Source organism: Telmatherina bonti, assembly GCF_933228915.1.
Source record: "Telmatherina bonti genome assembly, chromosome: 1".
Lineage (NCBI taxonomy): Eukaryota > Metazoa > Chordata > Actinopteri > Atheriniformes > Telmatherinidae > Telmatherina > Telmatherina bonti.
In genome coordinates, this window is record NC_136619.1 from 32,448,930 (window position 1) to 32,723,719 (window position 274,790).

Below are 274,790 nucleotides of genomic sequence, written 5' to 3' on the forward strand. Positions count from 1 at the left end.
CACGACACTTTCAACGTAGAGCAGCTCTCATTCAGCATCATGTCTTTTTCCGATGCTGTGACACCTCGGTTTTTATTATACACAAAGTATAAAGAAGACATATGTTACTTTGTAGTGCAACAGTTTGTCTTTGTTTGGTCTTTACACAATTTATCAGTGGTACTGCGTCAGAACATCAGGTGATGCATTTCCATTTTTACTTTATTTTCCACCCACATTTGTGCTGGGAAAGTGGATGCATCTCTCTTGAAATCATGTCATTAGTTTAGCAAATGTGGGTTAGTGGGTGAGACCCCTGCTCAGCTGAGCTAATGACCTCCTGTGCTCTGTGGTGGTTAACAGCCAGAAGAGATTGGAAGCAGAGCAACAAGAATGACCAAAAAAAAAAGTGCTAATTATCTCCATGAAAGCAATGAAAGAGGAATCCATTTCTCAGGAGCAGACACAAAATGCTACTTTCAGTAATGAATAAAACGGCACAGCATGGACAGTCAGAGCTGTATGGCTATGAATGGAATTAATGTGACATCATCTGTTTACCTGGTCTTCTGTTATAGACGGTGGATAGTCTTTATCACCTTTGCCCCTAAAGGTGTGATGCCCTTATTTTGTGCACATATTATAATTTACCTGACTTGTTTGTTTTGGTGTGATGTTGCATATGATAACAATTGAACGACTCCTTTATTTTCTACCAGACAACTAATTCACTCTACAAATATTAAAGTGTAATGTGACTTTTGTTCATTCAAATAAACTCAAATGAGATCAAAAATATATTTTTTAACCCCAAAGAAATATTTACTCTGTGGGCTTTTTGTGGTATTTGTCTGTAAGATGGTGAATTGTTGTTGTTGTATGGTAGTTAACCATAAAGCCTTTACTTTTAATGTGAGACTTTAAAGAATAAAAATGCACAACTCATTAGATTTAAAAAAGAAAAAAGCCCAATGCCATGAAAATGATGTATTTAGAAGGTAATGGAAGCTTGTTTCTACTGGAGAAAACATAAATAGATTGATCTTGTGATTCCTCACAGTTTGCTTATGTCATCTGCACAACTTTATAAACTACTGTCCTCTAGTGAGACAAATCTGCATTCTGCCCCAACCAACCTTAACCCCCCGGCCCTTTTTTGTTTTTTCAAATGATACCTTAGATATTACTGGCTATTAGAAGCTATAAATGTTTGTTGCTTGTGGCTTGACAAAACACGATTATCCGCATCATAAGACACTCAAAGATAACAGCATTTCCACTTCAGGCATGTGAAGTCATACCAAATAGTTAGTCAAAGCTACAACTGCAAGAGTTTTCAGCAAAAACTGTGTTTGTGTTTGCAAAGACGTTTTGGGTTTTCAGCTCAGTAAGTAGCTGATAAGTCCCAGAGTTAAGAAGTCACGGTGAGTCATTGATAAAGTTTCACATTGCACATGGAAGACAAGAGTGCTCAGGATTGCACTTCGGTAAATCATTTAGTAAAAAGATAAGCCATCAGCTGTGTGCTCTGGGAAGATCCAGCCAGGCCGCCACTGACTGTCATGCAGGATCACACGTTTTCGGGTGTCAAGGTCTGTGATCTTCCTGCTTCTTGCTGAATGTGTTCCAGTAAAACACACACAAAAAGGTTTAAAACTTAACATATAAATTCACAGAACACTTACAGAATATAATATAAATAAACAAAGTGCTAACTCATCTCATTTGCATGAGCCTGTTGAACTTGAAGAAGCCTCTACATGGCTGTGGCCCTCCTCATTTTCTGTCCAGCAGAGGGGGGGGGGGTGCAGATTGGGTGCAAACTCCTGATCCACAGCAGCGAGTATGAATTTTAATATCCTCATTTTAGGTCCATTAGTGTCACTGTTGGTTGGACCAGTAGGGTGTTTTTTTACCACAGTCTCATCATAGGGGTGGTTTTTCTCCTAAATGTCTTCCAGTGATTGCACAAAGGGAATCATCAGGTTTCTTTCTATTTAAAGTGCCCTGAGATAAAATATAGCTTTATTGTCATTAGCAGACCAAACGCTGAGATTATTCAACAACAATTTTGTTAATGTTTACTGTAAACATCTTCAAAATACACTATGCAAAAAATCCACAATGAACCAAGAGAAAAAGCATGTCTATCGATATATAAACATACCTACATATTTACATTTGTAAGAATACATTTAAAGTGCATAAAAGGGTGCAGTGAGTAGTTGCAGTGTGGAGCATCTGCTCCTGCAAGAATTTATATGTTTCTATGTAATGTAGGACAGAACCTTTATGGCTCTTGGGAACAAACTGTTCTTCAGCCTGCTTGTGTGGCATTTGGCTGCTCTGCACCAGACATTTGTTGTTTATTGAATTGCATTAACTTGAATTAAAGTGAATAATTAGGTGTCCACGATTTCAACCAAACTATTTCACACAACACTCATTGTTTTCACAAAACATTCATTCTCTTCTCTTTATTTTTCTGAAGTAAACCAGATTGATGATTCACTACGACCACAAAAATATGAGCCTTACGTATTCTCCAAAGACATCTTGCTAAACAGGTTGTATTATAATCGAAATCACAAAATTATTGCCAGTTCGCAAGGAACAACCAATGTTAAATTAGATTTAAAACTCAGCTGGCTTCTTCAAGTCCTTGCAAGTACCTAACAGGTTATTTTGATTCTTCTACAAAATCACACTTGCAAATTGTGTGATCTGTTTTAATCTAAACATAGAACACAAAAAGATAACTTAAATAGTTGCTGCACAATGATGCACAAAACAGCAAAACAAGTAGGTGTGCAAACAGTAAAAGCCTTTCAGCTGCAGTCTCTATTTTATTGCTGTGCTCTTCCTCTGTGAATGTACTCTGTGTCGTGATAACTCCCTGCCTTCTGTCATTGGGGGTGGCAGAATCAAATAAATTACCTCAAGGGTCTTGTATTGAATCAAACCCACTTTCAAGCTTGAAATATGATGCTTATATTAAAAAAGCACCATACTTCCTTCAGTACACCCTCTGGGTGTTGTGTACTTTAAATCCTAGCAAGCTATTCATGTACCAAATGAAACATCTGAGTGTCCACTGCAACAGGATGTGCTTTTGTTTGAAGTGGCCAATTGAGGTCACCTACATAATGAATATGAGACTAGTGGTAATGAGTTTATCACATGCAGACGGTAGCTCTATTTTGCACTGCAGTCAATGTAAATGCCTAAATTTGCCTTTAAAACAATATTACAGCTGTAAAAAAAAGATTTTTTTATGAACTACTTGTGATTGCAAACCTTGTTGGAAAATGATGAGGTGTGCGCCCCCTGTGGGCAAGAGTGTGTGCTGCATTAGTGGACAGGATGCTGAATTGAGACTGAAAGCAGATGGAGTGCAGACTCTATAAGATGGACTTCTAGGGGGCTGTTGACCATCCATCCACAGCTGGTCTAGAATCTGTTTCTTTGTTTTCTGTCTATTTTTCATTCTTTTCTCTTTCCATCCTTTATCCCCTTTGGTCATGTCCAGCAGTACAATGTAGATCCCATGAAACAAACATTAATTCAAAATAAACAAATAAATCAAATAAGAATTCAGATTATCAAGGGGATCTTTATATCTATAAAGCTCCTCCTGGTAAAGCAGATTTTCTCAGCAGAACACGGCACCCAGACCATCATTCTGCAAAATATGGTAAGGAAAAAAAAGCTACTGGTTGTTAACTAGCCTTTCAACCCTGAAATTATCTTTCAATGAACAAACTGAGAGCACACTGATTGCTTTCTACTGCTTAGTAGTATTTCACTCAACACCTCCAAAAAAAAAGTCTAATAAAATGACACTTCCTTTAAGATAAAGTTAATGAATGTAAATTATAGGAATATGAAGGCGAAGCTGTGACAAAGTTGCTGATGCTGATATTTTTTATTTTTGTCAGCTAATAACTTGTTCCCAGATACCATTGGGACTTGTTATGACAACTTGTCATGCTCAGTCATGCCTCAGTCTTTCATAAACTGTGTTAAATTTTTACACAACCATGTATTAGACACTCAAGCAGCTATTTGTGCAATTTATAAACACAAATTTTGTTCAGAGGAATCAGCAATAACACTGACTCACTGTATTCTGTTATGTACCGTAAGTGGCAATGTTATATATGTCCCTGAGCTCTGCTGAGTTTTGTAATGCACACACTCACACACATGTTTGTCTAAGAGGTACAAACTGTCTTCATTCTTTGCTGACGTACTCTGCACCAGGGTATTCACTACTTCATGAGCATTTCGAGGCCCTAGAAGGCAAAGTACACCAGTGTGTAAAACTGCATGTCTAATCAGAGCGTGGTATCTCCTGGGAGATCTGTGGAAAATCCACCAAAAGTTTCCACCAGAAAATACTGAGTACTGTAAACGCTTGTCTGTTGTGTAGAAATACATCAGTTGTGTATCTGTAACTGAAACTGACATGTTTGTGTGTTTTGAGCAACAACTTGCAGTGGAAAAGCCCACTTCATGAAAAAGGTCAACTTTACTTAGAAAATATGACGATGGTAATGGAGATGATGGAGAAGAACTGTTAGCAGGTAAGCATGTAAGCCTTGTTTTTTATGGCTGTGAGGCATGCAGGTTTTGGGTTGTTTTTTTTAACAGTGTTTCGATAAAGAGTAACAAATTAACACATGTCTTCAGAACTCATGTTGGATCCTGACAATAAATCATAGAGTAGATAAGATTTTGCCCTGCTCCCAAAAGCATTAGGACGTAGTGTAAAGTGTAAATAATAAGAGAAACACGGCAAACCGTACAACATATCTGTCCTGGTTTTCTGAATATTGCATAGCGGAATATTTATAATATATATAATAAATAATTGTTAATATAATTTATAATTATATTCTGTCATGTTTGGGAGTGGATGTTTATGACTGCAACGCTTCAACTTTTAACAATCTGCTGCATTCGGTTCCTAAGTATGGAGGTTTAGTTCCTGCAGATAGCACGCTTCTTTTAGGCCAAATCTGGGCTACTTTTGGCACCTATGACTCAATTACAGTACTGGCAAGTGTTATGTGGACAACATATGGTCCAGATGCCAGTTGATGAGCTGAACATGGAATACAGCAGGTTTTTTTGTGGGTCAGAAGTGGTCTTAATACAGGAAACCTTCCTTACAGCAGTTTTTCTCACGGGTCACGAGTGGTAGTCGCTTTGCAGAGTTTTGGACGCCACACTCACATTTAGTTAACACTGCAAGTCAAGGCCAAATTTGACCCAATCAAAAATGCACATTTTGGCCAAACAGTTTTTGCTATCTGGATCTAGCTGTAAAAATATACAGTTTTTCCCTTTTTTGCTCAGGAGAGGATTTAAATAACCCACTAATTCAGAACTTTTTTTTAAAAATTGTATTGTCAGTTTTATAATTGAAACACTTTCTTGTTTGTACTGCTTTCCTATCATTGCAACCTCCTATTGCTTGAGGCAGATTTCGGTCTCTTCCTGTAAAAGGTTGTTTCTCTTCACCGTCACCAATTGTTCTGGGCATGTGAACAGAAAAGTAATACGTGATAATTCAGAGTTGCCAAATAATGAACTGGATCATAACGACTGGATACCTAATGGAACTGTATTGTAACAATATTATATTGCCTTTAAAGTACCTCAAAAGTACATTTGTTGTGAAAGAGTAAACTGTATTGAACGGATTGCATTAGGTGGTGACTGGTCTGTATTGCATGCAGCTTATTTTAGGATGTTGATGCCTGTTGTGTTGCAACAGGTGAAATGAGATCTAAAATGAACATGTTCAAATAAAAACAACCTTCAACAACAATGATTATGACTGGATGGCAGCACATGTTGCTGAAATAACCTTTGTACTGTAAGTCAGCTGGTATTAGCGGAGACTCCACAGTCAGTCCATCTTTGATTAAATTTGCTCCAGAGATTTGAGACTATATTATAAAACAATTAAATGAAGAAGAAACCTGATCAGATTCTTTTTCCAATGTGTGTCCTGTAAACACCTCAAAACAACCTAAACTGATCAAAAACAGTCATTTAAAGGACTGAAATTCCTCAAAGCATCAGCAAAAATTAAACAGTATCTTTTAACAAAAGAGCAAAATAGACCTAGCTTACCTGAATTCTTCTAACAAAAATAGTCATCTTTGTTTCTCACATTATAAATGAGGATGGAGAAGAACTGTTAGCAAGTAAGCCTTTTAAACATCAACAGCTTTTTGACCAGAGAATTTCAAACGACTCCTGATGAGAAGAGTTCTTGTTTACTTCTGACTGCGGGAGTGAGAATTGTGCATTCTCTGAGAGCAAGCCACAGCAAAATGTCATTTTTTGTGGCTTCTATTTGTTACGCACACAAAGAAAGATGTTATGTTCTGGAAAGTCTTCAGCTAATTTGCACATCCCTGCAAAATAAATATGGTTGATCAGGAACAGCTGTTGTTATTATGCAGGCAGAGGGAACGTTGTCTGATGAGGACATAGTTAATATTTATGAGTACTCATGATTATTATCATTGAATAAGAGGACCAATTACTGCCTGCACTAGTGCTTGTCATATGTGTTTCAAAGTACTCAAGCATGTTTAAGAGCTGATGAATTTTGCTTTCTGATTACTGTTTTTTAGAATCAAAAACTACTTGAAAATGATCCACATTGGGGTTACCTCTTCCTGGAAGTGATGCTCTGCAGTTACAGAGGATTTTTTTTGTACTCTGGATTCCCCGATGTGTGAACTTGCACAACACTGAATTGGTTAATGTGACATTGCAGTTCACATTGCTTAGAGGTGTATAAAGTGATACACTGATCCGATATCAACGGTCAGGACGCTCTGTAACTTTGGCAGGAGTCAAAGCTTTTAAAGAGCAGGTCCCTGAGGGGTGAGGTCTATTTATGAAAGCACTTTGTGTTCTAACTTTAGCTTCATCTGCTCTGCACAACTCTGGTCTCAATATGGACACACATTCTGACACTGAGAAGTCATAATGAGAAGCCTCAAGTTTTTGCAGATAGCCACTGAAGGCTTGCACTTTGTCCCCACGTTCATTCTTCTGCACTGCAAATTGTTCAGCAAGTTACTGTAGTGCATTTTTCTTGGAGGAAATTGATTAGTAGTTCCTTGTCTTTACTGAACATCCCCCCAAGGGAAAAAAAAACCACACAAAGCACAAACTAGTTGGTCTTACTGGAAAGAGAGTGGCAATCATGACCTTGAATTACAGATTGCTTTGTTAAGCTACTGTCAGCTGATGGGTGGTGAGTTGAGCTGCTTATCTGTTACTACTGGGTTTTTATTTTTAACCTGACAACACCTGACCTGTCTGGGACAGAGGAAAGACCTCGGAGGTTGAGGGATAAGAGGCAGAAAGAAAGAGAGGTGACAACACAAGGAAGTGAAGAGAAAGTGAGAAGAAATGCACAATACAAGCAGTCATTCTCAGAAGAATGTGAGGGGGACGTCCCTATAATGAGCTTCAACATGGTCTCATGACAGCATGTGGGGAGTTGAGCAGAGCAGGCAGTATCGGTATGAATACATCCTTCTGCGGCAGAATAAACAGCAGACATCCAGGCAGATGGCATAAGGTTGATGAGAAAACAGCTCCACATGAGAATCTGCCCTACATTTACTTGTTACACACCTCCTGTTCTGTCACTTGACACAAATAATGTGCGTCAGTTTTCATCCAAATACACCAGGGGGGCTCAGTCACTGGCAGGACCAGGAAAGAAGAAAACATCACGTAACTGGCCCAATTTTTTTCCCAGCAGGAAGTAACAACAGTGAGAAAACCAGCTGTAGCAGATTACTGGGAGACACCCAGTTAAAACCTTTGTACAACTTCCTTCCTCTTGTGTTTGAATTACAGCCAGTTTGGTCACAGACCTGTTGGTAAAAGTTTCCAGCTGTGTTAACTTCCTGTGGGTTCGCATTTATCTACTAAAGAAGATAGAGCTTGTTTAATGTATGTAGCCAGGCTACATGTTTGTGACAGCATAAATTATTTTTTAAGGTTTGTCTAAAAAAACAGAAGCTTCACAGGTCAGAACTGCTTCATTGAGCAAGAAGGCATGGGTGGAAATGAACTCAGTCACCAGCGCGTCATGCTTTCTTACTTCACTTAATACGCCCGAGAAAGAAATGCTGTAGGTTTTACTTCATCAGATGTTTTGACAGCATTTCAAGATTTCAACAATGATGCCTTGTTTCAGATTAGTTTAACTTAAATCAACTTTTAGCACATTTAATATGATCCATATCAACTTATTTAGTAAGCTGACTAAAATGAAAGCTTACCCTGCTCATTTCAGAATGAAATATCTTGAATCTAATAGCAAACTTTATACTATCCTGTTTGATTCAGGCCAAAACTGGTCGAAAGGGGGACTTTGATGTCACTGCAGCCTTACCAGAATCCATCATTACTTGTCTGGTTTCATTATTTAAGTTCTTTTCCTAATAATGCGCCTGGTAAGTTTGGGAAACATTTAACTCCAAGAATATCACTTAAAATAGTTATAAGTCTTAGAGTTCATTTATAGTGGAAATTATGTGAAAAAGACAACATCCCTTATCTAACAGTTCAGTTTGTAATCCAACTAAACTTGTAAATTCAGTCTTACATGTTGAGCTAGCGCATTACTTCAGAGATCCAATCCTTACAAATTATACATGTCAAAAACATGAACCTGAACATGAAGTGCTATTTTAAGCACGATTCAAGCTGCGTCCGACTTGCAGTGTAATTTAGTCCGTCTACGACATTAAAAGTGGAATGTCAACGTGGCAGCACGCGGTCAGAATTTTCCAGCAAAGATCCTCCAAGTCTCCTGTCGAACTAAGCTCGTCACAAAAAGATATAATCTGAGCAAGTGTGAGGAAAGAGAAGATATTTCTAGAAAGAAATGAGGAGAAGAGCTCTTTTCCAGTTATTTTATTTTTAGATATTTTGTAGAACAAGGGAACAAATGATTACAAAACAAATAAAAACAAAAGAAGTCTGGAAGTGTTCTACATGCTACACCTTAACCTAATTTGTCATGCTTGCTTGGAAAAAGTACATAGAAATTGAAAAAAAAAAATAAAAAAAAAATAGTACAATTAAAACTGACGTACATTACACCCACCATGAACTTCATTTGTGATGTACCTTTCTTTTGCCTCCATGCACACTTCTTTTTTTTTTTTTTACATTGATAGAAAATAAAATTAAGACTTTTAGGCGCTTCTTTAAACCATAAAGTTTCCACTAAAGACAGAACGCACCTGTACAAAAAAATAAAAATTTAAAAAGAATGATATCTATTAGAATATCGTAGGAAAATGGAAAGCCTCAACTTTTTTTTTTTTTTTTTTAAGAACAGAACACATGAATTTGCATCCTGTCTTAAAATAAAGGAACACTTGCACACCCTTATAGTGCCGAAATGAAAATGGAAGTCTGTCCAACTCCTCACCTCTTCAATAATCACACTGACATAACACATTGTTTATAAAATAAATATCGCACATCTGCTAGAAATAAATAATGATTACTGAAGCACCGCACTATGTTAAATGCTTAAGTGAAACAGATTTAATCTATACGACCACTTCATTTCATGGTATGAGGATGGTCATGTGTGTAAAGCACTAGTGCGGCTTCGAGTGTCTCTCACGGCTGTTACCTTGAGGTAGATAACACATTTTTTACATTAACGCCTACAATAATGGTTGCTGCTGGCATCATGTGTCAGATTTACAGTATGAAAGGGTTGTTAAGGAAGCTTTCTTTCAAAGAAAAGTGATAGATATTAAAAAAGAAAGAGGCAAAAAAAAAAAAAGAAAAAAAGAAAAAGGGATAACCCCCTCTCCCGATATCCCATTCCTGGAAAGTCTGTTTGAAAGCACTTTCAAAGCTCACAGCAATAATATCCTTCCTGATGCCCCCCCCCCCAAGAAAAAGAAAAAAAACCAAAACAAACTCTAGTCTTAACCTTTCTGTTCATACTTCTTTTAGTAACTTCTCTCCCTTCATCTACAGTACTTATGTGTGCGAATGACATGCCAGTTTAACAATGAGGGTGTAGACATTAACCCGTGAAGGGCTAGTGATCAAGGCTCAGAGTGATGACAAAACTCTTTAAATATAATAAATCGCCCCGCTCAACTCCAAGAATAATAATAAAAATTAACTATGATTTTTTTTTTTTTAAAAAAAGGTATGAAATGATTCAAGTACAATATACCATAGTAAATTAAAAATAAAAACAAAAACCGCGTAGATTTTGCACTGTGAGGGAGGATATACATATCTGATTAATTAAGATGCTTGAAGATGCTGCTGTACGTTTTGTGGGCGATTTGTGGGGAGCATTTGACAGCGCAAGGGGTGAAGGATGCCTGGATAGATTTTAGAGGCAAGTCGTCAGGGCTTTCAAAGCCAGGCAGGGCCAGAGTGTCCAGCTGCATATTAAGCACAATCTCTGTGTGACTGTCGAGGAAGTTGTCGTCCAGTTCCTTAACCACCGAGGCCTCCATCTCTGGACCCGCCACCATCTCTGCAACCCCCTCTTCTTTCCGGCTAAACAAGTGGTCCAGGTAACTGGTGTAAGTGCTTTCTTTCTGCAAATGGTCCTCTTTGCGAGCGTCCCAACATGCTTCATCTATGACACAGCCGTTTTCCCCAGCTCTTTCCTCAGAGGCGAAGCTCTCCCAGGGGCGAACGGGCCAGACGCAGTCCCCGGCAACGACTCCCAGCCCTCCAGCACCTAACTGGGCGAGATTTACCAGGCACTTCTCCTCCTTTTCCTGACTTATGGTCTTTGACATAGAGCTTGAGCGAGGAGCCTCCAGCTGAGAGACGGAAAAATTGAGCTCGTTCAGAAGGCCCACTTCGCTGATCAGGGTCACCTCCTGACAGGGCTCCGGCTGCAGGCTCAGTTTGATGGTGCTGGCAATAAAGGAGTCAAAGTCAAAGCCTTGGTTTTGCTGGCTCTGAGGCCTCTCTGTCTGGTGTTTCTCCTGCGTCTTATCCTTCTCTGCTAAACTCTGGGTCTTCTCTGCCTCTTGCAGTGCAATCCTGGCCTTAACAAGCCCATTCTTTTCACACTTGCTCTTGGCTTTGCGGTCTGCCTTCTCCTTGCTCTGCTGCTCCTTCCAGTTGGAGAGATCAATAATGAGCTTGGGTTCGTAGTAGTGGTTGACTTCACTATCCCTCCAGATGAGGTTGTCAAGGTAGGAGGGCGACACGGCCTTATAATTACAGGTGTGGCTACACTGCAAGTCACAGTATTTGTTCTCGTGGTGGTCATCCTGCCAAGATCGCTCTGATGACATCAGAGACGAGTAGTCGAAGGACGGCTCATCCAGGAACTTTTCTCGATCAACATCAGCATATTTACGCGGATCGACCTGGACGAAAAAAAATAATAATTCAAAACTTGATCATAAATTTATCAGGAGAAGGTCATGTTACAGAGCTGAACTTCCAATCTAAACTCATCTGAACCCCAGTAAGGGGATATTTGTCAAAACAAACAAACCTGGACCTCCTCCTCGTCTGTGACATCTGAGAGTGCTCTGGGGTCAACCTGAACCTCATCTGGGTCATGTGTGCTCTGCAAGTGCCAATCAGCCTCTGAGAACTGGCTCTCATGATACCTGATACAGCACGAAATGGACACTTTAGTACACAAACAGGAAGTAGCAAGAAATCCTAAAAGCATGTATAACTCTGCAAACAATAAAAAGAAAATATAAAAACAGGGCGCTTATTTCTGTTAAAATAGGCCATTCTGTACATTTGAGGAAATGGATGTTCTCATGGGGGTGTGCGAGCAAGTGTACCTGTCCCAAGTATGGCTGTGGCTCTGGTCCATGAGCAGGATATCGTCTACTTCATCTTCAATATGGAAGGGGTGCAGAGAGACAGGCTCGTCCAGGGGGAAGGAGTAGTCAGCCATATAGGGGTGGGCCAGGGCCTCCTCCGCAGTCAGGCGATCCATGGGGTTAAAGGTCAGGATCTTCTTCAGAAAATCCAGGGCTTTAAAGGAGGAGCAAAATGAGATTAGGTAGGAAATGGGATTCAAGAGGAACAGAGTCCTTCATGAACCGGCAATCATTTCTGAATGTGCAACGTGATGCTTACCCTGTGGACTGACATCAGGCAGCAGGTTGTCCAGTGGTGTGTGAGGCTTAGACATGTCGTTACGGATGAAGACGGGGATGACGCTGTGGAGCTCTTGTCGGTCTTCCTCTCGTAGTACAGGGATGGACTCAAGGATCAGCTGCATCTGCTCTAACTCGTGGGCTCCTGAAAACATCAAGCACACAAACAGTTGGTCCTTTCTTTAAAAGGTTATACAACATTCAACATCTACATGACTGAAGGAGTCTAAGCGAGGCTAAATGTGGAAGATCATGGGGATAGCCATTATACACCACGTGCCAAGCTTAGGGCACTTTTTACACACACACACAGCTTCATCTTGTACCAACTAGACTTGTAAAGGATTACAGCAAGAACTGTGAAAGTTAGCTTACTCTACGTCTTACCTATGTCTCATCTAAACACACATTAACTGCCAACATACATCTTAAACCAATGCTACTTATTTAATGAATTATACACACTGTTCTAAAGACCACTCTCCTTTTCAGTGGTACATGAGCCTACACAGCCAGGAAATTTTATAAGAGTCAGCATTCACCTGCAAAGAGGGTTTTCCCCGTGAGCATCTCAGCGAAGATGCAGCCAGCAGCCCACATGTCAATGGCTTTGGTGTAGTTGTTGGGAGAAAGCAGCAGACGAGGAGATCTGTACCATTTTGTGACAAGACCTTCAGAGAGATGGCCCTGTGACAGAGGGAGACACATTAGTACATTTGTTTGTATACTTTAAAAACAACAACAACAGATCAATGCAACTCAAACAAATTTTGTTAAAAGCTACCATTTATTAAATCAAGTTGTCCCCATTCGGAGATTACGGTCAGGTCAGGCAGATCATTTTCTCCAATAGACCTCTATGTTTGCAAAACAACCCAGCTACTAACATATGAACCATTCCTGCTTGTTTGTGTTAAACTTTGAAAGTGTCATCTCCTTCACAGATCTGCTCTGTATGGTCACAAGCACAACATAGCATAAAGACAAAGACCCCAGAGGGGGGAAAAAGGGGCTGAAAAGGGAGAGATCAGACACGTGCAGGCCATGTCAGCAGTATGAGAGCAGGATAATCCCCCACTGCCACACCAGTGATACCAACCTGCTCTCCATTCTCAAACACTGACTAGTCACAGGACACTGAACAAAGGGAATCAACCTCTGTGTGTGTGCGTGTGTGTGTCCATATACACTGGGGGAGGGTAAGTGGTAAAAGAACACCCTTGTTGCCCCCATCTCCCCTACACATGCAGTGGTAGTTTGTGGTGAGACCAAAATGGTCAGTGCACCACTAAGCAAGGCTCCTGTTTCTGCCCAAATTTAGCCGCAGATACTTGATGTCACACTATCCTGATGAATACCACTCCACCGCTACCCCTTCTTTTGATGGGCTTATAACTGGCATGTAATGCAGAGTATAGACATGACTCGTTCCTCCAGGTGACCATCTAATCTTTATGTCTGAGAGCCGCTTGTAAAAGAGGTCAGGCAGAATTAGATTGTACTATTGACAGGTCACGCAGAATAATAGACACCTTTCAAAGCCACCCATTAATTTTTCTCAGAACCTGCTAGTCAGACTGACGTATGTGACTACAGAGAAACACGTACGACTTTTGCAGAAAAGGGACGCAAGTCCGTTGAGCTTTGGAGTATTTAGTCAGGGTGCAAGGACAACTCTGTGTGGAATGGACTATCAACTCAAATAAAAAGTAGATTAAAACTTTGCCTGCAAGCCAAAGGCTTAAAGTGCACTAACAGAACATCCCAGATAACCTCCTTTACTGATTTCAAAGTGGGCCACTCGCCATAGAGAGACGCACTCAGTCATTAAAACATTAACTGTCTCAACACCTTAGGCAGCATTTGGTGAACATCTTAGCTACCTGATAAATAAGAGAAGTGACTGGTATAATGACTCATTGCAGGTGTTTTCAGTGCATCAGTGTCAACGTTCCTAAGCAGGTAGGCAATTAAAAAAAACTCGGAAAATTATGTTTAATGTCCAGGTTAAAGCTTGCAACTGAACACTAAAACCACTGACTTCCTTGCTGACACTGAAAGCAGTTTGTCCATAACTCATCTATTAATCATTTCTAGACTCTGAAGGGCAGAGCTAAAAACTACTGCAGTCCCATCATACAATGGAGATATGGACCTACAAAACTGACACTATTTGGTTAATCAGGTCTTCTGCTGATCTCTGTAATACATTAATTTGCTGCAGACTAGAATCTACCTAAGTTCAGTTGCAAGAGCAGGAATGTGGGATGATGGAAAACAAATGTAAACTCTCTGAAATTCATTTACTAGTGTTTAATTCCCTTCCAAATAGTTTTCTCCTCAGATGCCCTGCAGGCTGGTGCCAGACAGGCCTGTTACTGGCATAACAACTGGGTCAAATATGTCTGTGTTAGAGTTACCGCACTTGCGGTTTGAGGTTGCAAGAAGATTGTGTCCAAGACACTGATCACAGTGTCACAGAAAACCATCTTCCTCCAGGATCTCAAATTACAAACTTTTACACCGAGACACAATTAAGTACATGACTCTGCTAAGTTTGCTTTTTAGGTGATTTGTTTAAGTTCAACAAATGACTCACACCCTTAAAGATTTTCAAACTTTAAATAATCTGCATGAAGCTGGCAGGCTTGCATTTAACTTTTAGTTTTTATTCAATATTTTGTAATGTTTAGGTTTTAATTTGCTACGGCAAGCATTGAAAACAGTTGCACTGTCCTGTAACACCCTACAGCCTCATCTAGTAAAACCACCAATGTTTTGGTACTTAGCTTAGGTTTCTGTGGAAGGGCAGGGCACAACTAGACATAAAATGAAAATTACTTTGAAATTCCCCTCTAGGATAAATAATGTTTTACTATTTTTTTTAAATGTGAATTTGAATGATCTAAATGAAAGCTTGAGATGGGCTCCGAACAGGACCCCAAGGAACGCCCCCCCCTTCCACAACAGGACAAAGAGGCTGAAAAAAGGAGAAGGATCTGGGTTGAAGAAGCTGGATGAGTGCACGTAAATTCTTTTCATTCTTGAGTCTGAGCCAACCTATGAGCTCTCAAAGGCAACAAAAACTTCTCTCCTTCAAGCAGTGATAGCACAGATACATGGATACTTTTAATTAAAACAAAGTCATGCAGGATTAATGCATACTTGGGGTACTATTTTAGTAACCCAAGCAATTTGAAGAAAACAGCGAAGAGGATTAAGGTGAAAAACAAAGTTAAGCCTTCTTGCTACTGATGCATGACTGCAGATATGCAACTGAAACTACACCAGAATCTGAGGATCACTGGAAAGAGAGTCCCTTTATGTAGAAATGCTATTCAAATAACACACTTAGTCACCCAGCTACTGCCTCACCCTGAAGAAGAGGATGGTTGGAAAGCATATTTGAAATGACTTAGCTATTATATCCAGTCAGCTTTGGCTACATATGTAAAACATTCACACTAACTGGGGACCATATGGTTGGATAGATGTAATGAGTGTATTAAAAAAGAAGTCTCACTTGGTAAGAGGCACCAAACACATATCTCATGACAATAGGTGGCATGAATCAGCTCTACTGCCCCCTCTATTATGACAAAAAAAAAAAAAAAAAGCAAAACTTTTTTTTTCGATGGAAAAGGTTAAAACAATAACTGGTGGTTGCACATCCAGTGTATTGCATCTTTGACAAACACTCAGCAGCAGGGATCTGCTGCAGTGCTGCTGCAGACAACGTTCAAAACACGAGAGAGCTGACCCCTAGCAAGTTGCTTATCAATACCCACTTGCCTGCATGTTTCTCCATCAGGAAAAACAGCTTATTCAGGGGGAAAACACCCACATAGCAAACACGAATATAAGGCTAGTTGTGTAGGAAAATCTTCACTTCTTCCAGACAGCTACAAGGCTTACCGGTAATCTTCCTTTCACATACTGTCTCCACCGAAAATATGACTCAGAAGAACACTAAGAGCTACACTGAAGTTAACATGTGACTAAACTGCTAAAAACACAGCAGTGGTTTCTTGCTTGAAATGAGCAGCAGTAGTAAACAAGTGTGTGCAAGTCTGTCTCACACTGCTGCATGATGTGGAAGGGTCCTGGCTGTGGTATGAGGCTTTGCCAGCCAGAGGGCTCACATCACGTGAGCCTGCTTCAGACCCTCCGATGACTAATCTGAGACACGTGTAAGCATCTGACTGTTGAGATCCAGCAACTACAAAGAGCGTGATGGAGGGGAGGGTTAGACTGGCCAACCTACATTTCCTCACATCACACCACCATATGGTCACAGACCGGAATTTCCTCATCCCTTTATAAGGTGACAGCGACACAAAGGAACAACACAGGCTTTCCAACTGGCTACACATGGACAAGGCCTTCAAAAGGCTCCCATTCGAAAGAAAGAAAGCAACAAACTTTACAGCTGCTGTGAAGTAAATTTATATGACAAATATAAGATTTACAGACCGCATTAAAACATTTGGTGCGTCAACATCTGGCTTTTATAAACACTATTTTCAGTACATTTCTTTCTGAAGACATTTATTTAAAACATATTGAACCCAGACATGGGACAATGATTTCTTTAAGTACACCATTCATTTGTTTGCTTGAAAAATTACCTGCAAATGCAGCAAAGGGAACACTGGAACTCATGAATATAAATAAACCATTATATATTCAAGATGGAATCTCCAGAACAACAAAAAAAAAACCAATCCTGTAGTTGTACAAACATAGTTTGTGTAATGGAAGAATAGTTTGAGATTAAATTTTCCTGCCCAACTTCTCCTAAGAAGTGAGACTGAGGCGTTATCACAAGGAACCACATCCTGTCTTGTTTACTTCCTGCTGTGAAAAACTGCGTCACCCAGGGGAGCACCACATTACTGAGTCATAAACATCCACAACGGAGCACTCATGTCAAAGCACAGAGTACAAAACTATCATTATCCAGCATTGTGTCAACATTTCATATAAATGAAATGCTAATTTATCCACAAACTCGTGAACAAAGCTGCTACTCAAGTAATACTCCTACCTTGTGAGAGTAGTGGGGATCCATGATGCGTGCCAGCCCAAAGTCCCCAATTTTCAGCACCAGGTCTTCTGTGTTAACAAACAAGTTGGCAGGCTTGAGGTCACGATGCAGCACATTTGCAGAATGGATGTACTTAAGGCCCCTCAGGAGCTGGTACATGAAGAGCCTGGCATGGCCTTCAGACAGAAGACCCCTCTCCAGCAGCTGACAGAGGTCAGTCTCCATGTACTCTTGTACGATGTAGACTGAGTTAACCTCCGTCAGAGACACCACATCCTCTGTTAGCTTGCGACCACTGGGGCCCAGCGTCTCAAACACCTGGTAACACAAAACAAAAGGGTAGATATTGAAATGTTCAAACTGAACACAAAATCACCTTGTTTGTTCAACACAGAGATAAGTATTGTGTTTTGCTTTTCAAATACACATCATACCTTGACAATGTTGTCATGGTCAAGCCGCCTGATTATCTTGATTTCCCGCAAGGCGTGCTTCACACTCTGGGGATCGGTCAAGATAATTTTCTTCACAGCTACACGCTTGTCACAGTCAGTGTCAACAGCTGAGAAAACCAGGCCATTCCCTCCATAGCCCAGAGGCTTCAAGTCCATATAGCGAGAACCCAGGTCAAAGCCATGGATATTCATGAGTGACTCAAACTTCTCTGCCATGTTGTTTGTTTTTAGGCTTTTACACCAAGCTATGAATCCTCACACCTGTTCTCTGTCCTGTTACAAGCCTAACTTTAACACCAATGGAGGAATTTCTTCTGATAATTCCCCCTCTGCTTCAGAGGCTGAGCTAACTAACCCCTGTATAGACGACTACCAAGTCCCCCCTGGCTAGCCGTCACTGTCAAATGCAGGGAACTAAAACGTAATCATACCTTCTGTCCATGGTGAATAAGGAGAGAAACTTTAAAAGATTAATTTCTTCTCCTTTCTGTTCACTGTAGACAATATAAACAAAACAGATTCTTTTTTCTTAAGTAAACTAGTGTTAGTAGACTGCAATGGAATGAACCTTTAAGGGCCAATTAAAACACTGGGACTAAATTATGTTAAACTATAAAATCATGTAGTTGCATCCTCACAGTGCAGATACATTCAGTGTACGACTGGTCCTGAGCAGCTTCATATGAAATATGCCAAAATGCACAACTTTTTTTTTTTTCTCCTTTGCTTTAGTATTTACCTATATCTATTTTTCCCCTGGCTAATCGCCTGATCTATAAAACTCTAAAGAATCTGGCCTTTAAGTCTTCAAAGGAGATTTTTACCCTCAATGATCAGGTGGCTCAAGCTCGCCACAGTCACAATCAAAACTATCCTCCATTTTATTTGAGTATAACCTGAAAGACAAGAACAAAACAGACCAGAGTTAGAACAGTTACGTGGTACAAGAGTATCGAGCCACCTTACAATTGATTAAAAAATAAGCTTAACAATCTATCCCCCTAATTAAAGTCGACACAGTGTTGGGCTTTCACACCGGCTTGCGTGTAAAGCCGGTACAGTAGGAGACTCTGGCCCCTCCCCTAACGCGTTAAGGCGCTTGCCAGTCCGGTTTCTGGGTATCGATAATTTTCCGAAAAGACTGAGCCTTGGCCAAGATTATAAGCACAAATGTTCAAACATAATATGTTTGCTAATTACAATACTATTTTGTTTGTTTATATCAAGTTGAAACTGCCGCTGTTAGCCTTTTTCGTGTTAGCAATTGTCTGGTGGAATAACGACGAGAATGGTAGCGTGTTGGCGAGCCGCTAGCACGGCTCTTAGTATTTATTTATCACCCACACATTGCTGTTCAGTAACATATACATACATAAAATTATAGAGAAAATGCGACTACATCGATACACTGTCTATTTTGTGAACACCAAACGGAACATTATAATGAAATCCGCCGACATCGTGAACAAAGGAGTCGTTGTTGGCGGAGGGTTTTTGACTACGTGGTACAGCTTCCGAGCGCTGAAGAACACAAAGCCGAGTCCGGTTAGATCGCTTAAAACGACATCAAATCCGCAGTAAAATTACATATAAGGTAAAGAATACCGATAACAATCGAAAAACGGTTAAATACTTACAGTCCTTATTCGTTGCATTAATTCAGTTTTCATTTAAATCAAACCCGAATGAAATTCGAGTGCGCTCCGCTCCTCGAGCTCTGCGGATCTACTGCAATCGCCATTTAGGCTGGCTTTGATAGACTGTGCTGACGTCACGGGTCTGCATTCACTGGCTGTCGGAAATATGCCAACTACGACGGTAACGCCTCGGATGTTTTTTTTTTTTCAATGAAATTTCGCATCATGCTGAATTTTTTTCATTATACCATAGATAAGCTAGTTTTCCTTCAAATACCACTAAATAACTACTGTGATGATAATAATAATAATAATAATAATAATAATAATAATAATTATTATTATTATTATTATTATTATTATTATTATTATTATTATTTAAATCAATAATAATAATGATTATTATTATCATTATTATTAGTATTAATATTAATTAATTAATTAATTATTAATCATTAATTCAATAATTCATTGTTGATTTCACATATTGTTTTCAACGTTTTAAAATGGTCTTTATTTAAAGTAAGCGACAAAGGGGCCTTTTAAAAAAAAATTCTGCCATGTATTTAAAGAACTCAAAATCACCAAAAACATAAACAATGAGCTGGTTTTTCTTAAAAGACCTCAGTTGTGTGAGATTTTGTAAAACTGTTTAATCGCAGGGGCAATGGTGAACTTAAAAGTGCACCAAACTCGAATAAAAAAACATAATTCTAGTGGCGCAGACTGTTGGTGTTCCTGCACGGGTTCATAATCATGTGTCATACTTTCTAAGGTGTCTAGACGCCCTCCACAGCGTGTGCTGATAATGGAAGCTTCGAGCCGTACATGAATGCAACAGAAATCATTCAAGACGTTTGTTTGAAGTCTGTAGTCACGCGACAGCGGCAGATTCAAAATGTAGCTCAGTGTTTAAAACTTGATGTAATAAATAAAACTGCACAGTAATATCAATAATATCTGTTTGCAGTAAACACGATCTCATCCGTATCATCTAAAATATGGTGAAAGAAATTTATTTACAACTACATCACTGCAGATAATACTGAACTAAAATAAAACAAACATGTAAAGAAGGATGTCACATTGCTGGCACTCGATGGCTGTTTTTGCAACATGAAATGAGGTTCTCCTCCGGTTTACAATTCTGTATTCATCCCAATTTTATTAAAACACTACAGACAGTTAACTGCAGTAGCATTTGGGCTATTTTTTTTTTTTTTTTAAGCCGAGCTTTAAATAGCCTATTTAACTTTTTATTTAAAATTTAAGAATATGCTATTGCAACTGAGAAAAGAAAGAGAGTGCTGATAATGCAGCAGGCCTACGTGCTTTAGAAAACAGTCCTTTTCCTTTTCTTTTACAGTAGGCTAGTTGTTACATGCTAGTTTCGTTGTTTTCAGTACTGGTGGATTAAGTCCTTATTTGTTTTTTGCCTTTAATCTGCATCAATGCTGTTTTCAGATTAGGCATATAGCGCACAGTATAGCAAGAAAATTCCCTCTCCCGGGTCACTCACTGCAGCTTGCGGATTTAGAAAGTCCACCTGTCCCTTAGATGTGCAAACTGCTCTTCTCCTAGAGATCCCTCTCATATCACATATCCGCGAGGATTATGTATCCCGAGTAAAAGATTAGGAATGGTAGCATTTTTTTCTAGCCATATGCTTCATTCAGCCTGCGCCTGGTCCAGACTCTGAGTGTGGATGCTGTGAATGGATGAGGGGGGACGGGTGGGCGGACGGGCAGGCAGCATCACAGCCGCAGCAGTCTACATCAGCATCCGCAGGCAGACCATGTGAGAATCCATGTGTCCGGGAATGCAGATGCCTCACACAGGCCGGGATGGGCTCTGCGATGGAGAGCAGAAACTGCATGCGGACCAAACTTGGTGCGACATAATGGAAGAGATTTTATTTTTCCCAAATAAAATCATCTTATGCTCGAAACAGGGGACAAAAATGAGGTAAAAGTGTTACAAAGACCTCTCCTATTCCAATTGCAGCGATGGTGATGCTCATGATGACATCTCTAACCAAGCAGCTGTTACCAGTGAAATCAGAAACATTTTTCCAAGATTTTCTGCTTTTCATCAATGCAGTCAACTTTTTCCTTGTTTTTTTTTTCTTGTTTTTTTTTTGGTTTAGTAGCTAAAAATGAAGCAATACTAAAGTAAATACTAAAATACAAATGTGCACAGCAACTTGACTGTCAGTTCTGTCACATGTTGTGTGTCCTAATGGTGTTGGATATACACTTCTCATTTGCAGAGCAATACAAAAAAGTGAGACAGTTCAAATTTTTTCTTTTTCATCAGAGTGCATTATTATAATTCCTTGCCCTTATTACTGACTCATGATCACTGTAATCACTACGTATTTGTGATACAAGCTAAAAGAATCAGATGAGTAAAGTGCTTGTTTGACCTGAGTGCTCTTTGCCCAGTATAGACTGCAGTTCCACGAATGGAGGTCACAAGGTAAAGCAGCATCTCACAGGATAATCCCCCCTCCTTTAGATTAAATTTGACACTAACAAAAAGACTAAAAAAAATCTTCCTAAGCATTAACAAAGGGTTGCCACAAGCACCATGCTAGTCTGTATTGCTGACCATCTCCTGTTTATTCATGAGACAGTGGTTGACATGAAGTGCAAATCCAACACAACTGACTGGAGGAAGGGGGGGGCATCTATTCGACACTTGAAGGTATGAATTCTCCATAACAATCTCTAAGCCAAAACAAACAGTCCATGAACACTGTTCACAGGGCAGAAAGTATCACACAGGTGATAAATAAATTTATGCACATGCCGTTTACATGTCCTTTGCTGGTCAGTGACTTTATAGCAAACTTTACACAGCATCTGATTGGGTTTAACCATTCATTATTTTTCTGTAATCACTTTATGAATAGTTATATGCCTTCTTATTTTATCTTAACCTACTTTCCTATTTGTTTTTTGCATCAATCGAAATCAGATCAATATGTTTCATGCCAATATTTCATGTCTGATTGTTTCTTGCTGAAAATCTTGATACTTACCAAAGCTGAAAACCTTCTGAGACATGGTAAAAGAAGAAAAAATTAAAATTCCATCCACAAGAATAATTCCTGTATCCAAACAGTCCAAAATGGCAGGTGGGGACCTTTTGCGTAGTCCAGTTTTTGTACGTGTGGGTATGTGACTGTATCCTCAGAGTCTTGGCAGTGTGTTATCCTACTCCATGTGCCTTTAGTTGTGAGGTGGAGCTCCACGGAAAGTTAATATAGGCCAGACCAGAGAGGGGAGGAGACTGCTTGTGTATGGCAAGGCCTGTCAGTGTGTCAAATCCAGTTTGAGTACATTGCCACCTCTCCCTATTTTCCCCTCATACTTCTCCACTCATTCCTTTTTTAAAACTTTTTCTGAGCTATATTATTATTACATCTGTTTTGCCAGTGTTTGAGAAAAATAAAAGATAATCGATTTAAGTAGCCTGTATGGAAGTGCTTTAGCTTCTGTGTGATATTATTATGAGTCCAGATGAGTATTTATTACTTTTATCTGTCAGGTTAAATCAAGAAACTGGATTTAAAAATTCAGCTTTCTTTCAAATTAGAAAATCAAAGTCATATTTTTCCTGACAAAAAATACATGGTTGCACTTATAAACATATCACATGCACATTAGACTGTATTTTGTGTTATTTCACAGAAAAACAGCTTGCACAAGACAACCCTTTAATATGTTTGCCTTCTGAAGGTGAGACTTCATGCTTTACTGCTCACTTTAATGGCCAGTATCAGGAAGGTTATTATGAAGTGTCCTGTTTTCTTCCTTTCCTTTACCACAAATCCCACTTTTGTTCTCTCACACACAATATTTCATTGCATCTGCGGTGTTCTTTTTGGGAGACTTATCCATTTGGCAGCACATCTCAACCTTAATTTGCTTGTCATTCAGTGGGACCCAGCATCTTGACAGTCATACATGTTTTGCTCCGTAGGGGCATGCGTGTATTTGTTTGATATTTAAACCAGACTGCTGCAGGATCTGGACAAGCTGTATAAAGATAACTGAATGGATGTATCCCAGCTTGAATGCAAGCTGTTGTTTTTGATTGTTTCACTTGTTCGCTCACTTCTTTTCCTCATCAGTCCTTTTTTAAAATATTAAATGATTATTGTGATGCATGCAGTGTAAATTTGTCTGATTGCTGGATCTAAAGACATTTGGCAAGTGCAATTAATGAATGAATCATGGATTATCAGTGGAAATAAAAAGACATCATATAACACTACATAGATAAGCATTTAGAGTGGTTAGTACAGATCTTTGATGCTCCCTGTGTCCACCCCACCCCACCCCACCCCAAGTGTCTGCTGTTATATAACACTGTCTCACTGGACCTAAAGCCAAGGTGCAGAACGAATGAAAACAGAGCGCAGATTCTTGCACCTTAGTGAGTAAGCACTTAACACATACAAGTACCATATTATCCATACACACCCTGTTCATGTCAGATCCCAGATAACCTGGATATTTAACAATGCTGTGAAAGAGTCCTCCACAGAGAAAGTGTTGGTACACTTTCTTCACTGTCATTGCGTGGCCAGTGCAAAGGACACAAGTGTTTATCTAATGAGATTTCTTTGTGATGTTACGCATCATATGCAGAGGTGATAACTCCCAGGAATATTTCAGCGAGAACAAATTGGTTTTCTGTATTCTCTTGCACAGGCGTGACTGGTTTTCTTGTGAACTGGGCTGAAATTTTGGAAACAAACTTCCTCTCATAGCCATTAACTGAATGTAGACTAGATGTTTTATTTCATTGGCTTTTATTCCAGGATAATTCACTGCAACCACATCAGCATTTTGGACTCTGCTGAAAAAAGGTAAAGTAAAAAAAAAAACCTTGAAAGGAACAAGTCTGCAAACAATATATTTCACCTAAGCAATTCTTTCAGCTGTTGCAAAGGTTTTCTCCAATAAAAAAAAGAAAACAGTGTCACTTGGATGTGGCTGTCCTATTATGCAATACTTCCGCCACTGACCGTAAAATCTATTGAGTTTTCCCATAAGCAATGTGACTCACAGTTATATGTCGGGATTAAAAAGCTGCGCACTACAAGCTGATCTGAAGAACAGCAAAGTTCTTCTGATCAGCATGGCAGCAGATTTGGCATGTTTGACCCATTTTAACAGCATCTTTGAATCACAAAGCTTTTTGGAGACAGGGAGAAGAGAAGAAGACCATCTGCCTTTCTTTTGCTCTCTATGTACCATCTGTGCATAAATCATCTAAAGACCTACTGTGCACTGTGTCTGTATGTGATTTTGTGTGCATGTTAGAATAATTTTAAACATGAAATGCACTTATTAGAAGATCAAAAAAGGGGTTTATGTACTGCACCAGGATATAGTCGATTCCTGACTAGATTTATACAAAGAAAATGTGTGAAGAACTCAGAAAAATAAAGATTGTTCCAAGGTATACCATAAATTAAGTTGCATTTAAAGGCAGACCTTGATCAATGGACTGCATTCTAAATATTATTTCATACAATGTTAGTTCCCATTGGGCATTTTTTGCTCCCCCTTTTAATAATATAGATAATTTAGAAGTGCAGCCTACTAGTTGAATAAAGTTAAATAAGTTGTAGTGGTGTTTTAAGAATATTTCTAAATGATTAAGATTAAAGATCACTTGATTGAGGAAACAGTTATTATTAACAATGCATTTCTTCAGCTCCATCAAAGTATTATTTAATATTAAATGTGCAGAAATAATTTAATGAAAAATAAATTATTTTAAAGGGTTTACCTTGGAGTAGATATTTTCCATTTTAGTGCTATAAGCAGTTTTTTGACTATATTTTAACACTTGCACTCCATGAACATTTTTACTTTAACAGATTTGTTGTGCATGCGTGAGGACCCTATGAATGCTTCTTTTGCCCCTGTATTATGTGACGTAACCTGTTTTGCTGGTTCTTTGCTCCCAGACAAATGGGAAAAAAATAGCAAAATTCTCTGGATATTCCGAAACGAATGATTAAATGATGTGGCAGGTACACAGTGTATTGTGCGCACGCTTTGCGTTTGATGTGATTAGTTTTGTTTGTATGGGGTCAGAGATAAAACTGGCGGTTTGGTGGTGATGTAAGAGGATCAGAGGCTTTGGAATCTGGAGGTTTCTTAACAGGACTAATGCAGAGAAGTTCTCACCGTAAGTAGAAACTGTGTCTAAATCTGCTCAACAGCTTCAGATGACGAACATGTTATAGAAGTCACCATCCTCCATGAAGAAGCTTCATGATGTGTTGGTTTTGAAGGGCATTACTCTGAATCAGCTGTATTTAAGAAGGGACACCAACTGTCTTTAGCAACTTTGATTTAATCTTTTAGCACCAGTACAGATAGTTTTGTAAGAGTGGTATTTTGAGCAGAACCTTCCTCTTCACAACCCACGTTGGTGGAAACTTTTTTATATGGCAATAAAGTAATAAAGTTTTTTTTTTTTTTTTTTAAAAAGGAGGTCAAAATTAAAAGCTGCCTGACACTTATTCTCAGAAGTTAAAGAACAGAAGCTGACTGCTCAATGTCTGGAAAAAAACATAAAAGTCAAGAAATTACAACCAGAACACACTGTGCATATGGAACAATGAGAGTCATGAGATTAGAGCATCGGAGATAAATCCTGTGTTTATAGTTGTTGTGTAAGACACCTGCAATTGAAGAACAGCATAAATTATTTGTTATCAAAATGAGTGTTAATATTACAGCTGCACCTTGGTGCGTGATCTTTGTACCCATAATATTTGGCCTTCAAATAAGACCAAGGACATCTTATGTCATCATTATCCACACAGCACTGTCTGAACATCCATAATTCCTGTCTGATTTTTGCATGTTCCCAGTTTTTGTTCCCATATCAGATGTTTATCTGTGCTTATTGTGTCAGTGAACTGCCAAGTCTCTGTCTGTATGTGAACACGAAAGTAAACCAGAAGTTTTAGTTATTTAACATTTGATTTTATTTTCCACAGTTAGTTTTCTTCTCATCACTCTGGTCTGAATTTCCTTCATTTAAACACATTTCTATTTCGTTACCACCTATTACGGATGGCACACCAAGCTTCTTACAGCACACCAGCAGTAGGATTGATGGGTCTTTTTTTTGCAGTGTGTGCTGAGGAGCAGCACTCCATTAATCACAACTGATCCCAGCTGAACTCATCCACATTGCTCAGCATGTTCGCCACCATCCCTTTTCAGTTTCCCATAAGCTAAATTCAGAATGACTGCAGGGAGAATGGTGCACCGATCAGTGGCAGCAATAGACTTGTTCGGATCACAGCCAGCCAACAGCATTAAGATTGTTAGAACAGCATCAAGCACATCTTGTAAATGTGGGTAAAAATCAGTGGAAAGTGACGCAGCTGTTCATACTGCCCTTCTTTCACAGCCGCCCTGCTTTGGGTCTGTGTGGCTGTCACTGCAAATCGATGCAGCACCAGGGCAGTGGAAAAGCACACAATGTTTACTCCCATCAGCAGAGTGCTAGCTCTAATAGTCAGCCTGTCTGACAAATGTTAGCCTGACCTGGCCAGCCTGACACTGGCATCAGCCCACCTGTGAAAACAGTATCGGACTGCCTATATATCCAGAATGATGTCACATGCCAATTTCTCAAAAATACTGAGGGTGCTTATATGGGATGAATCATTTAAAAACAGGCCAAGGCTTTAAAGTCAACATGAGTTCTTCTCCAGTGACCGCAAGCTGCTCTGAAAATGGGACTTTCCAGTCAGAAAAAAGCAAGTCCGTAGTGGTTTATCGACTGACCTGAGTGAAGCGTCAATCATTAACTCGTGCTACTATGGCATGATGTGATAGGAAGGTGGAAAAACACCTAATGCTTGTTGCAGGTCTGCTGCACCGCATCCTTCCACTATCAGAGGGCACTGAACTCAGGTTTGTTTTGAAATAACACGTAATCCTGTACCAGGGAATGCTACAGCTCATGGGCCTACTGAGATGTGTGTTCACTGGGTAATCTGGAGACTTCCGTGTGTGTGTTTATACTCATATGTATTTTCCCAGCTGCACTACGTGCTCCATGAGAGTCAGTGTGGGCTGATATTGGTACAAAGTTTTTCAGTGGATAGGTCATTGCAGTTCAGCTCAACTCTCTGCATTGCCGAGGAATATGTTGCATAATGACAGAAATGCAAATGACAGAGGATCAGAGTTGCCTTTGCTGCTCGTCTTTTGCTGCATAACTCACTAGACTTATGTAGGAAGGATTAGACTGGATGATTGGGCAGCACAGAGTTCACCTAAAATCCTTTTAAGAGCAGATCATCATTCAGGGTAGAGCAGTGGTTCTCATTCTGACAGCCCCCTCCCCTTTGGAGGAAAAAATATTCCCAGGCCCTGCGGGTAATAAATCTGATGATAATTATCATAACAGGTGCATGTGGGATCAGGTGGAAAAAACTGAACCAATGCAGAACTCTGCTTGAAGCTGGAGATTTAATTCATTCAGCTTTCCAACTAAATGGCTGATATGGTGCCCCCCCAGTTTGAGAAAATAGGGATAGACAGACTGTATGCTGCTCCTGTGAGTTACATAACAGCAGATGAGAAATATGGCACTGACACCCTTTGCATTACATATACCCCCCTGATCCATTTCTCTCTGTCCAACTGATCACACCTCCTGTGATGTCAGAGCCTGAAAAGCTCTGCTAATGACTAGACAAATCAATACACATGGCCTGCAGTGAGTGTGTATTCTGTGGGTGCATATGGACATGTGTGCTCGGATATGCTCTATTTATAGCTGCGATTGAGGCGAGTGCACAAATCAAGGGCTGAGGCAACAAGTCAGGACTGGTTAGCTGCCCTTCTGGACGCTACGTAAAAGACCTGATTTGAAGTCAGTGAGATTTTAAACAATTTTGCTTTGCTTCTTCATATTTAAATGAAAATTTGTGTCATAGTTATGCAACGCTAAAGCCAAAGCTCAAGTGGTTTAGTTCCTTTTCTTTTGAAGAGCTTAGAAAGAAATGTCTTCGAAAATTAGCTTTGCAAAACTTGGATGAAGACATCAGCATCCTTCACACGTCTTTATCTGTTCGTTTGGTGTGCAGCTTGTAGCCTGTTGGTTTAGCTGAGAAAACATGAAAAGAACAGCTCATCTGGTTCACCACAAAGGCCACAAACTCTAACATGCAATCCTCTAGGTCAGACTTAATTATGCAACATTTGGTTCATATAATGATTGCTAAGTTTGAAGTCTACAAATGTTAATTATTTTGATTAAATTGGTAACCAGGGCAATGATTGTTACCCCTGCAAATGATATTTGCCGTTGCAAAGTGCTCTTAGCTGAACTTTATTTCTAATAGTGTTCATTTCAGTGCTAATTCATACACCACAAACCAACTAGATGTAATTATCTAAGGAGAATTCTATTTGTGCATCATTACATGAGAGAAATCAATGACAATACAATTGCATAACTCATTTTAATTATGCATGAGGAAGTGCATTCTGAAAGCTGGATTCCTTTGCAACACGCAATGGAGGAAAGAAAACTTAAAGAGTACATCCAGTGTGGAAAAAAAATTGAAGAGCTCATGCAAGAATAAACATGTAAATGTATAATTCCCAAAATTTATATCAGTGAAATATTACATCTGATTTTAACTTATGTGTCAAAAACTACAGCATGCAAACATTAATATAGTTTAATTCACTGTCTATAAGGCTGTTCAATATTCTCACTATATGCCTCTGGTGTTGCTTTGAGTAGGAAGTTCCTTTTTCAATGATTAAGTGATTAAGTTTAGATGATCACTGGACAATATTCAAACTTATTAAGAGGTAAAAACGTATTGCTGAGTGAAAATATGCAATGATGTTCTTACAAGAGGAGAAAGTAAATCCTCCTCTTTTGTCTTGTAATCTGTGAACATGTGTTCTGTGGCAGCTGGTCCACTCATATGCATGTTTATACACTGGAGTTACAGCGGTGCAATATGGAGCGAGGAAATTTCTAGGTTTTCTTTAAAAAAATAAACGTTCTATATAATGCCTCTCACAAAGAGATTATTGCCTGCTGCAGTTTACAACAGAGCTCACCAATCTATGTAGAGAAAAACTAAAACCTAATTTTGTCAGCAAGAGGGTGGACTGCGGTGGAAGACAGTCTGAAACATTTTTTAAAGCAAAACAATACCTGAAAGTATGTTCAAAACATTGGTATTTATACATGTTTATCATTACATTACATCAAGAAAGCGTGTGCAATGGAGCTTAAAAAGCTTTCTCCATGTTACTCTAATTTATGATCCTGCATGTGACCAAATGCCTCATAGTTCATGGTCACACTGGGACGACTGAAGCTCTTTTCACATATAAAACTAAATTTATTTAGGATCTGGTCGTGTGAAGACTAAATAAATCAAAAGCAGTCATATGGAACAATGGAATTTATCAAATGCACTATCTGAAAAATTGAGAGAAAGGTTCATTTTGCAACACACCTATATTATACACACACACACACATATATACACACATACACATATATATATATATATATACACATACATACATATATATATATACATACATACATACACACATACATACACACACATACATATATACATATATACATATATACATTATATATACACATACATATATACATATATACACACACACACACACACATATACACACACACACACACACACACACACACACACACACACACATATACATACATACATACATACATACATATGTGTATAGATACACCCTCCAAACAAAAATAATTGCATATGACTGTGGCATATGTTTTTTTCTTCTTCATGTGGGAACCAAGGAATGGGATTGCTACAGGCTGTGCACCAGCATTTCTGATATACATGCCTTAGTCAGAGAAATAATTTGTTATTTTTAACTGATCAGTGGGAGTAAGTATTTTACACCAAGACTGTGTACAAAACGTCTCTTTAAAAAAAAAAAAAAAAGCTCCAGCTCCTGTGAGTTTTTTAAACCTCCACATGAGTCAGTTTCAGTCTGTAAATATGGATTTTAAAAATTATTTCAGGACACACACAGTGGAACTTTGTGTTTCTTTGTGTTTCTGTTCCAGCAACCAGAGGAATATTGACCATACTCTTTTTTTTTTTAATTTCCTCCAAAGACAAAAATCTGATTTGTTTTATTAAGGTTTTTCTTGTCCAGTGTGAAAAAGGGCCAGACAATGTAATTTATATTAGATTAAAAATATCACTGTGTTAATAAAAAACAGTAATCTGTGACACTTATCATGTTTACTACTACTGATATTCTCACCTTCCCATAGATATACAGGCCCCCAGCTCCCATAACTTTGTCCAGTGAGTGCAGCATAACTTTCATCTAAGCAGACTCAGTACTTGAGAATCTTTAACCTACATACCATGAGGACAAAGAAGTGAATTTATTCTGGGGAACAAAGTGAAGCAAAATTACCAACCAGCTGTCAGACAGATTGGCACAAAAGAAATCCAAGCACTGAAGCTGTGAAACAGACAAGAAAGAATGGCTTGATGAAACTAATGAGGGGCTTTCGTAGGGGAAGAGGGCATTTAACCAAGGAGACATGTCATGGTGGACAAGAATGCAGCCTATCTGATTAGTCTGGTAACCAGCCATGCAAAGAAGGTGTTGGGGTAGAACTTTTATGTAGTCAAGATGGGAACAGAAAAAGGAAAGCCAACATGACTATAATCAAAATTTTAAAAGATATAGTCACACAGAAAAAGAAAAGAAAAGAAATGCTGAAACTTTGTTTCCTCTATAAATGGTGGGGCTTTTCTATGAACCAGAGCCACCAGCCACATTTGGCTCTGCCTATTTTTAACAACTTTCTATTTACACAACACCTTCAGCGTAGATAAGAGTAGAGGGGCTGTAAGAGACGTGACCTGCAGAACATAATTTTCTCTTTCATAAACAGAATCAGCGGTTAAAGAGGAAACCATTAGGAAGTCATTAGTCAAGCTGTAAATGTGAAAGCTTAGAAGAAATACAACAAACCTACATGGATGTAATGCTAACTACACAGTTGAGTGGTTTAGCAAAGAAAAATCCTCCCAGTATTTTGTACCAACTCATACTGCTGTGATGTTGTAGTGTTATAACACCTAATGGGCATATTTAAGTAGTGTAAAATAAATAAGTGAATACAAAAAGAAAAGAAATGGTTGAATAACAAATGAAATGGGTGCACTCAGTTTAGGTCAGTGGGTTTGTAGTGAGGAAGTCTTTGGCCCTGGGGAGGAATCCGAGTCCTCAACAGAATGTGCTTCTCTTCCCCTTTAGGCTTTCCATGGGGATTACTCACTAAGGACAGACACTAAACCTCCCAGCATGCAACAGAGCCTGCCTGCAGTTGTTAATTCAGACAATTAGCCATTACTATTTCCTGTATGAATATGTACTCGAGGTATAGCATTGTTCTGAAAATACCTCAAGAGCTCAAACTGTCTTTAAAGCTGTTTTTAATTATTTTTCTTTTAAAGGGGTGCTATGATGGTATTTGGAGTTTTCTGAGCTTTCTACAGTGTTAGTGTTGAATCCTCATCAGACATGTGAACGGCAGCGTTTTTTATCACCTAAACGCATGTTTGAGTTTGAGTTCCAGCATGCTCTCCGTTCGGTTTCCATGGCACCGAAAAACACGTCGTTTTACAGAGTTTTTTCTACTTGGAAATCCTTGTGACGTCCCGGGGGATAAGGTTCAGTGATTGGTTACCTTCTACTGGTTAACAAGGGCATGTACAAATACATCAGGCGGGTGGAAAACGTTAGATAAAGTTATTTCCAACGATGTCTGGTGAGTTTACCAAAGAGAGACATTCTGCTGCATTTGTTGCTGTGGGTTGCTGTTTTCCACTTCATTTTCAGGGTCTGATTTAGGTTCCAACATGTAGGGCTGTATGCTGTGTGTTGACATTTGTGTTTTTTTATTGAGTTCATATTAGCCTAATCCTTCTGTTTATGAGACGTTACAATGATGGCGAAAGCAGATGCGGTGCGCGCTCCCGATGTAGTGCAGTGGCGGGAGGCACTGACAGCCTACGGAGAGGGTCGGTCTGAAGTAAATAAAGTGATTTGTGACAATAACTCGATCAATCCCAGAAATCAATCTCAGAAATAAAAAATAAATTAGCCTGAATTGTACATAATAGCTCCACTTTAAAGATTTGTCGCTGATTTCGTTTGAACTTAGAGTTGCATCTGTACTGATGATTAAAGAAACTGTATAACCATAAAATATTTATCAAAAGTCACCATCCACATAAGCGACCTCATAGTAGTGATTTTCCCACATAAAAGTTGGGAGAAGTAAATCCTGTGGACAAAGAACTTCCAGAACTTTTCTGAAAGATATAGATCTTAAGGATGCAGAACAAGAATAGCCTTAAAGGAAAACATGCCCGTCTGAGTGGACAAAGGAGGCCACAAGCAAATAACAAGCAGAGGTGAGTTAGAGATTCAAAGTTGTTCATAATAAGCCTTAGTTTTCCATGCCAAGCAGTGCCATAATAGTCCAACAAATTAATACTTTTTGGTTAAGGCATTTAGATAAAATTACAATTCTATTATGATTATATTCACTTTGAGATATAAACTTTATCACTGAAAAAGTGTAACATACAAAAGGGTCAGGGGCCTTAACTGTGCTTGTTGTAGTGTAGGACAAACAAGGACCCAAGTGCAGATTGGATGTGGATACTAGGACAGGTTTATTGTTCTCCTGGGCAGAATGGTTGGCGGGCAGGCAGGCAGGCAGGTTGGCGGGCAGGCAGGCAGGTTGGCGGGCAGGCAGGCAAGAATCATGCACTGGTGACAAGACAGTTGTGAAACAAGCAGTTTAAATTCTTAAGCTGAAATGCTGCAATGGCCGAGAGCCGTTACCACAGATGACACAACAATCAGGCGATGACTGGTGAACTGAGCTGGCCTTTTATCTTGCTGCTGATTACCCGATGAGAACCTGGTGTGGACTTGATTGCCAGGGAAACAGGCACACCCACTGCAGCACAGGTCAGAGCAGGAACCACAACAGTACCCCCCCCCCCCTCCATGGGAGCCACCGGGCGACCGAAACTTCTCCGGATGAGCACGACGAAAATCCCGGACCAGGGAGGCATCCAGAATAAATGAGCGTGGAACCCAGGCACGCTCCTCAGGACCATACCCCTCCCAGTCCACCAGAAACTGGAAGCCACGACCCCGACGCCGCACATCCAGGAGACGCCGGACAGAATAGGCAGGGCGACCCGCCACAAGCCGGGCGGGAGGAGGGGGTCTGGAAGGAGGGACGAGAGGACTAGAGGAAACAGGCTTGAGTTGGGAGACATGGAAAGAAGGGTGGACTCTCGGAACTGGGGAGTTTCAGTTTGACCACGGTGGGATTAATGAGCCGCTCAACCTCAAAAGGACCCAAAAAGCGGGGGGCCAACTTCTTGGCATCAGTATGCAATGGAATGTTCTTTGCTGATAACCAAACCTTTTGGCCAGGTGCGTAATGGGGTCCAGGAGTCCGATGACGATCCGCCATACGGCGGGTACGTACGGAGGCATGAAGGAGCGCAGTTCGAGCCTTCCTCCAAATCCGTCGGCAGCGGCGGATGTGTAGCTGGACCGACGGCACAGAAACCTCCACCTCCTGTGCTGGAAACAGGGGCGGCTGATATCCCAGGGAGCATTCGAAAGGTGATAAGCCTGAAGCAGAAGAGGTAAGGGAGTTGTGAGCATACTCTACCCAGTCCAGATGGTCACACCAGGAGGAGGGGTTGGACTCAGCCACACATCTCAGGGCAGTTTCCAGATCCTGATTAGACCTCTCAGCCTGGCCATTGGTCTGGGGATGGAAACCAGACGACAGGCTCACAGTGGCCCCGAGTGAGTGACAAAACGACTTCCATACCTGGGATGTAAATTGGGGTCCTCTGTCTGATACTATGTCTGTGGGCAGACCATGGAGCCGAAAGACATGATGAACAAGTAAGTTGGCTGTCTCCTTGGCAGTAGGAAGTTTGGGAAGGGCAATAAAGTGAACAGCTTTGGAAAAGCGATCAACAACTGTGAGGATGGTGGTGTTACCTCTTGAGGCTGGAAGACCAGTGACGAAGTCCAGAGCAATGTGCGACCAGGGTCTGCTTGGAACAGGTAATGGACGAAGAAATCCCGCAGGTGGCTGATGCGATGACTTACTGCGTGCACACGTCGTACAGGCTGCAACAAACTCCCGGACATCTTTATCCATTGTGGGCCACCAGAATCTGCGTCTCAGAAAAGAAAGTGTTCGCACAGAACCAGGGTGGCATGCTAGGCGGGAGGAATGTCCCCACTGGAGGACTTGGGAACGTACAGAATTGGGGACATAAAGGCGGTTACGGGGACCTGTGCCAGGGTCAGGCTGTTGCGCCTCTCTAACCCTGTCCTCCACCTCCCAGGAAACAGCGGCTACAACACAGGTTGCAGGTAAGATGGTATCAGGTGAAACTGCAGTCTTGGGTGGAAATTGGCGAGAGAGAGAGAGTCCGGTTTCTGGTTTTTGGACCCAGGTCTGTATGACAGCGTGAAGTGGAATCGATTGAAGAAAAGAGACCAACGGGCCTGTCGGGGGTTCATTTGTCTAGCAGACTGTAGGTATTCCAGGTTCTTATGGTCAGTCCAGATGAGGAATGGCACTTTGGATCCCTCCAACCAATGGCGCCACTGCTCCAGGGCGAGTTTGATGGCTAAGAGTTCCCTATCACCGACATGGTAGTTCTGCTCAGCTGGTGTTAGACGTCGAGAGAAAAAGGCACAAGGATGTAACTTCTGAGACTCTGGGGATCATTGGGACAAGACAGCTCCAACGCCGACATCTGAAGCATCAACCTCCACCACAAATTGATGGTTGAGATCAGGGTGGAGGAGGACAGGAGCAGTGGTGAATAGATCCTTTAACTTGACAAAAGCCTGAGCCGCCGGCTCAGACCAGACAAATGGGACTGTAGGCGATGTAAGTCTTGTCAGGGGAGCTGCGATGCGGCTATAATTGCGAATGAATCTGCGATAAAAATTAGCAAAACCCAAGAAACGTTGCAGCTGCTTGACAGAAGTTGGGACTGGCCATTCGGTAACAGCTTTGACCTTCTCAGGATCTGCGGACCTGCCCACTCTCAAAAATGTATCCGAGAAAAGAAACAGTGTTCTTATGAAAATCACTTCTCGGCCTTAACGAATAGGCGATTCTCCAGAAGTCTCTGCAGGACTTGTCGGACATGTTGTATATGTTCGGTGAGGTTGTGGGAAAAGATGAGGATATCGTCTAAACAGACGAAAACAAAACGGTTCAGGAAGTCTCTCAGCACATCATTAACTAAGGCTTGGAAAACAGCAGGGGCATTACAAAGTCCAAAAGGCATGACTCGATACTCAAAATGGCCGAGTGGGGTCTTGAAGGCTGTCTTCCACTCATCTCCCTCTTTTATCCTGAGGAGATGATATGCGTTGCGGAGATCTAGCTTTGTGAAGATTGTTGAGCCATGGAGAGAGTTGAAGGCAGACTCAAGAAGTGGCAGAGGATACTTATTCTTTATGGTTATAGCATTTAATCTCCGGTAGTCAATACAAGGCCGAAGAGAACCATCCTTCTTAGAGACAAAGAAAACCTGCGCCAACAGGGGAAGAAGAAGGTCTAATTAAACCAGCAGCCAGCGAATCCAAAATATATTTCTCCATGGCCTCAGTCTCTGGCTTAGAAAGATTGTACAGACGACTGGCTGGCAACGGAGCCCCAGGTAACAAGTCTATGGCGCAGTCATATGGTCGGTGAGGAGGAAGAGAAAGGGCCCTCTCTTTACTGAACACCTCAGCGAGGTCATGGTAGGCTAGAGGAATGTCTGACAAATCCTTAGAAGTGGGACAATGACTGGTAGTGGTTATACCAGATGGGACGGCAGAGTGAAGACAAGTTGCATGACAATAAGAACTCCAGTTAATAATCCTCCCAGTAGTCCAATCCAGATGGGGATTGTGTAACGATAACCAGGGGTGTCCTAAAACCAGGGGTGAATTTGGTGAGTTTACAACAAAGAAACTGATAAACTCCTGGTGATTTCCCGAAACAATTTGTTTAACCGGAACAGACTCTTGGGTGATGGAGTAAAGAATGCTGCCATCCAGAGCCCGGGCAGAAACAGGAGGGAAGAGAGACTCCAGGTCTAGATTAATTCTTGCAGCCCATTCCTTGTCAATAAAGTTTGCTTCAGCTCCAGAATCCACTAAAGCCTGTACTGGATGAGAGAAACCCTTGACATATAGCACCGCTGGAATGAGTGTCTTTGTGTGGGGAATTACCTTTGGAGTGGTGGTCGTCAGTACTCCCACAGCTACTGACGACCCAGATCTTTTGGCCGTTCTGTGCAGACAGCTCTCTGGTGTCCCAGTCTTCCACAATAAAAACAAACGCCGGTGTCCCTCCTCCTCTGTCGTTCCTCCGTGGACAGATGAGCTCGGCCCAGCTGCATGGGCTCCTCGGACTGTGTTGTGCTAGGAAGGGAAGGGCGGACCGCTCCGATGGTGGAGCCGGGAAAATACAGCTCAGAACGAGTCTGCCGCTCTCTGTCTCTCCCGTAAGCGGTTGTCCAGCCTTATTGAGAGGGAAACCAGGTCGTCCAGGGAATCTGATGAATCACGGGTGGCAAGCTCATCCTTCAGCCGGCTGCTTAAACCATTTGTGAAGATTCCACAAAGAGCCTGATCATTCCAGCCCGAATCCGCAGTCCTGAAATCCACAGCAAACTCAGCAACACTCATTTTTCCTTGTCGGAGATTAATCAGCCGCTTAACGGCATCGCCCCCTCTCACTGGATGGTCAAACACCTTCTTCATCTCATCCATAAAAGCTGGATAAGACATGTGCCTGAAACCCTGCCGTTCAAACGCTGCTTCTGCCCATGACAAAGCCTTGCCCTCCAGAAGTCCGATGACGTAGGAGATCTTGGATTTGTCACTGGCATAAGTGATGGGCTTCTGGTCAAACACAAGTGAGCATTGGAGTAAGAACCCTCTACATTTACCCAGATCCCCGGCATAAGGTTTGGGGTCCGGGATGTGGGTCTCTCTTACCGGGGTGGCAGAAGCGGTAGGATGCCTGGATGAGTCCGGAACCTGTTGCTGATCGGGAGCAGGCTGTACCAGACCAGCCACATGACTGGTGAGTTGAGACAACTGCGTAAGGATGGTGTGGTAATTCTGGTCCAAAGTTAGAAGCATCTGCTCATGTCGAGCTAAGTGAGCATTCTGACCGGATAGGGCTTGCTGAAGTTGTCCGGCGGCACCTTCTGGGTTAGAATCTGCTGGATCCATACCTGATGGCCTGATTGTTCTGTTGTAGTGTAGGACAAACAAGGACCCAAGTGCAGATTGGATGTGGATACTAGGACAGGTTTATTGTTCTCCTGGGCAGAATGGTTGGCGGGCAGGCAGGCAGGTTGGCGGGCAGGCAGGCAGGTTGGCGGGCAGGCAGGCAGGTTGGCGGGCAGGCAGGCAGGCAGGCGGGCAGGCAGGCAGGTTGACGGGCAGGCAGGCAGGTTGACGGGCAGGCAGGCAGGTTGACGGGCAGGCAGGCAGGTTGACGGGCAGGCAGGCAAGAATCATGCACTGGTGACAGAACAGACAGTTGTGAAACAAGCAGTTTAAATTCTTAAGCTGAAATGCTGCAATGGCCGAGAGCTGTTACCACAGATGACACAACAATCAGGCGATGACTGGTGAACTGAGCTGGCCTTTTATCTTGCTGCTGCTGCTGATTACCCGATGAGAACCTGGTGTGGACTTGATTGCCAGGGAAACAGGCACACCCACTGCAGCACAGGTCAGAGCAGGAACCACAACAGTGCTTTTGAGAACAATAATCATTTGAATTTTTTTTTAGCATTCAAGACAAGTTAAAAAATGCTAAACAGCAGTGAATGGCAGTTCTACCTAACAGAGCTACAGAACACAATAAAAGTGTGTCCATACCAAAAATGGAAAACTGCATAGAATTATCTTGATGAAGACTACTAATATATTAGAGAGATTGAAGGAGTTCCAGAATAAATCAATGAAGCACATCTTTGGAAAGACTAAACAGGTTAGTAGTGTTATCAGAACAACAGTAAAAAAACCCAAAATAAAGAAACAAAGAAAAAAAAAAAAAAAATGATTGTGTTTCCCCAACTAAAAACAGACCACAACATGAGAATTGTGGTTCCTATGCAACTCTTTCTATAGTTGTTGTTTACACAACAGTGAACACACAGAACTGTGGATTCATGTAACAATGATGCACAGATGTTTGTTGCGTTTGAGAAAAATTGCATCCGATTAAATTCAATCAGAAGCAACTTAAGAAAAAAGTTTTTCATGCATACAAACTTTTACTTGTTTCCAAATGCACCCAAAATATTCTTTATTCAACATAGACAATTAACACTTCTTTTATTTTTGAAAACTAACATTTACTTCAATATAACCAACAAATCATTTGATGATGTTGTTGTGAGTCATTGGATTTGGACATGATGTTTCTGTTGGCTCTACTTGCCTTCTGGACATGACATTTTTTGGCATTTCCCTTTTGGTACATATGCTATATAGTTTGCTTATTGTGAAATGTTTGCAGAATTTCTGTGATTGTGTTCATCTTAACATGCTGAGCCATGGTTGTTAATATGATGTTGAAAGAGAAAATCCCCCCACAAAGGTATGTAGCCTCACAGATCAATCCTCTTAACTGATTAAAGCTTTACCAGAGGTTGCACTCCTTGCAGCCATCTGGAGGTCAACTGGCTGCCATTATGGAACAAACCGGGATCAACACTGATTAGGTTGATGACAGATTTGGCTATCTTTATGGAAGCAATCTTAAACAAAAGTAAAAAGGCTTTACAATTAAAGACAAAGTAAAACCATTGTTTGATCATTGGATTCATTTTTGAAATTCTGAAATGAAACAGATTGTTTGCTCTCAGACATATCTGAATGATACAAACCTGATGTCAGCAGTCCATTAATTATATTTATTTTTACATTATTTATTAGATTCAATTACTTCATTTAATAGTAAACACAAAGTTTCACCAACCATAATTGTTCTCCAAATATCACTTCAGCCTTTACCCAGGCTGGGCATGTCAGCCGTTTAACATTTTTCCTTTTGTGTCTGCACTTGTCTGCTGTGTCACATCTGAAGAAAGTGGGTCAGACAAAACAGGCAAGGGGCCATGAAAAGGCTCTGTCCAGCAGGCCAGACCTTCCACTCCAACCCCAACTCCAGGTTTGAAGTGTGGTCAGGTATTGCTCACAGAGGTGACCTGAATCTCACAGATACTTTATGGAGATTTGAATCATCCGGCAGAAAAAGTCACAATGCAAGGTTACAGCATTTATAAATTTGGATAAAGATTAATTTACCACTGGAAAATGTGTCCTAAAGAATAAATATAAATCTGAGTATTCTCCTCTGGAGTCATGAAAGCATGTGTGAATGTGCATGCATGCATGCTTACTAATGTACAGGGTGTCCTTATTCAACTCCTGCTCCATTTGTGGAAGTATCCAAGGTGATAATGAAGCAATGGAAAAAGGTGGGATGAGCTCTATTTGACACACATGGGTGACATTTCTGCTGTCCTTTCTGGTTTATTTACCTATTCAAACAACTGTGGGGTTGTTGGGTTTAACCCAGTAAGGGTCACAAGAGTAAAAGGGGTTAAAAAGTTTGAGAAAATTTCAGAGGTTGAAGTAAGGAAAGGCACAAAAGGGAATTAAAGAGTCATGACTCTACCACATAGCTGACACAGAGCTTGAGCAGTGTCTGGCCCCAAGGGTGTTTCAGATCAGACATGTTGCTGTGCATTCCCATCATGACTAAAGTGGAGGGATTTTGCTTCTCTTGCTTTTCTAAAGTGTATGTTGCATAACCAACAGCCTAAAGCTGTGACAGTTCTGCTTATGAGACATTTACTGTAAACAGAGCCTTTGCACGACAAGCACACCATTCAAAGAAAACTGCATTAGTTGTTTTTTATTTTATTTTACTTAAATAGTAAAATATGACAAACTACACCACTTCTGGTACACTGTTGCACCAGATACAGGGGAAAGGGAAAATGGCGACAAAAGGTGTACACACAGACAAATCCAACTGAATCATACCATTTCATACTGGTTTCGTGTAGGAAAAACGTTGTTAGCTCAGTATGAACCAGTTCTCTCACAGGAGTTCATGAATGTGTGTTTGTGTGGGGCTGTGGTCCAGGAAAGATAAAACATTATACTATCAATCATCCACCAATCAAAAAGCAGATCCCTTGGAGGTGTTCTTTAGTATCACGCCCCGTGATAGACAAACAAAACGTCATTCTGTGTACCAGCTGAGGACTTTAGACCATGACGACAGCAAACTGAAGAAATGGCAATTCTCCATTGTGAAATATCTGGGTCATAGGTGAATAACTGATGAATTTACAAGCAAAATGGGACAAGAGTCCAATTTTGATCACTACTATCTGTGTGTGTATGGGCTTTAAACTATGTAAAGATATGTGTGTGCAAATTTGTGTATTTTTCCATATGCTCTCAAATATGTATTGAGTGCACAAGGTTGAGTTTACACAAGATAACAAGATTTTTTGTTCAGATTTTGGAGATATTGCAGTCCATTCATTGTTAAACTGACTGAAAAACATTTCTTGGACATCTCTCTTAAAACAACAGTAGAACCAAGCATTTTTATAGCTGTGTAAATAAAAAAAGCATAGATTAAAAAAGGACCTCATTCATTTAAGTCATTTAAATGATTAAGTCAAGAAAAAATGTTTTTTCAGAGAAAAGTTTGCTTTAAATGTGTGTTTCTGGCAATTGTAGATAAATTATGTTCTTCAGGTTTCCAACATGGCAACAGATCCATTGTAGCCATGGTGGGAATGATCTCAGTAGTGCAAAATGGAGATGACCAAATAGCATTTTTCACTAGTATGTGCTGTCCGGTCCGTTCCTTATGGGACAGGTGTTAGAGCTTGTTTCGCATTGCCAGCAGTAAGTCGGATTCATGTCCAGTGAGGGTTGGACTCCGCCAAGGCTGCCCTTTGTCACTGATTCTGTTCATAGCTTTTATGGACAGAAGTTCTAGGCAAAGCCGAGGTGTTGAGGGGATCCGGCTTGGTGGCCTCAGGATTGGGTCCCCGCCTTTTTTGGATGACGTGGTCCTGTTGGCTTCATCTGGTCGTGATCTCCAGCTCTCACTTGAGCGATTTGCAGCCGAGTATGAAGCGGCTGGGATGAGAATCAGCACCTCCAGATCTGAAACCATGGTCCTCAGCCAGAATAGGGTGGATTGCCCTCTCCGGGTCGGGAGTGAGGTCCTGCCTAAAGTGGAGGAGTTTAAATATCTCGGAGTTTTGTTCACAAGTGAGGGAAGGATGGAGTGTGAGATCGACAGGCGAATTGGTGCGGCGTATGCAGTAATGCGGACTCTGCGCCGGTCTGTCGTGGTAAAGAAGGAACTGAGCTCTCGATTTACCAGTCGATCTATGTTCCTACCCTCACCTATGGTCATGAGCTGCGGGTCGTGACCGAAAGAACAAGATCTCGTATACAGGCGGCTTAAATTAGTTTCCTCTGCAGGGTGGCTCTCCCTTAGAGATAGGGTCAGGAAATCCCATTTCCCGGTAAGTGAGAGAGGCGCGAGGTAAGTGAGAGAGGCGCGAGGTAAGTGAGAGAGGCGCAGGTAAGTGATGTGGCAGTGACGTAAATTTTGCGAGACGGCAGATTTAGTCAAGGCGCGTGAAAACAAATATTAATTCTACATCATATTCTTGCCAATATAATCTTTAAACTGTTTCTGGAAGCAAATAATTAAAAAGTCTTATTCAAGGTAAACTCTGGAGCAAAGCGAGGAGGATCTCACCAGCTTGTCGGAGTTTATTGACGAGTGTTTCATCCGCATCGTCATGGGCAAGACAAGCCAAACACCGACTCCGTCTGCGCCCAGATCCGCTTCAACCTCCAAGAGAAGCCGGAAAGAAGACTCACCCGGAGCGACGTCCTCTAACGGGGACGACACCTCGGACATCCTGATGTCCATTGACAAAAATCTCGCCAGCTTCGACGCTCGTCTGGGCCTGTTGGAAGTTCTCCACCGGGAGTTTCAGTCGCTGCGGGAGTCGCTGGAATTCAGCCAAAAGCAGGTGGAGTCTCTGGCCGCAGAGAACGCCAGCCTCAGGGAGACGGTGACTTCTCTCAACGAGGGAATGACTCGACTCACAGAGGAAAATAAAAAAAAATAAAGGAAACTGTGATCGATCTCCAGGCGCGCAGCATGAGGGACAACCTGGTCTTCGCAGGAATCCCGGAGCAACAAGAAGAGGATCCAGAGCAAACAATCAGATCCTTTATCCAAACCAAGCTGAAGCTACCCGAAGACGCGGTGAGGAACATCTCATTTCACCGAGTTCATCGCTTAGGTGGGAAAAGACCGGACAGCCGCAGACCCAGACCGATTGTAGCCAAGTTCGTGAGCTACAAGCAGAAAGAGCAGGTGAGGGATCGAGGTCCGGAACTCCGCGGGACCGATTTTAGTGTAAATAATCAGTTTCCCAAAGAGATTCTGGAGAGACGCAGGGTCCTGTTTCCCATCCGGAAGAAGCTCAGAGACGAAGGATCCCGTGCAGTCATCGCGGTGGACAAATTGTTCGTCAATGGACAGCTTTACCGTGACAAAAAAACCACCCCCTGGCTCTACTAACCTCAGGTAATATCTATCACTCATACAGCTAATTATTGTTAAATTTACATGTTAATCTGCTATAAGCACATTAATTATGGTAATTCAGAACTGTACATTTACTGCCAGTCTTTGTAAATTTGCTGTTGTTGTTGCTTTCGTTTTGTTCTGTTTTTGTTTTTTGGCCTCCCCCCCCCCTTTAGGGCTTTTGTTTTTGCTCTTTTGTTTGTGCTATTTCTTTTTATGTGTAGTTGTAGTTGTTTGCTTTTCTCACTCCTTTCCTTTCTAACTGCTCTTTCATTCTATTATGCCATACCAACAATAATAGGTAGGGTACGCACGTACATCCACATGACACAGACACTAAATGTCATGCACATAACACACCTACAACACAGAGCACGTTTAATCACATCAACACTCACCCCCAACTCTCACACACACTCTAAGCATGTGGACAGACATATAGGAACATTGTACACACAGATGAATTTATATACGCACACAATCTACACGCAGCATGCATGCATTAATGTGGGCTTGCACACACACAAACACACACATACTTTTATAGAAACACTTCAGTAGCTTGAGCATGACCACCCTGAGGTTTGTTACGTGGAATATACGGGGAGCTGGTTCCAGGGAGAAGAGGTTGAAGGTGTTTAGCAGATTGAATGATCTACAGGCAGACATTGTCCTGCTACAGGAGACTCATTTATTAAAAACAACAGCTAACGTACTCTCTACAGTACAGTTCCCTCACGTGTACTCGGCCTGCTTCAACTCAAGACAAAGAGGAGTAGCCATTCTGATAAACAGGAAAATTCATTTTACTGCTAATAATATAATTTTAGACCCAGGTGGAAGATTCATAATAATGACATTATCTATCCTAAACATGAAGTTATGCATTGCAAATATTTATGGCCCAAACACTGATGACCCCTCCTTTTTTCATTCCTTCTTCTCCTTACTATATGATCACCTTGATAATACACTTATCATTGGGGGCGACCTCAACATGACCTTAAACTCTGGGATGGACAAGGGGGGCGGAGCAGGGAAACATAGGGTCTGGCAGTCAGCAAGAGTTGTTAAACAATATATGGAGGATTTTGGTCTTTGTGATGTCTGGCGCTCACAACACCTCACTGCTAGAGAGTACACTTACTTTTCATCTGTCCACCACTCATACTCCAGAATAGACTACTTCCTCACTAACAGCTCTATGATGAACAGTATCTCAGAAACTAAAATCCATTCCATCACTATCAGTGATCACGCACCAGTATCATTTACCCTAATGAATAAGAAAACTAAACCATCTTATAGCAAATGGAGACTTAATACATCATTACTTAAAGATCCTGATTTTATCAGTTACTTCAAACGGGAGTGGTCTTTGTATATAGAAAACAATGACATACCAGGAACATCAGCTTGTGTTCTTTGGGAGGCAGGAAAAGCAGTAATGAGAGGGAAAATAATTTCATTTTCATCACATAAGAAAAAGAAGGAGAGTTCAAAAATATCTGAACTAGAGCTTAAAATAAAATCACTAGAAGATGCCTACAAGGCTTCTCCAGAAGAGCAAGTGCTGAATCACATAAGAAAGGCTAAACTAGAGCTGAATGAAATAATTAACCAAAAAACCCAGTTTTTGCTACAAAGACTTCGCTTAGAGAATTTTGAACATAGCAACAAATCTGGAAGATTTCTCGCAAATCAATTAAAAGCAAACAAGGAGAAAACAACCATCTCCTCTGTTAAAGATTCAAGAGGAAATATCCTCCATGATCTTGATGGAATAAATGACACATTTAGGGATTTCTATAAAACATTATATTCCTCAGAAACAGATCCATCAGACAACAGCATTGAGGAATTTCTCAGCTACCTCAATCTTCCAAAGTTACAACAGGATCAGGAAATGGTTTTGGACGCACCCATTTCAGTAGGGGAACTACATGAAGCTTTAAAACACATGCCCAGCAATAAAGCTCCAGGACCAGACGGTTTTCCAGTTGAATATTATAAAGAATTTTGGTCTATACTAGCACCCACTTTTTATAAAATGGCTTCAGAAATTAAGGAAAAAGGTCGAATATCTCAAAACATGAATTTGGCTAGTATTACAGTAATACTAAAACCAGGAAAAGACCCCAAACTCCCATCTAGTTATCGTCCAATATCACTAATGAACGTAGATCTTAAAATAATCAGTAAAGTGCTTGCTACAAGACTAGAAAAAATAACTCCACTTATCATACATCCTGATCAAACAGAATTTATCAAGGGACGACATTCCACCACTAATACGCGCAGACTAATAAATCTAATTGATTATGCCACCATACATAACCTGGAAACTACAATAATCTCTCTAGATGCTGAAAAAGCATTTGACAGGGTGAACTGGAAATTCTTATTTGCAACATTAAGAAAATTCGGGTTTGGCTCATCGTTTATCGACTGGATAAAGATACTGTATAGCAATCCAAATGCATGCGTCAGGACAAATGATCAAACTTCTCACAGCTTCAGATTGCAGAGAGGCATCAGACAAGGCTGTCCACTCTCCCCCTCACTTTTTGCAATCTTTATTGAACCCTTAGCAGCTAGCATTAGACAAAACAAAGACATTAAAGGCATTAACTGTAGAAATATGGAGCATAAGACCAGTCTTTATGCTGATGATGTATTACTTTTCCTTCAAAATTCACAATCATCCATCTGTCAGACAATCGCACTCATCAATAAATTCTCATCAATTTCTGAATATTCCATTAATTGGTCTAAAACCACCGTTCTACCCATCAACTGTTCCTTCCATAATACTCCTGACACTGCTTTACAGTCAGGAGATATTAGATACTTGGGAATAAACATCTCACCCAGACTGTCAGACCTTATAAAGCTAAATTATGTCCCTCTACTAAAAACAATTGAGGACGATCTCACACGGTGGAAATCTTTACCCATATCACTAATGGGAAGAGTTGCAACTATAAAAATGATGATTCTACCTAAAATCAATTATCTGTTTTCAATGATCCCCATTAAACCTCCCTCCACCTGGTTTAAATCGCTGGACTCTAATGTTACTAGATTTCTCTGGAAAGACAAACCACCACGGATTAGTCTAAAAACACTCCAGAAGACTAAAGATAGCGGTGGCTTAGACTTGCCTAATTTCCAAAATTACTTTATAAGCAATAGACTACAATACATCTCTAAATGGCTTAAACCTAGCTATCTAGATGAACCATGGCTTAATATAGAAGAAGCTATGTGTGAGGATATGGCAATTTCAGACCTGCCATTTATCAGCACAGCTGTCAAACGCCAAAAATGCTTTAAAAGCATTAATATCAGCTCCTCACTAATGGCCTGGTGGGAATTTCTTAAACTAACCAAATCCTTGCTTATTCCATGCAAACTTACACCTATTTGGAACAATCCCGACATCCAGCAAAACCGGAAAATGATAAACTTCCCTCAGTGGAAGAATAAAGGAATAAAACAGTTAGAACATTTAATAGAAAATGGGAACTTTCTCCCTTTTGATACAATTACTTCACGATATGAAATCAGCAGCACAAAATTCTTAGAATACCACCAACTTAAATCTATTATAGGTAAGAAATACACCCCTGATCAATTAAACTTGCAGCTACCTATCAGGGCTGCAGAATTCTTAAATCTCAATGCCCCGAAACTGTTATCCAAAATATATAGATTACTATCAAAGCTAGACGATTCCATATGTCTCCCAACTTCTAAATGGGAAGCAGACTTATCCAGTAACTTTGACCAAAATGAATGGTCACAAATCTGTTCAAATACATTTACAATGACTAAGAATTCAAACATGCAACTAATACAATTTAAAATTCTGCATAGAACTCATTATACAGGACACAGGATGTTCAGGATGGGTCTGTCACAATCAAACATCTGTCCACACTGCACTGGCAACACGACTGACAGCTACTACCATGCTTTGTGGTCTTGCCCACCTGTCCAGGAATTCTGGTTTCAGGTATGTAAAGATCTGTCAAATTGCTTCAAATGTAACATCCCTACAAACCCCAAACTGGGCCTACTGGGTTACTTGGGTGAAATTAACATAGAATTTAATTCTGCAAACTTAATCCTCACCAGTTTATGTATCGCAAAGAAAACTATCCTTCTAAACTGGAAAAGCAAACAAAGTCTGTGTATCCAGCAGTTCAGAAATCTCTTATTAGATCACATCAGTGTCGAGATGATGTCTGCCTCCTCAAGAGATCAGTCAGCTGAACTTTATTCCCTCTGGTCCCCTGTGATCAGCTCCATCACTTAGTATGGGGGGAGAATGTGACCTTATTGCGCTCGGGGTTGGTGGCCGGTTGGGGTTCTCTGGGGGCTGTGGGTCTGTGGTGGGCTCCTGGGGGGGGGATTTTGACTGCTCCATTGCTGGAGTGGCTAGGTTTCTAGCCCTACTGTGGACCTGGATGGGCCAGCGGCTGGAGTTGCCGCGCAGCGGCGGGGCGAGGTCGCTGGCGGGGGATGGGTTGGCGGGCGTGACTCCGTAACGGGCGCCTGTGCCGCCGTGGGGTGGGCTGGGCGGGGTCCCGGGCTCCGGTGCCCGGGGTTGTCCCCTGTCTCTTGGGGGTGGGGGGTCAGCTTGTGCCGGGGGGGGGCTGGGCTGACCTGGACCTGCCGCTGCGGCGGCGGGCAGGTACGTGCTCTGGTGCCTGGTTGCGACCCTGGGACTTGTTGAGTGGGGGGTGTTTGATAGTGTGGATGGGATGTGAGTGTGTATGGAGGGATGTGTGTAGGGGGTGTGCGTTGAGGACTGGTGGCGGTACATAGGTATGTGGATGTGTGTGGGTGGGGAAGTGTGATGATGCGTGTGTGGGGGGGGTGTCGTGGTGTCTGTGGGGGGGGGGGGGGGGGGGGGGGTAGTGCCGTGTGTGTAGGGGAGTGGGGTGATGCGTGTATGTGGGGAGTGGCGGTGGTGCATGTATACGGGTGTGTGTGGGGGGGGGGAGGGAGGGGGGAGGGGGGCGTGCTGTCTGTGTGTGTGTGGGGGGGGGGGGGGGGGGGGGGAGTGGGTGGTGCATGTGTGTGGTAGGTTGGTGGATAAGTGTAGATATGATGGATGGGAGTGGGGGAGATTTGGATGTGACGTGGGGGTCAGGAGGATGGTTTTAAGGGTGGGGTTCGTGTGACTTGGTATGGGTGAGTGAGTAGAGGTGGGGTGGGGTTGTATATGTGATGGATGATGTGCATGGATTGCAGAGGGTTGTGTGGATGGGGGTTGAGAGGGGAGTGCTCTGTCTGCCCTAGGTGGCCGGTGCCCGGCGGGATCGGCCCTTGCCGGCCTGGGCCTGCTGGGGCCTGTTCCCCCTGACTGCGGGGGACTCTGGTTGGGCACCTCCTTCACCACCTCCTGGGCAGATGCATGGCTGGCTCTGGAGTGGGGGGGTTGGGATCTGTACCTGGGGGTGACTGTCGGTTACCCGGGTCTCTGGGTTCTCCTGGCCTTCCTCAGCTGGATGGATTATATCTCTCGGCTTGGCATGATCACTCTTCTCTAAACACGTTCCACTCTGAATGTTCTGCATGAATGTTCTGCATGTGTCACAGTCACTGAGTCATCCAGCAAGTTTATTCACTAACAGCAGGTACCTCTCTTTCTGTCTTTTTGACTTAACTTGCTAGTTTCTGGTCCTCATGATTGTCAACGGTTTTGTTCTCCACGAATCTAGAGTTGGCTTGTGTGGGTGTATATATTTATGTGTGTGGGTGGGTATGTGTGTGTACTTATGTGTATGTGTATGTGTATGTATGTATGTGTATGGATATGTATATATGTATGCATATGTGTGAGTGTATGTGTATGTGTGTGTATGTGTATATGTATGTGTATGTATGTGAGTATGTATATGTGTATATATGTGTATATATATATATATATATATATATATATATATATGTGTGTGTGTATGTATGTGTATATGTATGTATGTATATCTATCTTTATGTATGCATGTATGTGTACATGTGTGTGTATGTATGTGTATATGTATGTATGTATGTATATATGTATATATATAATGTATGTGCGAGTGTATATACATATATATGTAGGTGGGTATGTATGTGCATATACATGTATGCATTGATCTCTTTCTTTTGTTTTTTTTTTTTTTTTTTTTATGTTCTCTTTTCTGTTCTCTTTCTGCCCCTTTCCTGTCCTTTCCGGTCGGGTCCAGCAGCATAAACTCTGTAATACAAGCTATTATCCAAAACAAATTGAAAAATAAAATAAGAATCAAGAAATACAAGGGGATCATTACATCTACAAAAGTTCCCCTTGGCAAAATAAATTTGCTCAGCAGAACACAGCATCCAGAACATCAGTCTGCTTGCTTAAATGCTGGACAAGACAAAAAAAAAAAAAAAAAGAGATAGGGTCAGGAGCTTGGTCATCCGGGAGGGGCTCAGAGTAGAGCCGCTGCTCCTCCGCATCGAGAGGAACCAGTTGAGGTGGCTCAGGCATCTGGTCAGGATGCCTCCTGGACTCCTCCCTGGTGAGGTGTTCCAGGCACGTCCCTCTGGGAGGAGACCCCGGGGAAGACCCAGGACAGCTGGATGGATTATATCTCTCGGCTGGCCTGGGAACGCCTCAGGATCCCCCCCACAGAGTTGGTAAATGTGGCTGGGGAGAGGGAAGCCTGGGCTTCCCTGTTTAGGCTGCTGCCCCCGAGATCCGACTCTGGATAAGAGGCGAAGAATAGATGGACGGATGGATGGACTAGTGAAAGATGGTGACAATGCTATGCTGGTTGGAGTGTTCAAATCACTGTTGTGAGTCCGGTTAGAACTCCAAAGAACGAATCACTTGCACTTTAACGGCGTTTATTAAGCCAACTGAACTAGTATGTAACACATATATTGGAAAAAGTAACAAAAATCTACTACATTATAGATAACAGATGTAGCAGTGATATTTGTCATCAATCTTTTCATTGGCTCTACTTGCTTATTACAACAACGGTGAACAAAGGGGGAGGGGGGGGGGGGGGGGGTTAGTCTATGGTAACCCCTCATGCTCACTCTTGGAGAAATTTTTATAGAAACACAAATTAACCGAATATGAATGTTTTTGGACTGTGTGAGGAATATGCAAACTTTAGTAAGACTCTGGCTGCGGTTCAAGCCAGGAACCTTTTTGCTGAGAGGTGACTATGCCAACCACCACACCATCATCCTGATTTAAAACCAACCTTTATTAGGATCTGCTGCCACAGGTGGTTTAAGTTTCTTTTAGCCTGCAGCCACATGAATACAAGGACAGATCAGTTTCAAACATGGAGCTGCACTTATTTATGTTGACTTAAATATGAAACTTTGACTGTTAGAGTGTGATTATTCATTTCAGCAGAGTGAAAACGTGAATAAAGTAAAGGGACAGACTTTTATTGTAGATGAGCAGAGAAAGGAAGAGGGAATACTTGTGGAAGCTCCTATCAGAGAGGTGAAGATTGTGAGAAGGCCAATTGGATAACCCTGCATTACAACACAACATGCTGTATTACATTCACGTATAGTTTATGTCAGCAGGAACAAAAAAGATAAAGTTGTATCCCATCTTACAGAGCAGTCAGATTGAGAGCCATGAGAAAGAGTTCAGTTCCACCGTGTTCTCCAATATGTGAAAAACCCATACATTCTTAAATGCTGACATGTAACAATATAGTGTTTTCCTTATGAGGAATTTTAAGCTTTTACATTAAACCAAAAAATATTCTCACGTTAATATTCTATAGCAATTTTATTGTAGTTATTGAAGCAAATTATTTGGTCAAAGGTCACTGCTGCAATGGAAGTGGAAATCAGTAAAATTAAATACTTTCTTTTGGATGGAAAAAAAAAACAATGCACTTGAATATTTTTTATTTTATAATCATGATTATGTAGCCTTTACATTATATTTATAAAATGTCTTTCGCAAAAAAAAAAAAAAAAAAGAAAAGAAAAAAGAGAAAAAAATTGTCATGCCTTTAGGAGGAAGTTGACCCAAGATGCATGACGGAGAAGGCAGGAGGTAGGCGGGTGCAGGAACAAAGGTTTTGATGAAAAGTCAAATAAGACATGACAGAGAAACACCACAATGGTACATGACGGATGATCCGAGAAAGGAAACTGGAACCCAAGTTGTATAAATACATGGAGAGACTGATAAGGATCTGGTAAAGCTGATGAGAAAATCAAACCAGGTGAGCCGATCAACAGGAAGCAAAAGAGGATCCAGTAAATAAGAGGGAAAGAACCAACAAAATCAAACAGGAAACCAGAACTAAACATGACTGGACTGTAAAACAAGTTAACCCTTCAACTCTGCAAGTATCTTCTTGTCTTCTTTGGAGTTTTTAACAAGTACTTCAGATACCTTCATATTGTTTAAGACATCGTGGCCTCAACGTTTGTGATCATTATGAAATAAGATTAAAAACCTAATAACAGGGGAATAAAGCTTACTTGTATGCAAATTAGAAAGCAAATCAAAGCTGATTTCCAGGCAGTAAGAAACTGAGAAGTTTTAGCTAAGAGGATGGTAAATTACTTGCTGTCCTCCTCTAAATGCATGTGCTTATCTAACCAGAGGGTGGACAACAAATGAGTCAAGAGAGACAAGAGAGAAAGACAAAGAGAGTTGGCTTGGCATGATGCAGGCGGGGTGGTTAGATAACTGAAGGTCAAACGCAGAGTGTACTGTGAGGCTGAGTTGCAGCAAGCTCTGAAATACTGCAAGCTGGGGAGAAGGGGTGTGTACTGGGCCCACACCTGACCTTATCACCTTTCTCTAGCACCTCCCTTTCTTCCACAACATGTTTTATCTTTCTCTCAGTGCCAAACATCTCATCCTTTTTTATTCACCCCATGATCAAAACATCCATTACATATTGTGTCTTTTCTTGTTTAGTCTTCTAAAAATCACGGATCTGTTAATGTACCAGTTAGCAAACCAAACAACTATCACATACTTATGCACATTAACTCAGGTTTTTACACTTATTTTTTTAACTTGATATTACTAAGTGCAGAGACAACATATTTAAAAAACATTAAAAAATAAGCAGTCGATCATGTATAGGCAGCTTGTTAACAGGATTTAGTTTAAAACTATTAAACTATTTATCTTGAGATGTTAAAATGATTGTTCTAGCAACACAATGAAACTGAGGGAACCATACATGTAATTACATAAAAAATATCCAAACATACCAAGACTAGTTTGCTCCAAAGGGGAAAAAAAACACATTTTTATCCTGCCTTGGCAATTATGTCACAAAATGTAATATTCTTCTGGATTGTAAGGTAGGATTTTTTCTGATTTTACGTATTTATGGACATAAAAAACAAAAAGAAAATCATTATGCAGTGATGTCTACATTATGAGTAGGGAGGAGGCTCTTTGGTTACAATTAATAGGTCAGACATGAGAAAGTGTTTGGTTTGGTTTGGAAAACCATCATGTTTTATGTCTCTTATAATGCTACTCAATAAGCTTGTCTGAGATGGTGCAACATTTTTACATGTGATTCTGTAAGATCTACCACCTTTATTTAGAGGGAGTCACAAGGTCTTCCAGAGCCGGTACAATCTCGACCTCTCCAGGAACAAGCAAAACTTTTCTGGGTATAAACACAACCTGTCGATGGTCCATAATTCACAAACTTCCAAAATGGAAGTCCTCCATGTGGGCTCATGTTATGGCAAACTTGTAATCCCATAACAGCCCTCATGCAACAATATTTGCACAGGATGCAAGCACTAGACTTGCGAGGGGCACTGAGCCAAAGCATTTTCTGCTCTGTGTGTGAGCACACATAAAAATGATGCATTGCAAGGCAGTGTGTGAACCTGTCACAAAATATTACCTATAGATTTTTATTCATGCTCCTATCTTCGTTTTAGACACAAATGTTTTACCTTTTGGAGTATATTCTCACAATATTGCATAAAAGAAATCAAGGCTTTTTGGTGAATTTATATACACAGCTGGAAACAGTCATATCCTTTCCAAGTTGGTGATTTTGACACTGCACTGTAAGCACTGTCCTTTACTTGCTAAGCTCACAGCCTGGCAAACCAGACCGATAAAAACAGATCAAGTAAGCAGACTGACACAGCAGATAGAGATGCGGTCTTTTATAAAATGACTAAAAAAAACATTTTTTTGTAATATTAGCTGGAGCTGTCACCATGATAGTGTTACAAGATAGCATGCATAATAAGTTCTTCTACTTTCTCTGAGTAAAGACAACCTTGAAGATGAGAAAGAGACAACCCGGTGTTTGTAGCACAGCGACTTCTAAAGTTGCTATGGTTATTTAACTATCTTGATATGGTCCTCTGCAGAGAAGGACTTTGTAGACAGAGATGGCAGCGAGGGAAAGAGAGGACCCTGCAAGTTGTTTAAATTCAAATTTGGTTTTAATCACATGTTTTGGGGACCGTGGGGGACAGGAGTCAAAGGGCTGGGATGGATTGTTCATTACTCAAAGCATTTAGATATACATTTTGATCTCTGATACCACCACATTTTGAAGGAAATTTGGTTAAAGCTATTATCCCCAGCCTCATTCATAAGGTTGCATACTAGCTCGGATGCTGCTGTATGAATATGTGAACATGCAACACAAACAAGACACTGTGTTGAGCTGATAGAAAAACACCTTTGCATTTACTAATAACTTTGTTTTCAGTGTGTGGGAGGAGGAACCCTGCTCCCTTGGGACATCAGCAGCACGAAGTGTTACCTTTCTTTCCCCCTCTTTTTTTGTGTGCCTTTTTTAAAAAAAAAAACAAAGCTCAAATGAAATCTTTGTACAGAGCAGCTCACAGCTGAAAGTAACCTGTTGTTTACAGATTAAGCCCTGTTCCTTCAACAGAACATGCTGACCCACATTGTTGGGGTCATGAGGAAAAAACAGATGATACTGAATTGTAACAGTCCTGTTTGTGTGGTACCAGAGAGTGTGTGAACACGGCGCACCTGCTTTTGAGTAAGGGAAAAATGTTCCAGCTAAGACCCCTCACAGCAGTCTCTGGGTCACTGTCATGTGTTGAGTATGCGAGGATCCTGTTGTGAGACTAAAGTATTGTGTTTCTATTTTATTTATTAGCCTCTTATATAAGCACCAGCAGGAGAAAGGGGACATACTGAGATGGGCTAAAGGGCACCAAGCTAAGAAACACAAGCAGGGAACACAGAGTGAGGCTGTTATTGAGGTAATTTATAGCATTTACAGAGACAAGTGAACAAAAGAGGCATTACAGGAAGAAAAAGTCTTGCAATAACTCAAAAAGCAGTAGAAATTGGCTTTTTGTGTGTAAATAATTTAACTAATTATAAAACAAAAGCAAATAGTGCCTTCTGTGGTTAACACAAAAGTACTGAAATTACTTTCATTTGAGAAAAGCAAATACTTAAGGACTGATGTGTTTTATATTTTTTATACCGCCATCATAGTGTTACTGAAGTAAAGCAGCAGTACAGCATAACAACTATGAGAGAAAGAGATTATAGACCTAAAAACTGATATTTTAAAGTTATGTCACTATATTTATTTACTTATTTTGACTATTTTGATTGCTGTAGAAGTGTGCTTTACTGATAATTTCTACAATTGTTATTTAATCAACAGCAGATGAGCAGTTTATATGCAGATATGCCCTTTTTGCCCAATAACACATGTTTTGTGCCTCTGGTTGTCAATACTCTAGTTAATGAAAAAGGGATTAATAAAAAGTTGTGACAAGTAACACACATACATTAATTCTCTTATGTCATGATGGTTGTAGCTCAGGAGTTGGTTTAATCTCTAGGTTTCCATGTCGACATGTTATCCTTGTCCACAATACTGAACCCTGTGTTTCTGGTGTTAAAGTGTGTTTGAACAGACAAATAGTGCTACATAGTCTATAGGACATTTGGACAAAGAAGAGACAGTAATGTGGTTTGTACTTTAAAGACACTTTTAGTGGTCAACAGGACTATAAAGCACCAAGTGAATGCAATCTATTTTTTAGCACTACCTAACTTCGGTATATTTTAAACTTAATTTATATCACATTACTGAAATTATGGAGTAAATCTAAGGCTTGAGCTTATGCTTGCAGAACAACCTGGCCAAACATTTCAAATAGATCTACACCGATCAGCCACAAACCACTAGAAAGTGAGTAACATGGTTCATTTTGTTCCAGTGCCATTTTAAACAAGGGAAAAAAAAAACTTTTCCTTGTGTTCATTTAAATGGTACTCTGACATTTGCCTCCTACTGTGCCTAAAAATATTTGCAGTCCACCCCCAGTGTCAATCTGATGGGATCTGATGGCATCTGTGGGAAGCAAGCCCAGTCTACAAAGGCATCACCCCAACCTACAGGGCCCAAATGATTTCATGCTATTGCACAATTATCAGACTCTCCAGGACCATCTTATCTGGTCCGTGCAGTAAAATGCAGCAGAACTCATTTGGTGATGGCCATGAAGTTATTGCTGATTGGTGTTTCTGTGCTGTATCTCAATAAAATCTAGACATCTGGATTAGAATTTAGGAATTGGTCAGTGAAAGAACTAAATAAAAACACTGAGCCAGCTGCACTCTCCCTTCTGGCATAATTGACAGAAAAGAGACACTTTGGCCCTTAATTACAAGCTGCAAGTGTCTCAGCCGTACCCTCTCTGACCCTCTGTGTTTTCCCTTGCAGAGAGCATAGAGAGAGATACTGAAGTGAAGCTGCAGAATCCATTTTCAGGTCAGTTTTCTAGGGGTTAGGTTGGTTAAAGCTTTGGCTACTTGGAGAACAACTACAATGATACAGACAGAAAAAACAGATGAGAAAGGAGGAGGAAACAAAAAGGAGGGTAAAATGCTGCAGCCCTCCCCTTTGTTTCACCCCTTTCAATCAGTGCTGACTCTGTAGCTGTGCCTCTCTCTCCTCCCCTCCCTTTCTCACTCCTTACTGTGTGGAACTGAGTTTACATAACACTGCAGTCTGAGATAACGCAGCGCACATCGCTGCTGGCAATATTGTGTCTTTAAGGGCAACAGAAAGATGACATTTGCTCTGAGTACCATTAAACATGCATATTGCATATATTATAATAAGCACTGGGCAGTATGGTTATACCCAAAGCTGTGCTCTGCATACACATGCATCTGCACACAACACACACAGGCCTGCTCTGAATAATGGTGGGAAAGCTAATGTTGGATACAGCTCACCCACAACAGTGAGGGCTGTTGTTGCACAAAAGCCTCATTCCATCCAAGCAGCTTAATTATGAATTTGTATGGAACTGGACGCTGATTGCAAACAACTCCAAAACTCCAACAGGCTTTTCAAGCCCCAGTGTCCTCTCTGAACTCGTGTTGTACAAAAAGAGGACAACATTGTCAAGCAAGAAAATGCTGTCATTTTATGTAACTCTTACTTAATCACGCCATGTTTTTACCAGTTTTGCTTTCTGGGTGGCTGCATCCAGTTCAATCTAGACAGAGCAGGGGATTGGTCACATTGAAGGCTTGGTCTATCTCTGGCAAACTGATGCCTCTGTGTGCAACACCGTGCGTCATTCTGGCAGATGAACATGAATCAGTAACCAGTACTGTTGTTCTCCATGTTCTCCTCTTACTATGTGGCTCAAATGGGATCAAATCTCAATACCTCACCTCATCCAACCTTGTTTGCTTTCTAGCAGCGGGAGCACTTACGTAGATAACTGAAGTCCTCATGATGATTCCTGCTCTGGCTTCAGGCCCCAATGAATGGCAAAAATTGATTGTAAAAAGTGTATGAAACAATTACTGTAGATTATTACAAAAGCACACCGCTGCTAAATTGCCTGAAATGTTTCGTTTTTACTCCAGGCTTTTCCTCTGTTACCAAACAATATCACCATGTAATGAAGTTGCATAACAGCTGTCTATGTATAACTTGAACTTACCCCCCAACTACAGTGACATACAGTTAAGAAATGTGGTTATTCATTGCCCTGAATATGAGATCTGCAGACTGATCGTAAGGTTGTCATTTCATAACAGCTGAGTCCTCTTAGGACCTGGAGAAAGGGTATCATAATAACTGGTGGTCAGATACTACCAACAATAGGGGGGAAACGGCTGTGATTTAAGCTGAATCCAGCTGAGTCACATATAGTGGAGATTTTATCGATGATAGTTCTTTTGCACTGCTGTTATGTTTGCAATTGCAGTTCCATGCATCTCACCCTTACTCATCTTACACACCAAGGCAACAAATGGTCATCAGACATGTCTGGAGTGTTGGTAAACATCTACATCCCCGGTGTGCTCTGGTTCTTGTCAGATTCTGTTAATGTATACATGCACAAACAAGAAAGTCATTTTTTATTAGCTACTCCACAAACCTTATTAACACACCCACAATAGCTTTGGTCAGTCTTTTAAAGATTTCTTAAATTATTGAGTGTGACTTTTGCAACCTGAAAAACCAGTTAATGCTGTATTGGGTGATTTAACAATAAATGCAAAAAGATGCCATTATTGCCTGCAAATGTGGGATGTTTAACTGAAGTTGGAAATGTGGCGAAGACTTCTTTTTCTGAAAAGGGGAGGCTGGCGTTGTAAACTGCCCACACCAGCAGGGATTTCTGCTGGTTTAATCCTCAGCTGTGCCTCTTTCTTCTTCTTCTGGGTTGGCAAGAAGGTTGAGGAGCACCCACTTACAACACTAGAGCTTCTTTGTCTCAATTCCCAAGTCCTCTGATCTTTTGCCTTTCCTGTCAGGAAAAAACCTGCTCCCCTTGAACAATTACATTCCTCCGTTCTTTCCTAGAGGGCATTTTTCAACCTTAGGGACTGCAAAAACTTCAAAGCTAAACCAGCATTCTTGTCAAACAGTGCAGTACTTTGTCAGCGAGTTAAAAAAAAAAAAGAAAAAAGGCATAGCTGCGAAAACCATGAATATAGTTTAATCTTCATCAAACCACAACACTCATCTCCAATAATGTTCTGTTTTTGTTTGGAAACTGAACTAAACATTATGTCTCATAATCTCACAACAACTGTGTGACTCATTCATGATTCATGATGTTAAAAGTAGAAAAAAAAAGAAAGATGCAGGGTCCTTTGTAAAGCTCTGGTTACATAAGACAACCATTTCTTTATTTCTCACCTCTGCTGTACACAGCATAAACAAACACACAATCACACACTCACACGGTTCATAAGAAAATATACAAGACAATGTATGGCTGTATATGCCATGTGGGCTGAGCACTGTTCACACATTGGAATGATTATAAAAAAAATGGTAAGTTATTCATCATCATCTTCTTCTTCTTCTTCTTCATCGCTGATAACATATTTCTTTGCCTTTTTGGTGGCCATTTCTTCATCGTCTTCTGCCTTTCTCTTGCCTGAACCTTCGCCCTCCTGTGCACAACAGAGAATGAGAGAAATGATGTCAAGTTGAGAGCAGCAAACATTTTTCCCAGTTTTTTTTTTTTTTTTTAAGAAGAGCTGAGTGTTTTTGAAAGCACCTTTTTCCTGTTTTGAGGACAAACAGTCTGTGCAGAAGCTCTCTGGAAGCTCTAGCACTTCCTGTTTAGTTCACATAAGGATAATGCAAAAGTTGGCACTTGAGCCAGGACAGTGTCCTGAGTCACGCTGCCCCCTGTCTGTCCACCAGAGAACTGCACCTACCTCATCACTGTCTAACTTCTTGGCCTTCATCAGCCTCTGGGCTTTGTCATCGTCGGAGCCTTCGTCGCTATCTGATGAGTAGATACGTGCTCGCTCCTCTGGATTAGGGACAAAAAAAAAAGGATTATGTTTAAGACGCTTCCACAGTGTCAGAGGAAATTTGTCTTGTGAGACAAAATTTTCATCTGGTCTATTCACCTCTCAGGCCGCCACCACCCTTATATTTGCTTTTGATGGCTGCCAGGCTGATGGCCTCCTCGCCCTCTTCTTCATCATCGTAGCGATCAGGCTCCAGGTAGCTACTGCTCAAGCCCCTCTGGTGCTGTTTCTCCCTCATCCTCCTCTGCTGAGACTCTCTGCGGATAGACGCCCGAAGCCGCTCTTCTTCTTTCTGCCAAGAAAGAACCTATTAATATCTGCTAAAGCATGGTGACATTTTCACATTAGTACATTCAAGAAGAAGGAGACAGTATTTCATTCTGGGTTTCAAATTCATTTCTAATTATAATCAAATATTAGCAAATGTTTAATTCTAACAATTTTGCACTGCCTTGTAGTTTTCTAATGGTTAGCATATTAAATATTGACTTAATTCTCATAAATTTGTTATTTATTTAAAATTAAATCAAAATTCATAGTATAGACCCAATTTAAGTTAAGATTCAGACTTATAAGTTGATTTTCTTAATATTTCAGGAACTGACAAAACATTTATTATTCCACGGCGACGTCATTAATTGGAAAGTTTAGACACCGCACCATTATCTTGTCATTTATATGTGAATAAATGGCATAAAAGATCTTCAAACCCTTCCTCCAGTTTGACTGTGAAAACTGTTGACATGAAAATATGTGGTAAACAGCAAAGATGGATTTATCTCAGTTTGTATTGACCTGTCACATCTTTTGTGCTGAATCTTTTTTTTTTTTTAATCTTACAATTTTAAATGAACATCCTAAAGTATTCCCTTCCCTTCTGTAACACACGACAGGGAAGCATAAAGTACTCTATCAATACTTAATGAGTACACAAAGAGTTTAAGTGCAGGATAAAGAAAAATTGTTTTCTTAAATTGGCCTTCCTGCCAGTTAAATGGAGTTGATTTTTGGTCGACCAAAGCCCTTCAGAGGCTTCTCTCTCCCAAATAAGATCCATCCATCCATCCATCTTCTGCCGCTTATCCGGGGTCGGGTCGCGGGGGCAGCAACCTAAGCAGGGAAGCCCAGACTTCCCTCTCCCCAGCCACATTTGCCAACTCTGCGGGGGGGATCCCGAGGCGTTCCCAGGCCAGCCGAGAGATGTAATCCCTCCAGCGTGTCCTGGGTCTTCCCCGGGGTCTCCTCCCAGAGGGACGTGCCTGGAACACCTCACCAGGGAGGCGTCCAGGAGGCATCCTGACCAGATGCCCGAGCCACCTCAACTGGTTCCTCTCGATGCGGAGGAGCAGCGGCTCTACTCTGAGCCCCTCCCGGATGACCGAGCTCCTCACCCTATCTCTAAGGGAGAGCCCGGCCACCCGGCGGAGGAAACTCATTTCAGCTGCCTGTATACAAGATCTCGTTCTTTCGGTCACGACCCACAGCTCATGACCATAGGTGAGGGTAGGAATGTAGATCAACTGATAAATCGAGAGCTTCGCCTTCTGGCTCAGCTCCTTCTTTACCACGACAGATCGGCGCAGAGCCCGCATTACTGCAGACGCCGCACTGATCCGTCTGTCGATCTCGCGTTCCATCCTTCCCTCACTCGTGAACAAGACCCCGAGATATTTAAACTCCTCCACTTGAGGCAGGACCTGACTCCCTACCCGGAGAGGGCAATCCACCCTATTCCGGCTGAGGACCATGGTCTCAAATTTTGTGGTGCTGATTCTCATCCCAGCCGCTTCACACTCGGCCGCGAATCGCTCAAGCGAGAGCTGGAGATCACGACCAGATGAAGCCAACAGGACCACGTCATCCGCAAAAAGCAGGGACCCAATCCTGAGGCCACCAAGTCGGATCCCCTCAACCCCTCGGCTGCACCTAGAAATTCTGTCCATATAAGTTATGAACAGAATCGGTGATAAAGGGCAGCCTTGGCGGAGTCCAACCCTCACCGAAAAACGGATCCGACTTATTACCGGCAATGCGGACCAAGCTCTGACACCTGTCGTACAGGGACCGGACAGCTCGTACAAGGGGGTCCGGTACCCCATACTCCCGGAGTACCCCCCACAGGAGCCCCCGGGGGACACGGTCGAATGCCTTCTCCAGGTCCACAAAACACATGTAGACTGGTTGGGCAAACTCCCATGCCCCCTCCAGGACCCCAAAGAGGGTATAGAGCTGGTCCACTGTTCCGCGACCAGGACGAAAACCACACTGCTCCTCCTCAATCCGGGATTCGACTATCCGACGGACCCTCCTCTCCAGGACCCCTGAATAGACCTTACCAGGGAGGCTGAGGAGTGTGATTCCCCTGTAATTGGAACACACCCTCCGGTCCCCCTTCTTAAAAAGGGGGACCACCACCCCAGTCTGCCAATCCAGCAGCACTGCCCCCGATGTCCACGCGATGCTGCAGAGGCGTGTCAGCCAGGACAGCCCCACAGCATCCAGAGCCTTAAGGAACTCCGGGCGGATCTCATCCACCCCCGGGGCCTTGCCGCCAAGGAGCTTTTTGACCACCTCAGCGACTTCAGCCCCAGAGATAGGAGAGTCCACCCCTGAGTCCACCAGCTCTGCTCCCTCATGGGAAGACGTGTTGGTAGGATTGAGGAGGTCTTCGAAGTATTCCCTCCACCGACCCACAACGTCCCGAGTTGAGGTCAGCAGCTCCCCATCTCCACTGTACACAGTATTGATGGAGCACTGCTTCCCCCCCCTGAGCCGCCGGATGGTGGACCAGAATCTCCTCGAAGCCGTCCGGAAGTCTTTCTCCATGGCCTCGCCGAACTCCTCCCATGCCCGAGTTTTTGCCTTGGCAACGGCCAAATAAGATGTCATTTTTAAAATCAAAGAATAAATTCATTAATTAAAAAAGAAGAAGATGCTTTGTTGGCTCTATTAAACTGTAAGGAAATTTGTCACTGCAGAACGACTGCAAAATGTGGGGAAAGCCACATGATGTAGTGATTTGTAGTGTTTGTTGTTCCAGTCATCACAGCAGCCCAACTTCAGGAAACACACACTGTCTCAGGTGGGCACTGACAACACTTATGTCATTAATGATGCCTCCAGCGAGGCTTGTTTGTGGTTGATCTACAGTGAGCATGCTAACACTTTCCATTTCACACACAACTGCATGACCTCATTATGTAATCATGGACGTTTATGCCTTTATGTAACCGGGCATGACGTTTGTCAACAATAACCCTTACACAAACTTTTTTTTTGCGGCCCACTGTGGTGACAAAAGCATTCCCGGACACAACAGACAGGAGACAAACAGAACAGCATGAGTGACAGAGTGCTGGTGGAAAGTACTTTGATCATTTCGTTGCGATGCGACTCAGGATCTCTTCCAGCCATGGGGAGTATTCTGATCTTCTGTGTCTTTGAGCAGCGGTCAGCCAGGGACAGGGTCATCTTCCTGTGGGTAGCACTGTCTGTGGAGTGGGGCCTGGAAGTATAGAAGAAGCATGTTAGCAGAACTACAAACAAAAACAATGTGTGATGGAGTTTTAAGTCTCACCATCAAAAAAATGTTCCCTATGTTTAGCATGCGCATCGCGCTCCGGGCATGACGCACACATTGCTGCCTGCATTTTCACGCTGCTTGGCTATCTGACAGTTCAGTTAACACAGTTAAACACGTAGCAATGAGAACTGTAAAACTGCATTTATAATTGCTGGAAGTTGAACTAAATTTAGCGCAGGTGCTGATTTATGATCTGGCGTCAGACATCTCCACAACAAGCTGGATAAGATATCCAGTTTTGAATTTGAATTTCTAGAGACTTCAAAGAGGAAACATAAATCAGCATTTTAAAGAAGACATCTTAACCTGGATGTTAACATGAAGATTTTTCAATTAAAAAAAAACTGCTTTGTAAATATTTTAAGGTGGAAGGAAGTTCCTTGCATGTTAATAAACTTAGGAACAAACACGAAATGCTTGAAAAGAAACTGAATGCAAAAAAAAAAAAATCTTCACAGAAAGCATCTACTGTCCTAAACAACTAACTGCAGCATAGACCAAGTTATTTTCTAGTGAAAAAAGTATATCAAGCAGTGAAACATGATCACATTGTGAGAAAAACAAACAAAAAAGAAAAACAAAAGAAGTACCCACCGTATAGATGAATACATTTTTGTTCCCAACATCTCCAGAAAAGCCCCTTTTTTCCAACAATTCAGCAGCAATTTCAGAAAACTAATCCTCTTCTCTGTTCCCATCTCAGTCGAGGGCTTTTGTTGCATTCATTTTTTTTTAAGGTTAAAGCTCCTTTTAAAAAGAATGAAACAAGCTGTGACCAAACCATTTTTTCACTGAGCTGCTTCAGCCCTAATCCTAATTCTATGCTGAAATGATAATACTCGATCAGAACAAACTGTAATGTTTGTTCTGGCAGCCTTGGGGGAGGGGGGGCTGTTTCTGTACTAAGGTAGGTTTGAACAGTCTCCTACTAAACCCATGTGGTCTTAGAAGACAGAACATTCAGGTGGACTTGGGGGCACTAAGAGCCTTACAGAGTCCTTACTGAAAGAAACCTGGGCACCTGGTACAAGATGATCCAAAGACTTTACTGCATAAAGACTATTTATGAGCGGTGCCTAAATGAAGGCTACCATTGTTGTTGTTTGGTATTACAGGTAGCTTTGGGCTTGTTTAGTATGTGATCAGCTGTTGGGATGCCAGACAGAGGAGGAGTATCCCTAGCAACTCGTGATCAATGCCTCTGTACGAAGCGTGTCTCTGTGTGAGACTCTATTCCTGACAGCAGCCCGTCATCAATGCAACAACGGCACATTTAGCGCGTTACCTGAATGTGAGTTTGGTTTTGAACACGGCCTGTCCCTGCAGTCCAGTGCCCTGTCGGATGAACAGGTGGTTGTGGTCTCCTTGGAGAGGAGCTTTGTACACGTCAAACACTTCATTACCCAAGTGGAGGGACATGCTGCGGGTGAGAATAGGAAACTTAAAAGCATGCCAATTACTGAGAGCATAATGTCACAATCCCCCAACACAGAGCTTTATGTAACACACACCTGCCATCAGACCATTTGACAATACGTGCATTGCTCTCTCGGGTTTCATTTCCCTCCTCGTCCCGCTTGACTCTCCACCGGATTGTGTTTTCCACCTGTTGGAGGACAGAAGAAACTTTGATTAATAAAATCGGTCGAAACAGCAAAACTGTTGAGGACTGACAGCCTCAGTAAACACCATCCAGCTACATGCCTTCAGTTTGAGCCTGGTCCGTCCCTCCTCATCCAGCATTTCTTCATCCTCAAACTCGTCTTCGTAGTACTGGGGATCAAAGGGTCTAAAAAAGACAGATTCAGAGTTGTTATTATCAAAATGATATTCTAATTATTATCATGATGTCCTTCACAGGTCATTAGTCCAGTGGTTCCCAAACTTTTTCTGCAGGGCCCCCTTTTCATCAACGACAATAATGTCGAGCCCTCCCACCTGTCACATGGACCACAGACACATACTAAGAAATGCACCTTTAGTTTTAGTGGCTGTATTCTAGGTATTTATAATTAAAACTGTGTCAGAACTATTATCCATTCTTCTGCATAAGTATAAAACATTTTAAACCAGGAATCTCTGCAAACGACTTAAGGCGAGTGAAGTTTACTATGACACGATGCTGCTTTAGTAAAACAATTTTTCTATATATGATAGTTTATTTCTAAAGTAACCTGCAGGCTTTTCTTTGTGTTGAGGATGAAACGTACCCAAGTGGTGATGTCACTTGTTTGGCTTCATGCTTCAATATACTAGATAATATTTTGGTACATGCAAAAGACTATAGTCTCATTGTTACAAACCATTGATTATTATTATTACTGGTCAAGCAGGAACAGATATGCTCCATCATAACTTGTTCTCTTTTTTTTTTTTTCTTTTTTCTTTTTTTACTACTTGAAGTCTCTCTTGTTGATTTATCATCATTTCCTATGAGTACTTTTACAAATTCATCCAGTGTAAAAACTCCTATTTACCCTTGCTGAGCGCCCCCCCCCCCCCGTGATAACTCTGCCCCCCAGTTTGGGAACCACTGCATTAGTCTATGCACTTTTCGGATTTATCTACAGTGCCTGGGGTCTGACCTGGGCTCCACAGACAGGAAGTTCGGAAGCTTGACGAAGTAAAGGTCCGACCCCAGATCCGTGCTGACTTTTGGAATCTCTACTTCAATACGGGTTTCAGGCGCCGGTTCCTCTTCTGCCTGTTCCCCCTCCATCCCATCCTCTCCATCCTGGCCAAAAACACAGAGGGAGGATTAAAAGAAGAACACTGTGGGATTCAAAGACCCGTGATAATGTGGATCAGCTCAGAAAGGCTTTGGGAGAGGCTCTGAGGAAAAGAGATTCCTTAAAAAAAAAAAAAAAGAGAAAAAAACTTGATGATAGGTGCAGTGGAGGCACAGAGAGCAGGAGGACAGACGCTTACCAGTGGCTGTCCTGGGGTCGGAGGCTTCTCTGCGTCACTGTCTGAAGAAATGTCATCAGCTTCCCCAAACAGATCATCTGCTGCAGATTTCTTTGCTGTGGAACGGCATGGAAGACAGGCTGCGTTACGTACATAGAAACAATAAAACTGTAGAATGCAGCAGAAGGAAAACTTTTCTTACTTTTATTTGTTTCCAAATCACTGTCTGAGTCTGAATCAGACGCAGCTTTTGCTTTGGTTTTTTGTCTGAGGAAATCATCCTCGCTGTCGCTGCCCTTGCCAGACTCTGAGAAAGAAAATCACATAAAGGGATTAAACGTACGATTGCAACATGTCAGTATGCTTTAACCTACAGGGGACCAACAAGGCACATCGAGTGGAGGACAATGGATCATTACTATCCACAAAGAGTCGTACCGTAATTAATCTCAAATCACCCCTAGAACTCAGGATAAAAGGTTAAAAAAAATGGAACAAATCAGAAAGAACTCCATGCTTTGCGATTAGCACATGAGGTTCATGAGGTTAGCTTGCTACCTTTAAACACAAAGTACCTGCTTCCCTGTTCCTCTGCCCTTCATCGTCAGAGTTCTCCCTTTCTTCATCAGAATAATGACGTTTCTCCTCCTCATCCTCTGACTGGTCGCTCTTAGCTCCTCCGCCCCACTTCTCATCATCCGATTGGTTCTCTCTTCCAGAGGCTTCTCCGTCAGAGTGAGGCGTACCTGGTCCTGACTGCGGAGTTCCAGGATCACTGTGGGCACTACATTTAAAAAGTACAAGAAGATGACAATAGAAAAAGATACACCGTTTAAATAATAAATAAATAAAGGGAACACTAAAAAAATGAATATTTTCCCCCCTCCGGCCAGTAAAAAAATTGAGTCCACACAACCTCGTTTTTCAAATACAAATCCATCCACACATTTCCGCAAAACCGTGTTGTTAAGAACAACCATAAGCATATCAAACCTTTAGGCGGCGGTAGCGTCCCTAATCCTTTTCCAGAATAACCAACACGCCTCCAACGTGATCTGGTTAGCTGATGGAAAATAATTGTCCTTAATGACGTTCTTTGCTGCTGGTAGTTTATGTGGAGCGGTATTTGAGCTTGTAAAAACAAACAAACACAAGCAGCTGGACAACAGATAACACCATCACAGTTTTGAGGACGTCCATGCTGGTGTAAATGTAAAAGAGTTAATGTGTTCAGCAGGGCTGTGACAATGTGCTGTTTACCAGATTCGATTCAAATCCAGTTTTTTGGGTGCCGATTTGATTTAAATTGCCATTCTCACAATTCTTCAATATTGCGGATTTTTGTAGATTAAAAACAAAAAAAAAAAAAGCACAAAACTTGTTTTTGCTCGTCATTTTTCTTGATTTCAGTTTGTAAAACAACAAAGTAGCCAGACCATCATTCTGCTGCTATAATACCCAATAAGACAGGTAAAAACATCAATAAAAACAATAAAAATGGCAACAAAAAAAAAAAAAAAAAAGAATTTTTATTCATTTGGAAAAAAAAAAAAAAAAAAAAAAAGATTTTTTTTAAACAAACAAAAAAAAAACTTTTAAAATTGTGAAGCAAAAAATCCCCAATATTCTATTTTTAAATGAGATTTTCCCACTCCTAGTGTTCAGTAAGTAGTGAGCCTTCGGTTTAATTTTGAAGACCAGACCGGAAGTCTGCGCTGTAGTTGGTGAAAGTTTGACGGTGCTGACTAATAGTAAAAGACGACGGCTGTGCCAGTCCCACAAAACTTCTTCCTGTTCTTGTTTTTTTATATTATTAAAGTACAGGCGCATGAACAAGACCCTCGGTTACATAAACAAAGGTCACACATGTGACGTCATGGCATGTTCTGTAGCAGAACATGCTACATTTTGCGGTTATACATGTCCACAAGCAGACGTGCAAACAGAGAATTCGCAAATCTTCTCTTTGGTCACACGTTTTTAAAAACATCGTTTTTGAGTGCACAAATCTGCGTTGTGGTGTGGATGCCATGCCAAAACAGAGAAAAATATCTTTGTTTTGTGAGACACCCTGCTACGTGTGGACAAGGCCACACTTTTGGGATATCAATCTGCTCAGCTAGGAAGTAACATTGATTGTGAATTAATTCCACCCATTGTACAGGCAGAACAGACATGGAGGTGGAAATGAGAGGCAATTAGCACAATGTCCTGCAGGTAATGGATGCACACCTTTATCCTTTCTGGCTGATTTCTGGTCACATTTACATCTTTCCATTGCCCTCACCACTTAAGTATCATGAGGTGGTTTCTGCAAACAGGAAAGATGCTCAAGTAGCACTTGTGGATGAGGACCCCCACATCCACTGGTGGGGCTTGTGCTCACAGCTCAACACCATTCAGCACGATTAGAATATGCCAGAGAAGTTGAGGATTGGCAGATTGACCACAGGCACCCCTGTGCTACTCATGGATGAGAGCAGGTTCACGTTGAGCATATGTGACAGCCATGAGAACGTCTAAAGATGCAACAATCCCCAGCATGAACAGCTTTGGCAGTGAGTCAGTGATGACCTGGGCAGGCAATATGTTGGATATGCGTTCGAATTATTTATGTTTAGATAAAAAATAATACAAGTTTGTATGGTTACTTGAATTGGATTTTAAAATATGAAGAAGCCACAGAGTGAGGAAAAAAAGCCCAGAATTTGGAAAGATGTAAATTAATAATAGAAGCAGCCAGAATAATTATCAAAGAAACTCATGGCGTACTTATGATGGCACACCCGTAGCTGTGATACCTTTGGTCTGAACGAACACTGCCCCTTTCAGAATGAGGGCTTCCAGCGCCAGACATCCCGCTGCCTGCCGGGCTTCCTCCATCTGACCGGTGGCCCCCATCATCCTCATCGTCATCCTCATCTCGCTGCTCACGCTCTGATCCACTGTGCTGCTCTGCATCCGAGTGATCATTTTCCCCCTGGTCCGAGTGCATGCTGGCATCTGATTGGTTCCCTGACCGTTCAGACTGGTTGTCACTGCCGCTGTGTTGACTGTGCTGCTCATCCTCACTGTCGTCTCCGAACAGCTCCTATTACGCAGAGGGAAAGGTGGGAAAGTTCTGACCATTTTTATATCATAAGTCATCACCAACTCTGAGCAGAGCAAAACTATCACCACTGGTAGCATTACTAAGTGCCCCCACAAAAAAGGTGGTACCAAAATAAAAAAAATAAAAAAAAAAAAAAGGTCCACACACTACTATTTGATGGACAGCTTTTACATAAAAATACTTTGAGCTAAAAAAAACAAAAACAAAAAAACATATACATATATTTTTAAGTGAGATTGTTTCCAAATGCAAATTTTTGTTTATTCTCTTGATTTATCATTTCTTTATACTAATAATGTAATACCAACAAGAATCAGAAGGCAATATAATTCACAACTTTCTGAGTAAGAATTAAATAACAACATGCAGTTGTACATGTTGTTCTGTCTGTCCTGTCCTCTCCACCCCAACCAGTCGAGGCAGATGGCTGCCCACCCTGAGCCGGGTTCTGCCGGAAGTTTTCTTCCTGTTAAAGGGGAGTTTTTTCCTTCCCACTATCGCCTTGTGTATGCTCAGGATGGGGGATTGGATCGAAGTCATGATTCGATGCAATCAGTTGGTTTCTATTAAAGGCTATGTATGAATTGGCTTGAAATGATGTGTATATAAAGTGCCCTGTGACAACATTGTTGTGAGGTGGCGCTATACAAATAAAGCTGAATTGAACTGAATTGTTTGTTGGCAGCAGATTAAAAAACTACAAATAAGTTTGTATTTTTACACTAGCTAAGTGATTCTTGGATCAAGGGCCATCCTGACATGTAAATATCCTACAACAGACCTAAAATCACAGGCAACCAACCTTATTCATGCTGGGCTTTCCCGTCTCTTGGCCTTCGTCGTCGTCATCCTCATCCCGTTCCCTCTCACTCTCGCTGCCGCTGCCTGAAGCATTGCTGGCTGATCGAGGTCTCTCCTGCTCTGAGTCTGAACCAGAGCCAGACCCAGACTCTGTAGAGCACGAAAGCAGAGTGTTTTTCTTTGAGCACAAAATACACTTCATGCTGTGGCCTCTCAATGATGGTGGGATTTGATGTGAAAGACTGCCAATCATTGTTCACATAACTGTGCAAAACTACATTTATTGCCCTCATGAGATAGTCTAAGAAAAAATCTAATAATCCAAGATAACTGTTGAATAATGCATTGACAATATGACTACATTTTTATAGAAATACTTGAGTTAATTATGTGTTCCACTTATAGATCTGAATAGTTGCAGAGTATAAATATAAGTGCAATGGAGCCCTTATTCTACCTGAGCTTATCCTGTTATTTTAAGTCAAAAATCTGCTGTAAAAGAAAAGGTATACAAGCTGTCATTTGCATTCCGGGAAGTTAATCCACCCATCCATGTTCCTACCTCAGTCTCAGTCTGGTGGATGCAGGGATTAGAAATTTTATTGATACATAATGTTAAATAAAACCTCTGAAAGTTTTGATCTTTCTAAATGGAAGTTAAATTGTTTTGCAAGATGACAGCGTTCACGCTTCACCTCTGGCAGAGATGATGATGATGATGATGATGTAGAGACTGTAAATGAGCAGGACTGGGCAACTTCCAGTTCAGCCACATTACGTTGATCCAGACAAAGAATGACTTTCATTCGTGTCAAAGTTGTAAATATATATTAAAATATACATCTAATAAAAAGGCAGGGCAAAATAAAAAAAAATGCAAACCTAGATTTGGTCGAAGACGGTGTTTAAAACATTTCGAGAAATTAAAAATACTGTTTAAGTTTTGAGGGAAAAATCTTGTCTCACATTTGACTTCGGCAAAATATTAAAGATTACTTTGAATTAATAATACAATAAAGCACAATAATGCGTTCCTGTAAGTCATCGTTACCTCTTTGATCGTTGTCGCTGTCTCCATCACTCCCAAACAATTCGTCCATGTCCGCCATTTCTCACCGACTGGCAAGATGTGACCTCCAGGAAGTGATCACCGGGATTAGAGAAAACTTTTATTTCCAGGTCAAGCTCCTGTAATGTAATGAACTATGTTGGCCACTAAGGGGCAGTATACGACACCCCAGATAATAAATTTAGCTGTTTACAGTCATAGTTTTATATCTCTGTATAAAACTAACTAACTAGCAAACTAACTAACTAAATAAATACATAAACAAATACGTGTTTTAAAGAACAAATCAGCAGAGCAGATATCAAAGTTTTCTTTAAAAAGTAAAATACGGATATAAAAAGAAAGTTTTTTTTTTTGTTTTTTTTAACCACATGCAATCAAACTGAATTTCTGTCTAGGAGTCTGATCCAGTAACTATTTTAGCAAACAGATGAAGTACTTAACTTTTTAAAAATGGCCCCCATTTGTTTTATTGTTATAATACACTTATTCTTTGCAGTGACAATGTTCTAAAGGTTTTTGTTAATATTTAAAAATATCAGCTTTTGTATGACATATTTCCTGTGGTCAATTGTGAAATGTGTACAGTCATTCTTTTGTGAATCAGCAGCAGCATAATGATAAATTATATTTTCCAGCATAAATAAATAAAAAAAAAAAAAAAAATCTTACACTTTAAATAATTCAAGGAATGATTAACCCAAAACAAGACTGTGGTGTCATTGCAACTCTAATGTGATGGGGATAGTTTGTATTTCTTTAGTTCTTTACCATATTATTGGTTTGGACCATCATCAGTACTGTGAATAATTTGCCAGATACTAAAATCATCTAATTCTTCCTTTCACCCAAAGTTGGTGCTAAAAACTGTTATATTTTACACTTTTTATATTTCAGTAAGAATCTCACTGTTTTCTGTGTTTGCTCTTATTTATCCTTACTTTAGGGTGGAAGCTTGACATACAAGCTTTTTTCTATGATTTCTGATTAAGATGGAAAACAGGCTGTTTTTATATGACAACAGTCTCACACATTTACAGAAGATAAAATTAACTCAAGGAAAAAATAAAACAGAAACAACTCAGAGAAAAACCAGCAATATCCATGACACATCCCACCTCCTATTATGTGATGATAACTCTGAAATATGAACAAGTGCATTGCTACCCTACAATAAACCCTGTTATCAGTATCAAAAGTTATACATTAGTCTATAAACGGCCATCTGCTAAATGTGGTTTCTCTTGAAGGTATTTTCAATCTCTTTAATTGGTTCCTATCAGTAATTTAATTTCAGCTTGAGATGCATGTTTAAATCAGCTCCCTTATTTTTTCACAAAGATTCTGAGTTACAGGCAAGGCATCTTGTTACAGTGCACATGATTTGTGAACTGAGAGGGTCCATGGAATTCTACATGTTGTGTAACATATAGTGAAAAATTAAGATACTTTTAATTGTGAATTACACTGAAAGTTTTCATGTTTGATCCAGTCTTTTGTATGCATTTAAACAGTTTTAAAATAAATGTTCTCATCCATACTGTGTAACATAGTCAAAGTGTAACATATTCAGACTGTAAAATAAATGGTTGGTTTATACAGTATAAATAATTCCACATTTAATTATTACTGCTTTAGCAGTAAGCAGGTGCTCAAAAGCAGTCTTTCTCTTTTCTATTGTATTTTATTTTATTGACCATTATTTTATTTTATTGATCATTTATTTTATTTTATTTTATTTTATTTTATTTTATTTTATTTTATTTTATTTTATTTTATTTTATTTTATTTTATTTTATTTTATTTTATTTTTTGACTACATAGTTGTAGATAAAGGGGCGGGCCGAATCATACCATTGGTTCAAACCTGATGTGCTGTTTGCCTATTGGCCAAGCTAGACGTCACTGCAACAGCACTTCGTTTCCCCTTTCCTGTGTTACCGCCCTTCGTTGGATTGAGTCAAAAACCCCTCCTGAGAAGGCGCTGCAGTCACTGGGAGGACTGGTGTTATTTGGAGATTCACCATCAAGATCCCATCAACCTCAGGTAAAGAACGAAGTTGTAGTACTGAGTGTTTTGAAGTTAGTACACAATCCAGTAGCGTGGCCAGCTGCATAGTTTTACTCACTGTCACTGGTCAATGGTTTAGCTAAACGGCTAGCGACTTGAGACATCTGCAAATGTTAGCCTGTTAGCCTGTTTATCTCATCCATGGTGCACTGCACCCAGAAATGTAGCAAAGTAACCAGAGTTGTTCACCCATATGCGGCTCTGTGTTTATGACTAAGCTAATTCTTAGAAGCTTTTTTTCCGGATGGTGCTAATTACGACCAGCACATTACCTGTCAAGCGATAGTAAACATATTAAGAACGGGTTAGCTAATGCTACAGATAGCCCGCTGTTTCTGCAGAAAATGATAACAGCTAAGTTACCGAAACTGTAACATACTAAATGTAGAAATTATTAGTTGTTCTTTCTTATATATTCATTTCAGACAGGTCAAAATATTATATGTATATATATATATATATATATATATATATATGTGTGTGTGTGTGTGTGTGTATATGTATATATGTATGTAATAAATTACGAATACCTCGTTCGCTTTATCATAGTTGAGTGTTGGTGATTGTAAGTAATAATGGTTTAATGGTCTGCCCATCCCTGTCAGCCACACCAGATATTTTAAAGACACTTCTCTGCGTGTGACTAAGACCTGGCAGTAAGTATTATAAGGCAACACAGTTTTGGTGAAATGACTCAAGCCTGTGTGGACAATGAGGAAAATGCTGTAGATATGTAGCAGTTAAACTGATTGGTAATTAAGTGCAAGGTCATTGCACCTAAGTCTACTGACACACTCCCAGGTCAGTAACTAATGCGAGACTTTGTTTAGTGTGTTTCCAAAAGGAGGTTTTGTCAGTAGAGCTCAGCTGTGAATGAAGGGTGTGGCCCAAGTCTTATAGTGCTTGCTGGGAGAGTTGTGGTTTTCTCTTAAAGGCAGAAGACAGGTGGCTTTACTGAGGCAGCGAAGCAGATATTGTTAATGGGTGGAGTGCTGTGGTAGCTGCTGCTAACAGCATATTTCTTGGTGACACGGTTGACTATACCATCTTATTTAGCATGGTATCACAGCTAAAGCGCCAGCCAGGTTTTGTTTTACTTGCATACGATTGACAGAACAGTGAAACCTAGCTTTGTAAAATGAAAAGGGGGCCTTAGACTGTAAAACTGGCAAGTCTTTTTGAATCTGCATTATTAGTACTATAACACTTGAGAAACTCTTTCTGTGCCGAAAGACACAGCACTGCTTGAAATCTGTCCTCATTATATAATAAGGTCATGCATGTGTGTGTCTCTGAAGTGGGCGTTCAAAACAGGGAATTATACAAAGTGTGTGTGTGTGTTGGGGAAAAAACACCCACTTCCTGTCTTACCCTCATACATTAGTACAGGAGATGAAAGGACAACTTTCTTTCAAAATCTGTATAATTTAGAATTGACAACACGCTCATTCTTATTTTACTTGTTTGTGGATTTCCGTATCTACATGGCTGGGGTTCTCCATCTGTCTTCTATCTTTTCTGCCATGCTTCATAAGAAACCTGAACACTGAAACCATAAAAGAGGGCAACACCAGGATGGATGGTGCAGAGTAAAACTGGAGGAGAGTAGGTGGGAGGAGGAAGTACAGAGTCTTCTCCTGAGGGCATAAAAGCTGGGTCATTCTAACTATAGTCTTTTTGAATGTTTTGGGGTGTGTACAATAATATAACACCAGTCTCTGTTTCCTGAGCCATCTTTGAGCTTCAAGTTACTATTTCTCTCACTCTTATGCCTGAGATCTAAATACTCAGGTAACCAGGATATTGATTAGGGATGCACCAATACCAGTATCGGTATCGGCTCAATACCAAGTGTGTTTACTCGCACTTGGTAATAATGTTGTACCAATAACCCCAACTGAAACCACACTAGTCAAGATAGCGCAGATGTGTTTGATGGCATGCTTCGGACATGTTTTAAAAGAAATGAATGCCTTGAATGTTAAAATGTCACAAGATCTTTGTTTCAAAGCCACACATTTATAGTTGTATTTAGGTAAAATGTGCCAAATCAAAATAAAACTTGTTGAAATTGTTAGATCTGTAATGTTATATTTGTATTGGTGAGGTAACTAAAGAAAGGATGGGTAATTTCTTACAACCTAATGAAATCTTACACAGTTATAACAGCAATAATAACCATAGTCATAATAATGTTCAAATATTCAAATTTCAGAAATCAGTACCTGATTGGAACTCCTAAAAAGTGGATCAGTTTATCCCTACTATTGCTTTCCAGAATCATGCATAACAGAGTTAAACATGTTTGACAAGGGTGACATTGGGGTTAACCAGGGATAGCTGGAATGGTATGTGACATTCACTTTAATGGGTATGTGATATATGTCCATCTGCAGTAGTGATGGCAAAGCTATTTAGCTATAGGCTTTTTTTTTTAATACCTATTTTGCCTAAAGCTATATATGTATTCTACATATTTCAATTGATCTTTCTTTTTCTTTTGGAACTATAATAATGTGTTTAGATGTATTTCACATGCCATTACATTTGATGTTTTTTCATGCCACTTTATTTAAATGCAGTCAGAAGGAAAAATAAACTTATAACAACTAGCCTCTCAGGTGAAGTTAAGTTGTTTGTTATTGTGTCTTGTAGCCTGTATGTTCAGGTCAGTGAAGGAAAGCTCAAGGTGAGTGTTGAGTACACTCAGGTTGTCAGTATTATTGGCTTTGAGCCATCTGTTGTTGTCTTGAAGGATTAGCAGTGAGGAGAAGGAGAAAGGAATCAATCAGACTGGACTAATGTATCCTTTCAGCGTCTCCACTTCAACCCAAGCCCACCCAGAGGCTTTATTATCCCTGTACATGCTCCATTACTTCTGTCTGCACACTAGAAGGTACTAAGCCTCACTATAGAAAATATCTGTTGAACTGGACGAATGATGCGTCAGTTAGGGCTGCTCAATTATGGCAAAAATTACAATCACAATTATTTTGACTGAAATTGAGATCTCGATTATTTAACATGATTATCCTTTTATCTTTGACAACATAAATTTTTTTTTAACATTAAACCGTGACTTTTAAAAAAATGTTTTTAGGATTCCACATATTTTAGAAAACAAACAAATAACATGAAGCTTTGTTTTGACAAAGTGCAAATACTGATGTAAACTGAATAGATGATAAGGGGTGTTCGTGATGTTCTCGACTCCGCGTTGGGCATTATAACCGTTTAACACACGGTTACGAGTTGTTTAATCCGCTTTTAGCATGGTCCCACAGTAAATATTTCATAACAAATTTGGATTTCTTTTCTTCAACATTTGCTGAAGTATAGGAACTATTTTATGTTGGCCTCGATGTACGTTTTATGCCAAAACAACCGCTGTCAAGCTACAGGGCGTTTCTCTCATTCACCCATTAAAGACAGCTGATCTGAACCAGCTGATTAACGTGTTGCTATGGTAACGCCCCGTAACGGAGGGATATTATAGTGTTTAACTCGCCGAACTACGTTTGCGTTTACACGAAAATAATGCAGCCAGTTCTCACTGACAGTGGTATAAACTATGTTGTTGTGAACTTCCACAACCTACTGCAGTTATTCTACATTGACCTGCAGCCGGAGCCGACTGAAACTGGCCGCCTGGGAGTGCCAGGGGGGAGAGGCTCCCGCTGCTCGTTCGTTACAATAACTACAGAACAACATGTGCCTTTAAGTCAGTCGCCAAAACACCAGAAAAGTCTCCAATAAGGCCAGTAAAAGTTGCTAGATTTGTTGCTACTTGCTTTTAACAAAAAAAAAAAAGTTGCCAAGTTGGCAACAGTGGCTGAATAAAGCCAACGCAGGTGTGGGAGGAGTTTACAGCACGGTGCTGCAATGCCAGTGAAGCTCGATTAGCAACTGAAGACAGCAGGAGAGGAAACTGCAAAGAGAAAAGTAATTGCACCCTTTTATTTTCATGATCATTCAAAACCCAAATCGCAATTTAGATAAAAATCAGATTAATCGCCCAGCCCTAGCATCAGTTACGTTGAACATAAAGAAAAATTACATAGCATAAAAATGGTACATGAGTGATATCTATATCTATATCTATATCTATATATATATATATATATATATATATATATATATTCATTATTTACATTTATTCTTTGATGCCTCTTGCTCATCAAATTTGTTTGTAAATTTTTATCCAGACTTCTAGAAAAAACTAGCAAAGGCCTTTTGATTCTATCTCGACCATGCTGCTTTTAAGTTACAGCTGGCAAAATTAACTTACTGTATGGATACATCACATTTTTAATCTAGAAAACATGATTCTAAAGTTAAATCAGCCTTGTGTGTGGTGAAATGCTGTTTTTACCTTGTGATTTCAAGTGTATACACCACTTTGTAGTCAGTCTGGGCTTAATCTACAATTTTTGACAGAATTATAGCTTAGCCATATAGCAGGAATGGAGGATTTCCATCCTCACTGTTGACATCAATAATATCCTGCGTTGGGGTTATATTTGATAGAAGTGTACCAAATCTGTTTTCCAGATCCCGATTAAGCTCTTGTCAAACAGAAGATTAGGGATTATTGTTGTAGATCATTATATTCATTTGCTTTGATTAAAATTATGGGTGACATTTGAGCTCAACATCATCTGCTGGCTATCGGCCTTGAAAATCCCCCTGCTATGACTCTCCTCGTTTTGGAAGTACATGTGTGCAGCGGACTAATGCAGAAGGCGAGGAGAAGAATTAGTCTAGGACAGTGTGGGGATTGTGGAGACAAGGAACTGAACATTGTTAGACACAGACAGGGTCAGCCTCCCTTGGGAATTCTCTGGAGTGGAGAAGTCACTCAGGAAGTTCCAAAGAACTGGCGCTACATATGTGAGGAGCCCTTTATTAATTTAGAGCAGAGTTCATTTTATGTTTGAGCTCATTGACAGCAGGAATGCTGTATTTTACAGTTAACGTAAATGATTTAATGAAACTTTACCATGTGTCATCTTGAGGAGGCAACTGCAGGATCATTTTCCAGCTTCATTATTACATATGTAATGCCAAGGACTAATGATAAATTCCTTTTATTCACAAACACATTTCTACTGTTATGTCTTCCTCACAAATAAAGTTGTTTTTACTCTGACATGGCACAGTTATTTGGAACAATACACATTTAAGTGCATGAAAATGTGCATGAGGCATAGGGATAAAAAGCATCTGGGAGTTCCTGCAGGGAATCTGGAAACGATGAGATCATGTTGTGTTCGAACTGTGGCGTGGGAGAGGGAACTGTAGGCTAAAGCCTCCTCATTTTGTTTGATCTTATACACTGTCAGGCTCTAACTCGCCCATATCTCTGGACTTCATTTAATCTAGTCTGTGGTTTTATGTTCAGGCATTTAGTCCTAAAAGAAAAACATATACAAAACTTTCCATACCCAGTTGAAGCTTCTGTTTTTTTCCATTCTTGAAGTTGATAATGTTTTAGGAACATGAACATGATGAGCTGTTTGTGATCCTAATGGGAGTTGGATGATTTGTCAGGGCCTGAGAAAGTGCTTCCTTTGTTCCAGCTGTGTATGTATTGCCTCATTGGAAGGTCATTGCAAGGCTGCTGGTCAGCCCAGCTGTGATCATCTATTGTTCACAGTGATGACATAAACTGTGTTTATCTCTTGTTTAGAATATGCAATTAGATTTGATTGCTGGAATTTTCTTCGGTCTTTCATCGTGAACTAATTTATTACTCGTGTGTCCTCAGGTAGCCCTCCCCCTGACCTGGAGCAGAAAGCCTGAGGAGGAATAGTGTGGCGGAGGTGTGCTAGGTTTGCTCTTCAGTGTTGCCTGGTAAGCTATAGCCACCATGGCTCTGTCCTTCAAGAAGGATCTCGACAAGTACAAGGATCTCGATGAAGATGAAATCCTCAACAATTTGTCAGCGGAGGAGCTCAAACAGCTGGAGACGGCCCTCGAGGAGATGGATCCTGAGGTCAGAGATCAGGGAGGGTTGGGAAAGCTCCAGGGCTTTGAAATGGGAGGAAGTTAATGTGGCATAGGGATTTAATGGAAAACTTTTAAAAACTGGGAGGAAAAAAAAAAAACTGTTCACTCTTGATTTATTAAACTATTTGTTTGAAACCTTAATTTTCTTGATTAAAGTTGACATTTACACACTTTTAGCAAACATTTAGCTTAAATTATCCCAGGTTTACCAGATACCAGTGGGTTAATGCCTCTTTAGGGGTTGCTGTGATTAAATTGTAGACGCATTTTAGATATGTTCATTCTCAATGTTGACTTTTGCAAAATGCTTTGAGATTCATTCTTTCAAATCCAAGATTTTTTTCCCCTCCTTGTTACTCGGCTGCACTTATTTCTCCAAAGCTTTTGCGGTTGGAAAAATCACTTCAAGCTGCTGCAGCGTTGTCAGCAGGTTTCCAAGTGTTTGTGTATTTATTTCTTAGTGGAAGAGTGTAGTACAGTAAAATCCTACCAAGCTGGTCAATGTTTTATTTAAACTAAGCTGACTGAGACAAATGTCCACATGTGGCCCACAGGAAACACTCCCCAACAGTGGGAAAATTATTAATCTCTTGGTCTCATGTCTGTAAACAGACAAAGTCGGCTCACAAGGAGCAGCGCTTACAGAGTGAACAGCCTTGCTCAACAAATTTGTTTAGGTTCTCATGCAGGTTTGTTCAAATTCATCAGGGTTTCAGCTGGTTTCATTGTCACTTGCAACAAATGGTCCAGAACTGGTTCCATTCTTGGTTTAAGCCTTGAATCAAGTTAAACTGGTTCATGTCATTTTTTTTTCTTTTTCTTTTCTTTTTTCTGTTTTGACGAGGTTGTCATTCCAGTATTGCATTGAATTTTCACATATTAATGACTGTTAAACTCCTGTGCGTGGCAATGCTGGCGTGTCACAGACCAATTTAAAAGATACAGCAGTTCCTCACACACCTATTTTTGACAGAAATTTGTCAAAATGCCGGAAAATTTTATGCTGGGTTGTCTCTGTTCCCGATCCAATTTTTGATAAAATGCTTGAAAAGCAGCGCAGCTTGCTCAAGAAATTTGATGCCATAGTGATGTAAGTGAAAGAGATACTGACATTGCTGGTAGATGGCAAGACTTAAAAGCCGTAAGGGAGTGTAGTAAATTATTTTGTAGCATCTATTGCAAATGCATTTATTGTTAGGAAAAATATGAAGACATGAAGTTTAGCTTTCTTTGTCTTCTCTCCTCAGAATGCTCTCCTCCCACCCGGTTTACGTCAGAAAGACCAGACGTCTAAGAAAGCAACAGGACCATTTAACAGGGATAGTCTGCTCAAATATCTGGAGAAGGAAGCCATGGAGTACAAGGACAGAGATGATGTAGTACCCTTCACTGGAGAGAAAAAAGGTCTGTGTGTGACTCACAATCTAACAAAGTTCAAGAATATTTTCTACACTGACCGGGCCAATTTCTGATCCTCCCCTCCAGAATCCAGTTTATTTTTTTTGGCTATTTATTAGCCTAAACTATTAAACACGATGTTCATGTAACTGAGTCATATGTATCTGGCTTGTTGAATAGAAATTACTTGGAAAAGAAAGTAGTTTAGTAGTTTAGAGGTTAGTCCAGGAGTATGAGTTACTTTTATCAAACCTTTAACTAAGTTAAGGATTTCGAGATGGATTTAAGGTTTAGTGACAAAATGTTCGTTCATTCATTCATTATCCTAACTGCTTAATCCGATGAAGAGTTGCGGGGAAGCTGGAACCTAACCCAGCAGTTTTTGGGCGAAAGGCGGGGTTCACCCTGCACAGCTCGCCAGTACATGTCCAGTCCAGTCCAGCTCACTACACAGAGACAAACAACCACTCATGCTCACGCTCACTTCTATGGGCAATTTTAGAGTAACAAATTAACCTAACATGCATGTCTTTGGACACTGTTCAAATAGGGCTGCATGATTATGACCAAAATAATAATCACGATTATTTTGAGAAATATTGTATTCACGATTATTAATCATGATCATTCATTGTGTCTGGCAAAATATATATTTTATTTTTCATACAGCGCAGGCAATGCAAAATAATTAATTACAAAGGGATCTCATATTTCTTATCCAGTGTTTTGATGCAGCTGACATGACGCACTCTCATCAGTCTAAAGCTTGTTACATCCTCCACGAGAAGCTTCGTCTGAAGCCGGGAGGGATTTTTACCACCTCGATCAGCTGTTTAATCAAAAGAATCCGTTTTACCAGGAAAAATGCGGACCTCAAATGTCCAACCAATCCAACGATACTTAACTGGCTGATTGTAAAAGGTGTGCACGCTTAGTATTTAGGCAGCTTAATGAAGCCTTAACCACACGTTTGCCTGTGGTGGTTGGCAGACTACTGGTTGAGAATTGTGTGATCAGAGATGCATGCAGCAGAGCTCGCGATTTGAATGTAAATATCGTTGACTATCAAGTTTATTTAATTGGGGTAACCAAAATCGTGATCAAAATCCGATTAATTGTGCAGCCCTATGTCCAAGCCTCGCCCCCAGCCGAGGATCGAACCAGCGGCCTTCTTGCTGTGCCACGGTGCTAACCACTATTCCACCTAGTAACAAAATAGATCTTTGCAAATGTTTTGTTACTCATGTTCTGACTCCGAATATAAAATTGTTGAAAAGCAATGTTACAAAACTTGGTAAAGAAATATGTGATTTGGGAGCTGATAATTCAAAATGACTTCATTTGATGGTAATTCTATAATTGTGTATTTTTCCTTCAATCTAAATGTTTATAGATGGTGTAAAAGATGACCATTTTTGTCTGAGTAAAACCTGACCCACCCTGGTTTGTACTTTAAATTATCGTAAAGAAAGTGTTGGTGAGAAGTTTCTGGATTTTGTGTTCACCAGAAGCGAGTTGCTATCTCATGTTAGTGCTGACTTTCTATGGAGATTTGGATTCAGGGTGTGTCTGTGTGTGTATCAGCAGTGATTACTGATTTGCTGTCTTTGCAGGTATTATTCATACATGTCTGCTCTTATGCAACATACAGCAGTGTGGGGGAGGAGTGTTTGTACCAAGGAGTAGAAGGGAAGGGAGTGTCAGAGGAGGAGGCAAGCTTAGGATTTAATATGGTGGAACCATATTTTTGTTGATGATAGTTGGTTGATTTATTCATTATTTTCACGACTTGGTCTCTAGAGACGTGTAAATCTCAGCTTGATTTGCTGCAGGCTGTTTACTCTTTCTTTTTTTTTTTTCTAAAAGATCTATGCAAATGTTACACTAAAGCCTTATTTAAATAAGTGGGATTTCCTCAAGACATTTTCTTTCCTGTTTGATTTGCTTAGTTGATTGTAATCAGTCAAAAACTGTAGATGTCTCCTAAACATATAAAATCTTTATACCATTAAAAAAAAATAAAGTTATTAAAACTTTACATTTTTTAAAAAGTTGCCGATTTTTCATTTCTAGTTGTCCAATCCAGCTTTTTTTTTGGCAGACAGATATTCCTTTGATAAGCTGCAATTATGTTTCCAGACAAACTATTTCTGTTTAGCCCAATGGGATTGTAGCTGTTGCTTTTATGAAGATGAAAAGTGGGGAAAAAACTAATCTGAAGAGGAATGGGGTTAAGTTTGTCATGTTTTGTGGTGATCATAGTCACTTTTAAAAGATGTGGGGATGAGTTTTTTTCATGTAATAACATGGTTGATAAGAACCATCAAAAGCTAGTGGAACAGCGACACTATTTAGTAAATATTCTTTTTAGCAGAAAATATTTCCTTCACTGGGATCTCAGGAAAATAGCCAAGTCCCTCAATGGAGAGGAAATGTGGAGCTGACATCTTCCCCCGACCTAACCGCAGCCTGTTGGAAATTATGTTGTGTGCGTGTATGTGTGCGCTCTCTATGACAACACGGAAAAATCAGATCGCAGTGGCGGTGGTTCTGTGGAATGTAGTTGATTCTTTTCCTCTTGTAGAGCTCACCCCCTGCTGACAAGTAATGTGGTTATTTGTGTGTAGTTTCAATAAGGCTCTGAAAGTCAGAGTAAAACAGCATTCTAAAAAACCATGGCAACTGCTGCAGCTACTTGTACTCATTCTAGTGGCTCCATTTTTGTTGTATTCATTTTGTTGCATTTTGATTTTCCTTCAGGGTTTTTCAGTGTTATTAATTTCTGGTGACTGGAGCTAATTATTTGCAGATGGAGAAGAAATGTAGCATAATGGAACTTTTTCCAAGAGGCACATTGTTGCTGGCATGTGCACTGGAGTGGAAACTCACTTTGAGGTTTTAAAAAACCTGAGTAATATTAGGCCACATTTTTAGTAGTTTCTTGCTTGATTTCTTTTAATTATTTAATGTTCTGATTTTCTGATTTGGAAATGAAAACCAAAACCGAACAATTTGCTGATTCAAAAGGCCAATTATACTTTCTGTTGTTGTGCCAACAGTGCTTAGTTTTCCTTTGCAGTGATGGATTATGATTTTCAAAGACTTTAATTGGGCTTGGTATTCACCGGGGCCAGCTATCTATTTTGGCCCTGTCCCGTGTTGTTTCCCTGCCTGCACACTGGCGGATTAACTGTTGTAATGGTCCTCTGCATCATTCAGCTGCCTCCACAGTGATTGGCTGTAAACTGGAGGGCAACTTGAACCAGAAACTGCAGCAGGTGGAAAGGTGGTTAAATAGCTTCTGTATCGTAACAGAGCAGAATAAGGACTACCATCATATTAGAAAAATAAAGATATTTTTGGGTGAAATTAAATGAAAGATGTGCTGTTCTATTAAGTGTTTTACCCTCAACTCCTCACTGTGTGCTCAGATTCTGCTGTTACAGACTAAAATGCTTTATTAATTATACTGGTTTTTGTGTTGCATGTGCCTCTTGGCCTTGTCCTTCCTTGACTCTTCTGCAAGTTTCATGTCGCTCCAGAGCGTCTGGCTCTAAATACTGCCTAATGACTGTATTTACTGTTTACTGCCTTTCAGGAAGTGCCAGAGCTCCCACTGGGGACCAGTTTGGACAATATGAGTGGCTTGAATGACAAGGGGGAGGGTAAAGAGGGAGTGTCTGTCTTGGGCTTTTTTGTTTAAGGAGACGGGGAGATTGAGGGGCAGCAAATGGCACCCACTGTACAGTCTGTCAGCTGGGAATGCTTGTTGCCCCAGCAGTGCATTTTAGATCATATTCAAGTCATTGTTCCATGACTTCCTCTGCGCTTTCCGTTTTGGTTTTTTTTTCCTTAGACAGGTTGCCATGGCGATACAGGAGTTGTCTGACAGTCATGGCAGGACTGAATACAGCTTGTCTGAACTGTTGATGTTTTGGAAATGCTGTATAAAACAGCAGAAGGCCTGGGCCTCTTCAGGGAGGGAGTTTTTATGTTGCTTCGTCTCTTTATCAGTAAAATTACAAATAAACTGGTTTAAAATAATATAAAAATCGTGCACAAACACTGGATGTAATCTGCATTTTATTTTCAAGAAGCAACATTACAACTCCCAAGAAAAAGCACATTTCGTTCCTGTGGATTGCAGGAAAGAAATATTTGTGCATTTATAACCCGAGTGTAAAACTCAAAAGCCTGATGTGGGCATTTGAGGATTCACTTGTGTGAACATGAACCAGTTCCACAGCTTCAAATGTGTCTTTTCTTTCCTTTCCTTTATTCCAAATTTGCACGTAGTACAAGGTTTCCCCACTACACACACACTCATTTTGATTCAACGACTCCAACAAGCATTGCTACTGGTTGGCCATCTCGCTCGCACATCTCAGACAGTCACGTAGTCTTATGACCGTGGTTGAAGGGTGGAGAACAGACTTATTTCAGGAGAGTAACAAGCATCATTAAGTAGCAATTAGGCATTTTATTGGAATGTGACTTTATGAATCTGCTTTTGTGTGCATCTATTTTTTTTTTCCATTTGTAAGATGATGGTATGACTCATGTGTCTTTCTTCCTTTAGGTAAAGTATTTGTTCCAAAACAGAAACCAATAGAAACACGCCAAGAAGAAGTCACAACCCTCGACCCGGAATTAGAGGAAGCTCTGTCCAGTGCCACAGACACAGAACTGTGTGATCTAGCAGGTAAGAAGGAATTAAAACTTTGGGGAAGATAAAGATTTTTTTAAGGCTTCAAAAACATAAATCAGAAAGAAAGGGGGTCTTTAAAAAGAAAGCTTATTGTATTTGGTAACAGCCCGCAGTCTGCATGAGCCCAGTATCAGCTGGGAGTGCCAAACACAAGATCCTTTCACACAGCTTTTCCCCTGGCGGTGTCATTTACTGTGTGTGTTGATGGGTGGAAGAAAAAGGCTCGCTGAGCAACATAACACCACTCCTGTGCTATGCTGCCCAGGAATAGTCACTCTCTTTCACAGTAAACCTGCAGAATACATGTTTACACACCGATTACTTCCAGCTACTTAATTTATGATCTGCTTTTGTTTGCAGCGATCCTGGGTGTTCACACACTGGTCACCAGCAATCAGACATATGATGGCACTGGGTCTAAAGAGGGTTACAACAGTAAGTACAATAAGAATACACTCTCAAGAGTCTCTTAAGGGTCAATATGTTGATCTCTGCCCAAATTACTGTTTCAGATGTGATCAAAGGGGAGAAGATGAACCCGGTGTTTGATGAGCCACCTAACCCTACTAATGTAGAAGACACTCTGCAGAGGATAAAACGCAATGACAGCTCTTTAACAGAGGTTAACCTCAACAACATTAAGGTACACACAGATTCACGGTTTCTCGGTGCGCTCATTGTTGTCGAATCCGTTACCAGTGGCAGTGTGTCTGTTGATTTCCCAGAACATTCCCATTCCTACGCTGAAAGACTTTGCCAAAGCCATGGAGAAGAACACACACGTTAAAAAGTTCAGCCTGGCAGCAACACGGAGCAACGACCCCATCGCAGTTGTGAGTTGAGGTGGTTTGTGGGCTTTTAATGGCTTCGTTGACACATGGCTGCACATTTAAATCTTTGCTTTGCTACTTTCTCTTCTACTCTCAGGCATTCAGTGACATGCTGCGGGAGAACAAGACGCTGCGAAGTTTGAACTTGGAGTCCAACTTCATCACCGGAGCAGGAGTTCAGGCTTTGGTTGATGCATTACGAGACAATGACACACTCACAGAGATCAAAATAGACAACCAGGTACATAAAGTATAGAGTGATTCATGTTATTTTATTGTTGATACTGTTGTCATTGCAGAAGCTTGAATATAAACAAAGCAGACTTTTTTTTTTTTAAAGGATGAACAAAAAATCTCTATGCTTGTAATTTCTTTGTTTCCTCTCATTTTGCTGTGATAAAAACACATCCTGCCTGATTCCAGCCATCAAATCAGAAAGTCAGCTAAATATGTTTCATTACAGGCTGTGTATTATCCAGCTGGTAACAATAAATGAAACAGTGATAAACAGTGATTACTCTCACAGATGTTGCTTTTTAAGACTTTTTGATGCCTCCTGTTATGATGAAACTAAATGGAAACTGGTAGAAAGCTTCTTGACTAAAAAAAAACGCCCAGTTGACTCTTTGTCCGTGTTAAACATGTTATATCTGTGTGTTCTTCAGAGGCAGCAACTGGGAACCACTGTAGAGATGGAGATTGCTAAAATGTTGGAAGAAAACAACAGCATAGTGAAGTTTGGCTATCATTTCACTCAGCAAGGGCCTCGGTCCAGGGCCGCTGCAGCTATCACCAAGAACAACGACCTAGGTATGATGTGCACAAGCATCCAAAACATTTTGAAATGTGCTTAAACTATCAAGAAATGGGTGATTAATCACCTGGTATCTGTGTATACGGGAGTGTCAGGACAAATTGTTGTGGCGCATCAGGCATCTGTGGGCTTCCTCTTCCACCGTGAGTGATAACCTCTGCTCTCTCTTTTAGCTCCTCCCCATGTCAGAGCTGCAATAGCACAGGTCTGATGCATGAGTGTGTCGGTGCATCATTGATAACACTTGAGTTCTTTCACTATGTTTGAATGGAGCATTCACTGCATTAACAGTTTGGAAATTGGTGAAAGCTGACACCGTGTAGTCTTGCAGCTCGGAGAGTGACGACATCTCACTTGTTGATTTCTTAACACGCTGACACACGCTGTTGAAATAGGCGTAAACTTTGACCGCATTGCTCATTATGGCTCACTTTGTTTCTTCAAGATGTGCCAACAGGCCAATGTCAGATTCAACTTAACATTTTGCAGTCAGCATGTTTAATTTTGAAATTTAAATGTTGTCTTTAAGGGGGAAAAAAAAATCACACTTTGGGCATTTTGTTTTTCCTCTTTAGTTCGCAGGAAACGAGTGGAGGGGGACCTGTAGAGAGCAAGCACAGCCAATCCTGTTTCATCTCATCATGTGGAATAATTTCAGCCAATGCCCTGGTCTCATCTCACAGTGTGAAAACTTAAGTCTTGTGCCAAACTACGGGGCAAGGCACGCTAAACCAGAATATACATCTGAGAAGAAGGGAAATAACTGGAATTGCCCTCTCCTATTCACATGTTCATGCTTATGTTTGCAATGTTATTATTGAAGGTGTAAATTTGATTAGTTTTTAGTCATTTCATTTCAGCTGCTCCTTTTTTGAGCCTTTATATTTACCTGTTCAGACTTTTTACTTGCTTTTTCCTTTTATACAATGCTATAATCATGCGAACTAATCATGAACATTACAAGGTAACAAACAACAGTTTTGTAAAAACAGAAGTCAACATTGTGACATCGCTGCATGCTGTATTCTGATACAGTTCACTATTGATAGTGAGGTTTCATGTTGCGTCTGTACATTAAAGCTACAATATTGGAAAGCAGAATAATGGGAATAGCTTTGGATGTGACACTCAGACTCTCATAGACATTAGTCTCAGAAAGTGAAGTTCAGGCACTTCTATTGAGGGCAGAATGTAATAGCTTAGCCATGACTGTTAGCCTGCAAACCTGACTGTGTGCAGCTGTCTGCTACCATGTAAAAACCAAATGCATGATGCAGTAATGACTCCTGGCTCAGTTCAGAGTTATACACTGCATGTGCAGGGTGGTTTGCACATGTTCATTAAAGTTGCTCGTAAAGCTGACTGACTTGGGCTTTTGCATTGTAACACATGGTGCAAACATGTTTTTTCTTTTTTGCTTTTTTTTTTTCGCCTGACAAGACAAGATGCTTGACCTCAAAGTCGGTTAAAAACCCACACAGACGATATGGTTAACCCTTTATGTAACATAAATACTGTAATTATTATTTTCAATAGTTCTTTATTGTTCTAACTAAAGATCTTATTTTGATACGATTTTAAATTTTGATTTTCTTTGCCTCTAAAGCTAAATTATAACTATGTTTTGGATATAAAGGAAAAAAGTGGGATTTTGGTTCAAAAGATTCTAGTTTGAAAAGGTTTGATCAGGTCACACTGATGGATGCTCAACCATGCCAAAGACTAACATGAGCAGTGCTTAAAAGTATCAGTAGTGGACGAGGTGGTTTGGCTTCATGGTGCAGGTTTACTGGTTCAAATCGACTAAGACTTTATTTGTTTTTAATCACATTGCTATGATGCTAGATGTATATTTTTTTCACCCTTTTTTGTTGATCATTCATAACAAAAATGTTGACAGGATGAAGAAGATGAGGAAGGGTTGGAAGTTTGTGTGAATCTTGCTCTTTGGGGTCATGATTGCGTATCAGATATTTTTATGTACCAAGTCTCCCTGATTTGGGTTCAGAATTGATTTTTTTTTTTTCCTTCAGCTCCTATCCAAGACATTTGCTTCACAGCAGTAGCAGGTTGGTTGGCATCAAATTTCACTTCATTAGTCTGTTTGTAGGTGGTAAAACAGGACTTATTCAGGAGTTACTTGAACCTTGTACATACTGTTAATAGGAACAATATGCTGGCGTGAAGTCCTCCCAGGTGAACATCAAGTTTCTGTTGACCAAAAATGTTTTCTCATCAGTTCATTATATAAGAGTTGTACAACAGGATTTTATATCTGTGCACTTTTTCATGTTCATTTCTACTTTTTTTTTTTTTTTTACACATACCTGTTTTTCTCCTGGACTGTCAGCTAAAGTGGAAAACTTTCTTGCTTGCGCTTGTTAGTATTCTGTGGTTCATGATATGTCTACTAACTGTAAGATACCATCTCAAAAGTATGCACACACAGATACATGCAGTGTGTATCTCATAACTGCACAAGTCACTGCAGATTTGTTTTTTTTTTTTTACTATAAATCAAGTCTTAGGTGTTAACACAAGGAATATGTATTGTTCAAAGTCCACAAAACTGGTTTAAAAAAAGCACTGCTGAATATAATACATTCTCAACAATAAATGTTTTTACATACTCTAAATGAACATTTTGGAGTCACGTTTCTTTTTCTTTTGCTACTTATTGCTTGAACTAGTGTGTTTTTAAAGGGTGAACCACTGTAGCCACATTGCTATTAAAGAATTTCTTGATGTGTGAATGTGTTTGAAGAAAACGGACTGTGCAGACTGCTTTATAATATGAGTCACGAATGTGACTCGTATTATAAACTGCTGTCAGAATACAACATTTTCTGTGGGTTGGTCTCAGAATCCAGGTGAAAAATCCTGTGAGTTTTGTTCCCTTGTTTTCTGACTAAGTTTAGATTCTAATTTGCATTAAATGCAAAACGACTAAGGCTGATGTGCATGTTAGAGGAAAGGTGAGGGCACTTCCTGCCCAATTCTCTGGTTAGACACAAAGGTACAGTCTGGACACATTTAGAGGAGGTTCATTTAATTGTTCACAAACCTAAGAGTGTTCTGGTAAATCAAACAGTTTTGACTCATATTTGCTTTTTTTGTACCAGGTAATGTCATTAAGGCCCGTCATCAAACCCAACTAAAAATGAAACCCTGATGTTTCAACTAGTGATCCATCTTTTGAGGAACATAAAGGGTTACAGGCAGTTCCACAAACCTCTTCATCTCTGCCTGCTGCTTCTCTGTGTAACCATTTAATTGTAATAGCACATAAAAGACTGCTATGTAGGCTTTTGGGTTTGGAAAGATCCCTGTGTAGTGTATGCATGGAGCCTTTAATCAGATCCAGTTTTCAGATTGTTTGTACATGCCTGAAAGATGATGTCATGTATATGACTACATCCCTCTCAGGGTTTCTTTTGCCAGAGTGTGGTGGTGAGCTGATGTCAGAACAGACGCTGCACTGCTGGCAGCAGGTTATGGCCCTGTTAAAAGTGGATTGGGTGCCTGGGGGATGGGAGTTAAAAGACTCGAGTGTTTCCATTTTGTGAGAATAGAAAAAACAAGAACTTTATGTCATGTCTAGTAATAAGGAGGCAAATCCAAACCTAAAATGAGGATCTGAGTTAAATACATGGTTGTGTTCTTATGTAAGTACAGAATAACTGTTGCTTTAAGCACTGCCTCCACATGTGGGGAAAATAGACCAGCTTCTATTCTGTCTTTATTTCAGGTTCATGTGCAAAAGCTCTAGTATGTAGGAGGCTATGTTTAGGTTTAAGCGAGGGGGTTGGGGGACTGTCGATCTGAAAATGAAGCCTTAAATGAGATATTTACTAGTCATCCACAGGAGCTTAGCTTGTAATCTGACTGCAGGGCTTGTATGGCCATGTTAAACCCATGTTTGTCTTTTCATAACTGAAGACTTGATGAGCTTTTTTTTTTTTTTGTCTGGAAACATACGAACAACAAACAGTCATCCACAACTAATGAGTGCACAAACAATATTCAATTAAGTTGTGTACTTTTAACAGGTTTATTTAGCTGTAATGTTGCATTTTAGTTTTCCATCGGAATAAGAGCTGCACTGTGAACAAAGCTTTCAGACATCCCTCTCTCCCATGACCTCATGCACTGGTAAACAAACGCTAACTGATTACAACAGACAAGATGATGGAGAGGTCACTTTACTGCACTGGATCAAAAAAACAAACAAAGAACTTGCATCATTAGTTAAAGGAAAAGGGAAAAGGTAAGCTTGCTGGACTCAGTTGACTCCAGTTAATTTCCACTGTTTAAGCTTCTCAAGGTGCAGGCTGGCTCATTATCAGGACAATGAGGGTATTGATGATTTTCCCTAAACACTGCCTGTCTGATACCTGGCAGGCTTATGTAATAACTCAAACAGTGATATGACTGAAGACAATTACTGGTAATTTGATTGGATTTATAAAATCCTGAAGCTGCTATGTGAGAAGCTCATAGACACTGCAACTGATCTAATCATCGGGGAAAAGGTAGATAACATGTAATGTATTAGCCAGTGGTAGTGGATAGTGGATATCTGTTTCTCTGTGAGTCACTGGAACTTGTGAGATTAGTTCATATGAGTAAAACTAGTGTCCCATTTTGTAAGCTTTAAAAGGCAGCCATCTTTGAAAGACATCACAATTTAGTTTTCTTCTTTCTGAATGTTAAAAATAGTAAGTTATATCATGCTCATCGTGTCAAACACATTTAGCAGAGTGTAGCTGTTGATGCACTCCCTGTTCAGAGTGGGAAATAACAAGCAGTGATGTCAGATAATTGCTTGGCTGTAACAAACAGTAAATGAATTTAAAGAACAAGATCAGAGCCATGTCACAACTTTACATTATATGAATTAGTACTATGCTGTAGTTAACAGAACTGTCAAATGTTCACAAAATCAGTGGTTGTTACATACTTATATATGAACAATCCTCCAGTTTATTGTGCAAGCAAATCAAACCAGCCCCACTGACTCCGTCTTGAGAGGTTGCGTTCGTGCCTTTGAGGAAATGTGTAAGCAAGTAACATCCATGGGAGTATATGAGATGTAATATGTCACAGCCTCTTTATTTTACCCAATTTAATTGGTATATGTGATGAAGTTTTTAGGTTAACTGGTGGTGGATGTGCGCCATCTGCTGGGGGAAACTATTAAGGACTAGCGACAGATGCAATATAGAACAAATCCAGTAGGGGTCAGTAAAACTGCTTTATTGAAGAAGAACTTGAGGATGATGTGTTTTAAAAGACAACTCTTGTGTTTATTAATAGGTTAACACTCGACGATTTAATTGGTGCAGAATTTTTTAAATTCGTGTGTAAAGGCAATGTGGAAATAATCACATATTAAGTCTTGTTTTATTTGACAGAATATTAACTAATAATTTTAAGTCTTTTGAAACACCTAAACTAGTTATGGGTTGAATCTTTCTAATAGTTAAACTAATAATGAGGGTGATTTGGAGCTGCTCACAACTTCATTTCTCAACAAAACCCGTAGGTGTAGTTGGATTAGGATGATGACTGTTGTCATGGTTACACCATGACAGATGACAAGCGGCTGATCTTTCCTCTTCCTCTTTTTATATAATCTTGCCCTTGTTTTACTTCAATTGTCCCTTTATGTAAAAAAAAGAAAAAAAAAAAGGCTAGGGCTTACAAGTGATGCAATCGGATACCTTCTAACATTCTTGTTTGTTTGCAAAAATAATATTTAAATGTGACTTTAAATATATTTACAAAACATGCACACACTTTTTTGTTGTATATTCCCATATAATGCTTTATTACTAGAGAGACTCTTGTGCTACCCTTCATAATAAGCAGACCTGTTCCTATTAAATTAGAAGAGGACTAAGATGTGCAGCAAATATTACATGAGAAGCTGAATGATTTGCAGTTCAATCTAAAAAGTGCCTTCTTGTATTGAGAACATCATGTATTATTAATACATTGAGCTCCCTCTTTCTGTTCTCTCTGTACTCTTACATAAGTTTAATGACCTGATTTCCATTAGAAAATGTCAGACAGAGATTGCCACAGCACCATTTTTAACCAAGAGAGAGTGATTGGATGAATAAAACCATTCAGAGATCATGAATCTACTTGTCGCTTCCGTGTGTTTGTCCTTCATTGAATTTGGTTTCATTGAAGTAGATTTTCCTCATTTAAAAGTGGCCCCTGTGGGGCTCATATACTGTCAACAAAACATATATTTCATGAAAACTACATTTAGACTACTTTATATAGTTTTGTTATCAGTGCCTAAGATAGCCCTTGTGGACATAAATGAACTTTCCTAAATCCCAGCAGCCTCACGAGTCCACCACTTTGTTTTCTGAATAACTATGTCCAATAGGAATTGTCCAGATGGCAGCGACAGGAGGCAGTGAAAAATTCTACTCACTACTATATAGTTATGAATAGATGCTGAGACAAGCACTGCTCTTTTCATATTATCATACTGGCACTTCTATAACTCTATTTTTCTTTAATTGTTGGAATTTATCATGTTATTCCTTCGTGGTTTGTCATAAACTAATTTATGGCCTACTTCCTCGGTTGCAACATCCACAAAAGCCACAGGTTACTATCTAACAACAGCATGATAGGAAGTTTTTATTTCACTTTCAGTGGAATCTTGAAATTCTAGTTGTTTTATGGCTATGAATTCTATAAATAACTAAAAACTGATAATATGAAAAGATTGATCATTTGTGTGATTTTTTTAAATTGCCATTAGTTCTACACGAATCAACACAACTATGTATTTAAAAAAGAGAAAAAATGCCCATCAAATTTGCCCAACACTAAATAAAGCACAGAGCTAAGCATATTGACTGAAGGCTATTCAGAATATCCCTGTAGATGGGGCTGTTTAGGTCTTTATGGTTCTCTTTGTCATGACGGACATCACTGATCTCGATTTTTGTTGTACTTTATACTTCACCACCAGCCAGACCAGACATCACATCCATGTAGCTCTTCCTTCCATTTCAGTGAAAGACTTTCTAGCTCAGAGAAATAAACAGCAACATAATAACCAAGTACGACAGAATACTGGACTATGTATCATATAGGCCGTTCAGTATATTGCTGATGTACTGGAAGATAAAATACTTGATTTTCTGAATACAACAATTTTAACTTTTTAATTCCTGCAGATGTGAATATGATTAGTGGAAATTACTTTTTGCTCACAGTCAATTCCTCACTTGGCAATTCCTCATTTTCCAGCTTGGGAAACTCCCTAATATAGCTGTATATCCTGTGCAGTGTGTGGATAGTGGAAAATGCATTGTCTTTGTGCATGGCAGGTCATGGGACTGTTAACCAGCCTCCAATTACAGATGCCACCCAAAGCTCCACGTGTCACATGCAGTGGACTGTGGCCACAGATGCTTGCTAAATGTTTCCACTAAGTGTGACATTTAAAGGCCAGACCTTCTTTATTCTTTGTTTTTGTGTGGTGTGGTTTACTTTTGATGAATAGCACACATCATTTAACGAGAGCTATTACTGTATTTTATTATAGTTTAATGTAGTATTAGGGATAATTAGCACAACTGAGCCCTAATCCTACACTCTTCAGTGACCATTTCTTTTACAAGTTTGAGTACACAGAACTGTACAGGATTACAACATTTAAAAAGTGGCCGAGCAAACATAAACAATACACTGTATATTCAGTCTAATAATAATACAGTACGGTCATGGATTCTGAGTGGCTGAAAGGCAGAGGCAGTAGCACACTTTTCCCTATTGTCAATCCATTTAATATAGAGCAATCAGAATTAGGCTAAATGTAGTGCCTGCCTACATGTGCTACATATACTGAAGTATATGTATATGTTCAGTATATGTTTTTGTGAAGCAACTGACTAATTACCTGTGGTTTTATATTATCTTTGCATTGCTAACATGTTTCTATGTAACTGAGAACTGCTATGGTTTAAACATTAGCAGTCAAGGTGTCATCAGGTGATACAACGTTGACATGCCAATCTCCAAAAGCAATCGCTGCCCCCTGACATCCTTATTCAATTGTCTTGGTGACATCAAGGCCGATGACGCCATGGACAATCATTTTTAAGCTTGATGAACTGGTAAATGCTTTTTTAAAAATCCAGTTTCTATCATCTTTGTCTTTTATCAAAAGTGAATTTTTTTTAAATCTTTTCATCTTTTGGAACAAGTTGTGCACGCTTTTATTTCTTCTTGACTGGACTACTGCAATGATCTTTATGCAGGCATAGGCTAACACACACTTTCACACTTGCAGTTAGTCCATAACTCTGTGGCACGACTTCTAACTGAGACCAGAAAACATTAACACATCACCCCAATTTTGGGTCTTTTGTTTATTTTATTTTTTCTTTTTAGCTATTTCATTAGGTATTTTAAATTGTTTTACTTGTTTTTTATTTTTATTTTTATTTTAATGACATAATTATTAATTACTTTAATTACTAATTAAAATTGAAAATAATTAAAAATTAATAATTACTTTTTATTTAGCAATATCTGACTGTGCAACATTTTGGAGACATTCTGGTTATAAAATGTACTTTATAAATAAAAGGGATTGGATTAGACTGGATTATATTAAATACCTAAGGTTGATTAAAAAAATGTTGATTCCGAGAACTGTGAGAAAAAGGGGCCAGGTCATTTAAATTGGCTTATAAAACTGCCATCAGTAATCATTGTTTAAACTTTGCCTTTTTCTAGTACCATCTATTACTGTGTGTGATGTGATAGAGTATAAAGTATTCCCATTTTTTGAGATTTTTCTAGCTTTTTAATTTATTTAACTTTATTAAATTCTTTCTCATTCAATCATTGTACTGTAGATTTTAACGCTACATTTTTCATTTTATCTTTTAAAATTAATTTATATTTTTTCCATGAGCAATTTTTATTCGTATTTCTAAGCACTTTCAGCTGTAGATGTTGAATGAATTGCCATTTTAATTGTTGTGATTTATTTTTTCTTAATTTCTTTACTTGTGTTTGTATTGTGAAATAAATTTGTTGCTAATAAAGTTTTTGAAAAGACTTTTATTGTCAAAACTTACCGGAAACTATTAACTGCTTTCTTTTAAAATATTTAAAATAAAAATACACGTTTGTTTATATGCAAAATCAGCATAAAATTTAATGTAGATATAAAATAATCAGATCGTAATTAAAACATTTAGTGTTAATGATAATTTTTATGTTCATAACCATAGACATTATGTACATCATTATGTTATGTCAAATATTTTGAAACAGTAACCGGAAGTTGTATGTTTGTCATTTCTTCTTTACGCTCAAACGTTGACGTTTTTTACGTCAAACATAGCGGATGTATGAAAGCGAACTGTGAGGTAATGGCTCCTAAACATGCCTTTTCCCCCCCTGGGTTAAAATGAAAACTATGAGCTGGGATGGAGCTGTCCCCGCTGCCTGAATCAGCGAGTTAGTTCCTCTGTAGTCAGTCAACCGGAGCGTTAAAATACACAGGTAAGCAGGCTCTTTATTTATTCAAGAGAAGATGGCGGAGTTCTCACCCGTCTTGCCGATACGGGATGGAGGAGGACGATATGCCCAGCCCATCTTCCCGCGGTCCAGGTCCGGTTCCGAGTCTGAAAGTGAGCTGTCCCAAAGCCTGGCCCGGACAAAGATCCGCTCTTACGGGAGCACGGCCAGCGTCACGGCCTCTCTGGGGGAGAAGTACATAGAGCATCGGGTCACTCACAGTGATACTCTGCAAGGGATTGCCCTCAAATACGGTGTCACGGTAAGACTGATGCTCTAACATAGCAGCAAACTGTGGTCCGATATTTATCTTGATAACAAATTGTAATAAAATATTAAACCACTTGGGACCGCTCCTGTCTGATAAGAGGTAACCACTGCATTAGACTAGCATTCATTAACGTGACCACATTTAATATGTGGCCATTGAGAAGTCACAACAACTTGCTTTGATTATGTTATAAAGTCAGTTAATGGACTTTTTCTAGTGATCAGAAATGGCTCTTTTAACTTATTTGCACGTGGTTTGGTTACCATAGTTAGCCTAGTTAATTCAGTACCCTACAAACTCACAGGAAGTTGCAACAACACTGTTTTTTTATTCACATTCACACAGTAGAAATAGACTGTTCTCTCTCTTTCCCTCTCTATTTATTTGTTTGTTTGTTTGTTTAACTCTACCAGAGCTGGCTACTCTAGAAACAGTAGTAGTTTTGGAATCACACAAAAGTTCAGCAGGACAATTATCACTTTAACAATGTATGAGTGGGATACTGCCATTCCTCTACACCAGGGATGCCCAAACCTTGTATAGTACCATATATATAGTATAGTACAGGGTAAAAGGAAAATTTATTTCTATAAATATATCATAAAGTCATTTATACTTTTAGCTAGAGTTAGAATAATAATGTCATTTTTTACATGTTTTTTTGTTGTTGTTGTTGCTGTAATCCGCATGTGCCAGATGGAGCAAATCAAGAGAGCCAATAAGCTGTTCAGCAATGACTGCATCTTCTTGAAGAACAGCCTCAACATCCCTGTGGTGTCGGAGAAACGCTCCATTTTTAATGGACTGTCTCTGGAGTCTCCTGATGGGGACAGTGAAGCAGCATGCCAGGAGGCAGATACACCCTATATTATGACGCAGGATATTGAGGGACCCTCGCCGCCCTCTTCCCCTTCCCCTGAGGACTCCAAACCACCACAGCCTCAGACTCAACCAGAGGAACTGTCAGCCAAAGACTTCTTACACAGACTTGACTTGCAAATTAAACAGTCAAAGCAGGCTGCGCGCAGGCTGAAAGAAGATGAAGAAAGGTGAGGTCTTTAACAACTGACTGCCCATTGACTGCTTCTTTGCTGTGTTGAGGGGTACGCTCTTTCACACCACTCGATATACACTATATACACTCACTGCAAGGAATACTTTTCTGAATTTGGTTCACAGATAATCACTTCTGTAATTTCTTCTGAAAAAGGGATTTTGCCATCTGACAACTTTAAAAACTGATTAGATACACAGTAGACAGGAAACAACTAGCATTGGTTTGATTAATGTGTTGAGTTTCAAATATTTCCATTTGATTTGCATAGTTTTAAAAAAAAAAAAATTCAACCTAAATTTTGCATTTATAAAGAAAACTTTGGACCACAATATTAACTCTTCTCCAGCACACCCCAGAGAATCTCGGTGGGGTTGAGGTTTGAACTCTGTAGCTAATTCATGTTAGGAAATGGCCTCTTGTGCCCCCTGAACTCCCTCTTAACATTGTGACTGACACAGATGAGTCTTTGCATGGTCATTTTGGAAAATGCTTGTTCTGCCAGAGACGAATCAAAGCTCTGATGGGAGAACCTGGTTAGTCTCTATATTGTAGTGACCTCATCTTTTTGAACATATCACTTTGCTCAACCTAAAGCCCCATTTCTACCAACTGGTTTTGGTTTGTGTCGGATGATTCGGTTCAGTAAATCCTGATACGTTTCCACAGCAAACTGTTCCTTTAGCCGTTAGCGCATTGGCTGGATAGCGATAGATGTGTCAGATGTGTAACAGCTTGATGTCACAGCTGTGCACCGCCTGTACTGAATTATACCGAAGGAGGATGCTACACAGAAACAAAGGTGGGGAATGGCTGACATCCAGCAGTTTTCTTTTTTTTTATGGCATGCAGCTTTAAACACAAAACAATCCACATACCTTTAAACAAAGGGTTGTTGCTGCATTGTTCATAGTGCTAGGATGCACAGGAACTTGATCATACTTTAAACCAGTCAGCGGGTTGCAGCATGTCAAGCACCAACCCTTTTGACTTGGATTTGTAGGATTGGGTCCCAGAAAAGCATGACAGGTGAGATTGGATATTCTGGCACCCATCCTTTATTTTGCCTGTGGGAATGCAGATAAATGCATCCCGACTGGTTCCGTACTGACTGGGACCCATTGTCAGAAACGGGGCTTAAACCTGAACAGCTGATGCAACCCTAGATCATAATGCACACAATTTAGCTTGTACAGTAATCACAAGGTGTGTGTGTGTGTGTGTGTGTGTGTGTGTGTGTGTGTGTGTGTGTGTGTGTGTGTGTGTGTGTGTGTTAAGAAAAGCTTGTGTGTTTTGCTATTATTTTGGTGTTACTGCTTCAGCATCTTTCCCCAAAAGTCCACGATCGCAGCTCACAGATCGGGAAAACAACTGAGACCATTCCAGCAGTAAACTTAAATATTTAGAGTTTGGTGGATGATGTGTGGAAATTCTCTCTCATATGGAGGGATGGAAGAAAAGAATCAGGGTTTTTTCCAGTCTGCCAGAGTCAGATGGGATGCTTTGCAACAGTCAGGCATGTAGTGGGAGATTTGGTTTGTCACAACATACCTAGCTTGTTGAGACAGGGAGCGCTCTCATGTCTGCTCAGCAGTGAAGTAGTAGTGGATGCCAGCAGTTGCCCATTCATATAGAAAAAGCTTAGTTGATACTATTTGCTTTGAGAGGACTGAGTCACACTGCAGCTGATACCTCTGCAGACTTTCAGTTTTTTCCACTTTAGGCTAATTTTGTTCAGCTCATGCGGCTATTTTAGGAATGGATTTAGTTTCCCCCGTAGCAGCTGTCACATTATTTTCCCTCTTTTTTGGCATCAAGGTGATATTCCAGTTTTGGCTCTTACACCAGTTCTTCCATACACTGGCCATCCAACACAAAAGTCACACTCTAATGTTCTTTTGGACTGCCGTCAGCTGTGATTACAGCACGCATTTGCTGTTTGGATAAGCTTCTGCAATGTTGCAGGATTTATTTAATTCCAGTGTTCTGTTCATTTTTCACCAAGATCTTATGGTGATGATGGGAGAGTCTGACCACGGCACATCCCAAAGATTCTCAAGGGTTCAGGTCTGGTCTCTGAGGTGGCCAATCCATGTGTGAAAATGATGTTTCATAGACATGCACTAGGTAGGCATGATGGCTTCATCACTTCATCTGCCTCTTCTCTTACACTGATGCACGCGTGACTCTGGAACAGAGTCAATCTGGAGTCGTTGAACCACATCACCTTCTTCTGTTGCTCCAGAGTTCAGTCTTTATGCTCCCAGTGAAATATTTTTTTTCTGTTTAGCCTCACTGATGAGCAGTTTTCTTCAGGACAGCTGTTTAATCTCAATCCCTTGAGTTTCCTTGACATTGTGTTTGTGACAATGCTCCTACTTTCACTATTAAACACAACCACAAGTTCTACTGCATGTTTTTTTTTTTTTTTTTTTTTTTACCATTTTATTTCACCAAATGTTGAAGATCACGATCATTCAGATTTTTTTTCCCCGTCAGACAGAGGCTTCCCTCAATCCCTGCAGTTTTTAATAATGCACTGGACATATCTTAACCAAATTTCAGCATTCTCCTGTTGTTTTTCTTTACGTGATCCAAATTTAAAATTTTCTTAAATAGTTGAACATCTTTTCCATAACTGGATGTGTCTTCCCACGTGGTTATTTAAAGAAACAAGAAGCTAATCATCAACTTTTGCCAGATGAATGCAGTAATCATTTAACAGGAGGATCGGACCTATTTGCTTGGATAAATCCTGCCTTTTTTTCCCCTTCTTTTTCTTTTGGACGGGCCATGAATATGGTGGTTTGAACTTGTTTTTCCTTTCCAAAAGAATTCATGGTGGATTAAATTAAGATAAAAGTCATTGTTCTGCTGGTTATGAATTAGATTTTGACTGAGAGTTATATTATTTGTTTTCCAACTTGCAGACACGAGTGTTGGTTTGATTCTGACCACATTAAAGGCTGGTTTGTAGAGCTGCCACATCTATAGACAAACAAGGGCTGACTCCATAGTTTCCACATAGTCCCAGGGTAAATACAGACAGCATGCCTTTTTGTCTTCCTGCATTTTGATAAAACAAAACCTCAAATCCTTTTTCAACTGAACTATAAGGAAAGTAGACCGCTGGATCCTGCTTCCATCTTATTGTAAAATCTTAGCTTTCTTTTACGTCTTCAGGTAGCTCTGGTTCATGGTCATTCATAACGCTGTAGCAGATGATGATGATGATGACGTGCAACAGAATCGCTTCAGCATCACACATGTGACTGAAAACATAATTAGGCTTTTTCAAAAAAGATGATGATCAGCAGAACAGCATTTTTCTTCTTTGGCCAAAAAAAGGCAAAGAGCATAAACCTGTGCTCTCAGTATCGTCTCTTCTCTTTATGTCACAAAAACTGCAAGTCAAAGTTTGTACAGAAATTGTCAATTCTGCAAGTCAGCTTTAAGAAATTATAGTCCAATTTAAAAAGCAGCAGCTGTGGGTTTTTTATGGATTTCCCACATCAACCTCTATTTGTAGGTCCTTACTTGATATTTCGGCCAGGTTCAGGTCTGAACTTTTGAAAACTTGAACCTTTTTTCCTTAACCTATTCTTTGTTTAAAAAAAAAAAAAAAATCATGATATTTTTAAGTGTTTCTCCTTTCATTTAGTTCATGGCTGTTCAACTTGTTGGTATAGTTCATTAGTGATAATAAGCAACTGTGACCAAAATGTACAGACCATGATACTACCAACACTGTGTTTACCAGAGGGGATAAAGTACTTTTTACTTGAATACAACATTGGCTCCTAACAGAATACTTCTCCTTTAACCAACTCTCTTTTCTTTTGGTTTCTATTTTTAGTGCATCGTGGAGGGGTCGGCGTTCTTTTTGAAGAGCAGCTGCTTTCTCCCATGCAAACGTTAACCTGCTTTCTTTGTGCCTTGTGGACACACCTTGTTTGAGGACTTATCTTTGTTATTTGATCTCTGCTGCTTCAGTGGTTTTGAATTTCCCTCATTTGTACACAGCCGGTAACCGAATAGACTTTTGTTGCCTGCTTCTTCCAAAAGGTTGCAACTCTTTTTTTCCACTATTTGTATGAGCTTATCATAAGCTTCTCTTTTATTTGTACTATAATGGACTCGTACTAACGTCTTGTGGAGGTCAAACTTCACTACATTGCTGTCCTATAATTAAAACAGGGTACCCACTCACACTTTCCACTCTATCCATTCAGTTGGGCATGAATCTTAACAGAGATGAGGTCATTTTAGATCATACACAGTATGTAAATGAACAAATAGGGTGATTTTATTTAGGCGTTGTGTGAAAATCAATATGTTTGTAAGAGTAAAGACATGTTTATTCTTGTTTTTTCCCCTAAAGTTGCTTTATTTTTTTCCTTCTATCATGGTGTTGCATGTTCTCTATTCTTGTTTCTTTAAATGCAGACTCTTCCCTTTCTTTCCTTCTTTGTCACCCTGAGGGCAGAACTCCTCTTCTACTCACCTTTTACTGTGGTTATATGATAGTGCTTCCCAATAGAAGCACCCTCTTGTCGAGCAGATATAAGCCGTTCCTTTAACTGCTTTGTAAAAACTCGCTAAAACAGCTTTTAATGATACAATTATGTTTCCTTTTCTTCTGTTCTTTTTGTTGTTGTTGCACACTGCAGCTCAAAAGTCTTGGAGTACAACAGATTTATGTGGGATTACACAGACTTACCGTCAACATTCAAATAAATAAATAGACTTGGAAGCTGCTGCATCATCAGAGTCTCCAGTAAGGGATTATTTGGAGACTTAATTTGCGTTGAGCATGATTTTTTTTTTCTTTTTTTTAAATGGTTTAAAATATTGATCTTCCCTCAGGATATTTGTTAGAGTAAAACCCACTACTCTTTCCGTTTGAAATCTTTCCTTGCATCTCTTTTTGATTAATTTGCCATATTTCATCCTTTAATCAATCTGAATTCTCAGCCAGTTTCTCTGCGGCTTCTGAGGAAAAGTATATTTCTGTTTCTTAACGGGACAGTTTGCATCTTTGAGATGTCTTTTTGATTGTTGTCCATGGTAGTTTACTTCTATGAGATGCTTGGGTCACTTTTCTGTATGGAGGAGTCTCCTGCTGTGACCGAGAACAATAACCGTTGGGTTAGCCTCATCTATTATTTACACACTCGCTCAGACAGGTGACCACTGTATGTGCAATTTTTTTTTTTTTTTTTTTTTAATAAATCAACTCACTCATTGTCTGCCTATTTTCTATTTGCAGGAGCAGTGAGGAGAACTACACAGCCCCCAAAACATCATACCAGGAGATATAATGGAGCAGTCTGTTCACACACGCGCATACAAACATAAACACCACCACAACCTTGTTGCTTTTTTTCTTTTGTCTTCTTGTGTTTATCATGTTGAACGTGTCATTTTGGCCTTTTTATTTATTGAAATGCAACTCTTATGATGTATTTTATGATTTCTGTTTTGTACAGTTTTACTGGGCGTCTTCAGCACATCTGCCCATATACACAGCATTATGCTTGTTAAGCTGCTGTACAGAACACACCTGCTGCATAAGTGCTCACACACTCGCTTACACTCTTACACACACGCACATACACAAAGCGCTAAGCATTTCCAGAAGGATTAGCTTGTTGTTAACTGCTGCTGATGCTCTAAATCTCCTTCTAGAAATAGAATCATTGGAAACTATATTCAGGCCTTCCTCATCAGTGTTTACCCTGTATGAGCAAAACCCCAAATGGAAGGCGAACGGTGGGTTTTGTCTCACTGTTGCCTCATAAGAGTTTGTTTTATTCTGTTACCGTGGGCAAAGAGCTCTATTTTTGAAGCGTGAATGTATTATTTATGTGTGTGGAAAACTGTATGTAACAGTTGTTTTATTGTGCTTTCAGATTCTGTTGGTTTTATTTGGGAGAAATAAATATGTCTTTGAAACAAACGTCAAGCTCTCAAGACTGTTTTCTAGATGTCAGCTATTGTTGATTTGTTGCCACAGTTAAGAACACAGGTAAAGAAAAGGCAATGGTTTAATTGCTCTTATAACTTTAGGAAAAAAGTCACAAATATTTACAGTTAAAAATACTTCATATTTTGCCTCTACAAAGATGGAAATGTTTGACAGAAGAGACATGCAGTTGATGGTTCATACATTGCCCCCTAGTGGGCTCAAGATGTATTACAGCAGAACACAGTAGAGGAGTACAAGGCGCACACACATGATACACCATACATATATATATTTTTTTTTGGTAAAAAGCAAGAGTACATTAAGATTTTACGTACACACTGGAAAAAATATAAGCTAAGACAGGTTACATATAATGAGTATAATTTGATAAAAGTTTACTTGTTGCAAAAAGGTTTTGGAAAGAGTGGTTATAACAAAGCTAGCATCATATTCCCATAAGATAAACTGTCCTCTGGAGTCAAGTTGGGACTAAATAATTACATCATGTGTGATGATCAAGTTGTTTTATACTTCACTATAGTAATTTAGGAATTATAACTCTTCAATTTTAACGTGCAGATTTAATTAAATGTGTAAGAGGAACTCATGTAAGGAAGGACTTTAAAATTTCTGTCAGTATTATTGTTTAACTCTACTTCTTTTCAGTAATGTCTGGAAAGATAAGCATTTAATTTTGAATAATCTGTAAATAATTTGCCATACTATAGGAAATAATAATTAAGCAGTCACATTTTTGTTGGAGATCTTAATATTCAGTCCTTTGTTTTAGGCCGGAGGATGGGCAATCTTATTACAGGCTGCTGTAGATCCTCTTGATGGTGTCGCCTTCATCTTTGGCGATGATGCCCTTCTGGATGTACGAGTCAACCTGCTGGTCCATGAAATCCTTCAGCTTGGAAAGGTCATAATCTAGAGAAGCAGGCATGGCAAATAGGTTTAAAATCTCAGGTTTAAAGAGGAAGTGCATGAGGATATTGTGAGCGGAAGGAAAGATCAAATGTTAAACTGTTCATGCACTGTCCTCTTAAGATGACACACCCAAACAAGCTCTGAGGGGGATTAAGGTCAGAGCATGTTTGTCTGATACTATGAAGATGCCATGTGTTATCATGCAAGAAAGAAGGACATAAAGAAATCTAAATGCAGTTTTACTTCTTGGAACAAAAACAAAAAAGTTCTAAATAAGCATATTTTCTAGTACATTCTCTTTCTTCAAGCTCCGCAAGTATTCACCTCTCCCCATGCTGTCACTGAGTACCACATCTCTAGGATGTAGTTATATTTAGAGATGAACACAGCCCAACTCGGTGTTATCCATCATTATGAAGAATGACTTTCAGAGCAGACATACAGCTGCAGCACCACCTCTCCCTGCCCTCGATTCAGAAGGAGGTGGAAGCAGAAGATAGAGGACAGCCAAAAGCTCCTCCAGCAACCTCTCTGCATTTTTAAGTTTTGTGATTCATTTTCAAGCTTAAAGTTACACTTTCCTTGCTGGTGACAAACAGGAGATGTGTGAGGGATTATCTGAATGTGATTATAGCCAGCATCACTTCTAGCAGTCTTCACTGCGAGAAGCTAAGAGCCAAATCAAGATGTCGCGTCAGTGTCCATCTGCTCCTCTGGTTAATCTTTGCCGTGTGTACGGACGTGCACACACACACGCATAAACGCAAACTCATTAACACACACGAACCCACAAGCGTGCAGTCTGCATTGATTGTCCTGATGGCTGCTTCTGTTAGAGTAAACACAATAAATGGCCCATCTTCCACTCAGTTTCCATGACACAGTTTTCAGATGAAAAGGCCTTTGTTTTCCTCTAGCTGTATTGTTCTCTCAGACAACAGAAAGAAAACAAGTTTGAGGACTTTGGGGAAGAGTTTAAGTTGAAAAGACAATGAGTAAGAAAAGGGTCCTGATGCTGTATTATATTAATAATACGGCGCCAGAAAATGAGCAAATTAGATGATTCTGACTGTGTGTCTGTTCTTACACCATTATCTGTCTGTGTCAGTTCCCAGACAGGCAGGCGGGTAAGGCCCCTGTTGTCCCGGACAACCATTCTCCACACTTGAATGCTAATGAAGTGTCCTATACGTGGGGCCAAGCTTGGAGATGAGCTGCAAAACAAAACTTCACTGCTGATCTGTCTTTCTCTCCCCTTTACTCTCCTCAGTGTTAATCTCTTCTTCTTGTTGTTTTCCTCTTTCCGCTGCGTTTAAGATGTGAGCAACAATCTGGGTCAAACTTTGCTTTTATCTGTAAATCCATCCGTCTATAATTTCTTATCCTATTGTTCAGCTGGGATCAGATCAAGCCAGCTACCATCAACGGCAATAATCCTCACTTGAGTTGGAACTTTTGTTTTCTTGTCTGAGATATCCTACTGAGATCATCTCCAATAGATAGATGGCCTGAATGGTGAGAACTCATTAGCATTTCATTCTCCTCTGCTTAATGAAGCACCACTGGGCATTGATTTTACACTGTGGAGAGCCCGACTGCAGGCCTTCCCAGTTAGGCGAGTGCACTGCTGTGAGTGAAAGTACCACAGCTTTCACAGGTCTGTATACTGGTGCATTTCCTGGACTACATGCTGCTTCAATATGCATGCTCACAACAAAAGTATGGAAAATATAAGTATTTCATTTCAGCTTTTTATGCTCTCTTTTTGGAGACCAACACAAAACCAGGTCGCCGCAACCTTTGTCTTGAAACAAGGCAGCTGTATCACAAGCAATTAGGACAGGCTCATTAAGAATGATCCATATTCATGAGATCAGAAGCAAAGAGCCTCCTACCCCCCCTTCACACACACACACACACACACACACACACACATTCTCCTTTAAATTGCAAATTGAGGCAACAAAAAGGGTCTTCACGTTTTGTGTTCTTTAAAGCGTCACGTCAGACCCGAGAGTTTTAGAAAAGTAAGGGTTTGCAAATGAGGACGTTCTTCGGACTTCCAACTTAGCTGTCATTGGAGATGGAAAAGCAGTTCATTTATTATACACCAACATCATATAACTGATTCAGGCCTGTATGATGTATGTTTCATCAGTTCGTTTTTTTTAATAAGCGAGCGTGCCTTACCATCTTTGCCTTCGTCTTTGTTGTGTTTCTTCAGCCATTCGATATTCTTCCTGATGGCCTCCAGATACGTCTCTGACTTGCCAGGCTGATCTGCAGGAATAAGAAAGAGAAAACGGGGAGAAGCACACATGACAATTTTCCTGAATAAATGATTTTTTTCATTTTAAAATGACTTTTGCTTCTCTTTGGGAGCATGACACTTAAACAATAGTCTTGATTTCACCAACTAGCCAGACAGTGCACTATTAAAATGATTAATTATTCACGTCTCAACATTTCCCAAAGCAAGCTTTAAGTTTCTTTTCGTTTTAGTAGCAGTGGAAACACGCTGGTAGCCAGAACTGTACTTTTATATTAAAAAAGCAGAATTACAAAAGCAGAAGACACATGGGTGCTGGTTAAATAATAACTAGAATGAGAAAAAAAAGGTTGGAACAACATCCCACCAGCAGCTGTCAGAGGTTTATTTATGTGACTATAAAACCCAATTTTTAAAGTAAACTTACATTTTGGTACACACCCTAATATAAGTAAGTATTAAACAGTTATTTAATTTATGTATTTAAATAAGTGTCAAATGGTGCAAATCACTGCAGCTTGTTCATAAAGATATATTACAGAGTTACGATAATGTAATGAATAAATTTTTCCGTTGCTGTTTAAACAAGTGTCTCATGGCAATCCCGCTCCATGTTTAACATCCCATTGTGTGTGTACATGGATTATATTGACAAGTACATAGAGTATAGTGGACAGGGAGAGAATAAAAGAAGCTGTGACAAGCTTTCCGGCGGGTGTTATTGGACTGGCCTAATTCAGAGACAAGCAGGGGCTTAATTATGAGCGGCCTGGACAACACAGTGTTGTTTATGATCAATCGAGTGAAAACAAAATGTCTAAAATTAAACTGGCTAGTATTTTCATTTTGAGTCGGACTGAAAAATAGTTTTGCTTCATTAAAGTCATGTGGGAATACTGTATTTATTTATGAAATGTGTATTTATTTGAGATGTCTGGCACGAAACAAAACAATAAATCATTAAGAAAAAGTAGATAAATAAATAAATAAAAATGATCCATGCAGTTTACAAGGGGACGGTTTATCAGATTGTGAGGGGCACAATAGTAAGATGGTTTAACATAGTTTTAGCTGATTATCAAATCCAAAACAACATATGAATAATTTCTCTTGTGGTCATCAGGATTTGGCTGAGAACTGACTGGTCTCGGTGGATGGCTGCTCCTCTTTGGTCGAATCTTTCAGGTTCTCATATTCCTTCTGCATCTTGGCGGCCTCGGCTTTGGTGTTGTCATCCTCATCCAAGTTTTTCCCTACAAGAGGATTAAAAAGGTTACATAGATGTTCTTTTTTTTTTTTTTTTTAAAGATAAATAAAGTAAGCTTGTGAAGATTAAAGATTCTACGTTGAGTTTGTTGTTTTGTTGTCAGTTTAGCAGGTTAGGTATCGCCACACATTTGGTATTATACTTCGCTAATCTGGATTAAAGTCCAAATACCTGAATTCCCTTTAAAAAAAAAAAATCTCATCTTCAATTCTCTCTTAAGTTAGATTTTTGTCTAGAAAGGCCAGAGACACTTTATCAGGCCCAACCTCAGTGATCTACAGTACAGTTGCTCCAAAGCACCCCCCCACTCCAAAGAAGATCACAGTACCATCTAAATTCTCTATAATGTCTCGATTCATGTTGTCTTTTTAATTAAATTCTTCCTTTACACTAAGATTTCAGCAATGCTATTTTGAAGAGAACAAGGCAGTTTCTTCAGTCCTAAATGACATGTAACAATATGGACTAAAACATCAGGGATTTTTGACAAAACATCTTGGTTTACCATAGGGTGCAATGACATCAGGGGTACCAAGGGACTTGCCCAGCTTGTTCTTGGTCTGCATGGCGATCATAGCATCCAGGTTCTCTGAAAGGTAGATGAAACAGGACGAACATTTACTTTGGATTTAATCAGCATTGTGTCTTCAGCTTTTGTTTGATGCAGAAGGTTATCACCGTTTGAAAAAGATTTAGATATTAATCACTAAAAAGAGACATGATGATCATCATTTTAGTAATAAAAAATATTACTTCTAGTACTACTACTACTACTAAAAATTTCTACTACAATTCCTAATTATTTGATTGTATATTGCAACAAATTTGGTGTAGTTTAAAAACAATTCAATATTTGGTGCCACAAATCCTTTTCTCCTCTAGATTTGTCAGATGCCGTAAGATTTGTAGTTATCTAATCTAAATATTGTTTTTATCTTCTCTGGAACAGCACATAAAAGTAACTATTTCATTCTGAGTGTTTGGACTTTGTAAAGTAATCCTCGGGGGTTTCATAGGGGTTAGATTATCATGTTTTCATAGAGGATTACAAAACAGGGAGACACAATGTGTCATATGGCGCGACAGGACAACAAGTCCTCTCTAGATTAACAGATGGGGGCTGGCTGCAAATCTTTTTTTTTTTTTTTTTTAATGGGGGTGGCAAATGTTGTAGAGATGCACATATCGAAGAGATAAACTGGAATCATTTTCTCTGTATTAGGTCCATTTCTATTTTTTTAAAATGATTTTTTCTTTGGCATTAAAAACTTTTGTGAATATTTAATACATAGTTTATATCACAGTTCAAACTTCTTCAAGTGTTTATTTTCTACTCTCATAAGATTCATTATAAGTTTGATTAGCTCCGCCAAGATGGATGGGATGTATTCGGTGGCGTTGGTTTGTCCTTTTGTCTGTCTGTTAGCAACATGACTCAAGTTATGGACTGATTTTGAATTTTTTTTAGGGAACCTCAGAAATGGACTCAGGAAACAAATTATTAGATTTTGGGGGTAATCCAGATAACTTCTAGGGGGATATTTTGCCTTTAGAGTTTCTAACTCAAATATAATGCCCACTATCATTGCCACTAAATAAATAAATAAATAATTAATGAATAAATCAAAGGCATGACAGAGGTCAGCACTTTCTGAGTGCTTCTAATTAATGTTTGTTATGAGATATTTTTGTATGTCAAGGCAATTTGTGAAAAGTGTCCTTTCTAGTTATTTTGGATTATTTGCTAAAGGAGGAAATATGTTATTAGAAATCATTCTGGATGGCCTTTTGTTCATGATTGATATTGATCAGGCTTTGCATGCTGATCGAACACATTGACAGAAAGACTATAAAGTAAGAAAACAAAAACAGGAAGTCTTGATTTGATTTCTTTAGCTGAATATAAAGGTGCGTTGGAATTTCCTCTCTTCTGTTTTCACTCCAGCCTCCTTTTATTTTTCATTATCTAACAATCCTACTCTCCCTCTTTCTATGAATACAATCCGCCTCCTCCCACCTGTGGAAGCACAGTGGAAGCCCACTCTTATGTTCTTTTTTTCTGCCCACAAGAACACACACACACTTCTTCCTCCTCCGCTCTCTTCCTTTTCTTTCTCTCCCTCTGTTTGTCTTAAGATCTGCATCACACATCAGCAGATAACAAATGACTGACAGATCTGTCTATTCAGTGGTGTACCTTGGTGACATACTGGAGCATCACAGTCATTTGGTGGGTGGTGGATGATGATGGGGTGGGGGGGGGGGGGGGGGGGGGGGGGGGGGGGGGGGTGTTGCTAGGCAATGGTGGAATACCACTTGATAATCTCTTCATAACCTGCACTACATGGAGCCAGACAGGTTGCCATGGAAAGTCACATGTTGTTCAATGGTATATGCCTGTTTAGTTTCAGGGTGCAGCTGCAGCAGTGGTCATCTGCTCTGCTACGTGAGGCAACCATGGCCCTTTGCTGCTACATGCAATTTATAGTCTAGATACAGTAAGTCAGGGCTTTTAAACTCAGTCCTATGACAGTCACAATCCTGCAGGTTTTCAATGTGTCGCTGCTCCAACAGACCTGGCTCAAATAAGTCATTTAGAAGAACTTCATAGGCTGTTGGATCTGTTAATTCAAGTCAGGGGTGTTGAAGCAGGAATACACCTATAGGACAACTCTTGTGGAACCAAGCTGAATAGCCCTGCAGTAGGTCAACCATAGTGTCACGGCTTGATGTAATCATTGTAAACATATCCTACTTAGCTTAGAGAGGGGTCACTAACTCTACTGAAGGGCTTTGAATCTCTTAACTAATCATTACTAAATTTGAAATATAAGATTTGAAAAACAAAAACTCTGAAGACATTATCTTGCACTGTGAAGTCCAAGTTAGTACCTAACATGTAAACCTGCAATAAAAACTAAACGTTGGCTTGAGTTATAACTACAATCCAAGCTTTATGGGACTTTTACTTCAATCTTTTAAGACTATAAAACCCATAAAATATGTCTGGAAAGTTTGGAAAGTTTAAAAAAGTGTATTCCCCCCCAAAATAGATATATACAGATACAGAATTGTTTGATTGAAACACCCTCAATCAGATCCTGATCGAGGATATCATCTATCCTTTTCTTGTTTTAAATTTAGTCTGGGACTGGATCTAATTTAAACTGAGAATATAAATCATATCACGGGTCTGGATTCCCTGAGGCAAATGCACAGAGATGGCAGCTGTCCTTTACAGGTGGCTGACCTTTCTACTGGTGATACATTTAATCTCTAGATAAAAAAAAACAAAAAAACAAGCAGCCAGAGTCATACAGGGTGCCCTTGATAATAATCTGCCTGCACAGACGTCAAACTCTATTGAGTCAACTGAGAGGAATCATTCGTCCAACAGAACACAATAAGAACAGCACAAATGAAAATGTTTAACACACAAAAGCATCTAAATTTAATGCAATAAATGGATTGAAGCCTTGGTCTTGAATCTTTCATCAGCTTTCTTCATAGAGATGTAGCATATGATTGAAATCAGCGCTGAAGTTAGAAATTACACTCGATATTCTGAATCTTCCTGATCATACTTAATGTAAGGATGATATCAGTTATATATTGATCAAAGCCTGTTGAGCCATCAGTTCAGGAAGCGGACAGCCCAGCTGTCAGCATAAAAACAGCAGAAGATGTTGGCAAACTGGTTATTTAAGATGATTATAAGAGTAGCAATACAGGACTCAAAGCAGAACCCTCATGAATGCACGATTTTATTAAACTACTACTCCCAAGAAAAGACTATATATAAAAATATATATATATCTTTCTGCTGTTAACAGGTTAATCATATCCTCTCATGTCTTACCTAGATATGACACGCCTTCCTCTGGTGTGATGGTGCCATATTTCACCATCATCTTCACGAAATCGATCAAAGTCTTCATGATGGTGATCAGTGTCTCCCTCTCCTGAGTGTCTTGATCTGTGAAAGTAAAACAGAGGACACATCTAAGACCATTATCTGACATTGGTAGGTGGTTGGGAAGTGATTGTGGTGCTAGTGTAACCACATGGTGTTTGACTGTGGTGTTCATGTTGATTGGATTAGAAATAATTAGCTCAGCTTGTGAGTGAGTGAGTTTTCATATGGACTTCCTAGATGTGCAGGAAACAAATGTAGGAATAAAACACACACATCACACTGGAAAAAAACAACATTGCCATGACTACAACATCAATGTCTAGTCCTGCTGTTGAGCTGAGGAGCTGCTATGTGTGGACAGAAGATGCTGCTAAATGTCAGTCTGAGTGTGTTTCTACCTGAATCAAGGCTTTTAAGCAGACGGTAGAAGTTCGGGAAGTACTGCAGGTCCTGGAGCCCATCTTCAGGGCTCACCTCATTGCCCTCCTCAGCATCTTTGTCCCAGGTGTTATCCACATCTTCATCCACATCCCGGTCCACCTCATCCTCAATCTCATCATCATTATCTTCCTCATCTTCATCTTCGTTGTAGCGTCTCCTGGGTGGCTCCCACATGTCCTGCAAAATGACAGCTATTATTATTTTTCATTGTTTTCTACGTTACCATGACGGCAGCTTCTCTGCAGGGTTTTACCGTGTCTGAGCCCTGGTCGTCTTGCTCGCCCTTGTTTTCATCATTGCTCAGAATGTCCTCAATTTCATTGTTCTTGGCATTTTTGGTGATGAGGTCCTGGAGAGCCTCAGCCACCTGGTACTCCAGAGTATCTGCCTGGTTTTCTGTGATCTACAATAAAATAAAGAGAATTGGAACAAAACAAAATAGGGTGAAGTGAATATAAAACTTTTTAGGTCACATATTGATCACAATAACTGGGGGGGGATCAATGTGAGAGAGCATCACCAAACTGCTGTGTACAGTGTCAGAAAAGTAATTCACAGCTGAAATCATGGAACAAAAAGCAATTAACACATCTCCTCATCTCCCATTGAGCAAAAAAGGGTGTGCACAGACAGACAGAGTTCCTGCAGAGAAAATGTCGTGCAACATGCTGGGTTGGATTCAATGAGATTATCAGAGGGGGGAGCACAAGCTCAGAGCTTACCAGCCCCAGTTTGAGCAGTTTGGAAACAATCCTGTCAAACACCCCTCTGTCGTCTTCCTCATAGATTTTGTTGGCAATCTTCTGAACGATGTCTTCAGCTGTCAGAGGGGTGCCGTCAACTTGACGGAAGCTTTCTGGGTCATCTGCAAGGAGATTGCATATGTCATTAATGATTTTTCTTTTCACTGGTGGGGTTACAAGATATATGCATTTGCTTTTACTTTAATTCAATAAAATTTATGACATCTTGTCAGTTTTCACGCTTTCTTTTCTTTTTTAAAAAAAAAATAGTTTCTTCATTTACATTATTCACGCCGTGCAAAAGTGATGCTTAAATCTTGAATTTTCCACTGTTCTGCGCAGTCTATGTTTTTTCTTTGTTTATTTATTGAGTCTCTTTTTCAATGGATTAAAGAAAAAAGCCAGTGGTGAATACGTTCCCATCCGTTATATTTAGGACACTATATCTGCGCTACTGAGTAAGAAATGTACAACTGCTACAGCTTGACTCTTGCGTAACAAACCCCTGCTGCTTCTCAAAGTTCAAACACAATGAGAATAAGCATATTTTAAACTTTTTTATAGCTTGTGTTGGCAGATTGAATCATATGTACTTTACTTTCTATTTTTGACTTCCAGGAGAAAATAAGAAATGAAAACTGTTTGCCAAAGGTAGATGAAGCGTAATATCAAAAGCTTTGTGTCATCGCTGGTATGACTGCACAAATCAAGGAAGTGTTGCACTCAGCGCTTTGTGTCTGAGTCACCTCAGCTCACAGAGAGCTTTGTGGCTACTGGTCAAATTACATGCGGTAAAATGTGAACCTGTTTGATGAAGTCCACTGAGAAAAACACTAAACACATGATTGGATTTGGATTAAATCTGCAAAACAAATTAACTCTAATTAAGTGAAAAATTGTTTTTAGCTCTGACAGATCCCGGTGATGGGACAGGTGCTCTGATGTGATCATAAATGAGGTCTTTTTTTATTGTTTCACATAGGATAGAGATGAGATCGCCATGACATTTAAACGTCTCCTGTGAAATTAAAGAAGAAAAAAGCTTGTACCATAGCAGAGCATGACATCCAAGGTGACAGAAATGGAGGTATAATCTTGTACTCTTGATTTCACGTGTACCGTCTTTGACTCTTTCTATCTGTCTGTGCTGATCCTTGCCACACACGTGTTTCCTCTGCCTACTCTTTCTTAAAATGTCTATGTGAGCCTGTCCATGATGATGCAAGCAGCAGTCCGAGACCTTTTTATTTCCATTTTAGAACAATATGCACGTTGAGTGTGAAACATGGTTACCATAGTCCATGCCATTCTTGGTGGAGTCGTAGTCATCTGCAAGACGTCGACTCTTTGTAGAGTCTGATTCATCAGGAACGTATTGATCCTCTTTCTTGACATTTGCCTCGGTGGTCTCTTTCGACTTCTGGTCATCAGCCAGGGACTTGAGCATGGTAAAGTCATCACTGTCCCGCTCTGACTCGGTGTCCTTGGAGGCAGCGGGACGCTTGCTCTCTGTCAGGCAGAGGAAACAGACTGAGTAATGTTGAGGATGAGAAACTATCATATTTCCATGATTCTAGCCGTCTGTCAGTAGGAAAGAGGAGGGTTTTACAGGAAAGAGTGCAACCTGAATCTGCTCAGCAGAGGGGAATAAAGTCATTAATTGATTGGCATTGAGGCTTCCTCTTACCAGCTGACTGTACTGCAGCCTTCACGCTGTCTGCCTCAGCAATCTGGGGAAATGACAAATATTGAACACATAATTTCCACTCAGGATATAAGCTCTGATTACTGATGCTTGCTAGGCTAATACCCAGGCTGTTTGACAAGTGATCATAAAGCTCATTTGGCCGGATATTGAATGGGGAAAATTAACCATGTCGCATGAAGACTGAGGAGCTCACCTGCTCTTGTAGTGGTCTTTCTTCTGTCAACTGTCTGTTGTACACAGTTTGATCTAAAACAATAGAAAAGCAATCATAAAAAAAACTGGTGGATCCAAACAAGCCAGACTTTTAAGGTTACAATACCTTCAACACAAAAACACGTTTTAGAAATACAAATTTGACTTCTGTCAATTGAATACATGTTATCTTTCGCATTTGATATGGGTTTCTGGTGCCCTAACTCTCCACCAGAGGCACAGCTTAATCGGATTATCAAACAAAAGATTAAACTGTTGCGAAAATAGACCACAAGCGGCCTTAAGCGACCAGCGCAGTGGAAAACACCATCAGCCGCTGTGAGCTGGAGCTCAACTTTAAAGCCACTGCCTTTTGCTCTGTGATGTTTTCTTTGTCAACAGGATTCCAATTGAAATAACTGGAACACCACCAACAATATAACTAATTCATAAACCGCTGTAAAATATTAAGATAAAGTAAACACGTGTGGAGAATTTAGTTTTTTTGTGTGTGCCTTCATCTTAGTCTACTTTAGAGGTATTTTAAATCTTTCTTTTTAGTTTAATAGCTACCTCACACTATTTGTTCCCACAAAGCATTTGAACTCACCATCCGTGGAGGCTGTAGGTGTGGGGAAGGCAGATATCTGGCTCAATACATTCAGAGCAAGAAGACAGACGAGGACGGAAAGGCCAACGCATTTGGACGCCATCCTGAAAGAAGCTGTCTCGGAGCGTCCAGGAGCGAGTTGACTCCTGGGGTTCTTTTTGTTGTCTGGGTTCCGCTTCCCTGGAAAAAAACAACAACAAAAAACTAAAGTGCTGAATGTGTGGACAGCTCCACTCCGGCTGCTGGTGCTGAAACCGCCGCGATGGCTCCGCCTTGGGCACCCGTTCTGTGAGACGCACCGGGCGGGGAGGGGCTGGGCAAATCTCCGCTGGACCCTGGAGCTGTTGACGCGCCGCGGTGCTGAAACCAGGTCACCCTCTCTAATTAAAACCAGATAAGTAAGGAGGCTCGTCAAGCCCCGTGTGAGCTACAGCATCACCTGCCAGCGCAGTAACACAGCTCACTACAACAAGACCCCCCCCCCCCCCCCTCCGTCTTAGAAGAGGAGGAGGAGGAAGAGGAGGAGATAAACACTGCAAGAAGTGTCCATGTTTTATGTAATTTTTTATGTCCATCTAAAACAAAAGGCATTGAAATATTTTTGCCAAAAGATTTGAAAACAAATTACATTAATTTCTTTCTGATATAATACCCTCACTTATGGAAACGGAACAGTTTGATCCATTATCCAGTGAAAAAGTGGAAAAACTGGGCTATTTCAATGAATTAATATGTTTTTACTGTTATGCATTCAGTTTTCCAAACCACTACATATTAAATACTCCTGGGGATAAAAACAAAAGACACAGAGGAAGATATCTTTTGCAGCGTAGCTGCAGAAAAAAACGCCCATTTCGTGCGTCATTCACAACCTGCGTCATGTTTGTAGACCTTACTGTCCAGTCAATAGCAACCTATCTTAAAACGGCAATTAAGCCCATGAACAAACAAAATATATATCGGGACAGTTTTATGAGTGCTTTGCTTTGCTTTCATAACCTCAGCCTGCTGTTAATTTGATGTAAGCTTGGGTGTTTGCCTTTTAAGAGTAATAGGTGCTATTTCCAGTCCTAAGTGGTTTACTCTCCAGTTTCCTTTAATTTTAAAGCTTGTTTTTTAGACTTGAACAAAAAAAGTAGAAATTGAAAATGATACATTTGTTCATCTGGATTTTTCCCCTTTCCTTATTTGTTGCAAATAAAAAATGTCCTGAAATTGAAAAGCAAAATGAAACTAAATCAAATGTTCTGAATTTTAAACCTTCAGGCCATAAATATTTCATTGATGGACGCCTTCCCTGTCAGCTGTTTCTAACCAACAAGCAAGTCATTAGCAGCAAGAAGACATATGATTTGGATGATGCAGCGTTACCACTAATCCTCTGGTTTATGAAAGCTTTATAAGAGATTAAAATGCATCTTGGTCAGTAATTGCACAAACCTCTTTCACAGGAATCATTTCACACCATTCATGTTTATCATTTTGACTGAACTAAGGTGAACTCTTTTCTTAATTTTCTCTGAGTGCAGAGTAAATGTTTTAATTCTTTTCAGTAGCAGCTGATGAGACCTCTCTCTTTTTTACACTTTGGAAGTGAAATTGTGTTTAAAAAAAAACTGATTTGCGTGTGTCATCCACGATCATAGTTCAGATTTATTATACATGACCACACAGAACAGCATGTGTGAGTTGTGTCAGTAGATCATGCAATGACTCAATAGTTTTTTTTTTAATATCATCGACTTTGTCAGAGTATACATTTTGCTTTACTGAACCCATATTAAATGCAACATTTAACAAAATGTTGGTACTAAATTATTGATGGTGCAAAAATTAATTATGTACAGTTTTGGAGGGAACAGTAGACTGCACAAATAATAAAAATGGCATGCAATATAGATTCTCATCATGTTATCTCTCCAGAGAATAAAAAAATTGGACACAAACTAATACAATTGCACATAAAGAAAACATTAAAAGATCTCTGTTTGCAATTTATTACCAAAATCTAATAAGTTTAAGTGCATATCGTTCAACTGTTTTGTTAGAAATGCATTAAAATAACACATCTTTAGACATGCATGTGCTTTCAAATATTAAAATGAAAGCTGCTCTGTCACTGCGCTCTGATCAGAGCAGGATGGGATGTTTGCCACCTCCTGTTGGATGACTGTACTTCCTGCTTGCCTCAGCAGTCCAAAAGAACAGGAGTCATGCCAACAGCAGAAAGCTTTCTGTGAAATTAAAATAAAAACACCAGCACACACTCCAGGAAAATCAAGTAACTCATCAGAAGAAGTGAGAAGAGGATCGTGAGATTTTCCAGCCTTATCAATTTTCTCCATTAGTAATTCATATGAACACATTCACCACCAATCCCTCACATCTGAATCATTTGAGTTTTCATATGCATGCAAGTGTACATGTCTGGAGCCACTCTGCTGCCATGCACACTGTAGTTCACCACTGACATCTGGTGAATGATGGCTGTAATTACACTTCTTCTCTTACTGTCCAGTGCATCCTAATCTAATATGAAGGAAAATAGCCGGAGAGAAATTAAAACAACAAAGTATTTAGGTTTTATTATACTAGGTTGAATACATCAACATGACCCCCCTCCAAATTCTGTTCTTGTTCACATGACAAAAGTCTGTTTTACCTCCAGCACATAGATATGTTAAAGGTGAGATGCTAACATGTTATTATTTTACCATCTCATCAAAATTATGACTGACTCTATGTGGATTATTAAATTCCACATCATATTTGTGTTCATATTGTGAATTTACTGCCATCATGTGTTTACTTTTTGTATCACAGCATGATACAGCTTTAGTTTGGTGAACCTTTTAAAAAGATATACAGTACCAGTGTGTGTGGAAACATGTGTCCACACAATTCACACAGTGCATCAGTGATGAGAGCATGATTATAGACCTGAGAACATGAAAGAGTTGGCAAAGATCCCTAATCTAAACTCAGAAAGTGTACGTTTAGCTGAAACAACACAACCATGTAACATCAGTTTAAATGTAACGACTGAAAAGATGTACGTTATGATATAACTAAAGTCCATTCATGGTATGCAAATTTCCACAAAAGAAAAGTTCCAGAAACCAAAGGTGCATGTTTGGCCGACCCAGCAGCTCAGGGAAGAGAAAACCAGGGTGAACAGAGGCTTTGATGATTTTTATGTCTCCTGATGTGTCATGAGACAGAAATGTCTTCCAGAGAGGGCAGTGAGCAGCCAGTTCAACTTCAATTCAACTTTATTTATATAGCGTCAAATCACGGCAATGCCATCTCAAGACGCTTTACAGACAGAGGGGAAAACATAATGAAGGCCAATTCATAACAGCCTATATAAGGAAACCAACAGATTGAGTTGAGTCCAACTCAATCTCCCATCCTGAGCAAGCACACTGGCAACAGTGGGAAGGAAAAAAACTCCCTTTTAACAGGAAGGAAACCTCCGTCAGAACCCGGCTCAGGACAGGCAGCCATCTGCCTCTGCTGTGTGGGGGGAAGAGGACAGAAAGACAACAGACAACAGGAACTGCTACTCCCGGCCAGGGAGACCTGCTGAGACAGGAGACATACATGTTAATGATGCAACACTGTTATGGGGGGGGGGGTAAAAGAAAGAGATAAAGAGAAAAAGAAAGAAGCTCAGTGTATCAGGAAATGTCCCTCAGCAGTCTAAACCTATAGCAGCATAACTAAGGGATGCTAACCATCCCTAGCTATAGGACTTATCAAAAAGATAAGTCTTCAGCCTAGTCTTAAAGGTGGGGAGGGTGTCTGCTTCCCTAACACTAACTGGGAGCTTATTCCATAAGAGAGGGGCCTGATAACCAAAGGCTCTGCCTCCTGCTCGGCTCTTTGAGACTCTAGGAACCACAAGTAAGCCTGCAGTCTGCGAATGAAGTACTCTGCTTGGTATATAAGGAACAATGAGGTCTTTGATATATAGTGGTGCCTGGTTGTGGAGGGCTTTATATGTAAGGAGAAGGATTTTAAATTCTATTCTAGATTCAACAGGCAGCCAATGAAGAGAGGCTAAAACTGGAGAAATATGATCTCTCATGCTGGTTCTGGTCAGGACTCTGGCTGCAGAATTCTGGATCAGCTGAAGGGTTTTCAGGGCATATTTAGGACAGCCCAGTAATAGAGAGTTACAGTAATCTAGTCTCGAAGTAACAAAAGCGTGAACCAGTTTTTCTGCATCACTCTGAGACAGAATGTCCCTAATTTTGGCTATATTATGTAAATGAAAGAAGGCTGTTTTAGTAACCTGCTTAATATGTGGACCAAAGGACAGGTCAGGGTCAAATATTACTCCAAGGTTTCTCACTGTAGCACTGGAAGCTAAAGTAATGCCATCCAGGTTCATTACAAAACCGGAAAATTTAGCTCTGAGTTTTTCAGATCCAACGAGAATTACTTCAGTCTTATCTGAGTTTAAGAGGAGAAAATTTCTAGACATCCAAGTCTTTATGTCTATGAGACAATTTTGTAGCCTATTGGGCTGATTTGTTTCATCTGGTTTAAAGGATAAGTATAGTTGAGTATCATCTGCATAACAATGAAAGTTTATTCCATGCTGTCTAATAATTTTGCCTAAAGGGAGCATATATAGCGTGAAGAGTATTGGTCCAAGTACAGAACCTTGAGGAACTCCATGACTTACTGTAGTTTGGGAGGAGGACTTGTCATTTACATGAACGAACTGAAGTCTATCAGATAAATATGATTTAAACCAGCTTAACGCTGTACCTGTAATTCCAATCACCTGTTCTAGTCTTTGTAACAGAATGTTATGATCAAATGCAGCACTAAGATCAAGCAAGATAAGTACGGACACAAGTCCTTTGTCTGAGGCCATAAGAAGGTCATTAGTAACTTTCACCAATGCTGTCTCAGTACTATGATGAGCTCTAAATCCTGACTGAAACTCCTCGCATAAATTATTTCTGCTCAGGTGGGCATGTAGCTGAGCGGAAACTATTTTCTCCAGAATTTTGGACATAAACGGGAGGTTAGATATAGGTCTATAATTTGCTATCACCTCTGGATCCAGAGATTGCTTTTTAAGTAAAGGCTTGATTACAGCAGTTTTAAATGATTGTGGAACATATCCTGTCACTAAAGACATATTGATAAGATTTAGTAGTGATGTATTAATTAAAGGGAAAATGTCCTTAAAGAGGCTCGTTGGGAGAGGGTCTAAGATACAGATGAATGGTTTAGATGAAGCTATTATTTTAGTTAATTCAGAGGGTTGGACAGGACAGAAACTATTTAGACACAAGTCAGATCCTGGTTCTAAGGATGCTTCGGAGACCACAACAGGCTCAACATTATAGGTAGAAGGAAGAGTATTGTGAATTTGATCTCTAATAGTGTCAATTTTATTCCTGAAAAAATACATGAAATCATCACAGCTAAGTGAGAAAGGAATACATGGCTCCACAGCACTCCGGCTCCTAGTAAGCCTAGCTACAGTGCTGAAAAGAAACCGAGGGTTGTTTTTGATTTCCTCTATCAATGATGAATAATAAGCTGTTCTTGCCGTACGTAAGGCTTTTTTGTATACGCTTAAACTTTCTTTCCAGGTTAAGTGAGACTCCTCTAGTCCTGATGAACGCCATCTGTTTTCCAAACGCCTTGATGCCTGTTTTAGAGCTCGAAGCTGGGAATTAAACCAGGGAGCCTTCATAATCTTACCTAATTTCTTCTTCTTTAGGGGAGCAACATTATCCAAGGTTGTACGCATTGAAGCTGTTATAGTATCAGCATGTTGATCAATCTGAGCAGGAGTAAGGCTTAAAGGGGGACTCTCAGTCATGCTAACACATGGTAGATGTGAAAAAATTGATTCAATTGATTGTTTAAATTTTGTAATATTATTGTATGATAAACATCTACTATAGTAGAATTTATTTTTGGTCAGTGAGTAATCAAATAAAGTGAATTCAAAGGTTAACAAGAAGTGATCGGACAAGACAGGGTTTTGAGGAAATACTTTGAGCTTATCAGTCTCAATACCATATGTTAGAACAAGATCAAGAGTATGGCCATGAGAGTGAGTGGCCAGTCATTTTTTGCTCTCAGTTTTCACCCCTCTGAAGTGCTTTCTTATCTGCAGCAGAGGAGCCTGGATACCACACCAGCAGGAAATATCTTAGGCGGCTCTCTATGTTTGTGTGGTAGAAGGCCACACAAACTCTATCAGCGAGTGCAGCATTTGCTTTGCTCTCTTGACAGTTGCAGTGGTGGGGGTTGGTTTGGAGAGTTTCTCTGAGAAAAAGACCAGGTTATTTACTGAACCCCAGTCTGACAGCCTTTTTTCTAAATCTAATCCCTGCATAATGACTCATCTCCACCTATGATGAGTCTTATGATGGTGATTGAATGGTAGTACAGAATTGGACTCAGCACACACCTCTGTACTGCATTAGTGCTTAATGAGTTGGAGCAGAAGTGGGGACCTACTAATGATCTGTTTTGATTAAACAGATGATTTGGATGATGTAACATGTCACTTATGCTATGCTTGATTAAACTCTTACACAGAATTGAGAAAAAAGTAATAAATCTTTATTTCTTTGACTAAACCTTCATGCAGTCCTTCATCTAGAAGTTTCCACAATTTATGACCGTCCCCTAAGGATACATAAAATCATTTGAAAAATAAAATATTCAGTCTTTCGGTTCTGAGGTTGTACATTTAAAGACTAAAAAGATGATCCAAGTTCCTGTGATCCAAATAAAACAAATCCACAAAAGTCCAATTTATGATAATTGGATTTATAAAAGTCAACTCCTAAAATATAATTGTCTTGTCTTTGAATCTTGTCTTTGATTTAATCCCCCATCCTGGGATGAGTTGGCTGGGAAGGACAGGAAAGATGGATCAACAAGCACACAAGCACCAAAGCTTTGAGTCAAGGATTCCTGCTGTGAGGAAGAAGAGAAATAAGAGTACAACAATGCTGTCATAACATCCATCCATCCATCCATCCATCCATCCATCCATCCATCCATCCATCCATCCATCCATCTTCTTAACTGCTTAGTCCGATTCAGGGTCGTGGGAAGCTGAAGCCCGTCCCAGCAATCATTGGCCGGTAGGCAGAGTACACTCTGGACAGATCGCTAATCCATCACAGGTCCAATACAGAAACACAAACACTGCCATAAATGTATACATGGAAAATAAAGAGCAGAGAGATGAAAATAGAATGAAGGCTCTGTGTATCATGAGACGTCCCCCAGTGGTCTATGGCAGCATAACTAAGGGATCTCTAACCATCCCTCCCTATAAGATCTATCAAAAAGGAAAGTTTTAAGCCTGATCTAAAGCTGTGTCTCCTACAAAACCCAGACACGGTTTAGGTTCCATAAGAGAGGAACCAGATAGACAAAGGCTCTACTTCCGATTTAGAGAATCTGGGAACCAAAAGTAAACATGCAGTCTGAGAGCAAAGTGCCATGTTGGTAAAACATAGAACTATGACATCTTTGATTTACAATAATGCCTGGCCATGGAGAGCTTTATATGTTAGGAAAAGAATCTTAAATTCTTTTTTGGTTTTAACATAGAACCAATTAATATAAATATATAATAATAAGTTGCTGTTTTTAAAATAAACCTTTCCTCTTTTGTACTTTCCACATAATTGGAACATTGCTTAACATGCTAATACTGGTGTAATATTCAGTCTCAGCAAACCACATGGTGTCACACTAGAGCTGCAGAATATCAGTTCAAGTCAGACCAAAACTGCAAGCATTGCCCATCTTCAACCGAAAACCAAAGCAAGGTTGACTCCTGACATAGTCTTCTGTCTGTGGAAAGGTTTTTATCCTGAACAGAGCAGACTGGACAGACTGGCTTCACATGCTGCAGGCATAACATGTAACTCAAGAGCTTGGTCTGAGCGATTGCATTCCCTTTGCTGCAGCATTTCATGTTTAGGTAGATGGCCATCTAACCAAAATACAGATTTTACAAACAGAGAAACACAGGAGTCCCAGCTGTGGATATGCTGCGCTTGTTTCAGGGGAAGGAAGGAAGCAGCGGGACAAGCTGGTGTCATGGAATTTATTTAATTTGTTCTCTTTCTTTGTAAATCCCCTCTGACTCTCTTTTTGGGAAGACCTAAACATTGCTTTTCTCTGGGGAAAAACACTGAAGAAGATGAATCTTCTCTTTATATCAGACTCAGGGGAATTCTGTTTGGACCTCAAAGATTACCCGTTTCAGCAGATATTCAGGGAAGGTTGTGCTTTTGATGCTCCATCTATTTGAAGCTTTCTTTAGACAGTGTGTAGGGTAACACTTTATTTATCCAGTTAAAACCCCTGCAGTTACTTGGCACAAATAGCCAAGTGTGTGTTAAGGGGATCGTTCTCTCACACAGATTCGTATCTGTGGTCAGTAGGCTTGTGCAATGGATTGCATCGGAAATGCTTTCTTTTGACAAATAACTGCACTGTTAATATTACTCATAAAATTTTATGAGCAGCATATCTGTAATAAATTATGTTGATTTTAAACTCAAACAAACAATTCATGCAAAGAGTTTCTTCACCACCAGAGGCTTTTGTTTTCTTTTTATCTTCACGTGTAGAGGAGAGGTCAGGGAGGTCACAGTGAATTTTTCCTAATGAGGCTTAGTAGATGGTGAAATGCCACTGCAAATACATGGCATGATACCACCCAGTTTGTTTGTTATGATCTTTTTCAGTCTTACTGACTGTACTATTTAAATGTTTTACCACCTGTAGGCAGTTGCTGCAAATGAGCCAGCATTCCTGAACATTTTGAAAGGTCACATATCCTGCAGTGGAGAGCCAACATGTGACCTCCCAAGGGTGTTATTGACAGTCGAGCCGCTCTTTCATCAGCTGACATTAAGTTATGATGCCGGTGACTTCTTCCTCACTCTCTGATCCTTTGTGGAGCAGCTTTGGAAGTTCAGTATGCCAGAGGGCGTTTCAGTCCCCAAACACTCCTCGACAATGAAAAGATTCATGTGTTTTGTTTTGTTTTGTTTTTTTTTATTTGGTCCTATTGAGCTTCACTTCTGAGAATCCTTTTGAGTTAGTAAAATATCCTAATAGTTCGATGGGGGAAGGTTACTTATATTTAAATGAAAATTTGAGATTTTTAGGACATTTTTTTGCACAAATATGACTGTAAACCATTTTCTGTTCTATTCTGCAGACATTTAGCAGATGCTTTTCTCCAACGCAAATTATATCTGAGAACGAGACCAAAACATGCAATAAATCAAACAGTAGGCGACGTCATAGATGAGTGCTGGTCAGACTGCTACGAGTCCAGTTGGACGCAGATGCTGCCATGTAGAGCTAAAAAGAGTGCATTTTTTCTTTTTGTTCCTTTCCCTTCCTGCAATAGCCCCTTTGTTAAACTACGACAAAGGATTTATCCCACAGATAAGTGAGGAAATGCTCCTTGAAGAGTTGAGTCTTTCGCTTGCTCGTAAATGTAATGTCCTCTGAGAGCTTTATCAAGTCTGAGAAAATGTCCCTAATGATGTCCTGTGTTGAAAACTTAGGGGGACATAGAATTTATAAAACGTGAGTTTATGTCTGTTTGGATTAGATAAAAAATACTGTTGATGACAGTCCCCAGGGCCTGATCCACCCTGGGGACTTGAAATCATGGCTGTGCTGCTCCAGTTGTGACCTTATTGTGTTATAATAATATTGTAGAAAAGTTCAATTTTAAGTTAAAGTTAAAAGCTCAATTAGGGGTAAAAGAAAAGTTTAGCCACACTCATCACTTGCTGCTATTGCTAAGTCTTAAAAAAAACAATATGGGAAAAAAATTTAGTGTAAGTTATTGTTACTGTATTACTGTTTTTTTCTTCTTCTTTCACGTGAATTAAATTAATTAGTTAACATCTGTCTATTAATATCTCACTTAAATCAGTGTATAACTTAATAAGGGAGGTAGAGATTGGCGTGCATACACTGCACACTGTCACACTAAAGAACGGTTTGAACCCAATATGACAAAACATTGTTTAAAGACTTTTTAGATTTGCTGTGTGTCATTGTTGGTTAAGATTTGGAATAAAAAGCACATGATAAGACTTAGACAATCGTTGAAAACATGGTGGAAGAATATTGCGTCTACACTCAACAACTGAGTTATATTTGTTGTTTATACCCTTAAATATTTCTGCTCATGCCGTCCTGTAAATTATCACTTCGACAACCATCATGAAGTTTCCACATCGGAGCAGACAACGTTGTCAAGTCTATCATTTAAAAAGCCACAAAGTCCAAATATAGAAGAAGGACTGGTGGCTGGCTTGGACAGCAAAGTGCTGCACTTTCCACCATGGAAATTTGTGAGAAGTGAGATGCGGACCAACATACATAAGGTCAGTAACAGTTTTCTCACTTTATGGTACGGCTCAGACAAAAACATAACTTTGGTAGAATTAGAGCAACATCATAGTTAGAACTATCATTATTATTTTCATGATAAAAAGTCACAACTTTACTGGTTCCAATGGTTACGTACAACAAGTTATACCACAACTTTATTATTTCCGGGCTGCCTTGAGGCTGTAACATTGATAAGGGCTAGGACTCAAACTTACTGGCTCATGATTAGAAAATGATCATGTTAGGGCTAAAATACATTCTTTTTACAAGCAACCACATGCAGTTGCTCTCATGATTGAAGCTGTTTAATCTTCCACTGCAAAAATACACCACATCAGCCTGCACGCCACATAGCCACATTTTGACAAGGAGCCAAGTCACAAAAGGAAAAAGGGAAAGCTTCATCGCTTCTATTGCGATTCATTGTATTTGATATAATCCTGATAGCGTAATTACATTACCATTGTTTGTGGGTTTGCATGATGCCACTGAAACTGTGTAACCCTCTCATATGCTACTGATAATCCTAATTTAAAACGTGTTTTGAATTTTAGACAAACTAACTATTTGCTTCAAGTGCTTTTAACTTTATTGAGAAAAAAAAAAGTTTGTCGACTTAAATGTTTTCATGTCTTTCTGTCCAGTAGCAATACCCACCTAATGCTGTGAAGCAGGGGGTACATACAGCAAGTGCCGTCTTTCAGATCTACTATCATGCAACTTTTAGATGCATCCCTTCTCCAACAGACCTTAATAACTGGCCAAATTCTCTCATCAACATGTTATTCATCTCTGCAACGGCCTGGTAATGAGCCATTTATTTAATTTAGGTGTGTTAGCTGCGATGGACTGGCGAGCTGTCCAGGGTGTACCCTGCCTTTCGCCCAAAGACTGCTGAGATTGGCTCCAGCTTCCCCGCGACCCTGAGTTGGATTAGGCGGTTAGGAAAATGAATGAATGAATTTTAGTAAAGAGTTTCGTCTAAAGGTTGCGGGATGATAGCTCTCGAGGGCCAGACTTGGGAAGCTGAAACTCCAGAAGACATTCTGTAACAAGCCTGGCAAATCAACAAACTCATGCCTATTAATGCTCACAATAACACCTAGCTAAGTATAGTTCCCTTAAGATCCTTACATGCCCGTCTACGGACTGTTGGTGGAGAAAAGCCCAACTAAAAAACAACTATCTAATGCAAACACACCACTGATAAACACAGAGTATATTGTGTTCAAGCAGTCTGCTTTTCCTCTAGCAATTTTTTAATTACTACTTAATAATATTAATAGCTGCAATGTCATATTTAATCGCTCTCACCATCATACTGGATCTTTCTCAGTCATCAAATTGGGGACAAGAAGAACAGAGGTTACTGGAGTTACTTAAGCTTATGATTAATGACATCAGTATTGCTGTCAAATAACATAAACATGCTGTAGCTGTATAACTTCCTCAATATAAATATGACTGTGTATGTGTGTGTGTGTGTGTGTGTGTGTGTGTGTGTGTGTGTGTGTGTGTGTGTGTGTGTGTGTGTGTGTGTGTGTGTGTGTGTGTGTGTGTGTGTGTGTGTGTGTGTGTGTGTATGCGTTTGCTAATGGATGCTCTGAAGGTGGGTGGTCTGTCTTCTCTGTTTCTGTCTCTGCTGGTTGCTAAAGCTATTCAGCTGGAGTTAAACCAAACCACCAGCAATATGTTTTCCTGAAGCAGGAAGCAGAGCAGAGCAAAGGGCATCTAATGAACCAGAAATCACAGATTTTCCTGGCCATTTCAAAACATATGTTGTTCAATCTTTGCCTGCGCAAATTAATGAAATGGACAAAAAGAAAGAACTTTGTGCTTCATTTGTGGCTTATGGCTCAATTCTGACAAACGCCATCTATGCTCTTTCCCACAAACTATTGTTTATAACTTTGCCAGCATGAGTGCAACTATCTTGCAACTGCAACAGTCCCCAAATCACAAATGAACAGCCAGTGTTTTTGCAGAAATAATCCCCATAGCTTGCAGAGTGGATTTAAACCTGGAAATCAAGACAGAAGTTTTTTCAGTCGTAGCATTTAACAGCACATTTTTACCTGTGTGCTAATCCAGTCAAGCTAAAGACTCATATTACATGTCCACAGTTGGATGAGTTCAACACAGTGTGAAAGTCCCTACTGTTGTTTAGTTGATCTCGTTTTAATTTCTGCCTGACATGCTCTGATCTGGGCAGTGTCTGTGGTGATGAGCTCTGTAGTCATGGATGTGGCGGCCTTCAGTGTTGATGGATCCTTATAATATTGTGTCCTCACCTGGTTTATCGGTACCTGTTTGAGTTGTTGTCAGTGACCAGAGAGGCAGAAAAATTACTATGATTGTTTCCATTGTTTCCTAAATTATTCTTTAATACACTTGAGTGTGTGATGACTTGTGTTTTTAATTTTTATAAAAGAAAACTGGCATAGAAACACTTTGTGTTGCTTGTTGTATGAAAAGTGCTCTATGATTTTTTTTTAAAAATTGATCTCCCAGCTAATATTATTACATAAGCTCAATCAGAAAATGACTAAATCTTATATCTTTCACTGGACATACCTGGGAAGTGTAAAATCAGTTGGTCTCAAAAACTTGTCTTTAAACACCCCTTTCTGCTCTGAGACAGTTTTGCAACTTTTAAAAGGAAACAATTGGGGATGTCAAGTTTTAGTCCCCTCCTTTCATTTAAGGGGTGATAACTTAACAGATGTTTTAATTCCTACTTAAAAACATCTCAACAGATGTTGTATTTATAAACAAATTATTTATACTGAAGACGTTTCTACAGTGCCTCCCATCAAAATTCTGCTTCCCAGATGAGAAACTATAAACAAAGCATAAAATAAACATTTCCCTGCAACACATGCTGATTGTGACTCTGGCACTCAGCATTATGAAAGTTTTACTAGAATAACTTTAAAAAAAGAAACATCAAAATATTAAATTATTTCACTTCTAGCCAAATGTAGGCATTATTAGGAGAGCAATTTCTTGTGAGAAAAATAAGAGAAATTATTGTTTTCTTTTCCATTTTGAAAATAAATCATAAGAGAAGAATATTGCTATGACAACCAACAGAAGGGAATAAACTGGCCTATCATCTAATCACCAATAGCATGTTTTTCCATTGTCTTTGTTATCACCTCAAATATCTCCCAAAACAAAAAAAAATGTAATCCATGTTTGAGTGTTTCTATGAAAAATTTAGCTCTATTTATCTACTATCCCCTACCTGTCACTCACAAGACTTTTATTTATTTATTAATTGATCTATTTATTTATTTACTACCCAAGTAACTAATGTCATACTTTTGAATAGTCCCACATCGTCACACCCAGCAGGAACATGACATGAGTCTGAACCACAGATGTTATGTAAAACTGTCCCAAAATTCAGTAGCATAAAGTGTATAATTGCATTAACATTACAGGTGCAGTGAGTAAAAAGGGAGCTAAGCACGCTAACAGTACTTCGTGTTGACACGTTTGTTTGCTGTACAACCAAAATTATTATTCATTGCCTCTTCAGAAACGTGGAGTTGCTTACACAAGCAATCGTAGTTAGCTTTTACCAACCCCCACACACTTTACATGTTGTGTACAAAGAAAAAACATTAACAACTTAGCCTTGGGTAACAGGGAAGGAGTGTGAATGCATCATTATTTTTATGGATTTAGCCAGCAGAGGTTTTCTGCATCAGCTGGGATTTCCCTACACTTCCCACATCTGAGTCTGTCAACACAGAAGAGTACAGAAAAATAGGTGCATGGTGAGAACTGCCAGACAACGTAATCCATAATGTTGTACAGCAGACCATGAGTATATTTACCAAACATATCTTTGTTCGTGCCAGTTCTTTGCTTATCTTTATATTCTGGATCCAACTCTGACTCAGACATGTAGCTCTGCATTTGAGGATTGTGTTTGTCAAAGTTTTCCCTCATTTAAAAGTTGTGGTAGCTTGCTCACTGGAGACTGCACATGACAAGTAACCTTCATGTTCTCCCTCACCTTCGGGAAACATCCAGGAATTCAACCAATTCCTCCAAATCTTGTCATTTCCAGTAGGAGGCTTCTTTCCATAGTGAGGCTACTAAACCTGACTCTACAAGGGCTGCAGGTTTTAAGCATATTCCTTCTCCAACACACAATTCTGCACAATAACTCATTCCTTTCAGTCAGGTGTGTTGGAGCAGGGAAGCTTTGCAAACCTGCAAAGCTGTGGGTAGAGTAGCTCTGTTCTTTAAAAAGCTCTCCACACTTCTAAAACAATTATAAAGTCTCAAGATTCATGGTGGATGCAAATCTAACCTGCACATTTCCAAGATTAAGAATTTCCCAATTCAGATGCGCGGAGCTGACAAAAGAACTGCACAGCACTGACTTAAAGAAATCTTTAATAAAGACAAGTGTTACACTCTTGTTGAGAGGATTGGCACAGACACATGACACACACACACCATGACACAGTTGGTCTTATGTACAAACAAAACACAACATTATTCAAGCAAGTCCCATACAGACACGTGTACGCACGTGCGCACACACCCACATAAACAAACACACAAAAACACACAAAGACCGATTACTACAACTGATTATCTTTCATATCCAAACATCCTACTGTATGTTTTTTGGCCATTGGTACAGTACACTTTTGCACACAAAAGGGATGAATAATGCATACAATGTGAAACATGGTGTCTTGGTGGGTAATAAGGATCCACCGAGTGGAAAGACAGTCTGAAGAAAAAAAAAAAAAAATCCCTCAATGAACCACAGCAGCAGGATGTTACAAGAACCGAAAGGGATGTCGGAGAAACAGGAAGATGAGAGCAAGAAGAAGACAGAGGATGTAGCTGTCAGGGGAAGCAAGTGAAAAGGAAAATGAAGGAGACAGGAAATACCAGCAAGAAAAAGGAGCACAGAAGAGAAGGAGCTAGAGCTGAAAAAGGTGAGGTGCGAGAGGTTAAAGCGTTCCTTCATCCAGCAGTTTGTTGATGCCGTTGCAGATCTTCCTCAGAGAGAGTCTGTACTCCTCTCCGTCCCCATACAGCTCCGCCAAGAACTCTCCGTGGGCAAAATGGTTGAAAACGTGATCGATGCGTGCATGTGAACGTGCGGTCAGGTGCTGCTCGACCAGGGTGTGAAGCAGGTCCCTGCACTCCAGCAGGAGCTCTGACAGAATATTCCTGTCGAAGGTGTACTCCACCTCGTAGAATGACACAGCTGTCATGGCCGCCTGGTTCATCTTCTTCTTGAAGCGCTCCACTGTGTCAAGCTCGTCTGGGCTGAACTGGTGGTTGCGGTATAAAATGCCAATCTTCAGGGCGATCTTGATGACGTCCTTGATGATCTTGTGGGCTTCCTTTTTGCTTTTGGTGAACTCCCGGCTCACCTTGTAGAGCTCATCCAGGATCTCGCTGCTGGTATCATCTGTCAACATGTTGGCCACTGCCATGGTCGCCATCTTGCTCAGGATCTTCTTCTGGGCCTGCAGAGCCAGGGAGCGAGAGTTAAAGCTCTCTTGTCCTAAAGATAGAAAAGAAAAAAAGAAAATTACAAAAAGAATAAAGGTTGGGCCTTAAAGTCCTCAAAGAAGATGTTACTGCAACATACATTAAACGGACACGACACAGTTTCTGGTGAGTAGCAGTTGTCTATTTTTATTTATCTGAACCTGGTATTGAATCCAATCTGAAAGTGAAAAAAAAAATTTGCATTGTAAACTGTGTCCTGTATTGTTATTAATTGTCTCACCTAAGTTCCCCTTTGTTTAAAAAATCAAGTTCTTAACATATACATGTTATGTCTTTTCACATGCTGTATTGTGACCAAAATCAACCATCAGAGTTGTGGGTTTCCAGTCTGCTGCTCCCCACATGAGTCTCAGACAGCCAGAATATTGCACCCCAGCTAGCTTGGTTGGTGGAGATGTGGGTGGAAAAATGAATGAATATTCATTTTCCGAGCTGCTTTGTTCGATTAAGGGTCGCAGGGAAGCTAGAACCCATCCTAGCAATTATTGGGCGAGAGGCAGGGTCCACCCTGGACAGATTGTCAGTCCATCACAGGGCGTGGGGGGAAGAAAATAAAGATATTTACAGATCTTCACTTACCAAATAAAGAAAATGGGTTTAGAGACATTCCAACCCTTTTAGGCCCAAAAGAGACTTTCAGAAGTTTTCTTTTGTACAGTTTTGAGGAAAACAGATGAAGTTTTAGCTGAGCAATAGCTACTTTAGTGGGACTTGACACATTATGGCCATGTGTACATTTAAATGGATGTTACTTGTTGATTTATTTGCTGTGGTTAAGGAAAAACATTCAACACTTTCTACTCACATCACTGTACGTAACATTTTCATTGTCATTAGCTCTGCCCTTCATGTTCAGTATGAACCAAATGGACAAAAACCTTTTCCAAGTTGAGCATCCTTCATTTCTTCATTTTGTACAAGCAATATATTGGTCTTCTATTTTTAATAAAGCAGATTAATGTCCTTTTAGTAGCTATGACAACATAGTACTAAGCATCTTTTAAACGTTCCCAGCTTTTATATTAAAAAAATCCCGTCAGTTTCAGGATATTGTAGAATATTATTTTAGAGCCTCGTGTAGGGCTTTGTAGGTACCAACACAAAGCAAACGGAGGAGCTTCAGCATATAAACGCTGAGGAGCAGAGAAAACGGGGTGCAACCACATTCTCCAGCAGGGCGGTGGCTTTTCCTTTGACTGTGGTTTAAGTTTGCTGGCTACCAGAGGAATGAAAGTCTGCTTTGGATAATATCAAACAGCTCACTCTGATAAGAACCTCTGCCTCTCTACAAGTCCAGAATAATCACTGTTTTCTGCTGTGTCCCACTGAAGGAGCAATTTATCAGAGACAAAACTAAAAACGGTTCTCTGTGTCCTCAGCGATGCCTGTAGCCTGACATGTGTCTGTGTGAAGATGAGGAGTGGGAGGGTGGACAGAGGGTTTTATTTAGGTGCCACCCAGCTTCAAATTACACACCAGATAACTCCTATTATGATTAAAGCCAAGGAAAGAAGCTTCGTGTTTCCCTCCTGCTCCCTGGGCACAATGTCATCCTCCTCCACATTCGCGTCCAGAGGCAGAACGAGTAGGAAGACATTGGATGGGGGGCTTAGCACAGAGTGGCAGCAAACCCAAATTCAAAAAAGGAAGCACCTGCTGTGGTGTCATTATAATTTCATTAAACTGGACAGATATTTAACTAGAATTCTCACAGTCATCACATCATCTGGTTGTTTGTTATTTAAGTGCATGCATACAAAAGAGGTTGAACGCTGCATCACAACTGGGAGAAACCTGATCCCTGGCATTTCACATGAATGCAGAGGAGTGACATTTCATGCGTTGGTCTGAAAGCTAAATGACATTTCATGTAATATAATTAGCACACCGTGACATTTAATGGCAAATAAAGCAAATTCTTTTGTCTACAGTGTTTCCCTCAATACACAAAATCTGATGTTCTCACCAGCCGTTTTAAGATAAGGTTCAGAGGAGGTGTGTCAAGACATATTGTGGTACAAACATGTGTTCAGACTGTATGAAGGAATCACACATGCAGAAGTTCATTCATTCATTCATTATCCAAACTGCTCAGTCCATTGAAGGGTCGCGGGTAAGCTGGAGCCTATCCCAGCAGTCTTTGGGTGAAAGGCAGGGTACACTCTGGACAGCTCACCAGTCCACACATGCAGAAGTTGCTACTGTTCTGAAGTGTAAATGTTTATGGGTTCAATGCATGTTTACTGTATATGCAAAAATAAATAGTAGGTTTTGGGATGCACCGTGGCGTAGTGGTTAGCACTGTGGCCTCACAACATGAAGGTCAGTGACTTGATCCTCAGCTCTATACAGTCTCTCTGTATAGAGTTTGCATGTTCTCCCTGTGTATGCATGAGTTTTTTCTGGGTACTCTGGCTTCCTCCCGCTGTCCAAAGACATGCATGTTAGGTTATTTGGTTACTCTAAATTATCGTGAGCACGAGTGGTTGTTTGTCTCTGTGTGACGCTGCGATAGACTGGTGACCTGTCCAGGATGTCCCCCGCCTCTCACCCAAAGACTGCTGGGATAGGCTCCAGCTTCCCTCCTACCCTTAATCAAACTGAGCCATTGGGATAATGAATGAATGAAATAGCAGATTGTTTGATGGAAATTATATTGTTGTGTAAGGAGGATGTCACTGTGAGTGTGATCACTATGAAAACACTCAATCTCAGTTACTTTTTAGACTGATGGCGGTATTAACTATCTAAAAGAGGAATCTTAAAGAAAATGATCAATTGTATCAATATTTCCCGAGTGATCACTCTGTTCTTTTTTTTAAGCTTTTGAAATGGTTTCCTGTATGCAAACTAATCACAGCTGATAAAACTAATAAAGTGATCTTGTTCAAAACTTGTGAACTGAATTGTGTCACTTTCAAGTTCTTTTAGGAGTTAATCTTGTTTTCTTTGGTCCATTTTTTGTTGACAATTTATCCCCTTTGTTTCAGATTTTCTGGAAGGGTTAATGTAGGCACTTGTACCCCTGTCAGAAATCTTTGCGTCATTATTGACCAGGACTTGTCTTTTAGCTCACATTTAAAACAGGTTTCTAGAACCGCCTTCTTCCACCTGCGTAACATTGCAAAAATTAGGGGCATCTTGTCTCAGAAAGATGCAGAAAATTAGTCCATGCTTTTTAACTTCCAGACTGGATTACTGCAATTCCTTATTTATGGGTTGTCCCAAATATGCCCTGAAAAGTCTCCAGCTGATCCAAAATGCTGCATCGAGGGTTCTGATGAGGACTAGCAGACGAGATAATATTTCACCAGTTTTAGCCTCTCTACACCGGCTCCCTGTTAAATCCAGGATAAAGTTTAAAATTCTTCTCCTCAGATATAAAGCTCTCCATGACCAAGCTCCATTATACAGAAAAGATCTTATAGTTCCATATATTCCAAATAGAGCACTGCGCTCTCAGACTGCAGGTTTACTTGTGGTTCCCAGAGTCTCAAAGAGTACTATGGGAGGAAGGGCCTTTAGCTATCAGGCTCCTCTCTTATGGAACCAGCTCCCACCGTGGGTTCGGGAGGCAGACTCCCTCCACACCTTTAAGATTGAGCTGAAAACCTTCCTTTTTCATGATTCTTATAGTTAGGACATGAGCATCTCCTGAGTTAGAGTCTGCATGTACGGGACCCAACTGTCTAGGTTATGCACATTGCTCTTATAGTTATGGGTAGTCTAGCCAAGCATTACTTATTTAGCAATGGGGATGTTACCTGATGCACTGAGAAGTACCTCGCTCTATTACTCTAATATATTAATGTATAAATATATGCCAATATTGCCATCTCTAACTTATCTCTCCTATTTTTCCGCTGGTCTTCCTGATTAAGTGCAGTTGTACATGTTGTTCTGTCTTTCCTGTCCTCTCCACCCGAACCAGTCGAGGCAGATGGCTGCCCTCCCTGAGCCGGGTTCTGCCGGAGGTTTTCTTCCTGTTAAAGGGGAGTTTTTTCCTTCCCACTGTTGCCGCGTGCATGCTCAGGATGGGGGATTGGATTGAAGTCATGACTCGATGCAATCAGTTGGTTTCTATTATATGATATGTATGAATTGGCTCGAAATGATGTGTATGTTGATTCGTGTATGTAAAGTGCCCTGTGACAACATTGTTGTGAAGTGGCACTATACAAATAAAGTTGAATTGAATTATTCACTTCATGCATTTATATATATATATATATATATATATATGTATATATATATATATATATATATATATATATATATATATATATATATATATATATATATATATATATATATATATATATGTATATATGTATATATATGTATATATGTATATATATATATATATATATAAATGCATAAAGGGCCTGAAAGAAACTTTGGTAAAAATTCTCTGTGTTTACAACTAGAAGCACCTTCTATTACATTTATTAGATTATACAAGTCATATTTTTCCATATATATGGAAAAAAGTGACTTTGTATATATATATATATGTATAAATTCTATAAAATTTAACCAATGATAGTCAGACATTGCTTTTCAGCCATGTTTTAACAGGATTATATTAAAAAAATTAACTTAACGGTTTTGTCCTTGTCTGTAGCCACTTTGCATTTAGGAACATCATGTGTTGTATGTGTAATATAACATCATGACAGCAAGCATATAAGCATTGTGTGTTTCTTTTCATCGTCTGAGGTGGCAAAAGCGTAGCATGCAAAGTGTAAAAACAAAATCTTATTTGTTTTCATGATATTTGAATACCAAGGGCAGGATATGTAACTGTTGTTTTTCATTAGCTGGATCAGTGGCTCTCATCAACAGGCTCTCTTTGTCACTGTCATTTCCTGTTTCTCTCAAGCAGCTCTTTGTTCCAGTGAGCCTCTGATATTCAGAAACCCAACTGGGTAGATTTTTGAAACCCTGGCACACTGATAAAGGTGACAGCTTGCTTCATAATGCAAGCCTTGTCAGTCCAATAGCTGTGCAGATGATTTAGATTTGTACCAATATGAGTGACTACAACTCACTCTATAATCTCTTCATAACAATTATAGCTGGTACTAATTAAACTAACTGTTGAAAGGAGTATTACATGTAAGAAACTGACAGAGTCATGCGTGTTTTAAGAACAGAACTATGAGCAGGCAGTTTTACTTCTCTTGCTACTTCCCCAGTACAGCCTTGAGCTTGTGTCTGCGGACCAGCAGGTGGCTAGCAACTCATTTGCTTTGACCCCTGTCTCAGAGGGAGGAAGAATGTAAGCAAAAACGAAGACTTGAGGAAAAAATCTGCAAAGAGAAGACAAGACATGAGGCTGCTTTAGGCGTGAGTCAGAGCACTGGCAAAGGAGGTGGGTGATTCAGTCTGGCTAGGGATATGAGCAGCACTCAGGGAAGTGAGGCTAGATGATTACTGGAAGTGCTCATGAAGTCAGAGAAAAGTCCATGCTTCCTCACACACACTCTCCTACAGCCTGTCACTCAGGGACTGCGATGAGCAACATGCATGAACCAGAGTGTCAGGACGAGTTAGAGAAGAACTCAAGCTGTCAGCAGAGAGACGGACAGAAAAATGTCGATCCCGTTCCTCATCTTCCTCCTGCTCCTACACTTTCCCTGCTACCTGCTCATTATTTTCTCTGCCTCACTTGTCCTTAAGTGGTAGTTTTCCACAAAATAAAGTAGGTTTGCTGTGTGGCATGTGCGAATACGTTTTTAAAAACAAACCACCGATGTAGGACGAGTTGCAGAGGCGCTGGCCCATCAAATTGCTTACATAAGAGTGTTTTGGGAGTTGGTGAAGTTTACTTTTAACATCAGGATTAGCAAGGTGCTTGCAGCTCTCTGGCTGGGGCTGTTGACCAGACAGTCTCTCTTTGTTCCGACTGATGTTTTTAGAGGGCTGAGTCAACACTTTCTGCTGCGTTGCGTCAGAACATACATCCAATGTGGAACATGGAGAGCAGCCAAATCTGCCCTGCTGAAGGTGGCGTTCAGCTAAAAGTCTGTCTGCTCTGATTTATTTCCATATCAGTCAGCCACACTGAAATAAAGGTATGGAAATTTTATTGCTATTTACTGAAGAGTTTCCTTTGTCAGTGTTGTTATGGGATGATCATAAACTGGGATTGGGTTTGTGATTATTTTTTTTACATTTTTGTGAAACCATTATTGATGTGTCCATATGCAGGCCTTCATACACTTGCATTTATCCCCATCCTCATACTGACTGTGTGGCTTTTTCCTCTCAGTGAAAGAGATTTGAACAATAAATCTGCAGCTGCATGGCTTGTCCGTTAATGACCATTCTCCACATCTGCATGACCGTCATTGGACTTACTAGTTAGGTGATGAACAAAACACTAACAGTGAAGCATAAAAAGAGTTACTGATGCCAAACAGCCCATTCATGGATGACTTTAGTCCAACTTGAACCAAAGCTATCGTACATGTTGCTTAATCTTAGAATTAAATTTTTCTAACAGTAAAATCTGCTGAGGCAGAACATGGACGATAACACCACTAATTTATAGAATTAATCCACAAAAAAAGACTTTCTTTACATGTTGAATGAGTTTTTTTCTAGCATTTTGACAGATTTCTTATTTGTTTAAAGTGGTCAAGCTCAAAGCTAAATGAACTACTTATCAGAGCGCTTGTTTGACAAAGGAGACCTGAGGCTATTGTTGGTATTATTACAGAGTAACCAGAAGAATGAGCCATTAGCTGGGCCAGGAGCGAACGCTGTGGTTCACTGACTGGCCTGAACCAAGTCAACCCAGGAGGATAAACAGTGGTGCACAATACACTTGTTTGAAAGAGACCACCATTCTTACATTTATGACTAAATGAACAACAATTAGCATGCATATCCCAATTAAATCTATTAAAGAGATCATGACATATGTGCCAAGACAGTACAAAACACTGAACATCTTTCAAGTCGCGTAGAAAGACATAAGGCTTGTATCTAGAGACTCAACACTGAGTGAGGAATTTGCTGCTTTTACAATAAAAGAAAGTTTTGTGTATATCAATGACGTTCTTACACATTTTGTTGAGTTGGGATGTCAATTTAGAAAAGAAGAACTTAAAACTCAGCAACGGTTTTGGATAATCAAATATACATTAACAGCAGTTTAAATGTTAGATAAAAAAAAACATGGTTTGGTCTAGTGTCTGTAACCAGATGTAGATTTGAATTGGACTGACTCAGCTCTTATAAGTGGCTATGTTGCAGAAATTAGAGGAGATAACATGTTGGACCTGCATTAGATAGAAAAAACCAGTTCAGGAGTTTTTAACAAGACTGTATTTTGTTTGCATCATCTCCTCACAAATAATCTTGTCAATATGTGTGTGTAATATCAGGAAATCCTTTAAAAGCTTTTTTGTTTTGTAAAACTATTTTTGATTTTAACGAAACAGGACATGGGTTAGATGGAAAATTGGAGTTTTTTATACATTAATACATTATTGATGAGGTACCTCCATCCCTTCCTTTCAGTTTCTACATTTCCTCCAAGGGGAATGAGGCAGTTTTTGGACTTGAGCATTGCTTCTCAAAACTGGTGACAGCCACTGCACAATAGTTTTAGCTGCGATACGATTTAGAAGTTCCTTCTTCCTTAAATAAGGAACAAAAACAAGCTAAACCTGCTGCATCTACCTTACTTTAATTACAAATTACATGTTTATTTTCAGTATGAGCAAAAACTAGTCCGCTCAGGTGAGTGATACCTTCAGAAACATAACACCATGATCTGTGCTTTCACAATATACAATGGTGTCACAATATTCTAGGTTGGGGGGGGGGGGGGGGGGGGGGGGGGATGGGGGACGGGGACATTTGCATATAGCTAACCAGGTGAGTTTAAAAAACAGACTGGAAGATAAGTGAAAAGGAAAACAAGGACCTTTATTTACCGTGCTGTCAACTGCTTCACACCTCACTCCAAACATTAGTAGTTTAAACACAGAAAGCTGCTGACAGGCAAACTCTCTCAGACGTAAATGGAAGTTGTACGGCTGCTTTTTTTGGTGGGTGATAGACAATAACGCTGTTGTGTTCTTTAACACTTCCTTGAAACCCATTTATAGCCATCACAAATATTCCGTACATGTTGTACATTTTCTTTCCATCTGCAACCCATTTTCCATTCTCAGGCAGGACTGTTTTTGTCGGTGTGTGCCTCTCTGAAATATGTGGTTGCCAGGTAATTCTTTTCACCCTGTAAATGCAACCCCGGCGTTAATTTTCCAGACATTTTCCTTTTCAAAAACGTCTTTTAATCCCCTCATGGCCTCAGGTGGGCTGTAAAACTGACCTTCAGGAGCAGGAGCTGCATACATTTACATTTCACATACTAAAAACAGGCTTGTGAACAGGACAAGCAGTCCAGCAAGGGCTTTTGCTCATACACTTTAACATCCATCAGCAATTTCATTTCAAAGTATCAATACTGTGGAAATGTCAGGAAAATGCTCTTTAGACAGAAATTAAATGGAATATAAATAATTTATCCTAAAGGAAAATTGCAAGAAGTAAAAAGGGACAACAGCTTGACTTCCGTTACACTTGCAGGGGCCTTTTAGTTCACTTTTGCTCTGCAAGAAGGAGCTGCAGCAGAGCCTCTCTGACTGCCTTTTAAAGGCTAGAGGAAAACAATGGAGTGGGTCATTCAGCAGTAGTAAAGAGGGTTTTAATAGCCTGCTGGGTTCATGTTAAACAGGACTCAGAAGCCCATGGACTTGGGAGGGGAGCAGAGGTGAGTTGAGCCAGCTGGTACCTCCACCAGCAACTCTCGAGGAGGGAAATTTATTTTAGTCAGTTTCAAGCTTGCTGACTTGCTAAACAACTTTGCTGCTTCACTGTCATTTAAGCACAGAAAAATATAGCAAACTCAAGGCTCAAGTATGCATTTTAATGCAGGCAATCCTACATCTGCAGAAGTATTCAAGCAATGGAATACATTCAAGATCATATCTCTCCTCCACTCACTCTGAACCTGCAAAGACTCAGTAGAGTCATATTTCTGACTCCCACAATGCAACTCAGATGATGACTCAGACTTACCGCCTCTACACACTCTCAGTCTGTTGTAATGCATGTGTATTGGCTCCTGAAGAAAGTAACTGGTGAGTATGAAGCTTGAGGAAGATATGATTATATTGAGAGCAACAGATTGGGATGCAGTACACTGTATCGTGAGGATTTACATTATTCATGACTTTGACTGTGTGCCAGTTTCCAAAGGCCAGTCTGGTGCTGAAAGAGGTCATTCAATGTGTTATTAACAGCTGTTCAGGATGTAGAGGAGCATTCAGATCTTTAGCGTTAATAAATAACTCAGTTTTAATGCCTTGATGACTTTCATTTGTGTGAATTGGGGTCATGGAGGTTGACGTTCACTACGGCTGTGGGGCATTTTTAGTTTCTGGTAAATTCAAAAACATTAACCTTACAGCTGCTTTGGTGAGGCTGAAAAAGCAGGAATTATATGTTCTCCTCAGAGATTTGTTAAGCAAAATAATGAACATTTTGCAAAATTTAACAAGATAAATGAACTTCCTCTTGTTGTTTTGCAGGTGTTACTGGCTTCTTATCTACTTTTTATTTGTTTTTTTCCCCAAAACATGACCCAAAAATAACAGAAACAAGTGAATAGGAAACAAATGAAATGAGTAAAGTTATGTCACAAAAACTGCTTTTTTATTCTTCAGTCAGACACATTCTGCATTTTCTGATTCAAGTATCGAATGAAATAACTTATTTTCTGCTTACAGTTGTATTTTGTGAGAAATGTGTTGCATGTCGCAGTGAAATAATACAATATTAAGTCAACTTAGTCTGTATAAATAGTGAGTAAAATAAAAATGTTCATGTTAGCGCTAATCCTGTGAGTAGTATTAGGCACTTAGAAGCCTTTCTGAATCAGAGGGGACACAAGAGCAAATTGCCTTTGGCTGCTGCACAACCTTATTTAATGCTCCATCCCTCATCTCATTCTTTGTCTCTCTCTGTGCTTCAGTTTTAATGGCCACATCCCTGTAGAGCTGATCTAGAGAGATGAAGCAAAAGGATGAGGAGGCAGGAGACATCTGATTGATTAATGTGCCGCAGGCTTGATGGTCTGTCACAAGAAAAGGGAGGGAGAATAGAAGGAGTGAGAGATATGGCAGTGATTTGACCTCCACCTTTTAGCTTGCCTGTGGCTTTCATCGCAGTTCCTACTTGTTGTGAAGACTAGAGGAGCTAGTAGTCCGTTGAGGATGCAAAGTGGTATCCAGGACATCCTGTCAGGACCCAGCATGGCCTGTGAGAATCTTACACTTTGACCTCTCTTCTGCTGTAAAGCTAAAATCTTCACCAGCTGTGGTTTCCTCCCATGCGCCATTGTTTAACTAGCATAAAGAGCCAGGCCGCAGTTAGCTGGTAAGCTGGGCATGGGAACTGGCTGGAGGCTGTCTCTCTTCTCTGCTCCAGTCCTCTGGGAGCTTCTCTGGAAAACTACTCCCATTATGTGGATGTTGGTTTAGTGGAAAAACTTCTGTATATTTCTAATAATAATTTCTGCAACACAACTTTGCCTTTCACTTTTGCTTGTAACCTGGGTGGTAAACTTTAGGAACCTCTCCAATGACTGTCCAGATATGGTTGAAAATGCTCTTTGACTGATATGCAATGATGTAGAAAAGCAGCTGAGCAAAGAATCATAAGCTTCCTGAGGAATTAATTCATTAATAAAAAAAATTGTGTCAGTCTATTTATAGAAAGCTTGCTACTAATGTGTGTAAGTTTTGACAGGCTGGTTGACTGAAGCATCATAAACACAAAAGTAAAAAATGTATTTGAAATATTTCAGGCCGTAACATCTGAAACAAAGTCTTTCAAACATTTTTATTTTATCTTGAAGAGAAAAATCTGCATATTTGCAGAGAAAAGGGTGGGATGTGCAAAAGAGGGAGGAGATGGGCAGAACTGGCAGTATGTACATTTTCATTTCACACCTTTCAGTCAAGATTAATGGAAGTGAACTCATGAAAGTAGGAACTGGAAAAAGAAAAAAGAAAAAAAAGAGACCAGGTTTTGAAAGACTTTCTGCATTAGCAAAGATAAAATATGAACCATGATGTAATATCAAAGCCTTTTTACACAACCGAAGATGTGTCACGTCATTTTAAAGGAGCGTGGAGGACGGATGGACAGAATGAGGGAGATGGTGTTGAAGAAAGACTGCTGGAATCATATGTCTACAGTTTGATTGTAGCTGCTGTCAAAACCCCTTTCCGTCAGACACAGACCCGCACAAGACCAAAAAAACCCCCCAAAAAACTATCATTTCCTTTCACATAATTTGCAGCTGTATAAGAAACTTGCTCGTGTTTTTATCTCATGTCTTCTTCTTTGTCTCTTCCTCCCTGTCTACTTCTCACCAGATCTACAACACTGAGTGGCAAGGAAGTGAGTGTTTTCCGGCCCTGGGTGAGTTGCTCCTCTCATAGACTATGGCCAAGTCTCAGCATGATCCAGCATCATCTCACAAAGACACGCACGTGCACGCAAAGACGCGCACACACTTAAAGGCTCGCGGGCACCGTCGTCCAGGCCTTGCCAGCTTTCCCCAGAACTTTGGCCTCCTGGTTTGTTTACTAGTTCACCCACTTTAACTGGGTTCATGTTTTCTGTAAAAAAAAAAAAAAAAAAAAAAAAAGGAGGCCCTGAGAACCCACAAATCATTTGCAGAGGAGCTCATTTTGTCACTGTGACGCTGAAACTCTGCCTCCATGACCAGGTTGTCTGGTCTGCAACTGGAAGCCGTGGACTTTATTTAATTCTTAGAAAAACTGATCATTATATGAAGGCAGATGAATTTGGCTTGTTGTTTTTAGACAGTAAAGATAAACCGAAATACTCATATAGTTTTCAGTTTGTATTGCCAGTGCTTTGGCATATGGACTATGCTTTTCATATGGACATAAAAAATAAACTCTTTAGTGTGTGTTAAAGTAATGTGGAGGCAAAGGTCAACCATGAAATAGGGCAGGGTTTCAGCTGTCTGGGTGCCTCAATTAAAAGGCTGACTGGTGCTTTGATTGGAGTGATAAAATTGGATATGCTGCAAACTTTGGCCTTGAAGGCCCTCACTCTGCATGACACACTGCAGTGTGAAGCCAACATGCTTCTGCTCTGTTAGCTGCCAACCCACCACTAACTAATGATGAGGAAATAACTGTGGTTCACTCGCGCACTCACACACACACACACACACACACACACACACACACATTTGTAGATTTGTTTCTGACCTTTAGTGGCTACATTCTTTCTTTTAACCTCTTGTACAAGCTCCGACCTTATTATTCCACGAGTTAATCTGTATCCTGGCTGGTAAAGAGAACAGAGTGTGGAATTTTCTGTCTCTCACTGTGGCCATTATTGCCAACAAAATATTTAAATGTGCTGCTTTAAAGCAGTTTAATGTCACATACCGCTGGAAGAACTGTTGTGAAATACTGTGCTGAACATCCACTTTTTTCCTACCGCAACCTTAAAATGCTATAATCAGCAAAGTTCAGTTCAATTGTGTCAGAGTTAAACATGAAAAGCTGTGTGTACAGCTGCCTCCCACACCATCATGCTCTAAAATATATCTATGCTGCATTGTAGAGAGTCATTTTTAGCCTGATACCATCTGCATGCAGTGAGGGTATATAGCAGGGAAGTAAGTAAGACAACCCCAGATGGCTGTGGCTTCCCACAAACATGGCAGACTTTTTACTGGCACTAATGGAGAAATCTTGTCTGAACTATAAAACTGGAGCCCAAAACTGAATGTTAAAAAAAAACCTTTTCACATGATTCCTGTCAGTGATTATGAATTATGGTTAAAAACAAGTTAACAAGAGAAAAAAAAAGAGAGAGAGAGAGAGAGAGAGAGAGACATCTGAAAGTCTGCATCACAGATGAAATGCAAATGCAGATGAACAGATCAGGGATTTGAACAGGCTAGGTGCCACTGACACCAGTCCCCCCCCCCTTCTTCCCCCACACATATCAGGCACCACAACCGAGTGTTTCTTTGCTTCAAACTGAGAAAAAACCCCACAGTTTTCTCCTCCTTCTAAATGTGCTTCTATGAGGCATATGACTAGAATGCCAGCGAAAGTACCTCGGCGATCTAATTCCACGTTTGAGTAATGGCTCAGCCGCAGGGAGACAGTTCTCCTTCCAAATGTCCTTCTACTCCAGTAAAATGCCACCAAATTATTGTGTCAGTGCAAACATGCATGTATGCACAGAGGGGAAAATGCACTCATCGACAGTGACCTGGGAGTTAAAGGATTTGTCTTCTGCTACAGCTATAGGGAAAAACCACATTATCCTGCGTCGTCTTTTCCACTTATGGCTTCACTCCTTTTTTTTTTTTTTTTTTTTTTTTTTCTTTCATCCACAGTTCTTGTTACAGTTTTCCAGAACTGACTCTTGGTGTCTCGAGCATGTGTGTGTTTTGTGTGAATGTGTGTGTGTTGCTGGTTTTTAGTGCAGCCTCCATCTGTGGGCCAGATTAAAGGTAGAGAGGGGGGGGGGGGGAATCAGGGATGTATGTGTTAGGAGAGCACACAAGCAGAGGAATGAGCAAGAAGAGCATGCCTGTGTTTGTGTACGGTAGTGTTACAGTGTACGCAGTGCTGGCTCACTCAGCCTGCCTCTCATGTGTAAAGCATGTGGCCAGTCTGCCAATATGGCAATCATGAAGCAGAAGCTCTCCTGTGATTGCTGAATGCTCTTTGGCTCATCTGAAAAAGATACAAATTTTGCTCAAGAGTAGATTGGCGGTAATTAACAGAAGCAAAAGAGTTTATCGGTGTGTAAATGTGCCGCAGAATGAGGAGGAGCGTCACCTGGCTGAGGATTAAATTTCAGCTGTGTCATCAAACAACATCTGCAGGTTTTTTTTTTTGTTGTTGTTTGTAATTGAAGCACATCAACAGCTCTCATGCTTCATATGCATCCCACAGCTGTTATTCCAACAGCTTCTCTTTTCAACAAGTCTGCTTTTCCTTGAAAAACGGATGGAAAAGCAAACTGATGGAAATTGTTCCACAGATGGCAGATTGGGGTTTTGGCATTAAGAGTCACATCACCATGATGAATCAGCCCAAAGTCGGGAGTGGGTTGATTATTCACTCTCCTCCAACATAACAACAGATCAATATGGCAACTGAGAAAAGATTTACATGCACGGGAGCTTTGCTGTTTCATAAAATGTCTTTTTAGTTTTTGGGGGCTTCAAACCTGCAGCATGCAGGAGTGTCGACAGCATCACTCTGACTCATAATGAGGTGTTTTCATCTCCTCTCCACCACAGGAAGAAAGGACAGGGCTGCTGGTGGCTACTGCTGTGATCTGAGGCATGCTCACTGCATGACTGGATGATTATAGGTACATTTTCTTTTTGTTATTTTTTGTATAAAGTGAATTTCATTCATAGTGGTTGAAGCAGACAAAAGACAAGCAAACAGGGCGACAACAATGAAGAGATGAACCGCTTTGTGTCATGAAGTTTCATCCTTCCTCTCACACCCAAGAATGTTTGCCTCCAACCTTTAGTCCACCATTTTTGTGACACTCAATAACCTTTGATGGCCCAGAAAGGGATTGCTGGCCTATCTCCACCTTAACGGTTTGATTTTGGAATAATTTAATACTTTTTGTTATTTGTTTGGTTGTTTTTTTTTTGTTTTTTTTTTAACAAGTTCAAGAATTTTTCATGCATTTCCAAGTAAAATTAGTGGTAATTTTACAAATCCTGGCATATTTAACATGCATTTGTTCATTCTATTTTTTGCAGAATATGACATAAATGCTCTGCATCTTTTTACTGCCTCCAAGAAAACTGTGCTTTACTCAGCAAGGAGTGGGGGGTAATGTCATCCCCTTTAAAAGAAAGCTGCACTTGAAGCATACAGGTGGGGTACTGGAGGTGGGCTAAGGTAATATGGGATGCTGACATCAATCAACAGCACAGACTTGTGTGCAGACACGCAGCAAAAGTATAAAAATAGCACTGACTATTTCCCTTATTTGGATTTGAATTGATGAAATGTACTAAGATATTGCTACTTATTTACTGAGAGCTTGTATTGATTGTGCATAGCTATATAATTCTTCATCAATTCCCCTGAATTCAGGTTTTCATGGTAAGTTTTTCTTCCCTGTGCAGTAATCATTAAAGGGTTTGGTTGGCTGGGAGCTGAGGGGCGAGCTCTGTTGCATGTAGCCCGGCAGCTGCTATGCAGTAGCAACATTCATCTGTCATCATCTAAAATGAAAAAAACACCTGTACAGCATTCGTTTTGATCCAGGTTTCCAAGTCACAAGATATCGTGTTACCCCCAGTAATGGATGTGCAGCTCTGCTGGGAAGCAGAGGCCTCTCCGGGTCCTAGGAATTGGTTCCATGCTTTGTTTGTGAAATGAGGTAACTCCACATGTTTGTGCTTTTGCTTTGCAGCGCTTCCTGTTTGTTCTGAGGCATATTTTTCTGTAGAATCAGGAGGTTTTAAACCTGTTCCAGTTGAAATATACCAACATGATATTCTGTTTTCCCTCTTAGCTGATTCACTTCATCACAGTGAGCTGGACATGTGTTTACAGTAGCAGTTGACTTGAGCGGTGCTGCCTGAACTAACTTACCGGTACACATTTTATGTTGTATGTTTTGTTTTTTTTTCTCTTTTTTTTTGTGTGTCTAACATCACAACTACACATGCATGTCGACCCACCATTATTTACAGTGTTTTTATATATACACGTGTAACCAAACCAGTTTTTTCTGTGAGTATTAATTCAACTATCTCCATTTTTTGCCTTAGCAGCAGCCTAGCAGTAATATTGTCATGATTTAGTTCTTCAGAAATTCCAGATATAGTTTAATAATCAGTTTTTTGACTTTTCAATTTAAAAACAAACCTGTGAGTTTCACTTCTTGTGCAGCTAAATGAGTCAAGAGCATGTATGTCATCAGGGATCAGCACATATATACACTTTTGAACTAAGGGAAAGTATATGAGGATTACATTCTCAGAAACGCATGTGAAGATAAATTAGAGGCAGAAGAGAAAGAATAAAATATGATAAAGTCAGATCCAGTTTCTAATAGCAACCACCAACAGCTCAAGGCCAGAGAAGAAAGGCTGGGGAGTCGGTTTGCTGAAATGAAAACACCTCAGTATTTATACTTCTGAATTTACGGACCAGAGTCGGTACGCATCAAGCTCGACCCATCACGCATCCCTCATCCTCATATCCACGACTGAGAGTCATGTTTGTGTTTGACAGGGTTTCAAAATAGACATGTTTTCAAAACACCTTTTTTCCAGTTTCATTGGAAAACTTGACCTTAAAACTGAAGTCATACCACTTTTTTTTTTTTTTTAACGACCAACACACAGAATAACAGTCTGCAGCAGAGTCACAAAGCATGTTGCATTCCAAGCATGACTCAGGTGCTTGTTGGCTCTCAATCGGGGAAAGATCCTGCTGTTTGTGCTTTATTCAACATGTGCAACATTGTCTTCCTGCAGCTAAGAAAGATCTAAAAAGCTTTGTTCCTCATTTGTTGCAAAAGCTTGTTATATTTATAGAAACCTGAAACTATCACAGTGTCAGTTTGTCTAAAAAAAAAAATCCTTTGTCACTGTTTACTGGTTGGACTGTTCATACAAAAGTCATGGTTGATGTTTTAAGCTTCACTGCCTGGAGTCAGTAAATGATAGGCGTATCATCACCTACTGACGATGTAAGCCAAGCCTTCTGGCTCTGGTATCAAGGTTCCTCCTGCTTTGCTAATGGACTGAAAGACAGAAATGTGCAGATGGACAGACAGATGGTTCATCAGGGCATAATTAACATAGAAACCTCTATGTTCCCTGACAAACCTGCAAACAAGTCACACCATCAGCAACACTTTTAAGTGACAAAGATCATGTAACATCTTTATCATGTCAAGCAGAAGAACTCAAGGACAAACCTCAAACCTGACAGAAATAAATTTAGAGGAACTCAAAAAGATCTTTATCCATAAAACAGGAAAGAAGAAATTTTCACTTCTTGATGAGGAAAAGTGAAAGACTTTACTGTGTTGTAAAAGAAACCTTCAGAGTATCAAATCTTCAAACTCAAAACCATCTGCACAAGGCCGTTTCATCTCCCGCTTTGAATTTCTTTCAGACTCACAGCTCCTAAAACCACCCACATGTGTGGAAGGCTGAGATATTTCCAGCGAGAGTCAACTTCTTGGAGTGTGTTTGTGTGTCTGCATGTTTAATGTGTAACTTTCATCACTGCAGTAAACTGTTGCCCTGTGCTCTGACACCATAAACCTCTCCTTTTTTTTTTTTTTTTTTTTTTTTATTAAACAACCACTCACAAATTCTAGGAAACAGTTTATCTAAACATGTTTTTTTATGTTGGCTAAAAGTGAGATGCATCACAGGTAGGAGGAAGGTCTTAGCGTTCAGGGAGTCAGAGCTCTCTCTGTGGCTGGATGTGTTGATGAACAAACTGGTTGCACGTGTTGGAGCTTGCCTGTTCCTGGTGGCGACTGAGCCGGCTTTTTCTCAGTGAGGCTCTGCCTGTCACCAGCGTCACAGTGTTCATACATCAGAGCTCCCAGCAGCCTGAATTTCATACATCTCAGAAAGCAGGCTAGATAAAGTGTGAAAGACTTTGGGGGAAAAAAAAAAAAAGTCTTCAGTTTTGTTGGCAACTGGCTGCTGAGCACAGCACAGAGAACAGAGCTGCAGTGAGAAGAGCTGATTAGCTTCACTATCTACATGTTGAAGGTCTGGCAACTGATGAAAATGCAATTGAAATTTACTGGGGAAAAACAGAAAAACAAACCCGGCGATACACTGGATAAACTGACTCACCAGTTGGCAGAAGAAGAACCAGATGTTAAGGCTTACCTGCAGAGATGTCTCCATCACTTTGCTCTCCAGAGTCTGAATCCATCTTCCCCCTTTCAGGACACTCGAATGCTCTGGAAACGCTCTTATTCCTCTGTCTTCTGTACTCTTTCCTTCTTTAGGGAATCTTGTGATTTCTTGAGCCAAAAAAAAAACAAAAACAAAAAACAACTCAACTTGTGTTTTTTTTTTCCTCTGCCTTGCTAATCTTTGACTCCCAACCCGGATCTCTGTAGCTGAGAGGGAAAGCTGCTGGACTGATTTGCTGAGATGCCCTCCTGTTTTTTTGCGCTTTTGACTCCCTCAGTTTCCCTCTTTACTTCTCTCTCTCATCTACTTTCCCATCTCCGACGCTCCCTCCCCTCACTCCCTCTCCGTCCGTCCCCCTCTCAGTTTCTCCCTCCCCTTTTCCCTGCCACTCTGTCCCTCCTCCTCGTCTTCCTCCTCCGCTGCCTCTCATTTGGTGCTGTCACACTCAGCCTCTCCTCACTCCCTCCACTCAAACTCTTTCTCTACCTCTTTCTGTATGCTGCAAGTGCTGTCTCTTCTTCTTTCTCTCCTCCTCTCTCCCTCCCTCTCTGTCTCTTGGTAAGAGTGCTGCCTGTGTTTTAGCAGAGGAATGGGAAAGACTCATTCATGGCGACTTGAAATTCATCTCCAGCAGTGAAAATCCCATGACCTCTTGTTACTGGCTGTTGTAAAATCATGTATTATCTGTAATGGTCACATGATCACAGGTAATCATTAAACGCTTCTGAGGTGTTTTAGATGGTCACATATTTCTGTTAGATCATACGTGCACCCGGTCACCGAAGAAACTTTATGTTCTTATTGACTTTCCATTTTTATTTATTTGTTTTACTATTTGCTGCAAAAAGTCCAACAAACTGTCAAGGATACTGTGGTGTGTCGTATATTATAGCTTGACAAACAGCTGCCTTTCAGGGTGAAAAAAGAACAGATTTAACATTCATTAAATTTGTCTTCTGAGTTCCTGATAAAAGCTTCTTTATTCTTGGGTGACTGCAAATTCCAGCTCTGATACTTAGAGTGTAAGAGTGTCCTTGGGTGAATCACTAAGGACTGTTGTCTGATATTTTTCAACAGATAAACGCAATAAAAATCCTTCAAATATCTGAAGCATCATAATCAGAATATGATTCTGATGCTGAGTCTGAAGGATGAAAGGACCTGAATGGCTTAAGAACAACATAAGAACACTGAATCTTTATGAAAACAGGCAACAGCAAGGCAACCGTTTGCAGCTCTTACATGCATCTGTCCTGCTCAAGCAAACAAAGAAGAGAAATGCATCACATCTGCCATGACTCTTTCCCAGATTTCTACATGAAAGTGGAGGAAAAACTGTTTGGTACCACATGCAACACTGTGTAGGAAGACAAATGAAAGTTCTGATTTTTCTGCCACAAAACACAAGAGGTCTGAAATGCGCGAACAGATGAGACAAATCACCATGGGGAGTGAAATACTCTCCCATTGTACTTATTTCCTAAAAGAATTCCATATTAAGGACAACTTTAACACAGATGTCTGTCATCACATGAAGATAAAAAGTCAAACATAATGTTAAAGTATTAAAAAGTATCTGTTTTAAGAAGATATTCTGAAGTTATCACTGCATATCAACTCAATTTGTTATCTTTTAATATAAGTCAATGTTTTTACACAAAATGCTTCATGTTATAGTTTCTTTTGGTGCCTTCACCGTGTCTGTGGTGCACGATTTGTGTTGGCATGAGCTCAAATATGTACACTTTGATAATATGATGGTTTAGCTTTGTTTAGCATGAATTCATAACAGTCATCTCAAAATACTTTACAAAGCTGTCAAATTTAAACCAATTTATTGTAGGTCAGATGTATTGTGATGGAAACAAATCCATTGTAATAATGAGGGGGGGGTCCCTTTTAACAGGAAGCAAAACCTCCAGCAGAATCATCAAACAAAGGGGGACAGACATCTGTTTCAACCAGTTGGGGTGGAGGGGACAGGAGAGAGGGTCATCAGCAACATAACTGTAAACTAAAGGGTAGCTGCTGAAAAAGAAAAAAAGCCAAGTCATTAACTTATATGACTAGAAATGTCATATTTTTGTATATTTAGAAAAATAAATAACAGTACAGTAACTAAAGGGATGGCTACGGGTCACCCAAGCAATAAGCTTAAAGTAAAGTTTTAAACCTTATTGTAAAAGTAGAGAGGTTGTCTGCTTCCTGAACCCAGACTGGGAGCTGGTGTTTTAAGAGATGGGCCTGACAACTGAAGGCTTCCCATATCGTCTTCACACTATCTATCTTTGATATGACAGATTTAGTTTTTAATGGCTAAAACTTATATAAGAGAGAAGGCAATGGTTGTATGAAAAAATAACTAAACAAATAAATTGTACAAAGACTTTATGTTAGAAACTGAATGTACATCTGCTACCTTAGTTTTTAACACAAAGCTCTGTCTTATATCAAACAACTGTTATTTTACGATGAAAAAATATAACAATAATTATTATTATTAGTATAATAATAATAACAATAATAATAATGATAATAATAACAACAACAACTATAATAATAATAATAACAATAATAATAATGATGATGATGATGATGATGATGATGATAATAATAATAATAATAATAATAATAATAATAATAATAATAATAATAATAATAATTTTTTTTTTTTCAGGCTCTATGGCATATGCACATTTCTTTATTTCTATATCTGCATTTAATGTAGCTTTTTTTTTTATTTAAAAAAAAGGCAAAATCTTTACCCACCGCTTTACAGTTTTACACATCTGCAGTTTCTATCAGTTCCAAAGAACTGAAAGCATCTTTTATCTTTTTAATTCTCTCATAGTCCAGCAATCTGTATTTTTTTACTTTACATTTTGTTATTCTATAAAGGACCTGATATAGTGTATGACATTGGCAAAGTTGTCAGCCAATTGCCATTTAGCAGAGACAGCCACATTCAAGCATCTGAAGCACAGTTGGCATTAAATTTTCAAGAAGTTTTGGTGATCACAGCAAACATAATAATCTTTAAAAGAGGAGGCAATATAACAAAGACACAACTTATACAGCTTATAGTGGAGGTGTCACTTTTTCCTCCCAGCTGAAAACAGGAAACAGGAAATAAGTACAAGCCTATAAAAATAATAAAAAAAGTAAAATGTGAAAAATATTTTATGAAATCATTTTCATAGGCATGATATACTTCTGACATAAAATGTGTAAAATGATCCCAGGGTTGGTCCCAGTTTTAATTAACTTGGGTTACTTTTTGTGAAACAGAAATAAGGCTGTGTGGTGTGTGGGGGCAGGTGGGAGTCCAGTTGGTGGTCCTAGAACAGTTGCAGGCGTTACCATCATCCCAGGTGTGGCGCTCACTGTTGCTCAGCAGGAACACCGGGCACCAGATGGCATTGGCCCTCCTTCCCACTGCCCAAGGCTCACTTATCTTTGACACTGTGTGCAAATGTTGCAAGCCTGACTGCCATGATGACTTTCTTCTGCAATAATGCAGAGGCAAAACAGATGCCAGCAATAACAACAAGCCAAGCTTGTTTGATCCTCCCAATAAAGCTGTATTTTCCTTTGACCTGATGAGAAATGGAGAGTGAGTGCGTGGGCTGTGTGGGCATAAATAGAAGTGCTATTTTGTCTGAGACAGAGAGCATAATGTTAGTCTACAGTACATTTCTTTGACAGAGTGCATCAGCCTGTTAAAATAACCAAAAATTATAAACTGAAACAGAACAAATTATTATGAGAAATAGACAGTTCACACTGTCTATTTTTCTACACAGGAGCCTTTTGACTAAACATCAGAAATTTAGTTTTGACGCAGGCATCATCAGCAGCACCTTCGTGCTTTCACTGACATTAATGATAACTGTGTCTTTGCTGGGAGGTGAAAGCAATCTCAGTGCTGTTGCAAGAGGGGGTCTGTAATTTTAATTATAGTTCAACATCTTCATCACCCTTCATCACTATTTGGTGGTGAAGTTGTTAAAATCTGGCAAGTAAATGAAAAAAAAACAGTGTTACAGTCATTATATTTAAAGTTACGGTAGAGCAGCTGAGTAGATTTGCAGAGATAATAATAATGATGATACTTGATATTACTACTACTACTACTACTACCACTTCTACGACTACTACTAATAATATTAATAATATTAAAAATAATATGTACCCATATAAACACTACAGTGCAAGATTTTTTTAAATGACAGGAAAAAGACAGAAAAATAAAAAACTACACATAAAAATAGAATCAGCCTGAGGGACATCAGAGCAAATTTTGTTAAACATTTTGATCAAACTCACAGTATTTGCATCCAAGAAAAGCTTTCTGCCATTGAAATATTAATGTAAATCGAGCATGTTGGACTGCCATGATGTCACTCAGCGGCTCACCAACAAACTGTTTGTAGAGGCAAGGATGTTGAGAGCTTTCAAAAGAATTGATTCATTCGCGATGCACATGACATCTCCACTTAATGCACACACCTCCTAGTTTCAGAAGAGAGTATGTGGTTCTGAAGCAGAAATGAACATAATAGACATAACTCTCCGTCTCAGCCAAACCCAACAGCGGTTTGGGTTTGATGGAGCTCTGTGTTGATAAGCTGCGTGAAAACTCTGAAACCTCCAGACGGGCTTGTTTTGAAAGCAAGCAGATAAGAGGGACTGAAATAATAATAATAATAATAATAATAGGAACAAGCAGAAGCACTTCCTGTAATGATGAGTGCCATCAGTCTCTTCTGATGTTCAATGGGAAACAAATGAGCTGACTTTGTAAAGTAAGCAGCATGAAAGAGCTGCGAAGTGAAAGTTGGCCTTTGATCCAGTGCCCTTACTGACAGAGAGCCTTCCAGACCAGGCTCCTTCAGACAGGACAGCCTCATGATAGATTTTCTATGCAGGATCTGGGTGACCTTTTTTTCTTCCTCACTTTTATTTTGTAACTATGAAAAAACCTGACATATGTGGTGTATAGGTAGTGAGGCAGAGAAACGTGCGAAAAAGAAAAAAGGCCTGTGTCATTGCAAACTGTGGGAGGTGTAATCCACATTGACGGTGTTTCTACAATGTAGAGATGAGTACTTTGCCAGTTTTTCCTTTCTGGTAGATGTTTCCATGACAACCAATGCTCTCTTTTAATGATGCACTAATCCAGCAGGGGACTTAAAGAGAGAGACAGTATGGCCACTGGCATTTGAGAATTTTAGCACGACATAACATGCAAGTGTGTGTGTGTGTGCGTTTGCATGTGTGTGCGTGAAGGGTGTAATCAGTATGTAATCAATCAGATTGTCAATCAGGACAGTATAACAGCTGCAAGGCTTTTACGTCGGGGTTATTTTAAAAGCTGTCTAGCATCTTGCCTCTATAAATCTGTCATATTGAAGTCAAAATAGATGAATGGAAATGGAAAATATTCAACATGTGAGTTACAAAAACCACAAATGAAGGCACATGGACTTTTAAAAAAAAAAAAAAAAAAAAAAAAAGGAGATAAGAAACTGCATCAAAGTTAACATTTAGGATACCATAAACTTTACAGAAAATCCAAAATATTTTTAATGCAAGTTATTCTTTTCAGTAAGAAAACTTATATTAAAACATATATCATGAAACAACGTTCTTCATGGTAAAAGCATCTGTGACAGTTTGAAACCAGTTTGTTTCCAATTTCTACTTAAATGCTTTTCCCAAATGACTTAACACGCTAAAGCTTGTGCGACTATTCTTTTATAGCACTTTCATCCAGTTTCTATTGGCACCAATTAGAGTAACCTTAAACTCCGCCTAAATTATTAAGAATTATTAAACAAATTAACACATATACAAACATACAGAAACAGAAATAGTCACATTGACCTAATTTCAGTAACTTCATTACTCTAAATGTAGTTTTCTCTTACATTCTTTTATTTAAGAATTGAACTCTACATGTGTCATTAAAAATGCGCCATATCAGTGAGTTTGAACTGATTGCGCAACACAGCCCCTGATCTGAGCTCAGATCTAACTCCTAAAACTTTTCTTCACCTTTACATTTTATGATCCACATTATGGGGATGCTTTGTGTCTCATTGTGGAAGACAAGTCCCTGTTGTGTGACTTTGTCAACAGATTTGTGTCCCCACAACATGAGTAATACCTTCCCACGCATGCACACACATACACTGCAGCCCCCAGTTATACACACAAAGTGAATGTTACCACAGATCTATTCAGCAGATGCCTGGCATCCCTCAGTTTAGAGCCGTGTGTTTTCTGTTATTTTTATTATTCACTGTGAAGACACTCAGGAAACTTTTCAGCCTTAATATCTTCTATGGAAAGTAATTTTGGCTTCTTGGGTGATCATTAAGTCATCATCATAGTCTGGGACAAGAATTAAGGAACCTCAACTTGGTGTAGACATTACACCATATTAACACAATACACCCTCCGATAGATAGATAGATAGATAGATAGATAGATAGATAGATAGATAGATAGATAGATAGATAGATAGATAGATAGATAGATAGATAGATAGATAGATAGATAGATAGATAGATAGATAGATAGATAGATAGATAGATAGATAGATATTGACAATGACTGACAGTGGCAGTATTAAGGCCCCACAGTGAGGAAGTGATAATTACAGCACCCTGTCACCCTGAAGCTAGTCTTGTACCCGATAGTAAGTGTTAACACGTTTGTCAGCTGTTGTTGGGAAATGGCACATCAACTAATACAAATCTACTAGTCTATTCATTTGCAACTTAAATCGCCACCTCGTACTCCTCCTTCTTCTTCTCTGTTTTTTATGATTCCATTCATCTCAAAGCACAACTATACTGACAATTGAGGCATTCAGGGATTTTGAGTTGTAAACTGGCAGCATGGCAGGAACTCACCAAGTGAACAGGTTGACAATGTGGTTGACAAACAGGCTGTTTCTTAATTAGTAGTAATTATTTTCTAGTTATTTTATAGTGTATCTGGATGAACAGTAACCTCTTCATCCAATCTGTTTCTCAGTATTCCTGGATTTTTAATGACTAAATTCTTTTTTACAGATATGATGAAGATTGTTTTGAGGATGAGTGTTCCCCTGGTAAAATGTGCCTTCAGGACTGCTGTCGTGCTTGTGAGGCTAATTATAGCAAAGAGGAGGACTGATGTAGTGAGGTTAATGAGAATGTAATCATTTGTTTGGCTCCAAGACGCCTACAAAGAGTTTTTATTTGCACATAAACAATGGAAAAAAGCAACAGCTCACGCACTCACGACACCAATTTTATGCACACGAGCAGAGATAACACCTTACACAGAACTAACACAGTTTTCAACACAGTCTGTAAACTTGCTGCTGATGTGGTAAAACAGTTCGTTGCGGATACTGATTAGCGCACCAAGCACTTGTGTCTGTTTTCTTTCCCCCATCTCAATATAATCAGCACAAGCAGGTCCCAGGAGGCTTCGTGTCAGTAGGATTGAGACTGTGCATCTTTTTCTAGATGTTTTGCTGTCTCACATCTCAGACTGACATCTCTGAACTAATGTACTTCATAGCTGAAACTCTCACACGAACAATCCCTGTTTGATCTCATATCCTCACTCGGAATGAGCATCTTTTCTTTTCTCATCTTTCAAACACATTATTAATCAATAATATTTGTAAGAAGAGCTTCTCTAATTGTTCCACGTCATCCCTTAAGTGGATGTGGTGTTTTTTGAGAGTTAAAATAATATAGATTGAAGCATGTGTGTGAAATTTTGTTGCAGATTTGCCCAGAGGAAGAGAAACTGAACATGTTGGTTACTTTATTTAGGCTGAAGAAAAAACACAACAACCTTGTCATATGCTGTAGTGCCCTCTCATGACCAGTATATGCAAACACAAGAAGCTCTTTTATTTGTGGATCTTAAAGTTTGTATTGAACAGTTTTACTAGTTTCACACTATTTTCATTTAGTTTTGTTTTATTTGTTCTCAGTGTATCAAATTACCGTGCACCTGTATTGCTTTACATCCTCTTTGAAAGGTTTTATTTGACGTTTCATTCATTCTGTCATTTTCTCTACTGCTTTGTCCATTTGAGACTCAGGGCATGAGGCAGGGTACAGGACAGGTCACTAGTTCATCACAACTAGTGATGAACTTTACTTGTTTACTTATTCATTTTATTTTTACACTTGATAAATAATCCACAGCTTCTTCTCTTCGTAAAGCTCTTCTGTCCACATTGTCTGTGTATAAATCACAACACACCTTTTGTAGCCTGACCTTAGAGAGGAAGGGTAGAAAATTAAGTGGGTTTTTTTCTTTGGAAACTGCTTGTTTAATTAAATTTTATAAATAAGTGAATTAGGACAATAATTTAATATGTGTGGTTTATTACACTGTAATGTCAGAAATATTGTTACGCAAAAGGTATCCACCAGGGGGCAGAAGACAAGTATCAGGTTTTATGTACCAGGGGTTTTCAACCAATTTTTTTTTTTTTCTTTTACCATGAGGGGGTGTCCCGGGTTAAAAAGCTGCATGCATCAAAATATGGTACTCTCAGTATTGAAGGGTCAAGTTGAATTGACTTACTCCTAATACTCTGTTAACAATAGTGTTCAAATAATTTAAATAATTAGTGTTTTCTTTAAAGTTTGGGAAACAGTTAAACTTTTTTTTCCAGCCAAAGTATTTTTCAAAATCAAAGAAAGAAGACACAACCCATAACTTTGTCATAATAATTTACATTTACTTCAACAGTATGCAGAAACTTACATTTTACACAATGCACAAGTCAGTAGAAACACAGGTTATGCACAACAACATGAAAACAAGTTTGCTTTGTACAATCATTAGATAAATGAATGAATGAAGATCATATGTATATAATGTATTTAAAAGTATAGGGACTGTTAGGTTCGCCAGTTTCTTCTCTGTCTGGGTAAGAATGTCATGCTGAGGTGTTCAGAGTCTGGATGGTGTTCTACAGGCTGCTGGGAAAGGTTGTTGGTCTGTGGGAGGCAGTCCAGGGTCAAGCCCTCGTGGGGGCAGACAGAGTACTGCGAGAGCAGCGTCACCAAGATGGATTTCATCATCACCATGGCGATGTGTTTGCCTACGCAGGCGCGAGGGCCTGAACCAAACGGCTGGAAATAACGTCGAGGAGCCTGGAAGAGGGCGGCAGCATGCAGAAGAAGGGCAGATGAAAGAGGTATTTAGATTGCTTGAAAAACACTTTTTATTAACTTTATAAAAGATTAATCTTCACCAGGTAAAGGATGTGAATATTTTAACTCTCATCTATATCATTAGTACAACTAAAGTTTGTCTCTATATTCAAACAGTACAGCTGGTTTAAAGAGGGGCATAGCATTATGTAGCCAGAAACACTCACTTCTAACCAGAGAGGGAAGCAGGGATGACAAATGTAAATTTTAAAACAATGACATTTTGAACCTTGAAAAAGATGAGTGAATATTTCTCATATTTAACAACTAAATTAGAAAAACTGATCTCTGACTATGTTTGTGTACTTTCTAAGTTCCTGTGTTGCTTTAAGTTGAAATACTTAACCCCGTACTCACATTTTTTTGGAAGTTCTCCAGACTAAATTCATTGGCTTTGTGGAAAAACTCTGTCCTGTGCATGCGACCAGTGTTTAGTATTATATTTGTGCCCTTCGGTACTCTGTAGCCTTCTATGATGTCATCAGAGAGGGCTCGACGCATGGTGAAGTCCACCACTGGGTGAAAGCGCAGGCATTCCTTGATGAAGCTCTCCAGCACCTGCAACTTCTGAAGGTCCTCGTTCTGGAGCTGCCTCTCACCTGCAGCGAGATCATAGTCTGGTTTTCTTTTTTTCATGCCTCTGTTTAATGCATCAAACAAGCAATGATTCTGAAACAGATCTTGTTTAGTTTTTACTGTTTTTGTTCTGGTAAATAAAAAGCGTTCCGTTCTCAACAGACTGTTGAAAACAGCACAAACACACTTGTCCCAAAAATATAGAACCATTCAGAAATCATATGTGCTACGCAAATAAAAAAAAAAAAAAGAAGAAAATGGACGTTATTTCAATATAATGTGATATTTTATTGTACCTGTACCAACATGTACCAGTGGTTATACTTATGGCCAAGCTGTCTTCTGAAAACAAGAGTTACAATTATATTGGCGCTGGGACAGGGAGAATTAAGCTGCCAACGTGACACAAAGACATAGTCCTGTTTAATTTAAGGGGGCAAGAGTGAGTGGCGGGTGCCTCGGTATCCTCCAAGCTTCACCAATATACATTCTCTCCTTGCCTCAGCCAAGAACGAAGCAGGGTACAACTTAATGTACATCTTAATGTACCCTGCTTGTGAATTAGATGTTTCTCTAGCCTACTGCATGCAAATTTTCCTCATTTAGAAACAGATATGATTTATATTCATCATTTTCACAACAAAATGTTATGCTATAACATGATACCGTCCCTGTTTTTGTAATAAACTATCATATTATAATGTGGTAAGGCCCCTTTTTTCTCTCTCTTTTTTTTTTTTTGTTAATAGCTGTTTCCAAAGATGACAGCTGCCCCGACTGCTTTTGAAATGCAAGCCATGCAACATCGGCAGACACAACTTGACCTTGTCTATGTTTGATTAGTGTTTTTATTCTCCAAGCTGCTTACCTACGACAGCGTCTATTTCCTCCAGCAGCTGCAGCTCAACATGTGGATTCTGTTTAAGGAGCAGCAGCATGAAAAAGAGGCTGATGGACAGAGTGTCTGGTGCTGCGATCACCATCTCCAGCACGGACTGCCTCACATTCTCAGCAGAAAGCTCGCCATGGCTCTGGAAACACACACAGGCATCAATGTAACTAACTAACTGGTGGTTGGAAAAACAAAAAGGAAGGAGATCCTGGCATTAGAAGACTTACTTGTGCAAATATGAGTTCTGCTGCGAAGTTGATGTTGTCCAGCTTATCTGCCTGTTCGATAGCTCTCCTTTTCTGTTCAACAAGACTTTCTATGGCATCTTGCAGCTCCTGGCTATAAGGTAACAGATAAACACCTCTTAACTCGAGCCATTTTTATGTTTATCTTTTTCTAAAATAAATAAATCCCTTAAAAGGAGGCTCCTGTATAAGGAAGCATAGCATCAAACATAATGATGGAGTCACTCACGCTGCACTCTTGTGCCTCTGATGGATCCAGCCAAACTTGAAGTAGATGTCTGGTTTGATCAGGACAGTCTGCCACGTATCAAAATACTTCTGAATCTTCAGCAGCAGCTCTTTCTCTGCTCATCGTACATGAAAAAACACAACCCAGCAGTCAGATTTGTTTACAGTGTCACAGATTCCTCATTTGAGTTTGGAAAATCTTTATTTACGATGTGCATGAAATGCATTCACCATTAACAGGCACGCCCAGGAAGAGTCTGTTGGAGATGTCGACCACTGTGCAGCGCAACAAACTGAGGACGTCCACATGAGCCAAACTGTCCAGGTTGTCCAGGTGAGTTTGTGTGGAAGACAAACAGACTTCCACCGTCTGCTGTAAATTTGGTCCTGTTAGGGCTAACACAGAGAGCGTTTTGTGATTTATGCTGATATTATATTCAAACCGGTAACATCTTAACATGGTTTAAGGTTTCATGTGTTACCTCTGGTGAAGTAGGCGCGGATCTTTTTCCACAGAGCTACATTGTTGTTGAATATGATGCCTTTCTCATTCATGCCAATACAGCAAAGTCCCTGCTTGCTCCCAAAACGAGAAGTATAGTTCCCGTTCTTCAGAACATGATGCACTGCAGACACCCTGGTGAAAAAGGATACAGATTTTTTTTTTTTTACACCTTGACTGACTTGTTTGCTGTTTGTTTATAATGCCAACATTAATAAATCTTCAAACAAACAAACCCGCTGAGTATGAGGGTCTCCTCTCCATTGATCCAGACTCTGACAATGTCTCCATACTTGGCGTTGTAGTAGTTACTCGCTGTGCCAATACCAGTCCAGATAAATCTCAGATATGACAGAAGTGGCCCCAAACCCAGACAGAAAGAAGGGCCTGTTGCAATCAATGACAAAAAATGACAATGAATTTCATCTTGTATCAAACTCAGTGCAAAATGTAGAATTAAACACTGAACCTACCTGGGACAGTTTTCCTGTGTCTGTGACTCCAGGCAACCATCAGCAAACAGACAAGCAGCATGAGGGCTCTTGTCGCCATGGGGATTCCAGATGATGAGCCAGTGGTGGCGTTTAATGACATGGAAACCAAGTCTGCAACCGCAGCATCCAGACCTACAGGAGTCATCGTCCGTTCGCAAGCAGAGATCAGATCCATAAGAATGAGGAGTTAAAACAACCTGAGTGCTGCCGCTGAAACCTGATGGGTGTAAATGCTAGAAAGCTGCCTACACCTTCTCTTTATAGGCAGTGTGAGCTGGTTACGTGCCAGGTCAGGGTAATACAAAAGCCACAACATAGTAGGAAAATGGTAAACAATACACTCCAGACCTTGAGGGGTTGGATTTGTGCCTGTGTCCTTGAGTGTACAGGACTTAGTTAAATGGGTTCATGTTGGTCTGAGCTTGTATTTGACATTTTGATGATAAGAAACACTGCACCTCTTTGAACATCAAAAGAAGTTAGTTGGAAATCCCACAAACAACAGCTGGTCTGTGAGAGTATGGAAACACCTGCATTTACTCTGCTTAATCTGTGAAGTCTGTTTGATCGCTGCCTTTGTGTGTAATTTCTATTTTATTCTTGATATTTTATATTTATTTATTCCAACAAAGTATTTGTCTTGTTTTATTCTACTTCCTGCTTTTTTCAGATGCTGTTTCAGATGCCGCTGTTGTAATGTTCTTCATGAAAATAAAGTTTTTTCATTCTGTCATGGAAAAGCAATTCTTTATTTATTTTTTGACAAATACCAAGAAGAAATATAAAATCTACAATTATTTTTTTTTTAAAAATATGCACTTATTTTATTTTTTGACCCGCTGACATCTCGTGGGCTAGACGTGACAAATAAAAATATATTTTCCACAGTCTACCTTCTAAGTACCTCCAAATACAGAGATGGTAAATGTTTATCCTTTTATTTCCCATTGAGATTAATGAAGTATCATTAAGTATCACATTTTGTTTGTCTCCGTTGCTTCTTGTAAAATGAGATTTTTCTCTGAAAACTGACTATTTGTTGTGGAGGGTCTGAGAATGAGAGGGTCTGAGAGGGTCTGGGAATATAAGTTCCCACAATATCTTCCCTGTGCACATGAACAATAATCTGGAAAAATCTCCTTTATTGCCATCCATTGATGAGGAGAATAGACCTTCATCACAAGACGACCCAGACAGAAGATGAGAGGAGTCAGCTGAAGAACTACATCAAGATCTACATCATCCAGATCCACATCTTGACCATTATATTATAATTCAATTCAATTCAATTCAATTCAATTCAATTCAATTCAATTCAACTTTATTTATATAGCGTCAAATCACGGCAATGCCATCTCAAGACGCTTTACAGACAGAGGGGAAAACATAATGAAGGCCAATTCATAATAGCCTATATAAGGAAACCAACAGATTGAGTTGAGTCCAACTCAATCTCCCATCCTGAGCAAGCACACTGGCGACATTGGGAAGGAAAAAACTCCCTTTTAACAGGAAGGAAACCTCCGGCAGAACCCGGCTCAGGACAGGCAGCCATCTGCCTCTGCTATAACTGTAGACTTTAGGCTGTTGCTGTTAATAAAGTTGTTATATGAATATAAAATGAAAGAAATAATTGGAAAATGAAAATTATGTTGAGACCTAAAGCCCTGCAAAATGATTAACTTTTCATCTGCCGGTCTTTTTTTTTTTTTTTAACCATACATAAATGTAGTTTTTGCAGTTTGTGACAAACCCAACACTGTCTGGCTTTGTCTCTGCCTCATTCTGCACAACGGACTATGTGAATTCATTCAACTCCCACTTTCGGGTCCAAGAATGTGTGCAGTTCAAACAGTCGACTGTGTGCTGAGGCCCTGCCTCAATAACGATGCCTGTATGATGCTTTAGACCAAGATTGTATTGCATGATTAAGCAGCAGCAGCAACTCTTCTGTAACCTTGTCTCTGAGCTTTGTTGTGGTCAACCACATCTTTGTCTTCACTACATGCAAACAGAGAAGTGAACAAACAAAATTAACATAAGACTGAAAATAGAGGAGGAAGTATGACTAAACAAATGAAATCCTTTTTCGCTTTTCATGCTTCCATTATTCAGAAAATTTTATTTTATTTATTTTTTATTTTTTCCTATTTTAGGTTTGTTAAAAGACAATGAAGCTATAAAGTCATCCACCGGGCAAAATCATTTGTTGGGTTTTTATCTGACACATTTGTAGTTTAACCACATAAACAAATGTGTGTGTTTGGGGAGGGGCGTATACTACATCCAATAAAAGTAAGTCAGTTTGAGTTGATATCATATACTAATATGCTGTGCGACATGTCTGAGTAACCTTGAGGAATTTATCTCACATTTCACATTTAACAGGGCACAGCATAGTTGGCAAAGAGATATGATAATAGCTGGAAGATGAACTCACTCCAAAATTGTTCTTCCCCAAAACAATGTGAAATCCACTGTGAGGGCAGCTTTACTGTTTGTATAATAAGTTCTGCTTATATACAAAACGTATATAGTAAATTAAAGTTTAATAAATGATAAATTTTCCATTCTTCGGGTAATGAAACTTTAAAACTTCAGAAGAAGTTAGGAGGGGATATAAAATCATCTGAAAGCCAAATCAGGTCACCTGACCATCTGTGTTCTGAAGAACCAAGATGGATGTGAGTCTCTTAAGCTGTGCTGTAAATAGGATAAAGCTGCTTTCCCAGCAGCTGTACCTCAGTCAGGAGGAAACAGAACCATCAAAGTTAACAAAAGACCAACACAGAGAAGGTTTGGTTGGCATGAATCATTCTGAATGCTTTAAAGCTTGTCAAAGCATTCTGCTATCTTCTTTGTCTTTAAAGAAAAGGATGCTTTTTCATCTGTGTGGCCTGAGCTCAGATCAATGAAGGAGGCAATAAAAGAACAGCCACTGAGTTCTTAAGATTATATGTGAGCACAGCTACACATCTGCTTGAGTAATTCAAGCTGCCCAACAACTGGCTGTCAGTGACCTACAGCCTCAGGCAGGAGCCGACACGCTGCAGACTCAGCTCAGGACCGCAATCTGACGGGCTTCTTTCTTTCTACCTCCTCCTGTGTGAAGTCTGTGTGTTTGTGTGCACAGAAGTTGCAGAAATGACAAGCATAGATACAAGAACATGTAGGTCAGAAACATGGATCCAGCTGCTGCTGCTTCACATCACTAAAGAGGCCAATTAACCGACTCATTAAAAACACAGGACAGGGCTAAAGTGTAAAAAAGACAGCTAACACCAAGGGTGGAAAAAGCTAAGAGGAGGTAGAACTGGGCTTTTTTCTTCCTCTTCTTTCTGCTAAAATGTCACTTTTTACATGAAATGTCACCGTTCTGGTCCAAATCAATGGAACAGAAAAGGGTCATTGTTGCTTCTCGGATGTGACAAGATGAGAGCCAGGGGAGAAGTTCAGGGAGGACACAGGACTTGAGAAAAAGAATGAGATGCACCGACTCAGTGGATCCATGGTGACGCTGATCCACTTTGATGTGTTTCTTTTAATTCCAAATATGAACAACAGCAATGATGATGATGATGATGATGATGATGATGCCAATGAGAAGTCACTCTGTCTGGTGTATTGCGTGTTAGTATGTGTGATGCATGTGAGTGCTTTTCTATGTGCATCATACATATGTGCATGTGTGTGTGTGTGTGTGTGTGCGTGAGGTCAGTCTGCCCACGGCTGTGCTGTAGAATGGCTTGTGATGAATATAAATCAGGTGACTGAACAGGCGGGGGTTTCTTCCCAGACAAGCCCAGAAGATTGTGTAATGCCCACTCCTACATTACTGGTTTGGATACACACACACACACACACACACACACACACACAACCTATTCTCCACTTGCCGAACAACACAACAACCAATGTAGCTACCAGCCAGCCCTCAGATAGACCACCCGGGTGGAGCACAGACACAGACGCTTACAGGACTCATGGGAACTTTCTAATAATCAGGAGAGGACAGCAAAGATCTTCCTTCCTGTTGGATTGATTTTTAGTGACAGCATCTGAAAACAAATCCAACCTGTCTTGTTTGGTTTTATCTGCTGCACCAGATCTGTATTTCTCTTTGAATGTTGCGGTTAGAAGGGGACCCTCAGAAGCGAGGAGCTGAAGTGGTGACCATGTGGATCCCAACACCCAGCATGACTCTCCTGCAGCGGATGGTACTGTATGGGACATGTGTGGTGGCGTTGATCAACTCTATAGGCCTTCTGGTGCTCATGGTCCAACAGAACCAGCACTGTGTCAGGCTGGAGCAGACAGAGGCAAGGCTGGCGGAGGTGGAGCAGAGCTCAGTGGTAGAGTTCCTCCAGGAGGTGCCAAGAGGACCAGCAGGGCTGCGGGCGAGTGCGGGGGAACACCCACAATACCAGTACTCTAGGAACAAACGGAGCGAAGAGTTGCAGAAGGAGCTCCAGCGTGAGACTTATCAGGATGAAGGAAAGGGGACCCCCCTGCAGGAAGCCAGCCAGGAGGTTGGAAAGGAAACGGAGAGCATGAAGCACGAGCTGAAGCACAAGCACCGACACGGCCATCGTTATCACAAGGAACAAATGGAGGACGACGTGATGATGATGATGACTTACTCAATGGTCCCGGTGAGATGACAAGTCTGTATGGCAGAGAAAATACAGATAAACTTACAGTATCTAAAAATAAAATATCTTTTATGATACTTTTACTGGTGACTGGTGCTGAATTTCCATCTGTTTGAAACTGAAACAACCATGAGGTGTGTGGAAGGAATGCTGCAGGTCTATTTGTTGGACATTTGTTCAATACAATATAATTCTGTTTCTGGGTTTTTAGCTGCATCAAAGTGAAACTGCTTAGATCCAGTTTCCAGGCCTTGAGGCTGCATATTTCCTAAAGCAGACTACTTTTACAGAATGTTATTTTCATACTGGTAAAGAGAGGATGAAATATGTCTGGAATGTAGTTGATGTAAAATGCATTTACTAATAGTCACTCACCACAGTAGTACTGTACTTCCATATTCAACATTTCATCCTCTCTTTACCAGTATGGACTAGTAGTACTTACATAAGTACTACTATGTAAGTACTTAACAAAACCACTATACATTTATTTTCAATTTGACAATTAATTTGAAATATCAACCAAATGTAGTTGAGCTTGTGAACAGTAACATATTAAACTGCCGTCTTAACAAGAATGTTGCAACAAAGTATTTCATAAAGGATCTTAATGAGCATTGCTGCAGGAGCTAACGTGGTTCTTTAGAGACTGTAAAAGCATTTCAAATGCAGATAATTAACTTGTAATAGAGTGTTTTTTTTTAAATGCCCTGTCTTGTTTGATCTGTCAGGATATTATTACATGTTGATGTTCTTATTTTCATCTCCAGATCAAATTATTAATTGACATTTGCAACAGCACTAAGGGGATCTGCATAGCTGGTAAGTACTACTCACAGAAACCATCTTTAAACATGAAATATATCCCTTTTTACTCAGTAACGTTCCTAAACTGTGCTTTGCAGGACCTCCAGGACCACCAGGTGAGAGAGCACATAAATCTTCCCTCCTCTTTATGAGCGTGTTGATATTCAGTGACCTATATATTTTTAGTGGATGTTTTATCCACTCAGCTCTTGGTGAAGACTTTTTTTTTTTATTATTATAGGTTTGCCTGGTGCAGACGGTTTGCCTGGCCACAATGGGACTGATGGTATTCCTGGGCTGAATGGATTGCCCGGGGCTGATGGAAAAAGAGGGAAAAAAGGTACAGAAAGAATGAGGCTGTACGCCATTCTCCATCCTCTATCTTTGTTTATGAAAGCTTCAAGCAATGACGGCCATTTTAGTGGAAAAGTACTGATAAAATGTAACAATCACAGAGTTAAGTATAACCTGGAGGCAGACATACCAAGAGGCACGCAGCCACTTAAAGTCACATGCTCAGAGTTGTTTCATGTTCACGCTTTGAACTAAAGCGTTTCTGCTTGTTACTCATGAACGAGAGAGGAGGATGAAACCACTGGTTTTCTGTCACATTCTTAGCAAATGTTATTCACGTTTGTGGTTTTTGGGCTTCGGATAAATGAATAAGAAAACTCTTCCATATTGTCCCACTTCGCTCCGTTCTCCCTCACTGTCAACTGAATGATTCACACGAACGAGTCAATGGAGTCATTCATGTTTTTAACAAAGAGGAAAAGTGTGTATATTACACAATGTGCTTCACAGGGCCACCAGGTGAGAAAGGGGAACAAGGAGAAAAGGGAGAGCAAGGGGAGCCTGGTCCACCTGGAGAAGAGGTTCAATCATCCAACGAAGTCATCATAGAAGGTGAGGAGGGCTTCACTGCCGGTCATTTCTGCAAGGAACATCCAAAGTGTCCTGCCTGCCTCAGTTTGTTTCATACTCAGGTCCTCCTGGTCCTCCTGGTCCTTCTGGTCCTCCTGGTCCTCCAGGACCTCCTGGGCCTCCAGGACCTCAGGGGCCTCCCAGGACACGACACCACAGAGCCCACCTTCAGGCAACTCATACCCTGGGTAAGAACACTGAACATAAGGTATACTTCAGGTTTTCCTCCTGCTTGAATCAAACCATCCTCTACACTGAGCAGGTTAGTTTAATTTCTCTAAGTACTTTGGGCCTGCCTGAAAGCTGCTGATCAGCTACGATCCTCGCAAAGTGATTTCACCAAACACAAAGCCCAACTAAAGGAAGATGACATTGTGTTTAACAGGATTGCTACATGCAATTCCAAATGATGAGACCTTGCCTGTTAAGGAGGCTGTGAAACTACAGAAGAAGCCTGCTGAGAAGAATGGTGTGTTTCCACATCAGTGTTTATGTACAACAGAACCATTTAAAGTGAGGAACTGAACATCTCAGTATGATGTCTTTTGTTTTTTGTTTTTTTTCCCTCAGAATGCCTGATTAAGTCTCTGATCAATCCCAGAACTGTGGCAAAGATGGAGACCACATTTGGCACATGGATGAAAGATACTGCACAGCTGACCGATGAGAGAATATGGGTGGCAGAACATTTTTCTGGTCAGCATGGATGCGACGTTCCACTCTATTCGCAGGTCTTATAAGGTCTGTAGTAGAAGTATTTTTAACATTTGCTTGATCTTCCCCAGGTCGCATGGTGAAGGAGTATCGAAGCATTGCTGCCTTCCAGGAAAATAGCAGTGACACCGTGGATGTTCGAAAGTACTATCAGGGCTGTGGACATACTGTCCATAATGGCTCCTTCTATTATCATGTTGCTAGTACACCTAGCATTGCCAGGTTAGCCAGCAGACTTATATGATTAGATTTGTGTTGGATGTCCTCATTTATGTCCAGGAAAACGTTATGGGTTTTGTTTGTTCACAGATATGACTTCAGAACCAAGAAGCTTCACACTCTCACTATAGAGAACGCCTTGTACCACAACCTTGCCTACCTGCTGCCAAACTCCAAGACCTACTTCAAACTTGCAGCGGATGAAAACGGCTTGTGGCTGATCTTCGCGTCTAGTTTGGATGAGAGCATCATGGTGGCTCAGCTGGATCAAAAGACATTCTCTGTAACTTCCTACATAAACACCACCTACCCTCGAACGAAGGCCGGTAACACCTTCATCGCCTGTGGTGTCCTGTATGTCACTGACACCAAGGATACCCGGGTCACATTTGCTTTTGACCTGCTGAAGGGAAAGCCAGTAAATATGACCTTTGATCTGAGGTCTCCTGGTGGAGTTCTGGCAATGCTTTCCTATAGCCCGAAGGACAGACACCTGTACGTGTGGGACCAGAACTATGTGAGGCTCTACGTGGTCCACTTCATCTCTGATGAGTAAAAAAAACAAAAACACAAAAAAAAACCTGCTACTTAACATCACAGACAGATGCAGACATATTCTCACAAAACATGTGTAGTAAAAAATGGTTAATGAATTCTAGCTGAAATAGATCAGGTATCTTTCCCGTTCTAGCAGTTATCCTACAAACCCACCCATATATTCCTCAAAACTGAAGTCTGCATTTCTAGCCTTGTCATAAAATGCCTCGGGTACAATGCAATACCTTTTCACAGACAGTGAGTGGACATCTAGGAATATGCTAACCTGGCCTTGCTCATAACTTTGGCCAATACAAAATGAGAAATTGAAGTATGTAACTTGGAGGAATTGGGTTATTATTCGCCCGAAGCCTGGCCACTAGTGGCTTTTCATATGGCCCAAGGCTGCAGTAACCACAAACCCCTGGATAATGTCTCATTTGTCACATTCAAAATAACAGTAAAGCCTCAACCTGGAGGCAGTCAATTCCTTGTTCTATGTATTTGATGTGAGCTGTCACAGCTTGACTTTATGAGACCTGAGGTGAAGATCTGCTGATTTGAAGCTGATATGCTCCGCCATTGCAGTGATGACCAATTCTACTCATGTTTTATATCATGTTAAAAACACACACACACACTTTATGGATATGTTAAAATGCAAAAAGGTTGCAAGAAACAGAGTGGGACTTCCTATGTTGAAGTATTTTTTAAGTCTTGTGGTACGTTTCATCCGTATGAGTTCATCAGTATGTTGTTAATTTCAGTTTCCCTTGCAGGAAAATTGATTTTGCTCGAATTACTATATCAAGTTTGCAAAGTGTCTTTTAGAGTGACTAACAATGTGAAAACTTATCAACTTGTATTAGCTAACAGAAGACATTTTTAATGGCAGAAATTTTGACTTGTCATACAAAAAAAAAAAAAAAAAAAAATCAGCTTTTGGAAAGTTAACTAAGAGTCCAGCTGAAGTAGTGGAAGTGCACAACATCTCTCAACTTTCCTAAACGTATGAAAGAGTTCGGTCTTTACTAGCATCAAACATTGTTATCCAAGTTGATAAGTTCAAGTATCTTATGTTAAAAAAATCTATTTACAAGAAAAAAACAAAACAAAAAAAACCCCAAACTATAATTCAACTTTTGTGGCTGTTGCTGTAGTTTATATTTGCATGTCAGTCATTTAATGCATTTTTTTATACAGATGTTTGCCTCCATCCCCCTTCATTTTTCTGTATATAAAGTCCACCTGACAATGAAGCAGCATGAGCCTCTTTTTATTACTCCTTGTTAAAATAAAGCAGAATCAAATAAATGAAACTTTGCCAAATTCCCCTGATGAAATTAATAGAATTTATTTACTTTACAAAAGTTAGAACTGACCATGACCTGTTCTCTCACACACTGGTTGCCCTGGTAAGAATTTACCTGTGATACAGGTTTCCTTTGCACGCGCACGCACGCACACACACACCCGATACCAGCAGGACCATGAGTAAAACACTTAAGATACATACAATACACATAGTAAGCAGGAAGAGGGAGAGAAACACAAATCTCTTTAATAAATACCATACATACACTTAACAAAAGTTACAACTAATCAAACTGGTATGATACAAACCAAAAATAAAGAAATGCTTTCATGTTTGTACAAGCTGTTGTGGTAGTTCATATATATATATATATATATATATATATATATATATATTTATATTTATATAATTCATATATTAAAACTATTTCAAACGCTTTACTACTAGGCCAAATAAAGCCAGACATTCATTTGTATTTAACAGTTTCTTCTTTGATAACCTATATATTTGAAATAAACTTTGAGTGTCTCCAGAATTTGAGTGCAAATATCTATTCCTTATGGATAAGACAATAAAAACCACTAGCGAGGTAACACACACTTACATACAGTAGACCGTGTTGCACATCTCCCAGTCAGATGCAGTAAAACCCCTTACATTCCTAAAATAAAAGGCAATAAGTTAAGTTGTTTTACAAAGGAATGGTCAACCAACCGAACAAACACAAACATAAATAATTTAAATAATAAAATCAGTTTAATTAAAAAAAACAAACAAAAACAACAATTTAGAGATTTTCTTGTGCAAAAACCAGAAGTGAACTTTTGTGTTTCTGCTCTGGATGCGTGGGGGTGTTTAGCTTTGGACCAGACAGATGAAACATTTAAAATCACAGTCACAGGAGTAAAACACATCATCTTTCCGACAGGAATGTTCTAGCAGTGAGTCTGCCACACAAACAGGCATTTGAGGGCAGGCAGGTGGGCAGGCGTACAGATGGCAGACACAGCAGAGTGAACTCGCACTCCAGGGCCAAACGTGACCGGGTCAGACCCAAACCAGGAGAGGCCAGAGTGAGCAATGGGCAGCCAGTAAAACAGTGGGTTGGTTGGGGGGGGGGGTGGTGTCACTATTAGGGACAATGCACCGTCAACTCTTCCATAAGGGCTGAGAAAAGCCGGGCAAAAAGGCAGGGAGGGGGCAAAACCATTGAAACAAAATGCAGATTCCAACAACTTGATTCACACTGGAAACCACTGACTTAATTACAAACCACAGTGCTGGTTACAGTAGATGCTAAGAGATTTCAGCTGTGGGCACAAAATGACGACAGTTACACACTTTTAAAATTTTTGCTTGAGCACTTTTACAGAGCACTATCAATAGACCTGTGATTGCACTGCGGAACGAGAACAGGACATGCATAGCTTCCCTATGGACACACTCTATGAAGAGATTCTTCAATAAAATTACAATAAATCTAGCTTTAAAATCAAGTATGATACCTTTTGCTTTTAACTTCGTTTTCAGCCTTTGGGAAATAAAATGTTTGCAGCTCCGTTTGTTGTTCTGGATATGACTTACATCAGCAGTAAACCCATGAACACTGCACACTCAAAGATGCCAAAAGCTTAGTAATCCTTTGACTCAACTCCTTCCCCCCCCATCAAGTAGCGGCACCTAAAGAGTGTTACGTAAGCGTGATTTTTTTTTCCCCTCTCTGTGGACCATCAGAGGTTGAAACAGTCATTACAAGATGTCTACCAAGCTGCTGGGGATACTGTAGCGGTCAGGGAGGACCCTCATCTTTAGGGTGCCGTCTGCTCCACAGGTGAAGATCCGGTTTCCAGGACGCGTTTCCACCTGCATGACACCTGCACCAATGTTGCGGAAGATCGACTGCTTGGCGTGTTCGTTGCTAAAAGCGTGCATGAGCCCGTGGCCAGCTAGCTTCCAAACCTGAAAAAAAACAGAAAAAAGAAAAAATAGGAACATGAGGACAGGAGGTTTTTTTTTTTGTTGTTGTTGTTTTTTTTTTTAAAAAGCACTTTGTCATGAATTGATGGTACTTTTTTTTTTTCACTGTTAGACTCCATCTAATAAGCAAAGCAAAGACACTTTAGGTATGAATACTCCATAACCAGCTAGAAATGAGCAGCACTGTCTGCAGAGAAGAAGCAATAAAAATGACATAGTTTAGATCTTTAATAATCAATGAAACATCAATCATTTGTGTTTTACGATGTTTGATTACAGTAAAAAATTGAAGTTTTTTTGCTTCAAAATGTCATTTCTTGGCCATTAGCCTGAAAAGTAATTTCACAGGGAAAAATAAAGAACTTTTAACTTTTAATCCATATTGATCGGTTGTTTACTCAGAAACTGTGAGTTGGTTTCACACTGGTTGCTTGAGATTGTAAAAGAATCCACAATCCTTATGAAAGTGTATCACATGGCAACACACATACCTAACTGGCAACAAGGCCATCCAGTTATTCCAACAAGGTATTCCACAGAAAAGAAAACCATCTTTTCGTGTCAACTATCGACAGAAGAAAAGGTTTCTTTTAAACATTTTGTCTGCTTTAAAATATTATTCTCTTCACTGCCTGAGCTCAAGACAAAAAAAGGCTCATAAAATACAGTTTTTTTTTTTTGTAAAATAAAACACCATGTACCATTTCTGCATGCATGCACTTTCAACAGCCACCAACAATAGAAAAACAGGTCAGTGCTGCCTCTCGAAAATATCCTTGGCTGAGTGGTTTCTGCTCGAGACTGATTACTTTCAGCATCCCAGCAAACCCAGTATAGCTCGTCTTTGCTGATATAAAATGCCAGCACTTTCTGCAAACAATGGATGATGCTACAAAATGAGGCAGAAGAAGAGATTTATCTTGCTGCTTCTTTTATTTCCAATAGCCCTGTAAGTGTCACAAAGCATGCTCGCCTGTTAAATGTCAGATCTCTCAGAGCTGAAGCAGTTTTCTTTATCACTGTGGTCCGACGGCGGCCTTTGTTTGGAATTATTTCAGGGTTTTCAGCAGCTGCAGGTAACGCTGTTCAAGCTTGTTAGTAAGCTCAGCATCTGTTCTACCTGGCTACAGGTAACTACTATTACTGCCATGTAAGTGACAGAGGGAGGGAGCAACAAAACGCGGTACCTTCATGTTGCCCTCCGCAGAGCCGGTGACAAAGAAGTCCTCGAAGGCATCCAGCGCGAGGGCTTTGATGGCTGAGTCATGGGCCTGGAAAGTGTGTAGCAGCTGCCTCTGGCGGATGTCGAACACACACACAAAGCCCTTCCTGCCTCCAGTGATCAGCAGCTGCTGTTTGGGAGCATACTGAAGCACAGTAGCTCCATTCTCATGGCAGGGGAAGGCTGAAGGGGTGAGAGGGAAGTGGCATCATGTCAGACAGTATCACTACAACGGGGTTAATTTGACTTTTCAAGTTTCCTACCGTGGACCATGGTGTTGCCAGGTGAAATGAGCGTATCCCACAGGCAAACGTTTCTATAGAAAACAACGTAGAAATCGAGATATTAAGACTGAAAACGAGCGAGGATGATCTAAAAACGGCGTGCCTTCGTGCAGATGCTGACCTGTTATCATTGGACTGTCCGGCTGTGGCGATCAGGCTGGAGGATGTGATGAAAGCAAAATCGCCGCAGGTCTTTGAGTGGCACTGCCAACTCTGGAAGCAAAAACAGGAACAAGAAAAGCGAATGACTCAAAAAATTCATCATTGAATCTAATTATATTCTGTTGTAAAGGTAAGTACGGAGGTAAACTTACCAGGTAGGGTTTGGGGTTAGAGGATGTCTGGTTGACCTGCCAGAGACTGAGGAAGCCCTCTCCATCAGCTACTCCACACTACAAGATTCATCCAGATGAATCAGAATAATCCCAGCAAACAGATTAACACAGACATCACTGAAGATGTGTGTGTGTGTGTGTGTGTGTGTGTGTGTGTGTGTGTGTGTGTGTGTGTGTGTGTGTGTGCGCGTACCTTATTGCCTTGAGAGTTGAAATAAAGCCGAGTGACCCTAGCATTGCCTGCTTGTCTGAAGCAAATAAGCTGCTGAGGTCTGTTCCATTCAAACATTCTCACACTGCCATCCTGAGCTCCCGTCATGTCTGAAGTGCAGCAACACACACAAACACACACATTAAAGCACAAATTGAGCAGAGAGGGAAGAAAAATGCAGAGAAGCAACAGAATAAAAAGGAGAAAGTGTCTTTCTTGCTTTTAATTAAGTTAAATAAAACCACTTACAATACTGATAGATTGGATGTGATGTCATTCTCTTCACATTATTTAGATTCCTCTTCATAATCTGCAAAACATCCACGAAAACAGATTCAGCTCATTATGTGTGACAGCAGGGATCCTGTGCACCTTAGACCATTTTTACTCAGAAATAAAACTGGGAACTCAGATTAAAACCTAGATTATTCCACTAGTTTATAGCAGCTCACTTGTATGTTTTTTTTATTTTATTTAATTGATCTTTACTGTTCAGTAACACATTGCAATAATGCAACACCTCCACCATTTTCTCTGCTTCAATTCAAAACTTTCCAACATGATACAACATGATCCAGGTTGCAAAATGACTTGGTACTGGTGTTGTAAAAATAAACAGATCAGATACTGATTGGAACCAAACTTTGGTACTAGTTACTGCGGTGATACTTGAATATGGGCAGAGTATCGAGTATTGACTGCTATCGTTTTAGGGTTGTGACGAACCTGCTTGTTAATGGCTCCAAGAAGTGTCAAACATACATAAAATGACTACAACAAAATGACCACCATCTACACTCCAAACAAACTCAGAGCGCAAGCCGCTGTGACACCCTCCATCTCATCTTCTTCAGTGTATCACTTAACATTTATCAGTGTGACTGGGACATGGAGAACCCTGGCTGTATGTTAGTGTGACGCAAATCTGTACCTTGGGCAGTCAGCTGTGAGAGCTGCTGCTATCTGTGTTTATATGGGAGCATCTCTGCCATGCAAACATGCCCTCTCTCTGTATCAGCATCTATAGACTCAGCAGCGTAGCTGTTTAGTCGGCATGGCTTGACATCGATAAGGATTAAAAATATAAACTTTGACTGAACATGTATGGAGAGCAGAGTCAGGAGGCCATATTATTTTCTGAAACTGAGTTTTCTCTTATGTTTACATTTAATGTTAGTATATTTTTAATTGTAATTTTGCATTTTAACCAATATTATATTTCGCCATGAGAAGAGGACGAGTCATTCCTCTGCTACGGTTTCATATGCAGTCGGCAGGAAAGAATTGGGTTTCCCCCTGCAGGTTGTTACTAAGAACCACACACCACCACTGGTCGGTTTTGTTGTGCATGCTTTTGTGGAGGATTAGCTCGTACCACACTGGCCCCCATGCTGGTCTGACCGCTGCCGAGCCACGGCATGGACGCAGAGACTGGCATCTGTGGTGGTGCAAAGGAGACGGAGCTTGCCTGGGCGATGTTGGTATGAGAGGAGCGGTGATCGATGTCATCAGAGCTGTAATAAAACACAAAAACATCACTCAAAATCACTCAGGCCATTTATTCTTTCTGGTTGTGTTGTGAGGAAAGAAAGTTAGTAATCTGTAGATCTCCTGCTAGTCAGACCTGCGGGACTCCTTATCAAAGTCCTCCCCTATCCATGTGTAAGGCTGGACAGCCACTAGAGTAGAGACATCCACCTCCTGCACATCATGGGTGGAAGCCAGCACAATCTCGTTGGAATTAGCCTGTTAAAGAGAGGATGCAGGGAAAACCTGTTTCTAAATCCTACAGATTAACTGACTTTGTAACAATAAACAGTAAAAAATGTGGAGCCTGTTGCAGATATTCCCAGAAAACATTACAGTAAAGTATCAAAAATAATAATCTGTGGAGCTTTTCTTTTTTCTTTCATTAATTTCACTGCGACAACTGACCTTGTTGATGGCGAATGCCATTATTATATCAGACTCCTTGTGGACGATTTTAGCTTTTCCTCCTGGGTAGCCCAGATCTGCCTCCACCTGGCAAAGCAAAGAAAATCAACAAATCAAAGCTGTGGAGAGAAATTTCAAAAACAATCATGGCTCTGTGGCTGCTGTGTAAAAATTTGGTGAGATAATTGCTTAAAGTCCTCTTCCTTAAAAACATTATAACAATTTTCATTTCAATTCCTTCCGCAAGGAGCAGAGCAGAAATAAAAGAAGATATCTTTAGTGCTTTTGCTCATGAAGTTGCCTCAAAAATGACTCCCAGTTTGTGACGAAACATAAAATGTGCAGCCACATTCAAAGAGGTCGAGACGTAATCTTCATGTGTAGGCGAATGGAGCTACTGCAAATATATTTACAATTGTGACAGTTGATTTGGGTTTCCACTGTGACAACACACTGCACAATTAGCAAGCCTCACATAGCCCCAACAGTGAGCATGCAAGTTAGTACGTTTACTCTATGTGCAAACCCTCTTTAATGCTTGCTTTTGAGTCCAGCAGAATGAGTCCAGCTAGAGGAGAAAGGAGTGCGATACACAGGGAGATGTGTTATTTTCAGGGATTAGACGTGAGGTTATGTGAAAAGATGTCATTCGTGTCCCAGTGAGAGGAAGAAATTAAACATTAGAGCTAAACCTCAAGAGCCTGGAGGACATTTCAAGTCAGAAAAGTAGCCAGAGCGGTCACTTAAAAGCCAAGCTGGAGAGGAGAAAACCAGCACGTCACCCAATTTGGTGCAACCTCCTTATCAGAACCTGCAAACCCCCCAAATGTCATGCAACTGGATTACCTTTTTCTTCTCTATTTTCTACATTTAATGGCTTTGCTCACATTAGCTTGGCTTGAGAGTGACTAAGACAGACAGAGTTAGGGCCTAGACTGGTTCAGTGAGTTATACTACCTTATAGGGACTGCTAGCTCCAGCTATGCAGTTTGGGTTTATACGGTCCACATGGTTCTCTAAAGACTACACAACACAACACACAGAGGCAATACAGACAGAACACACCAACATGGCACAACACGGAAACACATGCACAAACACAGAAAAATAAACCATGAAATGAAAAGAAAATGTAGAGGACTGACAGGATCTTGTTATAATATTTCGTGAATAAATGAGAATAATTTGAAGTTCCTAACATGGAGATATGAACAGTGGATCTGACTGTTTCATTTCAGAAAGTCATCTTGTTTATCCTGCTGAACTGACAAGAAACCAAGAATATGCATCAGAAATACAACTCTGGGACCTTTCTGTACGTTGTCACTGGCAGCTACGGAGGCAGTAGGTCATGACAGCCACTGTATAATAACCAATAATTCCAGACATCATAGAAGGCAAAGATCTGCCCTGTGCTGGATTTAAGATGTCCCAGGAGTCAAAACAAAGATAATCACACCAACAAAAACATAGACAGCAGTGATAAATGCTCATTGGGCACGTCTCGGTGTATTAAAGCCAAGTTATGAAATAGATACATGAGTAAATCTTGAGTTTCAACCCACGGCCACAAATTTAATTCAACTTTAGGTCTCAAACAAAGACTTCAATAAACCATGATCTTTCACTCAGTGCAAAAACATGTGAATAGTTTTGTTGTCTATTGAGAAGGACGGCCCACTGCAGACAATGCTGTGCAATAAGAACTGAAAGAGCCAAACAAATGCTAAACTTGCTTAAATGAATTGTGACTTTTAAGCAGTCATTGTAGTTTCATTTGCCATGAAAGGTATTTTTGGCTACACTTTGTTTTAATTGTGGTCAGTTTTGTCCTTGGTTGATCTTTAAACTGAATTTCTTGGATTGTTAAGCGAAGAAGTTGAAATAGTTAATATCAACAAATCCAGATGACTTTTAGAATTCGACAAGTTAAATGTGCCAGATCCACACTGAAAATATGACTTCCACGACAATGTGGTTGAAAGATGTGCTCAAAACCAATAGGAGGTTTAAAAAAAACAAAAAAACAAACAAAACTTCAACAAGCCTTGTTTCAGGTAGTTTGCTGACCTCGCTCTGCTTCCTTTTCTTAGTAAAGATGTAACGGATAAAGGTTTCCTGGAGAACTTCCTGTTTGACAAGGAAATGCCAAAGACGTCGGGCTGGGAAGGACTGATGGTTCTTTGTCCTGGAAGAATAAAGTCTGTTTTTAAAATCTCCACTAAACATAAAACATAAAACACAGCATGAGTTATAAAAATGTGTTTCACACTTTGTGACAAGCTGGTCAACATTTTAATACAGAAAAAAAAAAGAAAATGGTCATCTTATTTCCTGTCTTTAATTCAATAAGCAATGAGTCCTTCCATGTACTCTAATGCAGATTGGGGGGGGGGCAGGCAAAGATCACAGAGGGGGGGGATCACAGTTTTCAGTCCACAAAATTAGTAATAGATGTATGTAAGTAAAAAAAACAAAAAAAAAAACATGTTTTATCAAAGGTCTTAGTGAAGATAAATTCCATCAAATCCAGATGTTTGTTGTGTTCTTTTGGAATCATGAGAAATCAATAAGAGTGCATGTGTGGATTTCTGAAAGGAATCCTGAGGCTCAACCCCAATGTAAGACTGTTACATGGATGATTCATTACAAAAGATTCAGGACATGCATGTTAGGTAACAGATCTCTCTTTTCAATGAGACTGTGTGTCGCAATGGGACTAGATGCACAAATAAAGGTAAAAAAAAAAAGGAAATGTGTGGAAGACTCAAACCTTTCAGCAAATTTTAATCTCCAGACTGTTTTGTTTGATGAAAAAAAACCCAACACTAATGTAAGAATTGTTATGTGCTTTAACCTCTCCCAGACCAAACGTCCCAGCCATTTGTTAGTGTGTCTGCATGTTTATTTGCACTGCATATGATTCAGGACCTACTTGAAGGGTGTGTTGTCTGGCTCCAGCATGGCTTTGTGCCGCAGTATGGCAGGACCAGCTCCTGCACTGAGGTCAGTGGGGTAAGTGTTGATGTAATTAGGAGGCGGACCATCAAACTTGTTCATTCGTTCCAGCAGAAGCTGCTCCCAGTTCTCTAAAGTCTTCAGCACGGCATTACTGAGCGGGGACGTGACTGGCAAGTCTGTGGGAGAAATGCAAATAAAGAAACATAAACAGTCAGCAAACGATGACTTTTGTTGGTGCTGTAGGAGGATATCATTTATCAACGAGGGGGTGTTTACCTGCGAAGTCAAGACCAGTGAGAGGGATGAAGTTCTTGACGTTGTGATGAGCCAGTTTCACCATGGCAAGGCGAATCAAAGCCCAGCTGAGCTCCAACACACAAAACATCAGTTCAACATCTGAGCCTGCAGAACTGGATTAAATAATATGAGCGGATGCGACCTACCTATAGGAGTTGGCATCAGAGTGTTCTGTCATCTGTGTGTCAGAGAGGAAGGCATCATCATCATCTTCGTCATCTTCAGCGCCGCTTTCGTCTGAGTCACACAGAGCATTGCTGTCTGAGAGTGGCAGGAAGGGCTGAAAGGGAGGAAATCATGACAACTGAGAGAAACAAAAAGGCAAAAGTAACAGCACCAGATGTGGAACTTTTAAACATCCTGGGAACTGTGAGTCATAAAATTGTTTTAATTCATTCAGTTTTCTTACTTTAGCTACAAAGTAGTCCCACATGCTCAGCTCCGGGGGGATGAACTTCTCTTTGTAGGTGGGTCTCTCTGTTGGCACAGGAGGTGGGGTGGCAGGTGTCTCCTTTACAGGGCGACCCGGAACCAGCATCCTCATGTTGAATCTACGTCTGTATCTGTCCACATCCTCCGCTGGGGGCTGAGGGGGAGCCACTGGGGGGGGGCGACAAAACATGACATCTTTCACTATGAACTCTGGTGAAGTAAATTAGAAAACTGTATCATGAATCACAACGAGCTGAGAGTCAGCCTCATTTTCATTTTAAAGAAAGGCAAAGGAAAGAAAACGGCAACACACCTTAGCAGGAGCAGGGAATAATCTATAGAAACAAATGGACTATATTGTAAACAATAACCTTGATCCCGTTATAAAATCGTATAATCATATTCGTATAATATGTATAAAACCATTGATTCTGTGACTTTAACCCGTTCTAACAAACATGACAACTAACACAACTGGGAAGGAGAGAAACAGAGAGATACAAAGACACAAATACAAACATTGAGGATGGAGACACAAAGCAAGACACACTAGGTTGTGCACAAACCTGCACCATTATCCTGGATGACTATCTCTGGCATTGCACCAGACAAAACAAGACAAGACACAAACCAGAGTAGACAGTGCAGTTAGACACACAGATACTACACGGTCCATTACATAATTCAATCAGTAAATATTTGATGTAGTGTGTGGCACAAAATACACAAAGAAAACACACTGAACATGGAGGGCAAATGTGCTGAGTAGTTATAAGCTGAATATTTTCCTGTCTCTGCAGCGCCTTAATAACGACTTGATTTGAGTGGCAACTACAATATCTTCATTTTAAAATGGGTTTTAATTAGTAGATAATAGGGAAGCATCAGTCTGGATCTTCTCCACATAGCTGTGTGTCTGTGACAAGCATGTAAGATAGCAGCAGCCCTTGAAAAGGCAGAGTTTTAACAAGTGATCCATATCAACAGTCTGACATTTCTCTGCGAGAAAAGAGCTTCTCAGAAATGCTCTTGGCTTTACTGAGAGCTACCTCAGACTCCGCACAGATGTGGAATCAAAATGCCAGCTTCCAGTCTCACAGATAAAGCCGGAGCTCCGAACACTCGAGGCGCTTCACCGTGAATGACGAGAGCTGTCACCGTCTTCAAAATTTGGATACTGTCACATTTTTATTGATTCATTTGTTTGACGGATTCGGCAACAGCCAGCTGCGAATTATATTCCGCGGCCACTGAACTGGGTGGTGTGTTTGGTGCAAAGGGAATTTTTTTACATCAGTGCTTTTGACCTTCATTTTTATGCTTCAAATCTGTCAAATTGGTTCTTCAAAGTCAATGGGATCTATATTTTCATTTGATTTAAAAGCAAAATCTTCCTACACAGCTATGCTGTTCAGCTTTGAAAATAAATTGCTGAAGTTAAAGTCAATGGTTCCTGGGATGCATTTATTCTAATGCGAGCGAGGTACCTCGTTTGAAATAAACATTTGTGGGAGTAAAACTCTCGTGCTGCAGAGGACGGGTGCACAGAGATGATAGTCTGCAATGCTTTCAAATAAAAACAAAAAGCAGCAGATTTGTGACTAATGTAATTTGTCACAGACAAGAGAGTCAAGACTTGTGACAAATGCAAAAAGCATTGCAACCATCTTAAATAATCACAATAAGAAAATGATGTTGTAAGGTGTCAACTTCCAACATTAGACTTTCATGGCAGGTATTCAGGCTTGATCTCCACTGATTTTTTTTCTTTTGTTGTCTGATTGTTTGGGGAAAATGTGGGGGGGGGGGGGGGGTCGGGGGGGGGGGGGGGGTCCTTTTGTAAATTTAAAAAGTCTTAAAAATAAAATAGAATAAAAAACAAAAGAATTGATCTCCACAAATCTAACAGATCTACACCACACACAAAATAAACTATCAGTCTATGACATAATAAGGACACCTACCACAGGATACGTGATGTAAAGTTTGAAATCTACAGTTAATATTTATTGATCATGAAACCTCTCGAGATGTACCTGGTTTAGTCTCAGATTCAGAACTAGTCTGAGAGGGCTGCTCAGCCTTGGCCTCTGAACACTCCTTGCTAGGCCCAGCTGTTGCTTTAGTGACACGACAAGATGAGCACAGAGGACGTTACAACATGAACATGCAATACAGTATACAAGCGCACGCACACACACACAGACTCTCACACAAACACATATTTGCTGGCTAATCAAAACAGCGAGCACAAATGTCTTCACTGCACTTCATTGCTGTTGGTCATGTGCACACACTGGTTGCTTCACAAGAGAGAGAAACAGAGACGGAGGAGTCGGTCAAGCATCTGCAAACCTGTACAATTACCATGCACTGCAATCCTGCAAACCAGCACCGCAATCCACCAGCCTAGTTACTCACAGCTGGTCTTAGATGCAGGGGCCACAGCGCCCAGCCCCTCCCCCCTAAAGACAGGAGGAGGGGGTCGTTTAGGGCGCTGGGTTTCAGAAGGGATGGGAGTGGGGTTTGGGGTGAGGTTGGTCTGCTCTGGTCTTCCTGTCTCTTGAGACTCCTCTGGCCTGGCTGCCTCAAAATCAGCTGGCGCTGGGACACAGGGCAGAGGGCACACTCACACAAGACACTATTCACCAGTACCAGGAGCATGTTTGGACAGGAAAAGACGAGGTGAATATCTACTGTGCAGAAAGACCCCAGGAGGACGGAACTATTGGCTCGCATCCATGTGAGTAAAGCTAGTTTGGGATGTTACAGAAGCCGACACATGACTAAGAGGAAGATGGCCAGAAGAGCAGGGTGATAAAAGCAGATAATGAGGATCCTTAGAGAGAATTTTTATGACTTCAGAAAAGTAAAAGCAAGTGGTGAACCACAAAATAATCATTTTACCTGGTGGGAGCTCAGGTCTCTTTGGCTTTATAATGACTTTTGCCCCTCCTCCAAAGACAGCAGCCCACATGCGGTTATTTAGAGGATGTGCTGCCAGGCGGAAGAGTTCATTGCTGTTGTGAGTGCCCAGACCGTGGATGAGCAGCGAAAGATAAACAGCCACGACCGCTTCACACAGCAGCACGCTGAGCCTCGGCTGGTCCTCCTCCCTTGCAGACGTCAATAGAGAGATCAGGGACGACACACCTGCAGAGAGAGGACGTGGTGTTTGTATAACATATTGACTTGCAATTTACAAAAAAAAAAACGAAAAAAAAAACGTGCACAGCTGAACAAAAAACAACATCTTTGCACAATATGGAAGCCATTTATGGAACATTTTCATGATGCCGTGATAAGTCTCCGTCTTTCCATTTCCTTCCCAGAGGCCATGGAGCTCCTATTATAGAACACCATCTGCCTCTCTGCATAAACACAGATTGCCTGCTCTGCTCTTCCTCCCACTCTGCTATTCATATTCTCCCTCAGCAATGCTTTTGATCCTCACATTTGTGCTATTTCCCCATCCGCTACACCCAGCGAGGGTTCTAGAAAATTATTAGTCTAAAGAGAACTCTATTAAGTGTATTATGACAAGAAACGTTTATAAATAGCCGCTACTTAATAGCAGAGTGCCCCAATTTTAATATTAGTTTAATCATGAATCTGCATTCCTATGCTGGTGGGGAGTGAAGCGTAGCTACCTGGCCACTGTGCAGGAGCAGAGTTGGGAGTTACATGTTCTTCAATGCTTTCAGTGCGTAGTCTTTTCCTTTCGCTAAGCAGCAGGCCCTGGTACACCATCCCTGTAAACTGGTTGGCCTCTGTTTGACTGCTAAAAAAAAAAAAAAAGCAACAAAAGAAGAAGTTTGTATCAAATAGCTGGAACCCTGCAAGGATGTCTTGCAAAAAGCTGAAGGACCTGGGTAGCTCAATGATGGCACACAGTTACCTGTAGCTGTGGCTGTCGCACAGTGCTTGATAGATGCAAGCAGACAGAGACGCTGCTAATGTGTGAAGAGAATTCACCTGAGGATAGAAACACTTTCATTATTCAACATTGTAATGAACAAAGAGATGAAGTGCTGCAGCCTCTACTTAGGATTTTTGTCCGTTTTGCCTTTTTTCACACCGTTTCTCACTTAAAATGTCTACTAAGCATGCAAGGCCTGACGAGTCCGGCAAGCAAAGTGATTAAAAAAGAAATGTTATCTGCCGACAAACTGCACCAGTGTGTTGATCTGCTGCTAAGTTTCTAAAATATAAGAAGGACTCTCCTCCCACATTTTTGTTCTGAGACGAGTTCTGCCTGCACAAATAGTTGGCTGAAAAGCAGTCACAGAACAGACACCTCCAAGCCAATGCCTTCCTGAAATCTGCTGAAATTTTCAACAACAAGAGCCTTCTGGGAACAAGGCACTGGGTGCAGTGGGAATACAAAGACAGGCTGTGCAGACACGGTAGAAAGTTAAGATTCTTATTAAAGTTCTGACCCCATCATCAGTCATGTCAGGATGTGGCGCGGCCTCCATCAGTGTGATGGTGTGGAGGATGTCATGAATGTGGTTGCTGAGGTGGAGAACGGGATTGGCTATGACTGTCTTGGTGGGGGCGATGCAAGCTGATAGCAGAGGCAGGGTGGTGGGGAGAGGCAGAGGAGACTGCAGCTGCTTCACTGTGGTCTCCTACACAGTAAGAGAAGACAGTGTCATTTCGATTTTACAGGACACTCATATACATATATGTGTGTTTTTTGGCATGTCTCCATACCTGCTGACTCTCCTGCAGCAGGAAGAGAAGCTCCATGCGGACAGAGGTGACCCCACCTCCCTTAGCTCCATGAAGGCTGCAGTAGGACAGAAACACCCTCAGCAGGGCTTGGTTTTTCCTCAGCCATGCCTTGCGCCTCTCAGAGTGCTGTTGTTTGGCTTGAAGGCGACGCCGTTCCATCTGGTGACGCTCGTAGGCCCCTGCCTCTATACCCTCTAGCGCCTCGTCCGATATGTCCACTGATGCTGTCCGATCTCCCCAACGCTCTACCTCTGATCCTTCCTCCTTCCCTTCCACCTGTGTGTCAACAATATATAAAGTCAACAATCATGGCTAAACAGACACACACACACACACACACACACACACACACACACACACACACACACACACACACACACACACACACACAAAAAAAAAAAGCATATTTGGAAAAACAGAATAAAAAATCTAAAGGGTGAATGTGTACCTTATAATTGCAGATTTTATGCATTGCTGCTATCTCCTTCTCCAGCCAGTTGTAGAGCTGAAAGCGTAGCTTCCCTCCATCCACCTCAAAGCCTGTGGCTAATGTACGCAGCTCCGTCATCAGGATCTTCAGACAAGCTCTGAACTTTAGCTGCTCTGCTATCACGTCCACCTCCGACTCGCCCTAAACCGTATGACAGAGGCTTAATGGACCAGTCCTCCGACTGCAGACATGCTGACTTTATGTGAGCTTTGTTTTTATTGAAATATTTAGAGCCGTCCGAATGTAAAATTCAAATCTACGAGGTCTCAGACACACATGCTTTCAGGCTCTCAGAACATATTTTGTTGGAGATGTTGTGTTACATAAATCGCTTTTATGAGCTCCGGAGTACATCCGAGTGCAGAGTCAGACTTTTTATAAAGACTTGGAAAAAAATGTTATTTACCTTTTTTTCTGATGTAAAATCAAAACAAATACAAGTTTAATATAAGATCCAAGTATTTTCTGGCAGATGCCAGATTTGTTTTGGTTACCTGTGAGTCCTCTCTTTGTAGCTTGGGGCCATCGCCCTTGGCGCCTTCGTCAGCTATGGTCTCAAGTTCTTGTTTCTTCATGGTCAGACCATCATCATCATCCTCCTCCTCCTCATCTTCCCTGTCATCTCCCCAGTCAAGTTTCAGTTCATCTTCTTCTACCTGGACCACCGGCTGGCTCCAGTCCAACCCACCAGAAGAGTCGTTCCCTCCCCAGGCATGGGTGGGTGGTGCTGGGGAGCCCCAGTCAACACCTCCCTGAGTGCCATTTTCCAAGGGTTGGTTTGAGTTTATGTTGATCTTGGATGAAGCTTTGCTGAGACAGGAGGAGCTGGATTTCTTGCTAACTTTGGGAATCTTGGAGAGCACTTCCAGAGCCAAAACTGGGCAGCCCACCTACAAAAGATCCAAATATAATAAAGTAGATGTGAACACCTTTATGTTTACCTCTATATTCAACAGCATTGGTTGAATCTCAGCTTATCACTCCAACACAGACTTAACTGCCTCACAAAAAGTGAGCTGTAAAGCAGTCATACAACTAATGAGCCCACCTTGAAGTGTGCATTGGCAGTAGTGAAGAACAATTTGCGCTCTATGAGGTTGATCTCGTCCGCGCTGCTCTTCTCTGCAGTGAGACCCACAGTTGTTGCAGTGCCCTCCGGATTTGCAAAGTGGCGGCGAATGATCAAAGGATGAGTTCTTAAGTAGTTATAAAAACTAAACACCACAGGGTTGCATGATTTCACCATTGCATCTACAAACAAGAATAAATAAGTAAAAAAAAAGGATGGAGAAGAACATTAAAGAAAGCATACAATAAAAATATTTCAAATCTTAGGAAGTCTTCATGTGTTTTACAGACCGGGATTCTCATCATCGTCTTTGGGAATACGCTCCAGCAGCGTGTCCAGAGCTCGCGTGTAATCTTTCATGATCCAGTAGGCTATGCTGCGAAGGAAAGGGTCAGGGTGCAGTCTGGAGCAGTGGTAGCCACTCCCGTCCCTGTTGCAACCCAGGACCTTCTCGTAAAGCAGGCCTTGGCAGGTGGATGACTTCTCAAAGTCAGCCTCGTACAGTCTCGCTACAATCATGGCTAACTGCAGGTCCTCCATCTTTTCCATCAACACCTGAACATCATAACGCAGAAGCAGAAGTAGGTGTTAAATAAGCTAAAAATAACAGATGTTTTAGGAAACTTTAGGTGATTATTTTGCCATTGCAGCTGAAACATAAAGGGCTCATTCTTTCTTTTCTTTTCTTTGTTTTTTGGCCTATCTGTATATTTTGTCTGAGTGGATGGAAACACCAGGCCAAGGAAAAAGATGCAAGATTGTTATGCATTTTATCAGTCTCATTTAGACTTCTCTGCAGAGCAACGAGCTTCTCTCAACAACAGATATCTGTATTACTGATGCAGAGGTTTAGCTGCCACTATCTACACTGTACAGCCGCAATAAGAAATGGAAAACGGAGTGAAAGAGCAGAAACTATATTCTGGTTTTTTTTAGTGTGTTGATGAATGGGTGTGTGTGTGTGTGTGTTCACACCTCGATGGCATCTTTAAGGGAACCAGCTAATAAGAAAAACGCAGCAGACTGTTCAAAGCGCTGCTTTCCCAGCAAGGAGAAAGCATTTTTTAGAGCTGCCTTGCGCCAGCGATCCTCACTGAAGTTGTTCTTGAAGAACTGAGTCATCTTCTCATCATGCTGAGACCTGAGAAGAAGTAAGACAGCTCCGCGTCATACTGGGATGAAAAGGAAGTTCACTATACTCAAACTGCGAGACGTTAAAAAAAAAAAGTTTTTAAGCAAAATGTCCAACGGCACCTGAAGAGTCCCCACAGGACAGCCTTCTTCTTCATGGCCAAGTAGAAGAGAGCGGCATCTAAAGGGTCGTTGTGCCTCTGGAATGCAGCTTTACCCAACTAGAACACAAACATTATGGTCATAAAAACAAAAAGTTTTCATGCATGAAATGCACTCTGAGCAGATCTGAAGGTACCAAATGTTCAATTTCACATACCAGAAATGATTATATAATAATATAACTATATAATACAGTATTGACATAATTATCACCTAATTCAATAAACTGTTCCCCATATTACTGTTAAAGAGTTACATAATTTTTCCCCTTGTTTACTACACCCTACTACTACTTCATTAACCTGAGCTGGTCGTGCATTCATACTCTTACACTTCATGCACAATGCACTCAGCGTTGTCCCAAATCAAACAGCAGGTTGTGTGGCAGCTGAAATAGCTGATCATAATATCTGACCATGAATATCATGTTTGCTGCCACATTTCGTAAATAGTTGCAGCTTACTGGGCTTCCGATGTCACGTATCCAACACTACAGTACAGATTACAATTTATCTGTCCTAATTAACAAGCATGACTTTAACAATTGTAACCAGAAAAAGGATTAAATGTAACTCCAACCAGTACAACTGGTATGCCCATTAACGTGAGCTTTGTTTGTAAAGATGTGATATTAAAGATATTAAAGTTTTTTTTTTTTTTTATATTCGTGAAAAAAATGTTTTACTTTTCACAGTAAATTTATTTTTACATTATGGTGACAGAATAGTGATACCACATGGGTTCTCTCCTTCTAATCTCTGTCTATTACTGTGAGACAAATATAACTTATATAAGTTTTTTTCTTCAGTTTTAACCAGAAAGCAGAACAAGTAGTAAAGACAAGACTGAAGACAGAGAATTTAAAAAAAAACTCTGCAGTGTCTACGCTATAGCTGCCTTTTCAACACTTAGCTCTTTTCAGTAACTTCACCCGATCGCCCATCATTATAAATGAGTATTTTCCATAGGAAATGCATTAAAGTGCAGTGTGCAGTTGAATAAGCCTAAAACTGAAGATTAATATGTCTTTAGTTAATAAAAAGAAAAACTATTTGAGCATGATCTGTGTATCATCTCAGTTGATTCGGAGGATTCTCTGACTTAGTTAACTGCCACTGCCCTAAAACTAGAAACGGCAGCCAGCTAAGAAAGTAGACAGAACGCTGAATTCTTCCTGCATTCAGTTTTAGTTCTAATGAGCAGTATCTGATCATTTTTCCCCAGTACCTTTTCAACCATCTTCCGCAGAGTATTGATGTTCCGTATCCACCATCCCACTCCTACTGCTCGGAGCTCAGACCACTGTGGGTCTCCTCTTTGCATGGCAGGGATCATATTCAGCAGCTCTTCCTCTGCCTCTGAATGGAAGGCCCATGCAAAGTGGCAGGTTGAAAGGCCTAGCAAAGAGGGGCAGGGTGGGGAGGAGGCAAGAAAAATTTAATTTAACTAAAAGTCATATAGTTCAAAACGATTTATACTTGTCACTGCAGTAGTAGAACAAATAGTGTATTTTACCCTGGTGCAGCAGCTGCATTCGGTAGAGGGGGGGCAGAGAGGTGAGCAGGCAGGTATGAAGACGCATGGCAAGCAGGTACCTTAGTCCACACTCATCAAGGGCTTCGCCACCTACACAAACACCAGAAGGCTGTCAGGTTTGTCACTAGCTTCCAACAGATCTCCATATGATAGCTACCAGAAGGAAAAAAAAAAGCCATTTTAAACGCCAGCACCATTTCAGTTTGTGCAATCCTGTCAAATATATCTCTTGTCCCTGAACCTTCTTACCCTCTCTGTGCTTATGTAGCCCTGGAACAACCTGCTTATTTCCTCCTCTCAAAAGACTAAATAAATAGGATGGAAAATTGGAGGAAAAAGAAATTGATAATGAAAGAGGACAGAGGAACAGTGCACACACACACACACACACACACACACACACACACACACACACACACACACACACACACACACACACACACACACACACACACACACACACACACACACACACACACACACACACACACACACACACTGTTGTTTATGTTCATAAAGATTTTAGATTAACTAGATGCAGAAAGACTAAATTTAACAGAAAAAAGGCTATTTTGTTCATAACATTTAGACAACTCATATACGACACTAGCGGTTTTAAAGGATAAAAGTTAGTGGACTGGCAGGCACATAGGGGAACTGGTATAGTAAAGGATGAGAGGCCATTTAATACTATACAATACTGCAGGTCACATACAAAACAATTATGCTTCATAAAACTAAAGTGTATTTACTGATAGAGAAATGTACAAATTAAACAGGTTATTATATACTAATCAAAAACGCTGATCATAATAGCTGAGCAGCTCAGCATCAGGTTCCATATTTCCCTGTTTATTTCAGTGAAAAAAACAATCTTCTATTCACCCTTTTAAAACTAGAGAGGAGGAAAATCGGTGAAGACAAGGAAGGAGATTTTATTTAAAATGAACAAGTAGATGTAGATTAGATCATTGGAAAGTGAGAGCAGATTTGTATGCAGAATTCAGGGCCGTGAGAATCACAGCAGCTGAAGTTCCTTAAGGAACACTTCATGTAACGATACATAGGCTCGGTGGCAGGAAGCTAGCATCAGCAGGAAGCACAAACCTCCCAACAGCATGAAAACATGTTTGCTCACACAGAGGATTACAATATTTGCTGACATTTTCATACAATATGATGATGATGATCTGGAGATTTTACCAGGTGGTTTAGGTGGAAAGTTTAGAATGAAAGTTGCAGAAATTTGTAGTTTTCATCTCTGGCCACCTCACAGGAACTTCTCTATAACATATCAGAGTTCCAGCGCATGCGTTTGTTTTGATTGAACACTTTTGATTTTCAAGGTTTTAAAAGCTGAAAACAGTGTTAAATTTAACAAGCAATCAAGCAGGACAGAGCTCTCCAAATATGACATGTGGTGTGCCTCGCTCTCACATTCATTACACGGCTAGTGGCTTCAGTAACATGGTGCCATGTAAGCTGTAGCCCAGGGATCCCCAAATCCAGTTCCAAAGGGCACTAAAAGACTTGTACAGAACTTAACAAGCTGTTGGATTTGACTTGTGTGCTGCAGCTGGGAAACATTCAATGCCTGAAAGACACTGGCCCTCAAGGACCGGATCTGGAGATCCCTGCTGTACCCCATGATCGGGGGAGGTTTTGTGTACTTCTGCAAATGCAGAGAGCACTTCTGCTGAAACAGGACATGGCGATGAGATAATAATGGGGCAGAATCAGGCTGAACATTATAATGCATGAAGGGTAATTGTGGACCCTGAGCATTACTGACACAAAACATACAATTACCTGTATACTGCTGATCAGTGGAGCTTGTGACTTCTGCACTAGTGGTTGCAACAGTATCTGCCAAAGCCACCAGGAACATCTGCTCCAGCCTGGTCAGCCCAGGAAGGCTGGAGTGCATGAGGTGACTGGATAATACCTGAGCACAGACAAGAAGAAAACTACTTAAACAGATCAATAACAGACAGATATTACTGTTGGGTTGTATTTATTAGAAAAGTGCCTATACTAAGAAATTCCCAATAATCATCCAAACAGTATTCAAACCAATATATAACCACAACTTCGTCCTCTAATAATACTTTCTCACTTCCTAATTAAACATTTTATTTCAACACAACTGGAGTTCACTGGGTACATGCTTTTGATAAAGATCTGACGTTTAACATGCTATTTGTAAAATCAGGCAGAGTACCTGAGCATGCTCTGGTCCAAAATAAGTGGGCCCGTACTGAGAGAGGTTGATAACTCGAGATTTCTTCTCTGGCTTATCAGTGGCAAAGTTCACAAAATCATCTGTGGTAACTGTTGGCACCTGTTAAGACAGTCGAGAAACAGTCAAATGCTTCATCAGACTGATCATAACGTATTCATTTGTTACAGTTTTGTAAACTTTTCGTACCTGGAAGAGGTCAGCATACTGATCCTCATTGGACTTCTGAGCTACTTCACCGTCAGCCACCTTCGTACCCTTGGCAGTCTCCTCTGCACCCTTGTATGAAGTGTCCAGGTCAGCCAACATGAGAGAGTAAAGAGGTAAGGGAGGGATGGAGTTGATCTCTGTGTAGTCCCTGCCTCCATCACGGCCGGCCACTATGGTGTCTTTTGCGGTGCTGCCGGTCACACTGATTGTCCGAGAGAGATGTCTCCTTGCTCCACCCTCCCCTGCTTCCACATCCCGCACCACGGCAACTTCTCCGGCAATGCACTTCACTAGATGGGCAAGGATGGCCTGGACACATACAACACCCGTAGATTACAAAAAATGTCCAAATGCAGGATAAATCACGTACCTTTAATGTAAACCTGACTCACCTTGGCACGGCGAACCTTGCCGAGGTCCATCAGTTCCAGTAGCTGAGTTGGATGGTATTGTGGTAGAGTTGGGGACAGGGAGTGAGCTGCCTCAAACAATCCCCCCTCCTGTAGTCCAGCTGGGGCACGGAGGGCCTCATCCACTCCAGCACTCCCTTCAAACACACTCTTGGATCTGCCTCTCCCTTCAAAGACTGAGGAACCTGTGGTTTGACCTCCAGCGATGTCTGCAGATGACAGGTTGCCCTCTTCTCCCTCACCAGGCTTCTTGTCCTGATGCCACTGGGCATACACGTGCATCTCACAGTCCATACCCACCACCAGGATGCCATCCCTCACCCAGGATAGAGAGACTGGTAGGGAAGGTGTGACATCTACAGAAGATACAAGGTCCACGGACCGAAGCAGGATCCAACGCGAGCGGATCCCCTGTTTGATACTGCCCCCTAAAGGAAGGGTGATGACAGCCACCCCCTCCTTACTGCTGGTCTGCTCATTGACCATGCCAGAAATCCGGCCGTACATGAGAATGTTGGACCCAACCCCGACAGTGAGGATGTGAGATCCGTCTTCCTTTGACAGCCAGTCCAGGTGCACAAAGTGCTTAATATTGGGTGAGCTGTGGTCTCTGCTCATGTATAGGTCAGATCTGAGACGGAGAGACAAACACACTTATCTGACAACTTTCTAAGTTCACAACAAATAACAGGACAGAAAGCGGAGCAGTATTCTGACCTGCTGTAGACAAAGAGGTTGGAATCCACACTGACTCTTGGATCCAGGGTTGATGAGGGTCTGACGAAGTCATCAAGATGAACCGTTTGCTCTAAAACCCACTCTGAACCACCAGTGGATTCACACTCATAGATGGAAACGTGCATAGAGAAGTCTTCTACAGAACCTTGGAGCTGAGGAGAAGGAAAGCACTCACAATCATTTCTGACATCATAAATATTCATAGGATGCTATAAACCTTATTGATGACTCAGCTGAGTGTAATAGAATAGAGGGCATAAAATGATGCGACCCCATGAGAATACCTCATTAGTGCCCACGATGATCATAATACTCTACAACTTGTTGAAGTACAGTGAAAAGCCATATTTAGAAACATGATTATGACCCACAAGCTGAAAATCAAATCACTGGTCCAAATCATTTTAAGTTTAATGGCACGTAGCTAATTTAGACCAGTTTCTATGAATGGCTAATGACCATACAGCTTCTAATGCTCTGTAGTGTATAACTGGGAAGATTTTTGAGTTTCTCTAATCTATTTTCTCTCTCACCTCATTTTTTTTTCTTTTTTTTTTTTTTTTGCTTTACTTTAATGTAAAATTTATATTCATATGCATATGCATATAACAATGTCAACATCTTTGGAGAGCTCCGAATTAGCAACCAAATGATTTGTATTTGCCTAATTTATATTTTTATTACAGTTTTCCACCTCAGAATGATTGCTTCAAATAAATCAGTTTCCTTTTTTGGGTTTTTGGTCAGAAACTCAAAAGCAGTTTCATGTTCTAATGTCTTACTTGGCCTGGTCGTGGCTGTTTAAAGGCTACAGCCAGCCTGCCGATGTAGGAGCAGGACACAGCTACAGGTCGTCCTGACATGCACACAGAGCTGTTGTTGTCCTCCTCTTCATTCATGAGGACCCAGGGTTCCCAGCTGTACACCTGGTTGCCTTGGCTGTCTTCATTAGATGCATCATCTCCTTCCACAGCACAACGCCAGAACCGCACCCGCGAATCAGAGCAAGTGGTAACAATCAGGTATGGAGCCAGGCACACGGGATAGATAGAGGAGGAGCTCAGATGACCTAATGGAAAGAGGAGGCAGAAAGAAATGCTCAAATATGCTGCAGCAGAGAATCTAAACATTTTTTTCTACTTGTCTAAATCAACCTAATGTCTGGTGCTGTGCTGCTCTATTTAAATAGTAAAAAAAAAATAAAACAATAAATAGAATATCTTGGTAGTTCTTGAACAGGATCGAGTCCCACACTGCAAAAACTCAGCCTTAAAAAACAAGACAAAAATATACAAAAATGAGGTAAATGTTGCTTAAAATAAGATAAACTATCTGCCAACAGAACAAGAGAATTTGGCTTGTCAAGACTTCCCAAAACAAGACAAAGTACTCTTAAAACAAGAGGAATTCTCTGGCATAAAAACTAAGAATTATCTTACCTTAAAAAAAAAAAAAAAAAAAAAAAAAGCATATGTGTACTCAATTTAAGATTTTTAATCTTACTTAGATTTCAGTTTTTGCAGTGCATAAAAACAAATATTTATGATCCAACCTGCAGAGGGGGTGGCCCTGGTAACCTCCACACCATGGGGTAGGTCAAGCCGCTTGCTGTACACCAGTTTGGAGCTGAGGATGAGTTTGCTGGCTGATTGTAAATTGGCTGTAGAAGCTGAACGCGGCAGGGGTCTGATAGGAGAGGTCTCCGGAGATGAGTCAGCATTCATTACTTGATTGGGAACCATAAGCTGGCTCTGGAAACCATAATCTGGGCTTGGCTCATCTGGATGCAAAGATTTCAGGTACATTTATGACAATAATGTTGCCACTTGCTTTCATGCTAAAGCATCTGGAAAATTCCCATTATAACTGCTTAACTGTGTGTACTGTTGGCTTACCAACACAGGCCTGCACAGACTTGAGGTGCAGGTGCCACATCTGCAGTACAGAGTTCCGGTTCAGATCTTTTTCTATCACCACCAGGAAGAACTTCTCAGAAAAGGGAGCAGGTTGGTAATCTGTGAAACGCAAAGCAATATAGGTGTGAAAATAGTAAAAAAAAAAAACTATCAACAATCCCGAAAAGAGCTTTATCTAACAGTGTACAACACCTTCTCCAGTTGAGAACACGGGTGTGTATGCCTCTTGTTCTTTCTGAGGTTTGTAACCTAGAATAAAGTCCTCTTGGAAGACATGAAGCAGCTGGGTGTTGGAGCCACACTGGAAGCACATCAATCAATTATTACATCTGAGGATCCAGGAATTCAAACTAAGATTCCTCTTCAGAACTGAATGAATGTGTGTGTTGAAAAACCCAGAAGAGCCACGAACCTGGTTTGTAATGGCATCCAACTCTATGATACATCCAGGTCTGGCAGTGGACTGCTGGCTAACAATGTTGAACACTTCACCCACCAGTTTCTTCATCCATCAGACATGCACATAAAAAAAAAAAAAAAAAAAAAAAAAAAAAAGACAAAAGTCGCATTTAATTTGTTTTATATATACAGAACATATCATGTTAGAAAATACAGTATAAGGTATTATAGGTTTAGCAATCCCTCACTTTGTAAAGAACATTTCCTTATTTTTCTAACAAGCTCCGTACCCCATGTGGTTGTAGGAGGTAAACATTCATAAATGAAAATAGCATCAATTACAGTAAATAATGAAGTGCTGTGGTGGAACAAAAATGTAATATCTGTGTAATAAGATGTGGTTTTATTGATTTTGTGATGTTTACATTTGTCGCTTTTAAACAAAGCAACCTCTAACCCTGCTTCAAACTCAGCTCTTAGTTCTTTGCTGTTAATTTTGCTGAGTGAGAAAAGAAGACCCAAATAAAAACAATTCACTGAACAGAGACTCGATAGAAAAACCATCACATCTCAGTGAGCAATAACACTTTAATGTGCCGTAACGAATCTGTGTGTGTGTGTGTGTGTGTGTGTGTGTGTGTTCACTCACAGATGTCTCAGGATCTGACAGCTCATCTAGTAGTTTTCTGGCATCGACAACAGCCTGATAGAGACGCAGGTTTTTGCCATCTGATGCCACGAAGCAGGCGCTGGCACTGTTGCAGTAGGTTCCTGATGGACACAACACACAGTCTGTATGAACGGCGAGGCTGGAAGGATGTGTGAGGATCATTTGGTCTACAGTATCATTAACTATGTCTGTGCTGACTGAAACACGCAGCAACTCTGAAAGATTAACTGGAATGATTCAACTTTTTCAGCAGGCAGCAGAGAACAATGATCGAGTGAAAACAGATGTAGTTGCTGCCAAGAAACACTCTGGTAAGCAGTTATGAGGCACGACAAAGTAATAACTAAAAATAACTTTTAGAGCAAATGTGACAGGCATTTTTTTTCTTTTTGCAAATTACAGCCCTGGAGGCCCAACGTCCTTTCCATTCAACACACAGTTATCATTGTTTTCTCCTAAAACATTGTATTCTAATCTAATTATTGTGTTTCTATGAGCAAAAACATGAAAAATTCTCCTTACATTTAATCCCAAATGTTCTTTACAATTTCAAAAGCAAAGATTTTTCATTCATCTTGCCATCAGCACAATAACCAAGTACTTACCAAGTACAGAGCTGGGCACTAATGTAGGCAGCCATGCAACATTACTGAAGGCAGAGGTGTGCAGAGAGTTGATGCGAGCCAGTTCAGAAACCCCTCCGGTGCAGGACAGGGGTCCGATGTGGTCGACGCGCCACAAAATCAGCTCGCTGTAAATGGCGTTGGGGTCATGGAAGGTCCTTGTAGCTGCATTACGAAGCTGCTTCCTATTCATGCATTAGAAGGACATAACCTTAAGTCATGTTTCATGTGGAGCAGGGCTGTCCACCTTCAGTCCTTAAAGATCGCTGCAGGTTTTAGAGAATTTCTGCTCCAGCACACTTTATTCAAATTAAATGACTCTCCTCAGCACCTTCTTGTCAAGTTCTGCATAAGCATGCTGAGCAATCAACCTAAATACGGTGTGCAATAGTAAGAAACATCCAAGACCTGCAAGACAGAAGCCTGCAGCCTGAGGATCAACTTTGGGCGCCCCTGATGTGGAGGATCAATGTTTATCATTAGGAAAACATCACCGTATTCCTATTGCTAGCTTTGCCTCTCTAATTGCAAAGTGGATGTCTTTTTATTTTCTTAAACCTTGAACTAGTATTCATTTCCTTCTTTATGCTCAATACCTGGGAAGTCCCTTAGGGAGGGGAAATGATGGAAGCTGTTCTCCTTCCAGGCTTCCAGGGGCTGAAGGAGGGGTGAGCAGGGCATTGTGGTGAGAGGATGTCAGCAGCAGAGGCAGGACAGTATGACAGGCTTGGTCATTCAGATGGAAACGGTGGCCACAGTACCGAACCTTGTGAGATACCGTCAGGACGTTGGAGAAGGCAGAACGCTCAGCAAATGTTACTGCCCACTGGAAACAAAAGGAATCAAAATATTTTGTGAAGAAAATAAACAAAGTACAATAAAATAAAAAAAAATCAAAATACAAAAAAAAAAGAAACCCAACATAACTGTGGCAGTAGTATGAAAAGTTTTAATGTGAATTTAAAGAATTTTAAGAGCTCTAAAGAAATGCATGAAATTTTAGGAAGCATTTTAATCTAAAGCAGCCATTTTTTTTTTAAAACATTAGCGCCTTAAATGAATTATTTAATGATTTTCAGTCTTATACCTGGTTAAGAGATCCATCAACATGCTTGGAAACCATCATGACAGCAGGACTAATGCCAGGGCGAAGTTTGGGGCAGGAGGAAATGGCAGCTGAACCCAATCCACCAGAGACGGAAGCTGAGCGGGAGATGCGTTGGATCATTCTTCCCTGCTCGCCCGTTCCCGCGCTTTCACCCTCGGTCAAAGTGCAGGCGTACATCAGGATGTTTTTACTAAGTGAATTGGCGTCGCCTGTAGGGAACGCTACCGGAATGCGAGAGGAGAAGGACACCTGGTGGAAGAATTAAAGGAAAAAAAAAAAAAAAAAAGGAATACAGCCACATATTCTCAGAGGTTTTTCAGGCCTGCAGAGATCTAATTAGCAAGTTGAACAAATATGATGTCACCTCTGAGTCTCATCCATGGCAAAAACGTTAATAAGAGACTGTTCAGTTTAAAAGTTCAAGCAAAAGCTTAATCTTTACAACATACAATATTATATACTATATAAATACTACCTTATTTACAGCATCCATCCACATGCTTGTTACAGGACTAAAAAGGTCTAATTACAACATGTCTTCTGTGTTCTTTTATTACAGTTATAATGACAGTCATGTGTACAAACAGTACAACAGACTTATAGCCGTCCACATAGAGAAATCACATTAAAACTGGACCACTAAAATGCCATATGAACTCATTAGAAGGATGCCGCTGACTGATCTCAAATTAGGAACAATCAATGTGTTTAAGAAAAGCGTAAAAAGAACAATATTAAAGACTTATGAAGAGTTAGAGGCATAATGTGAATTTCTTTAGTAATTACAATGGTGTTACATTTTGAATATCTGTAAATGCTTTCAAAACTATTAAAAGAAAGAAATGCAATGGGTATTTAATGCAAATTTTGGAACAACTGGATGTTGTATGTGAATATTGTTAAATGGATGATCATGAAATTAAGGGGCAGATGTCATAAGATTGCTCTTCTTTCTGCTCCTTTTCATTCAAGCCATATTTAATTGGCAGTCTTATTTTGTATTTATTTTTGTGTTGTTTGGAATGAAATAAATAGAAATGAATTAAAAAATGAAATCTTGGTGGGAAGGATTCAAGTTTTGTTTTAAAGGATCTGTATTAGCTAACAAAGTCAAAAAAATTCTGATCCATTCGCTTCTGTATTTGGCTCCGTTTTGAAGTTCCCAGCACAGTTCTTCTCTGGGACAACCTGACTCCCCAGTGGGAGCTTCAAAGTGTGTGTGTGTGTGTGTGTGTGTGTGTGTGTGTGATCACGCACAAGTTATTTTGGTCGATCAGTTAGTCATATCATCTGCATACATCTTTATGCTCTCATTAGTGATGGTTTTCCAATTTTTTTTTAATGCAAGTAGATTTATTGATTGTCACAGCTGAACTTATTTATTTTTCAGTCATGCATCTCAACCAGTTGATGAATTTTAAGCAATACAAGCTTTTTTGTTGGGGGTTAGGAAAAACCTCCTGGCAGTCTGCAACAATATAGTGTCAGTGTGTTAAAATCTCACTTTTATAGCTTACCTGACAAATTCCTTACATACTAAAATGTGTGTGTTTGTGAAATACACCTAAAATACACATGTCTAGAGTTTCTAGCTACCAGCAATTGACTCCTACGGCCCTGGCTGAACGCCCCCCCGCCCCGCCCCCCCTTCACTGATTAGCAATCTGCAAAACATTTACAAAACATTCCTGCAGTAGCTTCTTATTTTTTAGTTGGTGCTAACTGTTGCTTTCCATGGTAAAACCAAGCACAGCCCACAGCAGAGTGTGTTAGCAGATGATAAATAACAGCATCTGCAACTCAACAGACTGCCATGAATTCAAGGTGTTAAGCTATACCTACGCAACTGCCACCGCATTTAATTTAGCAAAATAACCGTCTCTTAAGGAAATATGAATATTATTTTATTTTGCTTACCTGAACCTGTCTGAAGATGCCCTGGTTGTATTCATCCAAGTACTTCACATGCCAGACCAGGAAAGATCCATCGGTGGGATGGATGGTAAACAGCATATCTGGGCTTTTGTTCCACTCTGTGGTCAGTGTCTCCATCTTCCTTTCTAGCAGCATGGAGGGTAAAGGCATGCTGGAGCTTGATCCGGGGGAGGAGGCTTTGGTACTTCCTTGCTCTCCTGAATCAGCTTCTTCGCCATGCTCCGAGGACGCTTTGTCAGACATCTCATCCAGCTCTGGAAAGTTAGAAACAGAGACGTTTTTATATGAAGATGCAGCTCTTGGTTAACTTAAAGTAATGTGTTGGTTTGGTTGTGAATCATACCAAAGTCAAACTTCATGGGAGACCCTTCGGGGTCTAGTGGGTCCTCAGCAGTCTGGTCCAGCTGCGTTTCAGAGAATTTACGGAGCTGCAGCATAAAAAGGTCCATGGAAGACGTGAAGCTGAGGTCCTTATTGTTGAGCCAGTGAACCATAAAGCCTCCACCATTGCTTCCATCCTCTGGGTTGAAGACAGTGGAATCTGCAAGCGCTGATGGGATATCTTACAGAGGAAGAAGAGCAAGAAAGAAAGAATAAAAATAAGAAAAAATGGTCAAATTTTAGAAAGAAAGAAAAAGTTCTTAACTGATGTGATTTTTTTTTTATTTTGCAAAACAACTTACCTGTGTTGGGGTTAATACTGGCTGAGATATGGAAGTGACACAAAGCGTTGGCATGATGAGCGATGTGGCGGTGAGTGTGTGAGTCCTGTGTGCCAAGCTGAGAAGGCAACAGCTCACTGTGCGCCACCAGAGCAGAGGACCGTCGGCGGCCCCGCCGCAGTTGTTTCAGGTGATGAATTGACTAAACAAGCAAAGCACGGGAAGAATATTTCCATTTCACATACTCCTATTTTCCTTATTGCTTTTAAATGCTAAGTTTGCGCTCAGTGTACCTCCAAAGCATGCTGGATCTTGTCCTTATTGCCTGCCAGGCCTGGCAGGCTGGAGCTGAAGGAGTGTGTGTTCTCAGAGATCTGCCCACCGAGCAGACTATCTTCTGGTAACAGTGTTTCCGACCACAACCTACACACGCCATCTTCGCAAGATGTCAGCAAAACATTGCACACCGAGCCCCTTAAAAACATCAGAGGAATGTTAATAATCGGTTACTCTTTTGTTTGTATTTTTCCCATTTATCTTCAAATTGTCTGCTATAAAAAAAACATGTCAGATTACATAACGGCATACTGACAAAGTTAAGTCTCCAAATTTCAAATATAAAGTCAGAGTTTCAATGTGTACCTCTCCTGCTACTTCAAATACAACTTCAAAACAAGCAATATTTGATTCAAAAGAAAGTGACAATGTTGACATAAAACAACGTTTATATTTATGGTGGAAATTTTATTTTAAAAATTAGCTTTGGATGACTGGACACATAACCCTGATTACAGCCACGACTACATTTGATGGCAAAGAAGAAATTTAACTTGTTTCGAGATGATCTGTGTCAGATTCGGTTCTGGTAATGTTATGTTAGGAAACCTGGATAAAAGGTCCAACAATTTCCTTTTTGTTTCATACTATTCTATTCTATTTTATAGTCATTTAGCAGACACTTTTATCCAAAGCGACTTACATATGAGTGAGAACAACACAAGCACGGAATCAAACATTAGAGGACATTGTAGGAAGGTGACAGTGGATCTAATAATTTTTTATTAAAATGGTCAATGGCCACTTCAGCAGCAGCATCAGCCCACACCTTAGGCAGATGAGACCTAAAGGTTGTTTTTTAACCCAAGTCAGTGAATTTCTCCCAGTGACCAGGGGAAAATCATGATGTACCATGGTGATGGCATATTGAACTACACTGACTGTAGTTTATGTGCATAAACACGATGTTAGCATGTTGTGCTGTAAGGAATGACTGTTTACTGAGGACAGCTGCTGCATGTTTACCAGTCTGAAAATCAGCAGCTTGATCTCTACTTGAAAGTGCCCTTGAATAAGAAACAGAACTCCACTTTACTTGTGTGTCCTGTGTGTGGGTATGTGTGCAGTAGCGATAGTGTGTGATCCAGTAACATTAGATGAAAACTGACCTCCCGTGTCTGGAGAATTTATGTGTAAAATTTAAGTGCTCATGGTAACCAGTGTGGAGTTAGAACAATTTTGCGAGCAATTATTATAGCAATTTTTGATTTTCCACCGTGGAGCTTAAAGTATTCATATTTACTCAGCTTAAGAAACATCACTTACAGAAACATATTAGTCTAAATGAGCAACTTAGACTTTCGTACATGCTCTGTGCTCTTTAAAGCTGGGGTAGGTAATGTTGGGGAGCCAGCAAGATGTGAAAGTAGCACCCTGTTTTGGCTCCTCCCCCTCTGGTTTTTCTCCTTGCGTGATTCGAGTCTTTTTTCTTACCTCCGCCAAGGAAGTTATGTTTTTACCGCCATTTCTCTGTTTCTGTTCAAAATAACTCAAAAAGTTATGAATGGATCTCATCAAAGTTTTCAGGAATTGTTGGAAATGTGAAAAAAGAAGAACTGATTTAATGTTGGTGGTGATCCGGATCACCACCAACATCCAGGAGTTTTATTTTTAAGGCTGTGGTGGAGGTTTGTGCTCTTCGAATGCTTTCTAGTTCACAGCTTTTTCCACCAACGATTTTCTCTTTCTCGGCTGTTTAGCAGGAGGAGGCAAATAAACCAAGCCGGGTCGGGAAATCCTTCCTGCATTTTCTCAGCCATGTTTGCCTTCAGAGTTTCTTCTTCACTACTTTGTATTTTCATCCTAACACGCTGTTTTTACGCAGGGTGTGGCTATCAGGTATGCGCTGCAGCAGGATTAGAGCCAGGAGAAGAAGTTTATGAAATATAAGAAATGAACAGCTTCAATTCAGTTCGAATGATTTGATTGGTCAGAGTTTTTACAGATTTACAGTAAACTGAAGGGTCCAACTATATTTCTTATTGTTCATTATTTAAAATGTACAAACTACTATCAGGACGAGGAACCACTTCACCCAGAGTAAAAAAAAAAAAAAAAAATGTCTCTGAGCAAGATTACCTACCCCAGCTTTAACACCAGTTCAAACATTAAATCAGACTCTAGAATACAACAACCACGTACAACAGGGTGTAAAAACAAATGTTTCCATGTGCTATGTGTCCTTTCTTACTTGGGCATGTACTTGCTGGTCTTCCTCCAGGACATACCAGTGACTGAGCGAGGGTGGGCCAGGTAAACAAAGGAGAAGTGAACAGGGGGTGTCTTTTTATCAGATAGGTCCTGGACCACCACTGCAGAGCGCCAGCCGGTGGTGGGATACCACACCTTGAGTAAACAGTCATCCTGCACAAGTGCACACATGCATACAACATCATGCATTAATATGCAAATGTTCAGTCTTCAGTTGTTTTTCTTTTAAAACATAAATCTGTTACCTTCCCAACCGTTGCAAAGTACTCTCCATCGGGAGACCACTTGGCAATGTGGACAGAGGCAGCAGTCCTAAAAACACAAGGTGAAGTGATAGTATCAGTTACAAGACACACACACACGCTCATACATAGAAATAAAGAGAAAAAACCCTACACAAGCAGGTCTCAGCTGCATACTCACAAGCAGCTGTGAGTATGGCTGAGCAAAATATTTCTGAACTTGCACTTCCTTGTTCCAGTGGCCGCCAATGTGTCATCACATGATGATTACTAACATGGTATCATGTTCATGTCTGTTTACACAGCTTTAAACACAAGCTGCTGACTCAAGACTGGCTTGTATCTGCTCATACAAGGCCTTTCCATTTGGTCAGATCCAGCTGGATAATCAGTAACTACCTTTAAGTTTTTACAAGCAAACATGGCAAACTCTGAGCAAAGAAAATCTGAGTTATTCGAGAAACACTGAAATATTTTGCTCATGTTTTAAACATAATCCTCGTGAGATTTTCAGTAAAAGTGTGCAACTCATGTCGGATCCTTTCAGAGTATTCACAAAGGCCAAAACATACTTGCACTGCCAGATGCAGTTCCAGTCGTTGAGGACGGGGTGGGGCTTGTCCTCAATAATCTGTCCATCCTCCTCCTCTATAAGGGCATCTGTCTGTGGCGGCGCCCACAGCTGGAGTCGCTCAGTCGCTGCTAGGATACGATTCCCTGAGGTCGCAAAAGCACTTCATTACACACTTCATGTCACTCCTACAATTCGCAAAGCCACACGCCCACAGTGATGTGCACATAATGCAAATGCCATTCAATGCTAATCATATGGGGGGGCAAGGGGTGGGAGACGTTTGTAATTAGATTCAGATTTTTTTTTTCCCCCAGACAAAGGTTAAACACAGAAAGCGCAAGTATACCTTGTGGGTCCCAGGCCAGGTTGTAGGTGATGGCATCAAGGAAGAACTGTCCTGTCTTTTGCCACTGATAGTTAAGCTGCTGTTAGTGGTGGGAGAGCAACACACACACACACCATGCAATGTTATTTACACACAGGTGTGACTAAACCCACCAGATACAGAGTGAAATCCCAAAGAAAGTCTAGAAACCTGACATTTACACTCACCTTGTGGCGTTTGTTTGGGTTGGTAGAAAGAGGTTCAAAGATGCAGACTGTGTTTCCGTAAGACGCGGCGATCTACAAATAAAGAGTTGCCTTCGTCATCACAGTATTACTCAGCAAATCAGGGCTTCTGCAGACGTGGCTAATTGAACCCCTTTTTCGTTCAGCAACACTGTTAATGTCCTCTGGCCTCACTGGAAAGGCAACAACTGTGTGTGCGAACATCTGAATGTGCAGTTAGGACTTACCCTGCCCAGCTGGTGGGAACACTCCACACAGCCCACCTGGATGTTTCCATTCTGAGCTCCTGGGATAATCTGAACACAGTCAAAGTCACTCGCCAAGATCACCAAATCACAACCGGAGCCATAGGCCTGAGAAATACAAGGAAACAAAGAAAAAAAAAACAACAAAAAAACAATTAGCCTGAAAGGCAATAAATAAATGGCACCAAACCTTTCATAAACAGCAAGATCTTGCAGCACTGGAAAAACACCTGGATATCCTAATCCAAGTATGCATAAATCTTTGTGATTAAAAATCTACATCCTCACAATTACTATTACAATGAACGCTTCAAATTTCCATATTAATGCATTTAACTTAGATGCACAATGTAAATTACAACAATTCAAGCCCAACTTTAACCACACAAGCATAAACAGCAAGGGCTCCAGCTGTCTAGGCGTCTCCTGTGCACCTGTCATTGTGACTTACGCACCTCCAACAGTGCAATGCGCCGAAGAGCTGGCAGATGACGAACATACGAGTGTGTTATGGCTTGTAAATTAAAGCATAGAAATGGGTGTAATCATATGGGGCAAACACATGATTTATCTGCAAAAGCACTGGTCTGTAAACACCAAAGAGAAGCTGAATGCTATAATGGGAGGACAGGTGAATAACGCAGACCAGTAAGACAACAAGTCAAACACATGCAAAGGTGAAATGTTGTGGATTTTTTTCGGTGTGCAAAATACTGAATTAAAAATCCAAAATAACAGAATAATATGGAATAACAAACCATTTCAGGACCCATTCATGTCAGTTTTATCACCTCTATTTCTAAAGCTTTAACTGTTACATCATAAATGGTGACATCCTTAAAAGGAAAAATGAGATGGTTCTATTTCAGGCATTTCATGCACAAAACACGCAATGCTACTTTAATATTCAGAAATCAAGAAGGGGCTAAAAACAGAATTTGAGCTTCTAAAATCCAACATCAGCCACTTCTACAACAAAACTGTGATTCATAAAAGACTGGTGTGTGCAGCAGTGTGAACAACGAAACAGCTGATTGTCCTGTATAATGACACACTACTCTAATGCTGCGCTTCCTAAATAAAACGCAAAAATGTATTTTCATTCATGTGTAACACTGAACCAGCAGCAGGTACATGCCCATATTAAGCTTTCTACAGCCTCCTAAAATATACTGCAGTAAAAGAAGGGCAACTTGAATACTGCAAAAATCTGAAATCCTGACTGAGATCACAATCATTTAAAACAACCACAAACTACTCTTTGTTTGCAATAAGCATTTATTTAACTTTTTTTTTCTTTTAAACAGTTTTAAAACTTAAAAAGAAGTTTTGAAGTGCTCCTGCAAAGAAGAAAACATCATTTTAAAGCATAATGAGGCACATAAAACCAGAGCCCAATTTTTCAAGTATGGGTTAAATTAAAAAATAAAGAAAGAAACTGCACAGCCTTTATCTAAAAGATGACATATGATAAAACAGCATGATAGGTATTTAAAATCCCTTCCATGCTGTGAAAATAAATAAATAAAATATATATATATATATATATATATATATATATCAGCAAATAACCTGATTATGCAAAAAATATGACATGTGCTCTTTGCAAAAACTGGGTGTGCAGGCCTGCGTTACAATGTGGAGCAAGGGCTGAATGTAAATTGATACACTGGCTGTTGCTGTCAGCTGGTATACAGGGAGACAGGCGAACTGGCCTCACAGCAACGGTACAGTCAGCACGACGGCTCGTGTGTTTCATTATTCAGGAGAACAGGAGGAGAGGCTGAGAACTACTGGCAAACACGGCAGGACAACACTTTAGCCGAAGCATGAAGTTCTCATGACAACTTTCATCAGCTGATTGATACCACTGGATGAGATCTGGGTGACATGATGTAAAACCAGCAAGAGGACGTGCATCGTGTGCTTTACTATTACTGCGGCGTTTGTTCCTGCACATTACAGCAGAAATTAAACGCGGTCACCGTCACGCACCGTCTAGAACTGCTCTGTGCCTCTCTTTCTCTCACTTACACACACACCCTGAAATGTGTGAGCTTGTTCTGTTCTCCATGTCAGGAAGGGCTTGGTCGGATTTTTAGCTCGGAAAATTCAGTTTATAACAGGATGACGGTCATCATTGTGCTTTTCTTTTGCTTTGGATTTTTTTATTAGTGTCTTGTATTTTTACCGTCGCCCTGCACGCAGACAAAGGATATTAAGATGCTGGGGAAGGCATACAACAGATATTTTATCTAGAAGCAGGATCATCCTGATGCATGGCATCAACGTAAACAAATAAGCAGTACATAAAGCCCATGATAAGTCAATGCTCAGTAGAGATAATCAAACAAAATTCACCGTCATTCATGTGCAACAGAGTTGGTAGCGTCTGGTCTCGTATTCTTGTGGCAAACTACATAATTAACTTGGACAGTGTGAAAAAGGAAGAAATGAGTTCTGCTCAGAAAAAGGGAAAACATCATCAAAATGTGGAAAGGGCACCAACATGCTACAGGTTCAAGACAACTGGTGTGCTGAAAAAAAACAAAGTCAACTAGATGAACACAGACACACTTAGATTTCTTACAGTAGCTATTTGGGTCACTTGGAAACCTAACAAAGGTCTCATTATGAAAGCAATGTCCTGGACTGGAAGATGAGGATGAATACATTAGGGGTGGGAAAATTGAATAAGAAAAATCAAATATCAGGATTTTTTGCTTCTCAATTTTAAAATTTTTTTTTTGTTAAAAAATTGTTTTTTTTTTTTTTTTTAAATAAATAAAAGTAATCCATTATAAAATATTTGTCATTTTTATTGTTTTTATTGATCTTTTTACTTGTCTTCTTGAGCATTATAGCAGCAGAATGATGGTCTGGCTACTGGGTTGTTTTTTCCGAATTGAAATCAAGAAAAGTGATGAGCAAACAAAAAAATTTTATACATTTTTTTTTTGTTATTAATCTACAAAAATCTGCAATATCGAAGAATTGTGAGAATCGGAATTTAAATTAAATCGGCACCCCAAAAAAATTGGAATTGAATCGGGACAAAAACATATCGTTACAGATCGAGGATACATGGTTCATTACACAGACAAAGTTTTAATGGTAGATTTAATAAGAGCACTAAGAGGGCTAAAATGTCTTTAGTGTCTTCATTGAAAACAATAGAAACCAATTTATACATGAGCCGCTTTGTAGTGTTTGTGTTCTGTGGTCTTTTAACACTCCCTACCAAGAGATCATCCCACCAGTCGAAGTAACATTTTAAAAGGCTATTTTTAATAAGCACAACATCTGTATGTATCATCCATCACCCCGACCATCTTCTCCACCATATACTGGTGGCTCGTCACCGGAGCGCCTTCTCAGACAGACTGAGACAACATCGCTATTCCACGGACGGACACGGGAAATCGTTCCTGCCACATTCCCTAACTCTTTTCAGTAACCCACCTCTGGCTGGCGGGAAACGGCGTGGAAATTCAACAGGCTTTTCTTCAGCGCTTGTTTCACTGGACTTATCTTATTCTCTTTTGGTTTTAGACATTGTTGACATTTATTTGTTTCTGCCCATCTTTAGTTAAAATTTATAGATGAAAGTATATTTGTATGTAAGTAACACTGATATATAAAAGAAAAAAGTGTGTGAAATTTCTAAGGTAAATGAGCGCCAAAACAATCTGTGATATATTTAATCAAAGATCTGCTGGAAATCCGTTCAGCTGCCATAATGAAGCGCTAGCTTCTGCAACACTTATTTCAACGAATCATTTTTTTTAAAAATAGCATTAAAAAGCCAATTATTATTTTCATTTGTCTTTGCACTGATGCGAGGCATTGATGAGCCAAGCGTCGCTCGGATTTTTTTTTTTTTTTAAGTGTAAAATGAAAACCACTGTAGATCATTTACAAACACAAACCTGTCTTGCATATCTTCAGTAAAAGAAATTAGAATCTGAAAGCTTTCTAAATACTCTAAATATTGTACTTTGAGGTACAGTACGACACAAATGATAAAGCTGTTTTATGTACGAATAGCAGCTCTTTGTTAATCAACAACCTTAGTTTCTGGGTTTTTTTTTTTTAGGCCACCTCTGGTTTTCCCCTGACTCATTCTTATAAAAGCTCTGTCAGCAAACTCCAATGTGAAAACTGTAAAAGGCATCTAGATGATCTTCAATATATTTGATGGGATTTACTCAAACTGATGTAAACCTTACAAGCAAGGGATCATTTCTGGTGTTATGCAGTGTGGGGTAGCCACCATAATGCAGAAATAAAGCTGATTTTTTTGGGGGTGGATAAATGTGCTTTAGAGGTCAGGAGTGAATGCAGTCATGTGCTGTGGTAATGAAAGTAGATAAGAGGAAGAGTGATAGATTACTTCTGCCTTCATTCCATCAAACAGCACTTCTTCCACAGGCTTAATGCAATCATGGAAAATATGTGTCACAACCGCTAACAAGTAAAAATCCTTCACTTTCAGTTAACTAGCAGGCTTTAGGCTGATATCGCAGAATGTGAACTGATCAATTATGACCTGTGGTAACCTGGTGTTCTGTCAATCTGTATAAAGAGTTTACCCCTGCAGAAACCTATAGTCTGTACTTTGACCCCTCTGCCTGAAGCTGTGCTTCTCACTGCAGCACAGCTACAATAAAACAGTGGCTATAAACAACCAAATGGCAAATTATCCTTCTCCCCTCTCTCAGTTGGTCATAACAAGGATGGTTTAATCAATGTATCCAGACAGGCTGGAGGCATTTTGCACTCATGGTCCCACTGTTCTGACACAATGAACATGCTTACAGTTGACAAGCTGCTTATTGCTTTTTAAACACTGAGGGGTTTTGTTATCCCCATCTTGGTTTAATCTAATTCAAAAGCATTTCTTACTAGCTTTAACCATTTTAAATATTTGTTTAAAATAAGTCACCTAATACGCAGGGAGACATTTAAACAGAATGTGTGTGTGATGTTATGAAACTAAGTTTGAATATTAAAGCAAATTTGCCAAAGAAAAATATTGTGGCAATTTTTACATGCACATGTTAAGTAAATAGATTTTTACCCATAAACAGACCTTTTTTTCTCCAAAATCAGGGATGATCAGTAACCTGCCAAATATTCTGTAAATGCTTTTTTAAAACCCTACATAGCTACACACAAACACATGCATAAAACACACACTGCTAATGTGGAAGTTCTTCACAGAGAGCTAAAATCCAAAACACAAAGCTCACAATTTGTTGTGGCCATATGGGTAAATTGTGCACACAAGTGTGTACAAAAAGGCAGCAGAGCAGAACAGGCTTTCTCCTGAAAGCAGAAAATATTCTGCACCTGCTCCCACATATTCACACATTTAAACTTTCCTAATTAAAATACTCCCACAGCCCGGGCATAAGACACTGGCCTGTGTGTGCAGATGACTGTCAGCCTGCTGCAGAAGGATAGTCTAAAGAGCTAAAGTCCACAGAAGAAAAACAGACATAGGTTGGTACAAAGCAACATTTGTTTTCTGCTGAGTTTTACTCAAACAAAATAGCACTTTCCAGGCACCCGGACAGCCAGATTTAGTCTGAGAGAAAAAAAAATAAAGAGTCATATAACCTGGTGAAGCTGAATTATTCAGTACTTACATCTAAATTTTCCACTAAAAAAGAGTTACTAAATGTTTGCGTACTCCATCGGTTACAGCTTCTAGAAAGAAAGCACATCAGAGCCTGCATATCAGAAATACAATCCCTCTCTGACGGTAACAAAATTAAGATAAATATGGAGCTGTGGTAGGCTTTGCTCTGCCTCCCTCATTCCCTTCCTTCTTCTGCTTTTAACTCTATTTTTTAGCTAATCTAACATCTGCAGTTCTGCATATCAAAGCCAAAAGGCTGCTTGTAGACAATTAACAGCATGAACAACAGGTCAACAAGTGATGTGGAAAAAATGGAAATGCTCTTTTTAACTTTTATTCTCACAATGTAAACATGTGTTAAGCAACAGCTTTTCTATAAGTCCCTTCACTGGCAACAGTTTCAAGCCATCAGAAAAAATTCTAGCTCCAATTAATCACCACTGTGTTAGTTTCCTATAAGGCTTAAAGATCTGATCATCCTAATGTACTCCAATTGGACACCACAATATGTTTCCTTCCTCCCCTTTCACTGACAAAAAGAGGACACCTGCAGTTCAATGTCCAATCCACCTTTAAAAAAATCTCTAAATTTGCTAGAGGTCACATCCAAGCATGAAGCACAGTGGATGCTATGCTGGAGCTTGTTCACTCATGCTTATATACGTGTGTGTATGTGCGTTTTGTCAGGGTCTGACCTAGGAGCCCTAAGGGTCAGTGTGAGTATAAATGCATTGGACATAATGTCTCATGCTCTTCAAATACCCTCTCAGACAGAATGAAAACACCAGGCACAGAAACTGGGGCCCCGTGGCGACGTCCAAGGCCTAGCTCCACAACCATCTCTGTCCTTTTTGGTTTAGTAGATATGACTGCGGGTATAACTTCCGTCTGCTCACATATAAACTACCATGATCTTGAGCCAGTGTTGGGGTAAAAAAGGACAAACCCTCCCTGTATTTTTAGCAGTGATTAATGGGACAATTACAGTACTATATTTTGGCAGACTGGGGAATCTAAAAAGAAGGGAGAGACTTGTGTCCGTGTCTCCAAAAATAATAACAATAGAAAAAAATAGATGAAGCAGCAAAATCAAATTAAAGCAAAAATCCACCATCTCACTAATAGGTAGCAAAAATGGACCAAATCCAGGGCTGGCAATCATTAGAGAGGCTTTCAGTCTTAACAGCATGACAGAATGTCACTGTGCTGCATAGCTGCTCAAGAATTTCTGAACCAGAATCAGTGAAATTTAACAAGCACATTTAGATGGTCTTTAAAAAATTATTTAAAAAAAAAGAAACTGCATGTTATTTAAGGTTTTATGAATACGGTATTGTTGTGTCTCGCATCACTTTAGTTTACCTTCTAAAGTCTTTTCTTACAGCATTTCATCTAACCCCTTGGACCCCAAGTCTATTTTGCTCAGAATTGCATTCTTTTAGAAAAAAATGACTATATCTCTGCAGCCACAAGGTGTATTCGAGTACTTTTAATGTCATATTAAAAGGGAACATTTCTGAAAGTTGGCAAAATATGAAAATTACAGTATATATATATATATATATATATATATATATATATATATATATATATATATATATATATATATATATATATATATAATATGTTACTGATGATTAAAAAAGCCCCCAATTTGGGGCTTTCAGGGCTCTAATGTTGCATATACGTATCATATAGATATGACAATGACTTATTCTCTGTTGTCGGTGGCAAAGTTGACAAAGAATACCATTACTTTGCTTTTTACTACCTTTAACTTCACTCAAACTGAATACTTTCAGGTAACAGATTATATTTTTGTATACTAGAGTTTGGTTTTGTTTTGTTTTTTCCATTTCTTTTGCCATGCCTTGCTGCACTAAATGAAGTATTGACTTTGCTTTCTTCCCCATAAACTTGTGGCACAGAAAAAAAAAAAAGGAAATTTGAGAGGCGGCCAGAACTCAGACATACAAATAGATTTTCAACATCCGGGGATGTGAATACATCACACATGCAACAGTTATGAACACTTCAACTGTAAATGGGTGATGACAGACATAAGCATGTGTAATAATATTGGGACATTTAACCCTGGGACAAAAATATTTGATGTGAAAGATAGCTGGATATTTCCTTTTCAGCGACAGCCTGGCTTTTAGCGCATGTATCCATATAAGGCTCTCTGCGTCACGGCTGGCGCAGCTGATGCCAGGATGACAGCGAGCTCATGACCCGTGAGGAGGATTTAACGCCAAATGGTAGCAAGCTTAGCTAGTCCAGCTACCAGACAAAATTTCTGCTTTTTATTTTTTCTGAATTAATGTGTAATTCCATCAAATCTCACACACAATAAACTGTAGTATGAGCCGCTAAATTTTCCCAGAGCGTGTCTCACGGTAAATATTTCCCCAATAAAGCAGCGCAAAGGGATTCCCTTGCAGTAATTCTAATGTTGCGAGATGCTGCTAAAGGTCATCGTGCGACGGCTTGGATCGATAAAAACTGGACTAAAGAAAACAGGATTGCATAAATAACAGTTGCAGACCATAACAAGATGGTATCTCGTCAACGACTGACTGACGGTCAAAGTAAACGAAACAAGGGGGGGGGGGGGGGGGGGGGGGCTTAAGATAAGGATGCCCCTCGTAGTCTCTACTCGGTTTGTGTAAACCTGTCGGTGCTGCAGTTTAGCTAACGTGCAGCCCGGTTAGCTTGTGCATTAGCTCTCGCCATTCAATTCACAGTGGATGTAATGCTAGTCGGCTAACCATCCACCTAGCTAGTCACTCGTTAGCTCCAACGGGTGTCATCTTATTGTGCAAATATCAAAATTAAACTTCACCGTGAAAGGGATGTCGTTCACACTTCCAACCGAGTAGCAGCAATCTCCAGGGTTAACAGCTCCCGTCAGCACCTGGTGCAGATGCATTTTCCTCCTATTTTAGCAGCAGATGTGTGTCTTTTTTAATTATTTATAACGAGTCCACCCTTTCGGTTTCTCCATCTAGCAGCGACTGGGAATTCCATCAGTAACATTAATGTCGTCCTTGGTCCGGCAGCGTCGTCTTCCTCCACGAATGGCAGGGCTGCGGAGTGATTGTTTTTAACCCGTTTGAAGGTAATTTCATCAGGTCCAGACATCTATTTAACACATAAAACTGCCTGTCCGTCGCCTCTCGCTGTCAACACCATCCTCACGATTAATCGTGAGAGCCGAGGCAGCAGGATCTCTGCAGCGATCCTGACATGCGCGTTCATGGCGTTGTCAAGGCACGACTGGATAACTATAGATTTTAACAATATAGAATGGAAATCATACAAATTTATGGTTCTTACTTGTTACTTTTGGGGGGCTATCGCGAATAACAAAGACAAGTGCTTATGTTATCGTATTTCTGATTCAGAATAACTTTGTAATGTATTTTCACATTGACCCTATTTTTTCTGCCGGGCTGTCAAACTGTTCTAGGAGTTATTTTCTATGTTTACGTGGTTCCAGTTTGTGGATTTGAGTTCATTGACATAAAATAACATTCAAATCCCACAAATACGAACATATTACAGAACTGGAGTGTGTATGTGTGTGTGTGTGTGTGTGTGTGTGTGTTTTATGTGAGATTAACTTCCTCACACAAGAAATGGCTTATGAAAGTGTATACAACAATACGTAAGTATTCCCACAACAGTTTGAGATTAAAAGAGGTTTATTTGAAAGACAAAAAAAGAAATAAAAAAAACACCTTCTTTGTCCTTTATCCACACATCTGTTCCACATGAACATTTGTTTAAGAACAATTATAACTGATTTTACTGCAACACAGAGAACTATATTTAGTTCTGCCTTTAATTCTCCCCTCTAACCTAAAAGAAAGGAGGAAAAAAACTAAAATGAGCTAAACTGTGAAGTAGTTCAGAACTGAAATTATGAGCGATGAATGTGAACTATTTATTTTAACCTGTGAGAACTGATCATTGAACTATCATGGTGACATGAACTTGCACAACACTGCCTGCAGGTGGGACAACATCCACATCTTTTACGCAGGCATAATTCTTCAAATAATCTTTGAAAACAGATTGCAAAACGTGCTAAGTTATATGTGCACACAAACTGAAGATTAATGGGAATAAACTTTGAGTAGGTATGTTTTATATTTAGTTAATCATTTTTAATATCAAGCTATACGATGTTCCAACATGAAGATATTAGAGTATTTGAGAAAAGTATTAAAAAAACGAGGCACAGAAAGGATCCTACTCCACGTTTTTCTATTTTTTCAGACACTGTAGTTAAAAATTATGTCTACATCTCACATTTTATAAAGAATAAAAGATAAGTAAACCAGACTTAAATTGAACTTCACAACAACTATCTCACCTTATTTGCCCCCCATCCATTTCACAGATTTGACATAGAGGCATATATTACAGTGAAAGTGTACAGTATGTCCTACTGTACTTCTTTTACAGTTTAATTTGAACAGAGTCTCTTTCATTGCTTTCAGAATAGATTTTAAGAAGGACTGGGGTTAAAAAACCACCAACCATCATTGCAGTGGCCTAGTTATTTAAACCACAGTGACATCATCTGGCAGGACCTGCCTGCCAGCCATCATGACACACAGGAAAGAAAACGGCAAGACAATCACCCAGAGAGAAGACGACACATTTGCATAAACAGACTTGACAACAATGGAGAGACAAAATGATCATAGCAAGTTGTGTCTGTCCATTCAGCGTCTGGTGACTACTGCTTTTTGAAATGTGTCAGACTTGAAGTGTCTTCTTTGGTCATAGACTGGCCTGACGGATGCAAAGTGATACATCTCACAAATGAAGACATTTTAAAAACGTATGCTCTGACTCGATCAATCATCAAGTTACATCAATGTGTTATATTTTAACATGTTACAATTAGAAAGTAATAATTTATGCTGTATAAACAGGTTGTAACAGGGGTTTAAAAGCCATAATAAATCAGCAGCAAAATCTATGTTTGTCGTTATGTAACGCAGAGTCATACAGCAAATTGAGATTCAGTGAAGTCCTGCCAGAAATCTGCCTCATTCATCTTCTTTGTCTTTGGGTAATTTTAAAGGGCAGACTGCTGGGAGCAAATGTGACTTAGTCTGTGAGTGCATCCCTCGAGGCTGAAGTGTTGGACACTTGTCTTTGACTGGAAAGGTAATCTTACTAATATAACTATATTTAGAAAGTCTGAACCCCAAAACGTCTGTCATCCGCGCAGCGTTGGGCAGAGAGACCATTTCATCCAGATCCCCAGCAAGTTTATTCATTAGCCTGTCCACGCTGATTATCCATGGGATGATGGAAGAGATCCACTTGAGATCATCAGACAACAGTGAATTCATCACCCGAAGCAGCAGAAGTGAAGTGCAGCAAGCCAAGAACGCTGAGATCAAAGCAGAGAGAACAGAGCCAGAAGTGCATGAGGACAGTCATACGCTGAGGTGTTTGTGGGGAGAATTATATTTGTAAAGGATGCTCGGAGACAGAGAAGGTGGACTGCACGGTTTCAGAAATATCTCCTGTATTTCTCAACATTGCAGAAAGGTTGGAGGATGGTTGATCCAGCGTTTGCCGTCCCACCAGTGCCACTGGGAGGCACGGCCTTGATCTGCAGAGAACAGAATTAAATGCATTATAGATTTTCTCATTTCATGCATGGCTGCTTGCTGTGGGGAGTTTCGGTCTGGGCCAGAGGTGCAAAACATTTTGCTCCTGAGGACAAAAAAGTAATGAAGCTTCTACATGCCCCCAAATGGATATGTCAGTGCAACTGTTGCGATATAATAAATCATAACTTAGTATCAATATCAAAGCTTTCATGAACAACGTCAAGTATAAACAGAGACAAAAGTTGCAGCTTAGTGGCATCTTTCATCCCCGCCTTACAGCTGGGTGTTGACTTGAACTGGCGTACTTTGTAATCATCACTGTGGCACATTCATTCATTCATTCATTCATTCATTCATTCATTTTCTTAACTGCTTAGTTGAATGTGGGGTTGTGGGAAGCTGGAAACAATCCCAGCTATCATTGGGGGAGACGTTCTTATACTTTTGATTAAATATATTTAAATGAATAAAAAAATAATTGGATTTTTATTCATATCTTATTTATGCAGCTTTTCATTTTCTTTGGAAAAAGAGTTGAAGTAAAAGAAAAAAAAATTTAAAATGCCACTATTAACCTTTCTTTGAAAATAGAACACAAATTTTGGGGTATTATGACAAGACCTATAATATTCAAAACAGCTTTTTCATTAAATTGGGAAGGCGTTTTTACCCTGCACAATCAGTGCATCAATATAACGCACGAACAAAAGGCCTTTAGGAATGCACTCTACCTTTTCCACATTGTGAACAATAATTTCACCAGCTGTTCAGTTCTCTCATGCGCATCTGCTTTAAAAGAGGGTGCCTTGCAGTTGAATTTGATTGAACGCGCACCAAACTGTACATAAACTAAGTCCTGGCTCAGACTGTGTTCCACTTTGGGGCTTTTGCTTCAGATTGACCAGCTTTTCTCTCCCTCATCTCTTGTTAAATATTGTTTTCATCCAATAAAATCAGAAAAAGTCCTTCCAAAAAAGTTTGAAACCCTGCTTATGGTATGTGAATCTAGTCATGAACAGCAAACGCTGCCAGTCTCAAATCTGGCAACATAAAGTCTCTAAGTTCCTACCTTCATGTGTTTCTTTTGTCCATTTTACAAAGCTAAATGTGTTCAAATGTAACAGCTGAGACTAACAATAATTACTCACATGATGAAAGCTCAAATAAATATATGTGAATAACTTCAAATGGCGCGCATATAAATGCATAACAAGACACAACTAAACATTTAGAACTCTGAACACAAGAGCTGTAAATAAATAAAAATGTTTAAAATAAAGCTAAATTATTTCTGCAGATTATAAGATAACACGAGAAGCACAGATCTTAAAGTAAAAATAGGTTTAATTTAAATTAAAATGTAAAATTCTTAAAACTAACACAAAATAAAGTGGAAATACAAACTGATAAAATATGATCAGTTTTCTCCAGTGATGGCATGTTTATATGAATCCACTCTTTGCTCTGTCCCTGTGCTTCATGTTACTCCAGTAACCTTCACACCCTCCACTATTAACTACCCCCCCCCCCCAGACACACTAAGACAAGCAAAGAATTAATAGATTATTTTGATTAAAACTTATGAGTATTATAACTATTTTAACAAAAGACAGACGTAGCTCATTCGGACAGATCTACATACACTGAACCTTTATTATTCACTGATTCATGTAAAAATATTTTACTAACTAACTTCTACTTGATGAAATCTATAATTCTACTTTCACACATGCACTAAAAGCTTTTCTTTAGTAAAATCTATCATTGAATAATAGGCTGCATGGTGGCATAGTGGTTAGCGCTATGTCTTCACAGCAAGGAGGAGGTTCTAGCAGTGGCACTCCAGCTTCCTCCTGCCATCCAAACACATGCATGTTGGGTTAATTGGTTACTCTAAATTGTCCCTAGGATTGAGTTTAAACGTGAGTAGTTGTTTGTCTCTCTGTGTTGACCCTGTGATGGACTGGTAACCTGTCCAGCGTGTACTCTGACTCTTGCCCAAATGATTGCTGGGAAAGGCTCCAGCTTCCCTGCGACCCTTAACTGGACCAAGTAGTTAAGAAAATGGATGGATAACACTTATCACACTAAATGACTAAATGCTTTTCAAAACTGTATAAATTCATGTCCAGCTGCTGTTAGAACATCTAGAAATCACAAACCCTTTAAATATGACAATACTGTATTTATTTCCTAATTGGATGAGAAAAAAAAAGGAAACTATTTGGAGAAACGCAGTCTTGCATGGATCGATGCTAATGTTGTTGTTAACCTCAGGGAGTTAAAGTTATGAAACCCACATTTTATGTATCTTTTTCCTGCTATATCTGTTTTTAAAAACGGTTCAAATTAATCCACCATCTCCCTTTCAGCCTCCCTAATATTTTCTCCTCCACATAGTTTGATGTTGCTGCGAAAGCTTGTTAGCATTTCTTGCTTCCTGCCTTTTGTTCCTCCTCCGTCTTTCCTTTCCACAAACTGCATTCCTTTTAAACTCTCAGAGGTTTCTGTGTCTGCAGAGATACTGAAGATTAATGGCAGCTATTCCACAGGACCGTCTTTGTTTTTGACACCAACCTCTCATCTTCTCTTCTCTGCATTTGTGTCGCTGGAAGAAGGTCAGGCTTTCTTACTGTGGTTAAACTAGTCCATCTGTCTCCTTTTCCGTCCTGTCCTACCAGCCTTGGGCCAACTGATGGATCTCTTACGAATGCAGTTGTTTCAGGGATGATTCACAACCGTTGCTGATGTGTGTGTGTGTGTGTGTGTGTGTGTGTGGGTGTGAATTATTCCACTAGCATGTTTAGAATTCTGTTCAGGTCTGATCCTCAACTCAGTAATGTAATTTATTTGTGCCTTATTGTATTGAAGTTCCCTCATTCCTCTTTGTGCTGCAGCAGAGGCTGTTTTATATCCACATTATTGAGCTTTATTATGTCTCTCTGTTTCATTGATGTTCGGTTTGTCTGCAGATCTGTTCTATTTTTGGCAGGTGTGTGGCTGCATCCGTGTCCATGTGACTATTTTCCAGGTACTTTTGTACACGAGTGACATATTATTGCATATCAGCTTTTGTACATGCATAAGCGAGTTCTTCTAAACAAAGCAAAGTATAAAACAAAAGACCAGGTAGTGGGTGGGCATCACAGATTTGTGAGGTCATTCTAAGTGTGACAAGATCAAGGACTTGGCTCGCAAACATTCATGCACACACACTCACATACAAACACTACTAAAGCTTATAATCCTGTCTGTGTGCTGCAGGTTTCTGAAACACTGTGTTAGAAATTGATGAGCAGAGAGGGGACGGGGCACAGCAGGGTACAAATAATGTCTGTATGAACATTATGTGCATACAGTTATTTTGAGGTTATGTGAGATGAATTTCATTTGGCATTCACGAGTGAATTCTACAGATTTTCACCTCACATTGCTTCTTTACATTCACTACCTCCCACATTTTATTCTTAATACATGCTAAAATTATGCAAAGGCAACTGTTACTGTGCTTTTCAAGCCCACAAACATTGATTGAGGATATGAGTCATCATACTTTATTAATATTTTAGTTTGGGTAAAACCCTGACATGGTGATGAGGCCGCATAAGGACCCGTGAATGCTATCATTTTTCACAAGTGGAGTGCATCTGTGGACTATGGGACAAGAAGACCACATCATTGTGAGATCACTCACTGATATTCGGTTTGCAGAGCAAGGTCAGAGGCTATGATGGTCTAACTGGAGTCACTGTAGAACAGGCTTGCTGCTTGTCAACAAGGGTGGTTCAATCAATAAGCTTCATGCATACATGTTGCTGGGTGTGTGTTTTTGTGTGTGTGCATGGAGTGTGCATGTATGTGCCCTGAAGTTCGTAGATATATTTATGAGTGAAACCCTAATTTTGAATACCAGGGGAAAGTTCATAAAAGGCCTTAACTAAAGAACAAACAACAAACTCTCATGATGTGATGTTTTATGTGTTCTCTCAGGTCTAGTTTCCTGTTTTATTTAGTAGTTTTCCTTGTTTAGTTCCCTCGTTTCCTGTTTGCTGTTTTGCTTTCCCGTTCATTAGCTTCACCTGGACTCATTTAGTTAAGTCATTCCATCTGTGTCTGGTTCTGTTTCTGTCTGTATTTATAGCCCTTGGTTTCAGTTCTTGTTGCTGGTTTATTGTTTGTGTTTGATTCTCTGTGATAGTTTGCCTTCAGTTTTGTTCTTGGACCTTAAAAACATGTTGATTCTGCATCCCTGCCTCCCGACTCTACATTTGGGTCCACATCTTTACCTGCACTGTGACAGAAACACATGATTGAAGAGTCATTCCAACCAGCCAATAGAGTATAAGTAGCCATTATAAGAACAAATCAATACAAGTCATTGTTGAAGATTAGATATGTAGTTTCCATTATTTTTTAATTATAATATCATAGAAAGGAATCTTTAGTTGAGATCACAATTAAATATCCATTACTTTTCTGAATAAACCTGGGAAATGATCTCTCGAAGTATTACCAGGGTTAATTTTACATAATTGCTGAAATAATCCAGTTGTTGAACATTGTGGAAAAACCTTAATATAAAGTGTGAAAACTCAAATGACTCAAATTACGTCTTTAAATGTAACTGCTTAGTCCAATAACGTCCATATAATCAGTTCAAAACATTTCAGTTTTATCCTAGTTACAGCATGGAAAACAACATATAAAGCAGTCCAGCTGTATTTCTGCCAATAGCATGCTGCTTGCACTGATCTTAAAATATCAATAATGTAATGATGCCGTTCTGTTCAAAATTCATTTTGATTCACTTCAATGTTATTTGTAGAGTTACATGACAATGTTTTTTAAGATACTGTCCACTTCAATCTGAATTGAGTTAAACTAAATTAATTGTGATTTTGTTATAATACAATTAAATTAGTTATATAATCCACAGTCACATTCCTCAGAACTGTTTTCTGAACTTAGTTGATATGAGGACAGAATAGAGGCATCAACAGACATCACTACTGTAAGTCAGGAATACCTGCTGAAATAGTCAAAAAAAGACAGAAGCTAATGACAAAAATAATGGCATTGAGTTATAGATAAAGATGGAAAGTAAACCGCTGTAATTTAAGAGTACAAAGAGGTGCTCACACAGTGTGTGTTCATTTTCTTAAATGTTGTGGAAAAGCCCCCCCAACAGGTGGTATCAAAGGGTTCATTATTCCAAATTATCAAGTAAAAAGTCGGAAATTTATCAAATAAAATCATTTACACGGCTCTACCTATTAAAATCCTTTTTTTTTTTCAAATAAGAAATGATAGGATAGGTAAAATAAGTAATTTAATTTAATTTTGTAATAGATAAAAGGTGGTTTTGGTATTTTATAACGGTAAATATTGCACATGTAAGAAAAATAAAGATAAAAAAAATCCTTTGCTTTTGTTTCTGTCTGACATTCCGCACCAGCAATATGATGGCACTGTGAAGTAGCCTATGAAAAGAAAATATATAATAAAAAAAAACCAAAAAAAAAAACAAAAAACCAAGTGCTTCACCCATTGTGACATTTTTCCTTTTTTTTAAAAATTTTTTTTTTTTTTTTAATCATGGCTGTCACCAGTTTCACAGCATCTCTGCTGAAGTTTTGTTCCTTTATTTTACTCAAAAAGCCAAATTTATTCTTGGTCTTTCCAAGATCTAGACTGGACAGAAAACGGCTCATATATACAGTATTTTGCCAAAACATAATGAGAACTTTAAAAACAAGCAATTTCACAATTATCTAAAAAGACATTTTACAACCTGCTTTTATACATTTCCACCATTGTTATAGATTTATAACAAAATATTCAGTTTATGTTAAGTAGCCTAAGACACTGGTGTAATTCCACGCAGCATCAGAAGCATCAGAAGTGGAAAAATGTCAGTGTATTAATGACTGTTAGCCAGAAGAGGGCACTGTTGACTCAAATTTCAGCTTTGATTTGAGCCCTTTATCCTGGTGCAGAGGCCTCTCAAGGCCTGTTCTGAGTTGCTTGGATATACAAATAAAACCTACAAAATATAAGTGAATTAAAACAGTACCTAAATAAAAAGCAATAAAAGTTGTAATAGTGAAAATGATAGTCTGCTGGTGGAAGCAAGAAAACACAGCAAGATTATATTTTACTGCCAAAATAGTGCTTCATGTTTCCATATAAATGAATTTGTTGGAGGTGTGAGTCTTTGTACACCTGTTGTGTGTATTTCCTGGCATGCTTACATACAACATATGTACATGTGTGTCTGGCATAGGCATACGGGTGAACCACGGGAATGCAGTAGCCTATAGAGCTGGAGGAAATGATTTTACCACACGGTGCCACTTCTGCTGCTGGGCAGCTTGGCCCCCACCAGCCCCCTGTCTTACTCCAGTCTATGCTGACTCAACACCTACAGTGAGATTATCAGGATTATATTAGGATACAGACCAGTGTAGTAAACAAAAGAAAGAGCAGGCAGCATAACTTACATTTTGAAAGAGCAAATCACCAAATAATAGAATTCAGAATGAAATGATGCAGAAAAATCCTTTGAGTAAGAGAATTTTCCTTTTAGTTTAGTCAGAAATAACCATGTGACATTATTAGCAGGGAACATCCAGTTTGATTAGGAGTGAAAATGGCACAAACATGTTTATTATTTACTACAAAGTTTGATAGATGGGCAAGATGACCACTTTCTGTCTCTGATATTTGTTATGTTTAAAAGTCACCGAAGCCACTGTCCGACCTCAACCTTGTGTGGCCATTTCTGCTTATCATTGTTCACTATTGAATTTTTCACCAAGGAGAGAAGTCATGCATGCATCTTTTATTTAAAGTGATTGACAAATTATCTATAAGAGCTCAGATGGACATCTTATGAACTCTGTTTGATTGGCCCCACTATAGAAAAGACCTTGGCTTATTTCTGTGATGGAAAAGGGGATTATTGAATGTATTGCTGTAAATATACTAGATTTATCAAAATGCTCATTTCCTCAACAGAAAATAAAATGCTTCTCACAATATCAGAACAATAAGAAACAAAGTCAACAGAAGAACAAAGCTGGTAAAGTAGTGAGACAAAGCAGATCGAGGCATAATAAGGACACCCAGGACACAGACATTTTTCAAGTGGAATAAAAGCCACAGAGGTAGTTTCAGCTGAGGCCTCAAAAGGACTGAACCTGCTTAAGGGCTAAATGTGAAACATAGAAAAAGAAACCACCATTTAAACATGATATGTTAACAAATGACAGGGCAATGGAAAAATTCCCTTGTTTATTCATTACATATAGTCTGATCTAATGGCCGTTTTTGTGTGTTAGAGGCGCCACAATACAAAATACAAATAGAAAACACTAATCGGAATATAATGACCTTTTAACCCACATATACATATATATATATATATATATATATATATATATATATATATATATATATATATCTATATCCAGAACGGTCCAGTGCTCAGACTGGACCGTTCTGGATGCAGATGTGTCTTCAGATATCTCCAGTAAGTAGAGGTACTAGTCAGTATTCTGCATAAATGTATATATGTATATATATATATATATATATATATAGATAGATATTCATATACAAGAGAGAGAGAGAAATACACATGTTTGAATGTTAAGTGCTCAGTATGAGGGACACAGAGACATTTCCAGCTGCATGTTCTAGCAACCAACTCATCTCTCGTTCATAAAAAAGATGAATATCCTAAAGAATGTAAAAATGCCACTCTGGACTCATTTTGTTGGTTGTTCTTTCTGGGCTATGTGATGGTGTTACATGGACAAGCAGCAAGGACTGGAAGGCAGTGCAAATTTGGAAACGAATTTCTGCAGCGATAAAACTAAAATGAGTCTCATTTTCATTCTATTCCACACTAATGAAAATATGGTAATGTGTACAATATTGGGTTCTTCAAATGAATTGCCGTAAATATCAAGCACTGAAAAGGTTAGGATGGTTGGAGAAATGTGTAAAAAAAAACAACTTTATCACTGCTACTTCAGAGTAAGAACTGTAATCAGGTCTGAAAAGGTGCTTTCTTTGTGAGGAAGAGATACCAGAGTAAAAGAACTGCAGCAGCAAACAGTGCTTTTGAATAGTGCCTGATTTTAAAAGAGGAATGTTGTAAATGGCCCTGTCTCTGTGTGTCTTTGTACTCTGGCTGATCATTAATCTAAAGTATCTGGCCGATAAGATGTTTTTAAAGAAAGAAGCTACTAAAAGATCACTCTCACACTGATAGGCATGCGTACAGAGGAAGAAAGTGTGTAAAGCCATGTTGTCTTAAAATACCTTGAATTTGATGATGGTCATATGGCAGCCCTTGTAAATTTTACAGGAAGCTCATAATAGACTTCCTATCTTAAAAGGACACAATGAAGTCTGGAGAGATGATAAAATAACTGGAAATGACCAAAGAGTGCAGACTACCCTGCTACTGCTTGAATATGCATCATTAAGCAATGTGAGGAGGAAGAGAAAGGCCTGACCAGTTTCATATGAAAAACTAGACCTCATTTTTAACCTAAAACCTAGGTTTCCATATTTCTTTTCCGTTAATTAAACTTGTATGTTTTTAGCTTTTAGAAAAAAGTAACGTTGATATACCAACACATCCATGCAAAGTGAAAAATATATGACATAAAGACAACACATAGTGAATTAAACTGATTAGGCAGTAAGGAAATAAAAACAGATGAGACGAACTCAAAGCAAATAAATAAAGACAGCGAGCATTTATGTTCGTCTCAAAATTCAAGAAAAGATGAGGAGCTATGAACAAAAGGCATTTTTGTTAGCTGTTGTTCCGTAAAGTTCAGATAGAGAAGCTGCAGCAGCTTCAGTATAAAATATCTGAAGCCACAGTCCATCTTTTCTTGTTCTGCTTTTTTCTATTTCATCACTATCAGTCTTTTAGTTGTCATGCAGTCCGTTTCTTTTACTTTGGACAAAGCTCCTTCAGCAAACGGCACAAACCCAGATCAGAGTAGAATGGAGCCAATCATTTTATCTAAAGATGTTTTTCCAAAAAGTTTTCATTTTACTGCATGGCCACAACAATAAAATCTTGCTTGCAGTACCAAGAACTATCTGATTCAGCTATCAGATTGATTCATGACAACAAAATGAAATTGAACACAGGTAAAATATGTTGTGTGAATGTATTTGTTTTGTATTGCCATGCTCTCTCCTGATTTGGATGTTTTGTGAAAAGATATCCTGACATGATTGTTATTTGAACATATTTCTGAAAGATGTAAATCCTCAGAGTTTTCAATTTTCTGCTTTAAAACTATGGAAATGGATATTTCCTGCCTCCCAGTAGGTGCCTCTGTTGTTAAAATCAGAAAGCAGGTATTTGTTTTGATTTAATTCATAAACAGGAGGTATGTGGTCATCTACTGATGGGATAATTACTGCTTAGTAATTATGCATGACTGTAGCAAAGCATGACATAAAATTGCAATCAAAACTTCTTTGCATTAAGGCAGTTGAATGTTAGGATGAGATCTGACTTGTACGAAGGAAATAAAAGGTTTCGAAAGCAGATTAAAGGTTAATAGTCCCTGCCACCCTTAGATTGAAAGGCTGTTCTGTGTTAGACACCCCTCATTATCACCTTTTTCCTTCTGCATGACACTTGGTGATTGCTGGTACCGATAAAATGAAAACACCAGGCATAGTCTGATAATTTCCCCTGACAGGGGGTGATATGAAATGAGGTCACTCAGCATGCACTCTGCTGCAGACTTGACGATTTAGCCGATTCAGATATGAAATGTTACGAAAGAATTCCTCCCTTTTCCAACAGATCTTTGTGCAACGCCAGGCTCCAGTTTTCCTAAATCAAGTTTCCTGTTTTATTTTCTGAGACAGTTTTTTTTAAATCTCTCTAATGACTAATAAAAATGACTTAGGATTGCATTCTCATCATGTGACTTAAAAAAAAAGTTAAACTTTATCAGTGTGATGGGTTCACCTTTTCCGTTGTACAGGAATCAGGAAGTGCTTCTGTCTTGTCATTAGAGGGCAGCAGATACCAGATGAAAAGGCTTGGCTGCTGGAAGCATGGAAGTGTCGTTTTAGGCTTAACAGTAATTGCTCCCAAAGAAATTCCTCTGAAAGCCATTTATATATTAATGATATGTGCATTAATGGCATTAAGAGGTTTAAAATGTTATCTTTGTTTCCCCTCTTCGCTCACGTACAGGTCAACTCATAAGCCACAGCCAGAGAAACACAGACAGGGAGAGACGGTGTGAGAGGGTGGGTTTTGTTTTTATGACTTCCTTGTGCACATTGACAGACACTGTTATTGTTGTCTGTAATGGTTTCTGCCAGTGATATATGAGTGGGTTCCCGCTTTTTCGGGACTTTTCCCCCCTCGGCCAAGTATTGCTCTTTTACCCCCCTTCCTGGCATGCTGTCAAAGATGTTCCTGAGTGTATGTATGAGTGGGCACATGACAAAGTATGAGCGTCTGGATGCATTTTTGATGATGTGTGTGACTGAATCCAGATGCGCATGTTAACAGGAGCAAGCATTGCCTTCTCTGAGACTGACAGCCGTTTATATCTGCGATTCCTTCCATTATCACCCCATAAACCCACCTATTCAACCAACAGCCTTCATATTCCCTTCTCTTTTTCCAGCTTGCATTTCCCATTTGCACCTGGCCTATAAGAATGAGCAATGAGCGAGGGGAAACTGTGGAGCGTGTATTAGCTCAGGGCACACGGTAGCCATTATGGGGCTAAAGCACTGCCAGCGTGCTTGATGAGGGGGAACAACGGAGCCTCGCCCTGGGACACGCCATTAAACTCCTCCTCTTTGTCTTTCTGTCTGTGGCTAACATGAATACACAGAGTAACACACACCCACACAAGTCCAGATGGGTCTCCGGTGGGTCCTTATTTATAACCAAAAGCCTTGTCTTTAGCTCTATCCTGTAACCTAGCCTCATCACTTGTACAACAGTCCGAGCAGCAGAATATTCTTTTCACACTCCAGCATCACTCCATCATTATGTGTATTCTCTGTATTTTCTCACGATCACTTCTCTAACAGGTATTGCCTTTAAAAAAAAGGTTCTACACAATATGGAAAGAAACAGCCTTCAGCTCCTTTGGATTGTTACAGGTCAAAGCAAATAGTTGTCTAAGATGTGCAGTACAGACCAGAATAAACACAGGGAAATTTGGAGATCTTTTTTCAGTGTCTTGCAGCCAAATATACCTCAGAAAGAGATCATAAAAAATCAATTGAGCTTCTGAGATGAAGCTTTCGGGATCAACTTTCATTGTAGTGGATATTGATCTTGAATGTTGTTTGTTTGCAAACAGTAAGCCAGAATTTCTTCATATGGCCTCCTCATTACACTGGCAATATCATTTTTCAGCAGTGGGTTGAATGCAGTTTTGCCAGAATTTATCTAAATGAGAAACGGGCCATAAAATGTGTGTGAACTTTTTGAAAACATATTTCTTGCCTGATTTGGTGGGTTTGGGAAGCCATTTCTCTTTGTTGTTCTTATTTGGGAGTAATTAGCATGCTAATGGGTTAATAAAGGCTCCTGTTCCAAGGTTGCTTTTGCAGGTGAAATATGACAAAGTTCTTTTTAATGAGGATGTGCTAGTGTTATTGCTTTATATTGAACTCATCTTTCATCATTAAACTTTTATTGGAAAAACTTTTGCGGAGGATTTCTCTATCTGTTTCTGAGTGAAGTAATTGGATTCAACCCATAAGCAATCACAGGCTTAAAATATACTGCAAGTGAAAAAATATTGAGTGCGAGAGGTGGTTCAGGTTCCCAAAAAAAGAATTTAAGGCCTGGAGTTTGGTTCCAGCCAGCAGTCAGCCACAATGCAATTGTCAAAAATTTACATTAAGTTTTATTTAACCTGTATTAAGCAGGAAAATTTGCACTTGAGATTTAAAAGCTGTGAGAAGAATGCAGTTAAGACACAATGTATTATACAAGGGTCATTTGTAGCTGGAAGTGCCTGGGTCTTTGCAAGGAGTCTGAAGCATAACCTAGGTATGAGGCAGGACACACCATGGACAGGTGTCCAGTCCATTGTAGGACCTAAAATTAGGGTATTTCATTAAAACATGATAGTATTTGATAGTTCTCACTCTAACTGTATGATTACCTTTGTGCCACAACCAGTTGGAGAAACAAAAAAAGTAGCTCGATTTCAACCTGTCACATAAACTTTGGAAAACCAATGTATTTCATGTTTTCTCTTCACTAAATTAACTTAGAAATGGTATATTTATACCCAACTACAATTTTTCTTTAAATTAATCAAGTAGCTTCAGTGCCTTACAAGTAAGTTGTCACTTTTTCATAAGTTAGCTGTAAGTTTCAAGCAAGTTATTAGTGGACTTGCATCAAAAAAGACCTTGTTCATATGTCAGAGATCTCAGGAGTTTTAAAAGCTGCTAATTATTCTTGCATTTGTGACGCCTACAAATGTAGGATCACAAATGTGATTTAATTTGTTTTTTTTATTAAGAAGAAGGTCTCAGCTCATCAAAAATACACCTGTTTTAGTCCTGTTGTTGTAAGTGCAATTGCGATATTAGGACAGCAGTGGGCGTCTGGGTCAAGGTGAGCGCTGGGTGTGGTGGTCTGCTGAGAAGCAGCGCATGCTCAGACCAGAGCCTGCCTGCCAACAGATCACAGCTCACGCGTCTTTTCCTTCCTGCAAAAATATACAGGTTGGTTATATGTTTTTCTTGGACTTGTATGTATCGTGAAGCTAAATGTAATCATTTACAATTAAACTGGTAATTGTTATGTCAGAATTTTCTTTGTTTGAATGATACAACTATATAAATTGAGCCCTGAGTTTCAAAGCAGTAGTTATGTTGCACGTTTTCCGAGTTAAGATGGCGGACCTTCACGTGGATCGTTAAGTGTAATGTATAGCTCCCGGAGTGTGACTTTTATTTGGATTTTATTTGCAAATGGCCTTAAGTTATACTAATTGTTTAAACAGTAGGATACATGTGATTATTTTCTTAGACTGTTACTGAGATGTTACTGTTTATATGTGTTCTTGTACTTACAAAATCGAGAAAAGATGCAGGTGAAATATAGCATGTTGTGCTGCTTCAGTATTTTGTAATGGAAACTGCAATATCTTTGAGTTAGACAAATGCTCAAAATCACTGTGCTAAAGAAAAGCTAGTGTACTGCACATAGGTTTTTCGGTGTTTTAAGTAAGATTGTATACATAAGAATTCTGAACAAATGTCTGCATTTTGTAATGAGGAATGTTTGATAGGAAAATTGATTGCTAATAAATGCAGACCAGAGCCTGCCTGCCAACAGATCACAGCTCACGCGTCTTTTCCTTCCTGCAAAAATATACAGGACTCAACAGAGGCCTGTAACATAATTTTGGTGGCCCGTACGGGGACTGGCACGCCAATGGAGCCGATGCTGGTCCTATAACCAACGAACCGAAGGCTGACATCACAGGCGAGGGTGAACAACAGACGTGCAACTGAGCGAGCCACGAGTCTACAGATGCTGAAGAGACCCTGGCTGGAGGAGTGACGTGCTGCCTGTTTAACTGACTGCACTGTGAGAAGTCGCTGGCCAACGAACACAAGATGACGGAGGTCGAAAGGAAAAAACTGACTTGGAAGATCAAGCAGAGTCTTCAGCAGCTGACTACAGAGGAACTCTTCCAAGTTGCTACAGACATCAGACTGGTACCTGATCTTGATCCTTCAAGCATTATACGTGGTGATGCAGAAAGTTGTTTTGATTACATATACTCTTACCTCAGTTGTAAAACATTACTTGAGTCAGAAGATCTTGGTTTTTCTCACTTACTGCATTTAACAGATGTGATTGCTGAAGTAATTGATAGTCATGTTTCTGAAGTACTGGCAACTGGGGATGAAGTTGTAAATACTGTTCCTATCAGTGTAGCTTCACAACAGAGTACTGAAGTCCTCACAGGCTTATTACCTCTTGAGCCACATGTCTCAGAGTATGACAAGTTGCATGCTAGCTATGAAGCATTAGGAAGAAAACTAGCAGAGTTGAAAGCCACACAGACAGTGCAACATTTACCGACTGCTACTACACGTTCACCTCAGTCTAAAGATGCTCGTGTAACCACTAGCACCTCTGCTGATGATAGATTCCATACCCAGCCTGACCATGTTGTTTCCCTGAAAGACCTGCCATTCCTTCAGCGTAGGGAATTCAAAGTACATGGGGGGTCAAATCGGGGACAACACATCCGACATTAGCTATCATGGACTCTGCAAACAGATGGATGAGGGGCTCAAAGCCAAGCATACGGAGGGGGAGATCATCCAAGGTGTACTCCGTATTGTCAGACCTGGACAGTTTAAAGACATGTTGATCAGCAAGGACGATTTGACTACCAGGGAACTGAGAAGCCTGCTGCGATCCCACCTGAGTGAGAAAACTGGGAGTGAGTTATTTCAGGAATTGATGAGCACAAAGCAACATGAGCATGAAACCCCCCAACAGTTTCTTTATAGGCTGATTGGACTGAAACAAAAGGTCATGTTTGCTTCCAAGCAAGATAATATGGACATTGAGTATGAGCCCCGCACAATTCAAAACGTGTTCCTGCGTACTATTCATCAGGGCCTTCTCCCAAAGTATAGTGACATCAGAAATGAACTCAAACCACTGATATCTGACTACACTGTGACAGATGAGGCTCTGATAAGACAAGTTAATAAAGTGTCAAGTGAAGAGAGTGAACGACAAAGAAGGTTAGGGTGCGCAACTCGCCATAAGGTTACACATGCTCACACGGTTCAACTTGAGATGGACAAAGACACTGAAAAAAATTACTTTAAAGCAAGGAACAAAAATAAAGCCATAGAAGAACTGACTGAAAAAGTAGAAACTCTCACAAAAGTGGTTGAGTCTCTCACAACTAGACAGACATCTGAGCCAGCTGGCCCCTGCACATGCTCAAAGCAAAAAAATAGAACATCAATGAGACAACCAAGTTGCCCCAAATGTATTGAAAGAGGGGCCAGCCCCTGCCCTCATTGCTTCATTTGTGGAGAGGCAGGGCACAGGGCAGTTGGATGTCTTAACAGAGGGAAAACAAAGAATAGTTGCTATCATGGTTGTTCTGTTAATGCACAGGTACCCAGTGGCTACAGGCACCAATGGACAAACTCATCACAAACGCACCCAGAAGAACCTGCCCATGTCCAAAGTAATTCTGTGACTCCTCCGCTTCCACACAGAGATGCTGGAACAAGAGACAGAGTTGCTCAGCTGGTGGGAAAAAAATGTAAAATCAAGTGTTACATTCACAGTTATGCTGTTGATTGTTTGCTTGACACAGGTGCCCAAGTAAGCCTGTTAGATCATCAATGGGTAAAAACATATCTCCCGGACCATAAACTCCGTCCCCTCTCTGAACTAGTTGGAGATAAGGCTCTCAGTGTGTTGGCTGTGAACGGCCAGCCTCTGCCTTATGATGGCTGGGTGGGTGTTATGGTTAGTCTCCCTGAAAACAGTGACCCCAACCTAACAGTACAAGTTCCCTTCCTAGTAAGCAGCGTCCCCATAGACTGCCCACTTATTGGGTTTAATGTGATTGAACAGTTAATACTGGGACCAAAGGAGAGCTCTGATCCAATACCTACCATAGTGAGCCTCCTTCGTCGAGCCATGAATCTTCAAGATGATAAAGCCACAGCACTGGTTAGTTTCATTCAGACCAAACTCACTAGTGGAAGTGAAAGTAATCTCGGGCTGTTGAAAGTAGGACTGCATGAGGTAGTAATTCCAGCTGGTCAGATTAGACATGTTAAATGCAAGGTTTCCACCACGGTTGACGTTTCTAACCAGATAGTACTATTTGAGCCAAATGAGAGCAACCCCACCTTGCAGCAGTTAGATGTGGGAAGTAGTCTTTTGGCAGTCTTTGAAGCCAAAGCTTCTTATGTTCAAGTCCCCATTGCTAATCATAACAAACATGATGTGATCCTTGCTCACAAAACTCCCCTGGGAACAGTTGAACCAATTGTGGGTGTTGTACAAACTGATGTATCAAATACCCAAGAGTCAAAACAGTCAGCAGGTACACAGCAAAACAGTGATGACACAGTGGCCCAGGAATGGGAACCTCCAGTTGATGTTAGTCACCTGACCGAGGATCAACAGAAAGTTGTAAAGAAAATGTTGAAGGAGGAAGCAGGTGCATTTGCTCGTGATGAAAATGACATGGGGTGCATCCCGAGTTTGGAAATGACAATAACACTCAAAGATAGCACTCCAATTCAAAGACCCTATAGCTCTATTCCTAAACCCCTTTATAAAGAGGTCAAGGAGTATATTGAAGACCTGTTAGCAAGGGGATGGATTGTGAAGTCTCGATCTCCCTACTCTGCTCCCATAGTCTGTGTCAGAAAGAAAGACGGGTCTCTCAGACTGTGCATTGATTATCGTCTCCTCAACCAACGCACAGTCCCAGACCGTCATCCCTTGCCCCGAATACAGGATCTCATTGACACCTTGGGAGGTTATAGCTGGTTCTCTATCCTAGATCAGGGGAAAGCATACCACCAGGGGTTTATCGCTGAAGGGTCCCGCCATCTGACTGCTTTCATCACCCCCTGGGGTCTCTACGAATGGGTGCGAATACCATTCGGCTTGACCAACGCACCTGCCTCATTTCAACGCAGCATGGAAGAAATGCTGACACCTCTTAGGGACGAGTGCTGTATCCCATATTTAGACGACATTTTATGTTATGCAAAGACATTTGAGGATCATGTGGAAGGGGTGAGAAAAGTATTGAAAGCCCTGCAGAGTCATGGAGTTAAACTCCGTCCCACCAAATGTGACTTCTTTAGGAGGGAGGTGAGATATGTGGGTCGTTTAGTTTCCGCTGAGGGCGTGCGCATCGATCCAAAAGACCTCGAAGCAGTGTATGCCCTAAAGAGTGAAACACCAGCTACAGTCGGTGATGTGAGGAGAATTACTGGTTTTTTGAGTTACTATCGCTCTTATGTGCAAGATTTTTCAAGGATTGCTAAACCCATTTATGCACTCTTGCAACCCAAGAAAACAGAGGAGGAGCAATGCAAGGAAAAGCCTGGTCCAAAGAAAAAAGGAGCACAGCTACCATCCAAAACACCTGTTGTATGGACTGATGAGCACCAGGAGGCTTTGTGTAAGCTGATTGACATGTTGGCAAATCCCCCCGTTCTTGCATATCCAGACTTCGAACTGCCTTTCGTGCTTCACACCGATGCCTCAGATATGGGGTTGGGTGCTGTCCTCTACCAGAGGCAGAATGGGAAACTCCGAGTGATAGGTTATGGCTCGAGAACACTTACCCCTGCTGAAAGGAATTATCGCCTTCACTCAGGCAAGTTAGAATTTCTTGCTCTCAAGTGGGCTGTCTGCGAGAAATTCAGGGATTATTTGTTTTACGCCCCACATTTTACCATCTACACAGACAATAACCCCTTAACTTACGTCATGAGTACTGCTAAGTTAAATGCGGTCGGTTACAGGTGGGTGGGTGAACTGTCAGACTTTAGGTTTGACATACGCTACAGACCTGGTAAAGTAAATGTCGATGCGGACACGTTGTCACGACGGCCCCTTGATATTGACAAATATGTGGCGGTATGTACAGACAAGCTCTCCAGAGAAGCAGTTAATGCAGTATGGGAAGGCTGTGGCGCAGGCAAGCATGAGGATGTTCCATGGGTTGCCACCCTGACTCTTGCCCAAGGTGACCAGCTGGAACCGCACAGCAGATATGTGATCCCATTTATTGACTTGGCTGAACTAAAGAGCGCTCAAAGAACAGATCCCGTGATTGGTGACATCCTGAAAATGAAAGAGTCCAACCAAAAGCTCACAGAGGATGTAAAAAGAAGTGTGAAAAGCACTACAAGAAAAATGTTGCATGAATGGACAAAACTGTATGTTGAAAATGGGGTTTTATACCGTAAAACAGCAGAAAGACGACAGCTGGTGTTGCCAAGCAGTTACCGATCTCTTGTCCTGAAGCACTTGCATGACAATATGGGTCATGTTGGAACTGAGAGAGTTCTCAGCTTGGCCAGACAAAGATTTTACTGGCCCTACATGAGGCGAGATATTGAAGTGTATGTCACACGTCAGTGTCCATGTATCAAACAGAAAAAACCTGTGAGACATGTTAGAGCTCCAATGTCGAGTATAACAACCAGTTCCCCCATGGAGCTTGTTTCTATTGATTATCTGCATTTAGAGCCAAGTAGAGGAGGGTACCAGTACATCTTGGTGGTGGTAGACCACTTTACCAGATATGCACAAGCATATCCAACCCGTAACAAGAGTGGCAGAACTGCAGCTGACCGAATCTTTAGTGACTTCATTCCTAGATTTGGGTATCCGCTGAGGCTTCATCACGATCAAGGGCGTGAGTTTGAGAATGAACTCTTCAGGACATTACAACAACTGACAGGAGTTGGACGTTCACGCACAACCCCGTATCATCCACAGGGCAACCCCGCTGAGCGCTTTAATCGCACAGTGCTGCAAATGTTGAGGACGCTGGGTGATGAGAAGAAGGAGAAGTGGAAAGATCACCTCCCCCAGATCATTCACGCGTACAATTGTACACGTCATGAGGCGACAGGGTATTCTCCCTTCTTTCTAATGTTTGGCCGGCACCCGCGATTGCCTGTGGATATATTATTTCAGATGGCTTCAAGTGATGGACCGCAAACAGCAAGAGGCTACGCGGAGAAATGGGCAGAACGGATGACTGAGGCCTACAGGATTGCATCAGAGAACAGCAGGAAGTCAAGCGCTCGTGGTAAGAAGTATTATGACCAACAGCTGAAGGGAGTAATACTGCAGCCAGGGGATCGGGTGTTAGTACGTAACCTGTCTGAAAGGGGTGGTCCTGGGAAGCTAAGGTCATACTGGGAAAACAACATCTATGTTGTGAAAGAGCAGATTAATGACAGCCCAGTGTATAGTCTCTGAGACCAGTGGAAGTAAACCAAGAGTTTTACATCGTAACCTGCTGCATCTGGTTAATGAGCTTCCTGTGGAGCTGCCTGAAACCAAAAAGGAACTCAAGTCATCAGTGGTTATGAGAAAAAGAACAAGATCAACCCAAAAAGACAGAGAGTATCAACACACCAATGAATCTTGCTCTGATGAGGAGGACAGTCCTACTTATTATGAGTTAAGGTATGATCTGAGAAGTAGGACCAGGGACAATGCTCAACCGAATAGTGACCTGTCCAGTACTCCCTCAAAGAATCCAGCATCTGTAGGGTTAAACCAGCCAGTGAACCATGGATTACCCATGATGGAGCAGAGACAACTGCCTGAGAGAGGAAGGGCAGAGGAGACAAGAGAGTTGGGATTAGGACAAGTTTATCCCCAAGATATGGAAGCAGACATGGACGAGGGACAGGAGGGGGATGAAGGAATGGAGGAAACTGAAGTCACTGGAGTGTCATGTCCAGGGAATGAGAATAAGTTTCCTTCCTCAGGACAGATGCCCCCTGTAACTGATCCTGTCACAAATGAACCAACACTAAGACGCTCCTCAAGAGAACGGCGACCAGCCCCATTATTCACATATAATGCGCTCGGTCAGCCTTCTATTCATACACATCCTACAGTCGGCAGTGCAGATGTCAGGATCTTACCTTATTTGGAGGTTTACAAGGTACAGCCAAACTCTTTCCTATCATACCCTGCTCCAATCATTTATCCAATCCAATCACTACCGTACATTCCCATGCCCTATACTGTACCTGTGTATTATGACCAACTGATGTGCACCCGTTAAGTGCTAACGATCAGCATGTTTTGCATTTTGAGTATTTGAGGTTATAAGGTCAGATGTCAGGAGCCATTTTTCTTTTTGTAGGGGAGTGTGTGACGCCTACAAATGTAGGATCACAAATGTGATTTAATTTGTTTTTTTTATTAAGAAGAAGGTCTCAGCTCATCAAAAATACACCTGTTTTAGTCCTGTTGTTGTAAGTGCAATTGCGATATTAGGACAGCAGTGGGCGTCTGGGTCAAGGTGAGCGCTGGGTGTGGTGGTCTGCTGAGAAGCAGCGCATGCTCAGACCAGAGCCTGCCTGCTAACAGATCACAGCTCACGCGTCTTTTCCTTCCTGCAAAAATATACAGGTTGGTTATATGTTTTTCTTGGACTTGTATGTATCGTGAAGCTAAATGTAATCATTTACAATTAAACTGGTAATTGTTATGTCAGAATTTTCTTTGTTTGAATGATACAACTATATAAATTGAGCCCTGAGTTTCAAAGCAGTAGTTATGTTGCACGTTTTCCGAGTTAAGATGGCGGACCTTCACGTGGATCGTTAAGTGTAATGTATAGCTCCCGGAGTGTGACTTTTATTTGGATTTTATTTGCAAATGGCCTTAAGTTATACTAATTGTTTAAACAGTAGGATACATGTGATTATTTTCTTAGACTGTTACTGAGATGTTACTGTTTATATGTGTTCTTGTACTTACAAAATCGAGAAAAGATGCAGGTGAAATATAGCATGTTGTGCTGCTTCAGTATTTTGTAATGGAAACTGCAATATCTTTGAGTTAGACAAATGCTCAAAATCACTGTGCTAAAGAAAAGCTAGTGTACTGCACATAGGTTTTTCGGTGTTTTAAGTAAGATTGTATACATAAGAATTCTGAACAAATGTCTGCATTTTGTAATGAGGAATGTTTGATAGGAAAATTGATTGCTAATAAATGCAGACCAGAGCCTGCCTGCCAACAGATCACAGCTCACGCGTCTTTTCCTTCCTGCAAAAATATACAGGACTCAACAGAGGCCTGTAACACATTTTTTTTTAACTTTATGAGGATCTAAAGTGAAAATTAGATTGTGCTATTTTATTGCATGCCTGAGTTGGAGTTTGAGCTCCACCTCTTTCAGAGTAAACCAGACCTGATAACCAGGAACACAGATCCCAGAACCATCACAGCCAAACGCTTCCACTGCATGGACCTCAAAACGCTTCTGAGAGCAGCTCATGGCTCCAGGCTGGATGTTATGAGCGACCTAGACCATCATAAAGATCCAACTTTTTTCCTGAAAATCCCACATAGAATGGGTCAAACTGAGCTCTGGAAAGTTTAATGTTAATGGCTTGAACTGTTGTCATGTTTCTGCTACCGTTAGGGGATATCTTTGGCACAGTGGTGTTTCATGTGATCTTCAACAGTATTTAGGTTGCTACATGTCAACGTAACATTCACAATGATGTCAGAACCAAAGCTCTCCCAGAGAACACAACCCAGTGTCTGGCAGTATCTTGTACTCTTTACAAAATCCTCATTTTTTTTCTCAGGTAAACAACATGCTGACACCTAACCGTTCACAGAACGATTCATCAGCTTCTTCTGTTCCTCCGCTGCTATTTCTGAAGCTCACATGCTGAAGGTTTCAACAAACAGTGGTCAGCATGTGGGTTGAAACCAGAACAGCCTCTTTCTTTTGTAAAATGATCAGTTTGTCCACAATTAAAATCACAAACTGCTGCTTAAAAGATAATATGCAATTAAGCCTTTACAACCCATCTGATTGCTTTGCATTCTTTTTTATGAAGTAAGAGCATAACATCCTGTACTTTTCTTAGTAGCATAAAAAGATTGAAATGTATGAGGCCGTTTATTGGTTGGTTGCCCACTGCACCAAAGATCCCTGTCTTAATGGGCACTGAATTATAACCTTTTATTGTTAGAATTTGAATGAGTTGATGTGTTTGTTTAAAAGCTGAAAAGGTTGAAATACTGTATATAAGAAGAGATCCAGAGCCCACAAGAAGGCGACCAAAGCCCCTATTTCAATAGTCATCACAGACGTAGCCATAGACCATTATGAAGACAACTTTATACATGCAGGGATTTTATTATTTTATTTATCACTCAGGTCATGCACATTATGTATTTTCCATTATTCAGTGTATTTTAAGTCTATTCTTGTGAATCAGCTTTGACGTTAAAAAGATAACACGATAGAAAAGCCAAGGGGGGCATAGGGTGCATAGAGGAGAGAAGATTATGATCTCCCCCCTGTCAATATGGAAACATACAAATCATATGGAGGCAACTTTAAATGCACCTGTATAAACTCAACAACAGATGCAACTCTTATTCTGAGACAAAATCTCACCTCAATATGCTGGACAGCTCACATTTCTCCTTAGGTGACATCTTGAATTGGATATTCATATACACCTGCTTTCCTAACAGTGCTGGGTGAGCAGAAATGAATTGTCACGTATATCAGTAAAACGAAAATAACAAGTAAAACAACTAGTTTTAATTGCACTGATAATTACCGCTGGATGTGTTGGCAGGTTTTCTGTTGAAGTTATGTTTTCTGTGTGTGTTTGTGAAAGTGAAAGGCTTATATGCTCATGCTCATGTTGGGACTAAACTAATTGTGTGTGATAAAGAGATATATTTATGCTCTCAGAGAGCTGGGAGAGTGAAGAGGACATCTGAACATCACTGAATTTTTGCAAGCCTTATTATCACGTATTGTTCCTTTCAAAGCGAACAGTGAAGCAACAAACTGCCACCATCTACAAGTAGACGCTGTTTCTCTAATCATAGAAATGAAAACACACAGATGAACATTGATAAATACTGCTTTTTTTTTTTTTTTTTTTTTTTTTTTTACTGATTATTATCTGGTTTAAACAATACAACACAAACTGTTGCTACTAAATTATTTTCATTTGACATTTAGGGAATGATATGTGAAATGCTTTGTCTAAAACCTTATGATGCAACACCTGAACAAAGCTCTGCTTTAAAACAGTGCAAAAGATAAGGTGTAATATTTAATTTGATCCTCCTTCTCCTACCCTGACATTGCTTTCTATTCACCTCTAAATAATTCTCTATCATGAGTTGGCCTGACCAAGGATGGGCAGCATTGTGTGCACCCAGTCAGGCTTCGAGCTTCTCCACGTATAAAATATTAACTGCAGGTTAAAAGCAGGACAACCATTGATCCTGACCACTGCTTTGAGAGGCCAACATTTAAAGGAGCATTTCTGGAAAGCACGACGCAGTATGCATGTAAGAAAAGCACCACATTAAAGGACAAGGTTGAATTTGCATCGTAAAGCACTGCTAGTAGCTTTATTCCAAATAAAGGAGGGCAAATTTGTGTTTGGCACATCAAACTGACACCTCGAGGTGACGGATAAATTCCTGCAGTGTGTGCGTGAGCAGCATACGTGTTGAGGAAGAGAATAAGAGGGCAAGAGAGGTGTTGCTTTAGCCCCTGCTGGCTTCACCGCCAATAATGAGGAACTGCAATGCAAAACGCCCTTCACATAATTAGTTTACGCTCACTATGAAACCAAAATTTTGGACACACTTTCCCATTGGATCTAATGGAAAAGTGTGTTCGAACTTTTAACTGGTACTGCATTATTTCTGTATTGACTTGTCTTTGTTGTATCAGAGGGAGATAGAAGGGAAAAGGTTCCTTAAAGATGTGTTCACAAAACACACTCTGTGGGTGCTTTGTGAAGTAAGAGAGAAGAAACAACCAAACTGGGATTATGCAACATAACAGCCTGAGTGACATCAACTATCTTTTTTATCATTTTGTTGAGCCCAATAGTAATAATAATAATAATAATAATAATAATAATAATAATAATAATGATAATAATAATGATAATAATAATGATAATAATAATAATAATAATAATTACAACTATTAATAATAATAATAATAATAATAATAATATAAAAAAAATAATAATAATAAAAAAAGAAGAAGAAGGATGAACAATAATAGCTCATAGTGACACTTAGCATTGTTGAGCACTTTTCAGGCCTTCTCCACCTGTCAAATCAGGCCTTCTCACACTTCAGAGCCCAAAGCCTACAGCCTGAGGGGAAATGTGTGTAATTGATCAATGAGTTAAGTTGTAAGGTTCAGTTCTACTGAGATTGCAATATGTATTCAGTATCCATTCAGCCATTTGTTTAGTCCTATTAAGGGTCACAGGGAAGCTGGAGCCTATCCCAGCAACTGGAGGTGAGAGGCAGGGTAGGCCCTGGATAAGTCAATAGTCCATCACAGAGCCAACACAGAGAGACAAACAAGGATTCACACTCACATTCACTCCAAGGGACAATTTACAGAGAACAATTAATGTAACATGCATGTCTTTAAAGTGCGATGGACTGGCGAGCTGTTCAGGGTGTACCCTGCCTTTTGCCCTAAAGACTGCTGGGATAGGCTCCAGCTTCCCCGCTAACCTTAATCGGACTAAGCGGTTAGGAAAATGAATGAATGAATGAATTAATGTCTTTGGATGGTGTGAGGAAGCTGGAGTACCAGGAGAGACCCCACTCATGCCACCCCCTCATCCTCCAGGGACCTTCTTGCTGTGAGGTCTCAGCGTCAACCGCCACTCCTTTGTGCAGTAATATGTATAATGACCTTGATATTAAGTTCCGTGATCCTGCATATAGGAAGACATATTATTTTGGTCATCTTTGTGTTTTTGGCAGCTTTTTAACAACAAGAAATGTTGAAAAAAACAGGTGGAGTAGTACAATAAGTTTGTCTAAATGATGCTTTGATATGTAGTGGTAGCATGCGAGGAGTAACATGAAGTATTTTGGATGACTGACAGTTGTTTGTTTTCTGAATGTCCATGATGTGCTGATCAACACAAATTGCACAATACATATAATGTAACTCTGAGGTTTTCGAAACTGTCCAGAGTTTCAGCTGTCTGGTCAATGGCTTTCTGTGGTGAAGGACAACAGACTGAGCTCGTTCCTTTTACTGACTTTTAGACTCAAGTGTTATCTTGACACCACTGTATGAACTATAAGACAGTGGTGTGGTAGTCTATGACAGATTTATTGTCCTCGAGCTGGGTGAGGGTGGATGCATCATCTTAAAATACATACCTTTTAGACTTGGTGATGGGCTGATGCTGTAATTTGTGTGGACTAAACCCACATCCCTGTTACTAATGGTGAGAAAAGGAGATATGGACATGCCTGGCTGTAGTGTTTGCTGCAAGTTGTACATAAAATGAATCAGTCAGGTGGGAAAGTTGGCATGATGCACTTTCTGGATCATCAGATGCCTCTATGGAGTTATAGGCAGGACAAAAAAAAACCATAAAAAGTATCAGGGAGAATGTCTGGTTGCGCCTATCATATATATATATATATATATATATATATATATATATATATATATATATATATATATATATATATATATATATATATATATATATATATATATATATATATATATATATATGCCAGAAAACATATGCATATGCATATGCTTTCTGGCAAAACTAATCAAATCCGTCATTTGAAATTCAAATGTTCCATCATGTACATCTATGCACAATATATCCTCCTGACTACCAGGAGTTCAAATTTGTCCTCTGTGGAGGACCTTTGTAAACCTAAATATTTTCATCTCCTTAAATGCTATTGAACTAACACTGTTTTGGTCTTTCAAGAGGACATTTAGTGCTTTTAAATGGTACCTCATTTGTGGGGGTGGGGCCTTGTGAACTTTCTTTCTCTCTTCAAGAAAAATGGCCTCCATTGCAACAAGCATGTTTTATGGGAAGAGCATAATACTTTTCTTTGTGCTGATTTTTACTTGAAATTTTGTAGTTATATTTTCATTGAATATCTTATAAACACATTAAATCATTTCTTAGATAAATATAACTATATTTTACCACAATATTTAAAAGTATAAGCAATGTCCTCCATAGTGGACATTTGTAGTTACACATTTTTTTCCCTGGTAGTCAGGAGGATATGAACCATAGGCTTTTGTTGACATAATACAGCACTGAACAGCAACTTTTTTCCTTTCTGGACACAAAGGCTGCATTCCTAGGAAGGCAGCTTAGCTTGTTTCTTATCGTCTTGCCTCATTAGTTGAGCATTTGCTGCAGGTTAATAATTGTGTTGCTCCATTCATCTGCTCTCATTGATCACAGTGCAGGAAGCTTTTGTCTCTGCCCCCAAACTATTCTCTTTCTCCTTTCCCCTCTGGACTTAATGTTTTATGGAGCCCCATGAATCTGCAAAAACAAAAGGCATCCAGAATTGTAAACACACAAAAGATTGTCTTTTTAAAATATATGTATGAGTGTGTTGCAATGGGGGAGGGACTGTGTGGGTGTACCATCCAGGGATAATTTCTCATCTGCATCATATCTTTGTGTGCTCTTTATTTCTTTTACATGAACAGAAAAATATATTCTTTACTTTCTATTTAGGTACATAGGTGTTTTATTATTTTTACCCACTCTCCCTCTTACAATCATTCAGAGACATCATGATCATGTCCTTTAGGTGATCAGTGATCAGCCAAATGTGACAACAAGTGTTTTATTGTCCTTTTATTTATTATAACTATTTTGTTTTGCAAATCCAATATCATATGTAGATTGAAAAACCTTCTGGCAGTGTCAGAGCAGAGCAGTCTGGAGAGCATTTACAACTTTGTGCATTAGACGTGGCTAAATATGCCAAAGTTTTTGATACAGTTTGCAGCTATCTGGATGAATGATGACCGTTATCTGTTCAGTGAGGAGTTGGGGAACTGTCATTTTTACTGCAGCTGATGTCTTAGCTGTATAAACAAAAAAGGGACCAAAGCACAGTTTCCCCAAAGTCAACATTAAAGCCAAATTTGGATTAATTAATGAGCTAATGCACCTGGACAGAGTTTTATTAGAGTCATGCAGGTCATTCTGATGTTAGTGCTTAACAAGGCCTCTTGCTCTGGCTTCGCTATTTAAACAGCATGGTGGGTTTCTTAGTTGTCTTTTGATGGAACTAATACATAAAGTCCTGACATTTTAATTCTGCATGTCCCTTACAGGTACACTCCATTTCCAATAAACATTGCATTTGGAAGCAACAGTTATGAGACCGTGAGTATTAAAAAGGAATTATGCATCATATGCAGTAGCATTCCGACAATAAGTGGATGATATTAATGGAACTTCGCCTTTCTGTCCAATGCTTTTCACTTAGACCCACCTTGAGACTATAAGCCAAACAATGTTTCCACATTCTGCCTACTCTGAGCTCATTACATTGCTCTTTTGTTTGGATATTCACTTCTACTATTTATCTTTCCTGTCTCCCTCTGCATTACCCCGTTGTTGTCCTACTGAATAAATATCAGAGGCTGCTGCAATGTTTGTTATCTTGTTTTCTTTTTTGTGCTTTGTCATCTTTGCACAAGCAAATACAAAAGACCATCACGGTAAATGTGGCAAATATAATTTGATAATCAAAGTAAATTTAATAATAAATTCTTAGTTTATGTTATGTGTGTGTGTATGATTTAATATTTTTAGTTATAAAAATGTTTGCAGAATAATAATACTAAAAAAAAAAAACAAAACAAAACAAAAAAGACTCTTCAGTTTAAAAATCATCAAGTGACAAATCAACAATTGAAAAATCAAGGTGTAGCATGAAATCTGGGATTATCACGAGCTTCTAAAAGCCAAGCCTGAAACCAGATGCAGGTGTACAGCTCTGAGAACAGGCCTTACTGAGTGGGATTTGAAATCCAATGAATGGTGATGTGAGACGGATGGCCAGATTCATCATGGTGGGACGTCCTGCTCACCTGACATAGCTTCATAGAAGGTCTCAGTGTCTCTGCTAAGGTTTGCTGTTGTTGTTTGATCAGTGTTAAAGCTGAGGTAGGTAATGTTAGGGAGCTTGCAAGATTTGAAAGTGGTACACTGTCTTGGGTCCCCCACCCTCTGGTTTTGCTCCTTGCTTGAGCAGAGGGTTTTTTCTTACCTCTTCTTACCTGTTTTTGGTAAATGGACTTGTACTTATATAGTGCTTTTCTAGTCATGCAGACCACTCAAAGCACTTTACACTACTTGTCACATTCACCCATTCACATGCACACTCATACCCCGGCACATTGGAGGGCAGCTTGGGGTTCAGTGTCTTGCCCAGGACACTTCGGCATTTAGTCAGGGGAAGCCTGGAATTGAACTTCCAACTTTCCAGTTGAAGGATGACTGCTCTTCCTCCTGAGCTAAAGCCGCCCCAACCTGTTTGTGTTCAAGATAACTCAAAAAGTTATGAACAGACTTTAATTAAATTTTCAGGAGTTGTTGGAAATGTGAAAAAGAAGAACTGATTCAATTTTGGTGGTGATCCGGATCACCGTTTGGATCCAGGAATTTTTTTAAAGGCCATGGCGGAGGTTTGTACCTCTGAGTGCTTTTCCAGTTTGCAGCTTTTTCCATCAACGATTTTCTCTTTCTCAGCTGTTTAGCAGGAGGAGGCAAATAAGATGAGCCGGGTCAGGAAATCCTTCCTGCATTTTCTCAGACATGTTTGCCTTCCAAGTTTCTTCATCACTTCTTTGTATTTTCAGCCTAACACGCTATTTATATGGAAGGCGTGGCTATCGGCTATGCGATGCTGGAGGGGGAGGAGGGGAGCCGGGAGAAGAAGCTTACAAAACGTAAGAAATGAACAACTTCAATTTGACCCGAACGTTTTGATTGGTCAGAGTTTTTACAGATTTACAGTAAACTGAGGGGTCTAACTATATTTTTATTTTTCATGATTACAAAATGTATAAACTACTGTCAGGACGAGGAACCGCTTCACAGATGAAAAAGAAATGTCTTAGAGCAACATTACCTACACCGGCTTTAAGGAAAAAAAAGTGTCAATGTAAAAGCAGTGAAAAGCCAGTAAAAGGCAGCATGAAAAAAAAACAGTAAACTGCAGCTTTTTCTCTCCCATTTGACTCTGTGGTTTTCTTAAAATTTTTCAAAGTGATGGTGCAAGTGCAGACATTTTTTTCAGACAGTGGCACCTTTTCTATTTTGTAAGATGATTTTATTCTCTGTTTAACAGTGCTGCCTGAATAATCTACAGTTCACCTGAGATTCCCTCCCCGTGGTGTGCTGACAAGCCAAGTACACGGTTAAATAACTTAAGTGTTTTCCCTCCAGATTCACTGTGCATCGAGACACAAGTCACATATTTTAGCATTTCATTCAATGCTGATGTCTCTACACAGTGATCCAAACAGACACTCCTTTTGGATTATTAGTATATAATACAATATTTTTAGGCTTATAAGCAGATGAAAGCTATCAACATTGTCCTTTCCACTCGGATGCGTGCAAACATGTTCACATCGGAAAACAGACTAACAAAAGCAGGATTGTTGTGTGGTCACAAAGAAACACATCATGCCATATACATCAAACTCAACTATTTATCATCTTAAAAACGGTGTTTAACGTTAGCTGAATATAATCTGTGCTGTAAGTGGGAGGTTTTAAAAGCACTGTGTTTCTACAAGCTGCAGAGGTGCAGTAGAAATTAATGTAGTGCTATTCAGTAATTTGACAGGTGTATCTGCTAATCCAGTGAAATACTTGGTAATATCTTAAAAGAGGGAATCAAAATTCTGTTTGACACTTTTTCCTTGTTAAAGTGCTCCTAAGAGGAGCTATCACACTTTGGTGGTCGTCAAGATTTACCTTTAGGCACTGACACATTGCGAACCGCAAACACTATCAGTAATATTATTAACTTAATAAGGAACTACTGTTATACCCAGCTAAGCTAAATGTTCCATTAAGCTTAATAGTTTGGTGAGTGACAAAGCTAAAAAAGCTGTTCTAGCTGGTGGCAATGAAAAGGAATTATAGTGCTTTGGAGAAGTGTGAAAATCTAAGTATTGAATAGTTTGCTGCAAGTCATCTCATCCTGAGCAGAGGTATCATGAATGTTTAAAGGAAAAAAATTAAATTTCCTTGTGATTCCTTTAAAAGTTGAATCAGAGTGTTTAAATAGGAGGTATGTAAAAATCTGCGTAGAAACCATTAAAAAAAGCAACATCCGTGGAGTTAATTTACAACACAAGGAGTGCAGACAGAGACCAATGTGAAAGGGAAGAGTATTGACACAAAACAAGCTAACAAAACAAAAAAAGAAAAAGAAATGAATAAAATGAAATCTACAAATGACTTTTAGTCAATATCTTTGGCCCACACTCCTTCTAAATTTAGATAATATGTTATTAGGAACTGTGCTGTCCACTATTTCTTCTTCTTCACCCCCCCCCCCCCCCCTTTTTTTTTTTGTTTGTTTGATTTTTCCCTCACAATACAAAATCAGAAAATAACCATGCTGTCTGGAAAATACAATAAATGAATAAACAGAAATGTAGCTAGTATTCATCCTTGACTTTCCCTACATGTTGAAATTTATTGCGTCTAATGTACTCCGATAACTTCATAGTACACGAGTGTGTGTATTACAGGGGAAAAGTGCTGTGAAGGATGAAAACTATTTAGGAAGTGTTGTCTGAGTGTGGGAATGTGCAAATGGGATACGCACTTTAAATGAACGTCAAGTAATCTGGAAGTCCAGAAAGCAGTGTATCTGTGCACTCTGCTTTCCTTTTATCTAAAATCCACTGGAGACTTTCTAAAGTGAAGATTCATGTTTGTCAAGTTGGTATGCTAATATACATCTGTGTTTGCATGTCAGATGTGAAACTCATGATGTTAAAAGTTGGAATCACAACAGTTTAGGTGTTAATCTTATGAAATTGACTTGGATTTTTTTCCTCTCCATGATGAATGGTATTAATTAATGATTCAAGAAACATGGAGAGATATTGGTGCATAAAGAATGAGCATGACCCAGCTTAGTGTTGCACGCTCATGCTTTACACTGATATTTCTCCATGTTCCTTGAATCAATCATCAGATTATTCAAGAATTCATTCATTCATTCATTTTCCGAACCGCTTATTCCAATTCAGGGTCGCGGGGAAGCTGGAGCCTATCCCAGCCGGCTTTGGGCGACAGGCAGGGTACACCCTGGACAGCTCGCCAGTCCATCGCAGGGCCACACAGAGAGACTAACAACCACACTCACGCTCACACTCACACTCACTCCTAGGGGCAATTTAGAGTGACCAATTAACCTATCATGCATGTCTCTGGATGGTGGGAGGAAGCCGGAGTACCCGGAGAGAACCCACGCATACACGGGGAGAACATGCAAACTCCACACAGAAAGGCCACTGACCAAACCAGCCAAGGATCGAACCAGCGACCTTCTTGCTGTGAGGCCACAGTGCTAACCACTGCGTCACCGTGCAGCCATATTCAAGAATTGTCTTCTTAAATAACTGAAGATCCTAAAACTAAAGTTCTTGAAGTGTCTGAACTTTGGCATATTTTCCCAGTTAGAATCCCCTTAATGATAGTTGATTCCCCTTTGCATCCAGTCTGTTCTCTCTCCAGCCAGTAAAAGCCAAACCAACGTTCACTCTTCATTTATCTCTTGTAACTTGTCTAAACTTTGTGTTTCTACCCCAGAAAACCAGTTTTGGTGAAAAACAAGCAAGAACATTTATAGTTTCACAACAGTTTGTTAGCAAATCTTTTAATGGCAAACATGCAAATCAACCATCGTTTGTTTGACATGATTCTAACTCCTTTATATAAAATGTATACCTCAGCTGTAACAAATAGCAGTTATGAGATACTTTAGTGACACTAACAAATATTCCATGTTTTATTTCACAATTCCTTTTCCACAATTACATGATTGTTTGCAGTTAGATGTTAATTTGATGCAGATCTCTATTTTTAAGTAGTGAAATATAGACTTTATGTGGTTTTATAGAAAACACTGGTGTTAAATGGTTACTTACTACCATTTTAAATGCGTATAACAATGTAATGCTCCTAAAAACGGCGTTATAGTTTCATTCCTTTCTGAAACATATAAAGTTTTACACTCTGGGTGACTGAACTGATTTCCATCAGTATGTATCTGCACTTGCAACAAACATCATAACTTTACTTCTATGCTATCTGCTCAAGGTCCTACACAACAAATTGTTATGACTTGGAACAGATGGAGGGCTCAAAGGCAGGTCCAAGGCAAGAATACTTTATTAAACAAAAGGAACAGAAAATGAAGTTCAAATAATGAAGGAAAGTGTGGGTTCAGTATCACAGAGAGTTGATGTCACCAATGGACTGACAAGGAGTAGCTGCAGCAACTGGGTTTGACACTGGAGGGTGTGATGAGGTGACGCGGTACAGGTTTGCAATCCTTAGGTGAACTGCAAGTAAAGAGGGGGGAGAAGTCAAGTAGGAACAGTGATGAGATGCCAGGGAGGTGGGATTTGGAAAGAAATAGACAGATTCTGATTGACATACAAAAATCAGATGTCACTCCATGCAATTAATAGGTTATGAGCACAATATTTAGGCTTTTAGTTATTTATTTAGTTTAAAAGGGATCGTAATGAATTCATTTGGAAGCTGGGGGACTAAAGAGTGAAACATGCTTATAAAATAAGAGATTTATTCATTTTTGTTTCCTTTTAACTGCAGGCACAAGGAAAGCACATCAATTTTGCAGGAAACAGTTGTCTTGAATTTAAAATGATTTCCAGTAGAAAACCCCAAAGCTCAAGGCATCCTGAACTTACTTATAAGGTGAACATTTTTCTATTTTTTCCACAGAAAAGGTGGAAAAAAATTGTTCAACAGAACTGATCTGAACAGTGTCCCAAAAATTTCGGATGAGACCAATATAAAGGTTTCCTGTTGCCTAACAGAGCAGTCGTTTTCATAAACAAAATGCACCGCTGTCTAGAAATCCCAATTTCAAACCCTTAACTGTACCACCATCCCCCAACCCAAACAAAATAAGATTCCTGGTTGTTTAATCACATGAGAAAATCAAGAAAAAAAACGGGACTGAGTCTTGTTAGACTAAAAAATCTGACCATGATCACTCAGTGAAGCCTGGCACTGATCTGTAAATCTTGAGGTTCTGCTCTGCTCATAAGGAAAGGAAGAAACACATTTCATATTCCCAGTGGTGCACACTACCATGCTCACATCCATTGTGCCCACACATGTGTGAAATTAAAGCTATCAGGACCTTACATCTGGCTGAGAATGCTATTTCTCTTGATAAAACATTTCGACTGCAGATGTATCAGTGAGGACACATTTTCCTGGTTGATGGCCTGCAAGTCGCAAGGGTGCCGCAACAGCAACAAGATGCATCTACATGTTCTGTAAGCAATGTCAGGAGACAGGAAGGGAGGGTGAGGCATTGTGAGTGTGCGTATGCACATGTCCAAAAGCTCGCTTATGTGTGTATGAGTATCCATATTCATTAGAAGTGTGGAGGAGAATCCAATAACGACTCTGTCAGTCGAGATTAAAGAGACTGACCTTTCGTGACTTCAAGAAGAGCAGTAGTGTGTTTGTGTGTGTTGACAGTGAAACGGAGAAGGAAAGAGGGAGGATGGAGGCAAAGAGTGGTAAAGGGATGCAGGAATGCCACTAGCACAGATAAACACTGTCTCTCATCCAACGTGATTTATCCTCCGCTGCACTCTGTTGTTTTTCCAGCAGGTGCCATACAAGCTGTTTTTTTTGGTGTGTGAGGAAAACACTGGAAATTGACCGGACGTCTTTACATTTGGTCTGTCGGCGAATTAAAAAGCAGCATGAAAAAAGGAACTTAAAATGAGAAAATAATCTACAACGGTTAGACAATGGTTTTCTTGCAGCGCAGGTCACATTAAAATCAGACTGATTCTTGGTGGTCTCAGGAAAACACAGGCAAACTTTGAACGCACCACTGCCCCGTCTCTAGTTCATGCCATACAATTTTCTGATGTATCACAGTTAGGGTTTGTTACATTTCTGTTTCTAACTAATGCAACTGCAGAGTCCTGCCACCACCTGGGAAGCATCACCTCCTTGGACCTGAAGGCAAAGCAAGGCAAGTTTATTTGTGCTGCACATTTCACATACAAGACAATTCAAACTGCTTCATGTAAAACATTAAAAGCATTACAGATGGTGAAGAGACAGCATTTAAAAGTAGTGAAAGGCAGAAAGAAACAGCAAAAATCACAATTAAACCGTCAATCAAATTAAAATGATCAAAAGCAAGAAAAGTCAAAAGTGCAGATTTCCTGCATAGGCACATGAGAAAAGAAATGTTTTTAACTTGAAAGGCAGAGAACATCACCTTAAACAGAAGCACAGTAGGGGATGCACTTCCTGCAGCAGCAGAAGAAATGCCGAGATGGCTCAAAACATTTTACATTCACAAATCTGTAATGAAATTCAATATAGTCACTGGAAAAAATGCTGCAGGAAACGAAAGAGCAGGCAGTTAAAGTGCCTGTATACATACAGTTGCTGTGTAATAACAAGTTTGGAGAAAAGAGACAGAAAAATGTGTATGAAATGGTCACCTTAATGATGAGAGAAAGGCTTGGCTTGCATGACAGCAGAAACCGCTTGATAGAGATGAGTGAGACCACGGGAGGGCTAAGCACCCCTCTATAGTTTACTATGACAATACAGTGATTTCAGTGGAAAATGTGTTGGAGGCTTTCCGACAACTGACTCAGTTTGGAAAAAAAAAAATGTTTTTTTTAGTCCAAATATGTTGTCATGTTTTCCATTTGTGCCAATTGTCATCTTGTTCTTGCTGCACAACAATGTTTTAGCTTCCAAACCGACTTATTTTTAGTCTAAATAGCTGGTTTTTTAAATGTGAACTGCTGACTGGAAAGTTGCCTTAGAGTGGTTTTTTTTCCTTCCTTTTCTTGTCTGTTTTATCAGCACAGTTGGGTACCGTGCAAGTGAGTCTATTCTGGTCTTATTTAATGGAGTTTTTAGCTTGGATCACACACGGAGAATGTCAGCATGACATTTTTTCTTTCATCAGAGAGGAGTAAATTTGAGCACTGTGTCTTGAAATGGCCAGAAATGGCACTCAGGTAATCAAGGAGTCTGTACATGTGTCTGGGGCAGTTAAGAGGGTCAAAGAGAACTCATTATTTTGGGGTTAAGAAACAAAGGAGATGGAACTACAGAAAGTACGGTCTCCAGAGTGGTTTAAGTGAGTTAAAAAACTTTGGTTAAAGCAAGCGTTAGAACATGCATGCTCCAGTGTGCATAGTTAAAAACACGCCACTGCGGTGCATTGAGATTCAGCGTCAGCTTGTGTGATGATTAGCAAAGTCTCTGCTATCAGTGCCCTTTTGCTGCTGTGCCTACATATTGTACCTTTTTATGCTGCATGCTGTAGACTTGAGGTGACTCTCCTTTGACTTTTACCTGCCCTGGTCGGCTCATGTAATGTGGCCGGTGAGAATCAATGGTGTCTTCTCATCAGACACACACATAAAGAGAAACCTGCGCGCACACACTCACTGCACCAACCATCTTCCTGACGTTGAGGGGACATGAAGCCAGCTATTGTCCCCTGGCGTCCCTCCAGTGGCCGGTATGTCCTCTGCCAGACAGCCTGACATTCAGCACAGCAGTCACTCATCGATCCACATGCAACACAAGAAATAAGGGGGGGGGGAGGTGGCCAGTAGAGCAATGAGGTGATGGCGGAGGGGGTTGAGAAGTTTGTGGATGGGGTAGATGACGCGCTGCAGGGCTGATGGGGTGATACCTAGTTATAGCAATAGATAGCATCAGGCAGTTGATAGAGAGCTATCAGAAAGAGCGTAGGGGGGAAGAGATGCTGGAAGGCTGACTGGCAAAAGTGGGTTAGCCTGCCACTGAGCTGACAGGAGCTCTCAGCCCTGAACACACACTTTGCTGGTTTTCTCCTAAATAGTGTAAGCTTCTTTTTCCTCTTCTTTTTTCCCCTTAAAAAAACTCAGCCTGTTATCTGTCTCGCATGCATGCATCCATGATATATGAAGAGCTGTACAGGTTACATTTATATTTGTGCACATAAATAAACAATACGCCATGGAGACTTCTAGCAAACAGCAACAGATATGTTTATATAGGCAGTGCTTTTGAGCAAAAACAAACAAAAGAATAAAATGATAATATTCCTCAGGCATAAACACACCAAATGCATTTGTTTTCACAGACATAGACTTTTAGTTGGATCTTAAATTTTGATGCAACTAAAGATGCAACTGTTTAACTAATACAGCAAAAAGGTAAAGATGGTAAATTTTATGTCAGAGAAGCTGAGATTAAATCTTATCAGGACAGTCCTTTACACATTTATCAATTAACCCTCATTTTAGATTTGGTCATTTTGCTTAATTTTACTGTTACCTACCGTAACCTTGCAACGTTTACAATCCAGTGAATGTTTATCATAGTATCATGTCACAGTATTCAGTATTTAAGAGGGAAGACTAACACACATGTTCACAAAGTTGCTGTGTTAGACTTCAGGTTTAATCACCAAAAGCAAGAATTCCATTTCACAAACTTGTTGCTAACACAGTTTTATCCGTTTGTTTTCCGAATAGGTGCCCCTGATGATTCTCTGCTTTGCTTTCTTATAAAGGCTATAAGATATTTTCTGTTTTCTATGCAGGTGTAACTGCTGGTTACCTGTTTTTTTCTGTCTGGGCATTAATTGTAAAGTTATTTCTGTTGCTTTCTATAGTTTGTGTCTTGCGTCCTTCTCCGTTCACTTCCCACTTTCTGTTGTCCCCTCTGAGTTGATATGTGATTAGCAAGAACCAAATTAAGGGATTACAGGAGAAGCTTTATATCCAGAAGTTCTTCCCTTTACATTCATACAACTTCCTTTTCGAAAAGCAAATTTGTTTGGCACAACATGACCATCCTTCCGCTTGCCTTGATAGTGGACAGGACAAGGTTTGGAAAACAAATATATAGTTGGGATTAAAGCAAATAAACAGGCATGTGCAAATTCAGTTTTTTTTTTATTGGGTTGCAGGTTTAAATGTCAACTCAAACCCACCTTGCAGGACTGATTTTTGGGATGCGCCAGTCCAGCCTCTGCTGAATTGAGGTGATGGTGACATGGATTAAAGTCTTAGAAATATCTAAGAGTGTTTCTTCATAGTTTTCTTCATTTCGTGTGTTTGACATATTTTTGAAGTACTGTAATAGCACTGATATCCTTTTCAAGAAGTTTGGTTTGTGTATGAGTTTTCATATAAGCATTCAGTTGAACAGTCTTAAGAGGTAATATACTTTGAACATACTTTGTAGCTACAACATTTAGCCATATCACATGACAGATGAAGAAAACCAGAAGTCAAATGAACACCTTAAAGAATTACAAATGTTTTTGAAGAAATTCTGGCTATTGAGGCAGATTAAATTCCAAATTTGCTCATCATGTTACAGCATCCTGGTTGGACAATCTCCACCTTTGTATCCACATGAATGTTATTTTATGTTATTTTAAATTTGTGGAAAGATATGTACCACTGATATGAACACACTACCAGTAGAGGAGCATTAGCACAGTGGTGAACTGTCTAAAACAGCTTAAAGAAGAATGAAAGGTTTTGAAGAATTTTCCATCCAATAAACTCTCTAGATACCAAATAGATATCATCTTATGAAATATATGCGTAGCAGGTCCAAACCATAAAGGCCGCACCCCACAACCCACAGGGCCCTGAGGGTCAATGCCAATGAATGATGGAAACTCCAGGACACATTTAGACATTGTTTGTGCTCACTGTGACTGCTTGGGACACGGATCCCCAATCCTGGTCCTCGAGAACCGATGTCCTGCAGGTTTTCCAAGTATCCCTGCTGCACCACACCTGATTCAAATCAATGTGTATTTAGCAGATGTGCAAAGTTTGTCTGAGTCTGAGTCAGGTGTGTTCCTGCAGGAACACATGAAAAACCTGCTGGACATCAGTCCTTGAGGACCAGGATTGAGGATTCCTGGCTCAGAACATCCCCCTGGACACATTAGTACAAGTACTTGTACCAACACATCCACTGCTCAGAACGCATACACCAACATGTAAAATTTAATATATGCCAATCTAAGTCAGATAAAAATGAACAATAATCCAACCCAGTTAAATCTGTTGGTACATTAAAAATGATGCAGTTAGACTCTGTCTAAGCTGTATTTTATTTAAATATAACTTTTAGTCATGACTGAAAGTTATAACATGATATTAAAAAGAAGGAAAGTTAAGTTATGCCTTACTCCCAATGTTTATAGTCAAACGGATCAGATATGCTCAACACATAATTACTGTTGGCAAAACGAGGACTTTCACATAAAATCAGCAGAAGCAGCAGCTTGCCACGACATCGTGTGGAGGCGTGAAGATGTGTTTACTTGTGTCTTGGAATGGAAGTGCTGAAAGAATCCATGACTTGCATTTTCTCTGTTTTGTTGCTTTGTTGTGTGGCAAACCACCATTTAATGTCTTTCCCAAGCTGTTCCACTACATTCAAATGAGATCAAGTCTTTATTTCAGGGAGGAAAATATGAAAACACTTCACATTTTCCTGTTGACTCAGGCAACGTTTCCTGAAGACTTGTGGTGATTCAGAATATGAGAAGCTAGTTTTGATAGACAATGACAGACAGATGTCAACTGTCAAGAGATTTTTTGTCCCTTTTGTTTTCAAAGTTTCTGCCCTTCTCCAAGCAGTTTCCACATAGAACAAACCATTTAGTGTCCAAAGAGACACCGCTGCCCTGAATTAAAGATGACAATGTGATACTCTGAGAGTCAGTCATCTGCCCAGAGAATTGTGCATTGTGTAAAATACTTAGTTGTTAACAGAACCAGCACTTTGATCAGAAAGACAGAATTTAGTCCAAACAGATATCTTAAAATAATAAACCTGGGACATGTTGAAAGAGTTCATCTGGATTTTGTCTTTGCAGTTTATTGCAGCTCTTTTCATCCATTATTCTTAAACTCACACATTCAATTGTGTGACCTAATTCATATCTACACGGCCTTTTCTTTCCAGTGTAACAGCTATTTTATTTCCCCTGAAATTTTATAAATCTCGTTGTTGTCAGAGTGTTTTTCATCTTGGTAGGCTCGGTTGTAATTTAGAGTTAGAGTTACATGGTTGTGTTTTCTGTCTGCCAGTGATTACCAATTTATTTGTTTTCCCCTGTGCTGTTTTTTTTTAAAGCCTTTATTCCCCTGTCATTCCTCATTGTAAAGACATAATAAATGACTGTAGAAGATTTATGTGGTTCCAATGATTTATGCAAAATGAGTTAACAGTAGAAAGGGTTTAAATGCAACACATATACAGTAACCAACGTTGCCGGTCTGTATTTCTTCCATTTGGAGCAAAAACTGTTCTTGTCATCCTTTTTTTTTTTTAAAAACCTCAGTGCCAGACAGAGTGCTGCTAATGACTGCTGCTGGTTCCACTCATAGTCATCCAGGATGATTAGGACTGTGACCTTTAGCAAAGCCACATAATTCAGAGCTTAGTGATTTTTATCCCACTCTAAATTCTGAGAAAGAGCGACAGAGAGGGGTACATTTGGACTTATCAAAAAGGAAGAGGGCGCAGATCAGAGAAACAAGGTGCAGAGGGGAGTGTGAGGCGAGAATGAAAGAGGGAGAAGGTATTGGAGGCAGAGATGAAGAGGGAGGATCATGCTGTGTTACTCACCCCAGAGGCACTGACATTATCCAGGAGAGACAGACCTCATGGAGAGAGGAGGCAATGAAAGGAGAGGAAGGAGGAGAAAAAAGTGGAATAAAGAGGAGTGAAATGTAGCTTCTGATATTCTTCAAAAACACCTGACATTTACCTGGATTTTATGTGTTCAGTCTAGACAACTGGAGTCCGATAAAGGCCACTGGTCCTCGAGCTCTGCAGCTACAGTGTTGCTCGTCTCCTTGGTTCACTGCATTTTCATTCAAAGTTGAAAACAAGCAGATCAATCAAAGGGCAGGATTAAAAAAAAAACCCAAAGGTATCAATTCTACAATAACAGCTGTTCTTATTATATGGTTAAGATGAGCCTGGGATCAGAAGGGTATTTGATGAAAGGTGCTAACAACAGAAAGACATATTGCTAAAAGTCTTGTTTCATTAGGTGCAGTGTTGGACTGGTCTCAGTAAACTGACTTGACATCCCTTGACAAGACATAATTGTGTTGAAGGTGCACCGTCAGATTTCATTTGAAGCTCCAAAACTGGAAAAATGTACAGTTAAAAAAAAAAAAAGGAACAATGAAAAGAAATTACTCAGAGAAAGAGGCACGCCTGGAATGAGTAAACTAATCATTTCTGTTGTGAAGATTTTGCAGCAGCCGTCGCTTTAGGTAGTTCAAATCAAATTTTCCCATCTGTCAATCCATTTATTGTCTCTGGAATCAACACAGTTTCATGTTAATACATAAATGTAGCGCACCAATTGCAGCGTTTTTAGCATGTTAAACTTTTGTCCATATCCATATAAATTCTTTTTCTTTTTCAGATTTAATATGCTGCACATGTCTACTTGAAGCATACACAATTTCTCTATTTGAAAGCAACTTCATTTGAATCACCATTCATGTTCATTGTTACAAGTAAATATAGTTTCTACAGAGAGAGGTGGAAAAAAACTATATTCTCTAACACACATTTGTCATTAGCTCTTAGTACATGAGAGACAAAGTAAGGAAGTGATTCAATATTAGACAAAGTAAGGAAGTGATTCAATATTAGACATGAGGACCAAATGAGTTCAACATGGCTCTGACTGTGTCCTCAACATAGTGGAGCACGGATATTATCCAGGTTGTAACTTGTCTCAGATGAAAGCACTAAGTCAAATCTAAATGCTTGTTATTCTTTTTGTCCATTTTTTATTTGATCTGAGCATTGGAAAACAGAAAAAAAAGGTTTATCGGATTGTTTTTTTCTTTTTTTCTTTGGTTTAGGACATGGATATAAATTTTTTCTTTTGTTCGTTTTCTTCATTTAATACAAGGATGGGCAGCTATGGTCCTCCAGAGCTGCGGTCCTGCAAGTGTTTGAAGTTTCCCTGCTGTAACACAACTAACACGCGTCAGACTTAATTAGTTGACTTGTGCCGAGCTCGACAGGAAACTCTGCACTAGTCTGCTAACTACCCACTGAGGTGTGTTGCAGCAGGAAAACTCCTTGCACTTGCAGGACTGCTGCCCTGATCGAGGTTGGCCACCCCTGATTTAAGAGGAAAGCAAACTTGAAAGTATGTACTACCCTGAGGTATTCCTTTGGCCCTTCATCCCACCCCCCCATAGCTGAAGGTGATCATTACACCTTACTGTGGCAGCAAGCCACTTTTATGAGCACAGCAGTTTACTCCTCATTTCTTCATGACCAAAGCTTTTATCACAGCTACTGACATGACCATTCATGTGTACTCATTCTACGGTGCCACACACTGGTTGACCATACACCCCAGAAAAATCTATTATCATCTGTGACACTGCAAGCCCTGGAGCCAAGAGTCCGCCTGCAATGGCAACAAAAGGCAAAATAACATCTTGTACCAAGATTTTATTATCATTATTATTATCTTTTTTTTTACAGAGGAATACTTTTTACCTCTCCTGTGTGAAGAGTTTGAATCCCTTCAGGATCATCTTTATGTTCAGAGCTGATGTGTTTGAAATACCCCATTAACAGACCCAGTATGATCACCTGAAGACCTGAAACTCCAGGCCAGATGTTCAGGGGTTCAGTCCACAGGATGCCTTTTCAAGCAGAGACAAAAAGAAGGAAAAAATGTTGCCATGTCTTTTTTTCTCCTTCTTTGTTAATTTAATAACTTTAGGAGCAAAAAGTTTGTCTCCATATAAACATATGCTGAGAGTGGTCATTTTCACATTGACTGTTGCAGGTCAGCAGTAGCCTTCACCAACTCTACCTTCAAGGGAGATTCATGGAAGAGTCCAGAGCAGTCTGCAGAGGTCAGATGTCACCCAAAGCTCCAGAGAAAATACTTTTCTCTTATCAGTCCACTGCACCTAAAGTTTGCCATGAGCTACGATAAGAAATTTTTTGTGTGTGCAAAGATATTCAACTCTTTTCTGCCTCAGGAGATGTGGATATAACATCTCTTCTGCTCTGGTCCCTAGAGGTAAATACTGACAGCGCAGCGTACCTGCACTGTGTTTGTCCACACAGAGACAATAAATGTAAATTCTGAAAATATGTGTTTGTGATAAAGCATAGAAAGCATGATATTTTTTCTCTACAGTTCTGTCACATTTTTAATAATGTTCATTTTACATGTGTGAAACAACAAAGTTTGGTCATTCTTTTACTTTAAAATAACTTTCAACAGAATTCTTAAAAGGCTCTTCAGGAAACTGATAATTAATTCAAAGAACCATATTATAATATTTCAGCTTTTGTGTCATTCATTAATTTATTCATTATCCAAACCGCTTAGTTCGATTAAGGGTCGGGGGGGGGGAGCGGGAACCTATCCTACGCCCCGGACAGATCGCCAGTCCATCGCAGGGCAACACAAAGAGACAAACAAACACTCACACTCACTCCTAAGGGAAATTCAGATTAACAAATCAACCTAACATGCATGTCTTTGGACTGTGGGAGAAAGCCGGAGTACCTGGAGAGAACCCGCGCATAAACGGGGAGAACAAGAAAACGCCACTCGGACAGACCACGCCAGTGACCACACCAGTGAACTTTTTGCTGTGAGGCCACAGTGCTAACCACTATACCACCATGCAGCCCACTTTTGAGTCATTTGGATGCTAATTGTAACCCTGCTGTCGGACTTTCACCGGTTAGAGACAGTTATTACTTATGATTGATGTGATTTATCGCTACATTAATTAGGTGGACTTTTACATTTCCATGGATACTTTTACCTCATTTGCTTTGGAATCATCCTGATTTCAGATTTCAGGGCAGCTGTTTATATGCGAATCTGGTGTGTTCCTGCGTTAACATTTATGCAGAATGGTCCCATCTGGCATGTACAGAAAGATCCCTATATGATGGGATTACTCAAAGATAGAGAGGTCTACAAACCAATAGTTGTTGTGGTTTTTGCAGTACTCAGAAGCAACACCTTGATGCGCTCCTTCTGCAAACAAGGAAGAGGAAAAGGTGTAAGAGTTTAAATCAAAGACAAACTTTCTGCCACTGTTTGGTGAATTTGTTGGTTCGCCAGCATCTTCCCAAGAGAGGAAACGTCACTTGTTGTGTGTTTATGTCTAGTCAGAGCCTGCGCTGTGGGAATGCAACCTGACAACTTTCTGATCCAGTGTGTATGATACCATGACCGGTTTGGGAAAAGGAACATTCCGCCCCTGTGAAACTGAATGAAAATCCTTTTCACTCAGAATGACACTTTTCATTCAGAATGAGGTGCAAACAGATAATTTTCATTCTGATAGAGCTTTCAAACTGATTGCAGTCGGTATATTTGGCTCCATATAAACTGGTGATACGCAACCTAATGATGGCAGATTCATGATTCATCTTCTACCTGTACGGTAAACTCTCTCCAGCCAAGAAGACAGTCTTTTCTTGACTCTTGTCCATCAGTCATTACAAGTACAACTGTGCCATTACTCCCCAAATCCAAAAAGTTATTAGCATACAGTATATATGAGCGTGCATCATTAATTTCATGCTTAAGGTAAGGGACACCCACACACTAACCTCCCGTGACAATACAGCTCAAACTTTTATTACAAACATCTATAGTCAACCCCCCAATTAACCATCTGTAAACCTGCTAAATCAGCACAGTGTGCAGATCTGTGGAGGAATACAGCCTTACCTTGACTTCCTGGGGCTAACATCTTTTCATCATCATTAAAACTCAGTGGTTTGAGACCTTGTCAGATGCCACACAATTAGCCTATATGGCAATCTGCCAAATGCGCAGCACAAGTGTGTGTGTGTGTGTGTGTGTGTGTGTGTGTGTGTGTGTGTGTGTGTGTGTGTGTGTGTGTGTGTGTGTGTGTGTGAGCATGTACTCTGGAGATGCTGAATTTGAGTCGAAGCTCCTTCATTGGGGAGCAACACATAATAGAGGGCATAGAGGGAAAATTGTGAAGAGAAATAAAAAAATTATAGTTGAAAATAATTTACATGACTTTATGAAGATCTAAACTTTGCATATAAATGTTCCAAAAGTTGAGAGTTTGTTGAAAGGTAGAAATGAATATATTTACAATCTGTTATTTCTTTGTGCACAACTGAATTGGCTCTTTCACAGTTTTCACAGGCTGTTCAGTTCAACATTTCAGCAACACACACATAAACAGCCCAAAGAAGAGCTGAAGAGCAGCTGTTCCCTGCAGAAAACTAACATTAATTGAGATGCAAATAACTGAGAGTGGTTTGTGTCCCTTGTAACAGTGACTTTTTGATAAAGAGACATATGGTGAGAGTAATTCTGCATCACCCACATGGGAAAGATGTCAAGCAGGTAACCTACATTTGCATGCTGTGAGATAAAAAAGAGAAGTTGATAAATATGGATAATAGAGATACATCCCAGATGCAGCATAATGAGGTATGATACTGGTGGAAGATAGGTCTGAGTCCTCTCGGGGAGAAGAAGCTTGAAAGTGGTCTAACTAAGGTCGAAGCTTGCAAAAGGACATTATTTTCACAATTGGTAACGTCTGCAACACAAAAATGTGGCAAAGTATTTATCAGTGTGCTAATGCACCTTCGATGCAGAGATGACTTCTTTTCTTTAACCTTGAGAAATATGATAATTTTTGTGAGTTAGTGTCTGAGCTTTTTAAGCAGTGTGTATTGGTTCATCATTGTTGTTGATGTTTTGTAAGCTATGCATTTTTAGACTTGCTGACTTTTTTTGCCTCATTAAAATACTCATGATATCACATGGGTAATGTCTCAATCATATTTCCGAGAAAGGAGCGTTATATGACTCAAGGTCTCAATCATATTTAATAGTTAGGTCTTATATATCAAATTAATTTTGATTTAAAGCTGACAAACCATTTCTTGTGAGAAAATGGAAAGTTCTAATCCTTGTTTTACCTCTGACTTGGCTAAAGTGAAAATACAAGATTTGTTATATATTTACATAAATCTGTAAACTCACGTTCTCTTAAAATATAATTCAGTGGAGGCACAATGTCAAGGTTGTTAATATTTTTACCTACAGTATTTCTTGTATGATAACTTACAGAAAGAGTTTGGCATGTTAAATATATTTAATGTGTGGGTAAAATCAAGCTACAACTAATAATCCGATGCCTTCTGCCCATTCGGTAATGCATTGTTATACCCTGAGTTTGGGGACTACAAAAGTTAAAAAAAAAATATTGACAAGTAATTTGCAGCTACAGAAATGTGAGCATTAAAAGGGAAAAAATTACTAAAAAGAGGATTGCATGAAGCATTATTGTATTGATTCCTGATAATCTTTGCTTTCTTGACAATCGTGGTACCTTCTGATAACGTCATCTGCTGTTCTGACATGAGTGAAAAAACTTTTCCATCACACACTCTTCCTCTTGCTGTTTGGCTAGTTGTGAGATGGAAAAGGGACGAATAAACAGAACTATCGCCCAGAGCTTCCAGTTGCCAATGTTTTTAGAGGGAAACATAAAGCATATTTTGTGTGCAAATGATGCATTTAATCTTACATGTTTCTTATTAATGCTTTTATTTCATGAAAATGCCAAAGAAACAAACATCCTATCATCTATCTATGTATCAGCTAAGATCAGTTGATCATCATTAAAGATAAGCTTAGATAAGTTTCAACAACAATACTTAAATAACAAGATTTTGGCTGTAACGTTTCATATATTTGAACAATAGTCAAAAACTATACCAAAGTAAACAGATAAACAAAAGCATTCATTTCAATTAAGTAGACCATTATAAAAGTTTTCAAGTAATTGACATGGAATTAAATAAGTCATTTAATTCCATGTCAATTACTTAAATTGCATAATCTTGCTAATAATGGCACAGCAAAATTGGAGCACTTTCCCTCTGGTGACAGAATAATAATAATAATAAAAATGAGTTATCTAAAATATGCAGTATAACGTATACACAAAATAATATTCAGACGTTTCAGTGTTCAAACTGAGGGCTGTGGAAAGACGGGGACCCACCCTGACTCATTGTGTGGACAGAGAGGAAGTCTGTGATCCAGCAGCAGGTGATGAAACAAAAGTCTGATAAGCAGTTGTATGTCTGTCTGGAGGTGCCGTATTGTAGACAGAACTGAAGTTGACACAGAGCAGCCCTGCTTAACATCCATGCAGTGGCCATAGCCAGTGATACATTAAAGATTTTGGTGAAGATTCCAGTGAGCTGACGATAAGAGCTCTAAATGACATCAGAACTCTCTTATTTTAGAGCTCTATTATGATACTTTAGTTAAATTTTGCTCCTCATTCAGCTGCATTTTGTTCAGGCTGGCAGCAGCACATAAATGATGCCATGCATGCTAATGTAAGCATGGAGCCAATGGCTGTTCATGAAAAATGGTTGTGAGGACAAACAGCCGTTGAAATAGCTTTATTCGTCACCTGCTGAACTAATGCGTACATTTTTACAGAAACCCATCAAAGTTAATTTTAGCCTGTGTTTAACATATGCTGAATTTGACGCTTGCCAATGTGTAATAGCTTATAAATAATCCATAGCAACATCAAATGTATAAGGCTTTGTCCATACGTAGCTGGGTACCTCATCAATCGAACATACATTTCTCAGATTTGGCCTGTCATCCACACGAAAACACAAATTTTTTCTTCAATTCTTAAAAAACGCCAGACTAAAGTGGAGATTTGTGAATATATAACTAGAGTTTTAGGTTTTGAAATGTCACTGTCTGCGACAAAAATACCATGACGTCACATGTGCGACCTTTGCTTTCATCAGCATGGACATCTCTAAAACCGTAGTGTTATCCATTGTCCACGCGCCTTGTGTTTGTTTTTACACTCCCATCAGTACCACTTATAGGCAACCAAAGGTGAAGGATGAGATTAAGGACAGTTATTTTTCATCGCCTAACCATATCGCATTTGAAGCATGTTTTTTGTTTTGTGGAAGTGGCATCGTAAGATGGGAGGTTAGTCTGACTGGAAAGGATTTAGGGTGCTATTGCCACCTAAAGGTTTGATATGCTTACGAATGTGCTTAACAACGCTGTTATGTGGATAGATTTGTTTTGAAAAACGAGATATTTTGGACTCATTTTCTTTACTGGCCGGAAGGGGGAAGATATTCGGTTTTACATGGTCTAAAAGAATTGCAGGAGATAAAATTAACATTTGAAATAAACATTTATGGGGGCATTTAGCACATGTGACGGTCTTACTTTGCCAGTTGGGAATTACAGCACCAACATCACAAAGCTGCTTTGATACCACTCTTGCAAGGGCTCCGTCTTCTTTGTCCCTTGAGTTACTCAGGCCTGTTTTTGACACAAACAACTAAATTAAAGAAGAGATGAGTTGAATAATTAGAAAGCATAATCAACATCAGTGTCTTTGGAGAATAAAAAGTACTGCGTTGCAAAATAACAAAACTTATTCTTGTTCTGCCTGAGGGTAAATCTAAGTTAAAATGAGTGGAAAGCTCAAAATTGTGAGTGAGTCTTCTCTGCTAAATAAACGTTGATGAGCAGCGTTTGAAGATAACTTATTTATGAGTTTGTTCATGATACTGAAGTATTCAGTATGAAGAGATTACAAGAGGTTTTGCATTAACCCTTGCTTAATGTCAAATTGTCCGAGTTTTCACTTCCAAAGCATTCTGAAATGCTACGTGACTGGTGGACAGAGCGAACCATCAGAATGAACCAACCATGCATGTGTAAACCTGACCTCACTGGTTAGTTCACTGTGCTGTGGCAAATATTGCTTCAAAAGAGGCAAAAAGAGTCAAATATCTGTGGTGACCTGTTTATGTGTTGGATCTGTCTGTGGTCTCTGATTGCTGGCTTTCTGCCAGGTGTTGCAACTTACACTGTGAAATCCTATGAATGCTCCAAGTCCCCATGTGGATATCACTATTTCAATAACGTGTGTATCATACAGTCAAAATCAATCCGAATTGATCTGCTAGCTGCAACAAAGTGAAGTCAGAACCAGAGAAGTGGTGTACTTAGAATTTGATGACTATGATGAGTGTGAGGCAGAAAAATGCAGTTAGACTTGATCTAAAATTGCCAATATATCTCCTTAAAACACGATTCATTCGCGCAAAAAAACTCTTTCTACTGAATTCCAACAGTGATATTAGGTAACTTAAACCCTGAAAAGAAAATAATATGGAAACTATATTGATGTGTGTGTAAGTTAGAGATGAATATGTATTATTATTATTTTTTTTTAATTTCATCAAATCCCTTCATAAATGGAAGATGAACATGTGTTTATTTCTAAAATATTACATCAAACATAGTTTGGAACAGCAATTTAAATAAAGAAAGAAGTAAAAAAAGAGAAAAAATGAGCCTCATTACGAGGAGTCTTGCTCATTTGGATGCATTACACATTGTTATGTGATGTTTAGAAGCACAACTAATTATACATGCATTATTTAATTTGTGTCTTTGCAAATAACACAGCAATTCTAAACTATAAGTGTGTGTCTGGAAGGGCAAATGAAAGAAATTGGAGAGATGAATGCAAATGACACCATTGCAGTAGATTTTGCTTGGCTCAAGTGGCATGTGGCTCATTAACCTCTGACACATGATTGGTTAAAGATGACGGTGTGCTGGTTTGTTACAACAAATTCCCCTCAATCAGAGGCTGTTCTGCAGCAACAAGCCAACTGTCACGGTGAGATTTCACCTCTTTCTAACCTGAATGTGACCCTCTCCCATTACTAATAATTTGGACTATTAGTTAGAAAGTGCCAGCTGGACACTCTAATTATCCTCTTATGTTTCATGTCCTCTCTTAAGTTTCTTTTCTGTCATTTTTTATGTTTTAAGCAGGAAAAAAAGGAATCTGAAGATAGATAAAAGTAAAGTAATGCAGATGTGGGAAAATGACATTTTAAACTTGTTTTCTGCTTTACATTTGCATCAGTCATTTTATTGTATCAGACTTTCTGAATATGTGCAGAAAACCTTCCTTTTAAACCATTTGGCTACAGCAAACAGGTCCTCCTGCTATGAAATATTTCAGCTTTTTTGTTTGTTTTCATCAATATATACCCATTCAGGGCTTGTGTAAATTTAAAACCATATGCTTGTATCATTTTCTCTATTTCCAGTTTTCAATAGGCAACTATCTTGAGGCCCGCATACACAGACACACAAGCAAACAAATACAATTACCAACTGTAAATATCTCGGTAAATGTCATCCAGGCAGCTGAATTATTATTAAAGAGCAAACCATTCTGCAACAAATAATACGCTGTAATGATTTCAACAAACATTTGGAGAATTATTTTCACACTGCCAGCCTGCAGTCATTAACTCCCTGCTTTCAGTCCAACATAAGTTGGTGCATGACTAAGAATGTTAAAACATTCACAAAAACTTGTTAAACCCCAAAACTAGTTTCTATTGTTCACAGTGGTGTGTTCATATCCTATCCTAGCTACAAACATAGATGAGTTTTGATTTAGTTGTGAACTTACTTGATTTAGTAAAGAGATAACTAATTGAGAGTTTGAGATTGTTACTCAGAACACACTGCGACTCAAAGGAAAAGCGCAGGAAACAGTGTTTAGGGTGGTTCCGTTCTACTGAAACATCTCAGGAAGCCATAACAGTCCAAGTCAATGCAACGTACTGAGAGGATATCCAAAAGCACACCTGAAGTCATTTGCTGTCAGCAAAAAGCCAGTGTAGAAGAGTCTTCAAGTGCAATACCATAGGCCACCACTAGGCGCTGCTTCTAACAGGCAAAAACACAACTTCTAGATTAATTAATTTTCTGTGATTGGTGCTCTGCTATTTCTTTTGAACATGAATCTTTCTTAAACTCATTTAGCACGAAAACTAGAAACGGCACTGCTCAGGTGTATTTTTATTAATCATCTTGAGATAATGAGTTGATTTTTTTCAATACCTTCTGATTTGAAGGACCATTTCTTGGGATAGCAGGATAATTTATCCCATCATCTCTTGAGGTCACCAGATGATTGAATTAGGCTCAAAAGTAAATGATTATTGTGTCACACCTAATTTTATTGATCAAAATGAAAGCTGGGATTAGCAATCAGGGCACGGATGTATAATTCTTCAGGTGGATGATCAGAAAACTTAAATTTAGTCTATAATAACAAATCATAGTTTCAGCCTGTGTCCGACTCAATAGACATAAAGTCGGATGCATTGATTAATGATGGCTATTCCTCACTGCCTTGACTGTACCTGGGCAATCCGGTACAATACATAGACATAGTACACTCTGAATACTCCATCACAGGGTCAATTTAAAGTATTGCATTTTGAAAAGAAAAAAATTAAACGTTTTACCAGTGGTTTATTCATATATATATATATATATATATATATATATATATATATATATATATATATATATATATATATATATATATATATATTATATATATATGTATATATATATATATATATGAATGAGTGTGTGTATAAACGCCTGCGGAACCTCAACATTTATAAGTACAGTCAACATTACCTTTTTCAGGATAACCTCAGTTGTCAGACTATAATTACTATAATTATGACGAATGAGTATTACAGTAGATAAAGCAGCATAAAGTCACACCAAACAAACAAACCATACATTATTACAACAGCAAGAAATAACACAGGGATCAACAGTGACAAAACTGTCTCTCATCTGCATATTCTTTCAGCATAAAAACTATTGGGATTAAAACATACACAAAACGGGAACTATTCGCATATTTACACTTTGTCTTCCAGGTTTTTCATAGTTCCAGTTATTTTATGCAAATACGTTCTTCCTCTCCTTACAAGAACAATTTAAATACTCTTCTTTTTGGCACTACTAGTGTCTTCTATGTTATTCATAGAAGACACAATGACTTTTGTTCTTTTCAGACACACATGTTACCTAGGAAATAGCTTTATTATTACATCTGCATTAAAATAGAGATTTTTTAGCATCATAGTAGTGACAGGAATAATGATTTATTACAAAATAAAAAAAACATATCATCATGTATCAATTGTATATTTTTCATACATTGTGCAAATAAACATTTTGTGGCTGGACTGTAACGCTCCTGGACTGGATATAAATGCTGAAGACCTCCATAAGTCACCTAAAAGATAATCTATTAATCACAATTTACCCAACAGATTTACACCCTACTGTTGCTGCTTCAGTCTGGAAAGATGGAAAGCTGTTTGCAAAAACACTTCATGTTTTCTTTTCAAAAACAAATCTCTTTTACAACAATGCATGTCCTTTTCTCCACATTCACAAACCTAATTTATCAAGTGTTTCTTGTACGTCGGGCGAAAACCTAATTTACAAATAGGAACTCTGAAATTGTTTGCAAATATTCATTTGCAGCTGCAGAATCTTTATAGCTTTATATTAGGCCCATACACATGTGTCACCCAACAAGGTTAATGTGACAGTGTTGGGCAATGTTGCCATTCATAACCTTATAAATCACACTTGTGCTTCTCCACCAAAATGTCAGCTGAGAAAAATGTCTGATCTTTGAGGATTCATGAATCAGTCACAGCTTTTAAATTATTTTTTGTCATAGATCCTGTGAGAATATTTATAAGTGCAGCTTATGTCTGTGATTAGACGACATACAGAGCCTGACAAACTGTGACAAAATATAGAAAACAGGGAGGAAAAAAATCCATCAAGTATGCTATAAGTAGGTACATTTTTCTTATAAAATTACATCAGATGTGTGTGGAAATACTTACGATGGCTTTTCATCTCTCATATCTTTCCTTCCCTCTCCCTTACCTTATTCCATTTGTACTCTCAGCATGTATTGAATTATTAGGAGCATAAATTAAACACCTCTCCATGAGCTATGGAGCAGTACATCACTTCGAGTTATTGTCGACATCTTTACTTCTTGTACTTGGTTAAAGAGAAAGGGCATTCTGCACAAAGATTCTACTTTTTGTTTAGATACTGAAAAAAAAATCCTTAAAGTCTGAGACAACAAGAACCTTGCCCTTTCTTTTTGTGCCCAGTTGTCTGCTTTACAACGGATTGGGAAGAAAGCAACACCAGGGGATCAATGTAATGTCTAGGAGAAAGAACAGGGAATGAAAGTGATAATGGTGAATGGCATACATCACACACATGCACACAAACACACACATTTTCTTAAACCACAGTCTCAGCAGACTTGCTGTTCTTTTCAATAACACACATGACACTGACAGCTTGTCATACCTACACACACAGACAGGCAATGTTTCGGGTTGGATTTAGGCAGATATGTCAGCGTCACTGTTGTAGATTTTTATTCCAGTTTTATGCTACCGAGGAAGAAACAACAGTTATTCTACAATCTCTTTTATTCTCTGACAAACAGCTGCCTCAGTGTGCCAGCAGAGTACACTGATAAATTCCCCTGCCTGAATTATTGAACCTGTCAATCAAATCAGCAATCATTTTTGCAGGTTTTCCATGTTGACACAAAAGAGAATTTGTTTTGTGTGCCTAGATGAAGCTGTAATGTTGCTGTGTCTCCTCTTTCCACATTTGCCTTCACAATTTACAATCGTCTCATCTCCGCCAATCTTTCTCTTCTTTTCTTCAAAATATTTTTATTGAAAGCAGTGAGTATTATTAACAACTCTTCTATATGACATATGCTGCTTTGATTTTTTCAATATATACACACAAATAAAAAACAAAGAAAGTCACTAATCGTGATAGTAATAATAATAATAGTGATGATACAAAAAAAAGAAAAAAAATAAATAAATAAAATAAAATTATACATACAAATCTTCATCCAACGGACGAGGTACCAAAACACAGCAAAATCCCCCACCCAAACCCTCCCCATGACTGCACAGATTAATGGTCTCCGAGGAAGGAGATTAAAGGTTTCCAAATATTTTCAAACTCAATCATGTTATCATAAATAGTATGTCTTATTTTCTCTAGGTGAAGTGTATTTACTAATTCTGTGATCCACATCTTCAAAGAAGGGACGTCTTTTCCTTTCCAAAATTGGAGAATCAGTTTTTTTGCTAGTATTAATCCATATGATATAAAGCAATGTTCCGCATACCCCAGCATGTCCGTTTTCTGTGTTATTCCAAAAACTATAAGAATTGGATTTGGACTTATCCTCTTTTTTAGAACTTTAGCCAGGTAATCAAAGATATCACACCAGAAAGATTGGAGCTTAGGACAAAGTGCAAAGCTGTGTAAAAGAGTACCACGTTCTGTGACACATTTTTCACACAGCGGTGAACTTTCTGGGTAAATTTTACAGATTTTCTCTCTCGAATAATGTAGTCTATGTACTATTTTATATTGGATCAGGCAGTGACGTGCATTTATAGAAGCATCCTTTATCTTACTCAAAGCCTGTCGCCAAACACCACCAATCTTTCTGTACTCCTGCAACCCATGTCTGAGCAGTGTGGTACCTCCTTTCACTTACAACGTAGCACGCAGCTCATCAGGCAGCGACAAGGGAATCCATACCTGTCTAGCAAGTGTAAGTGGGTTGTTTATGAATAAATAAAGGTTACTGCTCATTCAACACTGTGTAAGCCTCAGCTGGACATTAGCAAACTGAGGCTATAGTGATCTGGTGGAGATGCAGCTAACTCAGGTGTAACCCAATGGGATTAAAGAAGCAGCTGAAACTTGCAGCTCTGTGGTCAAACTATCAGCTTCAAAATTTGGATTTTAGCAACTACAGAGATTATTTCATCTCTCAAGTGAGCAGCGGCTTCAATCCCCTCTAAATGCTCTTCTGTGATTTTCTGAATCGTTTATTTTGAAGTTCTTGTGCCAGGGTAAAACCTCTCATATCTTTAATATGGCTTTAGTATGATGTAGCCTATATGATGATGTACACTATTGTTATGTGGGAATGTGGCTCTGTGATAATCTAACTTTGTCCACATCTGCAAAGGGTTCTTCTGCTAAGCAGAGCAGCTATTAGCTCCTGGTTTATATTAGCTTGCACTAGCTTCTGTCATCGTCAGCTACTCACAGCACATGCATAGTAGTTGCACAGCCCAGGCCTGCAAGTTGCCACTATTGCTTTCTTCAAACTTGTACGTAAAACTGCACCTGATACAAGCTGTCTAACCACACATCTTATAGTGTCCTGTGCATTCAAAGCAACATTACAGAATTGATGGCTGATTTTTCCCCTTTGGAACAGATAAAAAACATTTAATGGAAAACATGGCTAGAAATGAGATTTTTAATGGACAGATACTTCAACTTATCATCTTTATTTAATTGTAAGGACCTCTAGTAAAATTGCATGTAATATTTTTGAGATTTGAACTAGATGTTATGTAAATGCTGTGGTTTATGTTACATGTGTTCAGATCCCCATTTCCAATACAATTCCTTGAGTTTGGCTTTTCATAACCTTCTTTATTATGGCAACAGTTTTCCTCCCTACATGTCAGCACCAGTTATAATTTAGAGGGTTACATTGATGGCTTGATTGAACCACAGAAATAGAAACTTTAACTTAAACTTTTATCCCGTGCTGTGAGTTCCCAGCCTCAGTATTCTTGTCGTCCAGCTGACACAAAATATGATGCATTTGACATCAGATTTAACAAAAAAAAAGCTTTCAAATGAATGGTTGTTTTCACATTTTTGCATTTCCCACTGCCAACTTGTCAATCACAACCTCAAGGTTATAACTGACCAGTGCAGTTGCTGGCTAGCTGTACAACCTTCAAGACCTCACTCAGTGGTCTCAATGTTTTCCTGCACGGTGTATTATTTTTCAAAGAGGAGCTCATAGCACTTTCAACTTGACCTTCCTGAAAGCAGGCCTGTCAGTCACACACCCCTACTTGGTCTTCATCTCTTTCTCACTGGTCTATTATACTCTGAAAGTAGTGAAGCGAATGCAGTAGAGCACTGAAGAGTCAACACCGAGAGCAACCTTGTCCACTGATCCACATAGCAGAAATGAAACAGAAATATCAGGATGTCATCCCCAAGTAAAACGTGTCAGTGTATGTGCATGTGTTTCATATGACAGCTGGAGGGCATGCCTGTGTACCTAAAGAACTCATCTACTCCCTCTGCTGGGCTTGTTGTCACACAATGGTGGGGGGTGTTGGAGTATCTGTGTCTCCACATTGACATTAATTTAGGAGTATACTTACCGGCAAGAAATTGGGTCCCTGCTCATAGTATTTTATCGTTTTCTGGGACAATATTGCCAATGATTGAAAGCCAGTGCTGTTTCTACTGCAGTGTGAATCTTTGTAAATTCCTGGGGCCAAATTGATGTGTGCCTCCTCTGCCGGGAGATTGGAGATGCAGGATGCGAGACAAGAGTTGGGAGAAAAGAGGTTTGGATCAGGCAAACAAGTCCTCTGACTGATTAGTGTGGGGATGGAGTGAGGAAGTGGGGGGGGGGGGGGGATGCTGCTCAGTAAAGCTGTTTGTGTGGCTGTATGGTTTGTTCAAATGGGGGGTGGTGAGCTCAGTTAGGCTGTGCAAACGGTCTGATACAGCCATATCTTGAGGTTCCAGTTTAAAAAGGCATGATTCAGTCATTGCCATTGGCTTGATAACCCTGCCAGAATACACAGCTGTTGGCATGTATCTGTGTTTGCGTGTGTGTACATGTCCTTTTGTATAAGTGTGACTGGCTGTATTTTTTGGCAGCATGATTATTTCGGTCTGGTGAATATATGGCAGTATCCTACTGTCATTGAGATGTAAAGCATCACTTGAGCGGGGGTCATGAAAACAAGCCTGCTAGTCCGGGGGCAGAGTTAAGAGAGTGATGCTGTTTGTTTCCTGCTGTCCCATACAGTATTTGTAGCAGAAATGTAATCAGGGATGTGTGTGTCCTTTGGGGCTCTTAGTGAAGGATGTTATCATTCTCTGCAGAGCAGAGTGAGCTGCTTTTGCCTGAAATGGCTTGATCATTTACATTGACACTGATGATGCCGTTAGCCAGCTGCCAGGAAACCTGTCAGACATATTTCAAGAGGCAGAGCTGTGAACGTCCAACAACTGTTCATCAGCCTCTAAAAGTCAACTCCTTTGCATTCCACTGTAAATATATCTTTAATGTTAGTTTGTTGACTTTAAAGGTCAGGATTCAATAAAATGAGCTCAAAATTGCCACAAGTAACACATGGCATTATTAGCTGGACGGGTCGAATTAAAAACTCAAATGAAAACAAATGTGTCTTTTGCAAAATGCCAGAAGAAAATGAGAGATTCTCATTACTACTGGAAACTCTCCAAAGAACTATTAAACAGAAATAGGCTATTTTCATATTTGCTTATTACAAACAAAAGCTTGTGCTTGTTTTTATTTAAGTGAACTGTGAAATGTCAAATATCTTTCAGCAGCACTGCAAGCTGAATGAAGAAGTGCTGAAGAATATTTTGATGCTGTTGTCTAAGCTTGTCTTAGTATCCTTTAGATATGCATTAGTACCTTTCTGACCTTAAAACTCTGCGTTTTAAACTGCGTCCGGACAAGTTTGATGACATAGTGACATCTATCATGTGCATTTGAAGGGTCGCTGCTGCCCTGAGACTGAGACACCGCACTACACAACTTTTACATCCGGGACGTAACGTTATATTTCGCTTCATGGTTAAATAAGGGCCTGGCTGTTTTAATCGTTGATTTAGCAAAGAAATGCAAGAAGATTAAAAGAGAGAAAGGGACAAAAGGAGAGTCATTGTAAGATCGTCTTTTGCTGGCTGGAGAGGGCTAACAAGTCAGGTAGGACACAAAGTGGACGCTGAATTAGCCGTTGATCAGGGGCGCGTGACGGGAAAATGGCTAAAGTTTTGTAATGTGTCTTTTATGTGGTAATATTCTTGAAAATGTCCAAGTTTTAAGATAATTCATGTGGTCAGTTTTTATTGACATAAAGTAATGTTAAGGAGCCTCAAAACATTTATTTCCACACATTGCAAAAGAACAAAAGATTTAGATTTACAGACTTACCTGCAATCCCCTCTAGTCTGCATATCACCAGGAACATGTAGCTACCTGGCACAGCAGAATATAATAAAATCTGAATAAGCAATTAGTTTTGAACAAAACTAAACATTTCAGCTTTACAAAAATAATTTGTGCAATCATGCACACATGTAGGACTCTTGTGAACTATTTAAGTTGCAGAGAGCGGAACCTTTCGGAAATTATTGGTTGTTGCTATAATTTCTCATTAAGCATGGGGATAAACTGGTATGGCCAACTAGCTTACAGGACCAGCTAACTACCAGATAACTATATCAAAGCACCAGTCATTTCCATCACATTTAATTTTCCTCTCTGAGTAAGTCACTTAATGGGAAGGTCTTTTAATTACAAACACTGCAACCTTTGTGGGTGGATTTGCGAGGGGGCGTTTAATTTAATGAGCTTTCATAAGCTTTTATGATTAATTTGAAAGTTAAAGTAATCATTATAAGCATGAAGTTGACTTCAGCTAGAGGTAAAAGTTATGGCTTGTCATTGAAGAATGTCATGCATCAGTCACCTTGAATAATAATGATATAAGTCCAAGGTGCACAGTAAACATTTATACCAGGTCACATTTAATGCAAGGAAAAGGGAGCTGTAACTGCTGTAACTGCTTTATGGTGTCATTTTTTATGCCACTGGTCAACATTTTCATTAAATTTGTCAGATGACTGTGCTGCGGTTAAATAAATGGTACTTTGATCTAATAAACATACTGGTTAATGTGTTAGCTTATATTGTTCTGTGACAAACAAATAGGCGGCCACAGGATGTACAATATGCATCAACATTTATTATACATTCTGGCTGACCTCAAATTACTAAAGCTTTCTCCCTCCCTTGGGACCTGCACTTCTTATACTCATCTGCTATAGCATATTCAGTATGTGTACTGTAAATGGAGACACAGCCAAACATCATCCATGACGACAACAGGGAGACTGTTCTTCCTTTTACTCCCATTAGACAACTCCATTATCTGCACTATGTATGTATTACACACACATGCACACACTTCACAGCAACACAGACTATAGGCACATAAAGTAGTCCACCTTAAGTAGCTCCATTCCATGCCGAGCCATGCATTTTTAATAAGCGCCAGCATTAAAAGCCACAGAAATAAGGAATGCCTGGCTAGGCAGCCGGGTTAGCTCCATGCCCTACTTCTTTTCTAGTTCAGCCATTTTTGTTTTTGTTGCTAACACACAGAGAGCGGGACAGAGAAAGTGTCATGGGATGAAAGCAAGAATGGCAAATGTGAGAAAGTAGGATCAGGACGACGGGCACATATGCCAGAAAATTCCACAGTGGGACATGTGAGTGCATAGTTAACTAGTGACGCTTTTTTTTCTTTTCGTTTTTTCAAAATCTTGCCTTCCATCTGTTAGAAGGCAAAGGTCAATCTAAACAGAATGTCATCTTAAAGATTTGTCTTTGCTGAAGGCTGATTTTAGCTTTAATGAAAACACACTGTACCTTAAACCGAAAAACACGTGACTGAGAAAAGCAGCTTGGATCTTTGAGCCTGGGTGGTTTTCTCTTTGAGTTTGCATATGTTTATGTGTATCACTGTTCAGTTGGGTCATTACAGCTTAAACTGGTGTACTTTTGTTTGTGTTTACTTGTTTGCATGATTTTGCAAGTAGGCCACGTATTAGGCACACACTCTGATAAATCAGCATATCTGCCTGTCAGCGGCGGTACCGCCGTGCATTCTGCTTCACCACTCTGGGTCACAGAGCCAGATGGTTTTGTCAGTGCAACATGTTGGATGACAGCACTTTCGCGCTTCTAAAGACGGTGAGCGGAGAATTCTGAGGTGATGTGAGGGTCAGTTCTGTCACATACACTTTAAGGACGTGGGACTCAGGTTGGTTTCCCTTCTGTGAATCCTGTTCCTTATGCAGCACTCCCCTACGCCTCACCCGGGAGAATGAATGTTTAATTTGGTCTCACTGAGAACATACAGCTGTCTGCATGTACCTATTTATGTGTATGC

The 274,790-nt window shown here is 39.8% G+C and overlaps 9 protein-coding genes across 14 annotated transcripts; 3 read left to right on the forward strand and 6 right to left on the reverse strand.

Annotated features, from left to right (window-relative positions):
• Positions 1 to 8,928: 8,928 nt before the first annotated feature.
• mapk6 (mitogen-activated protein kinase 6) lies at positions 8,929 to 22,518 on the reverse strand. Of its 2 annotated transcripts, none has more exons than XM_079239091.1 (8): positions 22,341 to 22,518; positions 17,640 to 18,556; positions 17,206 to 17,523; positions 12,701 to 12,845; positions 12,139 to 12,303; positions 11,838 to 12,033; positions 11,534 to 11,651; positions 8,929 to 11,402 (listed from the first exon to the last, which is right to left on the reverse strand). In XM_079239091.1, the coding sequence occupies exons 2-8, from the start codon at positions 17,874 to 17,876 to the stop codon at positions 10,308 to 10,310; spliced, it is 2,274 nt and encodes a 757-aa protein (XP_079095217.1). In that variant the 5' UTR covers positions 17,877 to 18,556; positions 22,341 to 22,518; the 3' UTR covers positions 8,929 to 10,307. The 2 variants fall into 2 exon arrangements, with proteins under 2 accessions (XP_079095217.1, XP_079095216.1); XM_079239090.1 differs by lacking the exon at positions 22,341 to 22,518 and adding an exon at positions 19,298 to 19,450.
• A 35,660-nt stretch (positions 22,519 to 58,178) lies between these two features.
• Positions 58,179 to 70,519, reverse strand: leo1 (LEO1 homolog, Paf1/RNA polymerase II complex component). Its single transcript, XM_079245349.1, has 14 exons — positions 70,431 to 70,519; positions 69,381 to 69,529; positions 68,268 to 68,557; positions 66,042 to 66,250; positions 65,669 to 65,773; positions 65,488 to 65,582; positions 65,145 to 65,293; positions 64,264 to 64,348; positions 64,071 to 64,165; positions 63,845 to 63,979; positions 62,346 to 62,481; positions 59,076 to 59,268; positions 58,878 to 58,975; positions 58,179 to 58,607 (listed from the first exon to the last, which is right to left on the reverse strand). Exons 1-14 carry the CDS (start codon positions 70,486 to 70,488, stop codon positions 58,491 to 58,493), a joined length of 1,914 nt encoding a protein of 637 aa, XP_079101475.1. The 5' UTR covers positions 70,489 to 70,519; the 3' UTR covers positions 58,179 to 58,490.
• A 1,893-nt stretch (positions 70,520 to 72,412) lies between these two features.
• On the forward strand, positions 72,413 to 88,859 carry tmod2 (tropomodulin 2). 3 transcript variants are annotated; one of them, XM_079242783.1, is made up of 10 exons: positions 72,413 to 72,495; positions 78,287 to 78,514; positions 79,776 to 79,932; positions 84,506 to 84,628; positions 84,995 to 85,069; positions 85,147 to 85,277; positions 85,360 to 85,467; positions 85,562 to 85,705; positions 86,130 to 86,274; positions 86,854 to 88,859. In XM_079242783.1, the coding sequence occupies exons 2-10, from the start codon at positions 78,389 to 78,391 to the stop codon at positions 86,883 to 86,885; spliced, it is 1,041 nt and encodes a 346-aa protein (XP_079098909.1). In that variant the 5' UTR covers positions 72,413 to 72,495; positions 78,287 to 78,388; the 3' UTR covers positions 86,886 to 88,859. The 3 variants fall into 3 exon arrangements, with proteins under 3 accessions (XP_079098909.1, XP_079098907.1, XP_079098908.1); XM_079242781.1 differs by lacking the exon at positions 86,854 to 88,859 and adding an exon at positions 86,452 to 86,521; XM_079242782.1 differs by lacking the exon at positions 86,854 to 88,859 and adding an exon at positions 86,452 to 86,521 and having other exon boundaries at positions 72,460 to 72,495; positions 78,291 to 78,514.
• A 6,823-nt stretch (positions 88,860 to 95,682) lies between these two features.
• lysmd2 (LysM, putative peptidoglycan-binding, domain containing 2) lies at positions 95,683 to 103,071 on the forward strand. Its single transcript, XM_079242808.1, has 3 exons — positions 95,683 to 96,107; positions 96,813 to 97,165; positions 102,440 to 103,071. The coding sequence occupies exons 1-3, from the start codon at positions 95,862 to 95,864 to the stop codon at positions 102,489 to 102,491; spliced, it is 651 nt and encodes a 216-aa protein (XP_079098934.1). The 5' UTR covers positions 95,683 to 95,861; the 3' UTR covers positions 102,492 to 103,071.
• An 878-nt stretch (positions 103,072 to 103,949) lies between these two features.
• Positions 103,950 to 115,317, reverse strand: scg3 (secretogranin III; the record flags this gene model as incomplete). Its single annotated transcript, XM_079242771.1, has 12 exons — positions 103,950 to 104,068; positions 106,259 to 106,348; positions 107,480 to 107,590; positions 108,110 to 108,193; positions 111,464 to 111,580; positions 111,919 to 112,138; positions 112,215 to 112,364; positions 112,684 to 112,826; positions 113,998 to 114,213; positions 114,392 to 114,434; positions 114,606 to 114,658; positions 115,215 to 115,317. The coding sequence occupies 12 exons, from the start codon at positions 115,315 to 115,317 to the stop codon at positions 103,950 to 103,952; spliced, it is 1,449 nt and encodes a 482-aa protein (XP_079098897.1).
• A 14,925-nt stretch (positions 115,318 to 130,242) lies between these two features.
• tnfaip8l3 (tumor necrosis factor, alpha-induced protein 8-like 3) lies at positions 130,243 to 149,504 on the reverse strand. Its single transcript, XM_079242819.1, has 2 exons — positions 149,197 to 149,504; positions 130,243 to 131,193 (listed from the first exon to the last, which is right to left on the reverse strand). Exons 1-2 carry the CDS (start codon positions 149,240 to 149,242, stop codon positions 130,631 to 130,633), a joined length of 609 nt encoding a protein of 202 aa, XP_079098945.1. The 5' UTR covers positions 149,243 to 149,504; the 3' UTR covers positions 130,243 to 130,630.
• An 8,646-nt stretch (positions 149,505 to 158,150) lies between these two features.
• On the reverse strand, positions 158,151 to 162,056 carry cyp19a1a (cytochrome P450, family 19, subfamily A, polypeptide 1a; the record flags this gene model as incomplete). The annotated part of the gene is given in 11 exon segments (XM_079244229.1): positions 158,151 to 158,405; positions 158,823 to 159,064; positions 159,910 to 160,072; positions 160,161 to 160,272; positions 160,408 to 160,526; positions 160,530 to 160,574; positions 160,577 to 160,626; positions 160,629 to 160,802; positions 160,889 to 161,043; positions 161,145 to 161,295; positions 161,382 to 162,056. Coding segments are annotated over 11 exon segments (1,662 nt in total). The 5' UTR covers positions 161,578 to 162,056.
• A 3,274-nt stretch (positions 162,057 to 165,330) lies between these two features.
• Positions 165,331 to 170,926, forward strand: gldn (gliomedin). 2 transcript variants are annotated; one of them, XM_079250091.1, is made up of 10 exons: positions 165,331 to 166,054; positions 166,825 to 166,876; positions 166,960 to 166,977; positions 167,103 to 167,201; positions 167,666 to 167,767; positions 167,848 to 167,973; positions 168,171 to 168,254; positions 168,356 to 168,481; positions 168,571 to 168,721; positions 168,809 to 170,926. In XM_079250091.1, exons 1-10 carry the CDS (start codon positions 165,527 to 165,529, stop codon positions 169,272 to 169,274), a joined length of 1,752 nt encoding a protein of 583 aa, XP_079106217.1. In that variant the 5' UTR covers positions 165,331 to 165,526; the 3' UTR covers positions 169,275 to 170,926. The 2 variants fall into 2 exon arrangements, with proteins under 2 accessions (XP_079106217.1, XP_079106218.1); XM_079250092.1 differs by lacking the exon at positions 168,171 to 168,254.
• Positions 170,927 to 171,112: 186 nt separating this feature from the next.
• On the reverse strand, positions 171,113 to 213,106 carry dmxl2 (Dmx-like 2). 2 transcript variants are annotated; one of them, XM_079240766.1, is made up of 54 exons: positions 212,927 to 213,106; positions 204,420 to 204,545; positions 204,175 to 204,246; positions 203,969 to 204,047; positions 203,621 to 203,765; positions 203,052 to 203,118; positions 202,787 to 202,959; positions 200,553 to 200,733; positions 200,281 to 200,461; positions 199,941 to 200,159; positions 199,580 to 199,851; positions 197,642 to 197,911; positions 197,151 to 197,380; positions 196,537 to 196,739; positions 195,911 to 196,032; positions 195,275 to 195,364; positions 195,055 to 195,163; positions 194,842 to 194,961; positions 194,499 to 194,726; positions 193,729 to 194,015; positions 192,926 to 193,098; positions 192,191 to 192,839; positions 191,778 to 192,107; positions 191,571 to 191,690; positions 191,159 to 191,294; positions 189,329 to 189,439; positions 189,041 to 189,210; positions 187,775 to 187,872; positions 187,496 to 187,661; positions 186,811 to 187,075; positions 186,500 to 186,702; positions 185,946 to 186,341; positions 185,410 to 185,592; positions 184,941 to 185,237; positions 184,664 to 184,855; positions 184,123 to 184,199; positions 183,875 to 184,005; positions 183,132 to 183,377; positions 180,202 to 180,392; positions 179,939 to 180,072; positions 179,772 to 179,857; positions 179,470 to 179,671; positions 178,605 to 178,722; positions 177,492 to 177,557; positions 176,535 to 176,621; positions 176,224 to 176,345; positions 175,975 to 176,113; positions 174,849 to 174,909; positions 174,582 to 174,709; positions 174,368 to 174,445; positions 174,175 to 174,266; positions 174,033 to 174,085; positions 173,735 to 173,952; positions 171,113 to 172,529 (listed from the first exon to the last, which is right to left on the reverse strand). In XM_079240766.1, the coding sequence occupies exons 1-54, from the start codon at positions 213,011 to 213,013 to the stop codon at positions 172,320 to 172,322; spliced, it is 9,189 nt and encodes a 3,062-aa protein (XP_079096892.1). In that variant the 5' UTR covers positions 213,014 to 213,106; the 3' UTR covers positions 171,113 to 172,319. The 2 variants fall into 2 exon arrangements, with proteins under 2 accessions (XP_079096892.1, XP_079096893.1); XM_079240767.1 differs by lacking the exon at positions 177,492 to 177,557.
• Between the last annotated feature and the right edge of the window lie 61,684 nt (positions 213,107 to 274,790).

What these genes read in the sequence shown, in the direction of transcription:
- mapk6 (XM_079239091.1), bottom strand. Translation starts at nt 17,876, where the DNA reads ATGGCAGAGAAGTTTGAGTCACTCATGAATATCCATGGCTTTGACCTG. An exon ending in ACCATGACAACATTGTCAAG is followed by an intron (nt 17,524 to 17,639) that starts GTATGATGTGTA and finishes TTGTGTTACCAG; the next exon opens with GTGTTTGAGACGCTGGGCCC. An exon ending in GGGGAAAACCCTCTTTGCAG is followed by an intron (nt 12,304 to 12,700) that starts GTGAATGCTGAC and finishes TGATGTTTTCAG; the next exon opens with GAGCCCACGAGTTAGAGCAG.
- leo1 (XM_079245349.1), bottom strand. Translation starts at nt 70,488, where the DNA reads ATGGCGGACATGGACGAATTGTTTGGGAGTGATGGAGACAGCGACAAC. An exon ending in AGTGTTCGTTCAGACCAAAG is followed by an intron (nt 66,251 to 68,267) that starts GTATCACAGCTA and finishes TTTTAAATGTAG; the next exon opens with TGCCCACAGTGATCCTGGAA. An exon ending in AAAACCAAACTCACATTCAG is followed by an intron (nt 62,482 to 63,844) that starts GTAACGCGCTAA and finishes CTATACTTCCAG; the next exon opens with GCCCCACTCCACAGACAGTG.
- tmod2 (XM_079242781.1), top strand. Translation starts at nt 78,389, where the DNA reads ATGGCTCTGTCCTTCAAGAAGGATCTCGACAAGTACAAGGATCTCGAT. An exon ending in CTTCACTGGAGAGAAAAAAG is followed by an intron (nt 79,933 to 84,505) that starts GTCTGTGTGTGA and finishes TTCTTCCTTTAG; the next exon opens with GTAAAGTATTTGTTCCAAAA. An exon ending in AGAACTGTGTGATCTAGCAG is followed by an intron (nt 84,629 to 84,994) that starts GTAAGAAGGAAT and finishes TTTTGTTTGCAG; the next exon opens with CGATCCTGGGTGTTCACACA.
- lysmd2 (XM_079242808.1), top strand. Translation starts at nt 95,862, where the DNA reads ATGGCGGAGTTCTCACCCGTCTTGCCGATACGGGATGGAGGAGGACGA. An exon ending in CCCTCAAATACGGTGTCACG is followed by an intron (nt 96,108 to 96,812) that starts GTAAGACTGATG and finishes CGCATGTGCCAG; the next exon opens with ATGGAGCAAATCAAGAGAGC. An exon ending in CTGAAAGAAGATGAAGAAAG is followed by an intron (nt 97,166 to 102,439) that starts GTGAGGTCTTTA and finishes TTCTATTTGCAG; the next exon opens with GAGCAGTGAGGAGAACTACA.
- tnfaip8l3 (XM_079242819.1), bottom strand. Translation starts at nt 149,242, where the DNA reads ATGGATTCAGACTCTGGAGAGCAAAGTGATGGAGACATCTCTGCAG. An exon ending in TGATGGAGACATCTCTGCAG is followed by an intron (nt 131,194 to 149,196) that starts GTAAGCCTTAAC and finishes TTCTATCTTTAG; the next exon opens with GACAAGAGAGCTTTAACTCT.
- gldn (XM_079250091.1), top strand. Translation starts at nt 165,527, where the DNA reads ATGTTGCGGTTAGAAGGGGACCCTCAGAAGCGAGGAGCTGAAGTGGTG. An exon ending in CAACGAAGTCATCATAGAAG is followed by an intron (nt 167,768 to 167,847) that starts GTGAGGAGGGCT and finishes TTTCATACTCAG; the next exon opens with GTCCTCCTGGTCCTCCTGGT. An exon ending in AGTACACCTAGCATTGCCAG is followed by an intron (nt 168,722 to 168,808) that starts GTTAGCCAGCAG and finishes GTTTGTTCACAG; the next exon opens with ATATGACTTCAGAACCAAGA.
- dmxl2 (XM_079240766.1), bottom strand. Translation starts at nt 213,013, where the DNA reads ATGCATCTGCACCAGGTGCTGACGGGAGCTGTTAACCCTGGAGATTGC. An exon ending in CACTGATCAGCAGTATACAG is followed by an intron (nt 189,440 to 191,158) that starts GTAATTGTATGT and finishes GTGTTTGTGTAG; the next exon opens with GTGGCGAAGCCCTTGATGAG. An exon ending in TTTGATAAGGAGTCCCGCAG is followed by an intron (nt 176,114 to 176,223) that starts GTCTGACTAGCA and finishes GTTTTATTACAG; the next exon opens with CTCTGATGACATCGATCACC.